Source organism: Rhynchophorus ferrugineus, unplaced genomic scaffold (genome assembly GCF_030347505.1).
Source record: "Rhynchophorus ferrugineus isolate W39M unplaced genomic scaffold, kcgeb_rfMv2 rfM8, whole genome shotgun sequence".
In the NCBI taxonomy this organism is placed as follows: Eukaryota; Metazoa; Arthropoda; class Insecta; order Coleoptera; family Curculionidae; genus Rhynchophorus; species Rhynchophorus ferrugineus.
In genome coordinates this window covers 32,556,746-32,763,526 of record NW_027472587.1, presented here as the reverse complement: position 1 = coordinate 32,763,526, position 206,781 = coordinate 32,556,746, and the positions used below count along the sequence as shown (strand labels likewise).

Below are 206,781 nucleotides of genomic sequence, written 5' to 3'. Positions count from 1 at the left end.
ATACCTCACATATAAAATGGACTACCGTAATAAACAAAAAAATCGATGGAGGAGCTTAGATGAATAGATCGCCCGAAAACGAACTGGAATTGGTGACTATTGGTTGGTGACTTCTCAGAAAAAATGGAAACCAGTATACAATTAAGCCCTGAAAAAGTCGGGAAAAGTTTATCGGGTAAAAGTTATGAAACACATTTACGACCTACTGAAAATTATCACCAATAAATACACAATAAAAACAATGAACTCTGAAACCACCAAAATCGATGCGGAACATACAATATTAAACATCGCACTACAAAGAAACCATTGCCAATGTTCTATACCGTCATAAACACTAAAGAAAATTATTTATCTGTTTATCTATTTATGTGGTTCTCGTCGATGAACCATAGCCTAGCAGAGTAGCATTTCAGAACATATGAAGCTTAAGATAGACATATGAAACTTATGTTCATTATTTATTTAGAGTTTCTTTTAAAGAAGAAATGATGTTTGTAAATTTTTAAAAGTAGCATATTTTATCATTTGCAACCAATAATTTGTCGATCTCTAATACGTGCTTTCCACAGAGAAGGATGAATACAAAACAAAATGAAATTTATTATTAATAAATAATAAATTTATTAATAATAAATAATAAATAGAATAATAATAATAATAAGAATACCGACACAACAACCATGGAAAACACCCCTATTTCCCATTAATAAGGGTTTCAGAAGACTGCCATCTTTCATATTAATTAGTATTATTGTATTTTGTAATATATCTCGTTTGGTTGGTTAGTAGTATGCTAGGTTTCTAGGACTCTAATTATCAATAAAATTAACTTCAACATAGATCTCAAAATGTTGTTAAGGTGCATATTTAATTAATATTCGTAGTTGCCTTTACATATGGCAAATTTTTGGGTAATTTTGCATTATGTTTCGCTAGGACATTTGGGACTCCGTGGGTTCATTACGGGACAATGTGATGGATGTGGACAAGTCTCTCGGCGAAGTTTGTATCGTTAAGAAAATGTGTATAATAATAAGTCTCATGTTGAACATTTTTTTGAAAAATTATTTTTTTTTAAACTGTCTGGAGATCGTTAATACTATTCAAGGTGACAGTTGTTACAATATATTTTATGGTTTAGATATACAACATTAGCATATTACTATAATTTCAGTTCTACCTTTTATACAGAAAATTTACTATTTCTGTTACTCTTATTTAAATATATAAATTTTGAAGAAAGAAGTTATTATTTAATAATAGTTTAGTTATTATTTGATAAACATAACCATTATTAAGTTTGATATTTCAAGATTGATTTGATTGATTGATTTGATTTGATTTACAAGTTTTTCCTCTAACTTGCAGTGATAAACGCTTCTTATAATAAAAATACCTAATGTATTGATGTTATCAAAAATGACACCGACTTGAGACAAATATTAACATTATTCTTTGTGATAGTGAGCGAATCTTATACGAATCGAGTCAAATTGGCTTTTTCGTATGTGTCACTGATGACGCCATCAAAATATATCTAGAAGACTTCTTTTAATTTTGTATGCATAACGTTAGTATCTGCTTCATTAATATATCATCAAAATTTGGCTCATGTTAGTTGAAGAAGTTATATAAATATGTTAAAATGCCCTTATAAATATTAACATTTTTGAAATACAGACATTGCTCCATAAATATTATTTTAAGCACTTTAGGTAGGGTTTATATTTAATTCATTTTAATTTTGACTAATATGTTTATATTATTATTCATTTATTTATTACATAATATTATTTCGACATTGGTGGTATGTGGTGTAGGATTTCTTGCGGTACATGCTTGTGGCGGTTCTTTTAGGAGGGTGCTATTATGAGTAAGGGTCATGCGTTTTACTGGCCAACTTTTAGGTCTTCTGACTATATGAATAATGCAAGTCCCCTATTCTTTTTTTGAATAAAGCAGTTTTAATGTATATCAATATTTATTGTATTTTAAATCCTTTCACATTTTATAACTTGACAAGAACCCATGATTGGTTCTATTAGTTTGACGAAACCCTTGGTATAGTAGCAAAAAAACGCTTTTGAAATGTTGAGGACGCATTCCTTGGAACCACCTCGTACTTACTGCCTTAATATATGGTTCATATTTGCTTTGTTGTAATTATTTAAAGTATATTTTAATATATGTGGTAAAACCGCTGGAGTATTTTCTTTCTAGCATATAAATACACGAGTATATATCACATACTTCTTAAGATTTAAATCAAAGCTAAATTGCATTGCATTGCAACTTCTGTAAAGTTGTTTTTAGAATTTTCAGCATTGCATTGTTAAAATTTTTCTGGAATCAAGACTTAGATAAAGCTAAAGTTAATAAACTTTCTAATTATAAAATATTTTCTAAAAATTCAATTCAATATAAAAGCGCATTAGATTACTTATTATCATTTTCTATAGCCCAATTATTTTGTTTACGCATCTATTAATTTTGGTAGTTATCTTCTTAATTAATCAATTTTTGGCATTGAACGTTCTAAATTGAAATTCTGCTGCGCAAGCCATCATTCTCTAGAATTACACTCTTGTCGAGAATTTTCGATCCTTTATCATAAGTATAACTTTTCCTGTAAACTGCCTTAAATAAAGGTACATATTCAAATGTATAAATAAACAAACAATAAATAAAGCATTCAAGAAAACATTTAACAAACAACAAATACACTCTGTGATGTCGCCACAAATATAAACATTTTTAACGTTCGGTATTTTGTTTACGAAAGTTAACGAGTTTTATTTTCCATAAAACGCACTCACTAATAAAATCGGTAATTGTATTTATATTGTAGTGTATTTTAAAACCACAGTTATTTAAAATACTAATTATAACATACATTAACATCGGATTTTTGAAATACGAATATGCAGTGATAGAGAAAAAGGCGTAATGTTCTTTTTTCATCATGGCCGTGGGAACCCCGAAGATATAAGATCTTGAAATTTGGACAGAACACATCGAAATCCATAGATAATGCCCTGCTTATATAGATAGCGATCAAACGGCAGTGATGTTGAATTAAAAAGGCCCGTTTCAGAACCAGTTAGCGTTAAATATTGACGAAAGATTTAGAATCCGTCATATAGCGACCTTGTAGAATAGTAATGTAGAAAATAACCAAACATTTTATCCTAAATGTTGAACACATGCGGGGTGCGAGCAACGACGACTAATAAACGATAACGAAAATTTGCCAACCCCGAGGCGTTGATATCGGATATCATTGAAGGGTCATTCAGTCATTGAACGTCATTTATTTCAGACGTGCCATCATCGACCACCACATGTATTGCAGGTTCTATTTTTATTTAATACCAATAAATAAAGGTCACATCAGGTAACAATCCCTATTTTATTTTATCCTATTTCCATTAACCGAGCCATAAAGTCATTTCTGCATTAAAAGGATCCATGATAATGAATTCAAAGTCTTAACTAATATCACTAGAAGAATATAAGCTTACGTTTGTACAGCAGGATACAGAATGATTGGAACAATGCAGCTTAAACAGTATGGTACTATTACTCTACCTGTGTAAGAAAAATTGATCTAACAACTACTTACACAATATATGATACGATAAATAAGGATCGATAATTCAATAATTCAGTAATGTTAGGTAATAATAACATGTAATAATACTGACAACACTACAAGTAATAACTCTCGGTAATTGCACGTACTGAATCAAAATCTCACATCCGGAAAGTTTCATGCAGTCACTGTCACTTTCTGAGGCGGTTCATCAAAATGGAAGGTCTTATTGTAGACAATGCATCTTCTCACATATCCAAAATTACTTGAATATTCTTGTCGATCTGTATGTCTAATGTAATAATTTGTTGCCATACCCTATAACAATTCAATTGGATTGAATATGCGCTCAGGGGAAAGAAGATGTAATACTCGATGGCCATATTGTTCAAACATTACTTGATCTACCGATTTGATATATTCAGGCTTATTTCTACAAAAAAGAATACGTAAAACATAATCAAGCATTTCATATATATATTTAGCGAGTAACAAATTGAAATAGTTCATGTTTTAGTATGGTTTCATGTGAGTTTCCTGTGATATGCTATAGCGACTTATTGCTTGCTTTACCATTCCCTTATTGGGATCTAGATCATGTATTTGTTGCACATGCTTTGAGAAATATTGACAATGTTCCTCAAAGATTTGTTTTGCGGAAAAAAATTAGTTCCGTTTTTCAAGGTCCTGATTTTATATCTCTTGTTATTTTGCACGACAATCAATGAAGATGTTGAAATGGCATTTTCAATCAGTTCGTATAGTAGTCATATCTGGAAATAGTTGATTTATTAACTGCTAAGCAATCTGAAAGTTATTTAGGGATTTGAGTTATATTTTTCACCAATAAGTCCTACAATTCATTATCTTCGAATTTTTATTACTTATATTATTTCACGCTTTTAAATTGTCACCATATCAAAAACAACAATGAATTCAAAAATGCAATTTTGAGCTTTCCATAATTTTCGAAGTTCATCGCTGGTAAAAATAGATCTAGTCACCTAATTTATCAATTACCATTGTAATTACAATTGTTTTTGTAATAAGTTTGCGGTTATTGTTGATATAGTCGACAAAATCCCTAAACTGCAGACGAGGAGTTTAATAATTAAAAAAATTCAATTATTTTATAGTGTCTTATCAAATTTAGCTATTATACTTTTGTAAAATCTAGTTTCATAATAGTCATTATCATTTTTCATAATTTTGTAATATAACGCTCTAACAGGTCAATTGAAATGTTCCCGACCTGACACATAGATGGCCCTACTAGAATAAAATCCATAAGTTTTCTAGTTAGCCCTAACTCTCAAAAGATGCGTGTATAAATTTGCCAACTGTCGGATCATTAGTTTGTGAATTATAGCATTTTGAGTGAAGCAACTTTTGTTATTGTGAAAAAAATGGATAAAAAAATTCGCGTGTTAATTATGCTTTTTGAAGGAAAAAAATACAGTTGAATCAAAAACTTGCCTTGATGCTGAGTTTCTGGGAACTGCTCAAGGAAAATTAACCATCAAGGATAGGTATGCTAAGTTTCGATGTGGTGAAATGAGCACCGAAGACGGTGAACGCAGTGGACGTTCAAAAGAAGCTGTTACCAATGAAAACACTAAAAAAATCCACAAAATGCTTTTGAATGACCGTAAATTGAAATTGAATGAAATAGCAAGTACTTTGAAGATATCAACTGAACGTGTACATCATATCATTCACGAATATTTGGGTATAGGAAAGCAGACACTCTAAATATATTAACTGGACTGAAATTTGGCTATAAGAAAGCTCTGTGCAAAGTGGGTGCCGCGCGAGCTCACTTTTGATCAAAAACAACGACGAGTTGATGATTTGGAGCAGTGTTTGAAGATGATCAAGCGTAATACACCCGAGTTTTTACGTCGATATGTGACAATGAATGAAACATGGCTCCATCATTTCACTCCGAAGTCCAATCGACAGTCATCCGAGTGAACTGCACACGATGAACTCGCTCCAAAGCGTGGGAAAACGCAACAGTGGGCTGGCAAGGTCATGGCGCCTGTATTTTGGAATGCGTATGGAATAATTTTCATTGATTACGTTGAAAAAGGAAGGACCATCAACAGTGACTATTACATAGCGTTATTGGACCGTTTGAAAGACGAAATCGCCGAAAAACGACCGCGTTTGATGAAAAAGGAAGTGCTGCTTCACCAAGATAATATACCGTATTACAAGTCAGTGAAAACGATGGCAAAAATCCATGCATTGGGCTTCGAATTGTTTGCTCATCCACCGTATTCTCCAGATATGGACCCCAGCGACTATTTCCTGTTCTCAGATCTCAAAAAAAATGGTCGCTGGGAAGGACAAATCGTACTTCAAAAATGGAATCGAAAAGTTGGAGCGTCGCTATAATCAGTGTATCACCCTTGAAGGGATTTACGTTGAATAAAAAAAAACTAATTTTGCCAAAAAATTTGTTTTACTATGGTAGGCCGGGGACTTTTCAATTGACCTGTTATAGTCATTCATTGAATTATATAATCACTATATTATACTAAATTGCCAAAACAAATAATATAATGCCTGGAATTATATTTTAGTAACCTAAATTTCTAAAAATAGTTAATTTCTTTTTCTGTATATCTGATGGAGCTTATCCAAACTGAAGATTTTAGATTAACTGTAGACCATGACTATTTTCATATTGTATGTTTTTCAGGCTTGTCTCTAAACATAAAACACAAACATTTAATATATATATTTAACGGGTGACCAAACACTAACTCAGCTCCAGGAATAAAGCCATGCCAATTTCGATCATGAATAAATATAATCTGCAATAACTTTGGAGAAGAGCACTAAACCGTTTTTCCTTCTAGTTCTTCTCCAGTTTTGCATCCTTTCCATTCTTTATCTCCCCTTCAAAGTCCTCTGTAATCCACTTCTCTTGGAGGCGTAATTATACCCGCGTCCATTCCTTCCCTCATAATAACGTTCCAATTCTAACTGTTGATTGCTAAAGTTCCTGGGAGTTGCCAGCTGTCCTGGAAGCATCACATCTACTTAAAACGCGCTGGTCTAGAGACATTTAAATGCTGCGTTGGCTATATAATCGGTGCATAGGTGCAGACTAGGAAACCGTACTTAAAATATCTTCTTCTATAATCCTTCCCAAGCTAGACAATGGTTCACTTCTGTTCGCCGTTGTGCTTCAACTTACCTCAAATCCCTTGATGCCATTCAAAATACTGCAATTAGAATATCGTTGGGTGTTTTTCGCTCTTTCGCTGAAATTAACTTGTGCAGTCGTACGGATTTTCTTTCATTGAATTTTGCTGTGAGATCGCTTGCTCTGCCATCTTCCTTAAATCCGATCTCCATTCATCCTACTACTCAACTATCTCTCATATAAGTGCTGATCTCTTTTCTAGGGCTGAAGCTATCTGTTGTATCTCCTCCCTAACCACTACCCCAATTTCCCTCTTGGCTCCTCACTATCCCCTTTCTAACCAGATCCTTATGTCAATATGTCTTTATAAGAGAGAACATTGTCCTTACCTTATTCGTTCGAAGTTTTGTGAACTTTTCTAATTTTACACTGGCTGCAAGCACATATTCAAAGAATAGCTAAGCCTTATCGATTCTCGAAATACCCTCGAATATTTCCTGGAACAGATTTCCAACCATCCCCTTGTCACCTATTAACTGTCAATAATTCGTACCCTCTCTCTGAATGGCTACAGGACAATCGGCAGCCTCCTTTCCCCTCCCCTTACAAATATTTGTATCCATACTGACCTTATCCCATTCGTTTCGTCTTTCAATAAGAAAGAGGTACAACGTCGTTGTACCGAGGAGGCCAACCATAACGAGATCCTCGAAATGAAAGCTAATTTTTTCTCCTGTTTTCGTGTTCCTTCTCTTAGTCACTATGCCGTAACTCTGAATGGATTCAGATAAGGTCATGTCGCTTCTCGCATGGCCACTTAGTGACTTCGAGCCTTGCTCACTGTGAGTTTTGTCACCTTGCCCTTATTTCAGTCTAAGTTGTGTAAGTGTCGTTGACAAATATCCACTATCACTTCGGTATGGGTGCTAGGGTGTGTTGTCTGGTTATAGTATCTACTTCGTTATGGTTGTGTTTGTGATCTTGTATTTTCAAATTGTATAAACACTATTTATACTTTTAGCCCCCCTGCTTGTGATATTAATTTTATTTTATTTATTAACTTCTTATTTTATATATAGAGTTTATGTCTGTCCCCGTCCCATTTATATCCACACCGTACAGTTGTATAGCCGCAAAATATTTATCAAAGCGACAAAAGCATATTTCCAATGAATTATTTAAAAATAATATGACTGAGAAACATAATAAAATATTAATCTAACTTTTATTTTTGTCCATCAACTTTTGCTGTCTTTGTCTTTGCCTATCCATATCCCGTTTAGATACATAAAGTGAAGTAATAAATCTTTCTTAATTTTATTATATTCATACAAAAATTATGTTCCTTTAAAAGTAATGTCACAAAGTTCCACAGACCACTTTGTGGGTTAATTTAGAACCATTTAAATTCTATGTTTCCTAACAGTATATGCAAGTTTTCTACAAATGCTTTCCAGATTAACAGTTCTCTGAAGTAATTATGTTTAACAATGATTTTATTGGAAAAAAATATTTTTTATATATTTCATTAATGTAATTATGAGCTAACTAAGCGCTAACATCAAGGTGATCTTGATTCATCAGCCCCTTTGAATTATTGTAACTGTGTATTCACCCGCTCTCAGTGCTTATATTAATATTAATTAAATTGCACTGCGCTAAAAAATATTTGTAATAAAACTGCAACTTAATATTACAATATCAATACTTATCTCTTTAAAGCATTTTACTGACAAGAAGAGCCCCATTTATTTAATCTCTGTTCTATGTAATCGTCTAGAGACGCAATCAGTTATTAACTAGCACTTATAAATTTATCAAAACAAGCGCCATAACTACATATGCCGGTTCATTACCTCTAATTATCATCATTAAAGTTTTGAATAATTTTGCAGACATATGCCAATAGAGTCCACCAAGACAAACTCAATTTTATAGACTGATTTGGTTACTTTTTACGACTCATCAGGCAACGTTGGGTTTATTTTTTAACTAGAGTAATGTTAATTAGTACAATGAAAAGAAAATATCAGCTCATAGTTTAGAAGGTTACGTTTTTACAAATAGAATTTGGCAATATACTCGATGACATTTATGCTTTGGCTGGATAGAGCTGGATGACTATACGTAGAATTTTCTGTAGAATGAAGTATTTTTTTAAAATTATTAACGATACTTATTTGGTTCTCGTCGAATAATCATAACCTAGAATAATATTATTTCATGTACTATGAAGATTAAAATAGGTATATAGATTTTATTATTTTAATTAGAGTCTATGAAATCGAACCGAGTCATTTTGGGATTAGGATTTTTAAATCACCAAAAGAAACATGTTTTATCATTTGATAACAATACAATAGTTTATCGATAATCAATACGTAGTTTTCATATAGAAGCACGACATGAATGAACTTTTATGAACTATTTGGGAACGAGTTTATTCATGAAATTAACTTTTTCTTTCAAGGTGTTCAAGTTGCTTAAAATATACGATTAAAAGGATAGAATAACGCTAACATTTGGGACGGCTTCAATTAAAGCTAATAATTAGCAATAATGAATAACAAAACATAGTTGTAATAAATTAAAAGATTCAGTTGAACAAATCAAATAACTAGCGGTTGGAATGTATATATAAAATATTAATACCTATTTAAAAATGAGATGTACATAAAACGAACCTTAATATAAAAAATTAATAGGTTAATTTGCTAATAAAAAATTATAAAGGACCAATTAAATATATCTCATTGATAAGATAAGTAACACATTGTTATTCGAAATATTAGAAATGTTGTCGATTAAATATTTTTAAACGAAAAATAAACCTTTACGACTATATCTATATTCTTATGGTTTGCTATATTAACTATACGAATTTCAGCGTTTTTTAAAATTATATTGGATAAAAAAAATTCAATATGAAAATCAAATAAGTCTTATAAAATGCTTTAGAACACTCAAAATTTTCAGATAAATATATTTTATCTGCTTGAGGCTCTCAAAGTAATATTATAGGAGAAAAGTATATAAAGAGCTAAGCAAGTTATTTTGCTATCAGTCTGATATCAATGAATCTTTCACAATGTATTCTAAATTAATAATATGTATACTAATTTGGTTCGCCTATTGTAAGTAAATATAAATTGAGATATAAAAAAATAAAACTAACAATTACTCAGATAATACAGTAATGGCAAATATGTTGCAGGCAAGCTAATGGTTGCAATAATGGATCATCATCATATTCGAAAGGATATTAAATTGGAAAATGGAGAATTGCCAATATATTTCCCAAACAGTGACAGAAATATTATTAATAATAAAGAAAATGTAATTAAATACAATAAAAAAACTAATTCAAATAGAAATCAAATAAGCGATATAAAGGAACTTATAAAAGTACTGAGGATAGAAATTGATGCAAGGGAAATTCAAAATAAAACGACGAAGGATACTGCTACTGGTGATAAGAGAACTGAAGCAAAAGCAACGAATGCCGTAAGTAAGCTATCTGATACAAACACGAAATCAACTATAAATATCACGTATATCCATCGATTTACACATATTTTCAAGACCATACTAAATGGTTCATCAACCGACGGATCCACCATAACAGATAATACGCCAACCGACGGATCCACCATAACAGATAATTCGCCAACCAGCGGATCCACCACAACAGATAGTTCGCCAACCAGCGCATACACTACAACAGATAGTTCGCCAACCAGCGGATCCACCACAACAGATAGTTCGCCAACCAGCGGATCCACCACAACAGATAATACGCCAACCGACGGATCCACCATAACAGATAATACGCCAACCGACGGATCCACCATAACAGATAATACGCCAACCGACGGATCCACCATAACAGATAATACGCCAACCGACGGATCCACCATAACAGATAATACGCCAACCAGCGCATCCACCACAACAGATAGTTCGCCAACCAGCGCATACACTACAACAGATAGTTCGCCAACCAGCGGATCCACCACAACAGATAGTTCGCCAACCAGCGGATTCACCACAACAGATAGTTCGCCAACCAGCGGATCCACCACAACAGATAATTCGCCAACCAGCGGATCCACCACAACAGATAGTTCGCCAACCAGCGGATCCACCACAACAGATAGTTCGCCAACCAGCGGATCCACCACAACAGATAGTACGCCAACCGGCGGATCCACCACAACAGATAGTCCGCCAACCAGCGGATCCACCACAACAGATAGTTCGCCAACCAGCGGATACACCACAACAGATAGTTCGCCAACCAGCGGATCCACCACAACAGATAGTTCGCCAACCAGCGGATCCACCACAACAGATAGTTCGCCAACCAGCGGATTCACCACAACAGATAGTTCGCCAACCAGCGGATCCACCACAACAGATAGTTCGCCAACCAGCGGATCCACCACAACAGATAGTTCGCCAACCAGCGGATCCACCACAACAGATAATTCGCCAACCAGCGCATCCACCACAACAGATAGTTCGCCAACCAGCGCATACACTACAACAGATAGTTCGCCAACCAGCGGATCCACCACAACAGATAGTTCGCCAACCAGCGGATTCACCACAACAGATAGTTCGCCAACCAGCGGATCCACCACAACAGATAGTTCGCCAACCAGCGGATCCACCACAACAGATAGTTCGCCAACCAGCGGATCCACCACAACAGATAGTTCGCCAACCAGCGGATCCACCACAACAGATAGTTCGCCAACCAGCGGAACCACCACAACAGATAGTTCGCCAACCAGCGGATCCACCACAACAGATAGTTCGCCAACCAGCGGATCCACCACAACAGATAGTTCGCCAACCAGCGGAACCACCACAACAGATAGTTCGCCAACCAGCGGATCCACCACAACAGATAGTTCGCCAACCAGCGGATCCACCACAACAGATAGTTCGCCAACCAGCGGATCCACCACAACAGATAGTTCGCCAACCAGCGGATCCACCGCAACAGATAGTTCGCCAACCAGCGGATCCACCACAACAGATAGTTCGCCAACCAGCGGATCCACCACAACAGATAGTTCGCCAACCAGCGGATCCACCACAACAGATAGTTCGCCAACCAGCGGATCCACCACAACAGATAGTTCGCCAACCAGCGGATCCACCACAACAGATAGTTCGCCAACCAGCGGATCCACCACAACAGATAGTTCGCCAACCAGCGGATCCACCACAACAGATAGTTCGCCAACCAGCGGATCCACCACAACAGATAGTTCGCCAACCAGCGGATCCACCACAACAGATAGTTCGCCAACCAGCGGAACCACCACAACAGATAGTTCGCCAACCAGCGGAACCACCACAACAGATAGTTCGCCAACCAGCGGATCCACCACAACAGATAGTTCGCCAACCAGCGGATCCACCACAACAGATAGTTCGCCAACCAGCGGATCCACCACAACAGATAGTTCGCCAACCAGCGGATACACCACAACAGATAGTTCGCCAACCAGCGGATCCACCACAACAGATAGTTCGCCAACCAGCGGATCCACCACAACAGATAGTTCGCCAACCAGCGGATCCACCACAACAGATAGTTCGCCAACCAGCGGATCCACCACAACAGATAGTTCGCCAACCAGCGGATCCACCACAACAGATAGTTCGCCAACCAGCGCATCCACCACAACAGATAGTTCGCCAACCAGCGCATACACTACAACAGATAGTTCGCCAACCAGCGGATCCACCACAACAGATAGTTCGCCAACCAGCGGATTCACCACAACAGATAGTTCGCCAACCAGCGGATCCACCACAACAGATAGTTCGCCAACCAGCGGATCCACCACAACAGATAGTTCGCCAACCAGCGGATCCACCACAACAGATAGTTCGCCAACCAGCGGATCCACCACAACAGATAGTTCGCCAACCAGCGGATCCACCACAACAGATAGTTCGCCAACCAGCGGAACCACCACAACAGATAGTTCGCCAACCAGCGGAACCACCACAACAGATAGTTCGCCAACCAGCGGATCCACCACAACAGATAGTTCGCCAACCAGCGGATCCACCACAACAGATAGTTCGCCAACCAGCGGATCCACCACAACAGATAGTTCGCCAACCAGCGGATACACCACAACAGATAGTTCGCCAACCAGCGGATCCACCACAACAGATAGTTCGCCAACCAGCGGAACCACCACAACAGATAGTTCGCCAACCAGCGGATCCACCACAACAGATAGTTCGCCAACCAGCGGATCCACCACAACAGATAGTTCGCCAACCAGCGGATCCACCACAACAGATAGTTCGCCAACCAGCGGATCCACCATAACAGATAGTTCGCCAACCAGCGGATCCACCACAACAGATAGTTCGCCAACCAGCGGATCCACCACAACAGATAGTTCGCCAACCAGCGGATCCACCATAACAGATAATACGCCAACCGACGGATCCACCATAACAGATAATACGCCAACCGACGGATCCACCATAACAGATAATACGCCAACCGACGGATCCACCATAACAGATAATACGCCAACCGACGGATCCACCATAACAGATAATACGCCAACCATCGCATCCACCACAACAGATAGTTCGCCAACCAGCGCATCCACCACAACAGATAGTTCGCCAACCAGCGGATCCACCACAACAGATAGTTCGCCAACCAGCGCATCCATCACAACAGATAGTTCGCCAACCAGCGGATCCACTACAACAGATAGTTCGCCAACCAGCGGATCCACCACAACAGATAGTTCGCCAACCAGCGGATCCACCACAACAGATAGTTCGCCAACCAGCGGATCCAGCACAACAGATAGTTCGCCAACCAGCGGATCCACCACAACAGATAGTTCGTCAACCAGCGCATCCACCACATCAGATAGTTCGCCAACCAGCGGATCCACCACAACAGATAGTTCGCCAACTGATGCATCAACAACGAAGTCTACTGCTGGTAGTACTGATGGTACAACCACTTCGAGCTCATCTAGTACCACTTCTACTCAGGCACCTGCTACAAAATTTCCTATGCCCACTGATAGAAGTTCCAGGAAAATGCCGTCTTTCGTTGGAATTTTTATTATTATATTTTGTAGTATTTTTCGTTTGATTGGTTAATTGATTACTGGTATATTATGTTAAGACTCTTGGGTATTATGTTTATTATTAAAAAAATTAATTCCAGTACAGATCTAAAATTTTAGTTAAGGGAAATATTTAGTTACAACTCGCAGGCGTCTTTAAATCGTTCACATTTTTTGAGGTTATTTTATATATATCATTACGGCCTTTAAGTACGCTGTACGTGTTATTCGGTAATATGTTTACAAACTATATTAACAGAAATTTAACTTTAGGTAAATTACGGGAATTTAATTATTGAAAATTGAACTGAGTAACTGAGTTGTTTGTGGGTTTCAAGTTATCGTTTTTCAGGGAAATTTGTATCTTTAATAAACATTGTATGATAATTGTCACCTATGTAATCCTGCTGAACAAGTGTCCTTTTTTATGGATAACCAGAAGCAACAGAGACGACACGTAGCATATAATAAAATATTAATTTAATATGACGAAATTTTTATTAATTACCCGTTATTTTATTTATATATACTTCTGTAACTATAATTTTTATTATTATTATAATTAGAAGCAATATTTATAAATATTACAGTACAATGGTATAGTGTTTAATCTACATGGTTAGTCCAGGTCGACCTCTAGAGGTATCATCGCATTTCAACAAATTGTCGGTACTATCAAGGTGTCTGTATCCCAATATACCTGGCCTAAGGTACCCCAATGGCATAATCAACTTCAAGCACCACCTTGACGCGGGAATAATTATTGAAATCACGACTCCCCGCCTTCGAAATGGAAAATTCAACGACAAGTGTAATCAATGAAAATCCAAATCAAAACAACTCAATGATGGTGTTACACGGAAGGATCGAAGGATAAAGGCCGTCCAAGACATGAACAAGGATACTTTGGAGAGAGGCTGGAATGAATAACAGATCACCTAGTTAGAAAAGCACCGCAGGAATATAGATTCCATTCATCCCTCGCGAAGAAAAGGCGGACAAAAGCCAAAGAGAAATGAAAGAGACATCGGGTAGCCGGCTCAATGCTTCAACTGCCAGCTGTACTTACACTCCTCCAGTAACTGCAGGTCCCCATCAAAGTGCGTGAAATGTTCCGGTAACAATGAGTCCAGATCCTGTAAAAGGGACTGAATAACGCCAGTCATGTGTTCCAATTGCGGAAAGACACTCTGCCAGCTTTATAGGACACGAAAAATGACCACCGCCAAAAAGTAACGGACCAAAACCTCAATAAATCCCAGCACCAGTTCCTCAGATGTCCGTCTGGGCAAGTCAACGAGGAGAAAGGACAATGACAAGAGACGACATGATCGAGGAAATTCGGCGATATTTTGCTGCTCTCGCCGACAAAATATCTTGTCACATCGGTTAGTTTCATCCCGAGCAAAACAATAATTAAAAAACCTATGACCAATTGCTCGTATTTCAAAATCCGTCCGTCCTCTCATGTAACGATTTCCAATATGCCGATTGCCCGGGCGGCGACGGTGCAGCAGAATTCCGCGGCCTTTACCTCAGGTATACTAGCCCTTCATTATGGCCATCTTGTCATCATAATTTTGACTAGAAAATGTTTATCGCCTTCCTCTTATCAATTTTTATGGTCATCTTCCAATTAAAGGTAATTTTGGTATATAACATTCATCTCATGTCGTCTCCAATTCACTTCATCGTTCCTATTAGCCAGTTGGCAATCCACACCGGTTTATGGCCAACATCACGGTTTGTCTTGTCGTTTCTTCAAAAATATGGTAGTTTCTACTACTGTATACACGGCAGTAAAAACCCGCGTAGCTGTTTCGCGTTTCAAAATGGTTTCTTGGCCTTCGGGTACCATCAATTAATCCACTTTTATAGTGTATTATTAACTTTAGCTTAAGTAGTTCAGTTTTATTTTCATTTAGGAAATACATACCGATATATTAATCCCATATTCGCCTTGCTTGCATATTAATTCAAATAAAACAGAGAAGTAGTAATAAATTAATTTATAAATTAAGATTATACTAAGCATATTTAATGTAAGATGTAATTAATAATAATAGAAAAATCTTCTTGCATATATGTTGTATAGATATACAACGTTAGCATATAACTATAATTCTAGTTCTACCTTTTTTTACAGCAAATTTACTATTTCCGTTAGTCGTTTATAAATATATAAATTTTCAAGAAGTTTTCTAATTAATGAATAAAATTTATAGTGGTATTATGTTTTACTCCTTCTACGTTGAGCAGTAGGTCCAGTCTAGCTAAACCCTAATTGTTACTAAACCGAGACTAAACCCTAGTTAGAGATTCTTTAATGGTCCTGTAAATTTAGTCAAACTACCTACCCTTTCCACTCTTGTCGTGAATTACAAAAAGACGCGTTTGGAATGTCTAGGACCAACTCCTACTGATTACCGAATGATGATTAACATCTTAAATAAACGGCTACCATAATTTATGGCCGTCGTAGAAGAGACATCTCTCGATCATCAAGAGCATCCTCGAATCAATCGCATGAAATCTGTTCTGAATCTGAATGTTGAACGTTGGAAAACCAAGAAGGGCAAATTAATTGCCATCACGCAAATGGTCATCGAGTGAGAGGAACGCCGTATCTTCTCCGTTGAAAGGTCAATGCCTCTATTAGTAAGGATCCAATAACAATGTTGCAATGGTAGGCGAGTTCAATGCTACAACTGACAAATCTTTAACAATTCCTTAGCCAACTGTACGGCTACTCCAGCCTGCGTCAAGTCCGTAGGTAGTCACGACTCCAGACAGTGTTCAAAAGACAGAAAATCTCTACTCAAATGTACCAACTTCAGAGAATCCTATACTGCCAACTATTCGGATTCTAAATGTCGTTCAATCGTGTGATCAACAACTGTTGACATATAACATCGACATTTTGCTTCTCCAGGAATCCTTTCTAAAATCCTCGATCCGTTTCAAAATTCCAAATTATTCCTTATATCGAACCAACAGAACTTCAGGCCCCGGCGGCCGCAAAGCCATCGCCGTCAAAACCAACATCACTCACCTCTATAAAAGCCGAGTCAAATAACAAGCGAATTAAGTTCACTTCAATCTACTAAAAGTCAGAATAATTCTATAAATTAGAATTCAAATTGCTCACTATCTATTTTAGAGCACCAACAGAGTCTAGGTAATAGATGAGATGGAAGTCGGATTACTTGCTCTAAGTAAACCAAGTTACTACTCTTCCGGTACCACAGATTGGTTACCTTCAATGACTGACAATTATTGACTTCTTTATGGTTCAAAAGGTGAACTTCCGCCTTGCGAGTTCTCCAAGACCTCGATTCAGACCATAGACCAATCATCCTTTCAATCAGCGAGTTCCGTTATACTCAGACCCCAGAAAACTACCGATTAAAATCAGGTATAAGAACAGATTAGCGAGAGGTATTCCTGCTACACTGGTTTCAAAGGATAAATGAGAGGTACAGTGCGTAATCAGAGAGGTCAGGTACATGGTGACGCCTGGAACGAGAGGAAATGGAAATCATTTCTTCAAAGTTCAGACAATTCCAAACTCCTGACGATCTATGACCCCTCTAAAGGCCGAATCCTCGATGGATTTCGCCTTAACGAATTCATAAAAATCCCAACTTTTCGCTGAAACGTTCGAGAAACAGATGAAATATATTTGTCCCTATACAACAAATATTAACCGTCATCACTGACAAAATTCCCTGTTTAAAGGAACACACTTTACCGTCGGAACATCTTCTAAAGAGCATAGTCTCTCCTAGAGACTTCCAGCTCTCAATCAAACATCTTTCTTCAAAAAAAGCTCCAGGCCTAGATGGTATTACAGCAAACCATCTGATAAACGTTACTAGCAAGTAACTTTCCGAGCCTGCTAATATCATAAACTCCATACTGAAGTTAAAGCATAGCCCCAAAAATTGTATTATATTGTATTTATTGTATTAATTGTTTTATAAATTATCTTATTGAATTAATATATTGGTCAGATTTGTCTTGGTGTAATTATATAAAGAAGAGTTTTAATATATGTGTTAAACCCACTCGAGTATTTTCTTTCAATTTTAATTTCTAACATCAGAAGTTTGATACGTGTTCACAACCATTGGTGCATGGGGAAAACAGATGTTTACATTCGCAAACAGATATTCCTGACTGAGAAAATACCTATGACTATTCAAATTATTTTGGTTTGTTTATCGAAAAGCTATAAAATAGTATGTCTGCCCATTTATTTAAACCATACTTCACTATTTAGATAAATAACGTCATTCAGGATGTACAGTAAATTTTGAAATCATTGTTCAAATTTAATTTGATTTAAGAAACAACAAATAAATATAACTGTTCCTAAGATTTAAATAAATGTCAAATTGCATTCCATTTACAGAATTTGTTTTTAGATTATTTAGCATTGCCTTGTTCAAATTTATCTGGAATCAAGACTAAGACAAAGTTAAAGTAACAAATTAAAATTTTTAAGCTGTAATATATAGAGCTAATCAAACGTAAAATTAAAATAAAAAAGCATTTATTTGAAACAACAAAAACACTTAATGTACTTTTATTAGTTTAGTCTCCTTAATTATTCAATATTAGCAATTGATCTCTTGCTCAGATTATTTTTATCAGTTTTATCAATTGTGCTATTTTCTATTTTTGTTCAATCTGCATATGATTTTATTACAATAAATAAAATATTTAAAATATGTTAGTGCCAAGTTGCTTATAACATAAGAAATGTCTATTCATATTATTAGCCTCATCTTAGATTGCTTATTCGTTGACAAAATAACTACAAAATACACAGGTCATTAAAATTCCTGTTATTCAAAGATGAATCATATGCCAATAAATGTTACTGAAGAGTAATTCTCAGTGATAAGATGTTTATACTGCCCCAAAGCCCCATTAGTACTATATTTATGTTAATTGATGTTTACGATATAAATTAAGGGGACTATATACTCAGAAGTACCTGAAGTATTTTACGATAAAAAAGGTAAAAACTTCGAGAGCCATACCCCGGCTTCTTGTCAAGTTGGCCATATCAATTATTTTGCGATTTAACGAACTGTTTTGTTTAAACTTGTTATTGATTTTGTTTTGTTTTTATGAATTTGAATACAATGGTTCGAATATTTGAAGATTCTGTAGGTTGAAACCGAAATATTGCTTTTGTTTTATTTTTTTTAATACTAGGTTCGAAACCTATAGTCATTTATCTATAATTTTCTCATGAACTTTAAAATTGTGATGTCGCAAAAGAAATAGAAAATTAGAAAGATGATGTTGCATTATTAGAAAGGATGCTAGTGAAAAAAAATTGTTAGAAATAATTGTAGCAACCTTTAGGCATGTCGAATGTTATATCGCGGAATCACAAAATATTCCTCGAAATATAATCCTAGATGTTGAACACGTGCGGGATGCCAGCTGAGCCAACTGATACATTATAACGATTACCTGGCAACCACGAGATGTTTATTTGGGAGATTATTGAAGGGTACATACTGAATGAATATTCAGTCATTGACTATAGTTCAGTTTAGATGTGCTACCATCGACTGCCCAAGCCTCGTGGTCAGGCAATACCTCTGCCATCCCTTTCATTTACTTGTAATTTCACTATCTTATATGACTTCAATAAATAACGGTCACACTATGTAAAAAACCATTGTTTCATTTCGTGTTGCCTCTATTCATCGAACCATATAGCCAACCCTAAATAACTATAAGCAGTAAGTTATACTAACTTGCATGTTTGAATTTTTTACTAATAAAGTAATTGATACAAACAACTATTACAAGTAAATTAGCCTGATCTGCATTTTGTCTTTTAGCTCTTTTAGTTGTGTATGATTGTTGCTTTATATATCTGAGGATGTAACTAGCACTTGAATTTTTCGAAATTAATAATTAAGATAATAATGTTCGTGACAAACGTATATGCCTTGCGACGTCTCTGAACTGCTATGAAAATATTATACTATCGAGTTTTGCGTATACCCTGCCTCAGAACAAATAGCCTTAACAACAATCTGAATTAGTATTTTCAACAATTATGGCATTCCCCAGGAGAGAAAAGGTTTTTACAGAATTATGGAATTCCCAACATTAAAAAGGTAGTAAACTTCAGTCCCACCTTCAATCAAGGACCCAAAGATAGAGCTTGTTCTATAAAAGCCCGGCAATGATTCTTTCTTCTTTCTCCGGGTTTCTTCGAGTAGCTGTGTTGTCAACGGTAAATTGTCTTGGCTCGGTCATACGGAATGAAAACAAATATATTTCTGTAAGCCCTGTTGCGTGGGTACAAATTTGTGTTATATTGTATGAATACATTTTTTATATATGGGTAGCATTAACAAATGGCAATCATTTTGCTTTTATTATTTAGTACGCTCATTAACTTTTCCTTCATAATAAAATCATCATCTTCCTCACTAGTATAGCTGCTCCTGTTATTCTTAGACTTTATTTAATGTTTTTGTAATTTGCATTTTAGGTACGAATTTCGAGAATTTATATACGACAGCATGATGCCAATATGGCTCCATTTATTTCAGGTGATACTTTAAAAAACAAATATTCTTTTCAAGCTCCTTCTCAAAGATTCAAAAACAACAAAATGTCTATGCATATAATTTAGTTTGGTTTCAATACTTTAGTGATTTCCTCCAAGTATTCTAGATCTACTGCCAAGAAAATATTAATATTACCTAGAGTCGATGAAGATTCTGAAGATTGTGAAGGTTGGGTCTATTACTCTTTTCTGCGGTCCGATTGGTTAATGATTCTGGAGAAGGAAAGACGTTTAAATATAATTTTCTTTTTTAGATTGAGTAACTAAGTTATTAGAATTCGGAATTTGGTAAACTTTGGTATATTCCGAATGACTTTCTGCGATTCAGTATGCATCCTTCAGAACTTAATTTATGTATTGGAAGCCATTCCTTAACTGTTGTATTTTTGTTATCTTTGCCACCAGTGTGCTATGGTATGGTATATTACCCATAACTATAACTGAAAAAAACAGGTAAACCAGAGCAAAAACATGTTATGGTTCATTTTTCCTTGGTGGTCGCCGTTATACTTGATGGAAAACACTAACTCAGCGCCAGATATAAAGCAGTTCCTGTTTCCAGAATGAATATATCTACGATGAATCGTTATTAAATATTATGACTAACAGTTCCTAATTAAATGTTGACAATATTTATTTATTTTTGTATTATCGTGTTACGAGTAATCTAATGTTCCAGTTTAAAATATCTGTTAATGGAACTTGTTCTTTCGCAGTCGTTGGGGAACTACTTTGTAAGCACCAGTGATTAACAGACCGTCGCGAACTTCAATTTTTCTTAATTTCTCACCTTTGACAACTTCAGCTAGACTTGGATGTAAATAATAAATCACTCACTTGTACTTACTACTAATTCATTTGTAAACTATTTGTAATGAAGTGAATCAAGGCGCTGGTTTTCTAGACCTTCTGAACTCGACCTCTTAAACGTGATAGCGTAATCCTTTCCACCTGGTGACTCCACAACGCCCACCCGCCCGCAGAGCATATCATATTATATTGGGTATTATTAATAGATATTATTAGGTTTTTATATAGAAGGGGTCGCAAAACTGTTAAAAAGTTCAAAAAAATATGCAAGTTTTATATAAGTACACGAATTGAAATAACAAGTCTTCCTAGATTCTATTATGTCAAAAAGAAGCGACAACTCTGACTATTTCACTTCAAGTTATCATTGTATCACTTTTTATTAAACATAAACGCATTAAATTGAAAAAAGGTTTAAAATATCGTATTATCAGCTAGAATTGTAAACGATTTATCATTTCCTTGAATGGTACATTGTCTTTTTTTTCTTGGGTAGCACCTATCCCTCTATTGTGAATTGAAACTGAGACTGGGGATGTCGCATCTCCTGAGTTTTGCATGCTCTTCTCTTTCTACTCCAGCCAGAGCCAAATTCAATACTTTAAATATGTTGCTCAAGTCTCCTGTGATATGTTATAATGACTTACTTCCTGCTTTACTGCTCTCATATTAAGATCTAAAAACATGTTGCTATTGCTTTAAAGAATATTGGGCACGTTCCTGAAAATTTTATTTTGCTAACTTTTTCCCCCGCAGATCGACTTTTTATATCAGAATAAGCCACAGAACATTCTTATTTTTTTCTCGGCAAGGAATGAAGATGTCATGATGTGTAACTGCTAAGTTATTTGAAAGTTCTTTAAGAGTCATTATCTTTGGATTTTTTTCGCTCTTCAGGACGTTATTTTATATCAAAATCACAGTTTCTAAATCGTTGAAATCAATAGTGACAATTGAGGTATGACGTCCTAATAATAAATGTCAAAAAATTCAATTTCGTCTTTCCATAATTGGCGTAATGAACAATTTATATTACTATATGTTATTTTATGTAAAAAATGTCAAAACCATCGAATTTAAGAGTTAAGCTGCATTTTTGATAAAAGCAAAATCGCCGGTCAAATATAATATGTAGTCACCTAATATAATAATTATGCGATAATTATATTTGTGATTGTTTATGATTATTGTTAATATATTCGAAATAAAAAATCCCCAATTCGTTAACGATGAGTTTAATACTTAAAAAGCGCATTGTTATCGCGGGTCTTATCAAATTTAGATATTGCACTTTTGTAGAATCTACTTTTATAATAGTCATTTATCATTTCTCATAATTTGTAAATATGCCGTTATATAATAATTGACGAATTATTAATGTTTTATATACTACTATATTACTAAAATAAATGTAAGTTTGCTTGGAATCGTATTTTAATAAATTAAATAAATGTTGTACTATTGCTAAACTTGAGCAAGCACAGGTTAAATTAGAAACGTATGTGGAACTTATTGAATTTAGATAGTGTTTGACCGGCATTGGCAGCAAACAACCTCTCAAATTTGAAGTAAAATTAAAAAAAAAAGATTTCTGCATGCGCAGGACAGCACCAAAACTAGAGAAAGCGTTAATAAACAGTACAGACGTTCTGTACGATTAATTTCAATAGTTAGGGAGGTCTTATCATAGCGGCCTACAAAATACTCAGAAATATTATCCCAGATGTGGAATACATGCAGGGGTACCACCAGCGTAGACTAGTGAACGATAACGAAGGGTTGGTAACCCCGAGATGTTAATTTCGGATATTATTTTATATTATACTATTATAAGGGTACTTTACCTTATTCGAGTACTAATCACCGTTCAGTTCAGACGTGCCACTATCGACTCCTCAAGCATCTTTCAAGGAACATGGCGCTGTTCCACCTTGACGCTTGACGCGCTTGACGATATTCAGCCAAACCAAAAATGTGTCTGGATTAAATGTATTGAGTTAAAAGTAAATTACGTGAGTAAATAAAATGATTTTTTAAAAAGTCACTGACATATAACAATTTATAGCAACAACAGGGAATCTCACACTATTGATACACATTAGAACGTCCATTTATAACACAAAACTATTAAAATAATGTATAAATAAGTCCTGTATCCATACAAATATATACATCACGTAGAGATTTAGATCGTTTTAGCGTGCATTTAAAATGTTTCAAGACATCATAATTAACAATTCTATATAAAAGTAATGTATTTTACTTTCATTAGAGAATAACCTTTTTACGATTAGCTCTAGTTCAGTTTCAACCTTCGTAGGGTGAAGACGGGCTTCCAACGCGCTCCACGCTCTAGAAATATTTTATTAATTACTGAAATGACAGTCCTAAAAAGCAATCTATTTTTATCTTTTATTTTTATAAAATTTTATTTCCAAATCAGTGTAAAAAGAATATATTAGTAAAAAAATTATGTGCGCGGAACAAACATTTTTCGTTTGGAAATAACCAAATAAACTACAAACAGACAAATTATAGATGGCGACCCGTACTGTAACAACCCAATCACCTACATAATAAGCAAAAAACGATTGAGGAGCCCAGATGAACAGATCGCCCGAGAACAAACTAGAATTGGGGATTATTGGTTATAAAAACCAATAGAAACAAAGAACAGCTTTAGTGGCCTCTCAGAAATGAAAACTAGTCAGCAACTAAGCCTGGACCAAGTCACCAATAACGATTTATAATATAGGAGTTACAAAATACATCCACGACCTTCTGAAAATTATTACCAATAATTACACAATAAAAACAGTGAACCCTGAAACCATCAATATACAAGTATTCGATGCGGAATATATAATATTAAACATAGCATTGCAAATAAATCTCCTCTAATTTTCTATAACGACTAAAAGTAAAACTAAAAAAAGCAATAACACAGTGATGAGATAAAAATGCGAGAAAACAATAACTGTTAAATGTGAACCACCAAATAAAAAAGGATAATACCACAATGTACAAGGTATCAAGCGTATGGGCACACAAAAACTAACTGTCGAAAATGATATAAATGCGTATCTAACGATAGATTGTACTCGCAAAGTTCATGACGATAAAATCAAATACGCTAATTACAATGGCAATCATCCAGCAAGCTACAAGGGTTACCACCTTCACTGGTAATTTCAAGAAAAACTATATCCTACATTAAGGGAAAAAGGCAACAAAAACCATTTACATCTACCAGTACACCCAGCAGACCAAGGCAACCTTAACAACCTTAAGGCAAATAACATATGCACAAATAGTTGATAATGGCCCAACTCAAAAATGCAGAAACGACACCCCGACTCTTATAATACACACTTATAATCTAGAACTATCGTCACCACACTTGCCTAATAGCAATTTTTTTATCTAATTTTGAAAGAGAAAAATTCAACAAAAATTACCTGTAAGCAACCAGAATGACATTAGAAGAAGCCCATGGACCAATAACAATCTGTGCTATTTATTGCAAACCTAAAAATGATATAAATTATAACAAATCGGAACACTTCCGAGCCTTCTATAATACGCTAGGTAATAGGTTTTATGTTGTCGGGGGATATTACAACGTCGCATTTCTAATATGGGGATCAAGAGATAGCAATCTCAAAAGGTATGGAGCTGCTGAAAGCGACAAACATAGATAACTTACAATATATCCTCATATACATATACTCTAACATATTCATATACTGGGGAACCAACATATTGGCCATCAGACAAATAAAAACCCCGATACTATAGATTTCTGTATCAGAAAAAATATTGATACAAGAAAGTACCGGCCTGAATCGTGTTTTGATTTGATATTTTATATTATAAAAGTATTAATTTTGATGAATCTCATTAAATTGTTTTCATTTCACAATATGAGTTCTTTGTTAGTTTATGAGAGGCAACTGGAGCTTATGAAACTAATGGATGAAGAATAAACTCATTATTGAGTAAATGATCGATATATTTGAGTAAAGATAAATGGATGCTTCACATTTTATTTATAGATAAATAAAGTATATTTGATATCTGTATTAATAGCATATTGTTTAATATTATCTTTTTATTTTTAAAATTAAATAAGTTTATGAAAAAGTTTGCATATTACATTTATTATATTAGAAATGAACAATAAATGTGATAATATGTATTATCATTTATTATATTAGAGATGAACAATGTATCAATAAACTTAGTTATATCTTAATTATATTTGCACAATAAATGTGGTAATGTGTATTATAGTCTTCAATTATATGAATAAATCGACAAGTATAACTTTGTCTTTTATGTAAACTGCCTTAAATAAAGGTACATAATCAAACCTAGCGAGATTTACATTGTGAATTACTGGCAAGATACAGAATGGCTCCAGCGTTGATGTAGTAACTTGTACACCCAAAATAATATAAACGTGTTCAAATATTAATGAACTAAATTACTAATTCAACATAAATGGTGCTCAATATCAAGAATATTTAATAAATGTACTTGGAGGGAACATAGCTTCTATATTGATACGTTTTAGAGAGCCTATATATTAGTTTTAAAGGATTTTTTTATTTGAAGCTTTAATTGTGAAAAATCGATACAGTGTATTTTATTCAAAGTATTGTCTATCGATAGCGGCTAATTTTCCGTATCTTTCGAAGCTATCCACGAATCGACCCATTATTTGGTATTTTCATAAGAAGTGAAGCGTTGGCCAGATAGCTAACGAGTCATATGTCAAAAATAATAGAAAAATAATAAGATAATTAATTAAGAACTATGGAATATGACGCAACATAGTGATTTTCAAACTACTAAATCATTACATTGAATTACACTGAATTGCAAAAACAAATATAAGGATGCCTTGAATTACATTTTAGTAAACTAAATTTTTAAAAAGAATCTGTTTCAAGTCAATAGTCAAGTTCTTTTTCTGTCTATTTGATGGACCTTATCCAAATAGAAGTGTGTTTTATAGTGTTTGGTTATTATTTGAGGCTTGATTATCAAAAAATACATATAACATAAACATTTAATATATAAATAATGGTTGGACATACACTAACTCAGCTCCAGGAATACAGTTTCATATCAGTTTCCATCATGAACTGCAACGAATTATTTATATTGTACTTTTGCCCATCAACTTTTGTTTACATTATTTGTTAGACTTTTGCAATTTAATTTTTTGTATATGTCACAAAATTACATTATTATTTTTGTATTGTTTGGGCTCGGCACCGACTTCAAACTCATCAGTTGGTAGTAGTTAAAATAATATTGTAAATAGATAAATAGGTTTAGCTAGGTATTAAGCTAAATTGTGTGTATATTGTAGAATATACAATACGGTACTGGCTAGGTTAAATAAGGTTTATAGTTATATTTATTTTGTTATTACAACGATTATTACATACATATATTATAATAAAATGATATTTTTGTGTTGAAAATATAATTTTTATTATTTTTAAAATTTTTGTGAATTCCTTATTTATTTGTTTATTTGTTTTTAAGTCGATTCAATTTTCTTGTTAAAAAATATTACTTTTTTCTTTTTAGTATTAGATATTTACTCAATAAATTATGCAGTTATTTTATATAACATTACAAAGGGTAGGCTAAGTAAAGGCGCAGCGCATATGAGGAAAAATAGGAATAAAGAAACAATGATTGTAAATAAGGAGCTCTTCAGGCACAGGGTTCCGCTACCTAGCCTAGGTGTTTGACAAATGTTCTAACGAAACAACAACAAAAAACTATTGTCCCCAAAAATCCGCGACCTCCGTTTGGGAGCTAAATGCTTTAACCATTCTACTACAGAAGCAGTTGCCTACAAACAATGGCTTTTGTACGGAACGGCTTCCGATTTTCCGTCACATCAGCTCAGCAATAGCATACATAAACATCTGATTATTGTAGATAAAAAATATGTGAACAGTTTCAAAGTGCCTTTGAAATTTGAGCGTTTCCCACTATTAAAATCCCCCTCCCCCACTTCCGCCATCTGATCCTAATTTGGTTCCAATGGGACCACCTCGGAACTGCGCTCTTTCGAATAAAAAATAAATCACGGCATCCATCGTGCGGACAACTTTCCCATATCCAAATGTTCATATTAATTGTGAACCAACTCATTTGAGATTCCTACCACAGCTGTCTCACTCACTTTCATTCTCTGATCGTCCAGTAGCATTCCATCGATTTTATCCACAATTTCTGGCATAACGACCTCTTTTAAGCGGCCTGAACTCTCCGCGTCATTTATATTGGTACGACCACAAAAGGAACTCGGTAAACCACTTTTGGAAGTTTTTTTTTTAAGTGTTTGTTTTTAAATTTGTTTTGAGCCACTCTTTATTCACACACTCTCAGTTGTTACTGGCGCTCGCTATTAAGTACAATTGCAACTCTCTTAAAATATTTGCAATAGGACTGCAACAACTTATTTTAAATAGTATAAGTAAAGGTAAGTAAGGTAGGTAAGTATACCACTGAAATGTATTTGAGTGGCAAAAGGAGCCCCGATTATTTCGTTCCTGTTGCATTTAACTGATAGATGCAATCAGTTCCTGACTATGACGGCTTTTTATTATAAATAAGAGTAATCACGAATATTAAACAGCAGTGCATATATGCAGCAGTGTAAACAGAAAATGTATCAAAACAAGCGCCAAAACATATATTGCCTGTTTATAACCTCTAATCATTATTATCATTAATGTTCTGAATAATTTTGGAAACATATGTCAAAAGTATCGACCACTTGCAACCCAAATTTTTAGACTGATCGGGTTAGCTGTTCCGACTCAGTAGGTAGTGTTATGTTTATATTTAGCTAGGATAATGTTAATTAGTAAAATGGGAAAGAAAAATCCGTTCCGAGTTTAAAACTAATTTTAGGATTTTACAAATTGATTTTGGTAGTATATTCGAGGTGATTCATTGATGATTCGGTAACTACATTGGATGTTTTATTGGAAGTCGTTTTTTAAGATTGGTCTTGAAGCTTATTTGGTTATCGTATATGAATTATAGGCTAGCAGAGTAGTATTCCACATATTATGAAGCGTAACAAATGGAGCTCATTAGCTATTTATTTTTTAGAATTTTGAAACCAATACTTTATCCATCTCCAATACGCAGTTTTTACAGAGAAGGATGATATGAACAAAACTTTATTTATGAAAGAGTTTATTTGTGAAATGAACTTATTCCTTCGAGTTAACCAAGTTACTTAAAAAAATGTGATGGATCGAATAGTGTTGAGTTTTGGGACGAGATCAGTTACAGACAATCATTAATTGTAATAACGAATAACAAAACATAATTGTAATAAATTAAAACTTTTAGGTAAATCATCCAAATAACTAGTTGAAAACATGATAAATGATCAATTAAAAAAGATGTAATTGATAAGAAAAGTAACATATTGTTTCAGAAAATATTAGCAGAGTTTAAATAAATCAAAAGGAAATATTTATTTGCTAATTTATGTACAATCTTATGGTTTAATATAATAAGTATTTCCATTTATACGAATGTTATTAAGAGTACGAAGGAAATCAATTTCCTCATGAAAAATGGTTTTATAAAAGATTTACTAAGATACAAAAAAATTGTCAGATAAGTGTTTGTTATCTCCTTGAAGATATGAACGAAATATCATATGAGAGAATATATAACGCTATAGGCAAGTTGTTATGCTATCAGTCAGATTTCCAAAGTTCATTCACAATGCATTTTAAGTTAATAATAAGTATACTGATATGGTTTAATTATTGTAAGTAAACATAAAATGAGATTTAAGAAATAAAGGGTAATAATTTCTTAGATAATACGGTAATGAAAAATATCTTGTAGGCAAACTAAAGAACGCAACACTGGACTATCATCATATCAGCAAGGATATTGAATTGGAAACTAGAGAATTGCCAGAATATTTGCCAAAAATAGATGGAAAATTTTTTAATAATAAGGAAAATGTAATAAAATACAACAAAAATACAAAATCAACTAGAAATCAAACAACCGAACAATTAAACACCGCGGAGTCTACAACACCTGAGAGTACGACGCCAGAATTAACCACCGCAGAGTCCACAACACCAGAGAGTACGACGCCAGAATTAACCACCGCAGAGTCCACAACACCAGAGAGTACGACGCCAGAATTAACCACCGCGGAGTGTACAACACCTGGGATTACGACTCCAGAAATAAGCACCGCGGAGTCCACCACACCAGAGAGTACGACGCCAAAATTAACCACCGCGGGGTCCACAACACCAGAGAGTACGACGCCAGAATTAATCATCGCGATGTGCACAGAATCTGAGAGTTCGGCGGAAGAAACAACCTCCTTGGAGTCCACAACACCAGGGAGTACGACGCCAGAACTAACCACCGCGCAGTCCACCACACCAGGGAGTACGACGCCAGAACTAACCACCGCGCAGTCCACCACACCAGGGAGTACGACGCCAGAACTAACCACCGCGCAGTCCACCACACCAGGGAGTACGACGCTAGAACTAACCACCGCGCAGTCCACCACACCAGGGAGTACGACGCCAGAACTAACCACCGCGCAGTCCACCACACCAGGGAGTACGACGCCAGAACTAACCACCGCGCAGTCCACCACACCAGGGAGTACGACGCCAGAACTAACCACCGCGCAGTCCACCACACCAGGGAGTACGACGCCAGAACTAACCACCGCGCAGTCCACCACACCAGGGAGTACGACGCCAGAACTAACCACCGCGCAGTCCACCACACCAGGGAGTACGACGCCAGAACTAACCACCGCGCAGTCCACCACACCAGGGAGTACGACGCCAGAACTAACCACCGCGCAGTCCACCACACCAGGGAGTACGACGCCAGAACTAACCACCGCGCAGTCCACCACACCAGGGAGTACGACGCCAGAACTAACCACCGCGCAGTCCACCACACCAGGGAGTACGACGCCAGAACTAACCACCGCGCAGTCCACCACACCAGGGAGTACGACGCCAGAACTAACCACCGCGCAGTCCACCACACCAGGGAGTACGACGCCAGAAATAACCACCGCGCAGTCCACCACACCAGGGAGTACGACGCCAGAACTAACCACCGCGCAGTCCACCACACCAGGGAGTACGACGCCAGAACTAACCACCGCGCAGTCCACCACACCAGGGAGTACGACGCCAGAACTAACCACCGCGCAGTCCACCACACCAGGGAGTACGACGCCAGAACTAACCACCGCGCAGTCCACCACACCAGGGAGTACGACGCCAGAACTAACCACCGCGGAGTCCACCACACCAGGGAGTACGACGCCAGAACTAACCACCGCGGAGTCCACCACACCAGGGAGTACGACGCCAGAACTAACCACCGCGGAGTCCACCACACCAGGGAGTACGACGCCAGAACTAACCACCGCGCAGTCCACCACACCAGGGAGTACGACCCCAGAACTAACCACCGCGGAGTCCACCACACCAGGGAGTACGACGCCAGAATTAACCACCGCAGAGTCCACCACACCAGAGAGTACGACGCCAGAATTAACCACCGCGGAGTCCACCACACCAGAGAGTACGACGCCAGAATTAACCACCGCGGAGTCCACCACACCAGGGAGTACGACGCCAGAACTAACCACCGCGCAGTCCACCACACCAGGGAGTACGACGCCAGAATTAACCACCGCGCAGTCCACCACACCAGGGAGTACGACGCCAGAATTAACCACCGCGCAGTCCACCACACCAGGGAGTACGACGCCAGAACTAACCACCGCGCAGTCCACCACACCAGGGAGTACGACGCCAGAATTAACCACCGCGCAGTCCACCACACCAGGGAGTACGACGCCAGAACTAACCACCGCGGAGTCCACCACACCAGGGAGTACGACGCCAGAACTAACCACCGCGGAGTCTACCACACCAGGGAGTACGACGCCAGAACTAACCACCGCGGAGTCCACCACACCAAGGAGTACGACGCCAGAACTAACCACCGCGGAGTCCACCACACCAGGGAGTACGACGCCAGAACTAACCACCGCGGAGTCCACCACACCAGGGAGTACGACGCCAGAACTAACCACCGCGGAGTCCACCACACCAAGGAGTACGACGCCAGAACTAACCACCGCGGAGTCCACCACACCAGGGAGTACGACGCCAGAACTAACCACCGCGGAGTCCACCACACCAAGGAGTACGACGCCAGAACTAACCACCGCGGAGTCCACCACACCAGGGAGTACGACGCCAGAACTAACCACCGCGGAGTCCACCACACCAGGGAGTACGACGCCAGAACTAACCACCGCGGAGTCCACCACACCAGGGAGTATGACGCCAGAACTAACCACCGCGGAGTCCACCACACCAGGGAGTACGACGCCAGAACTAACCACCGCGGAGTCCACCACACAAGGGAGTACGACGCCAGAACTAACCACCGCGGAGTCCACCACACCAGGGAGTACGACGCCAGAATTCACCACCGCGGAGTCCACCACACCAGGGAGTACGACGCCAGAACTAACCACCGCGGAGTCCACCACACCAGGGAGTACGACGCCAGAACTAACCACCGCGCAGTCCACCACACCAGGGAGTACGACGCCAGAACTAACCACCGCGGAGTCCACCACACCAGGGAGTACGACGCCAGAACTAACCACCGCGGAGTCCACCACACCAGGGAGTACGACGCCAGAAGTAACCACCACGGATCCTACAGTACCAGAGAGTACGACGCCAGAAGTAACCACCGCGGGGCCTACCGTACCAGAGAGTACGACGCCAGAAGTAACCACCGCGGAGCCTACCGTACCAGAGAGTACGACGCCAGAAGTAACCACCGCGGAGCCTACCGTACCAGAGAGTACGACGCCAGAAATAACCACCGCGGAGCCTACCGTACCAGAGAGTACGACGCCAGAAGTAACCACCGCGGAGCCTACCGTACCAGAGAGTACGACGCCAGAAGTAACCACCGCGGAGCCTACCGTACCAGAGAGTACGACGCCAGAAGTAACCACCGCGGAGCCTACCGTACCAGAGAGTACGACGCCAGAAGTAACCACCGCGGAGCCTACCGTACCAGAGAGTACGACGCCAGAAGTAACCACCGCGGAGCCTACCGTACCAGAGAGTACGACGCCAGAAGTAACCACCGCGGAGCCTACCGTACCAGAGAGTACGACGCCAGAAGTAACCACCGCGGAGCCTACCGTACCAGAGAGTACGACGCCAGAAGTAACCACCGCGGATCCTACCGTACCAGAGAGTACGACGCCAGAATTAACCACCGCGGAGCCTACCGTACCAGAGAGTACGACGCCAGAAGTAACCACCGCGGAGCCTACCGTACCAGAGAGTACGACGCCAGAAGTAACCACCGCGGAGCCTACCGTACCAGAGAGTACGACGCCAGAAGTAACCACCGCGGAGCCTACCATTCCAGAGAGTTCGACGCCAGAAGTAACCACCGCGGAGCCTACCGTACCAGAGAGTACGACGCCAGAAGTAACCACCGCGGAGCCTACCATTCCAGAGAGTACGACGCCAGAAGTAACCACCGCGGAGCCTACCATTCCAGAGAGTTCGACGCCAGAAGTAACCACCGCGGAGCCTACCATTCCAGAGAGTTCGACGTCAGAAGTAACCACCGCGGAGCCTACCATACCAGAGAGTACGACGCCAGAAGTAACCACCGCGGAGCCTACCATACCAGAGAGTACGACGCCAGAAGTAACCACCGCGGAGCCTACCATACCAGAGAGTACGACGCCAGAAGTAACCACCGCGGATCCTACCATACCAGAGAGTACGACGCCAGAATTAACCACCGCGGAGCCTACCATACCAGAGAGTACGACGCCAGAAGTAACCACCGCGGAGCCTACCATACCAGAGAGTACGACGCCAGAAATAACCACCCCGGAGCCTACCATACCAGAGAGTACGACGCCAGAAGTAACCACCGCGGAGCCTACCATTCCAGAGAGTACGACGCCAGAAGTAACCACCGCGGAACCTACCATTCCAGAGAGTACGACGCCAGAAGTAACCACCGCGGAGCCTACCATTCCAGAGAGTACGACGCCAGAAATAACCACCGCGGAGCCTACCATACCAGAGAGTACGACGCCAGAAGTAACCACTGCGGAACCTACCATTCCAGAGAGTACGACGCCAGAAGTAACCACCGCGGAGCCTACCATACCAGAGAGTACGACGCCAGAAGTAACCACTGCGGAACCTACCATTCCAGAGAGTACGACGCCAGAAGTAACCACCGCGGAGCCTACCATACCAGAGAGTACGACGCCAGAAATAACCACCGCGGAGCCTACCATACCAGAGAGTACGACGCCAGAAGTAACCACCGCGGAGTCTACCATTCCAGAGAGTACGACGCCAGAAGTAACCACTGCGGAACCTACCATTCCAGAGAGTACGACGCCAGAAGTAACCACCGCGGAGCCTATCATTCCAGAGAGTACGACGCCAGAAATAACCACCGCGGAGCCTACCATTCCAGAGAGTACGACGCCAGAAGTAACCACCGCGGAACCTACCATTCCAGAGAGTACGACGCCAGAAGTAACCACCGCGGAGCCTACCATACCAGAGAGTACGACGCCAGAAATAACCACCGCGGAGCCTACCATACCAAAGAGTACGACGCCAGAATTAACCACCGCGGAGCCTACAATTCCAGAGAGTACGACGCCAGAAGTAACCACCGCGGAGCCTACCATTCCAGAGAGTACGACGCCAGAAGTAACCACCGCGGAGCCTACCATTCCAGAGAGTACGACGCCAGAAGTAACCACCGCGGAGCCTACCATACCAGAGAGTACGACGCCAGAAGTAACCACCGCGGAGCCTACCATACCAGAGAATACGACGCCAGAAGTAACCACCGCGGAGCCTACCATTCCAGAGAGTACGACGCCAGAAATAACCACCGCGGAGCCTACCATTCCAGAGAGTACGACGCCAGAAGTAACCACTGCGGAACCTACCATTCCAGAGAGTACGACGCCAGAAGTAACCACCGCGGAGCCTACCATTCCAGAGAGTACGACGCCAGAAGTAACCACTGCGGAACCTACCATTCCAGAGAGTACGACGCCAGAAGTAACCACCGCGGAGCCTACCATTCCAGAGAGTACGACGCCAGAAGTAACCACTGCGGAACCTACCATTCCAGAGAGTACGACGCCAGAAGTAACCACCGCGGAGCCTACCATACCAGAGAGTACGACGCCAGAAGTAACCACCGCGGAGCCTACCGTACCAGAGAGTACGACGCCAGAAGTAACCACCGCGGAGCCTACCGTACCAGAGAGTACGACGCCAGAAGTAACCACCGCGGAGCCTACCGTACCAGAGAGTACGACGCCAGAAGTAACCACCGCGGAGCCTACCGTACCAGAGAGTACGACGCCAGAAGTAACCACCGCGGAGCCTACCGTACCAGAGAGTACGACGCCAGAAGTAACCACCGCGGAGCCTACCATTCCAGAGAGTACGACGCCAGAAATAACCACCGCGGAGCCTACCATTCCAGAGAGTACGACGCCAGAAGTAACCACTGCGGAACCTACCATTCCAGAGAGTACGACGCCAGAAGTAACCACCGCGGAGCCTACCATACCAGAGAGTACGACGCCAGAAGTAACCACTGCGGAACCTACCATTCCAGAGAGTACGACGCCAGAAGTAACCACCGCGGAGCCTACCATTCCAGAGTGTACGACGCCAGAAGTAACCACCGCGGAGCCTACCATTCCAGAGAGTACGACGCCAGAAGTAACCACCGCGGAGCCTACCATTCCAGAGAGTACGACGCCAGAAGTAACCACTGCGGCACCTACCATTCCAGAGAGTACGACGCCAGAAGTAACCACCGCGGAGCCTACCATTCCAGAGAGTACGACGCCAGAAGTAACCACTGCGGAACCTACCATTCCAGAGAGTACGGCGCCAGAAGTAACCACCGCGGAGCCTACCATACCAGAGAGTACGACGCCAGAAGTAACCACTGCGGAACCTACCATTCCAGAGAGTACGACGCCAGAAGTAACCACCGCGGAGCCTACCATTCCAGAGAGTACGACGCCAGAAGTAACCACCGCGGAGCCTACCATTCCAGAGAGTACGACGCCAGAAGTAACCACCGCGGAGCCTATCATTCCAGAGAGTACGACGCCAGAAGTAACCACCGCGGAGCCTACCATTCCAGAGAGTACGACGCCAGAAGTAACCACCGCGGAGCCTACCATTCCAGAGAGTACGACGCCAGAAGTAACCACCGCGGCGCCTACCGTACCAGAGAGTACGACGCCAGAAGTAACCACCGCGGAGCCTACCGTACCAGAGAGTACGACGCCAGAAGTAACCACCGCGGAGCCTACCATTCCAGAGAGTACGACGCCAGAAGTAACCACCGCGGAGCCTACCATACCAGAGAGTACGACGCCAGAAGTAACCACCGCGGAACCTACCATTCCAGAGAGTACGACGCCAGAAGTAACCACCGCGGAGCCTACCATTCCAGAGAGTTCGACGCCAGAAGTAACCACCGCGGAGCCTACCATTCCAGAGAGTTCGACGTCAGAAGTAACCACCGCGGAGCCTACCATACCAGAGAGTACGACGCCAGAAGTAACCACCGCGGAGCCTACCATACCAGAGAGTACGACGCCAGAATTGACCACCGCGGAGCCTACCATACCAGAGAGTACGACGCCAGAAGTAACCACCGCGGAGCCTACCATACCAGAGAGTACGACGCCAGAAGTAACCACCGCGGAATCCACAACATCTGAAACACCGGTAACCACTACATCCACAACTCCATCTAAAACAACGATACCTGGTGGTACCACACCCGGGGCAACCACCACTACTGAGAGTACGACAACTGAGGCATCAACAAAGAGATCTTCCACTACTACTACCACTACTGAGAGTACAGCCACTTCGACATCATCTAGTACGGCTTCTACCCAAGCGCCTGTTACAAAGTTTCCTATGCCCACTGATAAGTGTTCCAGAATAATGCCGTCTTTCGTTTTAATTATTATCGTTATTTTTTCTAGCATTTTTCGTTTGACTAATTAGTAGTTGACTTGGTACTATATTATGCTAGGACTAAAATTAATTTCAACATAGATACGGTGTATGTGTATTCGATATTTGTTTTACAGATTATATTAATAAATATTTAACGTTAGGTATATATTTAGAGAGGCACTGTTTGATTTAATTCAGTTGAAGAATATTGGGTACCTTATGCGATAATATGATCGTCTTTCGAGGAAGTTTGAATCGTTAAGAAAATTTGTATGATTCTGAGCATCAATGTATCTTGATAAAAGAGTTTACTTTTTATTGTAAATAGCCACAATCGGTAGTAAGGGCGTATGGAATATAATAAAATATTTACTGGATATGATAAATTATTAATAAACCGTCAGTACTGTTATTATATTTATAAGCAATATTTAGAAATATTTCAGTACTATAATATAGTTTAATCTGTGCGATGATTATTTTATGGGCTTAATTAATTTTGATTCTATAACCTCCAATTCTATTTACACTCTTAGTTATTATTATTTATATTATGGTTTACATATACAACGTTATTACTATAATTTCAATGGTTTAATGTGGTTAATATATTAAGCAATAAAATGTATAGTAATACGATCACTATATTTTTCTTATTATATGTTATTCCTTCAATATTTTGTCAATTGTTATTATAGTTACTTACTTGATAAACATAACCATTGTTAAGTGATAAAGGTGTTATATTTTTTACAATTTATAATGGTGTTGTACTTCAAACTTTAAATATTTATGATTATCGGGATTATATTTCTTTTAACTATCAATGATTAACATTTTTTAAAATGAAAATACTTAACGTTTTGTTGTTGTCAAAAATGACACTGACTTATCACAAATATTATCGTTAGTGTTTGCGATCGTTAGTCCATTTTATAGGAGTTTTATTTGCTTTTTGTATGTTTTCTAGTATGTGTTATCAGAGACGTCATCAAAATGTATCTAGATATTTTTTTTCATAATGTCTGCGTAAGGCTAATATGTGTTTCATTAATCCATCATCAAAGTTTGATTCATGTTTATTGCTGAAGTTATATCGATAGGTTGAAATATTAGGTAATAATATTTTTGAAACACATTGTTGTCTTGCGTTTGACTATAACGTCGAAATAGACTATTTGTCATATATAATTTCGTCATTGACAATATGAAAAAATGTCAACATTGTCATGAACTTAAGTACAAAAGTGAATTGATCGCTTTTTGCTGCGCACCAGGCAAAGTTTCACTTCTATTATTAACATATACCATATCACCAGAACCATTGAAGTCGTAAATACATACATTCAAGTTTTGCTTCCAAGTAACATCGCTTGGTGCAAGCAAAAATCTTTTATAATGAGGTTTGTCGTAATTTCGAATCAATATCAAGATTTAGGGTCAAGTGCACTATCAAATTAAATATTTGTTTTCCATGTATAATGACGATAAAATAATTTTGCAGATCTAAATCTAAATAAGCAATTGGTTCAATTGTTGACCACCTTTTCTAATAGATTACAAAACGACAATTACGATATTGTGATTAAGCAGGACAACTTACCATATGGAGGGTACTTAGGAAGATACAATGTATCAACTGTTAATGTAATTGAAATTGTTATAGCTGGCAATTCATTTAAACATCATGATATACGTGTATGACCAGTCACAATCAGTTATAACACAGTGTAGATATTTCAAGACTTTTGTACGAGGCTTTGCAATATAAATTAATATTTTAGAAAGAGAAGATGGATATTATTTCAACATTAAACAAAGAAATCCAATGAAAACTACAACATATAATTTTTCTTACGAGCAATTCCGCTTTATATTATTTGTCATATAATAGTAGTCCGCGTAATAATACTAGGTATGAAAAATGACATTTTAACAGGACAACGTCTGTCGGGTTTGCTAGTATATATGTTATATAATTTTGATTGTGGCGCGATAATCGCGATACAATCGATCGATAATGTGCAAAACTCAACCGTTTTAAGACTACTTGCATGGTGAACAAGTGAGATGCATTTGGTCTGTTTTTTAAAAGTTGTTCTCTTTTGAATTCATTCATATAACCGAAATTAAATTAATTATCAAGAATAGAAGATGTGTTAACGTTAGATTGGCGATCGTTTCGCAGTTACTCGAAGCGTTCCTTGGTGTAATTCAGTTATGTTCAGGCAAAAGCATAGCAGCTGAAATTGTATTTTTAGCGTAAACTGAAATGTGCTGTGGTTCCTGACACATACTTAACAGTTCAAGGTGTAAAGCCACCAAAGGCGAACTGAAGTTGCTTATTAGAATTAACATAGTCTATTGCGATTTGGACAGAAGATTGCAGTTCAGGGTGAGCGGTCACCAAAGACGGATTGTAGTAGCTTGTAGTTTTTTAGCACTAGATTATTTTAATTTTGATTCCTTGGAAACTATTCAATAGAGGGAATCATCGAAATTTTGGTAGAAATTCCATTTCAAAGATCTTCGAATTCAAACTAGTGGACGAAGGCACAATCGTTACTCCAAAAACAATTAAATAAGCAAAGTGAATTAATAGTTATTGTGTTCTAAATCCTTTAAAATTTCATAACTTATATCTCTCTTCTCTAATGTCATTCGGTAGAGGCCTCCGTACATGGGGGCGTCTTTGGCTAGTGAGTGTGTTCGTTTCTGGAATTTGCAACACATTGACAGAGTCTTAAAAATGGCGTAAATGGCCTATGAGCCGTGTTAAGTACTGTTGTATGACAAAATGAGAGTGTACAGGGCTCTATTATAGAAAATAAGGATAAGTCGAGGGTTTGGATGGAGTTAATTAGGATCTTTACAATTGCAAAACATCTTCCTGAATACGAGCGTTCCTAGTAGGTGAAGTGGATTTATACACTTATTAATGGTTGAATGAGTGTTGAATGTGCGACATTGAAACTCTTTAATGGGTGCTTGATTATGTTAAAATCCTTGACGGTCTTGGCTTTTAGGCTAGTAATAAAACCCTACCATGTAAGCGTTTAGTTCTAAGTCCTAGGATTTGAGGTGATGGTTGAATTGGGTTCTTCAATTCAATATCGTGCTTGGACAGTTCCGGTTCCAACAAAAATGTATAGCATCCGATTTTGAAACAGATATATTTAAACCACACCAAAGTGTTTATCAGTGTATTTGAAATCGAGTGGGCGCAGTCTTGAATTTTGTCGACAGTTTATTTATTAGATAAAAATGAGCAGAAGTGTATGTCATCATTGCTGACAGTTTAATTGCAACACCTGGGTTAAAACCCAGATTAACCAATCTAAATAATCTATTCGAAATTAAGTTGAAGGTAAAATGTAGGATGTTAACCTTAAAATCCCTGGAGTGCCACTCGGAGATGGTGGAGTATCTTCAGATACTACTACATATACCTTCTTATTGAATATTTTAAAATGGTCTGTTTTGGATACCACTGTGTAGCTTGATGAAGAATCTAGGGGTTTATTACTTTTCCCTATAAGAATGAGGGTACTTATTCATTAATGGGACGGAGAGGAGTGTGACTGTCATATATCGTTGTAAAAACACAGAAGGTAGGAACACGTGGGGCCAAGGTTGATTGTAATTGGGTAGAGATGCCGTCCAGTTCTGGAGCTTTAGGTTTGCCCTTAGACGATGATCTTTGGAGTTCTGTCTAGCTGATGAGGAGGTTGATAAAGGATTGATCAGGCTCATTCGAATCTAATGATATTTCATGTTTTATTTTGTAATAAGCAATTATTGTATTGAGATTTCTGTCGCTAGGAGTGTGGGAAAAGTAGGACCTAAAGCTAAAGGCTATTTCAACAGGAAAAGTGATTCATTGAACGTTTATCGTAATTCCACGAATTCCACATTTCAGGAGTCTTAATTGGTGCATGATGGCGGTTTTGCATTCTTTTTTCCAACAAGGTTTGCGCTTCTTATTGTAGGAGTTGCGCGTTTGGTAAGGAATATTTAAGGTTGGTTGGATAAATACTTCTTTATTTCGTTATTGAATGATACATCTGGTCGACGAGAGAATGGACAAGATATTAGGTTAGGTAGAGGAAGTATGGCAGCGCTATGAAAGTGGTACTGTTACAAGGAGGTGGAGAAAAGAAAAGAGAGCGAGACGTTGTCGTGATGGTCTTTTATAGCCTGGATCTGCATTGTACCAATGCACTGGCGTTGCCAACCTTTGAACTTGTTGTAGGTGAATGCGTGGTGGCCTAAGGGTCGTGGCGGTCGCCATATGACTCCCCTCCTGATGGAACTGCCATGGGACGTACCTCTATGCAATGAAGGTTTCGGAGTGCACCCGCAATCACGTAAACAAACGCCCAGGGACTGCTTATGAGATGGGGATTCCAATCTGTGCGAGGAGTTTTACGGTATTAGCTGTTATCGAAGTTGTAGCTGGACGTCGTTTTCTTGGGACGTTTCGATTTGTTTGAGGGTACCTATAAGTGTGGTGCCTTACGTGTCCCGTTTCGTGATGCAACGATTTTCATATATGGGTTCTATTTCTCGTACTATCTTTCCATGCACGTATCACGAACCTGTCGAGTGGCTTATGTTGAGCTGGTTCACCTGTTAGATACTTTAATTACGTCGGGTTCACCAACTCTATTGGAAATAGTTGATTAGAGATAATTCGGAACCTCAGGTTATTCGATAATTTCTTTTGACTTTGGCCTCGCTTAATGATATCTGACGATGAATTTTTGGAAGCAGTAATTAGTGAAACTGAGTGCAATTTATTATCTAAAATGTTATATTTTGATTTACGACCTTTGTTAAGTTTTAGATTTAAATATAGAAGCTGCATTGGAAACAGTTCTTCAACAAGGAAACAGGGGCTTCAACTTTCACGTTATCAGCATATTCCGTAGAAAATATGGATTTGCTTCTGGAATTTGGAATTTTCTTGAAGGAGGAATACGAGAGGCACCACTTTTGAATAGAAGGAGGAGGGTGATCGGCGGCAGGGGGTTGAAGAATTTGAGTGTAGGTATGAGGTGTGTGGGAGAAGGGCATTCTTCGGAGGAGGGCCCTGTCCTGTCGGAGACCTGATGTAAGGGAGCCTCCATCGGCAAGGCTGGCTTAAAGCAGAAAATAGTAGGATCATATTAACTATTGATCAAGAGAAAAGAAGATTAATTACAATGGGTAGTTGAACTGTTTTACTACGCTTGCGAAGTTGCAGTTATTTGGATTAGACATTACTTTAATTTCTTGCTTGGTTTCATAATAATATATGTTTAATTTTTTTCATTGTTCTTAGTTCCTGCATAAGATATTTTCTTATACCTTGTGTAAAATATTAAATTCATTCATTCATTCATTCAATCATTCATATTAAAATCAGATGAAGGATCCTTTGTTTTTAACTATGGATACATCATATATATATCCAAAGTTTTAATGATTTAAATTATTATTATCGTTATTATATTTAAAATTTATACTATTATATAGAGCCGTGTAAAAATATGTTTGTTATCTTAAGTGAATTAATTATTTTAATGTGATTTGATGCGATAAAATCATATAAAAAAATTGAAAGATAGTTATTATCAACACATTAAAACCGATAAAAATAATTTAAAAGGAAATCAGAATTGCAATATATTCAGAACACAATTTATATATATCTCCTAAAACGGACTATAATATAGTGTTGTACTTGCTACTATGGGTCGGATATTGTAAGTGTAAGTAAAATTATTCAAGACCGCCCATTGGATGAATTTGAACTACCTGTTGAATATATGTCTCGAAAATGTTTATTTCAACACTAGCACCATGATACATTGTCAGTAAATATTAATAAATAAATTTTTGAGAGAACGCTTATGGGTTCAACTTTCTGTTAAGGAATATGTCTATTATAAGCTACTGTATTCAAGAGTGACGATCGAATTATTATCTGTACAGTTTACTATAACTCAATGAATTTTCTAATTTTAATTCATAGATATAGCAATAATTTGAAATACTATCTAAAGACTAAATAATTGTTGCACTTATTTTTTATGTATTTTATTAAAACTAATACCATAATAGTATCAGCTTATTCGTACAATAGGTACTGCTAAGCCATCAGTAAATATTAACCACAAATTGTCTTCCTGCATAACCAATTTGAACCATTCAATATTATTTGCGGATGCATATCTAAAAAGAAAATTAACAGATGGTTTAATATTTTATAAAACTTGAAATAATATTAAATTAAGAGTAAGAAAATGAAATGTTCAGCAGGTAAAGTAGAAATAACACTACAGCCAACTGATGCTGAAAATGGGATTTCAACAGCCGGAAACCAATCAACTGACCACCCAACTGAAAAACCAACTGAAGGCCCAACTGAAGGCCCAACAGAAAGATCAACTGACGGCCCAATTGAAGCCCCAACAGAAAAACCAACTGAAGGCCCAACTGAAAAACCAACTGACGCCCCAACTGAAGGCCCAACTGAAAAACCAACTGAAGCCAAAATTGTAGCCCAACTGATGGCCCAACTGAACGCCCAACTCAAAAACCAACTGAAGGTCCCACTAAAAAACCAACTGAAGCCCTAACTGTTAGCCCAACTAAAGGCCCAACTGAAAAACCAACTGATGGCCCAACTGAACGCTGATAGTTCGACAACCGACGGATCTACCACAAGTGATATTGCGACAACCGACGGATCCACCACAACTGATAGTTCGACAACCGACGGATCCACCACAACTGATAGTTCGACAACCGACGGATCTACCACAACTGATAGTTCGACAACCGACGGATCCACCACAACTGATAGTTCGACAACCGACGGATCTACCACAACTGATAGTTCGACAACCGACGGATCTACCACAACTGATAGTTCGACAACCGACGGATCTACCACAACTGATAGTTCGACAACCGACGGATCTACCACAACCGATAGTTCGACAACCGACGGATCCACCACAACTGATAGTTCGACAACCGACGGATCCACCACAACTGATAGTTCGACAACCGACGGATCTACCACAATTGATAGTTCGACAACCGACGAATCTACCACAACTGATAGTTCGACAACCGACGGATCTACCACAACTGATAGTTCGACAACCGACGGATCTACCACAACTGATAGTTCGACAACCGACGGATCTACCACAACTGATAGTTCGACAACCGACGGATCCACCACAACTTATAGTTCGACAACCGACGGATCTACCACAACTGATAGTTCGACAACCGACGGATCTACCACAACTGATAGTTCGACAACCGACGGATCTACCACAATTGATAGTTCGACAACCGACGGATCCACCACAACTGATAGTTCGACAACCGACGGATCTACCACAACTGATAGTTCGACAACCGATGGATCTACCACAACTGATAGTTCGACAACCGACGGATCTACCACAACTGATAGTTCGACAACCGACGGATCCACCACAACTGATAGTTCGACAACCGACGGATCCACCACAACTGATAGTTCGACAACCGACGGATCTACCACAACTGATAGTTCGACAACCGACGGATCCACCACAACTGATAGTTCGACAACCGAAGGATCCACCACAACTGATAGTTCAACAACCGACGGATCCACCACAACTGATAGTATCAACAACCGACGGATCTACCACAACTGATAGTTCGACAACCGACCACAACTGATAGTTCGACAACCGTCGGATCCACCACTGCTAACAGTTCGACAATCAATGCATCCAGTACTGTGAGTTCGACAACTGAAGCATCAACGACGAAGTCTACTACTGGTAGTACTGATGGTACAACCACTTCGAGCTCATCTAGTACCACTTCTACTCAAGCACCTGCTACAAAATTTCCTATGCCCACTGACAATAGTTCCAGAAAAATGCCGTCTTTTGTTGGAATTAGTATTATTAGAGTTTGTAGTATTTTTCGTTTGATTAGTTAATTGGTTACTAGTATATTATGTTAATTATCAATAAAATTAATTCTACTATAGATCTCAAATTTTATTTAAGGAAAATATTTAGTTACTTTATATAAATATTAAAGTAATAATTATTAATTTATAATATATATATATATATATATATATATATATATATTATAAATTAATATATATTGTTAATTATAATAATTAAATATTTAGTTTATGATGAAGTCTTTAAATGCTTCATATTGTTGGGTTCATTTTATATGTATCATTATGACCTTTAAGTACGCTGTAGGTGTTTTTTGGTAATTTGCTTACAGACTATATTAATAGAAATTTAAACTTATGGAAATTTTGTTATTGAAAATTAAACTAAAGAATATTAAGTTGTTTGTGGGTCTCAAGTGATCATCTCTTGATGAAGCTTGCATCTTTAATAGACATTATATGATAATTGTCAGCTGTCAATAGTATAGTGTTTAATCTACATAGTTAGTCGAGGTCGAGCGCTAGAAGTGGCGTATTTCAATAAAGTGTCGGTACCATCAAAGTGTCTGCATCCCAATATACCTGGCCTAATACACTACTTTAAAGAAATTTTCATAAAATTAAAATTCACCGAACCGTAACGCAATATAGAAACCGAAAACAAAGCAGAAGGTACCTCAATGGCACAATCAACTCTAAGCACCACCTTAACGCTGGAACAGTTACTAAAATCATGACTCCGCGCCTCCGAAATGTAAAATTCAACGAGAAGTGTAATCAATGAATCTCTGCAACTCCAATTCAAAGAACTCAATGATGCTTTTACACGGAATGATCGAAGAATAAAAGCCGTCCAAGACATGAACAAGGATACCTTGGAGCTAAGCGCAATCATACAGCAAATACAGGTACGCAACCATCAGCCCTCGGGATAAAACGAATTATTTAAAGAACAAATCAAGACAATTGGAAAGGAAAAAAAACACACGACAAAATGAATCAAGAAACACAAAAATCATAAAAGAGGAAAAGGGATAAGAGGACAAGGCCAGAGGGAATGGTCCAAACCAAACCAAACCAAAACCGCTGACGACTACAGACTGGCAACTACCATCCTGGGACAGAAGAAGTATTGATACTAGTTTTCACTCCTTCACATCCTTACCGAATGATATGAATAACAGACCACCTAGTTAGAGAAGCACAACAGGAATAGGGATTCCACCCATCCCTCGTAAAGAGAAGGCGGACAAAAGCCGGGTTTACCATCTCACTCACTCAGGTCATAGTGCTCAGAAATGAGCACCACATATTCAAAATGCTCAGAAATGAGCACCACATATTCAAAATTGAATATCTGCTGGATCAAAGAGTAACAGTTGAATCTCAAAGAGACATCGGGCAACAATGACATCGGGCAAAAATGACAACGACGCAATGCTTTAACTGCTAGGTGTACAGATACTCCTCCAGAAATTGCAGAGCTCCACCAAACTGCATGAAAGACTCCGGTAACAATGAGTCCAGATCCTGTAAAAGAGACAGAATAATGCCAGCCAAGTTTTGCAATTGCGGAAAGGCACCCTGTCAACTTTATAGGGTATGAAAAACGACTACCGCCAAAGAGTCACTGACCTAAACCTCAACAAATTCCAGCACTAGTTTCTCAGACATCCATCTGGGCAAGTTAAGGAGGAGAAGAAGTAGCCAGTTAGCTATCCTTACTGGCTACGACAAGAGACGACACGATCGAGGAAATCCGGCGAGATTTTGTTGCCCTCGCCCACAAAATATCCTGCCACATCGGTTAGTTTCAAACCGAGTAAAACAATGATTAAAAAACCCACGACCAATTTCTGCTATTTCAAAATCCGGCCTCTCAAGTAACAATTTCCAATAAGCCGATTGCCAGGGCGACGACAGTGAAGCAGATTTCCGCGGTCTTTGCCCAGGTATACTAGTCCTTCATTATAGCCATCTTGTCATCATCATTGTGACTAGAAAAAGGTTTATGGTCTTCCTCATATCAATTTTTATGGTCACCTTCCAATTCGACGTAATTTTGGTATACAACGTTCATCTCATGTCGTCTCCAATTCACTTCATGGTCCCTATTAGCCAGTTGGCTATCCACATCGGTTTTTGGCCAACATCACAGGTTTGTTTTGTCGTTTCTTTAAAGATATGGTACCTTTATGTTTCTCGCTTTCATACTTTCCACTACTGTGTACATGGCAGTAAAAGCCCGCGTAGTGATTTAGAGTTCCAAAACGATTTCTAGTTCATCGGGTACCGTAAATTAATCCACGTCTATAGAGTATTCTTAACTTCAGACTAAATAGCTCACTTTTATTTTAATTTTGGAAATACATAGCGATGTATTAATCCCGTAGTCGCCTTGCTTATATATTAATGCAAAGAGAAGTAGTAATACATTAATTTGTAAATTGAGATTGAACTAAGCATATCTAATGTAAGATGTAATTAGTAATAACAAAAAAAATCTGGTTGTATATAGGTTGTACAGATATACAACCTTAGCATATTATTATAATTGTGGTTCTGCCTTTTATACTGCAAATTCACTATTTCTAGTCGTTCTATAATCGTTTTTAAAAATATAAATATTGAAGAAGATTATCAATTAATGAATAAAATGTATAGTAATATTATGTTTTATTCCTTCAATATTTTATAAATTGTTATTTTAGTTATTTATTTTATAAACATGTTTAACAAGTTTTTAATAAACGAAATAGTTTTTACAAATTTTAGTAGTGTTTTATTTTAAATTTTGATATTTTCACGATTATCGGGATTTGATGAAGAGTTTTCTTTTAACTTTCATTGACAAATTATTTCTCAAATAAAGATAATTAATGTACTAAAGTTGTCAAAAAATGACAGTGACCAATGACCAAGACAAATGTTGTTATTAGTGTTTGCACGATCGTGAGACAATCTTATACGAATACAGATGAATAGGCAAAGGTTCCATGCTTTTTTTTTATGTATTCTAGTATATGTTATCAATAACACCTTCAAAATGTATCTAGATTTGTTTTCAACAATGTCTCAATAACGCTAGTATCTGCCTCATCAATCTGTCATCAAAGTTTGACTCATGCCAGTTGCAGAAGTTATATCGATAATTCAAAATTTCAGATGTCACAAAATATTAATATATTTGAAATATATTGAGACTGCTACATAAAAATATTATTTTAAACACTTTATATAGGGTTTATATTTATTCCTTTCTTAAATAAGATTAATATACTATTAATCTTATATTATATATTATTAATATATATTATTATTAATATATATTATATATATTAATATATATTATTATTTATTATATATTTATTAAAATATTTATTAAAATTATATATATATATATATATATATATATATATATATATATATATATATATTACATGTTCGAACTTATCAGACAGCATTCTATCTCTTCCCCCTTATTTAACATAACTAGATGAATTATATCGATAAGTCTACTGAACAATTATTCAATAATCCATCCAAACTAATAAATCCAACACTCCATATAGCAATTTCATCGAAATATAATGCAATAAATAAATAAATAAATAAATATATATATATATATATATATATATATATATATAGTATATTATATAAGTATATTAACCCTATTTAAGAAAGGATTAAATATAAACCCTATGTAAAGCCTTTAAAATAATATCCCAGGCTCATTTTTTCACGCCTTCTCGAGAGCCCTGCTCCAGTTTCTAATAGAAAATTTAATAAACTATTTGAATGTATCTATCCCAGAATATTCTCTTCATTATTAATTTTAATTTATTTGATCAGTAAATAATAGAGCTGATTGTGTTAAATAATGCTTTTTTTTTGGAAATCGTAAAATTAATAATTTCTATAATTACATAAATAACAATGATTTTAATATATTAAATGAAAATTATAATAATGTCATAAATTCCTAAATTTAGCTTTAATATAGAATGGAGGAATCGATATTTTATGTGTTTTATAGTTTCAAATATTATAATTTTTGGCACCTGGAACGAAAAGGTTAAATTTCAAAATCTCCTGATTCATTTTGTTCTGAATTATTTTGATATTAAAAAATATTTAAGTATTGATAATATACCGAAAATAAAAGAATTCTTCGTAGATTTTGTTTTTTTTTAACTCAATAAGTGAAATTACAATAAAGTTCTGTTATGTTTTTTTTGTTCATTATTCCGCAAAATTATTACTAATTCACTATTTCTGTCAGAATTTTCAGATAAATTTTCCTTAATTTTAGTATATGCTTTAAAAATGGCATTACTTTAAAAGCAATGTCATAAATTTCCATTAGACCCCTTTGTGGGTTATTTTTACACCATTTAAATCGTATATTATTTAACAGATAACAATAATAATAAAGCCTATAATAATCTAATATTACCTATGAAGGGTTGAATTATATCTCTCAAAGTGCTGTATATCCCTAAGTTTTTTGTGAAAAACATTTCGACTAATATTATTCTCTGAAATAATTGTCTTAAATTATGTCTATATCGAAAAAACTACTTACTGTTATTATAGTTTTCATAAATTTCATCTTGAATAACATGAAGGGGATGTAAATTCCTCAATCGTTTTCTATTACACTACTCTTTATATTTCCTTTATACGCCCTGAGTGCTTATATCAATATTAAGTGTAGCTGCAATGTGCTAAAAATATTTGCAATAAAACTGTAACAACTTAATATTACATAGTATTGATTCATACTTCTCTAACGCATTTTACTGGTAACAAGGGTTTCAATAATTCGCTCTTGTTGTATGTAACCGACTAGAGACTTATTTAAGGGCTTTGGCATTTTCAATCAGAATAATTATGAGTATTAAGTAGCAGTCAGAAACGTATCTAAATAATCGTCATAACAATATATGCTGGTTTGTATTGTTTTGATTAATGTCGCAGGGGAATAGCAACACTACCGAACGCAAATAACACAAGTCGATTTTTATAGACTGATTAGGTTACATGCTCCGACTCATCAGGCTGCGTTCTGTATCTTTTTAACTAGAGAAATGTTATTTTGTAAAATGAGAAGCGAAAATTTGATGAACTTTAAAAATGATTTAACGTTTTGCAAACTGAATTCGGCAGTATATTCTATGATTTCTGTGTTGTGAATTGGCTGTTTTACTGAAAGATTTATACATACAATTTTGATAATGTATTTTTTATAATTAGTTAGCATGCATATTTGGTCCTAATTGGCGAATCATAACTCAGCAGAGTAGCAATTCACGTCTTATAAAGATTAAGATGTATGCAGTGAAGAAGATGTATCATTTTAGTGATTTATTACTATTATACTATTTTAGATATTTTTTTTAAATGAACTTATTGGACAAGTAACTAAAGTTGCTAAAAAAATTTAATTTAGGTTTTAAAAACTTATCGGAATAATGATAATTTTGGGACGATATTAGTTACAGCTAATTATAAGCAATAAGGAATAACAAAATATAACTGTAACGAATTAAATATTTAATGAACCATTCAAAAAATGGTTTTTGGTGCATACATATAAATATTAATTATCATTTAATCAAAGCATGTACACATAACAAACTTTAGTATTAAAAAATAATAGATCTATTTGATAATAAGAAAATATGATACAGGACCAATTAAAAAACATGTTATTGATAAGATAAGTAATATATTGCAACTGGAAATATTAAAAGCAGTGCTTCCGATGAAATATATCAAAAGAAAAAAATATGCATTTAAAAATTTATTTATAATCTTGTGGTTTATTATGTTAAATAATTAAATTTATGCCATTTATTTATATTACATTGCATGAAATAAATTTCTTCATCAAAACCAAATAAATTTATAAAGTGCTTCTTAAAATAAGCAAAAATTATCAGAGACGTACCCGTTATCGCATTGAAGATATCAACAAGCTCATTTGAGAAAAATATATTACGTTGTAGTCAATTAGTGTACTATTAGTCTGATATCAATACTTCTTGCACAATGTATTCTAAGCTAATAATATGCACCTTTATTTGGTTCGGCTATTGTAAGTAAACTTTAATTAAGGTCTGAAATATTCAAACTAATAAATTGTTAGATAAAAGAGTAGTGAAAAATAACTTTGCAGGCAAACTCAAGGTCGGTACATTGGATTTCCATCAATTTGGAAAGGAAAATGAATTACAAGGCGGAGAAATGCCTGTATATTTGTCAAAGAGTGATATAAAATTAAATAAAAATAATAAAAATTTAATAAAATACAACAAAATTACTAACTCAACTAGAAAAGAAATAAGTGATATCAAAGAAATTATAAAAATATTCAAGATACATAATAATGTAATAAATATTGAAACGGTCACGACAATTAAAAGTGCGTCTGCCGAAGAAAAAACAGGAGAGGCCACCGATACCAAAGGTAATATTGCAAATCTACCAAGCAAGGATGTAATCAATATTAAAACTAAAACATCCATAGCACAAAATACGAATACAAGCACAACATCGGCAACCACGACGGCCACAACTCCATCTGGAACATCGGCAAGCACGACTGCCACAACTCCATCTGGAACATCGGCAAGCACGACGGCCACAACTCCATCTGGAACATCGGCAAGCACGACTGCCACAACTCCATCTGGAACATCGGCAAGCACGACGGCCACAACTCCATCTGGAACATCGGCAAGCACGACGGCCACAACTCCATCTGGAACATCGGCAACCACGACGGCCACAACTCCATCTGGAACATCGGCAACCACGACGGCCACAACTCCATCCGGAACATCGGCAACCACGTCGGCCACAACTCCATCCGGAACATCGGCAACCACGACGGCCACAACTCCATCTGGAACATCGGCAAGCACGACGGCCACAACTCCATCTGGAACATCGGCAACCACGACGGCCACAACTCCATCCGGAACATCGGCAACCACGACGGCCACAACTCCATCTGGAACATCGGCAACCACGACGGCCACAACTCCATCTGAAACATCGGTAACCACGACGGCCACAACTCCATCTGGAACAACGGTAACCACGACGGCCACAACTCCATCTGAAACATCGGCAAGCACGACGGCCACAACTCCATCCGGAACATCGGCAAGCACGACGGCCACAACTCCATCTGGAACATCGGCAACCACGACGGCCACAACTCCATCTGGAACATCGGCAAGCACGACGGCCACAACTCCATCCGGAACATCGGCAAGCACGACGGCCACAACTCCATCTGGAACATCGGCAAGCACGACGGCCACAACTCCATCTGGAACATCGGCAAGCACGACGGCCACAACTCCATCTGGAACATCGGCAAGCACGACGGCCACAACTCCATCCGGAACATCGGCAAGCACGACGGCCACAACTCCATCTGGAACATCGGCAAGCACGACGGCCACAACTCCATCTGGAACATCGGCAAGCACGACGGCCACAACTCCATCTGGAACATCGGCAAGCACGACGGCCACAACTCCATCCGGAACATCGGCAAGCACGACGGCCACAACTCCATCTGGAACATCGGCAAGCACGACGGCCACAACTCCATCCGGAACATCGGCAACCACGACGGCCACAATTCCATCTGGAACATCGGCAAGCACGACGGCCACAACTCCATCCGGAACATCGGCAAGCACGACGGCCACAACTCCATCTGGAACATCGGCAAGCACGACGGCCACAACTCCATCCGGAACATCGGCAAGCACGACGGCCACAACTCCATCTGGAACATCGGCAAGCACGACGGCCACAACTCCATCTGGAACATCGGCAAGCACGACGGCCACAACTCCATCCGGAACATCGGCAAGCACGACGGCCACAACTCCATCTGGAACATCGGCAACCACGACGGCCACAACTCCATCTGGAACATCGGCAAGCACGACGGCCACAACTCCATCCGGAACATCGGCAAGCACGACGGCCACAACTCCATCTGGAACATCGGCAACCACGACGGCCACAACTCCATCCGGAACATCGGCAAGCACGACGGCCACAACTCCATCTGGAACATCGGCAACCACGACGGCCACAACTCCATCCGGAACATCGGCAAGCACGACGGCCACAACTCCATCTGGAACATCGGCAACCACGACGGCCACAACTCCATCTGGAACATCGGCAAGCACGACGGCCACAACTCCATCCGGAACATCGGCAAGCACGACGGCCACAACTCCATCTGGAACATCGGCAAGCACGACGGCCACAACTCCATCTGGAACATCGGCAAGCACGACGGCCACAACTCCATCTGGAACATCGGCAACCACGACGGCCACAACTCCATCTGGAACATCGGCAAGCACGACGGCCACAACTCCATCCGGAACATCGGCAACCACGACGGCCACAACTCCATCTGGAACATCGGCAAGCACGACGGCCACAACTCCATCTGGAACATCGGCAAGCACGACTGCCACAACTCCATCCGGAACATCGGCAACCACGACGGCCACAACTCCATCTGGAACATCGGCAACTACGACGCCCACAACTCCATCTGGAACATCGGCAAGCACGACGCCCACAACTCCATCTGGAACATCGGCAAGCAGGACGGCCACAACTCCATCTGGAACATCGGCAACCACGACGGCCACAACTCCATCTGGAACATCGGCAAGCACGACGGCCACAACTCCATCCGGAACATCGGCAACCACGACGGCCACAACTCCATCTGGAACATCGGCAAGCACGACGGCCACAACTCCATCCGGAACATCGGCAACCACGACGGCCACAACTCCATCCGGAACATCGTCAACCACGACGGCCACAACTCCATCCGGAACATCGGCAACCACGTCGGCCACAACTCCATCTGGAACATCGGCAAGCACGACGGCCACAACTCCATCCGGAACATCGGCAACCACGACGGCCACAACTCCATCCGGAACATCGGCAACCACGTCGGCCACAACTCCATCCGGAACATCGGCAACCACGACGGCCACAACTCCATCTGGAACATCGGCAACCACGACGGCCACAACTCCATCTGGAACATCGGCAAGCACGACGGCCACAACTCCATCCGGAACATCGGCAACCACGACGGCCACAACTCCATCTGGAACATCGGCAAGCACGTCGGCCACAACTCCATCTGGAACATCGGCAAGCACGACGGCCACAACTCCATCTGGAACATCGGCAACCACGACGGCCACAACTCCATCTGGAACATCGGCAACCACGATGCCCACAACTCCATCTGGAACATCGGCAACCACGACGCCCACAACTCCATCTGGAACATCGGCAACCACGACGCCCACAACTCCATCTGGAACATCGGCAACCACGACGCCCACAACTCCATCTGGAACATCGGCAACCACGACGCCCACAACTCCATCTGGAACATCGGCAACCACGACGCCCACAACTCCATCTGGAACATCGGCAACCACGACGCCCACAACTCCATCTGGAACATCGGCAACCACGACGCCCACAACTCCATCTGGAACATCGGCAAGCACGACGGCCACAACTCCATCCGGAACATCGGCAAGCACGACGGCCACAACTCCATCCGGAACATCGGCAAGCACGACGGCCACAACTCCATCCGGAACATCGGCAACCACGTCGGCCACAACTCCATCCGGAACATCGGCAACCACGTCGGCCACAACTCCATCTGGAACATCGGCAACCACGACGCCCACAACTCCATCTGGAACATCGGCAACCACGACGCCCACAACTCCATCTGGAACGGAACATCGGCAACCACGACGGCCACAACTCCATCTGGAACATCGGCAACCACGGCGCCCACAACTCCATCTGGAACATCGGCAACCACGACGCCCACAACTCCATCTGGAACGGAACATCGGCAACCACGACGGCCACAACTCCATCTGGGAACATCGGCAACCACGACGGCCACAACTCCATCCGGAACATCGGCAACCACGACGGCCACAACTCCATCCGGAACATCGGCAACCACGACGGCCACAACTCCATCCGGAACATCGGCAACCACGACGGCCACAACTCCATCCGGAACATCGGCAACCACGACGGCCACAACTCCATCCGGAACATCGGCAACCACGACGGCCACAACTCCATCCGGAACATCGGCAACCACGACGGCCACAACTCCATCCGGAACATCGGCAACCACGACGGCCACAACTCCATCCGGAACATCGGCAACCACGACGGCCACAACTCCATCCGGAACATCGGCAACCACGACGGCCACAACTCCATCCGGAACATCGGCAACCACGACGGCCACAACTCCATCCGGAACATCGGCAACCACGACGGCCACAACTCCATCCGGAACATCGGCAACCACGACGGCCACAACTCCATCCGGAACATCGGCAACCACGACGGCCACAACTCCATCCGGAACATCGGCAACCACGACGCCTACAACTCCTTCTGGAACATCGGCAACCACGACGGCCACAACTCCATCTGGAACATCGGCAACCACGACGGCCACAACTCCATCTGGAACATCGGCAACCACGACGGCCACAACTCCATCTGGAACATCGGCAACCACGACGGCCACAACTCCGTCTGGAACATCGGCAACCACGACGCCCACAACTCCATCTGGAACATCGGCAACCACGACGCCCACAACTCCATCTGGAACATCGGCAACCACGACGCCCACAACTCCATCTGGAACATCGGCAACCACGACGGCCACAACTCCATCTGGAACATCGGCAACCACGACGGCCACAACTCCATCTGGAACATCGGCAACCACGGCGCCCACAACTCCATCTGGAACATCGGCAACCACGACGCCCACAACTCCATCTGGAACATCGGCAACCACGTCGGCCACAACTCCATCCGGAACATCGGCAACCACGACGGCCACAACTCCATCCGGAACATCGGCAACCACGACGGCCACAACTCCATCCGGAACATCGGCAAGCACGACGGCCACAACTCCATCCGGAACATCGGCAACCACGACGGCCACAACTCCATCCGGAACATCGGCAACCACGACGGCCACAACACCATCCGGAACATCGGCAACCACGACGGCCACAACTCCATCCGGAACATCGGCAACCACGACGGCCACAACTCCATCCGGAACATCGGCAACCACGACGGCCACAACTCCATCCGGAACATCGGCAACCACGACGGCCACAACTCCATCCGGAACATCGGCAACCACGACGGCCACAACTCCATCCGGAACATCGGCAACCACGACGCCCACAACTCCTTCTGGAACATCGGCAACCACGACGGCCACAACTCCGTCTGGAACATCGGCAACCACGACGGCCACAACACCGTCTGGAACATCGGCAACCACGACGGCCACAACTCCGTCTGGAACATCCGCAACCACGACGGCCACAACTCCGTCTGGAACATCGGCAACCACGACGGCCACAACTCCGTCTGGAACATCGGCAACCACGATGGCCACAACTCCATCCGGAACATCGGCAACCACGACGCCCACAACTCCATCTGGAACATCGGCAACCACGACGGCCACAACTCCATCTGGAACATCGGCAACCACGACGCCCACAACTCCATCTGGAACATCGGCAACCACGACGCCCATAACTCCATCTGGCACATCGGCAACCACGACGCCCACAACTCCATCTGGAACATCGGCAACCACGACGGCCACAACTCCATCCGGAACATCGGCAACCACGACGGCCACAACTCCATCCGGAACATCGGCAACCACGACGCCCACAACTCCTTCTGGAACATCGGCAACCACGACGCCCACAACTCCGTCTGGAACATCGGCAACCACGACGGCCACAACTCCGTCTGGAACATCGGCAACCACGACGGCCACAACTCCGTCTGGAACATCGGCAACCACGACGCCCACAACTCCATCTGGAACATCGGCAACCACGACGGCCACAACTCCATCTGGAACATCGGCAACCACGACGCCCACAACTCCATCTGGAACATCGGCAACCACGACGGCCACAACTCCATCTGGAACATCGGCAACCACGACGGCCACAACTCCATCTGGAACATCGGCAACCACGACGCCCACAACTCCGTCTGGAACATCGGCAACCACGACGGCCACAACTCCGTCTGGAACATCGGCAACCACGACGCCCACAACTCCGTCTGGAACATCGGCAACCACGACGGCCACAACTCCATCTGGAACATCGGCAACCACGACGCCCACAACTCCATCTGGAACATCGGCAACCACGACGGCCACAACTCCATCTGGAACATCGGCAACCACGACGGCCACAACTCCGTCTGGAACATCAACAACCACGATGGCCACAACTCCGTCTGGAACATCGGCAACCACGACGCCCACAACTCCGTCTGGAACATCGGCAACCACGACGGCCACAACTCCATCTGGAACATCGGCAACCACGACGCCCACAACTCCATCTGGAACATCGGCAACCACGACGGCCACAACTCCATCTGGAACATCGGCAACCACGACGGCCACAACTCCATCTGGAACATCGGCAACCACGATGCCCACAACTCCATCTGGAACATCGGCAACCACGACGGCCACAACTCCATCTGAAACAACGGTAACCACGACGGCCACAACTCCATCTGAAACAACGGTAACCACGACGGCCACAACTCCATCTGAAACAACGGTAACCACGACGGCCACAACTCCATCTGAAACAACGGTAACCACGACGGCCACAACTCCATCTGGAACATCGGCAACCACGACGCCCACAACTCCATCTGGAACATCGGTAACCACGACGGCCACAACTCCATCTGAAACATCGGTAACCACGACGGCCACAACTCCATCTGAAACAACGGTAACCACGACGGCCACAACTCCATCTGGAACATCGGCAACCACGACGGCCACAACTCCATCTGGAACATCGGCAACCACGACGCCCACAACTCCCTCTGGAACATCGGCAACCACGACGCCCACAACTCCGTCTGGAACATCGGCAACCACGACGGCCACAACTCCATCCGGAACATCGGCAACCACGACGGCCACAACTCCATCCGGAACATCGGCAACCACGACGCCCACAACTCCTTCTGGAACATCGGCAACCACGACGCCCACAACTCCGTCTGGAACATCGGCAACCACGACGGCCACAACTCCGTCTGGAACATCGGCAACCACGATGGCCACAACTCCGTCTGGAACATCGGCAACCACGACGCCCACAACTCCGTCTGGAACATCGGCAACCACGACGGCCACAACTCCATCTGGAACATCGGAAACCACGACGCCCACAACTCCATCTGGAACATCGGCAACCACGACGGCCACAACTCCATCTGGAACATCGGTAACCACGACGGCCACAACTCCATCTGAAACAACGGTAACCACGACGGCCACAACTCCATCTGAAACAACGGTAACCACGACGGCCACAACTCCATCTGGAACAACGGCAACCACGACGCCCACAACTCCATCTGGAACATCGGCAACCACGACGGCCACAACTCCATCTGAAACAACGGTAACCACGACGGCCACAACTCCATCTGAAACAACGGTAACCACGACGGCCACAACTCCATCTGAAACAACGGTAACCACGACGGCCACAACTCCATCTGAAACATCGGCAACCACGACGGCCACAACTCCATCTGGAACATCGGCAACCACGACGCCCACAACTCCATCTGGAACATCGGCAACCACGACGGCCACAACTCCATCTGGAACATCGGCAACCACGACGCCCACAACTCCATCTGGAACATCGGCAACCACGACGGCCACAACTCCGTCTGGAACATCGGCAACCACGACGCCCACAACTCCATCTGGAACATCGGCAACCACGACGGCCACAACTCCATCTGGAACATCGGCAACCACGACGGCCACAACTCCATCTGGAACATCGGCAACCACGACGCCCACAACTCCATCTGGAACATCGGCAACCACGACGGCCACAACTCCATCTGGAACATCGGCAACCACGACGGCCACAACTCCATCTGGAACATCGGCAACCACGACGGCCACAACTCCATCTGGAACATCGGCAACCACGACGCCCACAACTCCATCTGGAACATCGGCAACCACGACGGCCACAACTCCATCTGGAACATCGGCAACCACGACGGCCACAACTCCATCTGGAACATCGGCAACCACGACGGCCACAACACCATCTGAAACTACGATACCTGGGAGTACCACACCAGAAGCAAACTCTACTACTGAGAGTACAACTAAGGAATCAACAACAAGATCTAGTACTACTACTACTGCTACTGAGAGTACAGCCATTTCTACATCATCTAGTACGGCTTCTACCCAAGAGCCTGCTACAAAGTTCCCTATGCCCACTGATAAATGTTCCAGAAAAATGCCGTCATTCGTCGGAATTATTATTGTTATATTTTCTAGTATTTTTCGTTTGACTAGTTAGTAGTTGATTAGGTATTATATTGTTCTAGGACTCTATGAATAAAATTATTTTCAACATAAATACGGTGTATGTGTATTCAGTAATTTCTTTACAGATTATATTATCAGAAATTTAACGTTAGGTATATGACAGGCATTGTATTATCGGATAATATGATCGTCTTTCGAGGAAGTTTTTTATTGTTATGAAAATTTGTACGATAATAAGCACCAAGGAATCCTGATTAACGAGTTTACTTTTTTATTGTAAATAGCCAGGAGCAACAGGAAGGTCGTATAGAATGTAATAAAATATTGATTGGATATGATGAATTAGTTATTAATAAATCGTTGTGCCAGTACTGTTATTATAATTAGAAGCAATATTTAGAAACATTTCAGTACGATAATATGGTGTTTAATCTGGGCGATGATCATTTTATGTGCTTAAATAATTTTTATTATATAACCTCCAATTCTATTTAGAGTAACAGTTCTTATTATTTATATTTTGGTTTAGATATACAACGTTATTACTATAATTCCAATGGTTTAAAGTTGTTTATAAATTAAACAATAAAAATTATAATAATGTGATTACTATATTACTCTTATTATATATTATTTCTTCAATATTTTGTCAATTGCTGTTATAGTTACTTACTTGATAAACATAACCGTTGTTGATTAAGGTGTAAAAGTATAACTTGATTAAGGTGTAAAAGTTTTCACAATTTTTAATTGTGTTATACTTCAAACTTTTAATGCTTATGATATCGGGATTATATTTCTTTTAACTTTCAATGATTAACATTTTTTTTAAATAAAAATACTTAACGTATTGATGTTGTCAAAAAATTAAGGTAAATATCGTTAGTGTTTTTATGTCTTCTATTATGTGTTAATTTTCTTCCATAATGTCTGCATAAGGCTAATATGTGTTTCATTACTCCATTATCAAAGTTTGACTCATATTTGTTGCTGAAGTTATATCGATAGTTTGAAATGTTAGGTATTAATATTTTTGAAATACATTGTAGTCTTGCATTTGACTATAACGTCGAAATAGAAGTAGTCATCACATACAATTTCGACATTGACAATATGAAAAAAATGCAAATATTGTCATGCACTTAAGTATAAAAGTAAATTGATCGCATTCTGCTGCGTATTAGACAAAGTTTCACTCCCATTATTACCATAAACATATAACCAGAACTATTGAAGACTCAAAATACGTAAATTCAAGTCTTGCTTCCAGATGACATCACTTGGTGTAAACAAAAATCTTTTATAATGAGGTTTGTCACCATTTTGAATCAATATCAAGATTCAGAGTCAAGTGCACCATTAAATTGGCTATTTGTTGTCTAATGACAATAAAATATTTTTTCAGATCTATTTAGGAACAAAATTTAACACACTCTGGATAATATTGTGGCATTTCTTGATATTTTTTTTCAAAATCATAACCTATTGGTGCAGCTGTTGACCACCGTTCCTAATAGATTGCAAAACGACAATCACGATATTGTGAATAAGCTGGACAACGTACCATAGGAGAGCACTTAAGAAGACACAATTTATCAACTGTTGGAATTGCAATTGTTATACCTGGTAACTCATTTAAACATCAGGATATACGTGTATGCTCACTGATAACATGGTGCAGATAATTCAAGACAGTCATCGTTCATACGATGCTTTGCAATATCCATTAATATTTTAGAAAAGAGAAGATGGATATTATTTCAACATTAAACCAATGACATTCACATCCAATGACAAGTACAACATATACATTTTTTGGATGATCAATTTCTTTGTATCTTATTTATCTTTCTATTGTCCAAAGTGGGATAAAATTAAAATTTTGTTGTAGTAAAACAAAACTTAAAATCGTTGATAATCTAGATTATAAATTAATTGGTCTGAAAAATGACATTTTAACAGGACAACGTCTGTCGGGCCAGTATATATGTTATATAATTTTTATTATGGCTCTGACTATCGCGATAATGTACAAAAGTTATCCGTTTTAAGACTACCTGCATGGTGAACAAGTGAGATGCATTTGGTCTGTTTTCTAAAAGTTGTTCTCTTTTAAATTTATTCATATAACCGAAATTAAATTAATTATCAAGAATAGAAGAGAGGTTGACGTTAGATTGGAAATCGTTTCGCAGTTACTCGAAGCGTTCCTTGGTGTAATTCAGTTATGTTCAAGCAAAAGCATAGCAGCTGAAATTGTATTTTTAGCGTAAACTGAAATATACTGTGGCTTACGGCACATACTTAACAGTTCAATGTGTAAAGCCACCAAAGGCGAACTTACTTATTGGAATTAACAGAGCCCATTGCTATTTGGACAGAAGCTTGAAGTTCCGGGTGAGCGGTCACCAAAGACGGATTGTAGTAGCTTGTAGTTTTTTAGCACTAGATTATTTTAATTTTGATTCCTTGAACCTTGGAAAACTCAATAGAGGGATATCATCGAAATTTAGGTAGAACCTCCATTTCGAAGATCTTCGAAGTCAAGCTAGCGGACGAAGGCCCAATCGTTACTCCAAAAACAATTAACTAAACAAAGTGAATTAATAGTTATTGTGTTCTAAACCTTTTGAAATTTCATAACTTATATCTTTATTCTCTAATGTCATTCGGTAGAGGCCTCCGTATTGGGTGGCGTCTTTGGCTAGTCAGTGTGTTCGTTTCTGGAATACCTTTGTAACTTACAAGCGGAATTATGGTTATATATAGGAATGAGGGCACTTATTCTTTAATGGGACGGAGATGAGTGTGACTTACATATATCGTTGTAAAAATACAGAAGGTAGAAGCACGTGGGGTCAAGGTTGATTATAAGTGGGTAGAGATGCCGTCCAGTCCTGGAGCTTTAGGTTTGCCTTTAGACGATGATCTTTCGAGTTCTCTCTAGCTGATTAGATTGAGAAAGGATTGACCAGACTCGTTCGAATCTAATAATATTTCATGTTTTATTTTGTAGCAAGCAATTATTGTATTGGGATTTCTGTCGCTAGGGGTTTGGGAAACGTAGGACCAGGCTATTTCAACAGGAAAAGTGGTTCATTGACCGTTTATCGTAATCCGACGAATTCCACATTTCAGGAGTCTTAATTGGTGCATGATGGCGGTTCTGCATTCTTTTTTCCAATAAGGTTTGGGCTTCTTATTGTAAGAGTTGCGTGATTGGGAAGGAATATTTGAGGTTGGTTAGGGATCACTGTTAATATTTGATCACTAATTGTAGGAACGTTCGTCAGGTCGGTCGGTCGGAATGAATGGCTGTCGACACGACTGCTTGTCTGAACACTCACTACTATTTTTGGAAGGAACTTGAGAACTAAAACACTTCTTTAGATTTAGGAAGTTGGGTAGCGCTATGGAAGTGGTACAGTTATAAGGGGGTGGAGAAAAGAAAAGAGCGCGAGACGTCGTCGTGATGGTCTTTTATAGCCTGGAACTGCATGGTACCAATGCACCGGCGTTGTCAACCTTTGAACTTGTTGTAGATGAATGCGTGGTGGCCTAAAGGGTCGTGGCGGTGGCCATATGACTCCCCTCCTAGTGGAACTGCCGTGGAACGTACCTCTATATGGTGCAGGTTCCGAAGTGTACTCGCAATCACGTAAATAAACGCCCAGGGACTGTTGATTAGATGAGGATTCCAACCTGAGCGAGGAGTTTTATGGAATTAACTGCCATCGAAGTTGTTGCAGGACCTCGTTCGTCTTGGGCCGTTCCGAATTGTTTGAGGGTACCTATAAGTTTGGTGCATTACGTGTCCCGTTTCGTGATGCAAGGGTATTCATATATTGATGGGTTCCATTCCTCGTGCTATCTTTCCATGCACGGGTCAAGCACCTGCCGAGTGGCTTATGTGGAGCTGGTTCACCTGTTAGACACTTTGATCACGTCGGGGTCACCAATTCTGTTGGAAATAGTTGATTAGAGATAATTCGGAACCTCAGGTTATTCGATAATTTCTTTTGATTTTGGATAATCGCTTAATGATTTCTGACGATGAATGTTTGGAAGCAGTATTTAGTGAAACTGAGTGCAATTTATTATCTAAAATGTTATATTTTGAGTTGCGACATTTATTAAATTTTAGATTTAAATATGGAAGATGCATTGGAAACACTTGGGGCTTCAACCTCACATCTGTCTTCTTGTTGAGTCTTCTTGAAGGAGGAACACGAGAGGTGCGACTTTCAAATAGAAAGAGGAGGATGATTGGCGGTAGGGGGTTGAAGAATTTGAATGTAGGTATGAGGAGTGTGGGAGAAGGGATCCTCGGAGAAGGGTCCTGTCCTGTCGGAGACCTGATATATGGGAGCCTCCATTGGCAAGGTTGGCTGAAAATAGAAAGTAGTAGAATCATTTTAATCCTTGATCGAGAGAAAAGAAGATTAATTACATTGGGTAGTTGAATCGTTTTACTACGCTTTGCAGAGTTGCAGTTATTTGTATTAGACATTACTTTAGTTTCTTGTTTGGTTTCATAATAATATATGTTTAATTTTTTTCGTTGTTCTTAGAAAATTCTGCACAAGAGATTTTCTTGTATCTTATGTAAAGTATTAAATTGGTCGTGGATGAAGGATACTTTGTTTTTAATTATGGATATATTTAAAAGCCACTCTTATTTGGGATGTTAGGTTTTCTTGTATTTCTTTTTTTCTGTCGACTAGGAGATAGGAGTTTGTATTCTCTATTATTGCTTTCAGTTGACTATACCAACCAAAATAAATCCATATATATATATATGTATATATATATATATATATATATATATATATATATATATATATATATGTATATATATAAATATAAATATAAATATAAATATAAATATAAATATAAATATAAATATAAATATAAATATAAATATAAATATAAATATGAATATAAATATAAATATAAATATAAATATAAATATAAATATAAATATAAATATAAATATAAATATAAATATAAATATAAATATAAATATAAATATAAATATAAATATAAATATAAATATAAATATAAATATAAATATAAATATAAATATAAATATAAATATAAATATAAATATAAATATAAATATAAATATAAATATAAATATAAATATAAATATAAATATAAATATAAATATAAATATAAATATAAATATAAATATAAATATAAATATAAATATAAATATAAATATAAATATAAATATAAATATAAATATAAATATAAATATAAATATAAATATAAATATAAATATAAATATAAATATAAATATAAATATAAATATAAATATAAATATAAATATAAATATAAATATAAATATAAATATAAATATAAATATAAATATAAATATAAATATAAATATAAATATAAATATAAATATAAATATAAATATAAATATAAATATAAATATAAATATAAATATAAATATAAATATAAATATAAATATAAATATAAATATAAATATAAATATAAATATAAATATAAATATAAATATAAATATAAATATAAATATAAATATAAATATAAATATAAATATAAATATAAATATAAATATAAATATAAATATAAATATAAATATAAATATAAATATAAATATAAATATAAATATAAATATAAATATAAATATAAATATAAATATAAATATAAATATAAATATAAATATAAATATAAATATAAATATAAATATAAATATAAATATAAATATAAATATAAATATAAATATAAATATAAATATAAATATAAATATAAATATAAATATAAATATAAATATAAATATAAATATAAATATAAATATAAATATAAATATAAATATAAATATAAATATAAATATAAATATAAATATAAATATAAATATAAATATAAATATAAATATAAATATAAATATAAATATAAATATAAATATAAATATAAATATAAATATAAATATAAATATAAATATAAATATAAATATAAATATAAATATAAATATAAATATAAATATAAATATAAATATAAATATAAATATAAATATAAATATAAATATAAATATAAATATAAATATAAATATAAATATAAATATAAATATAAATATAAATATAAATATAAATATAAATATAAATATAAATATAAATATAAATATAAATATAAATATAAATATAAATATAAATATAAATATAAATATAAATATAAATATAAATATAAATATAAATATAAATATAAATATAAATATAAATATAAATATAAATATAAATATAAATATATATAAATTCAATCGATTTTGTTTCAGAATTGGTTATTTCCAAAATTTTAATGATTTAATTTATTATAATCGTTATTATATTTATATAGATGGATGCATTATGGGGTATTTTGATTACCAAATACATATAAACACAAATAGTATTTACTATTATATGGAGCCATGTAAATATATGTTTGTTATCTTCAGCCAATTAATTATTTTAATGTGATTTGATGCGATAAAATCATATACAAAAATTGAGAGATAGTCATTATCAACATATTAAAACTAATAAAAATAATATAAAAGGAAATCAGAATTGCATTATATTCAGAACACAATTTACATATTTACTATGGGTCGGATATTGTAAGTGTAAGTAAAATCATTCAAGACGGCCTTCTGGATTAATTTGAACTATCTGTTGAATATATATCTCGAAAATTTTTATTTCAACATTAGCACCATGATACATTGTTAGTGAATATTGATAAATACATTTTTGAGAGAACGCTTAGGGGTTCAAGTTTATATTAATGGATATGTCTATTATAAGCTACTGTACTCAATAATGACGATCGAATTATTATGTGTACAGTTTACTATAACTCAATGAATTTTCTAATTTTAATTCATAGATGTAGCAATAATTTAAAATACCATTAAATGATTAAATAATTGTTACACATATTTTTTATGTATTTTATTAAAACTAATACTTATCAGCTTATTTGCACATGTATATTTTACAAAATTTACATATGGTTTAATATTTTATAAAACTTAAAATAATATTAAATTAAAAGTAAGAAAATGAAAAGTTCTGCAGGTAAAGTAGAAACAACACAACAGCTAACTGATGCTGAAAATGAGAGTTCAACAGCCGGAAAACAATCAACTGACGATATAACTGAAAAATCAACTGACGACCCAACTGAAAAACCAACTGAAGGCCCAACTGGAAAACCAACTGAAGTCCCAACTGGAAAACCAACTGACGTCCCAACTGACGGTCCAACTGAAAAAACTGATAAACCAACGGAAGACCCAACTGAAGGCCCAACTGAAAAAACCAACTGGAGGCCCAACTGAAGTCTAAAACTGATAAACCAACGGAAGACCCAACTGATGACCCAACTGAAAAATCAACTGAAGGCCCAACTCAAAGAGACATCGGGCAACAATGACATCGACACAATGCTTTAACTGCTAGGTGTACAGATACTCCTCCAGAAATTGCAGAGCTCCACCAAAGTGCATGAAGGACTCCGGTAACAATGAGTCCAGATCCTGTAAAAGAGACAGAATAATGCCAGTCAAGTGTTGACACAGTCAGACATTCGTCTGGGCAAGTTAAGGAGGAGAAAGAGTAGCCAGTCAGCTAACCTCACCAGCAATGACAAGAGACCACACGATCGAGGAAATCCGGCGAGATTTTGCTGCCTCGCTCACAAAATATCCTGCCACATCGGTTAGTTTCAATCCGAGCAAAACAATGATTAAAAAACCCACGACCAATTTCTGGTATTTCAAAATCCGGCCTCTCAAGTAACAATTTCCAATAAGACGATTGCCAGGGCGACGACGGTGAAGCAGATTTCCATGGTCTTTGCCCAGGTATACTAGTCCTTCATTATAGCCATCTTGTCATCATCATTGTGACTAGAAAAATGTTTATGGTCTTCCTCATATCAATTTTTATGGTCACTTTCCAATTCGACGTAATTTTGGTATACAACGTTCATCTCATGTTGTCTCCAATTCACTTCATGGTCCCTATTAGTCAGTTGGCTATCCACATCGGTTTTTGGCCAACATCACAGGTTTGTCTTGTCGTTTCTTCAAAGATATGGTACCTTTATGTTTCTCGCTTTCATACTTTCCACTACTGTGTACATGGCAGTAAAAGCCCGCGTAGTGATTTAGAGTTCCAAAACGATTTCTAGTTCATCGGGTACCGTAAATTAATCCACGTCTATAGAGTGTTCTTAACTTCAGATTAAGTTGCTCACTTTTATTTTAATTGTGGAAATATATAACGATGTATTAATCCCGTACTCGCCATGCTTGTATATTAATGCAAACACAACAGAGAAGTAGTAATACATTAATTTGTAAATTGAGATTAAACTAAGCATATCTAATGTAAGATGTAATTAATAATTATAAAGAATCTGGTTGTATATATGTTGTACAGATATACAACCTTAGCATATTACTATAATTCTGGTTCTGGCTTTTATACTGCAAATTCACTATTTCTAGTGGTTATTATCTATTTCTAGTTATAATTAGTCGTTTTTAAAAATATAAATATTGAAGAAGTTTATCAATTAATGAATAAAATGTATATAAATAATATGTTTTATTCCTTCAATTTTTTATCAATTTTTATTTTAGTTATTTATTTTATAAACATGTTTAACAAGTTTTTAATAAACGTAATTGTTTTTACAATTTTTAGTAGTGTTTTATATTAAATTTTGATATTTTCATGATTATCTGGATTTGATGAAGAGTTTTCTTTTAACTTTCATTGATAAATTATTTTTCCAATAATGATAATGAATGTATTCATGTTGCCAAAAAATGACAGTGACCAAAGACAAATGTTATTATTAGAGTTTGCGCGATCATGAGACAATCTTATACGAATACAGATGAATTGGCCAAGGTTCCATGCTTTTTTATGTATTCTAGTATGTGTTATCAATAACACCTTCAAAATTTATCTAGATTTCTTTTTAACAATGTCTCAATAATGCTAGTATCTGCCTCATCAATCCGTCATCAAAGTTTGAATCATGCCAGTTGCAGAAGTTATATCGATAATTTAAAATGTCCTTACAAAATATTAATATTTTTGAAATATATTGACAGTGCTTATATATATTAATATACTTATATTATTATATATTTATTAAAATAATATATATATATATATATATATATATATATATATATATATATATTTGATAAAATTGAAGGTATTATTGATAACCTGAAGTACTTAAAATAAAAAAGGGAAAAGGTAATATCTTAAATTTCGTAAAATCCTAAAATTTAGGAAGAAAAAAGGTCCCAGGGTCATTATTTTTTCACGCCTTGTCGAGAGCCATGCTCCAGTTTCTAATAGAAAATTCACGTCTGTCCCAGAATATTCTCTTTATTATTAATTTTAAATTATTTGATCAGTAAATAATAGAGCTGATTGTGTTAAATAATTATTTTTGGAAATCGTAAAATTAATAATTTCTATAATTATATAAATAACAATGATTTTAATATATTTAATGAAAATTATAATAATTTCATAAATTCCTAAATTTAGCTTTAATATGGAATGGAGAAATCGATATTTTATGTGTTTTATAGTTTCAAATATTATAATTTTTGGCAGCTGGAACGAAAAGCTTAAATTTCAAAATCTCCTGTTTCATTTTGTTCTGAATTATTTTGATAATAAAAAATATTTAAGTATTGATAATATACTGAAATTAAAATAATTCTTGGTAGATTTAATTTTTTTTAACTCAATAAGTGAAATTAGAATAAATTTCTGTTATGTTTTTTTTTGTTCATTATTTCGTAAAATTGTTACTAATTAACTATTTCTGTCAGAATAGCCAAACGAGATTAATAAAATTCAATTTAATTCAATTAAAAAAAATATGTTGAGGAATTTTCAGATTTTGTTGCATAAAAACATTTTTAACACAATTCCTTTTGTAGTTAATTTGAGCACCAACAAGCAGGCTGGGTAAATTAAACAATTTTTTCTGTACCCTTATTTATTGATTTTTCTTAAGGAGTAAAAGCCTCGACCCGAGACTCGAGATGTTCTTCTCTCTCTAGCAACACACGCTTTCAAAATCGTGGAATGTTCAAATTTCACTTGCACTGTTTTATTGCAATTTTATTGACCAAGTCCAAGTCCAGTACAAGTGACCAACGACCCACCAGTACTAGAAACATAATTATTTCAATAAGAAACATAATTTAAACTTAAACAAGCCTACTTTGAAAAGGACAAAGGATTGAATGCGCACAACTGATTAGAATAATACAGTAGATAATAAGTAACGACCCCTAAAAAGTACGTTAGTCGAAACTTGAGATTTATCTTTTTCGCCTATTTATTTTTGATCATTTGGTTGTGAAACATTTTCATGTAGTCATTTAAATGAAAGTCGTTCATATTAATTATTTTGCAATTGATCGAATTTATTTAGCTGTAATGGATTTTGTGATTGACTTTAAGATGACGATATTGCAAACGAAATATAGAAGATAGATAATATTATATTAACACGAAGGGTATCAGTGCATGTTTGAATTTTCCTTTAATCTAACTCATAGAAACAACTATTATAAGTAAATGAGCCTAATCTGGATGTTGTCTTTTAGCCTACATTTGTTTTTGCATTGCCTTGAGTACTTATTTGATTTTGATGTGTTTGATTATTGCTTTATACCTCTGATTATATATTATAACTAGATTTTATGTTGAAATAGTTTAAGTTTATCTAAAACTAATAATTAAGAATGTTCGGGACAAGCCTATATGACTTATGATGCGTGTGAACTCATAGAAGGTATAGACTGATGTTACAATTGAGATACCTTAATAATATGTTACATAATAGACTATTGTATAGACAATCTATCAAAAACAAAAGACGAAACATTAGTGACTAGTGCTACCGACTATTGATTGCCTACAAATTTGATAAACATAAAATTTCCTTCTATCCTTACTCCACCTTAATGAAAATAATCGATCTATATCCATTTATTTTAGATGATATTAAATAAAAATCACCAAATGTTCTCTCTAAGCTCCTTTTTATTTGGGAGTCAAAAATAGTACAATATCTATGATTATAATCTAAAATTCCAGCAACTGGTTTCAATAATTTAGTGATTTTCTTCAAGTATTCTAGTTTTATGACCGAGAAAGGGTTAGTATTACCCTGAGTCACTGAAGATTCTGAAGGTTGTGAAGGTTGGATCTATTTTTTTACAGTCTGATTCTGCAAACGGAGTTAAATTATATGGTTTTGATTGTATTCATTTCTTGCATTGATTGAATTGAGGGAGGGTTTGCCATGTTGTTTATAAAAGATTCTTTATTATATATATTTTATATTATAAAAGAAGAAAAAATAATGTATTCTATTTATATTATATTTTTCAAATATACGTATAATTTGCAAGATCTGGCAACGTTCTAGGTTGCAATTACTTTCCAGAATTAGACTCTTGTCAAGGATATTCGACTCATTTTGATTTACTAAATATGTGGTAAATGTAAATATATGTCTTAACACATATGAAAGCTCTTATTTAAATAATTACAACACAGCAAATATGAATAACATATTAAGATAATAAGTGCGATACAATAAAGAGATATGGTTATAAGAACAGATATTTGAACTGAACGAGATGGTAGCGAGGAAAGTGTCCCCGAGGTCTCAAAAGGACCGTTAAATGATTATACCAAGAGTAGAAAGGGTAGGCGGTTCCGGTCAAATGACGGGGATCCAATATTGGATTGGTTTGATGTTTTGCTTATGAAAGCTGTCGATTGTTACCTTCTGTAGAAAGTATCCACTAATGAAATTGTTAAATGTATTTATGTTCGAATGTATTTTAAAGCCACAAGTATATATAATACTAATTATAAAATATATTAGTTTCAGATATTTGAAATACGAATATGCAGTGATACGGAAGAAGGCGCAATATCCTTTTCTTCAAGATAGCGGCCGGAACCCCGAAGACATGAGGTGTCAATGTTGAAATTTGGAAAGAGCGTATTAAAATCTGTAGATCCATATCCTGTTTATAGACGCCCAACGGCAGATATGTTGAACAAAACTGGTTCCCTTAAGACCCAGTTGACATTAAATATTGACCAAAATGTTGGAAGACATGTAGGGACCTTAAGGTATGTCGAATTTTAAACTTACAATAACGGTCTAAAATACCTAAAAATATTATATCAGATGTTGAATAAGAGCGGGGTACCAGCAATGACGACCAATAAACGATAATTAAGATCTGATAACCCTGAAGCGTTCATCTTCGATATCACTGAGGGGTACTTTGGATCACTCAGTCACCAACTATGGTTTAGTACAGACGTGCCACCATCGACTACTCAAGCGTCTCTGACGTAAGATTGTGCTGCTCTACTTCTTTCTCTATTATATTTTCTATATTTTATATAACGTAAACAGAAATAATAACTATTCTTTAATTTTATTATATGCTTTTAATTTTTTTTACTCTTTGTGATTCCACAATCTGCCCTATAGGTAATAAGTATTTCTTATGTATATATTATATCTACATGACATGTAGAAAATCACTTCATTAAGCGATCTCCTGCAAAAAATATATATAACTTTATATATATCCAGTAATCAGATCAGGTGGTGTTAAACATTTTAAAAACTTTAAAAACATTTAAACTTCACTATCACGTCGCATATTTAGCTGGTTAGCGGGTATGTTGGGATGCACTGACACTTTTTCGAAGTATTTCACACAAACACGTTGAATTACACTCGTTATAGGTTCAAGAGGAAAATCGCGTAGTATCACTTTATTTGAAATATAGTACATAGCATCAATAATGGCATGCAACATTTTATTTTAGAATCGTTGAATGATGGATATATTAGATTTGCTAGCGGTACCCCATAGTTGGATTCCATATGACCAAATAGGCTTGAGTATAGACTCATACAGCAATATCTTGTTATCTAATGATAACTTGGATTTGCGCCAGATTAGCCAATATATTTGATATAATTTAAGTCAAAATTGTTTTCGTTTAGAGAGTATGTGCTTCTTCTAGGTTAGTCGTCGATCTAAGTGCATACCAAGATCTTTAACATGCTCTGCTTGGGGAGTTCACGATGATTGATATTCATCGGTGGACATGTTCTTCTATGCAGGATAAATGTTACATGGGTGGATTTAATTATATACATGGTGCTTCAATGTGCCATGTCTTCAGCCATAATTGTATTTGCTCCAGGTGGGTTTGTAGGTTTATTGATGCTGTGACTAGATCTTCATGGGATGCTAGGATTGCTGTATCATCTGTGTATGTTGCCACAGTAGTTATTTTTGGATCCAATACACTACCTTGCAGAACTCCTGAATATATGGGATTTAATTCGCGATGTTCATCGCCGTGATTTACAACAAAATGTCTATCAGTGAGTTACGATTTTAGTAACTGATAGTCCGGATGAGGGAGAAGTTTCTTTAGTTTAACTTACAAGCCCATATGCCATACTTTGTCAAAAGCCTGAGATATATCTAGCAAAGCAGCCGAACAATATCTTTTGGTATTTAGGTCAGCGTTTATTTTGTTTACAAGTCTATGCACTTGTTCTATATTCCCATGCTTATTGCGAAAATCAAACTGATGTTTTGGAATAATTTTTCTTTTTTCGATTATATAGTTTACCTTCATGATGTTTAGTTTCTCGATAACTTTCGAGATTATAGGTAATAAACTTATAGGCTTGTAGAAGTTGACATCTTCTAGTATTTTTCCTAGCTTTTATTAATATTTTAGCTACTTTCCAAATGCTAGGGAAGTAATTAATTCGTAGCATAAAATTAAATATAAATGTTAATAATTTTATACCCTTTTCTGTTAGTTCTTTTAAAATTTTACCTATAATTAAGTCATAACCAGGAGCTTTTTTAATATTAATCTCTCTCATTAATTGTTGTTTGTTTAACTGTTTTGACTGTTAATCTCTCATGCGGTAAGTCCATTTGAAATGACAAACCTAGAAAGCCAGTAATTTTATTTTCGTTATCTTTAAGTAGCTGAGACTGGAAAGGTTTAAAAACTTTTTTAAAGTATTTTGTGAAAATGTCGGCCTTCTCTTTATTGCTTCTAGCCCAATTATTTTCGTTTGTTTTAATAGCTGGTTTATGCTGCTGGGGTCCCTTAAGCTTTTTTGTTCCTGTTTGCTTTCCACAACGAATAGTCTGAATAACTGAGGCTACAGTTGGTTTTAAATTCTCTAGGTATTCTTGAATGCCTTGGTTTTGTTCATTTTGGATTAGTTCCTTCAGCTCTTTTTTTGCCCTAGTAAATTTTCTTTTATTCTCTTCAGTCCTTTGCTGTTGCCAATTCTGTCGTAATTTTCTTTTTTCTGCTATCCTTTTCTGTATTGTACATGATAATGTATATCTTTTCTTGGAAATGTTTCACTATTAGGTTTTGGAGAATATCGTCTCCTGTATATTTTTGTAATGTCTATTGCTGCTCTTTCTATATCCATTTCAGTCTATGTTTTCTCTAAATAAGGGCCAGTTAGTTCAATTATTGCACAGAGAAGGGGGTTTATCTTTGATGGTAATTTTTGAAGAAACTGTAACTATTATTGGTGAATGATCAGAAGAGAGGGCGAAACATGATTCTGCATGACACTTTTTTGTATCAATATTTCTTTGTAATACAGCAATCTATAGTATCTGGTTTTTTATTTCTGTATGAAAGCCAATATGTTAGTTCACCAGTAGAGATATGTTGTAAATTATGTGTCTTTATTACTTTTAGCAGTTATCTACCTTTTGAGGTTATTATTTTTGAACCCCACATAAAATGTTTTGCATTGTAATCTCCTCCGGCTATAAATCACCTAGCGTACTGAAGAATTCTTGAAAGTGTTCTGCTTAGTTGTTATGTTTGGGTGGGCAATAAATATCAGACATTGTTAATGGTCCATGGGCATCCCCTATGGTTATACTGGTGGCCTGCAGGTAGTATTTGCGGAATTTTGCTTTCTCGAAAGGCTTTATATCGTCTCTAAAGATTATGGCTGTACCCACATGTGCTTTATCATCAGGGTGATTTGTATGATTAGGTTTATATTTTGGAATTTTCAAATAATGTTTGTCCGTAAAATGTGTTTCGGAAACCATCATAACGTCAAATTTTGTTCAGTTACGAATATTTTTAGTTCTCTGGCGAGTTGTTGGAGCCCATTGGCATTCCAGACGGCGATTTTGTAGCTAATGGTTTCAGACATTAGGCAAGTTTGCTGACGACAGTTGTGTGTAGACAAAGCATCGTATTCATTTGATCCATTAGTTTGGCCATCATGTTTTCTAATCTAGGAATGTTGCTGCCAGTTTCAGTAGGTTGTGATGTGGTTTCTCATTTTTGTGTTAAACCATTTTCAACCATTTGCGCGTAAATTATGCCTGGTTGACTTGGTCTGATTGGTAGACTGGTAGGTGTGGATTGTTTTTGTTGCTGTTGATGCCTTTTTTCTTCTAAGGCCGGATAGAGTTTCTGCCTTAGTTGTTTGTGATGCGCAAAAGATAAAAAAATAAAATAAATACATTGTTTATTTTACGCACTTCATTTTTCACTCACGTGCGCTTTTAATAATAGAATTATTTTAAAAGCAATGTCAAAGTTATATTAGACCTCTTTGTGGGTTCATTTTATACAATTTAAGTCTTATACTATCTAACCGCTAATAATAATAATAAAACCAATAATAATCCACTTTTATGAAGGGACGAATGATATCTCTCCATAGTGCTGCGTATCCATAATTTTTCTATGAAAAACCTTCAGAACAATATTTTTCTCTGAAATAATTGTCATAAATTACTCACTGTTATTATAATTTTCATAAATTTCATCTCGAATAACATGAAGGGGATGTTGATTCCTCACCCGTTTTGTATTGTACCACTCTTTGTGTTTACCCGCCCTTAGTGCTTATATTAATATTAAGTGTAGTTGGAATGCAACGCGCAATATTTGCAATAAAACTGTAATAACTTAATATTACATAGTATTAATACTTACTCCTTTAACGCATTTTACTGGTATAAGGGCTCCATTAATTCGCTCTTGTTGTATGTAACCGACTAGATATGTAATCAATTCCTGACTCTGACTATTTAAAGGTTTTGACATTTTCAATCAGAATAATCATTAGTATGAATATTAAATAGCGGTCAGAAAAGTATCTAACAAAGCGTCATAATAACAGCGTATGGCAACAGTATCGTCGGCTACCAGCACAAATCCGTTTTTATAGACTTATTATATTACATGCTCCGACTCATCAGGCAGCGTTCTGCATCTTTTTAGCTAGAGAAATGTTAGTTAACAAAATGAAAAGGAAAAATTCGCTCTGTCTTTAAAAATTATTTAACGTTCTACAAATTTAGTAGTAGTATTTCACGTGCCATAAAGACTAAGATGTATGCAGTGAAGAAGAAGCACCATTTTAAGGATTTATTACAATCATAATATTTTAGACAATTTCAGATAATTTTTTAAATGAACTTATTGGTCAAGTTAATAAAGTTGCTTAAAATTTTTGGTTCCTATTATAGAATAATGCTAATTTTGGGACGATATTACTTACAGCTAGTTATAGTAATAATGAATGAAAAAAAATAACTGTAACAAATTAAAATATTTAAATAAACCATTCAAAAATAGTTGTTGGTAAATATATTTAAAATATTAATTTCTATTTAATCAAAGCATATACACAATATAAACTTTAGTATTAAAAAATAATAGAGTTGTTTGATAACATTAAAACATAATACAGCACCAATTAAAATAGCTATTGATAAGATAAGTAACTTATTGTTAATGGAAATATGTAATGTTGTCGATTAAAAATTTCAAAAGGCAAAAATATTCATATACAAATTTATCAATAATCTTGCGGTTAATTATTAAATTTTCAAATTTATGCGAATTATTTTTATTATATTGCATAGATAAATAATTACTTCATTAAAACCAAATAAGCTTATAAAGATAATAACTCCTTGTAAAATAAATAAGTAAGTAAAAATTGGCAGAAGATTATTCGTTATCGCATTGAAGATATCAACGAAATCTCATAAGAGAAAATTATATTACGCTGTAGTCAATTACAGTACTATTAGTCTGATATCGATTCTTCTTACATAATGTACTCTAAGTTAATAATATGCATCCTAATTTGGTTCGGCTATTGTAAGTAAACATTAATTGGGGACTGAAATATTAAAAATAATAAATTCTTAGATAATACAGTAACGAAAAATAATTTTATAGGCAAGCCTAAGGTCGTAACATTGGATTATCATCAGACTGGAAAGGAGAATGAATTAGAAAGTGGAGAATTGCCAGTATATATCAGAAACAGTGTTAGAAATATAGATAATAATAAAGAAAATGCAATAAAATACCACAAAATTACTAATTCAACTAGGAAGGAAATAAATAATATGAAAGAAATTATAAACATATTCCAAATACATAATAATGTAATAAAAATTGAAATGGCCATCAGTACTGAAAGTGCGAGAGCCGAAGCAAAAACAGTACAGGCCTCCATTGCTGCAGGTAAAACTACAAGGGTAAGAAGTAAAACCATTAACATTACTGACTTAATAAATACAGAAAATACCACCTCAACGGATACTACGGAAACTCCGACAGCCACTAGCCGAACAGAATCTACGGAAACGCCGACGGCCTCTACTCCTGCAGAAACTACGGAAACGCTGACAGCCTCTACTCCTACAGAAACTACGGAAACGCCGACAGCTACTATTCCTACGGTGACTACCGAAACGCCGACAGCCACTACTCCAACACAAACTACGGAAACTCCGACAGCCACTACTCCTACGGAGACTACCGAAACGCCGACAGCCACTACTCCAACACAAACTACGGAAACGCCGACAGCCACTACTCCTACGGAGACTACCGAAACGCCGACAGCCACTACTCCAACACAAACTACGGAAACTCCGACAGCCACTACTCCTACGGAGACTACCGAAACGCCGACAGACACTACCCCAACAGAAACTGCAGCAACTCCGACAGCCACTACTCCTACGGAGACTACCGAAACGCCGACAGCCACTACTCCAACAGAAACTACGGAAACTCCGACAGCTACTACTCCTACGGAGACTACCGAAACGCCGACAGCCACTACTCCAACAGAAACTACGGAAACTCCGACAGCCACTACTCCTACGGAGACTACCGAAACGCCGACAGCCACTACTCCAACAGAAACTACGGAAACTCCGACAGCCACTACTCCTACGGAGACTACCGAAACGCCGACAGCCACTAATCCAACAGGAACTACGGAAACTCCGACAGCTACTACTCCTACGGAGACTACCGAAACGCCGACAGCCACTACTCCAACAGAAACTACGGAAACTCCGACAGCCACTACTCCTACGGAGACTACCGAAACGCCGACAGCCACTACTCCAACAGAAACTACGGAAACTCCGACAGCCACTACTCCTACGGAGACTACCGAAACGCCGACAGCCACTACTCCAACAGAAACTACGGAAACTCCGACAGCCACTACTCCTACGGAGACTACCGAAACGCCGACAGCCACTACTCCAACAGAAACTACGGAAACTCCGACAGCCACTACTCCTACGGAGACTACCGAAACGCCGACAGCCACTACTCCAACAGAAACTACGGAAACTCCGACAGCCACTACTCCTACGGAGACTACCGAAACGCCGACAGCCACTAATCCAACAGGAACTACGGAAACTCCGACAGCTACTACTCCTACGGAGACTACCGAAACGCCGACAGCCACTACTCCAACAGAAACTACGGAAACTCCGACAGCCACTACTCCTACGGAGGCTACCGAAACGCCGACAGCCACTACTCCAACAGAAACTACGGAAACTCCGACAGCCACTACTCCTACGGAGACTACCGAAACGCCGACAGCCACTACTCCAACAGAAACTACGGAAACTCCGACAGCCACTACTCCTACGGAGAATACCGAAACGCCGACAGCCACTACTCCAACAGAAACTACGGAAACTCCGACAGCCACTACTCCTACGGAGACTACCGAAACGCCGACAGCCACTACTCCAACAGAAACTACGGAAACTCCGACAGCCACTACACCTACGGAGACTACCGAAACGCCGACAGCCACTACTCCAACAGAAACTACGGAAACTCCGACAGCCACTACTCCTACGGAGACTACCGAAACGCCGACAGCCACTACTCCAACAGAAACTACGGAAACTCCGACAGCCACTACTCCTACGGAGACTACCGAAACGCCGACAGTCACTACTCCAACAGAAACTACGGAAACTCCGGCAGCCACTACTCCTACGGAGACTACCGAAACGCCGACAGCCACTACTCCAACAGGAACTACGGAAACTCCGACAGCTACTACTCCTACGGAGACTGCCGAAACGCCGACAGCCACTACTCCAACAGAAACTACGGAAACTCCGACAGCTACTACTCCTACGGAGACTACCGAAACGCCGACAGCCACTACTCCAACAGAAACTACGGAAACTCCGACAGCTACTACTCCTACGGAGACTACCGAAACGCCGACAGCCACTACTCCAACACAAACTACGGAAACTCCGACAGCTACTACTCCTACGGAGACTACCGAAACTCCGACAGCTACTACTCCAACAGAAGCTACGGAAACTCCGACAGCTACTACTCCTACGGAGACTACCGAAACGCCGACAGCCACTACTCCAACAGAAACTACGGAAACTCCGACAGCTACTACTCCTACGGAGACTACCGAAACGCCGACAGCCACTACTCCAACAGAAACTACGGAAACTCCGACAGCTACTACTCCTACGGAGACTACAGAAACGCCGACAGCCACTACTCGAACAGAAACTACGGAAACTCCGACAGCTACTACTCCAACAGAAACTACGGAAACTCCGACAGCTACTACTCCTACGGAGACTACCGAAACGCCGACAGCCACTACTCCAACAGAAACTACGGAAACTCCGACAGCTACTACTCCAACAGAAACTACGGAAACTCCGACAGCTACTACTCCTACGGAGACTACCGAAACGCCGACAGCCACTACTCCAACAGAAACTACGGAAACCCCGACAGATACTACTCCAACAGAAACTACGGAAACTCCGACAGCTACTACTCCTACGGAGACTACCGAAACGCCGACAGCCACTACTCCAACAGAAACTACGGAAACTCCGACAGCTACTACTCCAACAGAAACTACGGAAACTCCGACAGCTACTACTCCTACGGAGACTACCGAAACGCCGACAGCCACTACTCCAACAGAAACTACGGAAACTCCGACAGCTACTACTCCAACAGAAACTACGGAAACTCCGACAGCTACTACTCCTACGGAGACTACCGAAACGCCGACAGCCACTACTCCAACAGAAACTACGGAAACTCCGGCAGCCACTACTCCTACGGAGACTACCGAAACGCCGACAGCCACTACTCCAACAGAAACTACGGAAACTCCGACAGCTACTACTCCAACAGAAACTACGGAAACTCCGACAGCTACTACTCCTACGGAGACTACCGAAACGCCGACAGCCACTACTCCAACAGAAACTACGGAAACTCCGACAGCTTCTACTCCAACAGAAACTACGGAAACTCCGACAGCTACTACTCCTACGGAGACTACCGAAACGCCGACAGCCACTACTCCAACAGAAACTACGGAAACTCCGACAGCTACTACTCCAACAGAAACTACGGAAACTCCGACAGCTACTACTCCTACGGAGACTACCGAAACGCCGACAGCCACTACTCCAACAGAAACTACGGAAACTCCGGCAGCCACTACTCCTACGGAGACTACCGAAACGCCGACAGCCACTACTCCAACAGGAACTACGGAAACTCCGACAGCTACTACTCCAACAGAAACTACGGAAACTCCGACAGCTACTACTCCTACGGAGACTACCGAAACGCCGACAGCCACTACTCCAACAGAAACTACGGAAACTCCGGCAGCCACTACTCCTACGGAGACTACCGAAACGCCGACAGCCACTACTCCAACAGAAACTACGGAAACTCCGACAGCTACTACTCCAACAGAAACTACGGAAACTCCGACAGCTACTACTCCTACGGAGACTACCGAAACGCCGACAGCCACTACTCCAACAGAAACTACGGAAACTCCGGCAGCCACTACTCCTACGGAGACTACCGAAACGCCGACAGCCACTACTCGAACAGAAACTACGGAAACTCCGACAGCTACTACTCCAACAGAAACTACGGAAACACCGACAGCTACTACTCCTGCGGAGACTACCGAAACGCCGACAGCCACTACTCCAACAGAAACTACGGAAACTCCGACAGCTACTACTCCTACGGAGACTACCGAAACGCCGACAGCCAATACTCGAACAGAAACTACGGAAACTCCGACAGCTACTGCTCCAACAGAAACTACGGAAACTCCGACAGCTACTACTCCTACGGAGACTACCGAAACGCCGACAGCCAATACTCGAACAGAAACTACGGAAACTCCGACAGCTACTACTCCAACAGAAACTACGGAAACTCCGACAGCTACTACTCCTACGGAGACTACCGAAACGCCGACAGCCAATACTCGAACAGAAACTACGGAAACTCCGACAGCTACTACTCCAACAGAAACTACGGAAACTCCGACAGCTACTACTCCTACGGAGACTACCGAAACGCCGACAGCCAATACTCCAACAGAAACTACGGAAACTCCGACAGCTACTACTCCAACAGAAACTACGGAAACTCCGACAGCTACTACTCCAACAGAAACTACGGAAACTCCAACAGCTACTACTCCTACGGAGACTACCGAAACGCCGACAGCCAATACTCCAACAGAAACTACGGAAACTCCGACAGCTACTACTCCTACGGAGACTACCGAAACGCCGACAGCCAATACTCGAACAGAAACTACGGAAACTCCGACAGCTACTACTCCTACGGAGACTACCGAAACGCCGACAGCCAATACTCCAACAGAAACTACGGAAACTCCGACAGCTACTACTCCAACAGAAACTACGGAAACTCCGACAGCTACTACTCCTACGGAGACTACCGAAACGCCGACAGCCAATACTCCAACGGAAACTACGGAAACTCCGACAGCTACTACTCCTACGGAGACTACCGAAACGCCGACAGCCAATACTCCAACAGAAACTACGGAAACTCCGACAGCTACTACTCCTACGGAGACTACCGAAACGCCGACAGCCAATACTCGAACAGAAACTACGGAAACTCCGACAGCTACTACTCCAACAGAAACTACGGAAACTCCGACAGCTACTACTCCTACGGAGACTACCGAAACGCCGACAGCCAATACTCGAACAGAAACTACGGAAACTCCGACAGCTACTACTCCAACAGAAACTACGGAAACTCCGACAGCTACTACTCCTACGGAGACTACCGAAACGCCGACAGCCAATACTCGAACAGAAACTACGGAAACTCCGACAGCTACTACTCCAACAGAAACTACGGAAACTCCGACAGCTACTACTCCTACGGAGACTACCGAAACGCCGACAGCCACTACTCCAACAGAAACTATGGAAACTCCGACAGCTACTACTCCAACAGAAACTACGGAAACTCCGACAGCTACTACTCCTACGGAGACTACCGAAACGCCGACAGCCACTACTCCAACAGAAACTACGGAAACTCCGACAGCTACTACTCCAACAGAAACTACGGAAACTCCGACAGCTACTACTCCAACAGAAACTACGGAAACTCCGACAGCTACTACTCCTACGGAGACTACCGAAACGCCGACAGCCACTACTCCAACAGAAACTACGGAAACTCCGGCAGCCACTACTCCTACGGAGACTACCGAAACGCCGACAGCCACTACTCCAACAGAAACTACGGAAACTCCGACAGCTACTACTCCAACAGAAACTACGGAAACTCCGACAGCTACTACTCCTACGGAGACTACCGAAACGCCGACAGCCACTACTCCAACAGAAACTACGGAAACTCCGACAGCTTCTACTCCAACAGAAACTACGGAAACTCCGACAGCTACTACTCCTACGGAGACTACCGAAACGCCGACAGCCACTACTCCAACAGAAACTACGGAAACTCCGACAGCTACTACTCCAACAGAAACTACGGAAACTCCGACAGCTACTACTCCTACGGAGACTACAGAAACGCCGACAGCCACTACTCCAACAGAAACTACGGAAACTCCGGCAGCCACTACTCCTACGGAGACTACCGAAACGCCGACAGCCACTACTCCAACAGGAACTACGGAAACTCCGACAGCTACTACTCCAACAGAAACTACGGAAACTCCGACAGCTACTACTCCTACGGAGACTACCGAAACGCCGACAGCCACTACTCCAACAGAAACTACGGAAACTCCGGCAGCCACTACTCCTACGGAGACTACCGAAACGCCGACAGCCACTACTCCAACAGAAACTACGGAAACTCCGGCAGCTACTACTCCAACAGAAACTACGGAAACTCCGACAGCTACTACTCCTACTGAGACTACCGAAACGCCGACAGCCACTACTCCAACAGAAACTACGGAAACTCCGGCATCCACTACTCCTACGGAGACTACCGAAACGCCGACAGCCACTACTCGAACAGAAACTACGGAAACTCCGACAGCTACTACTCCAACAGAAACTACGGAAACTCCGACAGCTACTACTCCTGCGGAGACTACCGAAACGCCGACAGCCAATACTCGAACAGAAACTACGGAAACTCCGACAGCTACTACTCCAACAGAAACTACGGAAACTCCGACAGCTACTACTCCTACGGAGACTACCGAAACGCCGACAGCCAATACTCGAACAGAAACTACGGAAACTCCGAGAGCTACTACTCCAACAGAAACTACGGAAACTCCGACAGCTACTACTCCTACGGAGACTACCGAAACGCCGACAGCCAATACTCGAACAGAAACTACGGAAACTCCGACAGCTACTACTCCTACGGAGACTACCGAAACGCCGACAGCCAATACTCCAACAGAAACTACGGAAACTCCGACAGCTACTACTCCAACAGAAACTACGGAAACTCCGACAGCTACTACTCCAACAGAAACTACGGAAACTCCGACAGCTACTACTCCTACGGAGACTACCGAAACGCCGACAGCCAATACTCGAACAGAAACTACGGAAACTCCGACAGCTACTACTCCTACGGAGACTACCGAAACGCCGACAGCCAATACTCCAACAGAAACTACGGAAACTCCGACAGCTACTACTCCTACGGAGACTACCGAAACGCCGACAGCCAATACTGGAACAGAAACTACGGAAACTCCGACAGCTACTACTCCAACAGAAACTACGGAAACTCCGACAGCTACTACTCCTACGGAGACTACCGAAACGCCGACAGCCAATACTCCAACAGAAACTACGGAAACTCCGACAGCTACTACTCCTACGGAGACTACCGAAACGCCGACAGCCAATACTCGAACAGAAACTACGGAAACTCCGACAGCTACTACTCCAACAGAAACTACGGAAACTCCGACAGCTACTACTCCTACGGAGACTACCGAAACGCCGACAGCCAATACTCGAACAGAAACTACGGAAACTCCGACAGCTACTACTCCTACGGAGACTACCGAAACGCCGACAGCCAATACTCCAACAGAAACTACGGAAACTCCGACAGCTACTACTCCTACGGAGACTACCGAAACGCCGACAGCCAATACTCCAACAGAAACTACGGAAACTCCGACAGCTACTACTCCTACGGAGACTACCGAAACGCCGACAGCCAATACTCGAACAGAAACTATGGAAACTCCGACAGCTACTACTCCAACAGAAACTACGGAAACTCCGACAGCTACTACTCCTACGGAGACTACCGAAACGCCGACAGCCAATACTCGAACAGAAACTACGGAAACTCCGACAGCTACTACTCCAACAGAAACTACGGAAACTCCGACAGCTACTACTCCTACGGAGACTACCGAAACGCCGACAGCCAATACTCGAACAGAAACTACGGAAACTCCGACAGCTACTACTCCTACGGAGACTACCGAAACGCCTACAGCCAATACTCCAACAGAAACTACGGAAACTCCGACAGCTACTACTCCTACGGAGACTACCGAAACGCCGACAGCCACTACTCCAACAGAAACTACGGAAACTCCGACAGCTACTACTCCAACAGAAACTACGGAAACTCCGACAGCTACTACTCCTACGGAGACTACCGAAACGCCGACAGCCACTACTCCAACAGAAACTACGGAAACTCCGACAGCTACTACTCCAACAGAAACTACGGAAACTCCGACAGCTACTACTCCTACGGAGACTACCGAAACGCCGACAGCCACTACTCCAACAGAAACTACGGAAACTCCGACAGCTACTACTCCAACAGAAACTACGGAAACTCCGACAGCTACTACTCCTACGGAGACTACCGAAACGCCGACAGCCACTACTCCAACAGAAACTACGGAAACTCCGACAGCTACTACTCCAACAGAAACTACGGAAACTCCGACAGCTACTACTCCTACGGAGACTACCGAAACGCCGACAGCCACTACTCCAACAGAAACTACGGAAACTCCGGCAGCCTACTCCAACAGAAACTACGGAAACTCCGACAGCTACTACTCCTACGGAGACTACCGAAACGCCGACAGCCACTACTCCAACAGGAACTACGGAAACTCCGACAGCTACTACTCCTACGGAGACTACCGAAACGCCGACAGCCACTACTCCAACAGTAACTACCGAAACGCCGACAGCCGCTACTCCAACAGAAACTACGGAAACTCCGACAGCTACTACTCCTACGGAGACTGCCGAAACGCCGACAGCCACTACTCCAACAGAAACTACGGAAACTCCGACAGCTACTACTCCTACGGAGACTACCGAGACGCCGACAGCCACTACTCCAACAGAAACTACGGAAACTCCGACAGCTACTACTCCTACGGAGACTACCGAAACGCCGACAGCCACTACTCCAACAGAAACTACGGAAACTCCGGCAGCCACTACTCCTACGGAGACTACCGAAACGCCGACAGCCACTACTCCAACAGGAACTACGGAAACTCCGACAGCTACTACTCCTACGGAGACTACCGAAACGCCGACAGCCACTACTCCAACAGTAACTACCGAAACGCCGACAGCCACTACTCCAACAGAAACTACGGAAACTCCGACAGCTACTACTCCTACGGAGACTACCGAAACGCCGACAGCCACTACTCCAACAGAAACTACGGAAACTCCGACAGCTACTACTCCTACGGAGACTACCGAAACGCCGACAGCCACTACTCGAACAGAAACTACGGAAACTCCGACAGCTACTACTCCAACAGAAACTACGGAAACTCCGACAGCTACTACTCCTACGGAGACTACCGAAACGCCGACAGCTACTACTCCAACAGAAACTACGGAAACTCCGACAGCTACTACTCCTACGGAGACTACCGAAACGCCGACAGCCACTTCTCGTACAGAAACTACGGAAACTCCGACAGCTACTACTCCTACGGAGACTACCGAAACGCCGACAGCCACTACTCCAACAGAAACTACGGAAACTCCGACAGCTACTACTCCTACGGAGACTACCGAAACGCCGACAGCCACTTCTCGAACAGAAACTACGGAAACTCCGACAGCTACTACTCCTGCGGAGACTACCGAAACGCCGACAGCCACTACTCCAACAGAAACTACGGAAACTCCGACAGCTACTACTCCTACGGACACTACTAGTGAGGGTACAACCACTTCGAAATCATCTAGTACCACTTCTACCCAAGCACCTGCTACAAAGTTTCCTATGCCCACTGATAAAGGTTCCGTAAAAATGCCGTCTTTTGTTGGAATTAGTATTATGATATTTTCTAACATTATTTGTTTGATTAGTTAGTACTTGTATAGTTAGAATATTATGCTAAGACTATACGAATTAAAAATTTTTCAACATAGATACGTTGTCTGTTTATTCGGTAATTTCTTTACACACTATATTAATATCAATTTAACGTTAGTTATATGACAGGGATTGTATGATTGAATTGAAGAATGTTCTTTGTGGAACAATATGATAGTTTCTCAAGGAAGTATTTATTGTTAAGAAAATTTGTATGACAATGTGCAGCAATGTATTCTTTTGAACGAGTGTAGAATGTAATAAAATATTTATTATCCAATAAATGATGAAGTTATTAATAAGCCGAGTGCCAATACTCTTGTGATAATTAGAAGCAATAATTAGAAATATTTCAGTACGATTTATGGTGGCTAATCTGCCCGGAGATCATTTTATGTGCTTTATTAATTTTTTATTATATTTACTCCAATACAGAGTGGCAATTATTATAATTTATATTATGGTTTAGATATACAACGTTATTACTATGATTCGAATTAAACTTTTTATACAGCAAATTCGCACAGTATTATATTAAAAGTTTTTTAAAACTTTCAGTGATAAGCGCTTTTTTTAAATAAAGATACTTAATGTATTAATGTTGTGAAGAAATAACATTGACTTAAGACAAATATTAGCTTTCCTTTCTTATATGAATTGAGTCAGATTGCCTTCCGCGCTTTTGTATATATTTTAGTATGTGTTTTCATTGACGCAATCAAAATTTATTTATAAAATATCCTTTAATAATGTCTGCATAAGGTTAATATATGCTTCATTACTCTATCATCAAAGTTTGACTCATGTCTGTTGCAGAAATTATATCGGTAGTTTAATATGTCAGATGTCCTTACAAATATTAATACGCATATACTATACAAATATTTTTGAAATACAGTTGAATTTAATTTCACCCTGTTTCATAAAATATTATTTTAAACACTTTGCTTAGAGTTTATATTTATTTCTTAATTATTATTAATAGACTTATATTATAATATATTTATTTATTACATTATATTCTTTCAGTTTCGATATTGATGATATATGGGGTGGTGAATTTATAAGTTGGTTGTTGGTACATAGGCTTACTGGAATTGGTTTTAGGATCTAGTTGTGTTAAATAAAGGAAAGAACGGCTTCTACCCTATAATTATTTAAAAAATTGAAGATATGTTATAGCCCATCTAAGGGATTGTTCATCAATTGATTTGAAAGTCCATGGCGGCTTCTTTTAGTAACTGTAGGCTGTACATTGTAGTAAGGGCAAGTTGCCCCGATATTAAAAAGCTATGAGTAAAATGGCAATGGCCAATCAACAATATATATGAATATTTTGGATGTATTTTTGCATTTATTAGATCTCATATAGTTTTGCTAATTTAGTTCTCTCTTGGGATATAGTGTCCTTATATATTATACAGTGTCTTTTAATTTATAGTAATATATTGAATAATAAAAATAACATTGGTAATATATGGTAATATTTTGAAATATTGGCATTTTTATGCGCAGTACATTTAGTTATATAAGTGAAACTTCTTCAAAAAAATTTAGCTATATTTATTTGCTGATATCTTTTTTTTTTAATTCCACGTCTTCGATTGCGAGCAGCAAATATTGGTCGACGTAGACGTAGTATAGTAATAGTCCGTAACTATCGCTTAATTAGAACTACAAAAGAACAATTGACAAATAGTGCAAGTTTACTACACCAGATTGGAAGAAAAAATGTCTAAATGAAACTCGAGAGCAACACAATGAACGTCTTCGGGCTAATAAACTGAGACAATGACAGGCACTTCAAAGAACCACCAACATACACGAAGCACTTGATTAACAGAGCGTGCAAGAATGCAATGCCTTTATATGTGCATTATTTCGCTATCTTGTGTTCGAATATAACGCAGAATAAATTATTCGTCACATATAAAGTCGATATCAACAATATGGAAAAATGCAACCATTGTCATACACTTAAGTACAAAAGCCAAGTGCACCATCAAATTTTTTATTTGTTTTCAATACCTAACGTCGATCGGAAATTTTTGCAAATCTATTTACGAACCAAAATTAAGTCAGTATGTGATAATATTGTGGCATCTCTTGAGACGTTTCTGCAAAATCGTAACCAATTGGTCCAGTTGTTCAATACCGTTTCGAATAGATTACAAAGCCATTATTATAAATATTATCATTAAACTGGACAATGTACCATATGGGGCGCACTTAGGATGACACAATATACCAACTGTTAATGAAGTTGAAATTTTTATATCTGACGATTCATTTAAACGTCAATATATAGGTATGGAACTCAGGGATAACATGGTACAGTGCAGATAATTCAAGACAATCATCGTGTGTACGATGCTTTGCAGTACCTATTTGTTGCAACGCAACTATTTTTATTTACATAGAAAAATGCTTAATTTTGAGTTTAGGAAAATATGAATCCTTTTGTGTTTTGTATAACTTAGAGGCATAATTCATGAGGCTATTTAAATGTTTTTCATAATAGTTGTAACACTTGGGAAATAATTATGACTTGAAATAATAAAATATTGCATTGTATCCAATATCTGGTTGGAAACCAGGCCAGGAAAGATTTAGACAATAAATTATTAATTGTCCATGGTAGTCCTCCTTGGATTTGGAGGAAAACACTAATTCCGCACCAGGAATAAAACCATTCTTATTTCCTGCATGAATAACAATATATCTGCAATTAATTATTAGTAAATATTATGACCAATAAAATCTAATCAAGTGCTATTGTAAATTTTACGTTTTCCATCAATTTTTGTTGCCTTTAAACTTTTTTTGTTGGTGTCTTGCCAATGAGTTGAATGCCCCAATGAACTATTTTGAAATATCCAAGTTTCATCAAGATACACAAATTCAAATCATTTATCTGCCGTGATTTTATTATATACCATTAAAAATAAAATTCTTTGTAAGGCAATGTCTGGAAGTTCCATTAAACCTCTTCTAGGATGACCATTTAAATTCTATGCCCTGTAAGAGTGTATACAGTACGGGTGTAACGATCCCGGGGCCCCTCTTTTGTGTAGTCCTATGATGTCCCCTGCGTGTTTTTTGTTTTCCCTTTTTTCAATATGGAGGTACAGCATATAGAGAATCTAGTTACCGTGCATGGAACAGGAGAGAGAAAATAGAAATCACAAAATATAACTCCATGGATTTTGATAAATACTTTGTAATTTCAACGACAGATGATTCGCTGATGAGGCTTTCACCTTTTGTAATACACAAATGCTTTGTAGCAGCTATGGGTGAGCTTGAGTCGGTTGGAAAACTGAAGAAAGGCACATTATTGGTTGTAACTGCAAATTACAGCCAATATGATAGGGTTATTAAAATGAAAAGATTGCATGATAATAAATGCATGCATGAATTGAATGAACATAAAAGTCACACCTCACCCCTGGCTAACTTTTTGCAGGGGAGTGATTTACAGCAACGACTTGTCAGTCCGCTCTGAGGAATAAATATTGCAGAAGTTGAAAACCCAGGGACTGGTCTCCGTGTGATGTATCACCACTAGGAAGGATGGTATTATAACATCCAACAATAGCTTAATACTAACTTTTCGTAAAAGCTCTCTCCCCGAGAGAATTAGAGCCGTTTATCTTAGCCTAAGGGTGAGACAATACGTGCCTGACCCCATGCGATGTTATCAGTGTCCAAGATTTGGACATATTTCTATGAATTGCACCTTTGAGTCAACCTGTCCATCATGCGAAGAAAGATCATATGATGAAACCACTTGTATACCACCGCCCATTTGCATCAATTGCGGACAGGAGCACTCTCCTAGATACTGGGGATGCCCAGTTTACAAAGAGGAGTTCATGATCCAGAAATAAAAAAAACTGAAAGAATTCCATATATTGTGGCAAAACAAACCCGAGAACTACTTGGAAATACACAGTTGAACTATGCGAATGCAATTAAAACGACGAAAAGTTATGTATCTATTGCCACGCAAAGTGAAGAAATATCGGTTAGTGAATCCCAGCCTTCCCAATCTTCTCGTTGGTTCATCCTTAGATAAAAGGGATGGCCCGCTCTCCGGTAATGGTAAACCGCACCTTGATTCTAAGGGTAGCAGATATTAAACTCCGAGCTCTTCTCATCATTCTCTCCCCCCTTCACCACTCAATAAAAAAAGTAGTAATGGTCGTTCTAGTAGCCGCCATACGGGTGGCTCAAAACACATAGCTGGGATGACATGGAGTTAGACCATTGCTGATTAAAACCATGACATATAAAATAATACAATGGAACCTGAACGGTTTTAAATTCCACTCAGGTGAACTGAAGTTGATAGCAGGTCTTCATAAGCAATCAGTCCTAGCTGTCCAAGAAGCAAATCTTAGAAAAGAGGATTTCTTCAGTTTAGAGGTTTTCTTGAAATTAGAAAAGAAAGAGCCAATACAAACAGATCATCAGGGGGAGTAGCTATCCTGGTTAAACGGGATTTAGTATACGAAGAAGTTGATTTAATTACGAAGCTGGAAGCAGTCGCCACTAAAATGTATCTTACGGACAGACGTATTACAATTTGTAAATTGTATTTGGCCCCTTCTGCACTAGTGACTGAAAAGGAACTGGAATAGTTGATGGCTCAGCTGCCTTAACCGGTTTTCATTGTGGGATTAACGCCCATGTAATAAACAATTTTTAACTCCACATAGAGAATGACGGATCGCCCACCTTTGTCTCTTCGGCGACTGGAAGCCTCTCTTGCATTAACTTGGGGGTTTGTTCAGCAACCTTGATGGGCGGGACACTTTGGACAACTCTGGCTGATTTGCATGACCGTGACACTATCCCCTACTCATTTAATTAGAAGGTCTCACATACCCTACTATTGAATCAACAAGGATAAATCTAAACAATACTGAATGGGATAAATACAGGCGACTCATCATACTATCGTCTCTTGATATGGATATAAGTTCTATAGTGGAAGAATTCACTAAATCTGTCATCAGAGCCGTCAAACTGTCCGCTCCGGGGAATATACGCAAAAACAGAAAGGCCTCTGTACCATGGTAGAATATTGACTGTAAGCGACCCATAGAAAATAGAAGGCGGGCACTCAACAGTTTCAAAAATCATCCATCTACCACCTGTTAAATAGAATAAAAGAGACTGAAGGCTTTAGGGAGGAAAAAAATCACGGGGTAAAAGGATAAAAGCTGGATGGAATTCACCAACAATTTAAATCCTCAAACCTTAACTCAGGATATTTGGATGAGCATTCGCAAACTAAAGGGTTTACCTATATCTAAATTACCAATAATCGTGGAACGGACACGCTATATAAAAGATCCACTGGAATTAGCAGACCTGTTTGGTAACAGTATCATACCCTTTTTCGAAACATCACGATAATATAATTATGGAGAACACTCTGAAAACACATTTATGATTGCTTGGATGATCCTATAACATACGATGATCTCCTTTGCGAATGAATGAGCTATGATGAGCGAATTCTGAGCAAATTACAAGAATGGAAGATAGGTGATAATGCGTATCAATTTGTTTAATGATTCCTAAGGGATTTTAAGGGTTAGAGTCAATGGCAAGATATCGTCATCCTTTCCACAAATAAATGGTGTACCTCAAGGCTCCAGCATAAGTCGAACACTATTTTTAATTGCGTTGACTCTATCAAAAAACTCTATCAGAGATTTTTCGCTGATGACATAGTTATTTATCATGCTCCTCAGGATCACAAAATTACTCACGAAATTTTGCAAAAATGTCTCGATACTCTCCCTTCTTGGGCAAAAACAAATGGCCTTCGATTCTCATCTGATAAATCGAATACCGTGCACTACTGCAGAATAAGGAATTGTCTCCGAATGACAGCTCTGTCTATTGATGGCATTGACATAAACAACAAACCTGAGCATAAATTCTTGGGAATTACATTCGATTCACGTCTCAGCTGGCTTCCACACATCAAACATACAAAAAACAGATGCCTTACTGATATTAGCCAAATTCGATCCCCCGCCAACTTTCACTGGGGTGCTCATAGAACCACTCTTCCGAACATCTATAGAGCACTGACTTTAAGTAAGCTGGACTATGGCTGCCACTGTTTAATTTTTGCGGCTCCATCATATATAAAGACATTAAATTCAATCCAGAACACAGTACTAAGGATTGCTCTCGGAGCATACCATTCAAGTCTACTCTGTGAGGCGGAGATTTCTTCGCTAGACTCTAGACGAGAACTTTCGCTACTAACGTACGCAGGCTCATTAGAACTCAAGCCGGGGCTATCTCATTATGGGCATTTTTCCCCAACTTCAGTATCAAAATAGAAGGGCAACATTCAGAGGGTCTGGCTATTGCTTCCAGAAAATCTGCAATTGCTTATCATTGGAAATGGGTAATTAATAAAATGTGTATTTTTCCAGACTCTTTCCAGAACAGGCCATTGTCGGCTGACTCACGAGTTTCTACAAAGAAGAATCCTAGTTAAACTCCAAGGGCACGTCCACCAAAGACTGGACCTTTGGCTTAAAGGGATCCATGAAATAACTTCTATAATTGAAGAACCTTGAACGACTGATGAACTATTTGCCTGCCATCGGAGTACTCCAAAATATATAATAGACTATGAATACTACTGCTGTTAACTAATGTCTTTTAAACTGTTCACTTCATATTATTCTCATACTTATGTTAAATTAACTATAAGCTCTTTTAGTTTTGTTCTTTATATTGTTTGTTCTGTAATATTAAATTATATACAGTGCATAGGTCCTAAATAGCTCTTGAGGCTGATGGGCCTTTAATAAATAAATCTAAATAATTTATTGAAATGATTTTATAATTAATTTGAAAGGATGCGTCATAGGCCATTTAGATTGTCAGTGTTTGATCGATGATATGGAATTGCATAAAAATATATTTGTTATCTTAATAGAATTAATTTTTTATTAATAGGATTCAATGTAATTATATCTATGATTTATCTCATTTATTTATCCCAAACTAATGAAATACAATAAATCGTAAGTACATCTAACAATATGTAATTTTTAAAAGATAGCAATTATCAACATATCAAAACTAATAGTAACATAAAAGGCGAAATGGAAATTGCATTATAGTCAGTACATAATCTAAATATTTTCTATAATGGACTTTAAAATAATATTGTATTTATTGCTGTGGTTCGGATATTGTAAGTACATACTAATATAAATGTTCTAAGCGTAAATAATATTCTCATAAATGTTATATAAAATATTCTCATCGGTTGAATTATTTTTGGAGAGTGGTATTTTGACATTAAGGCCACGGTGAACTGAACAATTTTGTTTGAATAAAGTTAATTTTTTCCTTAGAAGTTGTTCTGAAAAAAGTTGAATGAAATAGCTGCTCTAAAAAGACTGGCTTTTAGGTAAGAGCTTTGGAGTGATAGTGTAATTAATCAAAATGAAGATGATAATAAAGTTAGTAAAAAGAAAAGTAAAAAGTAGAAATAAGATCAGATCAGATAAACAAACTACGCTCCCAATATATATTCACTAAATTCTTATATCATTCAGTCTCTTTAAGTGATTTCGCAAAAGTCAATCAATTAATGTTTCACATAATAAGAATATTGATTTAAGCGAGAAACATTAATTTCAGCTTTTCTTAATAAATTGCTAGAGTTCTACATAACAATCCAAAGGACACTTGAGATATAAAGGTAGCGCCTTTGTTTATCTAGCCAATAAATAATGCGCATTATTAGTGGAGATTCCAGAAGGCCACTATCGTTACACTTTGCTTGTTTATGTAAAAAATTGTGTGGGGTTTATGGTAATGAGATATTAATTAAATGTCAGTATTAGAACGTGTTTCTTCGTTTCATTCGAATGAAATCGAAATTAAAATTTAACTTCTATCTATTCGGTCAATAGTTGAAAAAGTAGATGAAATTCTAACCATCGGTCAATCATTTAACAACAAGGTACAAGCAGTTAATTTTACATGGATCGAATTTTTAATGGATTCGAATTTACAGTAAGTGAAAAGTGGATCACGTAGTTAAAAATAACTTAGTTTAGTTGTTCACCGATTCAAGGGTTATACAACGGCGGAATTATGGTTTTATTAAAAAGCGGCAAAAAGGTTATCGATCCAAGAAAATATTAAATCCATAATAAGAAACCTAATTCTCTTTCAGGCAAAAGTATAGTTAACATGGAATATAATCCGGTCCAAAATCTCATTGACAACATATTGATCACAAATCCGGATTATACTAAACCAGAAGGGACAGCCGGATGAGACTACCGCCACCGAGCCTGATGAGATTACCGCCACCGAGCAGGATGAGATTACCGCCACCGAGCCGGATGAGACTACCGCCACCGAGCCGGATGAGACTACAGCCACCGAGCCGGATGAGACTACCGCCACCGAGCCGGATGAGACTACCGCCACCGAGCCGGATGAGACTACAGCCACCGAGCCGGATGAGACTACCGCCACCGAGCCGGATAAGACTACTGCCACCCATCCGAATTCAACAACAGAAAATATAACTAGCTCTACAACTACTTCCCTGCCGCCAATTACACATTTTCCTCAGCCTACGGATAAATCTCATAGGTTTTTATCTTCTTTGTGTGTTATGACAATTGGTTTATCTATTAATATATTTGTTATTCTATAATGATTAAGTAATTGCTGTTATTGTTTATATAATATCCCATGTCATTAAATCGTATTATTATTTTGTATATACATTTCTTTTTTGTTTAAGACTCGGATCATTTTCCTTATTTCATTTTACGCTTTTGCCTTGTTAACATTAAGAAATATTAGAATTACGGCAGGATTAATGGCAACAATAAGGGGACTGGCCTGTCATCTTACCATTACGCGAATGAAGCAGGTGGATGTAAAATACTTTTAGAGTGCTGTAAACGATAAATAGTATTTCTTTAGGTTGCCTAATGTTAAAAAAATATTTTTTTGGAACTGAAATGTAATATTTATATCTACAGGACAAACATCATTTTCCTTAAAAGAATAATGCAGATAACCAACATAAATCCAATTATTGTTGTGTAATATTTTAAATAGATTTGACTCTAATGACGAGCTATGAAGCCTTTTAAAAAAACTATATATAAGTTCTTTTGCAGGCATAGTGTCGAGTTACTTCTGACGGAAGTAACAAACTGAGCAATTATATCTTCAAGCTTGTTAAACTTCTAAAAGGTAAGAAGATTATTTTTTTATCATCTATCTATTGTTTATATAATGATTGCTTAAACTATAATTTTATGTGTAGTAATATATTTTAATTTTAATTTCGTAGATATTACATGTTCTATTATTTATATCTTTGTTTGATTTTAGTAAAATCTAAAAAGTTAAAAAATTATACATTTAATGGAAATTTACAATCATATAGTTCCCTTTTTATTTTACTTTATTTTACTATTTGTATTTTATACATATTGAGGTGTTTTACGAAGATATTTTATGTAAATAAGAAATTTTATTAGTTTAATTTTATATCATTTACCCGTAGAATATTTTGAAATTCAATTTGCTATGAATTGCTATGCTTGTTCATATATATTATAATAAATGTTATTATAATTTTAATTCATTAAAGTAAGTGAGAAAATAATTATATTTTTAATGCGATTCTTGTTGCTTTCGGCATGAGGTTCAAGCTTTATATAGTTTTGTAACATAAATACGAAATTACCCTGTCTGTCCATGTAGCTGTTCGATATTGGTTGGAAGCTCCAAAAACGAATGTGTTCTTATTGTGGCATTGTAGCTAACATCGTAGTAATATCCTACAATGACGGTTTTTGGAGAAGGTTACATATAGTGAGAACGTTTCAGGTTAACTCTAAATAAGTAATATTATAGAAAAAATGGCGAGTCAATATTCTTATGGAATTTTAAATGCATATGGAAAAAGTAATCTACCTTTTGAGCTATACAAAACTCGTCTCGTTCGAAACTCTGCGGCATTGATTGTAGTGTGAGATAGTAGTTTTTTTAATGATGTCTCATAACATTATGAAAATACCAGTGATTTCGGAAGTATTTCAGTGGTTGTCAATAGTCTTTCTTCGCCTGTTTTGTTAGAAAGCAATGTAATTTTTTTGAAAACCAGTATTCTTGACACTGACCTTGGCCAACCTTTTTTCTTCAGAGGAAACCTTTAAGTTTTTAATTAAAATAATACTTATTTACAGCCCTTACCGATGTTTCTCAGATCTAAATTAAAATAATCTTTAACGAATATATAGGAGGTGTATAAAAATACGAACTCCTGACATATATGCTATATCTTGTTTGTTAATAAGATGTTGAGCCATCATCTGCTTTTAAAATACCTGCAATTCTTTGTGGAATAGATTTATGGAATGTCTGATTACATTTTAACAGGTTGCTGTCCCATCCTATACTAAAATATCTGCTAATTAATCCAGAGATTGAAATATACTCCTAATTTTTGCTCTAATATTTTCCATAACGATTTAATTATGTCGAGGTCTGGCGATTTGTGGTGACCAAAGATCTTAGATGATATTCAAATATGATGTTCCTAAAACCAAGACTGATCCTTTTTGGTTGTGTATATGGGCACATTATCATCTTGAAATACGGCAGTGTCTGGCAACAATATCATAGTAAGAACATTATTAAGGGCGTCGAAAGATAAATTGGCTGTAATGCGAATGAGAGGACCAGCGGAATACCAGGATATGCCCGCGCCAATCATAACGGAACTTCCTCCATGTTTGACTATCACGCAGTCGTTAATGATCGATCTAATTCATTGCATACAACATTGTATATACGCGTTAAAAAACGTTATAAAAACATATTACACGTGTACCTAATTGAAACCATAAATAATATTATTATAATATCTATTTTTGTAGATTAAATAACAAATAACTTATTTTAGGGTTGTACGATGTTAATTTTAGCAGAATGCTTTCTGAACTGGAGCCATTTGTCAAACGTTTTCTAAGTGAGTCTTTAATTATATTCATCTCTGAAAATAATGACTCGCAGGTATAGATAGATGAAAATATACACGAGCCACGAGCAGTTAAAATAACACGAGCCAGCTTCTTCAAATTGTTAGTTTAACGAATTCCATGTTTCTAAAATGCCGTTAGAGGTATTTTTACTTATATTGCTTGTCAATGTTTCTGTTTCAATTGATTCCAACTATTTCTTTGTTTCAATATATTTGTGAACCCATATTGAACTTGTCTGGAATCAATCAGCTCAATTTTAAATTATTCAATTTTGCAACCAATCGAACTGGGATAAGTCGAGTTAATCAAAGGATGTCGCTTCAGGGTCCATAACGGACTTGGCTGTTTCAATAATTCATTAAATTGAATTGAGAAAATCCAAAAAACATCCAATAACTGTGGGTATTGTTCAATTATTCCCTCATTTTGCAGGAAGAGTCTGACTATTTCCAGGCAGTCAATACATTTTTGAAATACGTTTCCGTGGCTCACAAAACGCAAATTTTTGTTGTGCCTACTATATTAGGAGTAGTCTTGCAGCAACTGTTATTGAGACAATTTATTTCAAATAAATTTCTTTCTCGCCGGCTTAGTTGGTGCAGTGGTAAAGGCGATAGGTCCTGGTGCTGTTGCAATGTTTGCGGGTTCGAATCATACTGGGACATGGTCGTAATTTATGTTTGTGACTGTGTAACATTTGTGATTGTCCTTAAGCAAGAGTGCAAAGTCCGAGAATGAAAATAATCCTAGTCACGCCTGTAACTAGACTGCGTAAGACCGGATATGTTCTGGGATGATTTCTGAAGTTTGCCACTCGCTAGTCGGTAAGCTTATTGCCGAAGACCGTAATTCGAAGCCTAGGTTAATGTCCAGTTCAGATAAACGTAAAAAGTAAACTTTTAAAGACATACAAAAAACTTTTTCTGAGCAAGCGTATTTTTAACAACCCTACAAATATCTGTGCTCTTTGTAGTTATTAGCAACGATGCTATCGCAATTAATACTTCCTTAATGACATTTTCTAATACTTCATAATGGGGTGACCAAAATATGGTATTGTGTGTCACCAATGGCTTCCTTCTCTGCTATAGAAAGTAGTGTTTTTTCTATATGACCATTCTGTATTAATTAATATTATAAACTTACTTAAAGCCTTAGTACTGCTTGGGTTTTATATTAGTACTTTGAACATTCATCAAAATATCACTAATCAGAATACAACATCGATAAATCACTATTAATTCTATATCTTAAAAGCTGATACTAATATTTAGCTTGTTTCTCATAACCTGTCTAGAGTATGAAATTCTAATACTATTATAGATGACCTGGTGGAATTATCATATTGTTTGCTTTAGTATTCCCTTCATAATCCAAGGAAGTAATAAATTCTTTTTGTAGGTTTATAAGTACATATTACTTTTTATCACAAAATTGATAGAAAAATAAACAAATTAAATATATTTATATCGGTTCGTGGAACATGCATTACGTATTTTAGTGGCAAATTTGCACAATATTTCACATTTAAGTCAATCATAAGTTCTGTAAATCAAATGTTATTTCGATGGATCACCCGTCCTTTAATATATTCTTTACTTTATAGCCTAAATTGTAATATGTTTTGATGCAGTGTAACATAGATTTTGGTTCCTTTACAAACTTTGATAATTCATATCTAATGATCGAAAATCGGAATAAGTTCCCCAATATTAATGTCTAGGACTTGAAATTTCGACTCAAATATATATTTAAACTGTTTACGATCAGTTTTGACTGGCCTCATATGCAAATAGATATTTTAAAAAATAATTTGATATTAAGATTGCAATATACATTATTTTAGTTGATGATCTTTGATCTTTGAATTATGTTTAATTGTTATATACATTTTAAATGTCAGATTTTCTGAACACGATTTTTCTAAATGTTTGATCGCCAGTTACAATATGCTTCAGAAAATTCATCTTTTTGTGTGGTAAGCAATGAAACCGCGATATTGAAAAAACTCGAGAAAACAATTTTTCCTTCTCTTGGTTCTTTCATATCGCATGTAAATGTCTAGAAATAGTTGACTCATAAAATACTAAATTGTGTGAAAGTTCTTTATGAGTTTAATCTGGGTTTCTCTCGTATGTAAGCGTATGAAAACTATTAATTACTCATCCGCTCAGATGTCTGAAAGCTCTGTGAGAGTTTTTATTGAATTTTCGTCCAATAATATAGTCTTGTAATTTATTGTCTTTGAATATTTTCGTTTTTTCAGATTATTCTTTGTAATTGACACCAAAATCACAATTATTAAATCTTTGAAATCAAAACCGACAGATGGGATCTGACGAAGCACTAGCATCACCACAAGTTTCTAAAAGTATTTAATGGAATTTTGCAGCTGATTACTTTAAATGATTGGCGTTTGTGTGCATACATTTATTAGAAGTAGCGCGTTTAGAAATAAGAGTTCCGTTAAAATAAAATAATTTTTCTATACACAGATTTTGTTTAAACTAGCATTGGAAACTTTTTAGTAAATGACTAGTTTTTATTAATGACTATTTCATTTGACTACTTTCAGTCAACTGGTTTTGGTTGATGAGTTTTAGTCCGTTTTTTTGCGAATAGAAGCAGACGTTACTCGTTTTCTACTGACTAGTTTTTAACACCCTGGCTTAGCCGCCCTAGCCTTAACCTAAAATGATTTCTCGAAGTTATGCTTTTATGAAAATATGTGGTTTTGTGATTTTTTATAATATTGTAAAAAACTAGGTACATTAATATAGAAGTATTTGAGAACCCTAGTTTTCAATGTTATTTGTTAATATAATAGGGCAAAAAGAATAATATTTTGATTGATAAATAGTAAAATATATTGACTGTATTGATCTTATTTCTCTTAAGTCTCTCGACGATTATTCAGGCTTTTTCAACGTTACGATTTCTTTCATTAAAGTTTTAATGCAGAATAATATTAAAATATACCTGATTAACGATAAATGAAATTAGTATTTTATTTCAAAAGAGTGTCATAGTTAAATAAAGTTGATAAAGGTCGACATCATTTCATTTCTCTTTACAATAACATCAAATATGTAAAATATTTTTTTTTAATTAATACCTTAAAACTTCAACAATCTGCCCGTGGGCAATAAGTATTATTATATGATTTCCATTATATAATATAACTATTCTGGCACGTAGAAGATCGCTTCAGTAAGTGATCTGCTGTATAATTTTTAATCTAAAACGTATTCTAGATACTATTCTAACTTATTCTAAAGTCTGCCCTAACTTATTCTAAAGACTACTCCAACTTATTCTAGAGATTATTAAATCTGACTCTATCTGTCTATTAATCAGTTCGTATGGTTGTTTGCGTTTGATCTTACGCACTACAGTGTCATCGCGCACATTTAACTGTCTGGCAAGTACATTCTGGTGTACTAATAGTCTTTCAGAGTACTTCGCACTAGCACTTCTAATCACACTCGTTATGGGTCGTAAGGGGATATCGCGCTGAATCAGTTTATTGGAGACGTAATATATGGCATCGACGATGACTCGCAATACTTTATTCTGGCACCTTTGAAGGATAGCTATGTTGGATTTGCTAGTGTTACCCCACAGTTCAATTCCATAGGTCCAAATAAGTCTAAGTATATACTTATACAGCAAAACCTTGTTATCTTGTATCCTTAAAAACTTGATACATTAGATTTACGCCCTGTCAGCTAATACGTTTGGTTTAGTTTAAGCCCAAGTTTTTAGTTTAGTTTGACTGTTTGCGTTTTATCACTATATGATGTTTTCGTGTCAAACGTCGATCAAATATAAAATATAAATATAAATTTACATCATTCAAAGTGAAACTGTTCTTTGAAATATAATCGAAGTCTTTTCTTTTTTTCCCAAAATTATTACTAGAAGGAATACGTACATATTCATTTCACTTATGGTTCGGTTGAATAGAACAAAGAACGTTCATAAGCACAGATTAGAACGAAATAGGAACGAACGAATTATATTATATCATTGTTACTTTCCACATATTAAAGTATGTTGAAACATATTTGGAATCATTAAAAATCACTTGAAATTAACTTCTCTAGGGCATAAGTATCCACGAGTTTTTCATTTAAAGACGGAATTCGTACATCTCCGTCTATTATCAAGATTGGAAAAAATTTTCAATCGACTATTTTTTTAAAAAGTTCGACTAGTTCTGCTGTTTTGATACAAACGATTGTTTCGACTTTTTTCAGGCGATAATTTCCAAATCTACTTTAAAGCCTTTAATAACTTATATACATTATTGTGAGGCAAAAAAATATATAAGTATTTATTTTTATCAAGAATATACTCGAGATAAGAAAAGTGTAGACGCCAGGTACCGAAAAAAGTATGTGGCAATTTAAAATTGCTGGTGACAATAAACAGATTTATATCGTAAAATTACATTGGCCTTGAAATACTGATTCGAGATATTATCGAGATAAAAGAGTTACAATTAGGTAGGGTTTCCTAGAAATAGCAGCGATTCAGCATACAGAAATGGGGGTTTTTGGGTCAGTCCTTTGAATCAGGACTAGGAGCTCAAATGGTGAATATCAGAAATAAAATGAAAAGTGATTAAATAGGATTTTTTGTCTTTCCACTATTTTGCAACATAGTAGTGGATGTAATAATGCGAAAAGAAGTGTTTAAAAACTGACATGCCGTTCAATATGATAGTACAAAGGAGTTTCATCTGATGATTTGATATTCGATGATGCAGTTGCTGAGGCTTTCAGTATTCTTCATGATATAGTTCGCACCGCAGAACCATATGGCTTGAGAATTAATGGAGAGAAGTCTTGATATCTGATGGATCGCTTGATATTGTAAATCTTGGCAGGATTCATTAAATACATTTAGTGCAACGGTTTAAGTACTTCGGAAAAATAATACAGGAGAAAAATGGCATCTATCGCTAAAGGAAAGCCACGAATCGGTCGAGCTATAGTAGCGTTTTATTTTCTAAGATGATGCGTGTGAATATATAAAAGAAGTATTACAATCAAGACTAATATCCCCTTAATCCGTTCAATGTAAATTCTGTATGTTTCCCGTTCCGATTATGTTGGAAATAATTTCAAATTCAAAGACGCAGATAGCAATAGTTTGGCTATGTCTATCAAATAAAAAGTGAAGGAATTTTTCACAGTCTTCTGTGACCAAATCGACATTTTGGGTGAACACAACGAAAACAGTCTGAGAAAAAGGATATTAACATTTCCGTGGAATAGTTGCAGCTGTGGTGAGATTTAGGGAAGAATTTTCGAAATCCTGTCGGGTAGGGTCAGGGTTAAGGAAACACAGTTTGGTTCATTTGTATCAATCTATATGTTGATAGCAACTATACAGTTTTTCTATCAATTAATAATGTAAACATATTTTTTTATTTTAAACAATGTTGTATTCAAGGGTGTGAATATTGCAAATGCAAATATTTACAAATAATGTTATTTTCATCTGTCATTTCAATGATACATTCTTGAAACATTTTTTTAGACAAGTAATTCATTTTAACAAGAAGTAAAATATTATGAAAACAAACTTTGTCAGCTCTTTACTGATTGTAATACAGTGATAAATTTGTGTGTATGTTATCTTGTTTTTGCTTATCTTTTCAAGAGTTTTCCTTGTTCTGACTTGATTGCTTAATTGTTTATGTTCTATGAAATAATTGTTAATAATAACGTTTATATTAAACTAATAAAGTTTTAAACCTATGTTTTAGAACATTGTCATGATAATATTTATTGGGGTCATAAAAAAAATAATATTTTATATATTTTCACACTACTACTCCACAAAGTAGTAATTTTAAATATATTTTCTTGAATTAAAGGAAATTATGTGTAGAAATTTATTGATTGAAAGGTTAGAAGTGTTTAAAATAGAACCTTATTATGATTGTATTTAAAATGATGAAAAAATTATTACTCAGTTACAATTAGTTACATTAATTAAAATAGAGAATATTAATATTAAGTGCTACTATTCTTATGGGTGTTCAACTCCTAAAAGTGTTTATTGAGAAAAATTAGTATAATATATGCCATTCAAACCATTTTTCATCGTTGAAATCATATCAGGCTTGTTCTGGTTTTTTCTCTTCTGGTCTCCATTCTTATTTCCATATTCTCTTTACCACTTTTCTATTGTCCGTACAATGTAAACATTCCTACCAATTAAGTTATCTCATTTCTAAGCACCCTTCCATTGATTTAATATAGAGGTCCTTTCTTAGTCTTCACAAAAATAAGTTTTCTTTACTGTTTATCGCAACCAAATTAAGTTTCTCTTTTCCCTTTTTGCCTCTTGTATCAGTCGTTTTACTCTTGTCCCGCTCTTTTTATATGTTTCGTAGTTTTCAGTGTATTTTTCTTTCAGTCTCTCCAGTTCTTTTCTTTTCTTTTATTTATTATTTTGCAGCATATTGCAGGCTGCTTGTTTTTGAGAGCTGATTATAATTCTTTCTTGATATAATTCTACACTTGTTGAGGTGTTGTTGATATTGCTTTCTTTCTTCTTTCTGATATTGAACTTTCTGTCAAATTTTTGGACTTCTGAATATTCTGTAATGATTCTATATCGGTAATTTCTTAAGTTCTTGTGAGTTTAATTATATACCTTTCTTTGTCACCTGTTTTTACTGTATAGATTTATTGTCTTTTGTTATTGCCTTTAGTACTAAGAAGAGATTACTTCCAAATCTAGTCCATCTGAGGCTTGTATCCGTAATATCTATCCTGTTTCTCCTTTCTCTACTTACCAATTTATAGTATATGATTGTTTGTTCATTTCTGGTTTTCAGTTATACTGTAGTTTTCAAAAGTGTTTCTTTAAAGTGTAGGTTTTCACTTTCCGACTGTAGTACAATATATACCATCCGGATGGTACAATATTAATTTTTTTATTATTTAATTATTACATTGTTACTAGTCGTTTCCCAATAACCTACAATTTGTCTTTATGCTAACTTAAATCTAGGTATATAACTAGGAAGACCCATCAGCCCTAACTCAGTCTCTGGTGAAATAATATTTATAGATGTCACTGCTGTATTTTTGTATAAATGATCTCACTACACAAGATCAGATAGTCTGATTCTTTAGAGTCTGTGTCGTGCTCCGGTGGTATCCAGCAGTTGCAATACTTCAATATTCTCATGAGAATAGTGTCTTTCCTCATATTTCCTTGCAATTCTCTTGATTTCTTGGCTGGCTCTGGGTATCTGAAGGTCTCGATGTAGGTAATCAATATTTGGTTTGGTTGTACATTGTTCTGAAAAAATTGTGTTTTGTTTATGTTACTCTTCGCAAAACATCCCCATAATTGAATGCTCTGTGTCCATATAGGTTTCAGTATTTGCTTATATGATAGTTATTTATTATATACTGATAATTGTTATTTTCTTCCAATTAACCAATACATTTTCCTATATTTTAAATTCCAGTTATTTTATTTTCTTCTTTATATATTCTTTGTATGTTTATTATTTAATATTATTTGTGCTTGTACGGTCTGTTTGTAGATGAACTGCACATGCACAAATTTATTTTCGTAAATTTGTATTTTCCAAGCTTGTGTCCAGTTATTTATATTGTCACTACCTATTGTAATTTTCGTGTGACTTCTTCACTATTTTATCCGACAGCTATAATTGTAGCATGTTCAGAAAATGTAGCCATCACAATATTCTCCAGTTGTGGTATATCACAAGTGTAGAGTAGATAAAGCATTGGCCCCAGTACACTTCCTTGTGGTACACCTGCTTTAGCTTCTTTTGTTGTAAAGTAAGCTTTTTTTCGTTTAACATTCTGTCTATAATGTGCGATTTTAGTAGTTCGGTGTGTTGTTGTGGTAATATTTTCTGTAGTTTATGAACAAGGCTTTCATGCCAAACCTTATCGAAGGCTTGTGGTACATCTAAGAATATAGCTGAGCATACTTATTTACTTTCGTAGGTTTTTTAATAATATTTGTTATTCTGTGGATCTGGTCAATTGTTGAATGCTTGTTAAAAAACCCAAACTAATATGTTGGTATTAGGTAGTTGGTATTTTCTCTCTATGATCGATTTTATTCTTTTTAAAAGGAGTTTTTCAAAAACCTTAGATATTACTGGTAGTGATATAGGTCTATAGGATTTTATTTCGTTTGGTAACCTTCCAGGTTTTTTGAATATTAAATTAATAGCAAATCAAATCTAAACCACATTAGGTGTAAATCGTTACTAAATCTTTCATTTTAAGGCTTACCTAAGACTCCAAGGCTATCCCAACCGATCACCGTTTGTTAATTTCAATGGTGGTAGCAGTTAAAGTATTCAAAAAGACAACACCTAATGGTAAAGTCACTGTCTATTTAAGTAAGAGGGATTTCATCGATCATCTCGGCCACACAGATCCAATAGATGGTGTGGTATACGTCGAAGATGGCTATCTCCAGGTAGGTGTGCTCGCATATTTGTAGGGTCATGTTTAACGAAGAGATCTTGCAGGGTCGAAAGGTATATTGTTCGGTTGTCACGGTTTACCGATATGGACGCGAGGAGGATGAGGTTATGGGAGTCAAATTCAGCAAGGAGATCTCCATTGCTTCCGCCCAAGTCGCCCCATCAAAACGAGATAAAGGTCGGTATTCGCTGAGTTGAGATGCGATATGTATATCTATTTTATCCGTTCGATGTGTTTTCAGATCCAATGACTGCTGTCCAAGAGAAGTTAGTAAAGAAAATGGGCCCCAACGCATATCCCTTTACATTTAATTTTCCCGAAATGGCGCCTTGTTCAGTAAGCAATTATTTTCGTAAATCAAACTTTAAAATCGCTTAGACTTATTGTGTGCTAGACAATTAAATTCCATGGTTTTGGCATTTCTCTAAACTTTAAGTATATTGTTCAGTATATAATAAGTCAATTGAAAAGTCCCCGGTCTGACGTATAGAAGGCGCTACTAGAATTAAATCAATATGTTTTTTAGTTAGCCCTAACCCACATAGCTTTCGGATCATTAGTGTAATCATTGTGAATTATAACATTTTGAGTGAAGCAACTTTTGTTATTGTGAAAAAAATGGATCAAAAGGAATTTCGCGTGTTGATAAAATGTTGCTTTTTGAAAGGAAAATATACTGTTGAAGCAATAACTTGATACTACCCCAGGAAAATAAACCATCAAGGAATGGTATGCTAAGTTTAGACGTGGTGAAATGAGCACGTAAGACGGTGAACGCAGTGGACGCCCAAAAGAGCTTGTTACCGACGAAAACATTTAAAAATCCACAAAATTATTTTGAATGACCGTAAATTGAAATTGAATAAAATACTAAAATACTCTGTGTAAATTGACACTCTAAAAATATCAATTGAACGTGTACATCATATCATTCACGAATATTTCGGTATAAGCTCTGTGCAATGTAGGTGCTGCGCGAGTTCACTTTTGACCAAAAAGAACGACGAGTTGATGGTTCCGAGCAGTTGATGTTTCAAGATGATCAACCATAATAAACCCGAGGTTTTGCATCGATATGTGACTATGGATGAAATATGGCTCCAGCATTTCACTCCGAACTCCAATCGACAGTCATCTGAGTGGAATGCACACGATGAACCCGGCCCAACGCGTGGAAAAACGCAACAGTCGGCTGGCAAGGTTATGGCGTTTGTATTTTGGGATGCGCATAGAATAATTTTCATTGACTACCTTGAAAAAGGAAGGACCATCAACAGCGACTATTACATAGCGTTATTGGTCCCTTTGAAAGACGAAATCGCCGAAAAACAGGCGCATTTGGAGAAAAAGGAAGTGCTGCTTCACCAAGACAATGCACCGTCTCACAGGTCAGTGAAAACGATGCCAAAAATGTGTTTTACTATGATAAGAAATTCCGATGATTGTTTTGGTTTCCGTTATTTAGAAAACGCGATAAACGGTATGAGAGGTTACGTTGCATTGCCAAAGTAATGCAAAGTATTTATTAAAATAATCTAAATTAAATTGTACATGAACTGAACCTAATATTATTTCTAATATATTAACCTAATCACGTTGATATGATGCAGAATTGGCAAATACAGATAAATTTACACTTATTCAGGAGTGTTCTAGTTCTTATTTGATTTCTTAACAATTTTTTTTATGAAATAATTGCCAGTAATAAACCTTTACTTTATATTGTGTCATTTTCAACAAAGCGTTATTTTAACTAGTGAATATTTATAAAAAAAACTTTGAATGTTTTTTTATAGATTCTAGATTATAGCGACATCTGTTAGTAAAATTGGTATCCATCCAGTACACCTCATATTTCATCGTTGTAGTACGGATTAGTTAGAGGATATCTTTTAGTGCTAGTTGTTATTATTTGACGTATCGTTTTCCATATTTTTTTTAATGTGCAATGGTTTTAAATTATCTTCTTTTCACATAAATTTTCTTTTTTATTAATCTCTTAGAACTTCAACAATCTGCCCGTGGGATATAAGTATTATTACATGATTTTCGTTATATAGTATTACTATCTTGACATGTAGAAGATCGCTACAGTAAGTGATCTGCTGTAGAACTTAAAATATAAATCTTATTCCAGATGATATTCTAACTTATTCCAAAGTCTATCCTAACTTATTCTAAAGACTTTTCTAACTTATTCTAGAGATTATCAAATCTCACTCTATGTGTCAATGTTTGAGCCTATGCACTGCACTGTTATCGTGCCCATTTAACTCTTTGGCGGGTGCTTTGGGATACACTAGTAGTCTCTGAGAGTACTTCGCATTAACACTTGGAATCACACTAGTTATAGGTTCTAAGGGCGCGCTGAATAAGTTTGTTGGAGACGTGATATCGGGCATCGACGATGACTAACAACACTTTATTCTGGAACCTTTGCAGGATAGTTAGGTTACATTTGATAGTTGTATCCCACAGTTAATTACCATAGGTACCATAGGTTTTGTCTCATTTGATTTGATACGCCACGTTTTCAACCACAATTCGACTTTGTTAAGATGAAGTTGGAGGTTTCTTGTAGCTGATATTGGATCCTGGTGTGATCTTAAAGCCGCAGTATATGTCTGTGAGGTATGATTTCTGCAGTTGAAATATATAAATTAGTGGTTTGGAATAATATTTTTCTCCTCTGCGATTATTTTGAGTCTCTTAATGCATAGTTTTCAAAAAGTTTAGAGATCACAGGTAACAGGCTTTTTCACATGTATAGTGTCCAATTAGTCCAAAATTACAGTAATAATCGTATTATGTTGTTATGTTAGTTTATAATTGTTAAATTTATTATTTTAATGTGTAATTTTTGGAAAGTACCTGAAAATTAAATAAAAAGATACCAGTAATCTAAAATAGTTGATGATGTGATCGCAATTTCAATAAAAACGATTACAATTAAGTACTGGGTATCGATCACAATTACCCAAAGCAAACATTGATAAAAACACAATGTAATCTGTTTATCCAGCTGATCACGTTATCTACTATCAGAATTTATTGTATATATGACGATTGCTCGTTTCTCGACTAACAATTACTTTAAAACTGAATCACTTAGTGATGATTTTATTTAAAAATAAAATTTACATTCACATTTCAGGTATGCTAATATGGATTTTTTTCGTAAAAATACTATAAATACCTCTGAAACTAAATTAAATATTGACAATGACATAATATTAATTTACTACTACCATACAACTTTACTTTATTTGTCTATTCTGATAATATAACTCGAAGTTTTAATAGTTTACCACGCTCAATAAGTTGAATTAATAAATCCTAGAATTGTTTGGCTTTTTGTTGGTATATATTTATCAATATATATATCAATATATTAATAAAGAATTTCGAGTTTGATTTTATAGAATTTCATGCATCGTTGGTATATAATTCAACAATAATATTTAATAATCTTTAGGTAACTTTACAACCAGGGGAAGATGACCAGGGTAAGCCTTTGGGTGTGGAGTACTACGTAAAATGTTGGGTGGGCAATAATGAAGACGACAAAGGACACAAAAGGAGCACCATCCAGCTTGCCATCAAGAAACTTCAATATGCTCCCGTTGGTATGATACGTTTTAAATATAAAACACAATGATTGGATAAGAAGGTGTTTTTGTAGTGCGCGGTAGTACTCGTCTTCCATCTTCCCTGGTATCCAAAGGTTTTACCTTCTCTAGCGGTAAGATAAACTTGGAAGTCACTCTCGATAAGGATATATACTATCACGGGGAAAAAATCGGTGCCAACATCATGATTTCTAACAATTCCCGGAAACAAGTGAGAAATATCAAGGCCTACGTTGTACAACACTGTGAGGTAAGCAAGAACTTAATTTAATATATGATACCTATTGGCACCCCATTTTTTTCACATCTGATAACGAATTAAGATTCTATTGTTCTTTGTTAATTACTTTCAACATGTCCACAAGTATTATTATTATAATTTATGATATTATAATTGTTATATTATCTATATCGATACCCTGAATTGTTCCATATTTGTATATGACGCGTTGTATTTGTTATTATTGACAATTTTATAACTCCAATATATTAACAGAATTTACAATATGAACTCTTCTGGTTTCTACCATACTACCAAAATTAAGCACTCAGCGATTTTATATTTTCATATTTAAAAAAATAACGGTATGACGTAAATTTTAATCGATTAAGATTCTTATCAAAAATATAATGTTCGCTAATTTCTATTAATTATCTTGTTTATATAATTGACTTATATTTATTAGAAATATACATCTTATCTACATCGATACTTGAAGCTATTACCCGAGAATATTGATGATAACACATTAAAACCTATATTTGTTATAAAATGCGAAAGGCTTTATAATTGCTCTTGCACATATTCGCAATAGTCAGGACCGTAATCAGCATTACATCACATATATCTTAATGTAACAAGCCTTAAGAAAATGAATTCCTCGATTTAAGAGCGATTTTTATTAGATACGCTTAGTACAATCTTAATTTAGAATTAATTTATTACTACTTTTCCTATGTACTTGGATTAATTAACAAGCAAGACGAATGCGAGAAAATACATCAATATGTATTCCTCAATTATAAAATTATAATTATTTATTTATTATTAACTTATAGCTATAGTTTACACTAAATGTATACACTTTATATAAGTTCGTATGGTTTTATTAGTATGATTTAGTAATCTTCTTTCGTGTTTCAAGGCGAAATCTTGGATAACTTTTGGTAATAACATTGGTAATCAATCGAAGAACCTTGTTTTGACAACGTTGTATGACTAGTTGATTTGGATTTTTAGTGCAACCCCATATTTACACCACATAGCTCCAAACTGACTTCATAATTGTATTATAGATCAACCTCTTTGATTTTAGATCAGGTTGAGAGTATCTTCCGACTAATCAGTATAGTTGTTTTATTTTGGTTCTAATGTGTTTTGATTTTTGTCTAACGTGATGCTTCCAATTTAATCTACCGTCAAGATAGATTCCAAGGTATTTAGCTGATTCTGCTTGAGGAATCGGGCATCCATTGAGTGATATAATTAAGTTTTTATTATTTCGCCTCAATGCAAAATTAACGTGGACATATTTGGAGCTATTAAGTTGAATTTTCTAATCTTTCGTCCATTTGTAGATTTTGTTGACTGCCACTTGCACTTTTTCTATTGTCCTAGATAGAGGTATATCTTTTGCCATAATAATTTTGTCGTCCGCAAAGGTCTCAAGAAGTGTTTATTTTGTGATTTAAGAGCGAATGCATAATGCATCTTTACTTTATGAATATATTTACCAAAAACCTTTTTATAATGGATTTTTAATCATTTGGGAATATAAATAGAAGTTATTGTTGACTTCTCATTACGAATTGTTTCAACACTGTTAGTAAGAACAAACTGTAGTTAAATATAAAAACTTAAACCTTTCATCAATGTAAAATACAGAAAACCACGATGTTTTTAAAAAATGTAAATAATTTGCCATTAAAGTACATTGCAAACACCAAGTCTTGGATGACATGTGATGCTTTTAATAATTTACTTAAAAGTCTTGATAACGATGTGAAGAAGGAAATCCTTATATTTTTCGATAATTGCACTGCAAATGGAGACATTCCTCATACAACAAACATAAAAATAAAGTACTTGTCTACAAACATCTTCGAAAGGTCAACCACTAGACCAAGGCATCGTTCAAAGATCCAAAATACACTATTAAAAGAAGTTGGACAGTATTTTAATATTGATTACCTAACACCAATCACAAATGATGTGTTAGAAGACATGTAGATGATTGTCAACGCTTGAAACCAAGTTACTGATAAAATAATCACAAACGGCTTCAAGATGAGTGGATTTAAAGCGTCATATAATGATGAGAACGATGTATTGCCATTCGATGATCTTGTTAATCCCTATCCAAGAGAAACAACATGAAGACTAAGCTGCCATGATTACATTGTTGATTTTCTGTGTTCATTTTCGAATATTCTAATTTTAAATATATTCTGAATGTGTTATCATTAAAATGTATTATGTTTGTTTTAATAGCATACATAATGTTGATGTTAATAAACATGATTTTTATATTGTAACCTCATACGTCGTCCATACTAACCTCATATAACAAAATTTCTATATAATATACTTTATTGTAACGAATAACTTGGTATAACGAATATTTTCTAATTCCCTTTAGTTTTGTTATATCGAGATTTCGCTGTAATGCATAATATATCATGAACAACGAATGCAATTCATCTTAAATATTATTTTTAGGTAACGATGGTCAACGCTCAGTTCTCCAAATACGTCGCAAGTTTAGAAACACGAGAAGGTTGTCCTATTACACCCGGAGCGAGCTTCACCAAAGTGATCTATCTGATACCGTTGGCGTCGTCCAATAAAGATAGACGTGGAGTGGCCCTCGATGGTAGACTGAGAGATGATGACGTCAATTTAGCCAGTTCCACCTTGGTACTTAATTTTCTTGGATTATCTGGCAAAATAACTCATTAAGATTCATTTAATTATCAATTTCATGCTTGTTTGGTAATTATACAATTTGGTAACGTGAATTAATTTATCAGGCCTATAAATTAGTTTTAAAGGGTCTTGTTAATTTGAAGCTATATTGCGAAAAATCGGTACAATGTATTTTATTCAAAATATTGTCCATCATTCAGGAATTTTACGGATTCCATCTCGGAACGGTGCATCTTTTGGAGCTATCAACGAATCCATTTTTTATTATCTTCATAAAAATTATGAAGCGGTGCTCACACAAGTAGTAGTCAGAAGGAATGAAGTCTGGAGAATACGGTGACGGAGAATACGGTCGAGTGCTGTCATGCCGAAGATTAACACTATTGTATCTTAGCTCATATTCCGGACGATTTTGGAGCAGTGTTCGACTCGAACGCATAATAAGTAATGCCTTTTAATCCTCGTCTTCAATTTTTTTTTGGCAGTTCAGATTGCTCTCTGTCTTCCGTATTAAAATATATACTTTTAACTAATATTCACATGTTGAAATCTATGAAACGTGGTTGTTATAGCTTCACACAGCGTTTGGCGACCTTCAGTCGCCTGTTTCGTCAAAGTGAATCAAAAAAAGTGAAACTTACACAAATGCGATGTACTTTGTTCAATTCAGGCATTTTCAACGCACTGAACAATTTTTTAGTTGACATTTACACAAGATCACACACTGTGAAGACTAACAGGGAGGCTTCAACGTGAAGTTCGTTACAATTGCATCCGATGCGAATTAATATATTTTAACACTATCTGTGGTAATTCCTTTAAAATTAATTTACAGCCTGATGTATAAGGTATTAATTCCATCTTTGTCCATTACTAGTAGCTAGTTGTTTTAGAGATTGCAAAGGAACACAAAGAAGTGATCTGTGATGAAACAGTTTGTAAAACACTTTTTTGTTATTAAAGCAAATATTCAGCATCTCTTGGTTTTTTTAATCAAATCGGATGCATTTTATGTCGTTGATCATTATCATCTTTATCAACATAATCATGGATCTCAATAAATATGCTGCTGTTACTGTTGCATGACTTCGAATATATTTTTCACTAAATCTCGTCACATGTTGCGAATGGCCTCAATTGTTCTTGCCTGGCAATATTACTTTCTTTTCCATATTTCTATATCACTATTTATTATCACGATCTATGTCTCTTTGAAGCTGTTCGCTGTGCCTTCCACTCATAAATCTGATTTCACCACAGAAGTCTGTGATAAATTGGTTCACTTTTTATTCGAAAGACATATCTAAACCATTGTAATCTCTGAATTTGTCCTTCAACGGTGCACTGATTATCACATATTAAAGAAATGACTTCATCCTTAATATTAACTCGGAGAGAGGCATGTATTTTGAGCATCGCATTTGAAATATCTCAAGCTTACAGATGTTTTATTGTAACAGTATCCAAGTATTGGAGCCATATAGAACTTGACTGTAATATTTCCTGTCTTCATCATTCATTATCATAGGAACACGGAGGGTCCTCTAGCTGGCCGATTTATTATTATTTTTATTACTTATTTCTTCGGCGGTAATTTCTTCTCCTGTATTACTCATTCCAAATATCTCAACTCCTGAACTTGCTCGAACTGGGTCCCGTTAAGATTCACAATAACAGGCGATCCATCAGTTGTCAATACTTTAATTTTTTCTTCATTAATTCTCTGGCCCTTTGGCTCTGCAGTACGAGTTATACCATGAAGAATGCTAGAACCTCAACATCTGTATGAGAGCCTATATAGCGTTATAATCAGTGAGTGGTTAAGGGGTTTGTAGCATTATATTGAACATCATGTCTGTTTCATGCACAATTGGAGCTACTACTATATAGAAACTATAAAAAGCAGAGGAGAGACCACATGTCCTAGTGAACACTCTCTTGGATCTCAAATGAGTTAGAAAAATAATTAAGTACTCGCATACAGCTATCGAACTCATCGTAAGATGTCTGAAGAAATTTGAAGCTTCTGAAGAAGAGGAACGTATTCAGCTTCCAAAGCTGCCTAAAGTGAAGTTCAATGTATACAGTTCAAAGCAGAGATAAAATCAATAAAAATAACAATCGCACGTTTTCCACACCTAATATTTAGCTGACGTAGATGTTGACATCACCTTTTATTCGTTATACTGCTTCTTTTGATTCCTCATGGTGGATTAAGAGGTCGGACCAAACACTCTTCTATACTCTTGTTTCCTACATGCTTCCTAGAGATGGAAATTTCCTTCCTAGGGACGGAAAAAACTTTCTTACTTTGATCGGAAATATAAGTTAATAGATTCTCTGAAAGTTTGAACATTCTAGCGTAGGTGTCCTCTCACATTGCTACAATTAAAGGTTCCTGCCTCGCAAATTAGCATATCTCTTTTTGATTTGATTTTAGTTTAGTCTTACTTTTAAATTAATCTAACTTCTGACCTAATCAAGGAAGATAAACATATTGTAATACTGCATCTAACTTTACTAAAAATAATAATAGTCCATTATATCTAAAGCACCTAATCAATTAATATGATTGCTATAATATACCTCTTAAAACTGATCGTAAACTACAAAGAAATCTTGAAAGTTTTCAAGTGGAAACTCTCTTATGTCACTTGTTTTATTTTCTAGTTACTACCATACCTGAATACTTATTTTTTGACCACTGTCATATAATCTATCATAGTAGGAGCTAGTCGTATAAGGAATAATACAAAAAATGAGGCGATATACGTATAAACTAGTAATTTTTGTTATAAAAAATCCCTACAGATACTGCAAATTAATTCATACACTTAGTATTTAACTACTGCAATACAAATAACATATATTTACATAATAATAGACGCATAAACAGTTAGACTACTGTTATATAACTTTCTTCCTTAATTCCCACAGGTACCTGAAGGTAAATGTCCAATAGACGCTATTGGTATTGTAATATCGTATTCGTTTAGAGTGAAACTTAACTGTGGCACTTTGGGGGGTGAGCTCATGACGGACGTGCCTTTCAAACTGCTAAATCCAGCCCCAGGCATGACCGAAAAAGAGAGATCTGTAACAATGAAGAAGATGAAGTCAGTGGACAGGTAAATACCAATAAAATTATTTAATATTCATATACAAAACGAGCTAACATTATTTTCAGAGGGCGATACGAAAATGACGATGATGACAACATCGTCTTTGAGGATTTCGCCAGGTTCCGCATGTCTCGCGACGAAATTGAGTGAATTTTATAAGCCAACGACCCGCCATATTCGACAATCTCTGCTACACACTACGGATTTCGACCTATTCATCTGTTTAGTTGTGTTAATTTAAATTAGTAGTAAAGAACAGGGTTTATACTTTTAACTTATATATGTACAATAAGATAATCAAATATACATAGATAGTAAGGTTAAAAATAGTTTAGGATAAGATAACCGCAAAAAAACAGAAAAATATTAAAAATGCAATTAAAAAAAAAGACAGGTTCTTCCGCCAGAAGTGATACAACTTTAGTTAATTAGAACCGGTACCCTTAGTGTTAATAATTATGCATAATTATCTATTGATTTAGTTGTTGGTAGTATTAAATGTGTGAATATATTACATACTTGTTTTATTCTAGTACTATTAGTTAAAGCTGTTTATTTAAACTAGTATTAAAACTCTCATAACAGAGTAATGTGAATAATGTAAAAATGATATATTACTAAAACATATTTTCACAGTATTTTCAATATAAGATCAGTATTAGCAAATATATTGGTTATATAATATTAGTTAAAATAATAAATGTTTGTATAGAAAATAACTATCGTGTAACTAAATGTAATTTCCATTAAGTTTCAGTAATAAACAAACTATTGATAACTTTAAATTGCACTGAACCACTGGACACTACAACAAAGTATCATAAGTAAGATTATTTTCAAAACTGTGACAAATTCAGATCATCATATATAAGTATACATGATCTTTCTTACATCATCATCATCATCTTACATCATTTCTTACATTATTACATCTTGATCACTACATAGTATAAAACAAAGTCGCCTTTTCTGTCCCTATATCCCTATGTGCGCTTAAATCTTTAAAACTACGCAACGGATTTTGATGCGGTTTTTTTCAATAGATAGAGTGATTCAAGAGGAAGGTTTATATGTATAATACATGCATAATATACTAAGGCAACATTGCTAATTTTAGAGGTTTCTAACGTGATGTCGTAAATTAACCTATTTTTTTAGGCTTATTTAGCAATTAGCAAAAACGCTGCCTAACCCTACGAGTTAGATCAAATTAATGTACTACAGTATTGTACACCATAAAAAGGTCTACAAAAAAGTCCGCGATGGTATATGTTTATTTTTTAGGGATAACCCACATTAACCATTTTTATTGTTTACTTTTTACGTGAGAAAATGGCTTATTTACGAAGCTATTTTAAGCAATACGGCATTAATCCTTATCGAATTAAGTACCTTAAATACAGTGTGCAATTAATATAGATCAATATGGTTCCTTACAGCATGTAAATTAAACAAATATTTTCGGAGATATTACAGATTTAAAATTTGCGTTTAAAAATGTGTAATGTAATAAAAATTGTATGAATTTAGATATTCCAAAGATAGCAGGAAATCTTCATAGTAAGTATAGGGGAAGAGGAATTGTTTTACTTCAAATTTAATGCGTGCAGGCCAAGGGCAGTAATGAATGAACCAAAAATACTGGATCGATTTTAATCATGTTTTCATTGAGTGACATAGGCATATATATTTTATGCCCGTGCAAAGTCGGAGCGGGCCGCTATGTTTTTATATACAACGTTCATATTTTTTCTGTAGTGTATTTAATTTAGTATCAGCATTGCACCCGTGCGAAGCCGAGGCGGGTCGCTAGTATATATATATATATATATATATATATATATATATATATATATATATATATATATATATATATATATATATATATGTATATATATATATATATATATATATATATATATATATATATATATATGTATATTCTTATATATATACATATATATATATATATATATATATATATATATATATATATATGTATATATATATATATGTGTGTTCTTAAAAATTTTAATATTTATCAGGCTTTAAAATGTTTATAAGTTTACTGTTGATAATTCGTAGTTTCTTCTATTTGTCCGATGTGTTCCATCTATAAAAACTATGTAGTTAATTTAATTTCAACTACTACATGTTTTTATTATTTAATTTACGTACTCTTCTCACCCAAAATATATATTGCAAGTACAATAAACACACCAGGTTGATAAAAAGAATAATTTCTTTGTCTACATTTTTAAATAAAATTGCATTATTCTTTGTTTATTTACTTCACTCTTCGACTTAGCCGTTGCAAATACTTTATCTTCAATTTGTCCTCTAATACTTTAATTTATTTATTGCTTTCTGTTTTGTAACAACCCACCAACAAATAAGGAATTGAAATTCTTTGGAACTATTTTTTTATATATTTATTAGTTGCAATATTCAAAATCAAATCTAATTTCAATTAAGTTTCAGTGCATTAAATATTTAGGGTAAATGATGTCGCTTGGTGAATGGAGGTAAAACGAAATGAAACAGTGGTGTTTACATTATGTGACCGTAATTTATTGGCTATATAAAAAATGTGAAAAATACAATTAGATAAAACAGATGGCAGCGGTGTTACCTGGAGACGAGGCTTGGGCAGTCGATTGTGGCACGTCTAAACCAAACGATGGTTGAGCACTGAATGAATCGAAATACCCTTCAATAACATCCCAGAGAAACGTCTCGGGGTTGCCGCCAGCTATTCGAATCGGGTTCTAGTTGGTGCTGCTGGCACCCCGCCCGTGTTCAACATCGGGGATTATATTTCTGGGTATTTTGTAGACCGTTATTCCACGATGTAAAATTCGACATGACTCAAGGTCGCTACAATACTCCCCTGCCAGAATTTTACATACAATTACTCCAAGCAACAAAAATACAAAAATGTATGAAAAAAAAATCAAATACAAAATACTGATATACCGAACAAAATGTGCTGCATGAAAAGGGCTTTGAAAAATATGATAATTCGAAACGGTTGTGGTTGGTACGGTTGCGATTTGGTACGGCTGTTGATATCCTCCGGTCCTACAGATACCGTTGCTTCATCGTCGCTTTGGCACTTGAATGTGGTCCATCGACGACGTTGAGAACAAGCTATTTTTCGGACAGGGCTCTCGTAATCGCCGCTGTGGGAGGATCGATTGCTCGACGACGTGGTAGTTTATTTTCTTCGATGACGAGACGTTGGCAATTCTGGTACCTCGGCGAAGACATGACGAGTCTACGGTGACTGCAATCGGTACCTAGCTTCTGGAGCTGCTTTGTGACTAATCCTTAGTCACTTACGTTACCGTAATTCAGAAAAAAACAAATAACGACGGTATCCGACCGAAGCTGCCCAAAGCCTTTCAAATCAAAATGTCTGCCATTATGACGGAGACGGCGAGCGAAGGAAGACATTATGATTTAGTAGGTTGGTTTGGGATCCATACATCTACTGATCAAAATAAGAAAAACAGGTAATATTTTTAGATATGTAGTTAAATTCATTCGTTTAATCATTATAAACTTATTTTCACTTACATTTTAGTTGCTGATAACTCATAAAATAACACAAGCACGTAGAAAATACAAATGTAACGAAACAAATTTTTTTTTAATGAAAGGACTGTTAGCTGTTTCATTATTTCATTAACGTCTTTCTGCGCTTGTAGGGTTCAGCGCGGTTGTAGTATACCCTCTATAAACTGTTCTTAACATTAGCTGGTTAGCTGCCTTAAGTCCTGAAAAAAGAAAAGCGAATAAGCGAAACCGCGAAAAAAAAACTAATTTAATTTATTTTTTTTCAGTAACGTTAACCATCATTAGTAATATGTATTAATGTTTTAACGATGTATGTAAACAAGATTGTTCAAAAATTAAATTTTTTAACACTGTCAGTTTTATTATCATTTAAAATATAAAATTTAAGGAACATTTTACTTTAAAAATTACCATCCGCAGTTGATATACAAATGCCGTATAAGAGCTGGAGCTGGAAGGTTGTCGGCCAGGTCCAATAAAAATAAAGCCAAAAAAATTTATATATATATATATATATATATATATTATGTGATTGATATAACGGCTATTTCTTGTTGCTTAATTTGCTTGCGTATATCATTGTATTGGAATTTACTTACTTGTAGCACTTATTATACAGAAATTAGTCTAATAATTCTTCCGTGATATGAGCTTTAACAGTGCCCAATTCTACGCCTCTAGGTAGCCCAATTTTATTATATGACAAATTTTATTGCATCAATTTAAATAATATTAACAAAGCAAACCTTATCTAAATTATAAACAATTTAAATATAAGCTGCATATTTAAGTTATTCATGTACATATTTACTTATTAAAATTACTTAATATTTAAAATTACGTATTTTCATATCGTCTACTACGAATATTTCCTACTAGATAATAAATATGTCTGTAATTTTAACAATCCAATTGTAGAGTAATATAAAATTAACCTAAAAATACCATTTAATCATTGCTCTTTTAATCAACATTAGTCAATACTACGTCTCTCTCTCTCTCTCTCTCTCTCTCTCTCTCTAAAAACGAAACCACAAATTTTTTACTCTCCTGTTTCTTTCATTCTTCTACCTTCAGAGTAGTAGTCATTAGATTATTGGGGTGTCTCTCTCTATTAGTAATTTTTTTCAAGATACCTTTCTCCACTATTCGTGTGTCTTGAAAAATCCTATCTAATTTCTTCTCTTATTCTAATCTTACTTTTTTTTATATTCTACTAACATACTAACACAAGAAAATTTAAATGAATGTTTAATTTTTTCAGTTACTGCAAATTTTGGTACTATTTTTGATGGACAAACACCATTAATGAATTGATTACTGAACTGACTATTATAGTGACAGTGTGAGTGTATTATACATTTAATAGAGTAAAATGAATGAAAGGTTAATTACAACAAACTGTGTATAAAAGTTATAATTACCTCTAATAAAATTATATATTATTTCTCTTTATACCCTTTACAGGCTTTCATTTGAACAACAAGAATAATTTTCTTCTCTGTTTCTTATTATCATTTTGAAATTGGCAGTTATTTAGGAGCATAAGTTTTGGCATACAAATTTGATAGATAATATCCTACTATAAATAAAACTGATGCTGTGCATTTTATAACTTTTAAAATGTTAACCTTACATTCAGCTCTTACCATCGTTTTTCTATATTTAAAAGCAATGTTATTGTTCTATGTTAAGCCACTGAGAATAACACAACAATTTAATTATTATTTCTATGAATAATCCCATAGAAGTAATGGAACACAAAATATAAATGTTATAAGTAATTTTTTGTTTTCACTAGATCGACAATAAATGTTAAAATAGCCGATTATGCATACTGTATGTAGAAAAAGAGAACGCAATAAAGCAGATGGAGTGATCGTGTTTTAGTTTATAGAAATAAAATAGTGGGTTAACCAAAAAGAAACTGTCTGCATTGTATAATGTTATTTCTGTTCGCGATTAAATTTATGAAATGTATGAAAACAGTGTGTAGTTTTTTCAATATAAAACTAATTTAATACAATTATTTCCGAGATATGACCCACTAAGGGGTCTAACGTAAATTTTAAAATTGTCTTTAAAAACATGTAATAAAACTAAGGGAAATTAATTATTTTACTTTTTATATGGATATACATATTTCAAAATTGAACATTAACAAGATTACTGGTTTGACAACAGAAATTCATGGAAAATATGATATTATTCATTTTTTGTTAATTAATTATTAAATTGTTACTAGTCGTTTCCGACTAACCTACAATTTGTCTTTATGATAACTTAAATCTAAATATATAACTAGGAAAATCCATCGGCCCTATCTCAGTCTCCAGTGAAATAATGTTTATACATGTCACTGCTGTATTTTTTATTACATGCACCTCACTATACAACACTACACAAGATCAGATGGTTTGATTATTTTGAGACTGTATCCTGCTCTGGTGGTATACAAAAGCTGTAATACTTCAATATTCTCATGGGAATAGAGTCTTCCTCATGTCCCCTTGCAATTCTCTTGATTTCTTGACTAACTGTGTTTCTAATCAGTCCTGTAGTATTTGGGTGTGTCCACAATACTTCTCAGGATTTCTTTCTGAAAAATTTGTATTTTGTTTATGTTACTCTTTGCAGAACATCCCCATAATTGAATTTGCTTATATAATAGCAATTTATTATGTACTAATAATTGTGATTTTCTTCCAATTAGCCCAGTACATTTTCCTATATTTCAATTCCAGTTCTTTTCTTTTCTTCTTTATATAATCCTTCCAGCGAAGTTTTGCACCAAAATTAATTCCAAGATATTTAGCATTGTTGCTATATGGAATCATAATATTATTTAATATTATTGGTGCTTGTAGGGTCTGACTGAAGCTGACTGCACATGCACAGGTTTACTTTCGTTAATTTTATTTTCCAAGCTTGTACTCAATTATTTATATTTTCACTTGCCTGTTGCAATTTTCGTGAGGCTTCTTCACTATAATCTCCGACACCTATAATTGCAGTATCATCAGCAAATGCAACCATCGTAATTTTCGCCATTTGTGGTAATTTATTCAAATGAATTGAAAATTCAATCATAATATTTTTTAATAATTCATTGTAGATATATTGTTCTTTGTGCTATAAACAGGACCGATTTTATTCATTGAGCAGAGCTAGTATTTTCCTCCATCCAATTCCAAGAGCGACTACCATGGAGAAATTAACCGTATATTTTTGTTCTGGTTTGAAAATCATCTGTTAAGGAATTACTAGGAACCGTCAGTTGTTGTTATGGACAAGATGGAAAGCAGGATTGTCTACAATAGCACCTTTCGGTTGGTTTGAAATTGGCAAATGATCGAATTGTGTACTAGTGCTATAAATCACCAGCTTAGTTATTGACTTGGATACTGGCTCAGACAGTGACAGTGACTAAATGAAATTTCCTGGATTTGTGATTACAATTCAATGCTGACAATTACCAAGACGGGGTGATGGGAGTGGAAACAACTAAAGGAGAGTGTATAATTAATATAAGATAACCGAAGAAAATCATAATTTAGAGTATGAAAGATTTATGAGTGAAAAATTGTTGAAAATATGCATGAGTAAGTTAAAATGATAACGGGAAGAATTGATATTAGCTGATTTGCAGATATGCACTAGGGGGTGATTAAATCAAATTGTATGAAGAGAAATGTACACAAGTAGTAGCAGAAGAAACTAAGGAGAAATAAAGTGATATTAAAATGACTTAATAAGGAAACATAGGAACTGAACGTAAAAAGTTTGATATACTCACACGTTTAAAATTAACTTCGTTTATTTATTGTGTAAGTAAGTGTTATATCATTCATTAAATATTGTAAATTATTTTATAAAGTTTTATTTAAATATTATATTGATTTTACCACTTAGCCCTACAATTATTATATCGTATTAATTATTCTCAATAAATAACCTTTTAAAGTAAAATAATCAACAGTACAACTGCGACGTCAAAAGTCCTAGTATAATATATCGCCAATTTTTCCATTCCAATGTAAACCACTCTCCATATCAAACATATTAGCTATAAATCCAAATTACAATAAATAAATCCAAAGTACTCAAAAAGCAGTTACAAATAAGTCCTGCATATCTCCCAAATTTTTACTAAGAAAAATAAATTTTTATTGATTAATAACAGATGATATATATTATAATAACAGATATTTATATATTAATTTTCTTTAATTTATAGATTTCGTTGATTAGATTAGATAAAGACTAAGTGGGGCATAATCCAATCGTATACAATTGTTATCTTAACTATTATGCAATTTTATTTATTAGTGATGTTACTGATAACAATAAAAATGAAAATAATATTTTGTCAAGGAAATGCAATATATTATTTTTAGAACAAACACAATATTAATATGATAATTATCGCTGGCTCCTACTTTGTAATAGTCATCCCTTCGTTTGCTGCTGGGGCTTGGTTGTAAATTTATGTTTGTGATTGTTCATAATTGTAATTATCCATAAGACAAGTGTACAAAATCTGGAAGGCAACAAAGAAATTAAGACATTTAATGGCTGAAAATCAATAACCCCATGCCCATATTGTCTTCATATGGCTACAGTACTCCTTTCCATCTCTATCTATCCTGAGCTGATATAATCTCCTGCCCTAGCTCGATGTTGACTTCTTGCTCATTAATGACTACTGATCTTGCAATGGCATGACACCCATCTGATTCTCCAGGTACTGTACATATTTATAAAAAAGTCATACATAATGCTTCCTTGTTGAATGCTGCTAACCTCGCACTCACTAAACTTTGCAAGTTATCGTCTACAAATTTGCATATTCTTGATGAAGATTGTTCATAACTTTACCAGTTTACTTTTGATCTTTACCAGCTTTCTTATGTCTGTATCAATTTTGGCACACTTTGAAATTCGCCAGAGTTTAATAGCATCTGCTTACTAAAATGTAACATACACGTAAACATGAATAATCAAATATCTAACATCAACTAATCAAAACACTTCATATGAAACTACCTTTGTCTTTTGCAGTTCAAAATTATCTTGTTGTTCTCTTTTTCAAAGTCACTTCCATAGGTGAAATAAAAATTATATTTAATAACAATAAAATAATCTAACATATTAAATAAATAAAAACAGAGATCAAGATAAATTATATAATAACCATTTCTCAATAAGTGGCAAAATAAATAAGGCGAAGAGCGTGTGAATGTCTGTGTGTGTGTGATGTATGTCTTGATGTTCGAGGTGATCGGGTGATGTTTCTGAACACATTATGAAAACCTACCAGAGCAATCAATTTTCAGTAACAAGTAATAGTAATAATCTTGGTCCATAATAGTCAATAACATTGAATAACAATCATTATAAAATAGACAGTAATAGTAACTGATGGCAATGATAAACATTTCTTGCTATAGGAAGTTTTATAGGAATCTTTAAAATATGATTTTATGGAAAACCAACGAACGGTTATTATTATGTGAGAATTTTAGAAGATCATGAAATGTACTTACGAATTTGAATGTTTTCAAGTTACAGAAGGCGATAAGGTTGGAATAAATATTAAAATATTGACTGTGATACGTGTCGTTTCGAAAAACTTCTTTGTTTGTTCCGGAAACTGAAGACCAAGGTTAACCTGACGTTACAGAAATGAAAACCAGTCTAATTACAAACACGTCAATTGCGTATAAAAGTTATATCTATTACCCATGACCGAAAAATAATATATAGGGGAATAATTTTTTATAAACCTTTAAAATTGGGCATCAATTTAAACGTTTGATATAAATAACCAATAAAAGAGTTTTTATAATGCTTAAGAAACAATTGAGAAATATCGGTATATCGATATATCTGTTGAAAACTTATCGGACAAAAATATGGATATATCGATCATCTGGTAAATCTTCTTCGTCATAACCTAACTACGCTAGTACGAAGATTTGTCAGATGTTGAATATGGCTTTTATTGCACATGATTTGTATCTTACTATAACATGTCAAGTTGAATTTATAGACCATTTGTCATTGGCTCTGGTGCTTGTTAAAGCTCTGGGCTGGAAGATGTACGAATGGACAAATATATAATAGAAGAGAGGAGGTCTAGGATTTGCTTGGAATTTTGGTTTATACGGTTTTGTTTATTTGTTTTTACAAAATATATATGTAATCAAATAGTCGTGACTGATATATGTTACGGTTTTCCAGAATAGCTGAATATAAGAAAATACACTATAGCGCTGTTAACGAATTTCGTACGAAGGAACCTAATAAGTCATTCGCTAATGGAAGCAGACATGGTATTGAGAGTGGATGATGAAAATTCCAAGGTGTACACTTTTTGGATACAAAGACTATAACCTTGAATGGAAATCATATAGTTTCTTAGGATATCTCAAAGAGTATTTTGTTGATGTAGCTGATAGATAAATGTTATTGTAATCACTATTGTAGTACCTTGTATAATATCAAGACCATTTTAATGTTTTCTTGAATATTTATATTTTATATATTTACAAAGAAGTAAAATTATTTCATACAACAATTTAGTCACAACTTTATATATAGGATATCCAGTTCTATAGTCTTTATTTTACATTTTTATAAAATTAATTTGACAATGTTGTCGATGGGGTTGACGTGCGATGGTATTTGACCATTCTATGGTGATACTATCAGCAACTTTGGAATACAACGAACCTCAAAAATTAACTAATTTTTATGCCCATCTAACTAAAACAGCAGTATAATTTAAAGCTAGTAAATTATCGCTTCACTAATAATTTTTACTACGTTGATTAGATTAGATAACGATTACATTTAAATTAACAGTGCAAAACCTTTGATAAAATGTAATTGCAAGAGTAGCTTTTTGCATGCAATGTAATGAATTAGTTTTTACTGCGGGCATATTTTAAAAGACGTCGCTACAATTTGTTGTTTATATTGTTTGATGAAAAATCCAATTACAGAGAATATTTGCTAAGCCGCGCGAATTAATGGTAAGTCAGAAAGTTTCTTTTTATATTGTCTTAATATATTACACTGGCATCTGAAATTTTAGGATTTTAATACAAAGCTCTAAACTCTACGGTATTGCAGGAAAATGTGAAAATATGAAAATATGAACTATATGAATTATTAATTAAACATTATTATTTGTAATTCAGCATGTTTTATAGAATAAACAAAATTTTTGTGGATGAGTCTGCTTGAAATATAGTTTTGTAATATTTTTGATTTAGAATTTAGGCTTTTGCCTTTTTTGAAAGATAAATTAAATTTATTTGTAGATATCTCTGGTATTTCTCCTTAAATTTATAAACTTCCCTCTGTGTTATTATACTAAATATTTATAATTTCAGTGATCGAAACAATCTGTTATTTTATTAGAATATTGCATGGGCAATTGTTGAAAAGTAAACGTAAAAGTGGCCTTGTTCGTGCAAAGTTTAGCAAGAGAAAGAAGGATCCATATACGAAAAGAATCAAGATATTATTTATATCATACGACTAGACGCCCAGGATTTCATAAAAAAAACATAATGTGTTAATTGATATGAAAATATATTTGGAATTATTTGAAACAAAAATTAGTTAAATATTATCTACTGAAAAAAAGTGAAAGAAAGTGTAAAATTCTAACTGGACCAAAATGGTTCGACTGACGATTTTTAAGCTAGCATTGTGCCTTCTTATATGGCAAGGATACTGTACAGAATCCACCGTACCGTCGGAGAGCACAACGGAAATAACTGAATCATTTGCAAAGACACCAGAATCCACCATAATGACGGAAAGTACAACGGCCACAACGGAGTCGTCCGCAACGACACCAGAATCCACCATAACGACGGAGACTACAACGGCCACAACTGAATCGTCCGAAACGACACCAGAATCCACCATAACGACGGAGACTACAACGGCCACAACTGAATCGTCCGAAACGACACCAGAATCCACCATAACGACGGAGAGTAGAACGGCCACAACGGAATCGTCCGAATCGACACCAGAATCTACCATAACAAAGGAGAGTACAACGGCCACAACGGAATCGTCCGAAACGACACCAGAATCTACCATAACGACGGAGAGTACAACGGCCACAACTGAATCGTCCGAAACGACACCAGAATCTACCATAACGACGGAGAGTACAACGGCCACAACGGAATGGTCCGCAGCGACAGCAGAATCTACCATAACAACGAAGAGTACAACGGCCACAAAGGAATCGTCCGCAACGACAGCAGAATCTACCATAACGACGGAGAGTACAACGGCCACAACGGAATCGTCCGCAACGACAGCAGAATCTACCATAACGACGCAGAGTACAACGGCCACAACGGAATCGTCCGAAACGACACCAGAATCTACCATAACGACGGAGACTACAACGGCCACAACTGAATCGTCAGAAACGACACCAGAATCTACCATAACGACGGAGACTACAACGGCCACAACTGAATCGTCCGAAACGACACCTGAATCTACCATAACGACGGAGAGTATAACGGCCACAACGGAATCGTCCGAAACGACACCTGAATCTACCATAACGACGGAGAGTACAACGGCCACAACGGAATCGTCCGCAACGACAGCAGAATCTACCATAACGACGGAGAGTACAACGGCCACAACGGAATCGTCCGCAACGACAGCAGAATCTACCATAACGACGGAGAGTACAACGGCCACAACGGAATCGTCCGCAACGACACCTGAATCTACCACAACGACGGAGAGTACAACGGCCACAACGGAATCGTCCGAAACAAATCCAGCATCCACCATAACGACGGAGAGTACAACGGCCACAACGGAATCGTCCGAAACAACTCCAGCATCCACCATAACGACGGAGAGTACAACGGCCACAACGGAATCGTCCGAAACAACTCCAGCATCCACCATAACGACGGAGAGTACAACGGCCACAACGGAATCGTCCGAAACAACTCCAGCATCCACCATAACGACGGAGAGTACAACGGCCACAACGGAATCGTCCGAAACAACTCCAGCATCCACCATAACGACGGAGAGTACAACGGCCACAACGGAATCGTCCGAAACAACTCCAGCATCCACCATAACGACGGAGAGTACAACGGCCACAACGGAATCGTCCGAAACAACTCCAGCATCCACCATAACGACGGAGAGTACAACGGCCACAACGGAATCGTCCGAAACAACTCCAGCATCCACCATAACGACGGAGAGTACAACGGCCACAACTGAATCGTCCGAAACAACTCCAGCATCCACCATAACGACGGAGAGTACAACGGCCACATCGGAATCGTCCGAAACGACACCTGAATCTACCATAACAACGGAGAGTCCAACGGCCACAACGAAATCATCCGAAACGACACCTGAATTTACTATAACGACGGAGAGTACAACGGCCACAACGGAATCGTTCGAAACGACACCTGAATCTACCATAACAACGGAGACTACAACGGCCACAACGGAATCGTCCGAAACAACTCCAGCATCCACCATAACGACGGAGAGTACAACGGCCACAACGGAATCGTCGGAAACAACTCCAGCATCCACCATAACGACGGAGATTACAACGGCCACAACGGAATCGTCCGAAACAACTCCAGCATTTACCATAACGACGGAGAGTACAACGGCCACAACGGAATCGTCCGAAACAACTCCAGCATCCACCATAATGACGGAGAGTACAACGGCCACAACGGAATCGTCCGAAACAACTCCAGAATCCACCATAACGACGGAGAATACAACGGCCACAACGGAATCGTCCGAAACAACTCCAGCATCCACCATAACGACGGAGAGTACAACGGCCACAACGGAATCGTCCGAAACAACTCCAGCATCCAATATAACGACGGAGAGTACAACGGCCACAACGGAATCGTCCGAAACAACTCCAGCATCCACCATAACGACGGAGAGTACAACGGCCACAACGGAATCGTCCGAAACAACTCCAGCATCCACCATAACGACGGAGAGTACCACGGCCACAACGGAATCGTCCGAAACAACTCCAGCATCCACCATAACGACGGAGAGTACAACGGCCACAACGGAATCGTCCGAAACAACTCCAGCATCCACCATAACGACGGAGAGTACAACGGCCACAACGGAATCGTCGGAAACAACTCCAGCATCCACCATAACGACGGAGATTACAACGGCCACAACGGAATCGTCCGAAACAACTCCAGCATCCACCATAACGACGGAGAGTACAACGGCCACAACGGAATCGTCCGAAACAACTCCAGCATCCACCATAATGACGGAGAGTACAACGGCTACAACGGAATCGTCCGAAACAACTCCAGCATCCACCATAACGACGGAGAGTACAACGGCCACAACGGAATCGTCCGAAACAACTCCAGCATCCACCATAACGACGGAGAGTACAACGGCCACAACGGAATCGTCCGAAACAACTCCAGCATCCACCATAACGACGGAGAGTACAACGGCCACAACGGAATCGTCCGAAACAAATCCAGCATCCACCATAACGACGGAGAGTACAACGGCCACAACGGAATCGTCCGAAACAACTCCAGCATCCACCATAACGTCGGAGAGTACAACGGCCACAACGGAATTGTCCGAAACAACTCCAGCATCCACCATAACGACGGAGAGTACAACGGCCACAACGGAATCGTCCGAAACAACTCCAGCATCCACCATAACGACGGAGAGTACAACGGCCACAACGGAATCGTCCGAAACAACTCCAGCATCCACCATAACGACGGAGAGTACAACGGCCACAACGGAATCGTCCGCAACGACACCTGAATCTACCATAACAACGGGGAGTACAACGGCCACAATGGAATCGTCCGAAACAACTCCAGCATCCACCATAACGACGGAGAGTACAACGGCCACAACGGAATCGTCCGAAACGACACCTGAATCTACCATAACGACGGAGAGTACAACGGCCACAACGGAATCGTCCGAAACAACTCCAGCATCCACTATAACGACGGAGAGTACAACGGCCACAACGGAATGGTCCGAAACGACACCTGAACTTACCATAACAACGGAGAGTACAACGGCCACAACGGAATCGTCCGAAACGACACCTGAATCTACCATAACGACGGAGAGTACAACGGCCACAACGGAATCGTCCGAAACAACTCCAGCATCCACTATAACGACGGAGAGTACAACGGCCACAACGGAATGGTCCGAAACGACACCTGAACCTACCATAACAACGGAGAGTACAACGGCCACAACGGAATCGTCCGAAACAACTCCAGCATCCACCATAACGACGGAGAGTACAACGGCCACAACGGAATCGTCCGCAACGACACCTGAATCTACCATAACGACGGAGAGTACAACGGCCACAACGGAATCGTCCGCAACGACACCTGAATCCACCATAACGACGGAGAGTACAACGGCCACAACGGAATCGTCCGAAACAACTCCAGCATCCACCATAACGACGGAGAGTACAACGGCCACAATGGAATCGTCCGAAATAACTCCAGCATCCACCATAACGACGGAGAGTACAACGGCCACAACGGAATCGTCCGAAACAACTCCAGCATCCACCATAACGACGGAGAGTACAACGGCCACAACGGAATCGTCCGCAACGACACCTGAATCTACCATAACAACGGAGAGTACAACGGCCACAACGGAATCGTCTGAAACAACTCCAGCATCCACCATAACAACGGAGAGTACAACGGCCACAACGGAATCGTCCGAAACAACTCCAGCATCCACCATAACAACGGAGAGTACAACGGCCACAACGGAATCGTCCGAAACAACTCCAGCATCCACCATAACGACGGAGAGTACAACGGCCACAACGGAATCGTCCGAAACAACTCCAGCATCCACCATAACGACGGAGAGTACAACGGCCACAACGGAATCGTCCGAAACAACTCCAGCATCCACCATAACGACGGAGAGCACAACGGCCACAACGGAATCGTCCGCAACGACACCTGAATCTACCATAACGACGGAGAGTACAACGGCCACAACGGAATCGTCCGAAACAACTCCAGCATCCACCATAACGACGGAGAGTACAACGGCCACAACGGAATCGTCCGAAACAACTCCAGCATCCACCATAACGACGGAGAGTACAACGGCCACAACGGAATCGTCCGAAACAACTCCAGCATCCACCATAACGACGGAGAGTACAACGGCCACAACGGAATCGTCCGAAACAACTCCAGCATCCACCATAACGACGGAGAGTACAACGGCCACAACGGAATCGTCCGAAACAACTCCAGCATCCACCATAACGACGGAGACTACAACGGCCACAACGGAATCGTCCGCAACGACACCTGAATCTACCATAACGACGGAGAGTACAACGGCCACAACGGAATCGTCCGCAACGACACCTGAATCTACCATAACGACGGAGAGTACAACGGCCACAACGGAATCGTCCGCAACGACACCTGAATCTACCATAACGACGGAGACTACAACGGCCACAACGGAATCGTCCGCAACGACACCTGAATCTACCATAACGACGGAGAGTACAACGGCCACAACGGAATCGTCCGCAACGACACCTGAATCTACCATAACGACGGAGAGTACAACGGCCACAACGGAATCGTCCGAAACAACTCCAGCATCCACCATAACGACGGAGAGTACAACGGCCACAACGGAATCGTCCGAAACAACTCCAGCATCCACCATAACGACGGAGACTACAACGGCCACAACGGAATCGTCCGCAACGACACCTGAATCTACCATAACGACGGAGAGTACAACGGCCACAACGGAATCGTCCGCAACGACACCTGAATCTACCATAACGACGGAGAGTACAACGGCCACAACGGAATCGTCCGCAACGACACCTGAATCTACCATAACGACGGAGAGTACAACGGCCGCAACGGAATCGTCCGCAACGACACCTGAATCTACCATAACGACGGAGAGTACAACGGCCACAACGGAATCGTCCGCAACGACACCTGAATCTACCATAACGACGGAGAGTACAACGGCCACAACGGAATCGTCCGCAACGACACCTGAATCTACCATAACGACGGAGAGTACAACGGCCACAACGGAATCGTCCGCAACGACACCTGAATCTACCATAACGACGGAGAGTACAACGGCCACAACGGAATCGTCCGCAACGACACCTGAATCTACCATAACGACGGAGACTACAACGGCCACAACGGAATCGTCCGCAACGACACCTGAATCTACCATAACGACGGAGAGTACAACGGCCACAACGGAATCATCCGCAACGACACCTGAATCTACCATAACGACGGAGAGTACAACGGCCACAACGGAATCGTCCGCAACGACACCTGAATCTACCATAACGACGGAGACTACAACGGCCACAACGGAATCGTCCGCAACGACACCTGAATCTACCATAGCGACGGAGACTACAACGGCCACAACGGAATCGTCCGCAACGACACCTGAATCTACCATAACGACGGAGACTACAACGGCCACAACGGAATCGTCCGCAACGACACCTGAATCTACCATAACGACGGAGAGTACAACGGCCACAACGGAATCGTCCGCAACGACACCTGAATCTACCATAACGACGGAGACTACAACGGCCACAACGGAATCGTCCGCAACGACACCTGAATCTACCATAACGACGGAGAGTACAACGGCCACAACGGAATCGTTCGCAACGACACCTGAATCTACCATAACGACGGAGACTACAACGGCCACAACGGAATCGTCCGCAACGACACCTGAATCTACCATAACGACGGAGACTACAACGGCCACAACGGAATCGTCCGCAACGACACCTGAATCTACCATAACGACGGAGAGTACAACGGCCACAACGGAATCGTCCGCAACGACACCTGAATCTACCATAACGACGGAGAGTAAAACGGCCACAACGGAATCGTCCGCAACGACACCTGAATCTACCATAACGACGGAGACTACAACGGCCACAACGGAATCGTCCGCAACGACACCTGAATCTACCATAACGACGGAGAGTACAACGGCCACAACGGAATCGTCCGCAACGACACCTGAATCTACCATAACGACGGAGACTACAACGGCCACAACGGAATCGTCCGCAACGACACCTGAATCTACCATAACGACGGAGAGTACAACGGCCACAACGGAATCGTCCGCAACGACACCTGAATCTACCATAACGACGGAGACTACAACGGCCACAACGGAATCGTCCGCAACGACACCTGAATCTACCATAACGACGGAGAGTACAACGGCCACAACGGAATCGTCCGCAACGACACCTGAATCTACCATAACGACGGAGACTACAACGGCCACAACGGAATCGTCCGCAACGACACCTGAATCTACCATAACGACGGAGAGTACAACGGCCACAACGGAATCGTCCGCAACGACACCTGAATCTACCATAACGACGGAGACTACAACGGCCACAACGGAATCGTCCGCAACGACACCTGAATCTACCATAACGACGGAGAGTACAACGGCCACAACGGAATCGTCCGCAACGACACCAGAATCTACCATAACGACGGAGACTACAACGGCCACAACTGAATCGTCCGCAACGACACCAGAATCTACCATAACGACGGAGACTACAACGGCCACAACTGAATCGTCCGAAACGACACCAGAATCCACCATAACGACGGAGACTACAACGGCCACAACTGAATCGTCCGAAACGACACCAGAATCCACCATAACGACGGAGACTACAACGGCCACAACTGAATCGTCCGCAACGACACCAGAATCCACCATAACGACGGAGACTACAACGGCCACAACTGAATCGTCCGCAACGACACCAGAATCCACCATAACGACGGAGAGTACAACGGCCACAACGGAATCGTCCGCAACGACACCTGAATCTACCATAACGACGGAGACTACAACGGCCACAACTGAATCGTCCGAAACGACACCAGAATACACCATAACGACGGAGACTACAACGGCCACAACTGAATCGTCCGAAACGACACCAGAATCCACCATAACGACGGAGACTACAACGGCCACAACTGAATCGTCCGAAACGACACCAGAATCCACCATAACGACGGAGACTACAACGGCCACAACTGAATCGTCCGAAACGACACCAGAATCTACCATAACGACGGAGACTACAACGGCCACAACGGAATCGTCCGCAACGACACCTGAATCTACCATAACGACGGAGAGTACAACGGCCACAACGGAATCGTCCGCAACGACACCTGAATCTACCATAACGACGGAGACTACAACGGCTACAACGGAATCGTCCGCAACGACACCTGAATCTACCATAACGACGGAGAGTACAACGGCCACAACGGAATCGCCCGAAACAACTCCAGCATCCACCATAACGACGGAGAGTACAACGGCCACAACGGAATCGTCCGAAACAACTCCAGCATCCACCATAACGACGGAGAGTACAACGGCCACAACGGAATCGTCCGAAACAACTCCAGCATCCACCATAACGACGGAGAGTACAACGGCCACAACGGAATCGTCCGAAACAACTCCAGCATCCACCATAACGACGGAGAGTACAACGGCCACAACGGAATCGTCCGAAACAACTCCAGCATCCACCATAACGACGGAGAGTACAACGGCCACAACGGAATCGTCCGAAACAACTCCAGCATCCACCATAACGACGGAGAGTACAACGGCCACAACGGAATCGTCCGAAACAACTCCAGCATCCACCATAACGACGGAGAGTACAACGGCCACAACGGAATCGTCCGAAACAACTCCAGCATCCACCATAACGACGGAGAGTACAACAGCCACAACGGAATCGTCCGAAACAACTCCAGCATACACCATAACGACGGAGAGTACAACGGCCACAAGGGAATCGTCCGAAACGACACCTGAATCTTCCATGACAACGGAGAGTACAACGGCCACAACGGAATCGTCCGAAACAACTCCAGCATCCACCATAACGACGAAGAGTACAACGGCCACAACGGAATCGTCCGAAACATCTCCAGCATCCACCATAACGACGGAGAGTACAACGGCCACAACGGAATCGTCCGAAACAACTCCAGCATCCACCATAACGACGGAGAGTACAACGGCCACAACGGAATCGTCCGAAACAACTCCAGCATACACCATAACGACGGAGAGTACAACGGCCACAAGGGAATCGTCCGAAACGACACCTGAATCTTCCATGACAACGGAGAGTACAACGGCCACAACGGAATCGTCCGAAACAACTCCAGCATCCACCATAACGACGAAGAGTACAACGGCCACAACGGAATCGTCCGAAACATCTCCAGCATCCACCATAACGACGGAGAGTACAACGGCCACAACGGAATCGTCCGAAACAACTCCAGCATCCACCATAACGACGGAGAGTACAACGGCCACAACGGAATCGTCCGAAACAACTTCAGCATCCACCATAACGACGGAGAGCACAACGGCCACAACGGAATCGTCCGAAACAACTTCAGCATCCACCATAACGACGGAGAGTACAACGGCCACAAAGGAATCGTCCGAAACGACACCTGAATCTACCATAACAACGGAGAGTAAAACGGCCACAACGGAATCGTCCGAAACGACACCTGAATCTACCATAACAACGGAGATTACAACGGCCACAACGGAATCGTCCGAAACAACTCCAGCATCCACCATAACGACGGAGAGTACAACGGCCACAACGGAATCGTCCGAAACAACTCCAGCATCCACCATAACGACGGAGAGTACAACGGCCACAACGGAATCGTCCGAAACAACTCCAGCATCCACCATAACGACGGAGAGCACAACGGCCACAACGGAATCGTCCGCAACGACACCTGAATCTACCATAACGACGGAGAGTACAACGGCCACAACGGAATCGTCCGAAACAACTCCAGCATCCACCATAACGACGGAGAGTACAACGGCCACAACGGAATCGTCCGAAACAACTCCAGCATCCACCATAACGACGGAGAGTACAACGGCCACAACGGAATCGTCCGAAACAACTCCAGCATCCACCATAACGACGGAGAGTACAACGGCCACAACGGAATCGTCCGAAACAACTCCAGCATCCACCATAACGACGGAGAGTACAACGGCCACAACGGAATCGTCCGAAACAACACCAGAATCCACCATAACGACGGAGACTACAACGGCCACAACGGAATCGTCCGCAACGACACCTGAATCTACCATAACGACGGAGAGTACAACGGCCACAACGGAATCGTCCGCAACGACACCTGAATCTACCATAACGACGGAGAGTACAACGGCCACAACGGAATCGTCCGCAACGACACCTGAATCTACCATAACGACGGAGACTACAACGGCCACAACGGAATCGTCCGCAACGACACCTGAATCTACCATAACGACGGAGAGTACAACGGCCACAACGGAATCGTCCGCAACGACACCTGAATCTACCATAACGACGGAGAGTACAACGGCCACAACGGAATCGTCCGAAACAACTCCAGCATCCACCATAACGACGGAGAGTACAACGGCCACAACGGAATCGTCCGAAACAACTCCAGCATCCACCATAACGACGGAGACTACAACGGCCACAACGGAATCGTCCGCAACGACACCTGAATCTACCATAACGACGGAGAGTACAACGGCCACAACGGAATCGTCCGCAACGACACCTGAATCTACCATAACGACGGAGAGTACAACGGCCACAACGGAATCGTCCGCAACGACACCTGAATCTACCATAACGACGGAGAGTACAACGGCCGCAACGGAATCGTCCGCAACGACACCTGAATCTACCATAACGACGGAGAGTACAACGGCCACAACGGAATCGTCCGCAACGACACCTGAATCTACCATAACGACGGAGAGTACAACGGCCACAACGGAATCGTCCGAAACAACTCCAGCATCCACCATAACGACGGAGACTACAACGGCCACAACGGAATCGTCCGCAACGACACCTGAATCTACCATAACGACGGAGAGTACAACGGCCACAACGGAATCGTCCGCAACGACACCTGAATCTACCATAACGACGGAGAGTACAACGGCCACAACGGAATCGTCCGCAACGACACCTGAATCTACCATAACGACGGAGAGTACAACGGCCGCAACGGAATCGTCCGCAACGACACCTGAATCTACCATAACGACGGAGAGTACAATGGCCACAACGGAATCGTCCGCAACGACACCTGAATCTACCATAACGACGGAGAGTACAACGGCCACAACGGAATCGTCCGCAACGACACCTGAATCTACCATAACGACGGAGAGTACAACGGCCACAACGGAATCGTCCGCAACGACACCTGAATCTACCATAACGACGGAGAGTACAACGGCCACAACGGAATCGTCCGCAACGACACCTGAATCTACCATAACGACGGAGACTACAACGGCCACAACGGAATCGTCCGCAACGACACCTGAATCTACCATAACGACGGAGAGTACAACGGCCACAACGGAATCATCCGCAACGACACCTGAATCTACCATAACGACGGAGAGTACAACGGCCACAACGGAATCGTCCGCAACGACACCTGAATCTACCATAACGACGGAGACTACAACGGCCACAACGGAATCGTCCGCAACGACACCTGAATCTACCATAGCGACGGAGACTACAACGGCCACAACGGAATCGTCCGCAACGACACCTGAATCTACCATAACGACGGAGACTACAACGGCCACAACGGAATCGTCCGCAACGACACCTGAATCTACCATAACGACGGAGAGTACAACGGCCACAACGGAATCGTCCGCAACGACACCTGAATCTACCATAACGACGGAGACTACAACGGCCACAACGGAATCGTCCGCAACGACACCTGAATCTACCATAACGACGGAGAGTACAACGGCCACAACGGAATCGTCCGCAACGACACCTGAATCTACCATAACGACGGAGACTACAACGGCCACAACGGAATCGTCCGCAACGACACCTGAATCTACCATAACGACGGAGACTACAACGGCCACAACGGAATCGTCCGCAACGACACCTGAATCTACCATAACGACGGAGAGTACAACGGCCACAACGGAATCGTCCGCAACGACACCTGAATCTACCATAACGACGGAGAGTAAAACGGCCACAACGGAATCGTCCGCAACGACACTTGAATCTACCATAACGACGGAGACTACAACGGCCACAACGGAATCGTCCGCAACGACACCTGAATCTACCATAACGACGGAGAGTACAACGGCCACAACGGAATCGTCCGCAACGACACCTGAATCTACCATAACGACGGAGACTACAACGGCCACAACGGAATCGTCCGCAACGACACCTGAATCTACCATAACGACGGAGAGTACAACGGCCACAACGGAATCGTCCGCAACGACACCTGAATCTACCATAACGACGGAGACTACAACGGCCACAACGGAATCGTCCGCAACGACACCTGAATCTACCATAACGACGGAGAGTACAACGGCCACAACGGAATCGTCCGCAACGACACCTGAATCTACCATAACGACGGAGACTACAACGGCCACAACGGAATCGTCCGCAACGACACCTGAATCTACCATAACGACGGAGAGTACAACGGCCACAACGGAATCGTCCGCAACGACACCTGAATCTACCATAACGACGGAGACTACAACGGCCACAACGGAATCGTCCGCAACGACACCTGAATCTACCATAACGACGGAGAGTACAACGGCCACAACGGAATCGTCCGCAACGACACCAGAATCTACCATAACGACGGAGACTACAACGGCCACAACTGAATCGTCCGCAACGACACCAGAATCCACCATAACGACGGAGACTACAACGGCCACAACTGAATCGTCCGAAACGACACCAGAATCTACCATAACGACGGAGACTACAACGGCCACAACTGAATCGTCCGAAACGACACCAGAATCCACCATAACGACGGAGACTACAACGGCCACAACTGAATCGTCCGAAACGACACCAGAATCCACCATAACGACGGAGACTACAACGGCCACAACTGAATCGTCCGAAACGACACCAGAATCCACCATAACGACGGAGAGTACAACGGCCACAACGGAATCGTCCGCAACGACACCTGAATCTACCATAACGACGGAGACTACAACGGCCACAACTGAATCGTCCGCAACGACACCAGAATCTACCATAACGACGGAGACTACAACGGCCACAACTGAATCGTCCGAAACGACACCAGAATCTACCATAACGACGGAGACTACAACGGCCACAACGGAATCATCCGCAACGACACCTGAATCTACCATAACGACGGAGACTACAACGGCCACAACGGAATCGTCCGCAACGACACCTGAATCTACCATAACGACGGAGGATACAACGGCCACAACGGAATCGTCCGCAACGACACCTGAATCTACCATAACGACGGAGAGTACAACGGCCACAACGGAATCGTCCGCAACGACACCTGAATCTACCATAACGACGGAGACTACAACGGCTACAACGGAATCGTCCGCAACGACACCTGAATCTACCATAACGACGGAGAGTACAACGGCCACAACGGAATCGCCCGAAACAACTCCAGCATCCACCATAACGACGGAGTGTACAACGGCCACAACGGAATCGTCCGAAACAACTCCAGCATCCACCATAACGACGGAGAGTACAACGGCCACAACGGAATCGTCCGAAACAACTCCAGCATCCACCATAACGACGGAGAGTACAACGGCCACAACGGAATCGTCCGAAACAACTCCAGCATCCACCATAACGACGGAGAGTACAACGGCCACAACGGAATCGTCCGAAACAACTCCAGCATCCACCATAACGACGGAGAGTACAACGGCCACAACGGAATCGTCCGAAACAACTCCAGCATCCACCATAACGACGGAGAGTACAACAGCCACAACGGAATCGTCCGAAACAACTCCAGCATACACCATAACGACGGAGAGTACAACGGCCACAAGGGAATCGTCCGAAACGACACCTGAATCTTCCATGACAACGGAGAGTACAACGGCCACAACGGAATCGTCCGAAACAACTCCAGCATCCACCATAACGACGGAGAGTACAACGGCCACAACGGAATCGTCCGAAACATCTCCAGCATCCACCATAACGACGGAGAGTACAACGGCCACAACGGAATCGTCCGAAACAACTCCAGCATCCACCATAACGACGGAGAGTACAACGGCCACAACGGAATCGTCCGAAACAACTTCAGCATCCACCATAACGACGGAGAGCACAACGGCCACAACGGAATCGTCCGAAACAACTTCAGCATCCACCATAACGACGGAGAGTACAACGGCCACAACGGAATCGTCCGAAACGACACCTGAATCTACCATAACAACGGAGAGTAAAACGGCCACAACGGAATCGTCCGAAACGACACCTGAATCTACCATAACAACGGAGATTACAACGGCCACAACGGAATCGTCCGAAACAACTCCAGCATCCACCATAACGACGGAGAGTACAACGGCCACAACGGAATCGTCCGAAACGACACCTGAATCTACCATAACAACAGAGAGTACAACGGCCAAAACGGAATCGTCCGAAACAACTCCAGCATCCACCATAACGACGGAGAGTACAACGGCCACAACGGAATCGTTCGAAACGACACCTGAATCTACCATAACAACGGAGAGTACAACGGCCACAACGGAATCGTCCGAAACGACACCTGAATCTACCATAACAACGGAGAGTACAACGGCCACAACGGAATCGTCCGAAACAACTCCAGCATCCACCATAACGACGGAGAGTACAACGGCCACAACGAAATCGTCCGAAACAACTCCAGCATCCACCATAACGGCGAAAAGTACAACGGCCACAACGGAATCGTCCGAAACAACTCCAGCATCCACCATAATGACGGAGAGTACAACGGCCACAACGGAATCGTCCGAAACAACTCCAGCATCCACCATAACGACGGAGAGTACAACGGCCACAACGGAATCGTCCGAAACAACTCCAGCATCCACCATAACGACGGAGAGTACAACGGCCACAACGGAATCGTCCGAAAGAACTCCAGCATCCACCATAACGACGGAGAGTACAACGGCCAAAACGGAATCGTCCGAAACAGCTCCAGCATCCACCATAACGACGGAGAGTACAACGGCCACAACGGAATCGTCCGAAACGACACCTGAATCTACCATAACAACGGAGAGTACAACGGCCACAACGGAATCGTCCGAAACGACACCTGAATCTACCATAACAACGGAGAGTACAACGGCCACAACGGAATCGTCCGAAACAACTCCAGCATCCACCATTACGACGGAGATTACAACGGCCACAACGGAATCGTCCGAAACGACACCTGAATCTACCATAACGACGGAGAGTACAACGGCCACAACGGAATCGTCCGAAACAACTCCAGCATCCACCATAACGACGGAGAGTACAACGGCCACAACGGAATCGTCCGAAACGACACCTGAATCTACCATAACAACGGAGAGTACAACGGCCACAACGGAATCGTCCGAAACAACTCCAGCATCCACCATAACGACGGAGAGTACAACGGCCACAACGGAATCGTCCGAAACAACTCCAGCATCCACCATAACGACGGAGAGTACAACGGCCACAATGGAATCGTCCGAAACAACTCCAGCATCCACCATAATGACGGAGAGTACAACGGCTACAACGGAATCGTCCGAAACAACTCCAGCATCCACCATAATGACGGAGAGTACAACGGCCACAACGGAATCGTCTGAAACAACTCCAGCATCCACCATAACGACGGAGAGTACAACGGCCACAACGGAATCGTCCGAAACGACACCTGAATCTACCATAACAACGGAGAGTACAACGGCCACAACGGAGTCGTCCGAAACGACACCTGAATCTACCATAACAACGGAGAGTACAACGGCCACAACGGAATCGTCCGAAACAACTCCAGCATCCACCATAACGACGGAGAGTACAACGGCCACAATGGAATCGTCCGAAACAACTCCAGCATCCACCATAATGACGGAGAGTACAACGGCTACAACGGAATCGTCCGAAACAACTCCAGCATCCACCATAATGACGGAGAGTACAACGGCCACAACGGAATCGTCTGAAACAACTCCAGCATCCAGCATAACGACGGAGAGTACAACGGCCACAACGGAATCGTCCGAAACGACACCTGAATCTACCATAACAACGGAGAGTACAACGGCCACAACGGAATCGTCCGAAACAACTCCAGCATCCACCATAACGACGGAGAGTACAACGGCCACAACGGAATCGTCCGAAACAACTCCAGCATCCACCATAACGACGGAGAGTACAACGGCCACAACGGAATCGTCCGAAACGACACCTGAATCTACCATAACAACGGAGAGTACAACGGCCACAACGGAATCGTCCGAAACAACTCCAGCATCCACCATAACGACGGAGAGTACAACGGCCACAACGGAATCGTCCGAAACAACTCCAGCATCCACCATAACGACGGAGAGTACAACGGCCACAACGGAATCGTCCGAAACAACTCCAGCATCTACCATAACGACGGAGAGTACAACGGCCACAACGGAATCGTCCGAAACAACTCCAGCATCCACCATAACAACGGAGAGTACAACGGCCACAACGGAATCGTCCGAAACGACACCTGAATCTACCATAACAGCGGAGAGTACAACGGCCACAACGGAATCGTCCGAAACAACTCCAGCATCCACCAAAACAATGGAGAGTACAACGGCCACAACGGAATCGTCCGAAACAACTCCAGCATCCGCCATAACGACGGAGAGTACAACGGTTACAACGGAATCATCCGAAACGACACCTGAATCTACCATAACAACGGAGAGTACAACGGCCACAACGGAATCGTCCGAAACAACTCCAGCATCCACCATAACGACGGAGAGTACAACGGCCACAACGGAATCGTCCGAAACGACACCTGAATCGACCATAACAACGGAGAGTACAACGTCCACAACGGAATCGTCCGAAACAACTCCAGCATCCACCATAACGACGGAGAGTACAACGGCCACAACGGAATCGTCCGAAACGACACCTGAATCTACCATAACGACGGAGAGTACAACGGCCACAACGGAATCGTCCGAAACGACACCTGAATCTACCATAACAACGGAGAGTACAACGGCCACAACGGAATCGTCCGAAACGACACCTGAATCTACCATAACGACGGAGAGTACAACGGCCACAACGGAATCGTCCGAAACAACTCCAGCATCCACCATAACGACGGAGAGTACAACGGCCACAACGGAATCGTCCGAAACGACACCTGAATCTACCATAACGACGGAGAGTACAACGGCCACAACGGAATCGTCCGAAACGACACCTGAATCTACCATAACAACGGAGAGTACAACGGCCACAACGGAATCGTCCGAAACAACTCCAGCATCCACCATAACGACGGAGAGTACAACGGCCACAACGGAATCGTCCGAAACAACTCCAGCATCCACCATAACGACGGAGAGTACAACGGCCACAACGGAATCGTCCGAAACAACTCCAGCATCCACCATAACGACGGAGAGTACAACGGCCACAACGGAATCGTCCGAAACAACTCCAGCATCCACCATAACGACGGAGAGTACAACGGCCACAACGGAATCGTCCGAAACGACACCTGAATCTACCATAACGACGGAGAGTACAACGGCCACAACGGAATCGTCCGAAACGACACCTGAATCTACCATAAAAACGGAGAGTACAACGGCCACAACGGAATCGTCCGAAACAACTCCAGCATCCACCATAACGACGGAGAGTACAACGGCCACAACGGAATCGTCCGAAACAACTCCAGCATCCACCATAACGACGGAGAGTACAACGGCCACAACGGAATCATCCGAAACGACACCTGAATCTACCATAACAACGGAGAGTACAACGGCCACAACGGAATCGTCCGAAACGACACCTGAATCTACCATAACAACGGAGAGTACAACGGCCACAACGGAATCGTCCGAAACAACTCCAGCATCCACCATAACGACGGAGAGTACAACGGCCACAATGGAATCGTCCGAAACAACTCCAGCATCCACCATAATGACGGAGAGTACAACGGCTACAACGGAATCGTCCGAAACAACTCCAGCATCCACCATAATGACGGAGAGTACAACGGCCACAACGGAATCGTCTGAAACAACTCCAGCATCCAGCATAACGACGGAGAGTACAACGGCCACAACGGAATCGTCCGAAACGACACCTGAATCTACCATAACAACGGAGAGTACAACGGCCACAACGGAATCGTCCGAAACAACTCCAGCATCCACCATAACGACGGAGAGTACAACGGCCACAACGGAATCGTCCGAAACAACTCCAGCATCCACCATAACGACGGAGAGTACAACGGCCACAACGGAATCGTCCGAAACGACACCTGAATCTACCATAACAACGGAGAGTACAACGGCCACAACGGAATCGTCCGAAACAACTCCAGCATCCACCATAACAACGGAGAGTACAACGGCCACAACGGAATCGTCCGAAACAACTCCAGCATCCACCATAACGACGGAGAGTACAACGGCCACAACGGAATCGTCCGAAACAACTCCAGCATCTACCATAACGACGGAGAGTACAACGGCCACAACGGAATCGTCCGAAACAACTCCAGCATCCACCATAACAACGGAGAGTACAACGGCCACAACGGAATCGTCCGAAACGACACCTGAATCTACCATAACAGCGGAGAGTACAACGGCCACAACGGAATCGTCCGAAACAACTCCAGCATCCACCAAAACAATGGAGAGTACAACGGCCACAACGGAATCGTCCGAAACAACTCCAGCATCCGCCATAACGACGGAGAGTACAACGGTTACAACGGAATCATCCGAAACGACACCTGAATCTACCATAACAACGGAGAGTACAACGGCCACAACGGAATCGTCCGAAACAACTCCAGCATCCACCATAACGACGGAGAGTACAACGGCCACAACGGAATCGTCCGAAACGACACCTGAATCGACCATAACAACGGAGAGTACAACGGCCACAACGGAATCGTCCGAAACAACTCCAGCATCCACCATAACGACGGAGAGTACAACGGCCACAACGGAATCGTCCGAAACGACACCTGAATCTACCATAACGACGGAGAGTACAACGGCCACAACGGAATCGTCCGAAACGACACCTGAATCTACCATAACAACGGAGAGTACAACGGCCACAACGGAATCGTCCGAAACGACACCTGAATCTACCATAACGACGGAGAGTACAACGGCCACAACGGAATCGTCCGAAACAACTCCAGCATCCACCATAACGACGGAGAGTACAACGGCCACAACGGAATCGTCCGAAACGACACCTGAATCTACCATAACGACGGAGAGTACAACGGCCACAACGGAATCGTCCGAAACGACACCTGAATCTACCATAACAACGGAGAGTACAACGGCCACAACGGAATCGTCCGAAACAACTCCAGCATCCACCATAACGACGGAGAGTACAACGGCCACAACGGAATCGTCCGAAACAACTCCAGCATCCACCATAACGACGGAGAGTACAACGGCCACAACGGAATCGTCCGAAACAACTCCAGCATCCACCATAACGACGGAGAGTACAACGGCCACAACGGAATCGTCCGAAACAACTCCAGCATCCACCATAACGACGGAGAGTACAACGGCCACAACGGAATCGTCCGAAACGACACCTGAATCTACCATAACGACGGAGAGTACAACGGCCACAACGGAATCGTCCGAAACGACACCTGAATCTACCATAAAAACGGAGAGTACAACGGCCACAACGGAATCGTCCGAAACAACTCCAGCATCCACCATAACGACGGAGAGTACAACGGCCACAACGGAATCGTCCGAAACAACTCCAGCATCCACCATAACGACGGAGAGTACAACGGCCACAACGGAATCGTCCGAAACAACTCCAGCATCCACCATAACGACGGAGAGTACAACGGCCACAACGGAATCGTCCGAAACAACTCCAGCATCCACCATAACGACGGAGAGTACAACGGCCACAACGGAATCGTCCGAAACAACTCCAGCATCCACCATAACGACGGAGAGTACAACGGCCACAACGGAATCGTCCGAAACGACACCTGAATCTACCATAACAACGGAGAGTACAACGGCCACAACGGAATCGTCCGAAACAACTCCAGCATCCACCATAACGACGGAGAGTACAACGGCCACAACGGAATCGTCCGAAACAACTCCAGCATCCACCATAACGACGGAGAGTACAACGGCCACAACGGAATCGTCCGAAACAACTCCAGCATCCACCATAACGACGGAGAGTACAACGACCACAACGGAATCGTCCGAAACGACACCTGAATCTACCATAACGACGGAGAGTACAACTGCCACAACGGAATCGTCCGAAACGACACCTGAATCTACCATAACAACGGAGAGTACAACGGCCACAACGGAATCGTCCGAAACAACTCCAGCATCCACCATAACGACGGAGAGTACAACGGCCACAACGGAATCGTCCGAAACAACTCCAGCATCCACCATAACGACGGAGAGTACAACGGCCACAACGGAATCGTCCGAAACGACACCTGAATCTACCATAACAACGGAGAGTACAACGGCCACAACGGAATCGTCCGAAACGACACCTGAATCTACCATAACAACGGAGAGTACAACGGCCACAACGGAATCGTCCGAAACAACTCCAGCATCCACCATAACGACGGAGAGTACAACGGCCAAAACGGAATCGTCCGAAACGACACCTGAATCTACCATAACAACGGAGAGTACAACGGCCACAATGGAATCGTCCGAAACGACACCTGAACCTACCATAACAACGGAGAGTACAACGGCCACAACGGAATCGTCCGAAACGACACCTGAATCTACCATAACAACGGAGAGTACAACGGCCACAACGGAATCGTCCGAAACAACTCCAGCATCCACCATAACGTCGGAGAGTACAACGGCCACAACGGAATCGTCCGAAACAACTCCAGCATCCATCATAACGACGGAGAGCACAACGGCCACAACGGAATCGTCCGAAACAACTACAGCATCCACCATAACGACGGAGAGTATAACGGCCAAAACGGAATCTTCCAAAACAACTCCAGCATCCACCATAACGACGGATAGTACAACGGCCACAACGGAATCGTCCGAAACAACTCCAGCATCCACCATAACGTCGGAGAGTGCAACGGCCACAACGGAATCGTCCGAAACAACTCCAGCATCCACCATAACGACGGAGAGCACAACGGCCACAACGGAATCGTCCGAAACAACTACAGCATCCACCATAACGACGGAGAGTACAACGGCCACAACGGAATCTTCCGAAACAACTCCAGCATCCACCATAACGACGGAGAGTACAACGGCCACAACGGAATCGTCCGAAACGACACCTGAATCTACCATAACAACGGAGAGTACAACGGCCACAACGGAATCGTCCGAAACAACACCTGAATCTGCCATAACAACGGAGAGTACAACGGCCACAACGGAATCGTCCGAAACAACTCCAGCATCCACCATAACGATGGAGAGTACAACGGCCACAACGGAATCGTCCGAAACAACTCCAGCATCCACCATAACGACGGAGAGTACAACGGCCAAAACGGAATCGTCCGAAACAACTCCAGCATCCACCATAACGACGGAGAGTACAACGGCCACAACGGAATCGTCCGAAACAACTCCAGCATCCACCATAACGACGGAGAGTACAACGGCTACAACGGAATCGACCGAAATAACTCCAGCATCCACCATAACGACGGAGAGTACAACGGCCACAACGGAATCGTCTGAAACAACTCCAGCATCCACCATAACGACGGAGAGTACAACGGCCACAACGGAATCGTCCGAAACAACTCCAGCATCCACCATAACGACGGAGAGTACAACGGCCACAACGGAATCGTCCGAAACGACACCTGAATCTACCATAACAACGGAGAGTACAACGGCCACAACGGAATCGTCCGAAACGACAACTGAATCTACCATAACAACGGAGAGTACAACGGCCACAACGGAATCGTCCGAAACAACTCCAGCATCCACCATAACGACGGAGAGTACAACGGCCACAACGGAATCGCCCGAAACGACACCTGAATCTACCATAACAACGGAGAGTACAACGGCCACAACGGAATCGTCCGAAACGACACCCGAATCTACCATAACAACGGAGAGTACAACGGCCACAACGGAATCGTCCGAAACGACACCTGAATTTACCATAACAACGGAGAGTATAACGGCCACAACGGAATCGTCCGAAACAACTCCAGCATCCACCATAACGACGGAGAGTACAAAGGCCACAACGGAATCGTCCGAAACAACTCCAGCATCCACCATAACGACGGAGAGTACAACGGCCACAACGAAATCGTCCGAAACAACTCCAGCATCCACCATAACGACGGAGAGTACAACGGCCACAACGGAATCGTCCGAAACAACTCCAGCATCCACCATAACGTCGGAGAGTACAACGGCCACAACGGAATCGTCCGAAACAACTCCAGCATCCACCATAAGGGCGGAGAGCACAACGGCCACAACGGAATCGTCCGAAACAACTCCAACATCCACCATAACGACGGAGAGTACAACGGCCACAACGGAATCGTCCGAAACGACACCTGAATCTACCATAACAACGGAGAGTACAACGGCCACAACGGAATCGTCCGAAACGACACCTGAATCTACCATAACAACGGAGAGTACAACGGCCACAACGGAATCGTCCGAAACAACTCCAGCATCCACCATAACGACGGAGAGTAAAACGACCACAACGGAAACGTCCGAAACAACTCCAGCATCCACCATAACGACGGAGAGTACAACGGCCACAACGGAATCGTCCGAAACAACTCCAGCATCCACCATAACGACGGAGAGTACAACGGCCACAACGGAATCGTCCGAAACAACTCCAGCATCCACCATAACGACGGAGAGTACAACGGCCACAACGGAATCGTCCGAAACAACTCCAGCATCCACCATAACGACGGAGAGTACAACGGCCACAACGGAATCGTCCGAAACAACTCCAGCATCCACCATAACAACGGAGATTACAACGGCCACAACGGAATCGTCCGAAACGACACCTGAAACTACCATAACAACGGAGAGTACAACGGCCACAACGGAATCGTCCGAAACAACTCCAGCATCCACCATAACGACGGAGAGTACAACGACCACAACGGAATCGTCCGAAACAACTCCAGCATCCACCATAACGACGGAGAGTACAACGGCCACAACGGAATCGTCCGAAACAACTCCAGCATCCACCATAACGACGGAGAGTACAACGGCCACAACGGAACAGTCCGAAACAACTCCAGCATCCACCATAACGACGGAGAGTACAACGGCCACAACGGAATCGTCCGAAACGACACCTGAATCTACCATAACAACGGAGAGTACAACGGCCACAACGGAATCGTCCGAAACGACACCTGAATCTACCATAACAACGGAGAGTACAACGGCCACAACGGAATCGTCCGAAACAACTCCAGCATCCACCATAACGACGGAGAGTACAACGGCCACAACGGAATCGTCCGAAACGGCACCTGAATCAACCATAACAACGGAGAGTACAACAGCCACAACGGAATCGTCCGAAACGACACCTGAATCTACCATAACAACGGAGAGTACAACGGCCACAACGGAATCGTCCGAAACGACACCTGAATCTACCATAACAACGGAGAGTACAACGGCCACAACGGAATCGTCCGAAACAACTCCAGCATCCACCATAACGACGGAGAGTACAACGGCCACAACGGAATCGTCCGAAACGACACCTGAATCTACCATAACAACGGAGAGTACAACGGCCACAACGGAATCGTCCGAAACGACAACTGAATCTACCATAACAACGGAGAGTACAACGGCCACAACGGAATCGTCCGAAACAACTCCAGCATCCACCATAACGACGGAGAGTACAACGGCCACAACGGAATCGCCCGAAACGACACCTGAATCTACCATAACAACGGAGAGTACAACGGCCACAACGGAATCGTCCGAAACGACACCCGAATCTACCATAACAACGGAGAGTACAACGGCCACAACGGAATCGTCCGAAACGACACCTGAATTTACCATAACAACGGAGAGTATAACGGCCACAACGGAATCGTCCGAAACAACTCCAGCATCCACCATAACGACGGAGAGTACAAAGGCCACAACGGAATCGTCCGAAACAACTCCAGCATCCACCATAACGACGGAGAGTACAACGGCCACAACGAAATCGTCCGAAACAACTCCAGCATCCACCATAACGACGGAGAGTACAACGGCCACAACGGAATCGTCCGAAACAACTCCAGCATCCACCATAACGTCGGAGAGTACAACGGCCACAACGGAATCGTCCGAAACAACTCCAGCATCCACCATAAGGGCGGAGAGCACAACGGCCACAACGGAATCGTCCGAAACAACTCCAACATCCACCATAACGACGGAGAGTACAACGGCCACAACGGAATCGTCCGAAACGACACCTGAATCTACCATAACAACGGAGAGTACAACGGCCACAACGGAATCGTCCGAAACGACACCTGAATCTACCATAACAACGGAGAGTACAACGGCCACAACGGAATCGTCCGAAACAACTCCAGCATCCACCATAACGACGGAGAGTAAAACGACCACAACGGAAACGTCCGAAACAACTCCAGCATCCACCATAACGACGGAGAGTACAACGGCCACAACGGAATCGTCCGAAACAACTCCAGCATCCACCATAACGACGGAGAGTACAACGGCCACAACGGAATCGTCCGAAACAACTCCAGCATCCACCATAACGACGGAGAGTACAACGGCCACAACGGAATCGTCCGAAACAACTCCAGCATCCACCATAACGACGGAGAGTACAACGGCCACAACGGAATCGTCCGAAACAACTCCAGCATCCACCATAACAACGGAGATTACAACGGCCACAACGGAATCGTCCGAAACGACACCTGAAACTACCATAACAACGGAGAGTACAACGGCCACAACGGAATCGTCCGAAACAACTCCAGCATCCACCATAACGACGGAGAGTACAACGACCACAACGGAATCGTCCGAAACAACTCCAGCATCCACCATAACGACGGAGAGTACAACGGCCACAACGGAATCGTCCGAAACAACTCCAGCATCCACCATAACGACGGAGAGTACAACGGCCACAACGGAATCGTCCGAAACAACTCCAGCATCCACCATAACGACGGAGAGTACAACGGCCACAACGGAATCGTCCGAAACGACACCTGAATCTACCATAACAACGGAGAGTACAACGGCCACAACGGAATCGTCCGAAACGACACCTGAATCTACCATAACAACGGAGAGTACAACGGCCACAACGGAATCGTCCGAAACAACTCCAGCATCCACCATAACGACGGAGTGTACAACGGCCACAACGGAATCGTCCGAAACGGCACCTGAATCAACCATAACAACGGAGAGTACAACAGCCACAACGGAATCGTCCGAAACGACACCTGAATCTACCATAACAACGGAGAGTACAACGGCCACAACGGAATCGTCGGAAACAACTCCAGCATCCACCATAACGACGGAGAGTACAACGGCCACAACGGAATCGTCCGAAACGACACCTGAATCTACCATAACAACGGAGAGTACAACGGCCACAACGGAATCGTCCGAAACGACACCTGAATCTACCATAACAACGGAGAGTACAACGGCCACAACGGAATCGTCCGAAACAACTCCAGCATCCACCATAACGACGGAGAGTACAACGGCCACAACGGAATCGTCCGAAACGGCACCTGAATCAACCATAACAACGGAGAGTACAACAGCCACAACGGAATCGTCCGAAACGACACCTGAATCTACCATAACAACGGAGAGTACAACGGCCACAACGGAATCGTCCGAAACAACTCCAGCATCCACCATAACGACGGAGAGTACAACGGCCACAACGGAATCGTCCGAAACGACACCTGAATCTACCATAACAACGGAGAGTACAACGGCCACAACGGAATCGTCCGAAACAACTCCAGCATCCACCATAACGACGGAGAGTACAACGGCCACAACGGAATCGTCCGAAACGACACCTGAATCTACCATAACAACGGAGAGTACAACGGCCACAACGGAATCGTCCGAAACAACTCCAGCATCCACCATAACGACGGAGAGTACAACGGCCACAACGGAATCGTCCGAAACAACTCCAGCATCCACCATAACGACGGAGAGTACAACGGCCACAACGAAATCGTCCGAAACAACTCCAGCATCCACCATAACGACGGAGAGTACAACGGCCACAATGGAATCGTCCGAAACAACTCCAGCATCCACCATAACGTCGGAGAGTACAACGGCCACAACGGAATCGTCCGAAACAACTCCAGCATCCACCATAACGACGGAGAGCACAACGGCCACAACGGAATCGTCCGAAACAACTCCAGCATCCACCATAACGACGGAGAGTACAACGGCCACAACGGAATCTTCCGAAACAACTCCAGCATCCACCATAACGATGGAGAGTACAACGGCCACAACGGAATCGTCCGAAACGACACCCGAATCTACCATAACAACGGAGAGTACAACGGCCACAACGGAATCGTCCGAAACAACTCCAGCATCCACCATAACGATGGAGAGTACAACGGCGACAACGGAATCGTCCGAAACAACTCCAGCATCCACCATAACGACGGAGAGTACAACGGCCAAAACGGAATCGTCCGAAACAACTCCAGCATCCACCATAACGACGGAGAGTACAACGGCCACAACGGAATCGTCCGAAACAACTCCAGCATCCACCATAACGACGGAGAGTACAACGGCCACAACGAAATCGTCCGAAACAACTCCAGCATCCACCATAACGACGGAGAGTGCAACGGCCACAATGGAATCGTCCGAAACAACTCCAGCATCCACCATAACGTCGGAGAGTACAACGGCCACAACGGAATCGTCCGAAACAACTCCAGCATCCACCATAACGACGGAGAGCACAACGGCCACAACGGAATCGTCCGAAACGACTCCAGCATCCACCATAACGACGGAGAGTACAACGGCCACAACGGAATCTTCCGAAACAACTCCAGCATCCACCATAACGATGGAGAGTACAACGGCCACAACGGAATCGTCCGAAACGACACCCGAATCTACCATAACAACGGAGAGTACAACGGCCACAACGGAATCGTCCGAAACAACTCCAGCATCCACCATAACGACGGAGAGTACAACGGCCAAAACGGAATCGTCCGAAACAACTCCAGCATCCACCATAACGACGGAGAGTACAACGGCCACAACGGAATCTTCCGAAACAACTCCAGCATCCACCATAACGATGGAGAGTACAACGGCCACAACGGAATCGTCCGAAACGACACCTGAATCTACCATAACAACGGAGAGTACAACGGCCACAACGGAATCGTCCGAAACAACTCCAGCATCCACCATAACGATGGAGAGTACAACGGCGACAACGGAATCGTCCGAAACAACTCCAGCATCCACCATAACGACGGAGAGTACAACGGCCAAAACGGAATCGTCCGAAACAACTCCAGCATCCACCATAACGACGGAGAGTACAACGGCCACAACGGAATCGTCCGAAACAACTCCAGCATCCACCATAACGACGGAGAGTACAACGGCTACAACGGAATCGTCCGAAACAACTCCAGCATCCACCATAACGACGGAGAGTACAACGGCTACAACGGAATCGTCCGAAACAACTCCAGCATCCACCATAACGACGGAGAGTACAACGGCCACAACGGAATCGTCTGAAACAACTCCAGCATCCACCATAACGACGGAGAGTACAACGGCCACAACGGAATCGTCCGAAACAACTCCAGCATCCACCATAACGACGGAGAGTACAACGGCCACAACGGAATCGTCCGAAACATCTCCAGCATCCACCATAACGACGGAGAGTACAACGGCCACAACGGAATCGTCCGAAACAACTCCAGCATCCACCATAACGACGGAGAGTACAACGGCCACAACGGAATCGTCCGAAACAACTCCAGCATCCACCATAACGACGGAGAGTACAACGGCCACAACGGAATCGTCCGAAACAACTCCAGCATCCACCATAACGACGGAGAGTACAACGGCCACAACGGAATCGTCCGAAACGACACCTGAATCTACCATAACAACGGAGAGTACAAAGGCCACAACGGAATCGTCCGAAACAACTCCAGCATCCACCATAACGACGGAGAGTACAACGGCCACAACGGAATCGTCCGAAACGACACCTGAATCTACCATAACAACGGAGAGTACAACGGCCACAACGGAATCGTCCGAAACAACTCCAGCATCCACCATAACGACGGAGAGTACAACGGCCAAAACGGAATCGTCCGAAACAGCTCCAGCATCCACCATAACGACGGAGAGTACAACGGCCACAACGGAATCGTCCGAAACAACTCCAGCATCCACCATAACGACGGAGAGTACAACGGCCACAACGGAATCGTCCGAAACAACTCCAGCATCCACCATAACGACGGAGAGTACAACGGCCACAACGGAATCGTCCGAAACAACTCCAGCATCCACCATAACGACGGAGAGTACAACGGCCACAACGGAATCTTCCGAAACAACTCCAGCATCCACCATAACGACGGAGAGTACAACGGCCACAACGGAATCGTCCGAAACGACACCCGAATCTACCATAACAACGGAGAGTACAACGGCCACAACGGAATCGTCCGAAACAACTCCAGCATCCACCATAACGACGGAGAGTACAACGGCCACAACGGAATCGTCCGAAACAACTCCAGCATCCACCATAACGACGGAGAGTACAACGGCCACAACGGAATCGTCCGAAACGACACCTGAATCTACCATAACAACGGAGAGTACAACGGCCACAACGGAATCGTCCGAAACAACTCCAGCATCCACCATAACGACGGAGAGTACAACGGCCACAACGGAATCGTCCGAAACAACTCCAGCATCCACCATAACGACGGAGAGTACAACGGCCACAACGGAATCTTCCGAAAAAACTCCAGCATCCACCATAACGACAGAGAGTACAACGGCCACAACGGGATCGTCCGAAACGACACCTGAATCTACCATAACAACGGAGAGTACAACGGCCACAACGGAATCGTCCGAAACGACACCTGAATCTACCATAACAACGGAGAGTACAACGGCCACAACGGAATCGTCCGAAACAACTCCAGCATCCACCATAACAACGGAGAGTACAACGGCCACAACGGAATCGTCCGAAACGACACCTGAATCTACCATAACGACGGAGAGTACAACGGCCACAACGGAATCGTCCGAAACAACTCCAGCATCCACCATAACGACGGAGAGTACAACGGCCACAACGGAATCGTCCGAAACAACTCCAGCATCCACCATAACGACGGAGAGTACAACGGCCACAACGGAATCGTCCGAAACAACTCCAGCATCCACCATAACAACGGAGAGTACAACGGCCACAACGGAATCGTCCGAAACGACACCTGAATCAACCATAACAACGGAGAGTACAAAGGCCACAACGGAATCGTCCGAAACAACTCCAGCATCCACCATAACGACGGAGAGTACAACGGCCACAACCGAATCGTCCGAAACAACTCCAGCATCCACCATAACGACGGAGAGTACAACGGCCACAACGGAATCGTCCGAAACGACACCTGAATCTACCATAACAACGGAGAGTACAAAGGCCACAACGGAATCGTCCGAAACAACTCCAGCATCCACCATAACGACGGAGAGTACAACGGCCACAACGGAATCGTCCGAAACAACTCCAGCATCCACCATAACGACGGAGAGTACAACGGCCACAACGGAATCGTCCGAAACAACTCCAGCATCCACCATAACGACGGAGAGTACAACGGCCACAACGGAATCGTCCGAAACAACTCCAGCATCCACAATAACGACGGAGAGTACAACGACCACAACGGAATCGTCCGAAACGACACCTGAATCTACCATAACAACGGAGAGTACAACGGCCACAACGGAATCGTCCGAAACAACTCCAGCATCCACCATAACGACGGAGAGTACAACGGCCACAACGGAATCGTCCGAAACAAATCCAGCATCCACCATAACGACGGAGAGTACAACGGCCACAACGGAATCGTCCGAAACAACTCCAGCATCCACCATAACGACGGAGAGTACAACGGCCACAACGGAATCGTCCGAAACAACTCCAGCATCTACCATAACGACGGAAAGTACAACGGCCACAACGGAATCGTCCGAAACAACTCCAGCATCCACCATAACGACGGAGAGTACAACGGCCACAACGGAATCGTCCGAAACGACACCTGAATCTACCATAACAACGGAGAGTACAAAGGCCACAACGGAATCGTCCGAAACAACTCCAGCATCCACCATAACGACGGAGAGTACAACGGCCACAACGGAATCGTCCGAAACAACTCCAGCATCCACCATAACGACGGAGAGTACAACGGCCACAACGGAATCGTCCGAAACAACTCCAGCATCCATAATAACGACGGAGAGTACAACGACCACAACGGAATCGTCCGAAACGACACCTGAATCTACCATAACAACGGAGAGTACAACGGCCACAACGGAATCGTCCGAAACAACTCCAGCATCCACCATAACGTCGGAGAGTACAACGGCCACAACGGAATCGTCCGAAACAACTCCAGCATCCACCATAACGACGGAGAGTACAACGGCCACAACGGAATCGTCCGAAACATCTCCAGCATCCACCATAACGACGGAGAGTACAACGGCCACAACGGAATCGTCCGAAACAACTCCAGCATCCACCATAACGACGGAGAGTACAACGGCCACAACGGAATCGTCCGAAACAACTCCAGCATCCACCATAACGACGGAGAGTACAACGGCCACAACGGAATCGTCCGAAACAACTCCAGCATCCACCATAACGACGGAGAGTACAACGGCCACAACGGAATCGTCCGAAACGACACCTGAATCTACCATAACAACGGAGAGTACAAAGGCCACAACGGAATCGTCCGAAACAACTCCAGCATCCACCATAACGACGGAGAGTACAACGGCCACAACGGAATCGTCCGAAACGACACCTGAATCTATCATAACAACGGAGAGTACAACGGCCACAACGGAATCGTCCGAAACAACTCCAGCATCCACCATAACGACGGAGAGTACAACGGCCAAAACGGAATCGTCCGAAACAGCTCCAGCATCCACCATAACGACGGAGAGTACAACGGCCACAACGGAATCGTCCGAAACAACTCCAGCATCCACCATAACGACGGAGAGTACAACGGCCACAACGGAATCGTCCGAAACAACTCCAGCATCCACCATAACGACGGAGAGTACAACGGCCACAACGGAATCGTCCGAAACAACTCCAGCATCCACCATAACGACGGAGAGTACAACGGCCACAACGGAATCTTCCGAAACAACTCCAGCATCCACCATAACGACGGAGAGTACAACGGCCACAACGGAATCGTCCGAAACGACACCCGAATCTACCATAACAACGGAGAGTACAACGGCCACAACGGAATCGTCCGAAACAACTCCAGCATCCACCATAACGACGGAGAGTACAACGGCCACAACGGAATCGTCCGAAACAACTCCAGCATCCACCATAACGACGGAGAGTACAACGGCCACAACGGAATCGTCCGAAACGACACCTGAATCTACCATAACAACGGAGAGTACAACGGCCACAACGGAATCGTCCGAAACAACTCCAGCATCCACCATAACGACGGAGAGTACAACGGCCACAACGGAATCGTCCGAAACAACTCCAGCATCCACCATAACGACGGAGAGTACAACGGCCACAACGGAATCTTCCGAAAAAACTCCAGCATCCACCATAACGACAGAGAGTACAACGGCCACAACGGGATCGTCCGAAACGACACCTGAATCTACCATAACAACGGAGAGTACAACGGCCACAACGGAATCGTCCGAAACGACACCTGAATCTACCATAACAACGGAGAGTACAACGGCCACAACGGAATCGTCCGAAACAACTCCAGCATCCACCATAACAACGGAGAGTACAACGGCCACAACGGAATCGTCCGAAACGACACCTGAATCTACCATAACGACGGAGAGTACAACGGCCACAACGGAATCGTCCGAAACAACTCCAGCATCCACCATAACGACGGAGAGTACAACGGCCACAACGGAATCGTCCGAAACAACTCCAGCATCCACCATAACGACGGAGAGTACAACGGCCACAACGGAATCGTCCGAAACAACTCCAGCATCCACCATAACAACGGAGAGTACAACGGCCACAACGGAATCGTCCGAAACGACACCTGAATCAACCATAACAACGGAGAGTACAAAGGCCACAACGGAATCGTCCGAAACAACTCCAGCATCCACCATAACGACGGAGAGTACAACGGCCACAACCGAATCGTCCGAAACAACTCCAGCATCCACCATAACGACGGAGAGTACAACGGCCACAACGGAATCGTCCGAAACGACACCTGAATCTACCATAACAACGGAGAGTACAAAGGCCACAACGGAATCGTCCGAAACAACTCCAGCATCCACCATAACGACGGAGAGTACAACGGCCACAACGGAATCGTCCGAAACAACTCCAGCATCCACCATAACGACGGAGAGTACAACGGCCACAACGGAATCGTCCGAAACAACTCCAGCATCCACCATAACGACGGAGAGTACAACGGCCACAACGGAATCGTCCGAAACAACTCCAGCATCCACAATAACGACGGAGAGTACAACGACCACAACGGAATCGTCCGAAACGACACCTGAATCTACCATAACAACGGAGAGTACAACGGCCACAACGGAATCGTCCGAAACAACTCCAGCATCCACCATAACGACGGAGAGTACAACGGCCACAACGGAATCGTCCGAAACAACTCCAGCATCCACCATAACGACGGAGAGTACAACGGCCACAACGGAATCGTCCGAAACAACTCCAGCATCCACCATAACGACGGAGAGTACAACGGCCACAACGGAATCGTCCGAAACAACTCCAGCATCTACCATAACGACGGAAAGTACAACGGCCACAACGGAATCGTCCGAAACAACTCCAGCATCCACCATAACGACGGAGAGTACAACGGCCACAACGGAATCGTCCGAAACGACACCTGAATCTACCATAACAACGGAGAGTACAAAGGCCACAACGGAATCGTCCGAAACAACTCCAGCATCCACCATAACGACGGAGAGTACAACGGCCACAACGGAATCGTCCGAAACAACTCCAGCATCCACCATAACGACGGAGAGTACAACGGCCACAACGGAATCGTCCGAAACAACTCCAGCATCCATAATAACGACGGAGAGTACAACGACCACAACGGAATCGTCCGAAACGACACCTGAATCTACCATAACAACGGAGAGTACAACGGCCACAACGGAATCGTCCGAAACAACTCCAGCATCCACCATAACTTCGGAGAGTACAACGGCCACAACGGAATCGTCCGAAACAACTCCAGCATCCACCATAACGACGGAGAGTACAACGGCCACAACGGAATCGTCCGAAACATCTCCAGCATCCACCATAACGACGGAGAGTACAACGGCCACAACGGAATCGTCCGAAACAACTCCAGCATCCACCATAACGACGGAGAGTACAACGGCCACAACGGAATCGTCCGAAACAACTCCAGCATCCACCATAACGACGGAGAGTACAACGGCCACAACGGAATCGTCCGAAACAACTCCAGCATCCACCATAACGACGGAGAGTACAACGGCCACAACGGAATCGTCCGAAACGACACCTGAATCTACCATAACAACGGAGAGTACAAAGGCCACAACGGAATCGTCCGAAACAACTCCAGCATCCACCATAACGACGGAGAGTACAACGGCCACAACGGAATCGTCCGAAACGACACCTGAATCTACCATAACAACGGAGAGTACAACGGCCACAACGGAATCGTCCGAAACAACTCCAGCATCCACCATAACGACGGAGAGTACAACGGCCACAACGGAATCGTCCGAAACAACTCCAGCATCCACCATAACGACGGAGAGTACAACGGCCACAACGGAATCGTCCGAAACAACTCCAGCATCCATAATAACGACGGAGAGTACAACGACCACAACGGAATCGTCCGAAACGACACCTGAATCTACCATAACAACGGAGAGTACAACGGCCACAACGGAATCGTCCGAAACAACTCCAGCATCCACCATAACTTCGGAGAGTACAACGGCCACAACGGAATCGTCCGAAACAACTCCAGCATCCACCATAACGACGGAGAGTACAACGGCCACAACGGAATCGTCCGAAACATCTCCAGCATCCACCATAACGACGGAGAGTACAACGGCCACAACGGAATCGTCCGAAACAACTCCAGCATCCACCATAACGACGGAGAGTACAACGGCCACAACGGAATCGTCCGAAACAACTCCAGCATCCACCATAACGACGGAGAGTACAACGGCCACAACGGAATCGTCCGAAACAACTCCAGCATCCACCATAACGACGGAGAGTACAACGGCCACAACGGAATCGTCCGAAACGACACCTGAATCTACCATAACAACGGAGAGTACAAAGGCCACAACGGAATCGTCCGAAACAACTCCAGCATCCACCATAACGACGGAGAGTACAACGGCCACAACGGAATCGTCCGAAACGACACCTGAATCTACCATAACAACGGAGAGTACAACGGCCACAACGGAATCGTCCGAAACAACTCCAGCATCCACCATAACGACGGAGAGTACAACGGCCAAAACGGAATCGTCCGAAACAGCTCCAGCATCCACCATAACGACGGAGAGTACAACGGCCACAACGGAATCGTCCGAAACAACTCCAGCATCCACCATAACGACGGAGAGTACAACGGCCACAACGGAATCGTCCGAAATAACTCCAGCATCCACCATAACGACGGAGAGTACAACGGCCACAACGGAATCGTCCGAAACAACTCCAGCATCCACCATAACGACGGAGAGTACAACGGCCACAACGGAATCTTCCGAAACAACTCCAGCATCCACCATAACGACGGAGAGTACAACGGCCACAACGGAATCGTCCGAAACGACACCCGAATCTACCATAACAACGGAGAGTACAACGGCCACAACGGAATCGTCCGAAACGACACCTGAATCTACCATAACGACGGAGAGTACAACGGCCACAACGGAATCGTCCGAAACAACTCCAGCATCCACCATAACGACGGAGAGTACAACGGCCACAACGGAATCGTCCGAAACAACTCCAGCATCCACCATAACGACGGAGAGTACAACGGCCACAACGGAATCGTCCGAAACAACTCCAGCATCCACCATAACAACGGAGAGTACAACGGCCACAACGGAATCGTCCGAAACGACACCTGAATCAACCATAACAACGGAGAGTACAAAGGCCACAACGGAATCGTCCGAAACAACTCCAGCATCCACCATAACGACGGAGAGTACAACGGCCACAACCGAATCGTCCGAAACAACTCCAGCATCCACCATAACGACGGAGAGTACAACGGCCACAACGGAATCGTCCGAAACGACACCTGAATCTACCATAACAACGGAGAGTACAAAGGCCACAACGGAATCGTCCGAAACAACTCCAGCATCCACCATAACGACGGAGAGTACAACGGCCACAACGGAATCGTCCGAAACAACTCCAGCATCCACCATAACGACGGAGAGTACAACGGCCACAACGGAATCGTCCGAAACAACTCCAGCATCCACCATAACGACGGAGAGTACAACGGCCACAACGGAATCGTCCGAAACAACTCCAGCATCCACAATAACGACGGAGAGTACAACGACCACAACGGAATCGTCCGAAACGACACCTGAATCTACCATAACAACGGAGAGTACAACGGCCACAACGGAATCGTCCGAAACAACTCCAGCATCCACCATAACGACGGAGAGTACAACGGCCACAACGGAATCGTCCGAAACAACTCCAGCATCCACCATAACGACGGAGAGTACAACGGCCACAACGGAATCGTCCGAAACAACTCCAGCATCCACCATAACGACGGAGAGTACAACGGCCACAACGGAATCGTCCGAAACAACTCCAGCATCTACCATAACGACGGAAAGTACAACGGCCACAACGGAATCGTCCGAAACAACTCCAGCATCCACCATAACGACGGAGAGTACAACGGCCACAACGGAATCGTCCGAAACGACACCTGAATCTACCATAACAACGGAGAGTACAAAGGCCACAACGGAATCGTCCGAAACAACTCCAGCATCCACCATAACGACGGAGAGTACAACGGCCACAACGGAATCGTCCGAAACAACTCCAGCATCCACCATAACGACGGAGAGTACAACGGCCACAACGGAATCGTCCGAAACAACTCCAGCATCCATAATAACGACGGAGAGTACAACGACCACAACGGAATCGTCCGAAACGACACCTGAATCTACCATAACAACGGAGAGTACAACGGCCACAACGGAATCGTCCGAAACAACTCCAGCATCCACCATAACGTCGGAGAGTACAACGGCCACAACGGAATCGTCCGAAACAACTCCAGCATCCACCATAACGACGGAGAGTACAACGGCCACAACGGAATCGTCCGAAACATCTCCAGCATCCACCATAACGACGGAGAGTACAACGGCCACAACGGAATCGTCCGAAACAACTCCAGCATCCACCATAACGACGGAGAGTACAACGGCCACAACGGAATCGTCCGAAACAACTCCAGCATCCACCATAACGACGGAGAGTACAACGGCCACAACGGAATCGTCCGAAACAACTCCAGCATCCACCATAACGACGGAGAGTACAACGGCCACAACGGAATCGTCCGAAACGACACCTGAATCTACCATAACAACGGAGAGTACAAAGGCCACAACGGAATCGTCCGAAACAACTCCAGCATCCACCATAACGACGGAGAGTACAACGGCCACAACGGAATCGTCCGAAACGACACCTGAATCTACCATAACAACGGAGAGTACAACGGCCACAACGGAATCGTCCGAAACAACTCCAGCATCCACCATAACGACGGAGAGTACAACGGCCAAAACGGAATCGTCCGAAACAGCTCCAGCATCCACCATAACGACGGAGAGTACAACGGCCACAACGGAATCGTCCGAAACAACTCCAGCATCCACCATAACGACGGAGAGTACAACGGCCACAACGGAATCGTCCGAAACAACTCCAGCATCCACCATAACGACGGAGAGTACAACGGCCACAACGGAATCGTCCGAAACAACTCCAGCATCCACCATAACGACGGAGAGTATAACGGCCACAACGGAATCGTCCGAAACAATTCCAGCATCCACCATAACGACGGAGAGTACAACGGCCACAACGGAATCGTCCGAAACAACTCCAGCATCCACCATAACGACGGAGAGTACAACGGCCACAACGGAATCGTCCGAAACAACTCCAGCATCCACCATAACGACGGAGAGTACAACGGCCACAACGGAATCGTCCGAAACAACTCCAGCATCCACCATAACGACGGAGAGTACAACGGCCACAACGAAATCGTCCGAAACAACTCCAGCATCCACCATAACGACGGAGAGTATAACGGCCACAACGGTATCGTCCGAAACGACACCTGAATCTACCATAACGACGGAGAGTACAACGGCCACAACGGAATCGTCCGAAACAACTCCAGCATCCATCATAACGACGGAGAGTACAACGGCCACAACGAAATCGTCCGAAACAACTCCAGCATCCACCATAACGACAGAGAGTATAACGGCCACAACGGAATCGTCCGAAACAACTCCAGCATCCACCATAACGACGGAGAGTACAACGGCCACAACGGAATCGTCCGAAACGACACCTGAATCTACCATAACAACGGAGAGTACAACGGCCACAACGGAATCGTCCGAAACAACTCCAGCATCCACCATAACGACGGAGAGTACAACGGCCACAACGGAATCGTCCGAAACAACTCCAGCATCCACCATAACGACGGAGAGTACAACGGCCACAACGAAATCGTCCGAAACAACTCCAGCATCCACCATAACGACGGAGAGTACAACGGCCACAATGGAATCGTCCGAAACAACTCCAGCATCCACCATAACGTCGGAGAGTACAACGGCCACAACGGAATCGTCCGAAACAACTCCAGCATCCACCATAACGACGGAGAGCACAACGGCCACAACGGAATCGTCCGAAACAACTCCAGCATCCACCATAACGACGGAGAGTACAACGGCCACAACGGAATCTTCCGAAACAACTCCAGCATCCACCATAACGATGGAGAGTACAACGGCCACAACGGAATCGTCCGAAACGACACCCGAATCTACCATAACAACGGAGAGTACAACGGCCACAACGGAATCGTCCGAAACAACTCCAGCATCCACCATAACGATGGAGAGTACAACGGCGACAACGGAATCGTCCGAAACAACTCCAGCATCCACCATAACGACGGAGAGTACAACGGCCAAAACGGAATCGTCCGAAACAACTCCAGCATCCACCATAACGACGGAGAGTACAACGGCCACAACGGAATCGTCCGAAACAACTCCAGCATCCACCATAACGACGGAGAGTACAACGGCCACAACGAAATCGTCCGAAACAACTCCAGCATCCACCATAACGACGGAGAGTGCAACGGCCACAATGGAATCGTCCGAAACAACTCCAGCATCCACCATAACGTCGGAGAGTACAACGGCCACAACGGAATCGTCCGAAACAACTCCAGCATCCACCATAACGACGGAGAGCACAACGGCCACAACGGAATCGTCCGAAACAACTCCAGCATCCACCATAACGACGGAGAGTACAACGGCCACAACGGAATCTTCCGAAACAACTCCAGCATCCACCATAACGATGGAGAGTACAACGGCCACAACGGAATCGTCCGAAACGACACCCGAATCTACCATAACAACGGAGAGTACAACGGCCACAACGGAATCGTCCGAAACAACTCCAGCATCCACCATAACGACGGAGAGTACAACGGCCAAAACGGAATCGTCCGAAACAACTCCAGCATCCACCATAACGACGGAGAGTACAACGGCCACAACGGAATCTTCCGAAACAACTCCAGCATCCACCATAACGATGGAGAGTACAACGGCCACAACGGAATCGTCCGAAACGACACCTGAATCTACCATAACAACGGAGAGTACAACGGCCACAACGGAATCGTCCGAAACAACTCCAGCATCCACCATAACGATGGAGAGTACAACGGCGACAACGGAATCGTCCGAAACAACTCCAGCATCCACCATAACGACGGAGAGTACAACGGCCAAAACGGAATCGTCCGAAACAACTCCAGCATCCACCATAACGACGGAGAGTACAACGGCCACAACGGAATCGTCCGAAACAACTCCAGCATCCACCATAACGACGGAGAGTACAACGGCTACAACGGAATCGTCCGAAACAACTCCAGCATCCACCATAACGACGGAGAGTACAACGGCTACAACGGAATCGTCCGAAACAACTCCAGCATCCACCATAACGACGGAGAGTACAACGGCCACAACGGAATCGTCTGAAACAACTCCAGCATCCACCATAACGACGGAGAGTACAACGGCCACAACGGAATCGTCCGAAACAACTCCAGCATCCACCATAACGACGGAGAGTACAACGGCCACAACGGAATCGTCCGAAACATCTCCAGCATCCACCATAACGACGGAGAGTACAACGGCCACAACGGAATCGTCCGAAACAACTCCAGCATCCACCATAACGACGGAGAGTACAACGGCCACAACGGAATCGTCCGAAACAACTCCAGCATCCACCATAACGACGGAGAGTACAACGGCCACAACGGAATCGTCCGAAACAACTCCAGCATCCACCATAACGACGGAGAGTACAACGGCCACAACGGAATCGTCCGAAACGACACCTGAATCTACCATAACAACGGAGAGTACAAAGGCCACAACGGAATCGTCCGAAACAACTCCAGCATCCACCATAACGACGGAGAGTACAACGGCCACAACGGAATCGTCCGAAACGACACCTGAATCTACCATAACAACGGAGAGTACAACGGCCACAACGGAATCGTCCGAAACAACTCCAGCATCCACCATAACGACGGAGAGTACAACGGCCAAAACGGAATCGTCCGAAACAGCTCCAGCATCCACCATAACGACGGAGAGTACAACGGCCACAACGGAATCGTCCGAAACAACTCCAGCATCCACCATAACGACGGAGAGTACAACGGCCACAACGGAATCGTCCGAAACAACTCCAGCATCCACCATAACGACGGAGAGTACAACGGCCACAACGGAATCGTCCGAAACAACTCCAGCATCCACCATAACGACGGAGAGTACAACGGCCACAACGGAATCTTCCGAAACAACTCCAGCATCCACCATAACGACGGAGAGTACAACGGCCACAACGGAATCGTCCGAAACGACACCCGAATCTACCATAACAACGGAGAGTACAACGGCCACAACGGAATCGTCCGAAACAACTCCAGCATCCACCATAACGACGGAGAGTACAACGGCCACAACGGAATCGTCCGAAACAACTCCAGCATCCACCATAACGACGGAGAGTACAACGGCCACAACGGAATCGTCCGAAACGACACCTGAATCTACCATAACAACGGAGAGTACAACGGCCACAACGGAATCGTCCGAAACAACTCCAGCATCCACCATAACGACGGAGAGTACAACGGCCACAACGGAATCGTCCGAAACAACTCCAGCATCCACCATAACGACGGAGAGTACAACGGCCACAACGGAATCTTCCGAAAAAACTCCAGCATCCACCATAACGACAGAGAGTACAACGGCCACAACGGGATCGTCCGAAACGACACCTGAATCTACCATAACAACGGAGAGTACAACGGCCACAACGGAATCGTCCGAAACGACACCTGAATCTACCATAACAACGGAGAGTACAACGGCCACAACGGAATCGTCCGAAACAACTCCAGCATCCACCATAACAACGGAGAGTACAACGGCCACAACGGAATCGTCCGAAACGACACCTGAATCTACCATAACGACGGAGAGTACAACGGCCACAACGGAATCGTCCGAAACAACTCCAGCATCCACCATAACGACGGAGAGTACAACGGCCACAACGGAATCGTCCGAAACAACTCCAGCATCCACCATAACGACGGAGAGTACAACGGCCACAACGGAATCGTCCGAAACAACTCCAGCATCCACCATAACAACGGAGAGTACAACGGCCACAACGGAATCGTCCGAAACGACACCTGAATCAACCATAACAACGGAGAGTACAAAGGCCACAACGGAATCGTCCGAAACAACTCCAGCATCCACCATAACGACGGAGAGTACAACGGCCACAACCGAATCGTCCGAAACAACTCCAGCATCCACCATAACGACGGAGAGTACAACGGCCACAACGGAATCGTCCGAAACGACACCTGAATCTACCATAACAACGGAGAGTACAAAGGCCACAACGGAATCGTCCGAAACAACTCCAGCATCCACCATAACGACGGAGAGTACAACGGCCACAACGGAATCGTCCGAAACAACTCCAGCATCCACCATAACGACGGAGAGTACAACGGCCACAACGGAATCGTCCGAAACAACTCCAGCATCCACCATAACGACGGAGAGTACAACGGCCACAACGGAATCGTCCGAAACAACTCCAGCATCCACAATAACGACGGAGAGTACAACGACCACAACGGAATCGTCCGAAACGACACCTGAATCTACCATAACAACGGAGAGTACAACGGCCACAACGGAATCGTCCGAAACAACTCCAGCATCCACCATAACGACGGAGAGTACAACGGCCACAACGGAATCGTCCGAAACAAATCCAGCATCCACCATAACGACGGAGAGTACAACGGCCACAACGGAATCGTCCGAAACAACTCCAGCATCCACCATAACGACGGAGAGTACAACGGCCACAACGGAATCGTCCGAAACAACTCCAGCATCTACCATAACGACGGAAAGTACAACGGCCACAACGGAATCGTCCGAAACAACTCCAGCATCCACCATAACGACGGAGAGTACAACGGCCACAACGGAATCGTCCGAAACGACACCTGAATCTACCATAACAACGGAGAGTACAAAGGCCACAACGGAATCGTCCGAAACAACTCCAGCATCCACCATAACGACGGAGAGTACAACGGCCACAACGGAATCGTCCGAAACAACTCCAGCATCCACCATAACGACGGAGAGTACAACGGCCACAACGGAATCGTCCGAAACAACTCCAGCATCCATAATAACGACGGAGAGTACAACGACCACAACGGAATCGTCCGAAACGACACCTGAATCTACCATAACAACGGAGAGTACAACGGCCACAACGGAATCGTCCGAAACAACTCCAGCATCCACCATAACGTCGGAGAGTACAACGGCCACAACGGAATCGTCCGAAACAACTCCAGCATCCACCATAACGACGGAGAGTACAACGGCCACAACGGAATCGTCCGAAACATCTCCAGCATCCACCATAACGACGGAGAGTACAACGGCCACAACGGAATCGTCCGAAACAACTCCAGCATCCACCATAACGACGGAGAGTACAACGGCCACAACGGAATCGTCCGAAACAACTCCAGCATCCACCATAACGACGGAGAGTACAACGGCCACAACGGAATCGTCCGAAACAACTCCAGCATCCACCATAACGACGGAGAGTACAACGGCCACAACGGAATCGTCCGAAACGACACCTGAATCTACCATAACAACGGAGAGTACAAAGGCCACAACGGAATCGTCCGAAACAACTCCAGCATCCACCATAACGACGGAGAGTACAACGGCCACAACGGAATCGTCCGAAACGACACCTGAATCTATCATAACAACGGAGAGTACAACGGCCACAACGGAATCGTCCGAAACAACTCCAGCATCCACCATAACGACGGAGAGTACAACGGCCAAAACGGAATCGTCCGAAACAGCTCCAGCATCCACCATAACGACGGAGAGTACAACGGCCACAACGGAATCGTCCGAAACAACTCCAGCATCCACCATAACGACGGAGAGTACAACGGCCACAACGGAATCGTCCGAAACAACTCCAGCATCCACCATAACGACGGAGAGTACAACGGCCACAACGGAATCGTCCGAAACAACTCCAGCATCCACCATAACGACGGAGAGTACAACGGCCACAACGGAATCTTCCGAAACAACTCCAGCATCCACCATAACGACGGAGAGTACAACGGCCACAACGGAATCGTCCGAAACGACACCCGAATCTACCATAACAACGGAGAGTACAACGGCCACAACGGAATCGTCCGAAACAACTCCAGCATCCACCATAACGACGGAGAGTACAACGGCCACAACGGAATCGTCCGAAACAACTCCAGCATCCACCATAACGACGGAGAGTACAACGGCCACAACGGAATCGTCCGAAACGACACCTGAATCTACCATAACAACGGAGAGTACAACGGCCACAACGGAATCGTCCGAAACAACTCCAGCATCCACCATAACGACGGAGAGTACAACGGCCACAACGGAATCGTCCGAAACAACTCCAGCATCCACCATAACGACGGAGAGTACAACGGCCACAACGGAATCTTCCGAAAAAACTCCAGCATCCACCATAACGACAGAGAGTACAACGGCCACAACGGGATCGTCCGAAACGACACCTGAATCTACCATAACAACGGAGAGTACAACGGCCACAACGGAATCGTCCGAAACGACACCTGAATCTACCATAACAACGGAGAGTACAACGGCCACAACGGAATCGTCCGAAACAACTCCAGCATCCACCATAACAACGGAGAGTACAACGGCCACAACGGAATCGTCCGAAACGACACCTGAATCTACCATAACGACGGAGAGTACAACGGCCACAACGGAATCGTCCGAAACAACTCCAGCATCCACCATAACGACGGAGAGTACAACGGCCACAACGGAATCGTCCGAAACAACTCCAGCATCCACCATAACGACGGAGAGTACAACGGCCACAACGGAATCGTCCGAAACAACTCCAGCATCCACCATAACAACGGAGAGTACAACGGCCACAACGGAATCGTCCGAAACGACACCTGAATCAACCATAACAACGGAGAGTACAAAGGCCACAACGGAATCGTCCGAAACAACTCCAGCATCCACCATAACGACGGAGAGTACAACGGCCACAACCGAATCGTCCGAAACAACTCCAGCATCCACCATAACGACGGAGAGTACAACGGCCACAACGGAATCGTCCGAAACGACACCTGAATCTACCATAACAACGGAGAGTACAAAGGCCACAACGGAATCGTCCGAAACAACTCCAGCATCCACCATAACGACGGAGAGTACAACGGCCACAACGGAATCGTCCGAAACAACTCCAGCATCCACCATAACGACGGAGAGTACAACGGCCACAACGGAATCGTCCGAAACAACTCCAGCATCCACCATAACGACGGAGAGTACAACGGCCACAACGGAATCGTCCGAAACAACTCCAGCATCCACAATAACGACGGAGAGTACAACGACCACAACGGAATCGTCCGAAACGACACCTGAATCTACCATAACAACGGAGAGTACAACGGCCACAACGGAATCGTCCGAAACAACTCCAGCATCCACCATAACGACGGAGAGTACAACGGCCACAACGGAATCGTCCGAAACAACTCCAGCATCCACCATAACGACGGAGAGTACAACGGCCACAACGGAATCGTCCGAAACAACTCCAGCATCCACCATAACGACGGAGAGTACAACGGCCACAACGGAATCGTCCGAAACAACTCCAGCATCTACCATAACGACGGAAAGTACAACGGCCACAACGGAATCGTCCGAAACAACTCCAGCATCCACCATAACGACGGAGAGTACAACGGCCACAACGGAATCGTCCGAAACGACACCTGAATCTACCATAACAACGGAGAGTACAAAGGCCACAACGGAATCGTCCGAAACAACTCCAGCATCCACCATAACGACGGAGAGTACAACGGCCACAACGGAATCGTCCGAAACAACTCCAGCATCCACCATAACGACGGAGAGTACAACGGCCACAACGGAATCGTCCGAAACAACTCCAGCATCCATAATAACGACGGAGAGTACAACGACCACAACGGAATCGTCCGAAACGACACCTGAATCTACCATAACAACGGAGAGTACAACGGCCACAACGGAATCGTCCGAAACAACTCCAGCATCCACCATAACTTCGGAGAGTACAACGGCCACAACGGAATCGTCCGAAACAACTCCAGCATCCACCATAACGACGGAGAGTACAACGGCCACAACGGAATCGTCCGAAACATCTCCAGCATCCACCATAACGACGGAGAGTACAACGGCCACAACGGAATCGTCCGAAACAACTCCAGCATCCACCATAACGACGGAGAGTACAACGGCCACAACGGAATCGTCCGAAACAACTCCAGCATCCACCATAACGACGGAGAGTACAACGGCCACAACGGAATCGTCCGAAACAACTCCAGCATCCACCATAACGACGGAGAGTACAACGGCCACAACGGAATCGTCCGAAACGACACCTGAATCTACCATAACAACGGAGAGTACAAAGGCCACAACGGAATCGTCCGAAACAACTCCAGCATCCACCATAACGACGGAGAGTACAACGGCCACAACGGAATCGTCCGAAACGACACCTGAATCTACCATAACAACGGAGAGTACAACGGCCACAACGGAATCGTCCGAAACAACTCCAGCATCCACCATAACGACGGAGAGTACAACGGCCACAACGGAATCGTCCGAAACAACTCCAGCATCCACCATAACGACGGAGAGTACAACGGCCACAACGGAATCGTCCGAAACAACTCCAGCATCCATAATAACGACGGAGAGTACAACGACCACAACGGAATCGTCCGAAACGACACCTGAATCTACCATAACAACGGAGAGTACAACGGCCACAACGGAATCGTCCGAAACAACTCCAGCATCCACCATAACTTCGGAGAGTACAACGGCCACAACGGAATCGTCCGAAACAACTCCAGCATCCACCATAACGACGGAGAGTACAACGGCCACAACGGAATCGTCCGAAACATCTCCAGCATCCACCATAACGACGGAGAGTACAACGGCCACAACGGAATCGTCCGAAACAACTCCAGCATCCACCATAACGACGGAGAGTACAACGGCCACAACGGAATCGTCCGAAACAACTCCAGCATCCACCATAACGACGGAGAGTACAACGGCCACAACGGAATCGTCCGAAACAACTCCAGCATCCACCATAACGACGGAGAGTACAACGGCCACAACGGAATCGTCCGAAACGACACCTGAATCTACCATAACAACGGAGAGTACAAAGGCCACAACGGAATCGTCCGAAACAACTCCAGCATCCACCATAACGACGGAGAGTACAACGGCCACAACGGAATCGTCCGAAACGACACCTGAATCTACCATAACAACGGAGAGTACAACGGCCACAACGGAATCGTCCGAAACAACTCCAGCATCCACCATAACGACGGAGAGTACAACGGCCAAAACGGAATCGTCCGAAACAGCTCCAGCATCCACCATAACGACGGAGAGTACAACGGCCACAACGGAATCGTCCGAAACAACTCCAGCATCCACCATAACGACGGAGAGTACAACGGCCACAACGGAATCGTCCGAAATAACTCCAGCATCCACCATAACGACGGAGAGTACAACGGCCACAACGGAATCGTCCGAAACAACTCCAGCATCCACCATAACGACGGAGAGTACAACGGCCACAACGGAATCGTCCGAAATAACTCCAGCATCCACCATAACGACGGAGAGTACAACGGCCACAACGGAATCGTCCGAAACAACTCCAGCATCCACCATAACGACGGAGAGTACAACGGCCACAACGGAATCGTCCGAAACAACTCCAGCATCCACCATAACGACGGAGAGTACAACGGCCACAACGGAATCGTCCGAAACAACTCCAGCATCCACCATAACAACGGAGAGTACAACGGCCACAACGGAATCTTCCGAAACAACTCCAGCATCCACCATAACGACGGAGAGTACAACGGCCACAACGGAATCGTCCGAAACGACACCCGAATCTACCATAACAACGGAGAGTACAACGGCCACAACGGAATCGTCCGAAACGACACCTGAATCTACCATAACGACGGAGAGTACAACGGCCACAACGGAATCGTCCGAAACAACTCCAGCATCCACCATAACGACGGAGAGTACAACGGCCACAACGGAATCGTCCGAAACAACTCCAGCATCCACCATAACGACGGAGAGTACAACGGCCACAACGGAATCGTCCGAAACAACTCCAGCATCCACCATAACAACGGAGAGTACAACGGCCACAACGGAATCGTCCGAAACGACACCTGAATCAACCATAACAACGGAGAGTACAAAGGCCACAACGGAATCGTCCGAAACAACTCCAGCATCCACCATAACGACGGAGAGTACAACGGCCACAACCGAATCGTCCGAAACAACTCCAGCATCCACCATAACGACGGAGAGTACAACGGCCACAACGGAATCGTCCGAAACGACACCTGAATCTACCATAACAACGGAGAGTACAAAGGCCACAACGGAATCGTCCGAAACAACTCCAGCATCCACCATAACGACGGAGAGTACAACGGCCACAACGGAATCGTCCGAAACAACTCCAGCATCCACCATAACGACGGAGAGTACAACGGCCACAACGGAATCGTCCGAAACAACTCCAGCATCCACCATAACGACGGAGAGTACAACGGCCACAACGGAATCGTCCGAAACAACTCCAGCATCCACAATAACGACGGAGAGTACAACGACCACAACGGAATCGTCCGAAACGACACCTGAATCTACCATAACAACGGAGAGTACAACGGCCACAACGGAATCGTCCGAAACAACTCCAGCATCCACCATAACGACGGAGAGTACAACGGCCACAACGGAATCGTCCGAAACAACTCCAGCATCCACCATAACGACGGAGAGTACAACGGCCACAACGGAATCGTCCGAAACAACTCCAGCATCCACCATAACGACGGAGAGTACAACGGCCACAACGGAATCGTCCGAAACAACTCCAGCATCTACCATAACGACGGAAAGTACAACGGCCACAACGGAATCGTCCGAAACAACTCCAGCATCCACCATAACGACGGAGAGTACAACGGCCACAACGGAATCGTCTGAAACGACACCTGAATCTACCATAACAACGGAGAGTACAAAGGCCACAACGGAATCGTCCGAAACAACTCCAGCATCCACCATAACGACGGAGAGTACAACGGCCACAACGGAATCGTCCGAAACAACTCCAGCATCCACCATAACGACGGAGAGTACAACGGCCACAACGGAATCGTCCGAAACAACTCCAGCATCCATAATAACGACGGAGAGTACAACGACCACAACGGAATCGTCCGAAACGACACCTGAATCTACCATAACAACGGAGAGTACAACGGCCACAACGGAATCGTCCGAAACAACTCCAGCATCCACCATAACGTCGGAGAGTACAACGGCCACAACGGAATCGTCCGAAACAACTCCAGCATCCACCATAACGACGGAGAGTACAACGGCCACAACGGAATCGTCCGAAACATCTCCAGCATCCACCATAACGACGGAGAGTACAACGGCCACAACGGAATCGTCCGAAACAACTCCAGCATCCACCATAACGACGGAGAGTACAACGGCCACAACGGAATCGTCCGAAACAACTCCAGCATCCACCATAACGACGGAGAGTACAACGGCCACAACGGAATCGTCCGAAACAACTCCAGCATCCACCATAACGACGGAGAGTACAACGGCCACAACGGAATCGTCCGAAACGACACCTGAATCTACCATAACAACGGAGAGTACAAAGGCCACAACGGAATCGTCCGAAACAACTCCAGCATCCACCATAACGACGGAGAGTACAACGGCCACAACGGAATCGTCCGAAACGACACCTGAATCTACCATAACAACGGAGAGTACAACGGCCACAACGGAATCGTCCGAAACAACTCCAGCATCCACCATAACGACGGAGAGTACAACGGCCAAAACGGAATCGTCCGAAACAGCTCCAGCATCCACCATAACGACGGAGAGTACAACGGCCACAACGGAATCGTCCGAAACAACTCCAGCATCCACCATAACGACGGAGAGTACAACGGCCACAACGGAATCGTCCGAAACAACTCCAGCATCCACCATAACGACGGAGAGTACAACGGCCACAACGGAATCGTCCGAAACAACTCCAGCATCCACCATAACGACGGAGAGTATAACGGCCACAACGGAATCGTCCGAAACAATTCCAGCATCCACCATAACGACGGAGAGTACAACGGCCACAACGGAATCGTCCGAAACAACTCCAGCATCCACCATAACGACGGAGAGTACAACGGCCACAACGGAATCGTCCGAAACAACTCCAGCATCCACCATAACGACGGAGAGTACAACGGCCACAACGGAATCGTCCGAAACAACTCCAGCATCCACCATAACGACGGAGAGTACAACGGCCACAACGAAATCGTCCGAAACAACTCCAGCATCCACCATAACGACGGAGAGTATAACGGCCACAACGGTATCGTCCGAAACGACACCTGAATCTACCATAACGACGGAGAGTACAACGGCCACAACGGAATCGTCCGAAACAACTCCAGCATCCATCATAACGACGGAGAGTACAACGGCCACAACGAAATCGTCCGAAACAACTCCAGCATCCACCATAACGACAGAGAGTATAACGGCCACAACGGAATCGTCCGAAACAACTCCAGCATCCACCATAACGACGGAGAGTACAACGGCCACAACGGAATCGTCCGAAACAACTCCAGCATCCACCATAGCGACGGAGAGTACAACGGCCACAACGGAATCGTCCGAAACAACTCCAGCATCCACCATAACGACGGAGAGTACAACGGCCACAACGGAATCGTCCGAAACAACTCCAGCATCCACCATAATGACGGAGAGTACAACGGCTACAACGGAATCGTCCGAAACGACACCTGAATCTACCATAACAACGGAGAGTACAAAGGCCACAACGGAATCGTCCGAAACAACTCCAGCATCCACCATAACGACGGAGAGTACAACGGCCACAACGGAATCGTCCGAAACGACACCTGAATCTACCATAACAACGGAGAGTACAACGGCCACAACGGAATCGTCCGAAACAACTCCAGCATGCACCATAACGACGGAGAGTACAACGGCCACAACGGAATCGTCCGAAACAACTCCAGCATCCACCATAACGACGGAGAGAACAACGGCCACAACGGAATCGTCCGAAACAACTCCAGCATCCACAATAACGACGGAGAGTACAACGACCACAACGGAATCGTCCGAAACGACACCTGAATCTACCATAACAACGGAGAGTACAACGGCCACAACGGAATCGTCCGAAACAACTCCAGCATCCACCATAACGACGGAGAGTACAACGGCCACAACGGAATCGTCCGAAACAACTCCAGCATCCCCCATAACGACGGAGAGTACAACGGCCACAACGGAATCGTCCGAAACAACTCCAGCATCCACCATAACGACAGAAAGTACAACGGCCACAACGGAATCGTCCGAAACAACTCCAGCATCCACCATAACGACGGAGAGTACAACGGCCACAACGGAATCGTCCGAAACAACTCCAGCATCCACCATAACGACGGAGAGTACAACGGCCACAACGGAATCATCCGAAACAACTCCAGCATCCACCATAACGACGGAGAGTACAACGGCCACAACGGAATCGTCCGAAACGACACCTGAATCTACCATAACAACGGAGAGTACAACGGCCACAACGGAATCGTCCGAAACGACACCTGAATCTACCATAACAACGGAGAGTACAACGGCCACAACGGAATCGTCCGAAACAACTCCAGCCGCCACCATAACGACGGAGAGTACAACGGCCACAACGGAATCGTCCGAAACAACTCCAGCATCCACCATAACGACGGAAGGTACAACGGCCACAACGGAATCGTCCGAAACGACACCTGAATCTACCATAACAACGGAGAGTATAAAGACCACAACGGAATCGTCCGAATCAACTCCAGCATCCACCATAACGACGGAGAGTACAACGGCCACAACGGAATCGTCCGAATCAACTCCAGCATCCACCATAACGACGGAGAGTACTACGGCCACAACGGAATCGTCCGAAATAACTCCAGCATCCACCATAACGACGGAAGGTACATCCATCGATCGATGGACGAACCTACGGCCACAACGGAATCGTCCGAAACGACACCTGAATCTACCATAACAACGGAGAGTACAAAGGCCACAACGGAATCGTCCGAATCAACTCCAGCATCCACCATAACGACGGAGAGTACAACGGCCACAACGGAATCGTCCGAAACGACACCTGAATCTACCATAACAACGGAGAGTACAACGGCCACAACGGAATCGTCCGAAACAACTCCAGCATCCACCATAACGACGGAGAGTACAACGGCCAAAACGGAATCGTCCGAAACAGCTCCAGCATCCACCATAACGACGGAAGGTACAACGGCCACAACGGAATCGTCCGAAACAACTCCAGCATCCACCATAACGACGGAGAGTACAACGGCCACAACAGAATCGTCCGAAACGACACCTGAATCTACCATAACAACGGAGAGTACAAAGGCCACAACGGAATCGTCCGAAACAACTCCAGCATCCACCATAACGACGGAGAGTACAACGGCCACAACGGAATCGTCCGAAACGGCACCTGAATCTACCATAACAACGGAGAGTACAACGGCCACAACGGAATCGTCCGAAATAACTCCAGCATCCACCATAACGACGGAGAGTACAACGGCCACAACGGAATCGTCCGAAACAACTCCAGCATCCACCATAACGACGGAAGGTACAACGGCCACAACGGAATCGTCCGAAACAACTCCAGCATCCACCATAACGACGGAGAGTACAACGGCCACAACAGAATCGTCCGAAACGACACCTGAATCTACCATAACAACGGAGAGTACAAAGGCCACAACGGAATCGTCCGAAACAACTCCAGCATCCACCATAACGACGGAGAGTACAACGGCCACAACGGAATCGTCCGAAACGACACCTGAATCTACCATAACAACGGAGAGTACAACGGCCACAACGGAATCGTCCGAAACAACTCCAGCATCCACCATAACGACGGAGAGTACAACGGCCAAAACGGAATCGTCCGAAACAGCTCCAGCATCCACCATAACGACGGAGAGTACAACGGCCACAACGGAATCGTCCGAAACAACTCCAGCATCCACCATAACGACGGAGAGTACAACAGCCACAACGGAATCGTCCGAAACGACACCTGAATCTACCATAACAACGGAGAGTACAAAGGCCACAACGGAATCGTCCGAAACAACTCCAGCATCCACCATAACGACGGAGAGTACAACGGCCACAAAGGAATCGTCCGAAACGACACCTGAATCTACCATAACAACCGAGAGTACAAAGGCCACAACGGAATCGTTCGAAACAACTCCAGCATCCACCATAACGACGGAGAGTACAACGGCCACAACGGAATCGTCCGAAACGACACCTGAATCTACCATAACAACGGAGAGTACAACGGCCACAACGGAATCGTCCGAAATAACTCCAGCATCCACCATAACGACGGAGAGTACAACGGCCACAACGGAATCGTCCGAAACAACTCCAGCATCCACCATAACGACGGAGAGTACAACGGCCACAATGGAATCGTCCGAAACAACTCCAGCATCCACAATAACGACGGAGAGTACAACGACCACAACGGAATCGTCCGAAACGACACCTGAATCTACCATAACAACGGAGAGTACAACGGCCACAACGGAATCGTCCGAAACAACTCCAGCATCCACCATAACGACGGAGAGTACAACGGCCACAACGGAATCGTCTGAAACGACACCTGAATCTACCATAACAACGGAGAGTACAAAGGCCACAACGGAATCGTCCGAAACAACTCCAGCATCCACCATAACGACGGAGAGTACAACGGCCAAAACGGAATCGTCCGAAACGACACCTGAATCTACCATAACAACGGAGAGTACAACGGCCACAACGGAATCGTCCGAAACAACTCCAGCATCCACCATAACGACGGAGAGTACAACGGCCACAACGGAATCGTCCGAAATAACTCCAGCATCCACCATAACGACGGAGAGTACAACGGCCACAACGGAATCGTCCGAAACAACTCCAGCATCCACCATAACGACGGAGAGTACAACGGCCACAATGGAATCGTCCGAAACAACTCCAGCATCCACCATAACGACGGAGAGTACAACGGCCACAACGGAATCGTCCGAAACAATTCCAGCATCCACCATAACGACGGAGAGTACAACGGCCACAACGGAATCGTCCGAAACAACTCCAGCATCCACCATAACAACGGAGAGTACAACAGCCACAACGGAATCGTCCGAAACGACACCTGAATCTACCATAACGACGGAGAGTACAACGGCCACAACGGAATCGTCCGAAACAACTCCAGCATCCACCATAACGACGGAGAGTACAACGGCCACAACGGAATCGTCCGAAACAACTCCAGCATCCACCATAACGACGGAGAGTATAACGGCCACAACGGAATCGTCCGAAACAACTCCAGCATCCACCATAACGACGGAGAGTACAACGGCCACAACGGAATCGTCCGAAACAACTCCAGCATCCAACATAACGACGGAGAGTACAACGGCCACAACGGAATCTTCCGAAACAACTCCAGCATCCACCATAACGACGGAGAGTACAACGGCCACAACGGAATCGTCCGAAACAACTCCAGCATCCACCATAACGACGGAGAGTACAACGGCCACAACGGAATCGTCCGAAACAACTCCAGCATCCACCATAACGACGGAGAGTGTAACGGCCACAACGGAATCGTCCGAAACAACTTCAGCATCCACCATAACGACGGAGAGTACAACGGCCACAACGGAATCGTCCGAAACAACTCCAGCATCCACCATAACGACGGAGAGTACAACGGCCACAACGGAATCGTCCGAAACGACACCTGAATCTACCATAACAACGGAGAGTACAAAGGCCACAACGGAATCGTCCGAAACAACTCCAGCATCCACCATAACGACGGAGAGTACAACGGCCACAACGGAATCGTCCGAAACGACACCTGAATCTACCATAACAACGGAGAGTACAACGGCCACAACGGAGTCGTCCGAAACAACTCCAGCATCCACCATAACGACGGAGAGTACAACGGCCACAACGGAATCGTCCGAAACAACTCCAGCATCCACCATAACGACGGAGAGTACAACGGCCACAACGGAATCGTCCGAAACAACTCCAGCATCCACAATAACGACGGAGAGTACAACGACCACAACGGAATCGTCCGAAACAACACCTGAACCTACCATAACAACGGAGAGTACAACGGCCACAACGGAATCGTCCGAAACAACTCCAGCATCCACCATAACGACGGAGAGTACAACGGCCACAACGGAATCGTCCGAAACAACTCCAGCATCCACCATAACGACGGAGAGTACAACGGCCACAACGGAATCGTCCGAAACAACTCCAGCATCCACCATAACGACGGAGAGTACAACGGCCACAACGGAATCGTCCGAAACAACTCCAGCATCCACCATAACGATGGAGAGTACAGCGGCCACAACGGAATCGTCCGAAACAACTCCAGCATCCACCATAACGACGGAGAGTACAACGGCCACAACGGAATCGTCCGAAACAACTCCAGCGTCCACCATAACGACGGAGAGTACAACGGCCACAACGGAATCGTCCGAAACGACACCTGAATCTACCATAACAACGGAGAGTACAAAGGCCACAACGGAATCGTCCGAAACAACTCCAGCATCCACCATAACGACGGAGAGTACAACGGCCACAACAGAATCGTCCGAAACGACACCTGAATCTACCATAACAACGGAGTGTACAACGGCCACAACGGAATCGTCCGAAACAACTCCAGCATCCACCATAACAACGGAGAGTACAACGGCCACAACGGAATCGTCCGAAACGACACCTGAATCTACCATAACAACGGAGAGTACAACGGCCACAACGGAATCGTCCGAAACAACTCCAGCATCCACCATAACGACGGAGAGTACAACGGCCACAACGGAATCGTCCGAAACAACTCCAGCATCCACCATAACGACGGAGAGTACAACGGCCACGACGGAATCGTCCGAAACATCTCCAGCATCCACCATAACGACGGAGAGTACAACGGCCACAACGGAATCGTCCGAAACAACTCCAGCATCCACCATAACGACGGAGAGTACAACGGCCACAACGGAATCGTCCGAAACAACTCCAGCATCCACCATAACGACGGAGAGTACAACGGCCACAACGGAATCGTCCGAAACAACTCCAGCATCCACCATAACGACGGAGAGTACAACGGCCACAACGGAATCGTCCGAAAGGACACCTGAATCTACCATAACAACGGAGAGTACAAAGGCCACAACGGAATCGTCCGAAACAACTCCAGCATCCACCATAACGACGGAGAGTACAACGGCCACAACGGAATCGTCCGAAACGACACCTGAATCTATCATAACAACGGAGAGTACAACGGCCACAACGGAATCGTCCGAAACAACTCCAGCATCCACCATAACGACGGAGAGTACAACGGCCAAAACGGAATCGTCCGAAACAGCTCCAGCATCCACCATAACGACGGAGAGTACAACGGCCACAACGGAATCGTCCGAAACAACTCCAGCATCCACCATAACGATGGAGAGTACAGCGGCCACAACGGAATCGTCCGAAACAACTCCAGCATCCACCATAACGACGGAGAGTACAACGGCCACAACGGAATCGTCCGAAACAATTCCAGCATCCACCGTAACAACGGAGAGTACAACAGCCACAACGGAATCGTCCGAAACGACACCTGAATCTACCATAACGACGGAGAGTACAACGGCCACAACGGAATCGTCCGAAACAACTCCAGCATCCACCATAACGACGGAGAGTACAACGGCCACAACGGAATCGTCCGAAACAACTCCAGCATCCACCATAACGACGGAGAGTATAACGGCCACAACGGAATCGTCCGAAACAATTCCAGCATCCACCATAACGACGGAGAGTACAACGGCCACAACGGAATCGTCTGAAACAACTCCAGCATCCACCATAACGACGGAGAGTACAACGGCCACAACGGAATCGTCCGAAACAACTCCAGCATCCACCATAACGACGGAGAGTACAACGGCCACAACGGAATCGTCCGAAACAACTCCAGCATCCACCATAACGACGGAGAGTACAACGGCCACAACGAAATCGTCCGAAACAACTCCAGCATCCACCATAACGACGGAGAGTATAACGGCCACAACGGAATCGTCCGAAACGACACCTGAATCTACCATAACGACGGAGACTACAACGGCCACAACGGAATCGTCCGAAACAACTCCAGCATCCACCATAACGACGGAGAGTACAACGGCCACAACGAAATCGTCCGAAACAACTCCAGCATCCACCATAACGACAGAGAGTATAACGGCCACAACGGAATCGTCCGAAACAACTCCAGCATCCACCATAACGACGGAGAGTACAACGGCCACAACGGAATCGTCCGAAACAACTCCAGCATCCACCATAGCGACGGAGAGTACAACGGCCACAACGGAATCGTCCGAAACAACTCCAGCATCCACCATAACGACGGAGAGTACAACGGCCACAACGGAATCGTCCGAAACAACTCCAGCATCCACCATAACGACGGAGAGTACAACGGCCACAACGGAATCGTCCGAAACGACACCTGAATCTACCATAACAACGGAGAGTTCAAAGGCCACAACGGAATCGTCCGAAACAACTCCAGCATCCACCATAACGACGGAGAGTACAACGGCCACAACGGAATCGTCCGAAATGACACCTGAATCTACCATAACAACGGAGAGTACAACGGCCACAACGGAATCGTCCGAAACAACTCCAGCATGCACCATAACGACGGAGAGTACAACGGCCACAACGGAATCGTCCGAAACAACTCCAGCATCCACCATAACGACGGAGAGAACAACGGCCACAACGGAATCGTCCGAAACAACTCCAGCATCCACAATAACGACGGAGAGTACAACGACCACAACGGAATCGTCCGAAACGACACCTGAAACTACCATAACAACGGAGAGTACAACGGCCACAACGGAATCGTCCGAAACAACTCCAGCATCCCCCATAACGACGGAGAGTACAACGGCCACAACGGAATCGTCCGAAACAACTCCAGCATCCACCATAACGACGGAAAGTACAACGGCCACAACGGAATCGTCCGAAACAACTCCAGCATCCACCATAACGACGGAGAGCACAACGGCCACAACGGAATCGTCCGAAACAACTCCAGCATCCACCATAACGACGGAGAGTACAACGGCCACAACGGAATCGTCCGAAACAACTCCAGCATCCACCATAACGACGGAGAGTACAACGGCCACAACGGAATCGTCCGAAACGACACCTGGATCTACCATAACCACGGAGAGTACAACGGCCACAACGGAATCGTCCGAAACGACACCTGAATCTACCATAACAACGGAGAGTACAACGGCCACAACGGAATCGTCCGAAACAACTCCAGCCGCCACCATAACGACGGAGAGTACAACGGCCACAACGGAATCGTCCGAAACAACTCCAGCATCCACCATAACGACGGAGAGTACTACGGCCACAACGGAATCGTCCGAAACAACTCCAGCATCCACCATAACGACGGAGAGAACAACGGCCACAACGGAATCGTCCGAAACAACTCCAGCATCCACCATAACGACTGAGAGTACAACGGCCACAACGGAATCGTCCGAAAGGACACCTGAATCTACCATAACAACGGAGAGTACAAAGGCCACAACGGAATCGTCCGAATCAACTCCAGCATCCACTATAACGACGGAGAGTACAACGGCCACAACGGAATCGTCCGAAACGACACCTGAATCTACCATAACAACGGAGAGTACAACGGCCACAACGGAATCGTCCGAAACAACTCCAGCATCCACCATAACGACGGAGAGTACAACGGCCAAAACGGAATCGTCCGAAACAGCTCCAGCATCCACCATAACGACGGAGAGTACAACGGCCACAACGGAATCGTCCGAAACAACTCCAGCATCCACCATAACGACGGAAGGTACAACGGCCACAACGGAATCGTCCGAAACAACTCCAGCATCCACCATAACGACGGAGAGTACAACGGCCACAACAGAATCGTCCGAAACGACACCTGAATCTACCATAACAACGGAGAGTACAAAGGCCACAACGGAATCGTCCGAAACAACTCCAGCATCCACCATAACGACGGAGAGTACAACGGCCACAACGGAATCGTCCGAAACGACACCTGAATCTACCATAACAACGGAGAGTACAACGGCCACAACGGAATCGTCCGAAACAACTCCAGCATCCACCATAACGACGGAGAGTACAACGGCCAAAACGGAATCGTCCGAAACAGCTCCAGCATCCACCATAACGACGGAGAGTACAACGGCCACAACGGAATCGTCCGAAACAACTCCAGCATCCACCATAACGACGGAGAGTATAACAGCCACAACGGAATCGTCCGAAACGACACCTGAATCTACCATAACATCGGAGAGTACAAAGGACACAACGGAATCGTCCGAAACAACTCCAGCATCCACCATAACGACGGAGAGTACAACGGCCACAACGGAATCGTCCGAAACGACACCTGAATCTTCCATAACAACCGAGAGTACAAAGGCCACAACGGAATCGTTCGAAACAACTCCAGCATCCACCATAACGACGGAGAGTACAACGGCCACAACGGAATCGTCCGAAACGACACCTGAATCTACCATAACAACGGAGAGTACAACGGCCACAACGGAATCGTCCGAAATAACTCCAGCATCCACCATAACGACGGAGAGTACAACGGCCACAACGGAATCGTCCGAAACAACTCCAGCATCCACCATAACGACGGAGAGTACAACGGCCACAACGGAATCGTCCGAAACAACTCCAGCATCCACAATAACGACGGAGAGTACAACGACCACAACGGAATCGTCCGAAACGACACCTGAATCTACCATAACAACGGAGAGTACAACGGCCACAACGGAATCGTCCGAAACAACTCCAGCATCCACCATAACGACGGAGAGTACAACGGCCACAACGGAATCGTCCGAAACAACTCCAGCATCCCCCATAACGACGGAGAGTACAACGGCCACAACGGAATCGTCCGAAACGACACCTGAATCTACCATAACAACGGAGAGTACAAAGGCCACAACGGAATCGTCCGAAACAACTCCAGCATCCACCATAACAACGGAGAGTACAACGGCCACAACGGAATCGTCCGAAACAACTCCAGCATCCACCATAACGACGGAGAGTACAACGGCCACAACGGAATCGTCCGAAACAACTCCAGCATCCACCATAACGACGGAGAGTACAACGGCCACAACGAAATCGTCCGAAACAACTCCAGCATCCACAATAACGACGGAGAGTACAACGACCACAACGGAATCGTCCGAAACGACACCTGAATCTACCATAACAACGGAGAGTACAACGGCCACAACGGAATCGTCCGAAACAACTCCAGCATCCACCATAACGACGGAGAGTACAACGGCCACAACGGAATCGTCCGAAACAACTCCAGCATCCCCCATAACGACGGAGAGTACAACGGCCACAACGGAATCGTCCGAAACGACACCTGAATCTACCATAACAACGGAGAGTACAACGGCCACAACGGAATCGTCCGAAACAACTCCAGCATCCACCATAACGACGGAGAGTACAACGGCCACAACGGAATCGTCCGAAACAACTCCAGCATCCACAATAACGACGGAGAGTACAACGACCACAACGGAATCGTCCGAAACAACTCCAGCATCCACCATAACGACGGAGAGTACAACGGCCACAACGGAATCGTCCGAAAGAACTCCAGCATCCCCCATAACGACGGAGAGTACAACGGCCACAACGGAATCGTCCGAAACGACACCTGAATCTACCATAACGACGGAGAGTACAACGGCCACAACGGAATCGTCCGAAACAACTCCAGCATCCACCATAACGACGGAGAGTACAACGGCCACAACGGAATCGTCCGAAACGACACCTGAATCTACCATAACAACGGAGAGTACAACGGCCACAACGGAATCGTCCGAAACAACTCCAGCATCCACCATAACGACGGAGAGTACAACGGCCACAACGGAATCGTCCGAAACGACACCTGTATCTACCATAACGACGGAGAGTACAACGGCCACAACGGAATCGTCCGAAACAACTCCAGCATCCACCATAACGACGGAGAGTACAACGGCCACAACGGAATCGTCCGAAACGACACCTGAATCTACCATAAAAACGGAGAGTACAAAGGCCACAACGGAATCGTCCGAAACAACTCCAGCATCCACCATAACGACGGAGAGTACAACGGCCACAACGGAATCGTCCCAAACGACACCTGAATCTACCATAACAACGGAGAGTACAACGGCCACAACGGAATCGTCCGAAACAACTCCAGCATCCACCATAACGACGGAGAGTACAACGGCCAAAACGGAATCGTCCGAAACAGCTCCAGCATCCACCATAACGACGGAGAGTACAACGGCCACAACGGAATCGTCCGAAACAACTCCAGCATCCACCATAACGACGGAGAGTACAACGGCCACAACGGAATCGTCCGAAACAACTCCAGCATCCACCATAACGACGGAGAATACAACGGCCACAACGGAATCGTCGGAAACAACTCCAGCATCCACCATAACGACGGAGAGTACAACGGCCACAACGGAATCGTCCGAAACAACTCCAGCATCCACCATAACGACGGAGAGTACAACGGCCACAACGGAATCGTCCGAAACAACTCCAGCATCCACCATAACGACGGAGAGTACAACGGCCACAACGGAATCGTCCGAAACAACTCCAGCATCCACCATAACAACGGAGAGTACAACAGCCACAACGGAATCGTCCGAAACAACTCCAGCATCCACCATAGCGACGGAGAGTACAACGGCCACAACGGAATCGTCCGAAACAACTCCAGCATCCACCATAGCGACGGAGAGTACAACGGCCACAACGGAATCGTCCGAAACAACTCCAGCATCCACCATAGCGACGGAGAGTACAACGGCCACAACGAAATCGTCCGAAACAACTCCAGCATCCACCATAGCGACGGAGAGTACAACGGCCACAACGGAATCGTCCGAAACAACTCCAGCATCCACCATAACGACGGAGAGTACAACGGCCACAACGGAATCGTCCGAAACAACTCCAGCATCCACCATAACGACGGAGAGTACAACGGCCACAACGGAATCGTCCGAAACAACTCTAGCATCCACCATAACAACGGAGAGTACAACGGCCACAACGGAATCGTCCGAAACGACACCTGAATCTACCATAACAACGGAGAGTACAACGGCCACAACGGAATCGTCCGAAACAACTCCAGCATCCACCATAACAACGGAGAGTACAACAGCCACAACGGAATCGTCCGAAACAACTCCAGCATCCACCATAGCGACGGAGAGTACAACGGCCACAACGGAATCGTCCGAAACAACTCCAGCATCCACCATAGCGACGGAGAGTACAACGGCCACAACGAAATCGTCCGAAACAACTCCAGCATCCACCATAGCGACGGAGAGTACAACGGCCACAACGGAATCGTCCGAAACAACTCCAGCATCCACCATAACGACGGAGAGTATAACGGCCACAACGGAATCGTCCGAAACAACTCCAGCATCCACCATAACGACGGAGAGTACAACGGCCACAACGGAATCGTCCGAAACAACTCCAGCATCCACCATAACGACGGAGAGTACAACGGCCACAACGGAATCGTCCGAAACAACTCTAGCATCCACCATAACAACGGAGAGTACAACGGCCACAACGGAATCGTCCGAAACGACACCTGAATCTACCATAACAACGGAGAGTACAACGGCCACAACGGAATCGTCCGAAACAACTCCAGCATCCACCATAACAATGGAGAGTACAACGGCCACAACGGAATCGTCCGAAAGAACTCCAGCATCCGCCATAACGACGGAGAGTACAACGGCTACAACGGAATCGTCCGAAACGACACCTGAATCTAGCATAACAACGGAGAGTACAACGGCCACAACGGAATCGTCCGAAACGACACCTGAATCGACCATAACAACGGAGAGTACAACGGCCACAACGGAATCGTCCGAAACAACTCCAGCATCCACCATAACGACGGAGAGTACAACGGCCACAACGGAATCGTCCGAAACGACACCTGAATCTACCATAACAACGGAGAGTACAACGGCCACAACGGAATCGTCCGAAACGACACCTGAATCTACCATAACCACGGAGAGTACAACGGCCACAACGGAATCGTCCGAAACAACTCCAGCATCCACCATAACGACGGAGAGTACAACGGCCACAACGGAATCGACCGAAACGACACCTGAATCTACCATAACAACGGAGAGTACAACGGCCACAACGGAATCGTCCGAAACGACACCTGAATCTACCATAACAACGGAGAGTACAACGGCCTCAACGGAATCTTCCGAAACAACTTCAGCATCCACCATAACGACGGAGAGTACAACGGCCACAACGGAATCGTCCCAAACGACACCTGAATCTACCATAACAACGGAGAGTACAACGGCCACAACGGAATCGTCCGAAACAACTCCAGCATCCACCATAACGACGGAGAGTACAACGGCCACAACGAAATCGTCCGAAACAACTCCAGCATCCACAATAACGACGGAGAGTACAACGACCACAACGGAATCGTCCGAAACGACACCTGAATCTACCATAACAACGGAGAGTACAACGGCCACAACGGAATCGTCCAAAACAACTCCAGCATCCACCATAACGACGGAGAGTACAACGGCCACAACGGAATCGTCCGAAACAACTCCAGCATCCCCCATAACGACGGAGAGTACAACGGCCACAACGGAATCGTCCGAAACGACACCTGAATCTACCATAACAACGGAGAGTACAACGGCCACAACGGAATCGTCCGAAACAACTCCAGCATCCACCATAACGACGGAGAGTACAACGGCCACAACGGAATCGTCCGAAACGACACCTGTATCTACCATAACGACGGAGAGTACAACGGCCACAACGGAATCGTCCGAAACAACTCCAGCATCCACCATAACGACGGAGAGTACAACGGCCACAACGGAATCGTCCGAAACGACACCTGAATCTACCATAAAAACGGAGAGTACAAAGGCCACAACGGAATCCTCCGAAACAACTCCAGCATCCACCATAACGACGGAGAGTACAACGGCCACAACAGAATCGTCCGAAACGACACCTGAATCTACCATAACAACGGAGAGTACAACGGCCACAACGGAATCGTCCGAAACAACTCCAGCATCCACCATAACGACGGAGAGTACAACGGCCAAAACGGAATCGTCCGAAACAGCTCCAGCATCCACCATAACGACGGAGAGTACAACGGCCACAACGGAATCGTCCGAAACAACTCCAGCATCCACCATAACGACGGAGAGTACAACGGCCACAACGGAATCGTCCGAAACAACTCCAGCATCCACAATAACGACGGAGAGTACAACGACCACAACGGAATCGTCCGAAACAACTCCAGCATCCACCATAACGACGGAGAGTACAACGGCCACAACGGAATCGTCCGAAAGAACTCCAGCATCCCCCATAACGACGGAGAGTACAACGGCCACAACGGAATCGTCCGAAACGACACCTGAATCTACCATAACGACGGAGAGTACAACGGCCACAACGGAATCGTCCGAAACAACTCCAGCATCCACCATAACGACGGAGAGTACAACGGCCACAACGGAATCGTCCGAAACGACACCTGAATCTACCATAACAACGGAGAGTACAACGGCCACAACGGAATCGTCCGAAACAACTCCAGCATCCACCATAACGACGGAGAGTACAACGGCCACAACGGAATCGTCCGAAACGACACCTGTATCTACCATAACGACGGAGAGTACAACGGCCACAACGGAATCGTCCGAAACAACTCCAGCATCCACCATAACGACGGAGAGTACAACGGCCACAACGGAATCGTCCGAAACGACACCCGAATCTACCATAAAAACGGAGAGTACAAAGGCCACAACGGAATCGTCCGAAACAACTCCAGCATCCACCATAACGACGGAGAGTACAACGGCCACAACGGAATCGTCCCAAACGACACCTGAATCTACCATAACAACGGAGAGTACAACGGCCACAACGGAATCGTCCGAAACAACTCCAGCATCCACCATAACGACGGAGAGTACAACGGCCAAAACGGAATCGTCCGAAACAGCTCCAGCATCCACCATAACGACGGAGAGTACAACGGCCACAACGGAATCGTCCGAAACAACTCCAGCATCCACCATAACGACGGAGAGTACAACGGCCACAACGGAATCGTCCGAAACAACTCCAGCATCCACCATAACGACGGAGAATACAACGGCCACAACGGAATCGTCGGAAACAACTCCAGCATCCACCATAACGACGGAGAGTACAACGGCCACAACGGAATCGTCCGAAACAACTCCAGCATCCACCATAACGACGGAGAGTACAACGGCCACAACGGAATCGTCCGAAACAACTCCAGCATCCACCATAACGACGGAGAGTACAACGGCCACAACGGAATCGTCCGAAACAACTCCAGCATCCACCATAACAACGGAGAGTACAACAGCCACAACGGAATCGTCCGAAACAACTCCAGCATCCACCATAGCGACGGAGAGTACAACGGCCACAACGGAATCGTCCGAAACAACTCCAGCATCCACCATAGCGACGGAGAGTACAACGGCCACAACGGAATCGTCCGAAACAACTCCAGCATCCACCATAGCGACGGAGAGTACAACGGCCACAACGAAATCGTCCGAAACAACTCCAGCATCCACCATAGCGACGGAGAGTACAACGGCCACAACGGAATCGTCCGAAACAACTCCAGCATCCACCATAACGACGGAGAGTACAACGGCCACAACGGAATCGTCCGAAACAACTCCAGCATCCACCATAACGACGGAGAGTACAACGGCCACAACGGAATCGTCCGAAACAACTCTAGCATCCACCATAACAACGGAGAGTACAACGGCCACAACGGAATCGTCCGAAACGACACCTGAATCTACCATAACAACGGAGAGTACAACGGCCACAACGGAATCGTCCGAAACAACTCCAGCATCCACCATAACAACGGAGAGTACAACAGCCACAACGGAATCGTCCGAAACAACTCCAGCATCCACCATAGCGACGGAGAGTACAACGGCCACAACGGAATCGTCCGAAACAACTCCAGCATCCACCATAGCGACGGAGAGTACAACGGCCACAACGAAATCGTCCGAAACAACTCCAGCATCCACCATAGCGACGGAGAGTACAACGGCCACAACGGAATCGTCCGAAACAACTCCAGCATCCACCATAACGACGGAGAGTATAACGGCCACAACGGAATCGTCCGAAACAACTCCAGCATCCACCATAACGACGGAGAGTACAACGGCCACAACGGAATCGTCCGAAACAACTCTAGCATCCACCATAACAACGGAGAGTACAACGGCCACAACGGAATCGTCCGAAACGACACCTGAATCTACCATAACAACGGAGAGTACAACGGCCACAACGGAATCGTCCGAAACAACTCCAGCATCCACCATAACAATGGAGAGTACAACGGCCACAACGGAATCGTCCGAAAGAACTCCAGCATCCGCCATAACGACGGAGAGTACAACGGCTACAACGGAATCGTCCGAAACGACACCTGAATCTACCATAACAACGGAGAGTACAACGGCCACAACGGAATCGTCCGAAACGACACCTGAATCGACCATAACAACGGAGAGTACAACGGCCACAACGGAATCGTCCGAAACAACTCCAGCATCCACCATAACGACGGAGAGTACAACGGCCACAACGGAATCGTCCGAAACGACACCTGAATCTACCATAACGACGGAGAGTACAACGGCCACAACGGAATCGTCCGAAACGACACCTGAATCTACCATAACCACGGAGAGTACAACGGCCACAACGGAATCGTCCGAAACAACTCCAGCATCCACCATAACGACGGAGAGTACAACGGCCACAACGGAATCGTCCGAAACGACACCTGAATCTACCATAACAACGGAGAGTACAACGGCCACAACGGAATCGTCCGAAACGACACCTGAATCTACCATAACAACGGAGAGTACAACGGCCTCAACGGAATCTTCCGAAACAACTTCAGCATCCACCATAACGACGGAGAGTACAACGACCACAACGGAATCGTCCGAAACAACTCCAGCATCCACAATAACGACGGAAAGTACAACGACCACAACGGAATCGTCCGAAACAACACCTGAATCTACCATAACAACGGAGAGTACAACGGTCACAACGGAATCGTCCGAAACAACTCCAGCATCCACCATAACGACGGAGAGTACAACGGCCACAACGGAATCGTCCGAAACAACTCCAGCATCCACCATAACGACGGAGGGTACAACGGCCACAACGGAATCGTCCGAAACAACTCCAGCATCCACCATAACGACGGAGAGTACAACGGCCACAACGGAATCGTCCGAAACAACTCCAGCATCCACCATAACGAAGGAGAGTACAACGGCCACAACGGAATCGTCCGAAACGACACCTGAATCTACCATAACAACGGAGAGTACAAAGGCCACAACGGAATCGTCCGAAACAACTCCAGCATCCACCATAACGTCGGAGAGTACAACGGCCACAACGGAATCGTCCGAAACAACTCCAGCATCCACCATAACGACGGAGAGTACAACGGCCACAACGGAATCGTCCGAAACAACTGAAGCATCCACCATAACGACGGAGAGTACAGCGGCCAAAACGGAATCATCCGAAACAACTCCAGCATCCACCATAACGACGGAGAGTACAACGGCCACAACGGAATCGTCCGAAACAACTCCAGCATCCACCATAACGACGGAGAGTACAACGGCCACAACGGAATCGTCCGAAACGACACCTGAATCTACCATAACAACGGAGAGTACAACGGCCACAACGGAATCGTCCGAAACAACTCCAGCATCCACCATAACGACGGAGAGTACAACGGCCACAACGGAATCGTCCGAAACAACTCCAGCATCCACAATAACGACGGAGAATACAACGACCACAACGGAATCGTCCGAAACGACACCTGAATCTACCGTAACAACGGAGAGTACAACGGCCACAACGGAATCGTCCGAAACAACTCCAGCATCCACCATAACGGCGGAGAGTACAACGGCCACAACGGAATCGTCCGAAACAACTCCAGCATCCACCATAACGACGGAGAGTACAACGGCCACAACGGAATCGTCCGAAACGACACCTGAATCTACCGTAACAACGGAGAGTACAACGGCCACAACGGAATCGTCCGAAACAACTCCAGCATCCACAATAACGACGGAGAGTACAACGACCACAACGGAATCGTCCGAAACGACACCTGAATCTACCATAACAACGGAGAGTACAACGGCCACAACGGAATCGTCCGAAACAACTCCAGAATCCACCATAACGACGGAGAGTACAACGGCCACAACGGAATCGTCCGAAACAACTCCAGCATCCACCATAACGACGGAGAGTACAACGGCCACAACGGAATCGTCCGAAACAACTCCAGCATCCACCATAACGACGGAGAGTACAACGGCCACAACGGAATCGTCCGAAACAACTCCAGCATCCACCATAACGACGGAGAGTACAACGGCCACAACGGAATCGTCCGAAACAACTCCAGCATCCACCATAACGACGGAGAGTACAACGGCCACAACGGAATCGTCCGAAACAACTCCAGCATCCACCGTAACAACGGAGAGTACAACGGCCACAACGGAATCGTCCGAAACGACACCTGAATCTACCATAACAACGGAGAGTACAAAGGCCACAACGGAATCGTCCGAAACAACTCCAGCATCCACCATAACGACGGAGAGTACAACGGCCACAACGGAATCGTCCGAAACGACACCTGAATCTACCATAACAACGGAGAGTACAACGGCCACAACGGAAACGTCCGAAACAACTCCAGCATCCACCATAACGACGGAGAGTACAACGGCCAAAACGGAATCGTCCGAAACAGCTCCAGCATCCACCATAACGACGGAGAGTACAACGGCCACAACGGAATCGTCCGAAACAACTCCAGCATCCACCATAACGACGGAGAGTATAACGGCCACAACGGAATCGTCCGAAACAACTCCAGCATCCACCATAACGACGGAGAGTACAACGGCCACAACGGAATCGTCCGAAACAACTCCAGCATCCACCATAACGACGGAGAGTACAACGGCCACAACGGAATCGTCCGAAACAACTCCAGCATCCACCATAACGACGGAGAGTACAACGGCCACAACGGAATCTTCCGAAACAACTCCAGCATCCACCATAACAACGGAGAGTACAACAGCCACAACGGAATCGTCCGAAACGACACCTGAATCTACCATAACAACGGAGAGTACAAAGGCCACAACGGAATCGTCCGAAACAACTCCAGCATCCACCATAGCGACGGAGAATACAACGGCCACAACGGAATCGTCCGAAACAACTCCAGCATCCACCATAACGACGGAGAGTACAACGGCCACAACGGAATCGTCCGAAACAACTCCAGCATCCACCATAACGACGGAGAGTACAACGGCCACAACGGAATCGTCCGAAACGACACCTGAATCTACCATATCAACGGAGAGTACAAAGGCCACAACGGAATCGTCCGAAACAACTCCAGCATCCACCATAACGACGGAGAGTACAACGGCCACAACGGAATCGTCCGAAACGACACCTGAATCTACCATAACAACGGAGAGTACAACGGCCACAACGGAATCGTCCGAAACAACTCCAGCATCCACCATAACGACGGAGAGTACAACGGCCACAACGGAATCGTCCGAAACAACTCCAGCATCCACCATAACGACGGAGAGTACAACGGCCACAACGGAATCGTCCGAAACGACACCTGAATCTACCATATCAACGGAGAGTACAAAGGCCACAACGGAATCGTCCGAAACAACTCCAGCATCCACCATAGCGACGGAGAATACAACGGCCACAACGGAATCGTCCGAAACAACTCCAGCATCCACCATAACGACGGAGAGTACAACGGCCACAACGGAATCGTCCGAAACAACTCCAGCATCCACCATAACGACGGAGAGTACAACGGCCACAACGGAATCGTCCGAAACGACACCTGAATCTACCATAACAACGGAGAGTACAAAGGCCACAACGGAATCGTCCGAAACAACTCCAGCATCCACCATAACGACGGAGAGTACAACGGCCACAACGGAATCGTCCGAAACGACACCTGAATCTACCATAACAACGGAGAGTACAACGGCCACAACGGAATCGTCCGAAACAACTCCAGCATCCACCATAACGACGGAGAGTACAACGGCCACAACGGAATCGTCCGAAACAACTCCAGCATTCACCATAACGACGGAGAGTACAACGGCCACAACGAAATCGTCCGAAACAACTCCAGCATCCACCATAACGACGGAGAGTACAACGGCCACAACGGAATCGTCCGAAACGACACCTGAATCTACCATAACAACGGAGAGTACAAAGGCCACAACGGAATCGTCCGAAGCAACTCCAGCATCCAGCATAACGACGGAGAGTACAACGGCCACAACGGAATCGTCCGAAACGACACCTGAATCTACCATAACAACGGAGAGTACAACGGCCACAACGGAATCGTCCGAAACAACTCCAGCATCCACCATAACGACGGAGAGTACAACGGCCATAACGGAATCGTCCGAAACAACTCCAGCATCCACCATAACGACGGAGAGTACAACGGCCACAACGGAATCATCCGAAACAACTCCAGCATCCACAATAACGACGGAGAGTACAACGACCACAACGGAATCGTCCGAAACGACACCTGAATCTACCATAACAACGGAGAGTACAACGGCCACAACGGAATCGTCCGAAACAACTCCAGCATCCACCATAACGACGGAGAGTACAACGGCCACAACGGAATCGTCCGAAACAACTCCAGCGTCCCCCATAACGACGGAGAGTACAACGGCCACAACGGAATCGTCCGAAACGACACCTGAATCTACCATAACAACGGAGAGTACAACGGCCACAACGGAATCGTCCGAAACAACTCCAGCATCCACCATAACGACGGAGAGTACAACGGCCACAACGGAATCGTCCGAAACGACACCTGTATCTACCATAACAACGGAGAGTACAACGGCCACAACGGAATCGTCCGAAACAACTCCAGCATCCACCATAACGACGGAGAGTACAACGGCCACAACGGAATCGTCCGAAACAACTCCAGCATCCACCATAACGACGGAGAGTACAACGGCCACAACGGAATCGTCCGAAACAACTCCAGCATCCACCATAACAACGGAGAGTACAACGGCCACAACGGAATCGTCCGAAACGACACCTGAATCTACCATAACAACGGAGAGTACAACGGCCACAACGGAATCGTCTGAAACAACTCCAGCATCCACCATAACAATGGAGAGTACAACGGCCACAACGGAATCGTCCGAAACAACTCCAGCATCCGCCATAACGACGGAGAGTACAACGGCTACAACGGAATCGTCCGAAACGACACCTGAATCTACCATAACAACGGAGAGTACAACGGCCACAACGGAATCGTCCGAAACAACTCCAGCATCCACCATAACGACGGAGAGTACAACGGCCACAACGGAATCCTCCGAAACAACTCCAGCATCCACCATAACGACGGAGAGTACAACGGCCACAACGGAATCGTCCGAAACGACACCTGAATCTACCATAACAACGGAGAGTACAACGGCCACAACGGAATCGTCCGAAACGACACCTGAATCTACCATAACAACGGAGAGTACAACGGCCACAACGGAATCGTCCGAAACGACACCTGAATCTACCATAACAACGGAGAGTACAACGGCCACAACGGAATCGTCCGAAACAACTCCAGCATCCACCATAACGACGGAGAGTACAACGACCACAACGGAATCGTCCGAAACAACTCCAGCATCCACCATAACCACGGAGAGTACAACGGCCACAACGGAATCGTCCGGAACGACACCTGAATCTACCATAACAACGGAGAGTACAACGGCCACAACGGAATCGTCCGAAACAACTCCAGCATCCACCATTACGACGGAGAGTACAACGGCCACAACGGAATCGTCCGAAACAACTCCAGCATCCACCATAACGACGGAGAGTACAACGGCCACAACGGAATCGTCCGAAACAACGCCAGCATCCACCATAACGACGGAGAGTACAACAGCCACAACGGAATCGTCCGAAACAACTCCAGCATCCACCATAACAACGGAGAGTACAACGGCCATAACGGAATCGTCCGAAACGACACCTGAATCTACCATAACAACGGAGAGTACAACGGCCACAACGGAATCGTCCGAAACAACTCCAGCATCCGCCATAACGACGGAGAGTACAACGGCTACAACGGAATCGTCCGAAACGACACCTGAATCTACCATAACAACGGAGAGTACAACGGCCACAACGGAATCGTCCGAAACAACTCCAGCATCCACCATAACGACGGAGAGTACAACGGCCACAACGGAATCGTCCGAAACGACACCTGAATCGACCATAACAACGGAGAGTACAACGGCCACAACGGAATCGTCCGAAACAACTCCAGCATCCACCATAACAACGGAGAGTACAACGGCCACAACGGAATCGTCCGAAACGACACCTGAATCTACCATAACGACGGAGGGTACAACGGCCACAACGGAATCGTCCGAAACGACACCTGAATCTACCATAACAACGGAGAGTACAACGGCCACAACGGAATCGTCCGAAACAACTCCAGCATCCACCATAACGACGGAGAGTACAACGGCCACAACGGAATCGTCCGAAACGACACCTGAATCGACCATAACAACGGAGAGTACAACGGCCACAACGGAATCGTCCGAAACAACTCCAGCATCCACCATAACGACGGAGAGTACAACGGCCACAACGGAATCGTCCGAAACGACACCTGAATCTACCATAACAACGGAGAGTACAACGGCCACAACGGAATCGTCCGAAACGACACCTGAATCTACCATAACAACGGAGAGTACAACGGCCACAACGGAATCGTCCGAAACGACACCTGAATCTACCATAACAACGGAGAGTACAACGGCCACAACGGAATCGTCCGAAACAACTCCAGCATCCACCATAACGACGGAGAGTACAACGACCACAACGGAATCGTCCGAAACAACTCCAGCATCCACCATTACGACGGAGAGTACAACGGCCACAACGGAATCGTCCGAAACAACTCCAGCATCCACCATAACGACGGAGAGTACAACGGCCACAACGGAATCGTCCGAAACAACGCCAGCATCCACCATAACGACGGAGAGTACAACAGCCACAACGGAATCGTCCGAAACAACTCCAGCATCCACCATAACAACGGAGAGTACAACGGCCATAACGGAATCGTCCGAAACGACACCTGAATCTACCATAACAACGGAGAGTACAACGGCCACAACGGAATCGTCCGAAACAACTCCAGCATCCACCATTACGACGGAGAGTACAACGGCCACAACGGAATCGTCCGGAACGACACCTGAATCTACCATAACAACGGAGAGTACAACGGCCACAACGGAATCGTCCGAAACAACTCCAGCATCCACCATTACGACGGAGAGTACAACGGCCACAACGGAATCGTCCGAAACAACTCCAGCATCCACCATAACGACGGAGAGTACAACGGCCACAACGGAATCGTCCGAAACAACGCCAGCATCCACCATAACGACGGAGAGTACAACAGCCACAACGGAATCGTCCGAAACAACTCCAGCATCCACCATAACAACGGAGAGTACAACGGCCATAACGGAATCGTCCGAAACGACACCTGAATCTACCATAACAACGGAGAGTACAACGGCCACAACGGAATCGTCCGAAACAACTCCAGCATCCGCCATAACGACGGAGAGTACAACGGCTACAACGGAATCGTCCGAAACGACACCTGAATCTACCATAACAACGGAGAGTACAACGGCCACAACGGAATCGTCCGAAACAACTCCAGCATCCACCATATCGACGGAGAGTACAACGGCCACAACGGAATCGTCCGAAACAACTCCAGCATCCACAATAACGACGGAGAGTACAACGGCCACAACGGAATCGTCCGAAACAACTCCAGCATCCACCATAACGACGGAGAGTACAACGGCCACAACGGAATCGTCCGAAACGACACCTGAATCTACCATAAGGACGGAGAGTACAACGGCCACAACGGAATCGTCCGAAACGACACCTGAATCTACCATAACAACGGAGAGTACAACGGCCACAACGGAATCGTCCGAAACGACACCTGAATCTACCATAACAACGGAGAGTACAACGGCCACAACGGAATCGTCCGAAACAACTCCAGCATCCACCATAACGACGGAGAGTACAACGGCCACAACGGAATCGTCCGAAACAACTCCAGCATCCACCATAACAACGGAGAGTACAACGGTCATAACGGAATCGTCCGAAACGACACCTGAATCTACCATAACAACGGAGAGTACAACGGCCACAACGGAATCGTCCGCAACGACACCTGAATCCACCATAACGACGGAGAGTACAACGGCCACAACGGAATCATCCGAAACAACTCCAGCATCCACCATAACGACGGAGAGTACAACGGCCACAACGGAATCGTCCGAAACGACACCTGAATCTGCCATAACAACGGAGAGTACAACGGCCACAACGGAATCGTCCGAAACGACACCTGAATCTACCATAACAACGGAGAGTACAACGGCCACAACGGAATCGTCCGAAACAACTCCAGCATCCACCATAACGACGGAGAGTACAACGGTCACAACGGAATCGTCCGAAACGACACCTGAATCTACCATAACAACGGAGAGTACAACGGCCACAACGGAATCGTCCGAAACAACTCCAGCATCCACAATAACGACGGAGAGTACAACGGCCACAACGGAATCGTCCGAAACAACTCCAGCATCCACAATAACGACGGAGAGTACAACGGCCACAACGGAATCGTCCGAAACGACACCTGAATCTACCATAACAACGGAGAGTACAACGGCCACAACGGAATCGTCCGAAACAACTCCAGCATCCACCATAACGACGGAGAGTACAACGGCCACAACGGAATCGTCCGAAACAACTCCAGCATCCACCATAACGACGGAGAGTACAACGGCCACAACGGAATCGTCCGAAACGACACCTGAATCTACCATAACAACGGAGAGTACAACGGCCACAACGGAATCGTCCGAAACAACTCCAGCATCCACCATAACGACGGAGAGTACAACGGTCACAACGGAATCGTCCGAAACGACACCTGAATCTACCATAACAACGGAGAGTACAACGGCCACAACGGAATCGTCCGAAACAACTCCAGCATCCACCATAACGACGGAGAGTACAACGGCCACAACGGAATCGTCCGAAACAACTCCAGCATCCACCATAACGACGGAGAGTACAACGGTCACAACGGAATCGTCCGAAACGACACCTGAATCTACCATAACAACGGAGAGTACAACGGCCACAACGGAATCGTCCGAAACAACTCCAGCATCCACCATAACGACGGAGAGTACAACGGCCACAACGGAATCGTCCGAAACAACTCCAGCATCCACAATAACGACGGAGAGTACAACGGCCACAACGGAATCGTCCGAAACGACACCTGAATCTACCATAACAACGGAGAGTACAACGGCCACAACGGAATCGTCCGAAACAACTCCAGCATCCACAATAACGACGGAGAGTACAACGGCCACAACGGAATCGTCCGAAACAACTCCAGCATCCACAATAACGACGGAGAGTACAACGGCCACAACGGAATCGTCCGAAACGACACCTGAATCTACCATAACAACGGAGAGTACAACGGCCACAACGGAATCGTCCGAAACAACTCCAGCATCCACCATAACGACGGAGAGTACAACGGCCACAACGGAATCGTCCGAAACAACTCCAGCATCCACCATAACGACGGAGAGTACAACGGCCACAACGGAATCGTCCGAAACGACACCTGAATCTACCATAACAACGGAGAGTACAACGGCCACAACGGAATCGTCCGAAACAACTCCAGCATCCACCATAACGACGGAGAGTACAACGGTCACAACGGAATCGTCCGAAACGACACCTGAATCTACCATAACAACGGAGAGTACAACGGCCACAACGGAATCGTCCGAAACAACTCCAGCATCCACCATAACGACGGAGAGTACAACGGCCACAACGGAATCGTCCGAAATGACACCTGAATCTACCATAACGACGGAGAGTACAACGGCCACAACGGAATCGTCCGAAACAACTCCAGCATCCACCATAACGACGGAGAGTACAACGGCCACAACGGAATCGTCCGAAACAACTCCAGCATCCACAATAACGACGGAGAGTACAACGACCACAACGGAATCGTCCGAAACGACACCTGAATCTACCATAACAACGGAGAATACAACGGCCACAACGGAATCGTCCGAAACGACACCTGAATCTACCATAACAACGGAGAGTACAACGGCCACAACGGAATCGTCCGAAACAACTCCAGCATCCACCATAACGACGGAGAGTACAACGGCCACAACGGAATCGTCCGAAACAACTCCAGCATCCACCATAACAACGGAGAGTACAACGGCCATAACGGAATCGTCCGAAACGACACCTGAATCTACCATAACAACGGAGAGTACAACGGCCACAACGGAATCGTCCGAAACAACTCCAGCATCCACCAAAACGACGGAGAGTACAACGGCCACAACGGAATCGTCCGAAACGACACCTGAATCTGCCATAACAACGGAGAGTACAACGGCCACAACGGAATCGTCCGAAACGACACCTGAATCTACCATAACAACGGAGAGTACAACGGCCACAACGGAATCGTCCGAAACAACTCCAGTATCCACCATAACGACGGAGAGTACAACGGTCACAACGGAATCGTCCGAAACGACACCTGAATCTACCATAACAACGGAGAGTACAACGGCCACAACGGAATCGTCCGAAACAACTCCAGCATCCACAATAACGACGGAGAGTACAACGGCCACAACGGAATCGTCCGAAACAACTCCAGCATCCACAATAACGACGGAGAGTACAACGGCCACAACGGAATCGTCCGAAACGACACCTGAATCTACCATAACAACGGAGAGTACAACGGCCACAACGGAATCGTCCGAAACAACTCCAGCATCCACCATAACGACGGAGAGTACAACGGCCACAACGGAATCGTCCGAAACAACTCCAGCATCCACCATAACGACGGAGAGTACAACGGCCACAACGGAATCGTCCGAAACGACACCTGAATCTACCATAACAACGGAGAGTACAACGGCCACAACAGAATCGTCCGAAACAACTCCAGCATCCACCATAACGACGGAGAGTACAACGGCCACAACGGAATCGTCCGAAACAACTCCAGCATCCACCATAACGACGGAGAGTACAACGGCTACAACGGAATCATCCGAAACAACTCCAGCATCCACCATAACGACGGAGAGTACAACGGCCACAACGGAATCGTCTGAAACAACTCCAGCATCCACCATAACGACGGAGAGTACAACGGCCACAACGGAATCGTCCGAAACGACACCTGAATCTACCATAACAACGGAGAGTACAACGACCACAACGGAATCGTCCGAAACGACACCTGAATCTACCATAACAACGGAGAGTACAACGGCCACAACGGAATCGTCCGAAACAACTCCAGCATCCACCATAACGACGGAGAGTACAACGGTCACAACGGAATCGTCCGAAACGACACCTGAATCTACCATAACAACGGAGAGTACAACGGCCACAACGGAATCGTCCGAAACAACTCCAGCATCCACCATAACGACGGAGAGTACAACGGCCACAACGGAATCGTCCGAAACAACTCCAGCATCCACCATAACGACGGAGAGTACAACGGTCACAACGGAATCGTCCGAAACGACACCTGAATCTACCATAACAACGGAGAGTACAACGGCCACAACGGAATCGTCCGAAACAACTCCAGCATCCACCATAACGACGGAGAGTACAACGGTCACAACGGAATCGTCCGAAACGACACCTGAATCTACCTTAACAACGGAGAGTACAACGGCCACAACGGAATCATCCGAAACAACTCCAGCATCCACCATAACGACGGAGAGTACAACGGTCACAACGGAATCGTCCGAAACGACACCTGAATCTACCATAACAACGGAGAGTACAACGGCCACAACGGAATCGTCCGAAACAACTCCAGCATCCACCATAACGACGGAGAGTACAACGGTCACAACGGAATCGTCCGAAACGACACCTGAATCTACCATAACAACGGAGAGTACAACGGCCATAACGAAATCGTCCGAAACAACTCCAGCATCCACCATAACGACGGAGAGTGTAACGGCCACAACGGAATCGTCCGAAACGACACCTGAATATACCATAACAACGGAGAGTACAACGGCCACAACGGAATCGTCCGAAACGACACCTGAATCTACCATAACAACGGAGAGTACAACGGCCACAACGGAATCGTCCGCAACGACACCTGTATCCACCATAACAACGGAGAGTACAACGGCCACAACCGAATCGTCCGCAACGACACCTGAATCCACCATAACGACGGAGAGTACAACGGCCACAACGGAATCATCCGAAACAACTCCAGCATTCACCATAACGATGGAGAGTACAACGGCCACAACGGAATCGTCCGCAACGACACCTGAATCCACCATAACGACGGAGAGTACAACGGCCACCACTGAATCGTCCGCAATGACGCCAGAATCTACCATAACGACGAAGAGTACAACGGCCACAACGGAATCGTCCGCAACGACACCTGAATCCACCATAACGACGGAGAGTACAACGGCCACAACTGAATCGTCCGCAATGACGCCAGAATCTACCATAACGACGAAGACTACAACGGCCACAACTGAATCGTCTACAACGACACCAAAATCCACCGTAACTACAAAAAGCACATCGGTCACAACGGAAACATATCCAACCACCACAATATCTACCGAATCGACGGAGAGCACGTCGGCCACAGCGGAAGCATCTCCAACAACCACAGTATCTACCGAATCGACGAAGAGCACGTCGGCCACAACGGAAGCATCTCCAACTACCACAGAATCTGGCGAAACTACGGGGACCACGACGGTGACATCTGGACCATCCTCAACCACTAGCTCTCCTTCCGACATTTCGAAAACATCTACAGCGGTCACAAATTCATCTGCATCCACGTCTGCGTCCTCAAGCACTCCCACAGCTTCTACTGGTAGTCCTGGAAATGCCACTACGACCGCTAGATCGACCACAACTTCAAACGCTACGAGTAGTACCTCTAACATTACTTCGACAAGTACTACTGCACGCACCAGTACAACTTCAACTACTACACCAAATCCAGCTACGAAATTTCCTATGCCTACTGATAAAGGCTCCAGACTATTTTCCAATTCAATATATATATTAATAATAAGTTTGTTAATTAACATATATATGGTCTTGTAATATTAATATATATAATATTATTGTATATTCTAGTTATTTCTCTACTTTGTTTTAATATTACAATTATTATTTATATTAATTTATATTTATATTATTTATATTATTATATTTATATTATTTATATTATTTATATTATAATTGAATATGTTTTATCATTGCTTCATTATAATAACATAATTATATATATACATTATATGAACATTAACAGCTTACAGCTTAGCAGTTTTATCATTGCTTCATTATAATAACATAATTATATATATACATTATTATATATATATATATATATATATATATATATATATATATATATATATATATATATATATATATATATATACAGTAGATTATAAACAGTAGAAATATACAATAAAATTTTTCAATTACACAATAATAAATGTATGTTACAAGTGTTGAAGTAGGTCTATGGTCTTTAGATAGTTTCAGTTGCTCAGGTTGGACCAATTGTTCCAATGTTGTTGGCATCTCAAGTTGTCTCCTCAAATCATTATATTTTGGCAGTCCAGTAGGATGTGTCTGACGCTAAGTTGAATCTGGCACAAATCACATAAGGGTGGGCTCTGTCCCTTCAACA

At 42.5% G+C, this 206,781-nt stretch overlaps 6 protein-coding genes and 2 long non-coding RNA genes across 8 annotated transcripts; all 8 read left to right on the top strand.

Annotated features, from left to right (window-relative positions):
* Positions 1-9,818: 9,818 nt before the first annotated feature.
* On the top strand, positions 9,819-14,366 carry LOC143201216 (uncharacterized). Its single transcript, XM_076412138.1, has 2 exons — positions 9,819-9,886; positions 9,967-14,366. Exons 1-2 carry the CDS (start codon positions 9,841-9,843, stop codon positions 13,914-13,916), a joined length of 3,996 nt encoding a protein of 1,331 aa, XP_076268253.1. The 5' UTR covers positions 9,819-9,840; the 3' UTR covers positions 13,917-14,366.
* Positions 14,367-29,068: 14,702 nt separating this feature from the next.
* LOC143201553 (uncharacterized) lies at positions 29,069-44,490 on the top strand. The gene is made up of 5 exons (XM_076412676.1): positions 29,069-29,124; positions 29,205-36,498; positions 40,244-40,344; positions 41,298-41,550; positions 43,077-44,490. The coding sequence occupies exons 1-5, from the start codon at positions 29,079-29,081 to the stop codon at positions 44,155-44,157; spliced, it is 8,775 nt and encodes a 2,924-aa protein (XP_076268791.1). The 5' UTR covers positions 29,069-29,078; the 3' UTR covers positions 44,158-44,490.
* Positions 41,916-43,114, top strand: LOC143201214 (uncharacterized). The gene is made up of 2 exons (XR_013006911.1): positions 41,916-42,204; positions 42,755-43,114. It is a non-coding gene; the product is annotated as an uncharacterized LOC143201214 (long non-coding RNA).
* Positions 44,491-65,560: 21,070 nt separating the features above from the next.
* Positions 65,561-71,448, top strand: LOC143201215 (uncharacterized). Its single transcript, XR_013006912.1, has 3 exons — positions 65,561-65,581; positions 70,906-71,159; positions 71,218-71,448. It is a non-coding gene; the product is annotated as an uncharacterized LOC143201215 (long non-coding RNA).
* Positions 71,449-76,182: 4,734 nt separating this feature from the next.
* On the top strand, positions 76,183-90,004 carry LOC143201551 (uncharacterized). The gene is made up of 5 exons (XM_076412675.1): positions 76,183-76,247; positions 76,329-76,619; positions 76,677-84,812; positions 89,246-89,604; positions 89,819-90,004. The coding sequence occupies exons 1-5, from the start codon at positions 76,202-76,204 to the stop codon at positions 90,002-90,004; spliced, it is 9,018 nt and encodes a 3,005-aa protein (XP_076268790.1). The 5' UTR covers positions 76,183-76,201.
* Positions 90,005-94,416: 4,412 nt separating this feature from the next.
* LOC143201550 (uncharacterized) lies at positions 94,417-94,890 on the top strand (the record flags this gene model as incomplete). Its single annotated transcript, XM_076412674.1, has 1 exon — positions 94,417-94,890. A coding segment is annotated over one exon (420 nt), but the record flags the coding sequence as incomplete, so codon positions are not given.
* Positions 94,891-95,233: 343 nt separating this feature from the next.
* On the top strand, positions 95,234-115,878 carry Arr2 (Arrestin 2). The gene is made up of 9 exons (XM_076412644.1): positions 95,234-95,387; positions 105,484-105,679; positions 105,732-105,864; positions 105,929-106,023; positions 109,163-109,313; positions 109,370-109,566; positions 112,036-112,233; positions 115,180-115,370; positions 115,430-115,878. Exons 2-9 carry the CDS (start codon positions 105,536-105,538, stop codon positions 115,512-115,514), a joined length of 1,194 nt encoding a protein of 397 aa, XP_076268759.1. The 5' UTR covers positions 95,234-95,387; positions 105,484-105,535; the 3' UTR covers positions 115,515-115,878.
* A 10,755-nt stretch (positions 115,879-126,633) lies between these two features.
* On the top strand, positions 126,634-206,211 carry LOC143201549 (uncharacterized). Its single transcript, XM_076412673.1, has 4 exons — positions 126,634-126,786; positions 132,658-132,726; positions 142,258-143,758; positions 189,961-206,211. Exons 1-4 carry the CDS (start codon positions 126,634-126,636, stop codon positions 206,184-206,186), a joined length of 17,949 nt encoding a protein of 5,982 aa, XP_076268788.1. The 3' UTR covers positions 206,187-206,211.
* The last annotated feature ends 570 nt before the right edge of the window (positions 206,212-206,781 follow it).

Coding starts and splice junctions, on each gene's coding strand:
- LOC143201216 (XM_076412138.1), top strand. CDS start 9,841: ATGTATTCTAAATTAATAATATGTATACTAATTTGGTTCGCCTATT. Junction 9,887..9,966: donor ACTAATTTGGTTCGCCTATT/GTAAGTAAATAT, acceptor AATATGTTGCAG/GCAAGCTAATGGTTGCAATA.
- LOC143201553 (XM_076412676.1), top strand. CDS start 29,079: ATGCATTTTAAGTTAATAATAAGTATACTGATATGGTTTAATTATT. Junction 36,499..40,243: donor ATTTTTCGTTTGACTAATTA/GTAGTTGACTTG, acceptor TTTTGTAATAAG/CAATTATTGTATTGAGATTT. Junction 40,345..41,297: donor TGATTCATTGAACGTTTATC/GTAATTCCACGA, acceptor GTTAAGTTTTAG/ATTTAAATATAGAAGCTGCA.
- Arr2 (XM_076412644.1), top strand. CDS start 105,536: ATGGTGGTAGCAGTTAAAGTATTCAAAAAGACAACACCTAATGGTAAA. Junction 109,567..112,035: donor ACGTTGTACAACACTGTGAG/GTAAGCAAGAAC, acceptor TATTATTTTTAG/GTAACGATGGTCAACGCTCA. Junction 112,234..115,179: donor ATTTAGCCAGTTCCACCTTG/GTACTTAATTTT, acceptor TAATTCCCACAG/GTACCTGAAGGTAAATGTCC.
- LOC143201549 (XM_076412673.1), top strand. CDS start 126,634: ATGGTTCGACTGACGATTTTTAAGCTAGCATTGTGCCTTCTTATATGG. Junction 126,787..132,657: donor TAATGACGGAAAGTACAACG/GCCACAACGGAG, acceptor ATAACGACGGAG/ACTACAACGGCCACAACGGA. Junction 132,727..142,257: donor TAACGACGGAGAGTACAACG/GCCACAACGGAA, acceptor ATAATGACGGAG/AGTACAACGGCCACAACGGA.
- LOC143201551 (XM_076412675.1), top strand. CDS start 76,202: ATGTACTCTAAGTTAATAATATGCATCCTAATTTGGTTCGGCTATT. Junction 76,620..76,676: donor ACAGGCCTCCATTGCTGCAG/GTAAAACTACAA, acceptor TAATAAATACAG/AAAATACCACCTCAACGGAT. Junction 89,605..89,818: donor GTGATTTACAGCAACGACTT/GTCAGTCCGCTC, acceptor CGATGTTATCAG/TGTCCAAGATTTGGACATAT.